The 218,612-nt window shown below is 44.8% G+C and overlaps 1 protein-coding gene across 1 annotated transcript; it reads right to left on the bottom strand.

The window, feature by feature from the left end:
* Positions 1-24,176: 24,176 nt before the first annotated feature.
* BTK (Bruton tyrosine kinase) lies at positions 24,177-204,336 on the bottom strand. Its single transcript, XM_083159033.1, has 19 exons — positions 204,223-204,336; positions 188,465-188,818; positions 179,716-179,814; positions 172,764-172,829; positions 160,574-160,655; positions 154,995-155,123; positions 152,173-152,240; positions 109,112-109,302; positions 102,929-102,991; positions 89,950-90,004; positions 88,006-88,085; positions 87,805-87,926; positions 73,275-73,349; positions 72,959-73,130; positions 45,879-46,095; positions 45,552-45,616; positions 43,785-43,903; positions 41,084-41,241; positions 24,177-27,438 (listed from the first exon to the last, which is right to left on the bottom strand). The coding sequence occupies exons 2-19, from the start codon at positions 188,612-188,614 to the stop codon at positions 27,358-27,360; spliced, it is 1,992 nt and encodes a 663-aa protein (XP_083015159.1). The 5' UTR covers positions 188,615-188,818; positions 204,223-204,336; the 3' UTR covers positions 24,177-27,357.
* Between the last annotated feature and the right edge of the window lie 14,276 nt (positions 204,337-218,612).

Here is a 218,612-nt window from a genome sequence, read left to right as displayed (position 1 = left end):
ATACCCTTTGATGAGTGGGAGGTACCATCTGAGCCGCAAGATCCGCCCATGCGCCCATCCCGCGCCCCTGAATGCCGGAGGGGATACCAGCTGCGGGACTCTGTTGCGCAAAGATACTTCAGGTACATGTTATCGAGTTGACAGAACACACCAATTTTAGTAAAAATCACCCCTTCAAATAAGTACAGTGTGTTAGTTGTCAGTGTTACAAAACGAAAATTAGCCAGCCTGCCCTCCTAATGGCAAAGAAATAGGAGATATTTATCATATGTGCTTAGTTTTGGGGGAAGTTCAATATAGGTGCTCATTATTATACCTTGTACAAGGGATCTTATGTGTTTGTTATATCTTCATTATTGTAGTTGATACTATCCCTGATGACTGGTGAGTACATTGATTTATTCTCTAATGTGTTGGGGATTTTTTCCTGTGTTGATGTATGATTTGTTTGCAGATATATATATATATATATCTATATATATGATATTTGAATTTATTAACATGTTTCAACATTTCAAGGAGCAGGCAGCCAGGCAGCCAGGCAGCCAGGCACCCAGGCAGGCAGGCAGGCAGGCAGGCAGGGCTGGTGTATAATGCTGGTCTCAGGATACCTGCAAGTATGTGTATGTGTCTTTTAAACATAAATGTACGCATACACATAGATGCATAGAGTAAGTAATGCTAACTACAGCTATGCGTTGCTAAGCTATAGCACGCGTTGCTTGGCGGAGCGAGGCGTCATTGGATTTGCTAAGTGCATACACACTGTGTTTTATATATATCAGATTTGTTCATTGCCATACATCAGCACTACTGTTTTGAAGGCATGCGAATTTGTCACCATTTGTGTTGGCGCAGAGACGCTGTTCATGTAAAGATGAACAATAAAGTTATTAACACAAATAACTGTGATAAACCAATGCCACCACCTGATTGGTTGATAGATGCCATTGTTAACATGGCGGAGACACGAAGGGCAGACCCCTTTTCACCTGCGGAGCTGAGGGTTCTGGTCTCCGTCATGGAGACAAGGCTGGGCCGTGCGGGGCCCTTTATCAGTAACCGCCATAAGCGGAGGGCCTATGCTGCGGCAGGGCGCCGTATTTACGCCCGCACTCGGGTGCGGAGGTCCATCGGGCAGCTCGAGAGGCGGTGGTCGGACCTCCGCAGGCGCCAGCCCCAGCTGCTACAGCAAATCAGGGGCGAAATTGCTGATTGTGAGTATTTTAGCTATGAAATTTCGCACTTACAACATAGCATATATAAACAATAAAATGTGTCTCATGATAAGTGGGTGTCCATGGGTTTAAAAGTCCATAGACTGTTATGTGTGCTTCTTCCTGGTTAACATGCAGTCATGTGGCTTTTATATGTAATGACATAGCATTGAGGATTCTGATGCATACAATGTGCCAGATCTAATATGTGTTACACATTGATAAATGCCAGGGTTGTAATGTTTGAACAAATTACTAACAATCACATAATAATTTAAATGTCACATTTTGGAGCCCATTAACAGTAAGGAGCTACTTTCCTGCATCGTTTGCCATCATTATCACCCTTCCATGTATGTCTTGTTATGGATTAATACATGTGCCCCAATGACCCGACATTGACCATGATTTTTTTTTCTACCACACAGCACGAGCCCGAGCCCGACAGGTACGTGAAGAGGCCGAGGCAGCCCTGGCCCAGGAGGAGGCCCAAGACCCGGAGGAGGAGGTGGCGGCAAGGGTGGAGGAGGAGGAAGTGGAGGAGGAGGAAATGTTGGAGGAGCAAGTGGAGGAGATGGTGGAGGAGATGGTGGAGGAGGTGGTGGAGGAGGAGGAGGTGCCTGAGGAGGTGGTGGTGGAGGAGGTGGAAGAGGAGTTGGTGGCAGAGGAGGAGGTGTTGGTGGCGGAGGAGGAGGTGGAGGAGGAGGTGGTGGTGGTGGAGGAGGAGGTGGAGGAGGAGGTGGTGGTGGTGGAGGAGGTGGTTGTGGCGGAGGAGGTGGACGAGGTCATGGTGGCGGAGGAGCTGGCGGAGGAGGGGGCTGAGGAGGCCACGGTTGCCCCAGAGGATTCCGAATCCGAGGGGGAGGAGGCGTGCCAGGCCCCGGAGTCCCATCAGATCGGTATGTTTACATAATGCATCATTCATGAAGTAGTTGTACTGGTATTTGTTATGTAGCACTGTTGATTAAAAATTTTGTTCCAATACTATTCATATAGACCCCAAAGTGGGTAGCTACAGATACAGGTACGGGTTAGATGGGGTGTCCAAGGCATCCCTTTCATCCAGGACACCTCTCAATTACACAGGTTTGTGGGATGGGTTGGAGCTCCATTTTGACTGCCACATAACCGTTGTAGTTAAACAGGATCCTGGAGTAAAGGGATGAGTGGATCATTTGTGGATTAAATTCACCTGCTGCACGCGTAGATTATGACCCATCAAATAGTGGAATCTATATTGTTGGTGAGTGTTATTTATAAACTCTAGGATGTATGCTATAAATGGAGTATGGCCTGGCCTACCTTGGAATGGAGTCACAAGTTGCCAGTGTCCCAGGAGCCTCCTCTACCTAAACACCCCCTGTAGTTCCGATTGTTTTTTTGCCGTCACAGAATTGTAGGTTGGTTTAGACAGAATTATGATTTTGAGGATGTGTACTGTGCATTCCTGACATTTGCATAACTCCCATGCCACGAACCATCACTGAACTTAGACTGAGCAGATTGTGACAAGTTCTTATTGACGGAGGCCATGACATGCTTGTCATTGGTTAGTCATGGGTGGGTTGTGACTGAGAAGAAACACTATGAGTGTTATGTCTTCTGCAGAGTAAAGGGTAGAGGGAAAAAAAGACAGTATGTAGTAAATAAGTTTGCATGTATGTATATATGTATGTGTCATATCTATTTATCTATGTGTGTCTCTATCTCTCTACATAGATATATATATATATATATATATATATATATATATATATATATATATATACACACACATGTCACCTAGCATTTGTGCAATTTATGTCGCAGTATGTGAAATGTATGCATGAATAACATGACTAATTTTTGCCCCTTTGACATGCCCACAGATGACACCACACCGGCAGATGAGGGGGTTCGTGGGGCCCTCCTGCGGGCGGAGCACCATTTGAGGCTATTACTAGCCGATCTGCAGGACCTCAGAGATCTCCTGATCTAATTTATTATTTTATATTTTTTTATTTAAATGTTAATTTTGTATTATAATAAATGGTTTATGCAAGTTCACAGTTGTTGGTTTTATTTGCACATTAAACAGTATATGTGTAGATTGTTTATAATCTTTTACACAGGGTCTAATACAAACCATTGCACTTAAATTGCTGTAAGGGTTAATGTGTGCAATGCATGTGTTAGGCATGCTTGTAAGGATATATTGGCATCTAATTGATTCCAATTCAAAATAAGCAGTTTTTTATGAGGATAGGTAATTGAATAAGTGGGTCATGTGATGTATTGCAGAAGATACATAATAGTGGGTTGTTTGGCGTAAATACTCCGCTTACGGGCGGTAGCACCGCTTGGCTCCCGTTCGGATGCGGTATTTCCGAGCATACTCTGTAATACTCTGTAATACCGTGCAGAATCGGAGTGTTTTTCCCGCACACGCATGGTTTGTATGTCGTCCGTAAACACGCCCTGTTCTTAAAGAGTGAGTCCGTCCGAATGCGGAGGACACGTGGGCGTTTCTACGGACGATGGCCGCACGCGGCAAAACACCGTGGCGTGCGGACCGCTCCGTAAGAATGCGGGAATATCCGCACCGATCAGAATAAGGGCCAGGGTGAGCTATTAGATATAGAATAAAAAGTGGTATTGACACAGTGCGCCTCAGGCGGAGTCAGCAAATACGTGGATGGTGATAAAGGGGTATTCCCAAATTACCCCACACAAAGTGCACATAGAAAGAAAGTTTAACACCAAAACGTTGTCTGCGCCTCCACCTTCACATGTATAAAATAAAGGTATTATACAACCCTTTCAGAACTGTACTGTAGAGGATGCTTCCGGTACAGAATCACAAATATACTCTCATCAATTGGATGTCATAGTCATGTGAAAATAGAAGCATAGCGTAACAACGTATAATTTAATACAATAAAATCCAAAACAATGCTTTTGGTTCCCTCCTGGGGTAACAAACTGAAAGCACAATTACCAGAATAAAACGAGAACCTTAATGAAAAGAGTTCTCAAGCAGGCTTAAAATATAACAGCATTGGAATCAGCACATATCCTGAGGTGGGAGAAAGTCTGCAATTACCAGAAAGCGTGGAGAACTAGATGTGATCAGTTCTCAATCAGGCATTTCAGGGAATAACAGCTTGGTGTAAAGGTTACCAGTCCCGGACCGCTGCAGCAAGGTTCCTGGCTGATGTCTTCCTCCTCAGAAGGTGTGAAGCTCCTATAGTAGCTGTGGTGTCGCTGCCAACGCGTTTCAACCACTACTGCCTTGAAAAAGACCACAGTAGTGGTTGAAACGCGTTGGCAGCGACACCACAGCTACTATAGGAGCTTCACACCTTCTGAGGAGGAAGACATCAGCCAGGAACCTTGCTGCAGCGGTCCGGGACTGGTAACCTTTACACAAAGAAGCTGTTATTCCCTGAAATGCCTTATTGAGAACTGATCACATCTAGTTCTCCACGCTTTCTGGTAATTGCAGACTTTCTCCCACCTCAGGATATGTGCTGATTCCAATGCTGTTATATTTTAAGCCTGTTTGAGAACTCTTTTCATTAAGGTTCTCGTTTTATTCTGGTAATTGTGCTTTCAGTTTGTTACCCCAGGAGGGAACCAAAAGCATTGTTTTGGATTTTATTGTATTAAATTATACTTTGTTACGCTATGATCCACTCTCTCTTCTATTTTCACATGACTATGACATCCAATTGATGAGAGTATATTTGTGATTCTGTACCGGAAGCATCCTCTACAGTACAGTTCTGAAAGGGTTGTATAATACCTTTATTTTATACATGTGAATGTGGAGGCGCAGACAACGTCAGGGTGAGCTATTAACCTGTTCCTAATATAGGACATTATATTTGATACAACGTTTTTTATGACCTCTGAAGCCAACTATGCTGAATTAACTAATTACTTTTATTGTATCCACTCAACAAGTGTGTGTTTATTTGTTTATTTTTTTATTAATTATTGTCTATATCATCTAATTGATTAACTTTTTTTATATATTTTTTTAAAATATGCTATATTAATAAATTGAGGAATTCTGTATGATCAATCCAATCGTGTGGCGCTCTCTTTTATATACACCATTGACCACAAATTCAATTGTGTGTATATACTGTACTTTAGTTCTACATTAATCTTCTTCAACTTGAACAATTGCCAGATTGTTATTCGGGAGCAGCCTTTAATAGTTTTTTAAATTATTATGATTTAACCGATTTATTTGGTACAATTAATCAATCAATTATCGGAACGTTCTTTATTTTGGTTTTGCACCAATTGCTTTTTTGTTAGAGTTTGTCCTCTGGGGTAGAGAAGGATGTTTCTGCCTTAGTAGCTTTGTCAAGGGAAACTGCCAATAACCTTTTGTCAGATCAGGAGTGGTAAGGTACTGACTCTTGGCTAAATTTTCTATCAACTCGGGGCATGAATCAAAACGAGTGACTTGATTTAATTTACGGAAGTCATTACAGAATCTTAAAGCCCCTGAAGGCTTAGGTACTAATACAATGGGATTATTCCACTTGCTGTCTGACTCCTCTATAACCCCTAGATGTTGCATTTCTACACCACTGCCCATTTTGCCTCGACAATGTGCGATATGGTCTTTGTTTAATGACACCCCAGGTGGAGTCACCACATCATGTTGGATGATCGGTGTCTTTCTCGGAATGGCATAAAACACGTCTTGGTACCATTTCAACAAGTTAACTACTTCCTGTTTTTAGAAAATAGAAAGAAAGAATGTCTCTGTGTGGTGCACCTAAGGAGTTATAAAATGTAACTTTTATTCATTCAATTTTTAAAAAAAATTGAGAAATATAAAACACAAATACATATACAACACGGACAGTGAAAATTAAAAGGATATAATCCTCACACCGTGAGGCCCCCAGGATCTGTCTCCCTTCTGTATCTAGATTTTCTGTAGTGGTGCTTATGAGTAACTGTTTCAGTAATGTATTATTAAGTTACTGTTGGCTGCACTGTAACCTTTGAAACACTGATAGTAACTCTGTATCAATTAGTTAAGAGCAACAGTGTCTTTGTGCCATATAATGAAGGAGGAATCTCCTATTCTATCAATAAGAGCGAAAATGGTCTCTTAGTTGATGTTACAATCAAGGTCAGGCAGTATAGTTAATGTGTATAGATTTGTCCTGGAGACAGGTGATTCCTATTGTAAGTATACAGTCAGGTGACTGTTAAATTGTAGCAGTGGTGGCTATGGGGCTGCCCTGTCATCTCCGTAGCTCAGAGTTAATCAGCCAGAGGGGTAGGGATGGCAATGAGCAGCAGCCTTTACCTCTGAGTGACAGAGGTAAATGCAAGCCGCTTCACTCCCGAAAAGCCGTCTGCCTGCGAGTGTGCACAGCGCGGTGTGCCCTGGACACTGCCCCCAGCACTTTTATTTCCCTTTGGATCCGGACCAGCCACCTCCAGCGTTATTCACCACGCACTCCATTTATCCAATACCACTGGACTTTGGTACCGTCACCCATCTTGGAGAGACATTGCTGTTATGCATTCCGAATGGAACAATTCCTCCTGGTGATTTAATTGTGGTAACTATCAAAATCGTATCACACCACCAACTGGTACCTACCATGTGGGTTTGATTCTTCTTTGGACATTATTGGAGTTTATACGTTAGCACTGGTGGCATACATAGGAACGGATCCTTTTGTCCTACTTCAAGTGTTTTACATGTTTTTATATGATATTAAATATTGTGAATGTTCATTGGTGTACTAGCGCTACTTTTCTTTTCCTTTTTAGATGTCCATACAATTGGGACACAAACTGAATGATGTTAGGTTCCTGACAAGATTGTTCTTCCCACCCTCTTTCAATAGATCCAGAATCCCTTTGGGTTGTCTCCCATAGAGGAGCTCAAAGGGACTAAACCCTGTAGAGGATTGGAGTATCTCTGACCACAAATATTAATAAGGTACTGTAGTAGCAAATCCAAGTCTCATTTTTCTTGAGACACTTTATCATTTGTTTAAGGGTCTGGTTAAGCCTTTCTACCAGGCCATCTGTTTGTGGGTAATAGACTGAGGAGGTAATCCTGTCTACCTTTAACAATCGGCATAAATCTTTCATCAGCTTGGACACAAATGTTGTACCTTGGTCCGTTAAGACCTTTGGTATTCCCAAGTCGGTATACATGGTTAGCAGCTCTATGGCAATAGTGCCAGATTTCACATTACGCAGGAGTATAGCCTCTGGGTGCCGGGTGGCATCATCAACTACCACTAGTATATATTGGTGCCCTCAAGCAAATTTTTCCACTGGCCCTATCAGATCCATACCATTCCACTCAAAAGGCACAGAAATTATAGGGAGGGGTACCAGTGGAGCCTTAAACCGTGGCCGAGGTACTATCTTCTGGCACACGTGGCATTCCTGACAATACCTTTTTACTGAGGCATGGCTGCCTGGCCAACACAACCTTAACTGTATACGTAGTAGAGTCTTCTCCTCCCCTAAATGGCCTCCCCACAAATGTGTATGTGCGGCTTCCAACACCAACCTCGCAAGCTTTCGGGGAACTAATAGTAGCTTATCCAGTCTTTTCCCCTGTAAAGTAGTAACACAACACAGCACACCCTCTGATGGTAAAGCAGCAATCACCCTACCATTTACAACTTTAACAGTCTCAAAGGCATGTACCTGATTGCTGTTATTGTGTTGGTCTCACCCAAAGTCCTGTAATGATATCCTCTCACCAACAAGGTTCCATTGGGCCTCAGACTCAGTTTCCTTGGGTGGGTCAGTATCTTCAGTAGCTCTCCCAGATGCCAAGCCTCTGGTCTTTGGCCCCTGAGTGGCCTCGGTGGCTGACTGCTTGAAAATTCACCGCAGCAGCCATGCTGACGCACCGCACATGACCAGGCTTGCTGTATTTGAAGCACACCATGGGAGGTGGATCCTTTGGTTTAAACACTGGGACCTGAGTTCTGGGGTTTGGTACTGCTACGTATCCTGACCTGTCATTATTTAGCCTTGCCAAAGTCAGGTGCTGCTCAATCACCACTGCCAGCTCCTCAAATGTCTGGGGGGTCAGCATTAGGGGCCCACTGCTGCACTGAGCAGTCTAATCCCTGCATAGTACATAAGGTTGTTTGGAGTATCAGTGTCAGGATGACAGGGAAGCAGTCTGGAAGTGCACCCTGGGCACAGTGCTCAGGAAGAAGAGCACTTTGATGCTCGAAATGCGTTGGTAGTGAATACCCACTATACCTGTTGGACTACCCCGTGCAAAGCTATTTGGAGCCGGGCAGGGTGCACTTCCAGACTGCATCCCTGTCACCTTCCTCCAAATACCCCCAGGGGTAAGAATCCTATTCAACTATTGTAAATATTTTGTTCATTAAAAGTATATGTTTTTATACTTTGGCACCTGTATTAATTGTCACATCCACCTATCACCATAGCCTGGTCCAGTGGGACTATCTCTACAATTTGCACTGCTGCCATGTTATGGAACTCTTGGGCTTTGCTTGGCCCCGTCACTCCAATCCTGTCAAATATAGCCTTTTTACAGCTAGGATAGGAGCGTGCCTCAGCAATGCTTGCTGTGCCTCCCCTATTAATTAGGGAGCCAGCATGTCAGACTATTCCTCTGCAGGCCATCCCAACCGGTGACCGTGCGCGCAAACCTGCAAAGAAATGCCTCTATGTCATCAGCTGGGCTTTTTAAAAAAAGCCACCCTGAGAGTGCTGAAACGTCTGCTGTAACCACAAGTATATTGAATAGAGCAGTTGTCATCCAGAAACATCCTATGACAGGCGGAGTGTGGCTTGGTGGAGAAAAACAGCACAGGACCCCACAGGAAACCGCAAGGCACCATCCTCCTACTCCCTCTACCATATTGCCCTGTGCAAATCTAGGAGGCTTAATATAATGTGCCAGACTTATAAAACAGACCAAGTTGACACCCACCTGCTTTGCTCGCTATTTAACACACAACAGCAACATCTTTTTACAGTAGTTTGGTGGCCCTTTAAGGATGGCTGCTTTTATACACTACTATCAACTCCAAGTTGCCCTGTTCTTCTACTACAAGCACAAACTGAGGAGGTTTGCACAGTCTAAAGTAGGGATGTGCACCGGCTACTTTTTGTGTTTTGGGTTCTGATTACCTTCAGGTTTTGGGTTCTAATGGGTTTTGCCAAAACACCCCCTAAACGTTTTGTATTTGGATTTTGGGGTTTTGGGTTCTGATTTTTAAAAAAAAAAAAAGCATAAAAACTGCTAAAATCGCAGAATTTTTTTTTTTTTTTTTTTTTGCTCCTACGCTATTATTAACCTCAATAACATTCATTTCCACTCATTTCCAGTCTATTCTGAACACCTCACACCTCACAATATTGTTTTTAGGGCAAAAGGTTGCACCAAGGTACAGTAGCTGGATAACTATGCTAAGCCACACAAGTGTGTGGCACAAACACGTGTCTCATGTAAGAGTGGCACTGCAGCGGCAGACAGGATGGCAGTTTAAAAAACTAGGTACCAAAAAGATCCCTATCTTAGTGGGCATTTCGTGCAGCACAGAGTTTGTCTGCAAGTGTGTAACTGTTTTGATTTTAACATCCAACAAGACCCCTATCTGGCTTGATTGTGTGATTATGATTATTATTAATTAATGTAATCTGATTGTTTAATTTTGTGATTATTATTCATTTATTAGCAGTCATCTCTTAAATCACCTAATGGGTGGAGGGGAGGGGACTAATCAATTTTAAGGTGGCAGATGGAAGAGTTCCTCCACCTCTCTAGGACCCCTGGGTTGGAGATGTATCGCTTTTCAGCAACCGGTGTCTTACTACCTAACCGTACATGTCAGTGGCGTAAGTTTATAAGAGATGCTTGGAGGCAGAAGTATGATTTTGCCCCCCCCCCCCCCCCCCCCAAAAAAAAACCCTGCTTTCTTAAGACTATTGGTTAGCAGTCCTGTAATGCAGACACACCCACAGAGGCACATGCACACACACATATACACACAGCCACATAGGAACACACATATAAACCCAGCCACATACATAGAGCCACATGTATACATACTGCCACATACATCACATGTATTCACAGACAGTAGCTACAGTGCATATGCACATAAACCCACAATTATACACTGGCACAAACACACACAAACACATGTATACACACAGCTACATATGCACATACACCCACATGTATACACACAGCAACATACAACCACACATACACACATATGTATACACACAACCACACACACATCTATACACACACACACACATATGTATACACACAGCCACACACGCCTCTGTAAACACACAGCCATATATGCACACATAGCAACAAATGCACATAAACATAGCCCTATATAGATACACACAAATGTATACACACAGCCACACACACCTCTGTAAACACACAGCCATACAGTATATGCACACATAGCAACAAATGCACATAAACATAGCCCTATATAGATACACACATACACACACACACACACACAAACACACACAATACACATAAATAGTTTAACAAACACTATAAAAGAGGCATACCTTCCATAGCATGAACAGAAGATCGTGGGGGGAGAAGAGCTGGACGGGCTGCAGGGCTGTCAGGGGGAGACAGGAGCTCTGTGTGTGACAGGAAGCCGCGTCTCCTCCTCTAACTGAGCTCCTGGAGCAGCGCTGCTAATCACTGCAGCGCTGTTCTCATACAATATTCTGGCTACCGTGCAGGGGCTGGAGTTCAGAGGCAATGGATGTCAGCCGGGTGTCCCCTTCAAACGTGGCGCCCGGCGGCAAATGACTCCATTGCCTCCGAGACTTCCGCCACTGGTACATGTATGGATAAGCACGGACGGTGTAATGGTTAGCATTACTACCTCACAGCTCTGAGGTCATGGGTTCAATACCCACCATGGCTCTAACTGTGCAGAGTTTGTATATTCTCCCCGTGCTTACGTGGGTTTCCTCCGGGTATTCCGGTTTCCTCCCACAATCCCAAAATATACAGATAGGTTAATTGGCTTCCAACAAAAATTAACCCTAGAATGTCTGTGTGTGCGTGTACATGTGGTAGGGAATATATCGTGGGAACATCCCGTTTTTTGGGGATGTTCCTGCATCCCTCCAGCAGCCTGCAGTGTCCTGGTGGGGGCAGTTGGGAGTCCCCCCCTGTCACCCTGAATAGACCCATGCACACTGCATCTATTCCTGCAGCAACGCCCCCAAAATTTCCACCGCCCCTTTGGCACACATGCAAGTGTCCCGGGTCGTCCAGACTAAAAGTTGGGAAGTATGCATACGGCCAGGGATCAAAAAAAAAAATAGCAGGCTTTCACTGCAAGACAGCCTCGCTCATACTGTATATACTACCAGCAGTATGCATGCACAGTCTATCGATAATCGGCCGCCGTGCAAATTCACATCCGTGTGATCAGGTCTCAAATACCCCCTATTTTCCCCCCCTATATACCCCCTAACACATTTGACTCAGCTCACCATAGCCATGCTTTGTCAGGTACAAGTCCAGTGGTGAAAACCTTGGGCTCGCCCCTCCTGCTGGAGTCTCTCAGATGACTTCTTCTATGCTGCAATCACATAGGCCGAGCAGAGATATCTTTGTGCAGGCTTCTCCTCCCAATAAAAGGGGTGATCAGAGTTTGCAGCCCTAGCAGGGTGCAGTGACAATATCTCCCCTCCAGCAGTAAACTATAAGTAAAGGGGCTGTCCGGCGTCTATGCTTTAGTCGCGCACCTGCATCAGTGTCCCCAGCTCTGCAACCTCCGTGCTGACTTCTCTGCTAGCTGCCAGGATCAGCCCAGCTAAAGAAAACAGCATGTCCAACATGCGCCCCGTTGTGAGGAGAAGCTCACAATGACGTCCAAGCTCCCCCTGTGTCATTTGTTATGGTGTTACAGGGTACCGCCGCACTTGCACCACTGTAACATGTCCCTGGAGAAGCACAGCTACTGTGAGCCGAGTGAAATGTGTTCCCTTACCCCTGTCTCAAACCCAGAGCATGAATATCTCCCAGGGCCTGACTACAGGAATCCCGTCCACACAGGTAACTGTGCGAACAGCCAGCTAACTTTACAGAGTGAAGTGTGGTGCACAAAATAACGAGAAATATTCTCTTCTGACTGGAGTTAGACTAATAATACTATGGGGTGTGGTATGGGACTCCGACAGTCGGGATCCCGACAGTCATTATCCCGATGTCAGGATCCCGACTGCCCGGAGTCAGACAGCATGGCGATCGCAAAAAAGCCCCTTGCGGGCTCGCTGCCCTCGCCACGCTGTGGGCACGGTGGCTCGCTACGGGAGCTACCTATTCTATTCTCCCTCTATGGGGGTCGTGGACCTCCACGAGGGAAAAAAGCGGGTGGCCATCGGGCACCGGCTGTCGGTGTTTTGACAGTCGGGATCCCAACGTCCGGTAAATGACTGTCGGGATCCCGACTGTCGGGAACCCGTCCGGCACCCAATACTATGCCAGTGGGGTGCCTTGGGTCAATTGTATGGGTGCACTGGGTTGGTGGTCCAGAACCGTTTCAGATTTTTCTGGTCCATTTGATAGACATTACCTGGCTTGTGGTTCCAATTATAAAATATGTAAATAAACAAAAGCAAATCCTGTCACTCACCAAGTAACTGAACCAATGGATGCCATGTAAAAAATCTACTAAAAAAAAAAAAAAATCTGAATATATCAGTAAGAATCTTAATAAACTAGTTATTGTGTGTTCAGTGGCAGTAAAATACTGGATTGGTGCACCCTGTCCTCCATAGCAAGGTGATGATTGATGTGTAGGTAAACTTTTGTAAAAATACTTATCTATAACTTGTTGTAAAGAAACTAGCAATTGGTGAGTTGCCAGTTACTATTGTTTACTTATGTGACATACCAAAGACTCAGATTAACATTTTATCAATATAGATTATAATGCACAATCATTCAGATTATTTGCCTTTCTAGATAAAATAAAAGTAAAATAGTAAAATATGTCAAACACATCCTCCACTTACCATTGCCCCCTGACCATATTTTTATGTACTGAAATGTTTGTTTTAGTAAATACTAATTACAAATGTGTGTATATAAAAAAGAAGGATACATGCATTATGTCAGTGATAAGAATGTTGGCGTACAGCATGTCGAGGGATGTGGATCAGTTGGTCACCAGCAAGTTGTTAGACAGTCATTAGGTCGACACCATTAGGTCGACATGCATTTAGGTCGACATGTGTCTAGGTCGACATGCAGGAAGGTCAACATAAGTCTAGGTCGACAGGGTCATTAGGTCGACATGGGTTTTTAAATGTTTTTTTTTTAACCTGAATGTTGACACAGTTGACATGGACACAGGGTAAAGTGCACTGTGTCCCCTCGCATGGCTCGCTGCGCTCACCATGCTTCAGGCTTGGTGCTTTGCTATGCTCAACGCAATATTTTATTCTACCACCGCACTCTAGTGGATGATAGGGCATTGATATACCGCCTGTAGGCACATGTCGGCTCAAAAAAACTGTGAAAAACCCCATTTCGACCTAATGACCCTGTTGACCTAATGACCCTGTCGACCTAACCCATGTCGACCTAAATGCATGTTGACCTAATGGTGTCGGCCTAATGACTGTCTAACAACTTGCTGGTGACCCAATGACCGTATCCCATGATGAGTACATAATGTTGATAGCTACAGTATATTGATAGAGTACATGTTGACATATTCATCATATTGATATCCATGATTTCATCATGTCTGGGATTTTTAACATGTTGATGAACAGATGTATGGACAGAAGTATGGCCTGCATTTGTGAATGCATACATAAATTAGATACTATCGCGCCATACACACTAGACGATTCCCAGCACAGCCGATATCCTAGGCGTGCGATCTAGTCAGGGCCGGCGCCACCACTAGGCAAATCTAGGCATTTGCCTAGGGCGCTGGCCACTGGAGGGCGGCATTTTGCCCCCGTACCGCAGGGGTACCTGTCCTGCGGCGCTGTGTATTTAAAGCTGGCGGCGGAGGCAGCGAGGGGTCCCTGCAGTCAATAAGAAATAACGAGCGATATCCGCCGGGCTATGCGGAAGCGCTTCTGTTGTGAAAACACTGTCCGCATGCTGATTGGCTGAGATTCAGCCAATCAGCGTGCACCGTGCGGCCAGTGTTTTCACAACTTCAGCATAGCCCGGCGGATAGCGCTCGTTGACTGCAGGGACCCCTCTCTGCCGCCGCCAGCTTTAAATACACAGGACAGGTACCTGCAGGACAGGTACCCCTCCCCCGGCACCGGGGCGCCCCCACCCCGACTCGCCTGGGGCCTTGCACCGGCCCTGGATCTAGTGCATACACATTACAATGTTGTCAACAATGTGCAGACAATGGGGTGATCATTAACGATACTGAGGGCCTGATTCTGGTTGGCTCTTTAAGCAGTGGTAGTTCGAATGCCCACCCCCACCGCCTAGCGAATATACCCCCCACACTGCAAATAGATGTCTTGCATAAACATGCATTCATTTACAAGGAAAAAAAAATACTCTTTTTTGGGGCACTCAGAAAAGAAAAGAAAATACCCAGGTGTGTTTCTTACTAGCACGAATGTACTGTAGTTACTCTGGTTTTAGATAAAACCTAAATACGTGGTAGTAAGAAACACACCTGGGTTTTTTCTTTTCTTTTTCTTTTCTTTTCTGAGTGCCCCAAAAAAGAGTCTTCTTTTCTCCTTGTAAATCAATAGTTTCCCTCTGACTCTAGGAGCACCACCAACCACAGAATATTTTGAGGGTGATGAGACCAGTCACAGCCGTCCCAATAATAGACAAGTGAAGTTGGTCTATAACTCAAATCCGAACCCCAAAAACTACTGATTATTCAGAACTATTGGGGTAGAAATCTTGTGCAGAATTAAAATTTGTTTTTATTTGTTCCTAAAATAATCATGCATTCGCAGGGTAGAGTGCAGGGCCGAAATCATTCGATGGTTGGCAACCATCAAATGATTTCTACAGTGCTCGCAAATCTAAGTCAGTCTCTGCTGGCTTAGACTTTTGGCGTCCTGCTCCGAGAACATGGTGGGTGGCTGAGGTCCGGTGATGTCAGCCGCCCGCCACCGAAAGACATGTGCCCGCCCGTATTCGCAATTTTGTGAGTACGACAAGGAAACGCCCCCTGTCCATCTCCCCCATGTGTGAGCACCATGGAAACTTTGCAAATCCCAGAAGGTGCCCACACAGAAGCGAATATGTGCATGGCTTCAACATCGGTCCCCCATGTGAACACGCGGCGGACGGAACTAAACAGAATCAGGGCCTGATTGTACACACTAGATACCTTTATGCGAGTTGTCCTAAACCTATTCATGTAAGCATACATGTAAGCACCTGTTGATACTCACTAGAGTGTGGTGACCTACAATTGAGTGACCCCTGGATCATTCGGGAACTTTGGGAGCACTATCTTCTAATAGTCCCCCTGCACGTTTGGAGGAGATTTTGTCTTCAGTGTTTTTTATCATACTACAATTGTGTATTCTCCTTTCTTTTTTCATATTCGAGCCATTGTGTTTGGAGAGAAAGAGTGGAGATCATTGTGGAACATTCCTTTAAGCGCAAGTGGATTACTCTATGGTATATGTGGATGGTCCGGTGACCATCATTTTAGTCTTTTGCTGCATTAAGTATACAGCGCCAGTGGTGAAATAATCTTTTCCTTGTTACATTGTATGTTCACCGTCTATTTCACCTAGGCAGCAGTATGTTCCAACATAGAGTCAATAGAAATAGTTTGATTAAGGATGCTTTTTCATGTAACAATGATACCCATCATGTTGATTTAGAAGATGCTACACTTGAAGGTCTAATGAACAAATTGGAGAATGTTCTCCTGAAAGAAAACAAAACATGGTGAGAGATTGTTAGTTTAGAGAAACATGTATCTGCCAAAATTATACCTATTGGGTCTTAAGATAGACAAAAAGGCATCCTTTGATAACGGTTCCAAAACTTTCACAACCAAATGGGAAGAAATTATAAATAACTGCTCATTTGCATTGATAGACTTGATTTTAAATGAACGTAAAACAGAATTAAAAACTCTGGAGAAACAAATACATGAGTATGAAAAATTAGTGGGACCCTTCATAGATATGGAGGATTACAAAAAACTTGAAAATAGAACGGTTGAGAAAATTAAAAAGAATGAAAGGGAGTTGATGTTTAAAAAATCAAAAAAATTTAGGAGAGACCATTTAAAAGGTCAAACAAAAATCAGTGAGGAAAGTACTGTATTAGATCGTGCTCCCCCATTTCTGCAAAATAAAAATCAGAACTATTTGAGGAATAAACTGCCAAATAGATTTGATAAAACTCAACCTCAGGTAATTCCATATAAAAAACATCAAGGTGCCCATTACAAAAATAGGGATGTGAGTAAAACTGATCGTCGTGAGGAGTTCCATTCGAACCAGCGGTCCAGTTGGCGAAGGGACCCCCACGACAGAAATGAGGAAAATAATTATAGTTCTACTCCTAATAATTATGCCCATTCATACAAGAAACAATGGAATCAAAAACAGAATTTTAAACCAAGGAGTTTCCCATATAATCATAAAAAATCGAGTCATATCCCTCAACCAAACTTTGAGTCTTACAATAGATTTGAAAATCTCAGAGACGACAGAGAGGAAAATTATAATTCCCCTGTGATTAGAAAATCTTTTTTAGAGAGAGGGAGGTTCAGAAGGAGAGACAACTAGAGCAGTATAAAACCAAAGCCTCAAGTCACAAATATAAATCCAAATGTGGCAAAAGAGGTGGAAAAAAATAGAAAGAAAACAAAAAAGAAGAATACTAACATTGAGTGTACCAATCAGGCTGAGTGCGAAATAGAAAACGGTGTAAACATCTTTAATCTCAGTTCATATGTTTTAAATGAAATTGAGCAAAACATCTTACAAAAAGGGATGAAATTTTGCCCTATGAATGATATTAACCATTTTGATGTTTATGTGGACTTACAAAAATTTGCTCAAAGTAGGGGTTGTTTTGTGGAGACTTTTCAGAAAAGTGTCCTGGAAGATCTTAGCAAGATGAAAATGTCGCCCCCTAACCGCATTGATAATCTGACGAAGGGCGAGCGAGAATTGCTTTTGTCCTTGCAGAAAAACAAGGACATAATAATTAAACCTGCGGATAAGGGGGGCGGCATTGTAATTATGGATCTTGCACAATATAGGGAAGAAGATCTACGCTAACTAACTGATGGTGTCACATATAAAAGACTAAAAAGTGACCCATCTAATAACATCTTCAAGATGTATCAAGATTTTGTTAATAAGTTCTTTGAAAAGGGAACTTTTAATAAAAATGTGAAAGAGTTTTTGATTAATGATAATTATTGAACACCTGTCTTATACCTTCTACCGAAGGTTCATAAGAACGTAGAAAAACCGCCAGGCAGGCCTATTGTGGCTGCCACAAATTCCATAACGGCCAATTTGTCAGCCTACATTGATCACCAATTGCAGCCTTTGGTGATCGTTGAGAGGTCACATTTAAAAGACACTAAAGACATCTTAAATCGCCTCACAGAGGTGCAATGGGGACAAGACTTTTATTTAGTAACAGCGGATGTGTCATCCCTTTATACAATCATTGCACATGAATTAGGCATAGAGGCCACTAAAAAAACTTTATATATGGGAAATATGGAGGATGACATGAGAGAGTTTATTGTGGAAGGAATTTCTTTCATTTTGGAAAATAATTATTTTAATTTTGATGGTGTTTTTTACAAACAATTAGTCGGTACTGCCATGGGCACCAGATTCGCACCCAGCTATGCCAATCTTTTTATGTCCAGGTGGGAGGAGTCTCACGTATGGGCAGGACATGGCTGGAGCACAGACCTGGTGCATTGGTGGCGGTATATCGACAATATAATTTTTGTGTGGCGGGGAAGTGCTGATAATCTGCAGAAATTTTGTACCCATTTGAACAATAATAATGCCAATATTGTATTAAGTTTTGAGATCAGTCAGGAGAGTACATTTTTTGGACCTACAAATAGAAATTTCAAATGGTAATATAGAAACCTGTACATTTAATAAACCTACAGATTGTAATACATGGGAAGAAAAAGTATTCACTAGGAATAATCAGGCGCTTGACGATGAGCTGTCTCTACAATTTAAGCAGCTGCTTTGATGTGAGGGTAGTCACTCCTCACTTTAAAGAAACAAGAAAAAATTGTAATACATACATACCCAGAACTAGTAATCACCTCAACACATGGCTTGAAAATGTCCCGAAAGGGCAATTTACTCATCTAAGACAAAACTGCTACTCAAATACAAAATATGTGGAACAAGCCAAGAAAATGGTGAATAATTTTGCAGTAAAAGGGTATGATGTAAAAAATCTACATGATGTAGCAAGACAGGTTGGGGAAGTTGACAGAAGTCTTCTGTTAACTAATAAGAACCCTGATCCAAATAAAAATAAGAATAATTACACCATTGCATTTAACACGAGGTACCACAAAAGACATAGAAAAGTGGAAGGTATCTTTAAGAAATATTGGAATGTTCTCTTAAAGGATGAGATTTTGAGAAAAACGCTACCTGCAAAACCCATTTTCATATATAAAAGAGCGCCGACCATTAAAGATAGTATCATAGTTTCGAGCGCCTTACATATGGATGGCAAGAGATTTTTGCCTAGAAATAAGGGTTTTCACCGGTGTGGTGACTGCAAAATGTGCAGGGCGTGTAAGTCTCCACTTAGTAAACTTACCAAGTTTGAAATAAATGGCAATGTGGTGGAAATCAAAGATTTTATCACATTGCCATACCAACTAAGTCATATATGCCATAGTATGTACATGCGATCTTGCCTATATTGGCAAAACCAAGCGTCATGTCAAAATTAGGTGGGCAGAGCATGTACGGAACATCACAAATGTCAATATTAATCATCCTTTTTCTTCACATTTTAAGGATAAGCATCAGTGCAAATCAGAGGGTATCAAAATGTTTTGTGCAATAGCATGGGTGCGTGAGAACTGTAGAACCAGAAATAGAGAAGGTTGGCCCAGACTGAAAAGAGATATATTTTTGATCTCAAAACTTTGGTAACTACTGGGCTTAACGTTGATTTTGAGTTGAAGTGGTTTCTGTAATGTCATTACTTTTATTGTTATACTTATTTTTAATATTTTTGTGTATACAGGTGATTTTTTAATGTTTGTAATTTTTTATCATTTTTTATTGTATATGAATTGGTTATATGTGGTTATATATTTCTTTGGATATGTAAACTAGATGGTACTCAGGTAACAGTATTGGGTATCCATAATGGGTTTCTTAAGACATCCATAAATGCCATTTAGAACATACTTCCTATTGGTAATATGGTTTGTTGAATAGAGGAACAGGGTATTATTGCCCCGATCTAAATTAGCTAAAGCAAAATGTTCATTATATATAACGCACATATAGCCACATAGCTTTAATATTTATGCTGTTCAAAGTACTATTTAGAAGAATTCTTAACCATAATGTGATCCATCTATTATAAGATTTAGAGATCAGGGCAATGTTACCCTTATCTAAGATGGCCGCCGCTATTTATTACACATAGCGTTATTGAATACCATCTATTTCAGCGGCCAACGAACTAATATTTACCTGCAAATAAAGGATTAATAGTTAAATACATAAAGGAAGTCTATAGGGATATTGTAAACATCTCCGTTATACAAATGCAGGAACAGGGCATAACTACCCTGAGTAAATATGGCCGCCGTACCACATTCCGGAGCATTATAGCAAGCACACATATAGAGGCAATACGAAGCCGTATGAGGCGAAAGTGACGCGGAAGCGCACTTCCGGTCTGGCGGCTTTATAGCAGTGGAACGCAAACAGAAGCGTTCTGCTGGCTTTTCTGTTTGCACGTGGAGGGAGCTGTGGAAACAGTCCCCCACCGAATTGAATGCTCAAAAAGACCTGCTGCTGGTATGTATTTTGGATTAGTGGATGTGCCATACATTATATGGATGATAGCACCATCATATTTTATAATAATGTTTTATTTACATTTAGACACATTACTTGATAAAGGCACCGCAGTGTGCTGAAACGCGTCGCAACCAGTGTCTATTTTTACTGTCCAATGGTGCGGGATCACTTTTCATACAGTACAGTATCACCCACATGTTACCCGGGTTCCAACTAGTGTGGTTATTTCTGCTGTGAAGGATTGTGGCCTACACCGTGTTTTTATTGGAATAAAACTTTTTTATTTGGAAGAAGCTTGTGAGACTCCATATCCTATAAAGATACCTCTATGCGAGTTGTTCTAAACCTATTCATGTAAGCATACATGTAAGCACCTGTTGATACTCACTAGAGTGTGGTGACCTACAATTGAGTGACCCCTGGATCATTCGGGAACTTTGGGAGCACTATCTTCTAATAGTCCCCCTGCACGTTTGGAGGAGATTTTGTCTTCAGTGTTTTTTATCATACTACAATTGTGTATTCTCCTTTCTTTTTTCATATTCGAGCCATTGTGTTTGGAGAGAAAGAGTGGAGATCATTGTGGAACATTCCTTTAAGCGCAAGTGGACTAAGTTTGTTACTCTATGGTATATGTGGATGGTCCGGTGATCATCATTTTAGTCTTTTGCTGCAATAAGTATACAGCGCCAGTGGTGAAATTATATTTTCCTTGTTATATTGTGAAATTAGTCAACTCTTATAATAAGGACATTTCTATAGGCATATACATACATTTTTTTTTTGCTAAAAACTCACTGGGGACATTTGTAACAGCATCACTGGGGACATGATATGTAACTGGCACTATATATGTGCAAGACAATGATTGCTTGGCATTCAAATTCACTGCTGAGATAGTACACACATTTTGTTTCACGTTTTGAAACCTTGTTTTTTGAACAAATAAAATATATTTGTGTGTATTTTATGTGGTAATAAAATATATTTGTGTGTATATTATGTGTTTATACAGCATAAATGCAAGATACTTCAAAATACATCATTGAAATATTAAAATATTCCGAAATACGGAATAATCCGTTATCCAAAATTCTCCTGGTCCCGAGCATTTTGGATACGGGATACTCAACCTGTATTTACAACGACAAATCATTAATAAAAGCTCACATTTTAATTTAGTCACAGATGATCTTCTATAATTAATATTAAGTTAATGTTTCTATATACCAAATAAGAATTTTTTTAATAATGACAATTGTACATAGCTGTTGAATATTTAGTATTTATTTTTGATAGACATAATGCCGGGTAGAGGATGCAAGAGCGATAACAAACCCGAAAAATAAATCATAAAATAAGCATAGTTTGCAAAGCCTTTACAACAATTAAACAATTACATTTGTTCCATAAATATACAGAAATATAACAATAAAAGTAGAACTACCCACCAACAAAAATGTTCCACAGTAAACCAAGATAATAAAGAACATTATTAATTGTTTATTGAAGAATAAATATACATGCAGAGTATGAACCATGCATAGAAACTGACTTTGCATAGGATCTCCATAATGTTTAGTATAAATATAGATGAAAGTACACAACAAGCACCAAAAACACACACTATTACCCCTTTCAGAATACAGATAAAACCCCGGTAATGATAGATCGATATGGGTCATGAATCAGTTTGAAAGTGACCAGGAATAATACAATCCAGGTAGTGACTAGGATTGAAAAAGGAATTGACCTGGGTCACTGTGCAGTGTGAACTGTCTGACAGGTCACAATGACTCGGGTTGTGAACCACCAGATTAGTTGCCTGAGATGATATCATCTTCAAGGGTATACTGCAAAGCTGGATAGACCCAGGTCAAAGAAGATGGGTCTGGTGTGAATAATCATATCCTAGAATAACCCTGGTCCAGTCGTCTGTATGAAATGAGTGGGGCACCCGGTTGAACACAGAGAAATTGTAGGCATTTAGCTGCTTTATTGCAATTACATAGTTCAGCCTCAGGCTTCTGGTAACACATTTGCAATCTAATTCCAAATTCGCCTTAATTTTTTAGATGAAATATATTTGTTTATATATTCTTTCACTCCACCTGACCAGGTGAAAAGGTAAGGTAAATCTTCATATTGTAGAACTGTCGGGACACCATTCAGAACCTCTGATACACCCATCATAATGATTATTTGTGCATTTGGAGGGCTTCTTTTTGCATAATTGGGCAATAAAGACATGTCAGGTGAATTTCTCTAAAAAGCTTCGCTATGGGTTAAATTATGCAGGACAAGTACAAGTGAGTTGTTGTATTGAAGGGAGGGGGCAGGGTGTGGGATAGAACTTGCAAATGAGAGGTTACAGTGCTATTCCAGCTCTTTACTTACTTGGAAAAAAAACATTGAAAAATTACTATACAGACATATTTGTGTACCCCAAAATGCTGGAAAGTCTTTAATGTGATAAACAACACTTGCTTGCAATAATATTTTAAATATTAATTAAAGACCAAAAATCATCCATTACACACCTTTTATAAATCTCCAGTACTTTCCTTATGGTCACAATTCAGCCTCCTATATGACCAGATATATCCATTATCACTTTTTGGGGTACAGTATGATTTTCCTACTGTTTCATCCCCTTCTCCCAAATTACATTTTGTATAGAATTTGCATAAAATTGCTGTGACTACTGAGAATTGTCACTTTTAACTGGATCTTGCCTTTCTTGGATATGTGCATTTGTGTGATGTATGTGAGTTTCATTGCTCATACTTTCACAAACTAGCACCTACTTGGATTTACCACACTGAGTGCTGAAATAAATTCTCCTCCATGTGACTATCCTCCACTTCTGCTCCACGGGAGGTTTCTGTCCTCCCTGCGCTCACCTTAGGACACCAGCTTTACGGTTTGACAGATGTACTGCCAAAGCTACTTACCCAACTTACCCTAACATCACATAGTGTTCACTATCTACTGAGTTTGTTGTTTTATTGCTGCAGTCCCTTTATCTATTTTTTTTTTGTATGGCATCGCTGATGCTATGTATTGCCTTAAAATATAAGTAAATAATAATTCATTATTCTTAACCTTAAGATGATCACTAAATTTAAAAAAATAAATAAAATAAAATGCAGTAGCAAAGGTCTATTGCTGTTTAAAATGTGGGTACTTGTTCCCTAGCACGGCCACACCGATTTACATCGGGGTGGTCGTGTCGGAAAAATCGGGTCGATCGCATCGCATGCGATTTGGTCGCATGCGATGCGATCGACGCGACCGACCCGATTTTGGACCCGATTTTTGGATTGAATGAAATGTAAATCGGGTCCCTGTGACCTGATTTTACATTGGATTCAATGTCAAATATTCCCTAGACCCCCAAATTTAACGACGTAAACCCCACCCCACGATAGACGCCAACCCGAAGCGTGGCGAGCGCAGCGAGCCCGCGAGGGGCGGCGGTGCGCGTCCTCCGACCTTTTCATGCCCTACTATCCACGTCGGCGTGGAGTTGAGAATAGAATAGTGTGGCGAGCGCAGCGAGCCACCGTGGCCCGAAGCGTGGCGAGCGCAGCGGATACCTTCACAGGTAAACGCGTCCCTTCGCGGGCTTCACAGGTGTCCGCGTCGCCACGGACACCTGTGAAGCCCGCGAGGGGACGCGTATAACTGTGAAGGTATCCGCGTCCCCTCGCGGGGCTCGCTGCGCTCGCCACGCTTCGGGCCTCGGTGGCTCGCTGCGCTCGCCACACTATTCTATTCTTAACTCCACGCCGACGTGGATAGTAGGGCATGAAAAGGTCGGAGTACGCGCAAAGCCGCCCCTCGCGGGCTCGCTGCGCTCGCCACGCTTCGGGTTGGCGTCTATCGTGGGGTGACGACGGGGACATCTATAATGTTAAATGGGTCATATTGGCCCATTTCACATTTTTCCCATTTTCTCACGATTTCAATGTTAAAAAATATTTTAACATTGAAGCCTATGGAAAAATCGGGGGCATCGCGTCGGGACCAATGTTAATGGTCCCGACCGACGCGATGCCCCCGATATTTTACCTTTCCCGACACGATTTCAATGTTAAAATATTTTTTAACATTGAAGCCTATGGAAAAATCGGGCGCATCGCGTCGGGACCAATGTTAATGGTCCCGACCGACGCGATGCCCCCGATATTGTGTCTTAGCCGGCCAAATGGACCTGATTTCAAAGGAAATCGGGTCCATCGTGTGGATCGTGTACCTTAACTTAAAGGTACACGATCCATAAGATTGTGGCCGTGCTAGGAAACAAGTACCAAAATGTGTTCTTTGGTGTTGATGAAAGGTATCATCAAATTAATATACAGTATGCATGGTTTTATGGATTCACACCCAGTTAGGTTGTTATATACAAAAATGATGTAATGCAGTATATGCTTTTTTTTAATTTTTATACATATGTGATTTTTTTGGTACAAAAAACGTCTGGAATGAATGTTTCCCGCAAATCGTACATGGAATAGTGTGCGATTTGCAGTAAATATCACGTTTTTCCATGACCAAAAGTTTGCTCTCCAAAAATTGCATCCAGATATTTTCTCATAGACAACATCAAAATTGAAAATGTAAATAGGGTGCAGTTTTTCAAATCGCACCTAAACATTACCAAAAATTTGCAAGAAAAATAGACCTGCTTCTGGCCGTGAGATCTGCACATTGTTCTGTCAAACAAATTGTGTAAAAGTAAAAATATAAACGGCGCAGGGTCCCTCCTGAGCATAACCAGCTCTGGGCTCTTTGAGCCGGTCCTGGTTTCCTAAATACAGTGGGGAAAATTGTTGCCCCCCCGTATTTAAGAAATAGGCACCAGGCTCTTAGACCAAGAAAATGACAGCTTTCCACTCCTAAATGCCGGCTTCCTAATAATCAACCTCCGTCCGCTTTGCGTTGCATGCGCAATGTGTACGATATGCATGCATAGTCATTCAATAATTGCTTGATTAGCAGTTTCGCTGATCAGTGACCAATTTTGAATTTGGCTCCATGCTTTGGTCTGACATGGTTGCATAGAGTGAATTTTAGTGTGAATTTTACATTACAATGCATATAGAATGCACACGCAGCCCATGTTGATTAAAATTATATGCATTATTCCAATATTCTGTTTGTGACCATGGCTGTATCTGCATATGACTACCATACACTGTAAAATATGCAATGTTTTGCGAATAATACATGTTGTAAAGAAAAAAGTTGCATGAAAAGAAGTATGGCACTATTGAGTGAAACTGCATTCTCGCATTGGCCCTTATTCTGATTGACGCGGACTTTACCGCGTACTTACGGATCGCGTCTTTACGGCGTCTGCGCATGCGTGGAGAACGCTACGCGCATGTGCCACGCCTTGACTCGGTACCAGTTCGGGCAAATCCCGTCCAAAACTGTTCACCGCTATCAGTCGGGAAATAGGGGCGTATTATGGGCGTCATGCGGAATGACACATGGGCGTAGTTTCAAAGTGGGCAAAACGGGGCGGAAACATGGGCGGACACGGGGGAGTACACTTATGTTGGGGGGCGTACATTCGGAAACCACTCCGAATGCACGCGATCAAAAAGGCCAGAAATGTGCGGTGTCCACAAGTGTACTATTGCTTTGCGGACACCACTCGTTCATGCGTAGGCGAACGTACGCCTAATGACTACAACCATTAACACCTGAACCCAATAGAATCTACTCCTTTACTCATTACTCACTAATAGGCCGCTTGTCAGTGCTTTAATTGAAACCATTGCTGCTTCAAGGAAACCTTAGTAATCCCCCACATATGCTGTACTTGTCCCACACTTAAAAACTGCTAACAATGGACATGACTGAATCTTAATACTATCAATACACATGTGTATTAGACATGTACTCATGAAACCACACACATTGATTCCAATTCCAAATAAGCAGTTTTTTATGAGGATAGGTAATTGAATAAGTGGGTCATGTGATGTATTGCAGAAGATACTTCATAGTGGGTTGTTTGGCGTAAATACTCCGCTTACGGGCGGTAGCACCGCTTGGCTCCCGTTCGGATGCGGTATTTCCGAGCATACTCTGTAATACTCTGTAATACCGTGCAGAATCGGAGTGTTTCTCCCGCACACGCATGGTTTGTATGTCGTCCGTAAACACGCCCTGTTCTTAAAGAGTGAGTCCGTCCGAATGCGGAGGACACGTGGGCGTTTCTACGGACGATGGCCGCACGCGGCAAAACACCGTGGCGTGCGGACCGCACCGTAAGAATGCGGGAATATCCGCACCAACCAGAATAAGGGCCATTATGAGGATTATTCTGGTTCACTCGCAGAGGCACAACCACTCTCTATAATGGACAAACCATATACACTGCAGGTGGGGCTGATTTAACTTGTGCAGATAGAGTTAGATTTGGGTGGGGTTTGTACTTTAAGCTGATATCTATAATGCAGTGTAAAAATAAAGCAGCCAGGATTTACCCTGCACAGAAACAATAAAACATCCAAATCTAACTCTGTCTGCACATGTTACATCAGCCCCACCAGCAGTTCATATGGTTTTGTCCATTAGAGAGTGATTGTGCCTTAACGAGTGAACCAGAATAAGCCCCTATGTGTAACACAACTTGTGGCGCACGGATAGATGTATGTTGACACATCTGTATTAGTCATGGCCGTGGGTAAATCTCCTTTCTGTACAATGCATAAAAATGATTAGCTAACCATTCAGATCTGCAACTATTTGCCTCCACTGTAATATAGTCTTTAGTTGGATAGATAGGGATGACTCACTGGGCAGATTGAGAAAATCACATTCACAACATTTCTTTTATTCCTACGTTTTGTTTCTGTTAATGTCTTAAAGTCAGTTTGATGCTTAGTAAACCTACAGTACCAGTATTTTATATAATGACAATGATTGGTTTCTTAATTGTATGTGCTGGATCTATAAGTTACCACTGCATTGTAAATCTATAAATACATGTGACTTCTTTCTGTTAAGTTATATTATCAACCACAAAGTGATGTCCAACCTTCAGATCCTCTTTTGTGAACATTCTTTATTCGTCTTCAATACTATTCCTCATTAGCTCTAAAATTGCACCTTGTAGGTTTCGGAAGGGTGGCCTGTCATCAGCTTTCTGTGAACACATGAAGAACAGTGAATGCAAAATAGAATACAGACTAATAGACCGTGTGCTAATAAGCAGCTAAAGGAAATCAATCCAATTAGTGATGGACCACTCCACACAAAGTATTACAATACCACAAGAGGTTTGGATAATTTCCACAGCGCTATTTTGATGCTCCCTTATTCTCATGTGGGATGAACCCAAAAAGAGAAAAGAAAACAACAATAGTATAATATTGCTATTAAATGACGTGACCACAATCAGTGTGAAACACTTTTGATTACAATAAACTCATACCAGATTTTAATGTCTACTTAGATCATAGTAGACAACAGCGTTTGTTTGATTGAGGGGGATTTAATACCACCAGAGGATTCCCTTTGTCTTTCTTTTCCAAAATGACGTTTTGCTCAGAAGGATGGAACTCTTCTATCCTTCTGAGCAAAACGTCATTTTGCTACATAACGTAGCGTGGTCGGACCACGTGATTGGCAAGATGGAGGCCTTCGTGATTTGCTGCAAGGCCCATTTATCGGAGAAAGCTAAATCAATAAGTATATTATATATATATATATATATTGATTTAGCTTTTTCCGATAAATGGGCCTTGCAGCAAATCACCAAGGCCTCCATCTTGCCAGTCACGTGGTCCAACCACGCTACGTTATGTATACATTGGAATTTATCTTCCGTCCAGAGTCAGTTTTGTACAGGGAAGACAGTCGCCTGACAATACTAGAAGAATAATTGACCTGGTTGAGGCCTTCTCTGGGTCCAGAGAGCCATTATTGCTTTTGTCCTTTAATGCAGAGAAGGCCTTTGATCGACTCCACTGGGGCTATTTTTGCGCAGTTCTCCGTAAGTTTGGGATAACGGGACGTGCTCTGACATCCATATCTGCCTTATATTCATCTCCATCAGCTAGAGTATTTGTGAGTGGTCTGCTTTCTGCCTCCTTTACGATCTCTAATGGAACTAGCCAGGGCTGCCCCTTGTCCCCCTTGGTCTTTGCAATGGCTATTGAACCGTTGGCCGAGACTATAAGAACATTGGAAGCCGTTTTAGGCCCGATGATGTCGGGTATGACATATAAAATATGTTTATTCGCGGATGACGTTTTGCTCTCTCTTACGGATCGAGAATTTTCCTTACCGAATTTACATAGGATCTTACATGAATACTCTGCCATATCATATTATAAATTAAATGGGTCCAAAACAGAAGCGCTCCCCATTAACTTCCATCCTGACCTTCTCCACTCGTTACAAACAAAATTTCAATATTCCTGGCAAACTAGTAGCCTTAAATATTTGGGAATCCACATTACCCCCACAATTGAGTAATTAATTCAAGCTAATTGTGTCCCACTTCTTCACAAGGTTTTGCTGATGTCCAATGACTAGATGATGCTGCACATCTCATGGCTCGGCAGAATCGCGGCTCTGAAGATGATGATATTACCTAAGATACTATATCTATTTAGAACCATCCCCATTTTAATCCCCAACCCCTTATTAAATACATTTCATTCAGGGTTTTGTAAATATGTATGGAAAGGGACTAAACCCAGATTGGCCCGGAAGATTATATCACTATCAAAACGAGAGGGGGGAGTGGCATACCCAGATCTACACAATTACCAAATTGCGAGTCTTCTCTCTCAAATTGGAGCATGGTTTGTGACAGACGACCCTAAAATATGAGTAACCCTGGAACGTAATTTAATGTCCCCTTTCCCATTAAGGGACTGTCTGTGGCTCCCCGCATCAGTTGATATTCGCCCACTGGTACGGGTCTCCTCTGTCATACATACCCGTAGAGCATGGCTAGAGGTGGTAAAGTCAACCTCAGGAATCTCATTACCTTGCACTCAGCTGACACTCCCGGCCATTGCATCCCAGATACCAGATCTCTCCTTCACCACATGGGTTTCCCAGGGGGTTTCATCTCTCGCAGAGGCTACATCCTCGGGAACTTTGTTAACTTACGCACAACTACAAGCCAACTTCTCCCTCCCCCATAGGGACTTCTTTAAGTTCCTTCAACTTAGGCACTGGCTATCTGATAAAACCCCAACCCCTCATACTGTCCCCAATCTCCCTTTATACATTCAGAATAAATTGACATGTGCAAATTGTAGAGGGGGCATCACCTGGTGGTACAATCTACTGCTAGAACCAGCGTGATTTGTAAAATTTCCCTCTTTATTAAAATGGGAACAGGACTTGGCCAAATCAATTAGTGAAGAAGAGTGGCACCAACTATTTTAAGTCTGTTTCAAGGTATCAAAATGCATTTCCCACACCGAACAATATTATAAATTACTCCACCATTTATGTCATGCCTCGGTGCAGAGCTTTGCGCAGCGTCTCTTACTTACCTGGACGAGCGCTGACGTCTTTGCTGTGCCGCCGGGCGTCCTCACAGATCCCCGCTCTCCTCTCCCAGGCTGTCAGGTCTCGGCGCGGCTGCAGAGCATTGCGCCGCCTCACACATATGCCACGGCAGGCAAATGTCTCTGCCATGCCGCCGCTCACCTCTGCTCCCCATGCTCTGGCAGGATCCGGTGGCTGTCTCCCCAGGGGTCCGGCAGTTCCCACGGCCGGCTCCCGGGATGGGCGCCGCCATCTTGCTTGGGGCATCTCAACTCTAGGGGGCAGGACCTGATATAACCTCTGTTAGAGGTTGGGTCTGTGAGGTCATCCCCTGGGAGTGATAAAAGGCAGGTATGCCTATCCCCTAGTGCTGATGCTTCTGCTGACTTAGGTCAGTCTTCTGCTGGCCATCCGTGGGAACACTTCTCAGCATTTGTCCAGTCTGCCCAGCAAGCCTGTTATTTGCCAAGTGTGCTTCCTGAGTTCCGTTATTTGCCAAGTGTGCTTCCTGAGTTCCGTTATCTGCCAAGTGTGCTTCCTGAGTTCCGTTATTTGCCAAGTGTGCCTCCTGAGTTTTCGTTATACTTCAGTTCTTCTATCTCCGAGTTTGCATTCAAGACTTCGCAGTGCTCCAGTCCCTACCAGTGATTTAGCTCCTCCAGGAGGCTTCCATCAGAGGGCCGCGACCTGCTGGGTGGACGCAGCGGAGTCCAAATTCCCTTGCGGGAATCCCTGGTGAAAACCGCCACCCAGTTAGACTCCGCGCCTCTGGTCGGGAGTTTCGCCAAACTCCGAGAGGACTTTTCTTATGCGAAGGCAATATATCAGACCAGCCACACTCTCTCCGCCACACGCATCTGTATCGGAGCAAGCACCCACAGAGGATCCACAACAACCCGTTGTGACAGTAAGCATCAGCCCCATGGATCCCACAGCAGGTGTCGACTTCAATACGGAACTGCTACAAAGAATCGTGGCCCGTCTCGAAGGTCTGGAAACCTCCCAGGGGCACCTCGCCCAGGGACTCCAGGATATTGCCCGTCGTCAGGAGGCCCTACAGGCATCAGCTTCACGCGAAGTGCCAGCCCCAGCAGTACCAGAACCAGTACGGGTGGTAACCCTTCCAACCGCCCCCACAGGGCATTTACATTTATCATCGCCCAGTAAATTTGATGGAACCCCAAAGTTGTGTCGGGGCTTCCTCAATCAATGCGATGTGCATTTCTCCCTGCTGGCCTCCAGCTTCCCGACTGACAAATCCCGGGTTGCCTATATTGTGTCTCTCTTGTCGGGTTCAGCCTTGGACTGGGTGTCTCCTCTCTGGGAGAGAAATGACCCTCTTCTCTCAAGTTATGATGACTTCATAGCCCAGTTCCGGAGGATCTTTGACGAACCAGGCCGGTCTTCGTCCGCAGCTCAAGAGATCATGCGCCTGAGACAAGGGAATCGTCCAGTAGCACAATACGTGGTCCAGTTTCAGACCCTAGCCTCGGAGGTTGCCTGGAATGAGGAGGCATTGTGGTCAGCTTTCTGGAGCAGGCTTTCTGATAAATTAAAGGACGATCTGGTGTCCCGCGACCTACCTTCTAAATTGGAAGATCTAATTTCCCTTTGCAACAAGATTGATATGCGGTTCAGGGAGCGCCAGGCCGAGAAATCCAGAGGGGAACGCTTCCGAGGTCCTCTTCCTTCTGTGCTTCAAGTATCTTCTCCGTCTACGTCTGAGGAACCCATGCAGATTAATCGGGCTCGGCTCACTCCTCAAGAACGACAGCATCGCTTCCAGGAGAAGTTGTGCATGTACTGTGGTGAGCCCGGTCATCAAGTCGCTCAGTGTCCTCATCGTTCTCTCCGACCAATGCAAGGCAAGGATAGAGAGGTAAGATTGGGTCAGCTTTCTTCCTCCTCCATATTGTCTGACTCCATCATTCCAGCTCAACTTTGTTTCGCAGGTCAGACGCTGAAGACACAGGCCCTCCTGGACTCCGGTGCCGCAGGAAACTTCATTTCAGCTGATTTTGTTAAGTTGTATTCCTTACCCATTAAAAATCTTGAACATCCAGTGCGTCTGACTGCTGTTGATGGGAGTTATATTCAGAGTGGGTTAATATCTTCTTGCACAACATCTCTATCCCTGGGTATTGGGGCTCTGCATCACGAAGAGATTGAATTCCTTATAATTCCCAGGACAACATCTCCAATGGTGTTGGGTTTCCCCTGGCTCCAGAAACACAACCCTCAAATTGATTGGCCTACCATGCAAATTACAGCATGGGGTCCCTTGTGCTCTCGAGACTGTTTGTATAAAGTAGTTCCCGTTAGGAATTCGGATTCGGATTCTGAGAATGGAATTCCTTCTCCGTATATGTCATTTTCCGACGTGTTCAACAAGCAAGCAGCCAATGTTCTTCCTCCACATCGAAAATGGGATTGTCCCATTGATCTAGTCCCTGATGGAATGCCTCCCCGCGGACGGATCTACCCGTTGTCACTACCAGAGACACAAGCAATGAGCGACTACATCTCTGAAAATCTACAAAAGGGATTCATTCGACCTTCCAGCTCTCCAGCCGGCGCAGGGTTTTTTTTTGTAAAGAAAAAGGATGGAACCCTGCGACCCTGCATCGATTATCGGGGATTAAATGAAATCACGATCAAGAACAAGTATCCTTTGCCTTTGATTCCGGAACTTTTTGATCGCATAAAGGGGGCAACGGTTTTTTCCAAATTGGATTTAAGAGGGGCCTACAACCTCATCCGTATAAGAGAGGGGGACGAATGGAAGACGGCTTTCAACACCAGAGATGGCCATTACGAATATCTGGTCATGCCATTCGGCTTGTGCAATGCCCCGGCAGTTTTTCAGAACTTTGTGAACGAGATTTTCAGAGACCTGTTGTATCAGTCAGTCGTTGTGTATTTAGACGACATTCTGATTTTCTCCAGAGACTTGTCAACCCATCGAACTCAAGTTAAAGAAGTTCTCCAAAGGCTTCGCGTTAACCATTTGTACTGCAAATTAGAAAAATGTATCTTCGAGAAAACCTCTGTACCCTTCCTTTGGTATATTATCTCGGGAAACGGCCTTCAAATGGATCCAGAGAAGGTTCAAGCCATCTTGAATTGGTCACAACCCCTTACTCTTCGGGCTGTCCAGCGATTTTTGGGGTTCGCAAACTATTACCGGAAGTTCATCCGAGGGTTTTCCACCATTGTAGCCCCAATCACGGCTCTAACAAGAAAATCAGCCAATCCGGCAATATGGTCCCCAGAGGCATTATCCGCCTTCCAGCAATTAAAACAAGCATTTGTTTCAGCACCTGTCCTCCGCCAGCCGGATCTCTCAAAGCCCTTTATTCTAGAGGTGGACGCATCCTCTGAGGCCGTGGGTGCCATTCTTTCCCAGAAATATGAAGATGGCTCCACCCATCCCTGTGGTTTCTTTTCTCGGAAGTTCCTACCTGCTGAAAAGAACTATGCAATTGGGGAACAGGAGCTTCTTGCTATCAAGTTAGCGTTAGAGGAATGGCGTTATCTTCTGGAGGGGGCTCAGTTTCCGATTCAGATTTATACGGATCACAAAAATCTAATTTACCTCAGAAATGCTCAATGCTTGAATCCACGACTGGCAAGATGGGCGATGTTCTTTACCCGCTTTCATTTCAAACTCTCATTCCGGCCGGGATCCCAGAACCTTAAAGCGGATGCCCTGTCTCGCTCCTGCTTGCCTGAAGATGAAACGAATCAACCCTATCCAATTGTTGATTCCTCCGCTTTCGCAGCCACTAAAATCATCAGTATTCCCAGAGGCAAAACCTACGTGGAGCCTAAACTTCGTAAAAAATTATTACATTGGGCACATGATTCCAAATTTTTCGGACATCCGGGTGAGAAAAAAAACCTGGAACTTCTCCAGAGAAATTATTGGTGGTCCACAATGAGGTCTGATGTCCAGAGTTTCGTGTCCTCCTGTCCCGGATGCGCTCGACACAAAAGGTCTCGCCAGTCTCCAGCGGGTAAACTTCTACCGCTTCCAATACCCTCACAGCCGTGGACCCACGTATCCATGGATTTTATCACGGATTTGCCCTCCTCTAACGGATACGATACCATATGGGTAGTCATTGATCGTTTTTCCAAAATGGCTCATTTTATACCTCTGAAGGGACTACCAAGTGCTCCTACCCTTGCCCAACTTTTTATATCTCAAATCTTTCGTCTACATGGATTACCGGCAGAAATTGTATCCGATCGGGGTGTCCAGTTTGTGGCTCGGTTTTGGAGGGCTTTGTGTTCAGCCTTTCAGATTGATCTAAAGTTTTCAACCGCCTTTCACCCTCAAACCAACGGACAAACTGAGAGGGATAACCAGGACTTAGAAAGTTTCATCCGGCTTTACCTCTCTTCATCTCAGGACAACTGGTATGAACTTTTACCATGGGCGGAGTTCGCCCACAATAACACTTATCACTCTTCCAGCCAAGCCACTCCCTTCTTCGTTGTTTATGGAGTACACCCTCGGGTTCCCGATTTCTCCAAACTTCCTAGTAACGAGTTACCTGCGGTCCAGTCATCAATTCGATTTTTTTCAAGTATATGGAAGAATGTACACAGGGCACTCCGACAAGCTTCCAATAGATACAAAACCTGTGCAGATCGAAAGAGAAGTGCTGCTCCAGCCTATAAGGTTGGTGATAGAGTGTGGTTATCGACTCGGCATATTCGTCTCAGGGTCCCTTCCATGAAGCTGGCACCGCGATATATCGGCCCATATTCTATTACAGAGGTCATTAATCCAGTAGCTGTTCGTTTGAGGTTGCCTCCTTCATTGCGGATCTCTAACTCATTTCATGTCTCTCTTTTGAAACCCTTGATCCTCAGTCGCTTCCAAAAAACGCCACCAAGAAATTCCAATATCCAAGCAGAACGTAATGTGGAATTTGAGGTGAAACAAATTCTTGACGTCAGACGACGACAAAAGAGACTGCAATTTTTGGTAGACTGGAAGGGGTACGGTCCCGAAGAGAGAATGTGGGTCGACGCCTCTGATGTGCATGCACCTCGACTCATTGATAAGTTTTGGAACAACAACCCTGATAAGTGTCCGGAGTCCACTCTTAAAGGAGGGGGTACTGTCATGCCTCGGTGCAGAGCTTTGCGCAGCGTCTCTTACTTACCTGGACGAGCGCTGACGTCTTTGCTGTGCCGCCGGGCGTCCTCACAGATCCCCGCTCTCCTCTCCCAGGCTGTCAGGTCTCGGCGCGGCTGCAGAGCATTGCGCCGCCTCACACATATGCCACGGCAGGCAAATGTCTCTGCCATGCCGCCGCTCACCTCTGCTCCCCATGCTCTGGCAGGATCCGGTGGCTGTCTCCCCAGGGGTCCGGCAGTTCCCACGGCCGGCTCCCGGGATGGGCACCGCCATCTTGCTTGGGGCATCTCAACTCTAGGGGGCAGGACCTGATATAACCTCTGTTAGAGGTTGGGTCTGTGAGGTCATCCCCTGGGAGTGATAAAAGGCAGGTATGCCTATCCCCTAGTGCTGATGCTTCTGCTGACTTAGGTCAGTCTTCTGCTGGCCATCCGTGGGAACACTTCTCAGCATTTGTCCAGTCTGCCCAGCAAGCCTGTTATTTGCCAAGTGTGCTTCCTGAGTTCCGTTATTTGCCAAGTGTGCTTCCTGAGTTCCGTTATCTGCCAAGTGTGCTTCCTGAGTTCCGTTATTTGCCAAGTGTGCCTCCTGAGTTTTCGTTATACTTCAGTTCTTTTATCTCAGAGTTTGCATTCAAGACTTCGCAGTGCTCCAGTCCCTACCAGTGATTTAGCTCCTCCAGGAGGCTTCCATCAGAGGGCCGCGACCTGCTGGGTGGACGCAGCGGAGTCCAAATTCCCTTGCGGGAATCCCTGGTGAAAACCGCCACCCAGTTAGACTCCGCGCCTCTGGTCGGGAGTTTCGCCAAACTCCGAGAGGACTTTTCTTATGCGAAGGCAATATATCAGACCAGCCACACTCTCTCCGCCACACGCATCTGTATCGGAGCAAGCACCCACAGGGGATCCACAACAACCCGTTGTGACAATTTATATATGACTCCAGTATTGCTGCATAAATTCAGCCCAGCTAATTCTAATCTTTGTTGGCGAGGTTGTGGATATGTGGGCTCCCTATTCCACATATTCTGGGAATGCCTATATGTCTCCAATTTCTGGACTGCAGTCTTTGTACTAATCTCAACAGTTTTAAAAATCCCTATTTCTCCGACTCCAAAATTGGCTATTTTTCACCTATCTAACAGTCTGTCTAGTAATGAAAGATATATCGTAGGCCATATCTTGATCGCATCCAAAACCTTGATTGCACAGTATTGGCGTTCCACCCGAATCCCAACCATCCCCCAAATCGAACAAGCTGTTCAAAGCCACTATGAATATGAAACCGCTGGAGTGCGCTACTCTCCCTCGACCTCCAATCCACTAATTAAGTGGCTTGATTGGTCTGAGTACTGGACCACTAGAACATAATTCATACCCAAAGGTTACTGTAATGGCCTCTGTTTCAATACATAGCTTAGCCTCTCTATTCTACATAGAGCTTTCAGAGCGCCTTCTGATTGACCTTGATAGTAATGTTGAACTATAAATGTATATATATATATATATAAATATATGTACGTACATTAATGTATCAATGTGTGTTCTTCCTTTATTTGTCTCCCCCCCCCTATTTTATTTTTCCTTCTGTACCCTATTATTTGTTCAGTAACGTAAAAACTTAATAAAAACTGATGTTTAAAAAAAAAAAAAAAAAGTGTTTCATACTAATTGTGGTCACGTCATTTAATAGCAATATTATACTATTGTTTTTTTCTTTTCTCTTTTTGGGTTCATCCCACATGAGAATAAGGGTGCATCACCAATAGCGCTGTGGAAATGATCCAAACCTCTTGTGGTATTGTATTACATGAAGAACAGTGTTACAACATTCAGCCCTGCCAATAGCATTGAGGGTGGGGTTTGCTGGTACTAATAACCAGGACCAAGCTTGTCGGAAGGGCCCAGCACTGGCCCATGTCCACCACCACACATCCTTCTTCCCTGTCCTGTCCTATATGTTCTCTTTACTGAGAAAGTTTGAACATTCACAACAGTCCCTGCCCCCAGTGGAGCTTACACTCTAATTTCTCTACCAAATGTACACGCACACACATTCTAGGGTTAGTTTGTTGGTAGCCATTTAACCTGTTAGTATATTTTTGTAGGAGCTGATTGGCTGGTTGTTTATCACTCTCAACTTTATTTCTCTTTGAAGCTTGATACATCTGGCCCTTTGTTAACAGCAGCCTCTCTCAGGGCCGGATTTAAGTAACAGGCAACCCATAGGCACAACATTGTGCCCCCCCTTGTACCTGCTGATGTAGCCATCACAGTCACAGGTCTGGAAGAGGCGCCCTGTCCTCTCCTCCTCCCCAGTGCTGGAGATGTTGCTGCTGCCACTGTAACTGGTGCTCCAGTCACTTCCACAGCTGCTGCCATAGTGCTGCTGGGATATGGAGCAGCAGCCCCCTGCATTTCGCGGACCCCCTGCGACCCCCCCTCCCGCATTTCATGGACCCCCCACAACCCACCCTCCTGTGATTTGTTTCCCCCCCATGACCCCCCTCCCCGATTTGCAGACTCCCCCGTGACCCCCCCCCACCCACGTTTCACTGACCCCCGAAAAAAAGGGGGGATGCTGTGCCGCCCCCAGCAGGTGCCGCCCATAGGCACATGCCTCACTAGTGGGAAATATGTCCCTCCCAGGGCTTAAAGTGGTCATGCAGAGGTGCGGGAACTCATTTCTCTATGCCACCTAATTACCCTCCTCCCCTCCCTCCATTAGGCAGAGACAGGACCAGTGGTAGGGTATTTGGCATCCCAGTGCAAACTAGAATGCTTTTCTGTGAGAATTACTGTGCAAGGCCAATGTGGAGGTTAAAATGTTCCACCTCACCATTAGAGGTTCATATTAGTTCCACCTGTTCCCCCCAATTTAACCCCTGGTCCCTGCTCTCTGTCACCGCAGCCCAGCACATGCAGCTGTGTGCTAGGCTTCAGTAGGTATAGTGAGGCAGCAACAACAATCAATCTCCTGTACAGGTGTGTGTTGGCAGGGGAGACGGCAATCAAGACAGTGGATTCTAAAGTTGGGTACACACTAAATGAGATTTTAAACAATATGCACAATAACTATATAGTTAACAAGGTACTTGTTTCCTAGAACGGCCACAATCGGGGGTAATCGTGTACCTTAACTTAAGGTACACGATTACCCCCGATGGACCCGATTTCCTTTGAAATCAGGTCCATTTTGCCGGCAAAGGCAAAATCGGGTGCATCTCGTCGGTCGGGTGCATTAACATGGCACGCAACGCGACCGACGCGATGCACCCGATTTTGCCATAGGGTTCAATGTTAAAATATTTTTAACATTGTAATCGTGGAAAAAAATGGGAAATGGGCCAATATGGCCCATTTCTCATTGTATATTTCCCCCCCATTGTGAACGTCACCCCACGATTGACGCCAACCCGAGGCGTGGCGAGCGGCGGCGGTACGCGTCCTCCGACCTTTTCATACCCCTACTATCCACGTCGGCGTGGAGTTGAGAATATAAAGTGTGGTGAGAGCAGCGAGCCACCGAGCCCGAAGCATGGCGAGTGCAGCGAGCCCCGCAAGGGGACGCGTATACCTTTGAAGTTATACGCGTCCCCGCGCGGGGCTCGCTGCGCTCGCCACGCTTCGGGCTCGGTGGCTCGCTGCGCTCACCACACTTTATATTCTCAACTCCACGCCGACGTGGATAGTAGGGGTATGAAAAGGTCGGAGGACGCGTACCGCCGCCCCTCACGGGCTCTCTGCGCTCGCCAGGCTTCGGGTTGGTGTCAATCGTGGGGTGCCGTTGAGGGGGTTAAAATTGGGGTCTGGGGAGACTTTTACATTGAATCCAATGTAAAATAGGGTCCCAGGGACCCTATTCACATTTCAATCAATATAAAAATCGGGACCATCGCGTCGGTCTCATCGCATGCGATTTGGTCGCATGCGATGCGATCGATGCGATGCGACCGACCCGATCAACATCAGTGTGGCCGTTCTAGGAAACAAGTACCGTTAACAATATTTTTGTGCATACCATATAGTGTGTACGCACTATGGGCCTGATTCAGACTTCATTGCAAATGCAAAATCTTCCTGAAATGGACAAAACTACGTGCACTGCAGGTGGGGCAAATGTAACATGCAGAGATACATGTGGGTGGGTTATTTTGTTTCTGTGCAGGGTAAATTCCGGCTGCTTTATTTTTACAGATTTAATATTACAGTTTAAACACACCACACCCAAATCTAATTCTCTCTGCACATCTTACATTTGCCCCACCTGCATTGCACATGGTTTTGTCCATTTGAGAAAAATGTAGCATTTGCAATAAACTCTGAATCAGGCCCTATATCGTTAGTGATGCGCTCCTGCAGGTCGATACCGACCCCTTTGTTGTCTGTACATGCAGTAAAATTCTGACCATATTGTCAACAACAGCATGCTCCTCGATGTGGCCAATGAACAATATGTTAAATTGTTGTGTATACATCATATCATCTTCTTAGGGTGAACAGACAGTTCAAGGGAAATTGTTGACAATATTGCATCATTTGTGGTGTGGTCTAATGTGTACTCATCTTAAGGTCTATAATAATAGAGACAACTTTCAAATACAAATGTTAACATTTTCACTAATTTACTTGAAATGTGCTGTTGCCAAAATTCTAATATCATTTGCAAGGCATGAATTTGCCTTGTAAATGATTGCCACTTAAAAAATCTGGGATCAGTCCAGGGCCGGCGCCACCACTAGGCCACTGGAGGGCGGTAATGAGCAGCATAAAAAATAGCATCAGCAGCACCAGCAAAGCTCCGAGTCCCGCCAAGGAGAGCAGGAAGAAAGGCGCTGGGAGCACTGGTGAGTGGGACGAACTTCCCCTGGAGCCCGTCCCCGTGCTGGTCATAGTCACCATCCGTCCCTCCCCCACCGCATCTCCCGCCACCAACTCCCATCCCCCTTCCATAAGCCAGCACCTATTTCTGTGTCACTGTCTCTATAGTATAGAGCCACCCCCACCTCGCCTGCCCGCACATGGGGCTCTAGCACGCAGCCTACAGACAGGGGCACCCCAGAAGAAGCCACGATACGGGTAATTACCTGGCCGACTGTCCTGGCCGGGTGTCCTGTCTGCTCAGCCAGGACCTTGCAGGAGAGCAGCAGCTGGTAACGGCTCCTGCAGTCAGACTGCGCTGCGGACGTAATGTCCTGGTCCCCCGGCATAATCAGGTATGCAGTGCAGGAAAAGGAAGCCGGGGGAAGGGGGAATAAGCCGTTGCCCGCCGCTCCAGAGGAGGTGGGTGAGGAGGGGGTGCGGTAGTCACCGTCCATCACTGTCCGCCCCCCACCGCCTCATCTCCTGCCACCAACTCCCGTTCCCCCTTTTAAACGAAGCAGCGGTGGCCGCATGATGCCCCCCCCCCGGAGCGCATGGGCGCCCCAGACCCCCCCCCCCACCTGGGGCGCTCCGTGACTGGCACCGGCCCTGGATCAGTCTTTTTGCAGCACCTCTTGCAAACTTGGAGCCTATTACATATGTCCCATGCTGTGTAGCCTCAAACAGTACAAAATTGTGTTCGGAATATGTTGCTACAAAGGGAAATGTCTCAATTTTTGGGTAAGCTAATCTAATTAAGGGTTTTCATGATACAAACAATAACCACCATATCTGACTTGCAACCCTGAAACTTATAGCAGTAGTCCTGAACAGCGGTTCTCAAGGCACACCAACAGTCAAGGTTTTATGGATGTCCAGGCTTAGGAACTGGTGTCTTAATTTGTAACTCAGTCAGCTTGATTATACCATCTGTGAATAAGCAGGGATAGCCATAAACATGGACCGTTGATGTGCCTTGAGGACCGCGGTTGAGGACCACTGATTTATAGGACAGTTCATTAGAACTTTTCTGTTCATTAATTGTCCTTTTTAGCACTAACTTGTTGCATTTATTTGGTACGCTTCTGGTTTGTTTGTTCTTGTCTCTAATATTGTTTAAGTTGCATTGTATAATAAAACAAAATTATCATTTTCTAGCCATTCACATAAACAAATATTATTTTCTATTTTCAGGGATCATGGGAAGAAATTACTCAGTTCCAGTCTTTTTCCATTATGAATGTAGCCATGTGATTCAGACTTACCTCTTCCCAACAGCTAAGCATCACACTGTACACCTTTTCTGACGCTTTTTGAGGTTTGTACAGACGGACTCCCCTCGTTATCTCATTCACAATTTCACTATTATTGAATCTTTCATATGGGATTTTTCCAAATGTGAACACTTCCCACATCAGGACACCTAATGGATAAAAGGTATTATACAAAAACTTAAAAGCCCATTAATCCTTTAAAATAACCAGTGTATGGTCAGTAAATATAAGTTATTTAATTTTTACCACTGTAGAAATGGTGGGAAATGGAGTGACTGATGCTTGGAAAAACAAATTATGCTTTTTGAACTATAGTTATGCCTACTGAATAAGGTGCAGCAGGAAGGAGGACTGAATACATTCTAGGCTGAGGATGAGGTATACTACCTGGTTCCATTTACGTAGTAGTTGAGGTTGAAAAAAGACTGTAGTCCATCACGTTCAACCTATGATCTCCAGCAGTGAAATGGCCCGGATGAGGTTACTGCCTATCTGTTATAAACTAAAATCCTTGACGACCCAAAATGACTTTCCAATTTATTACTGATCCACTATAGTTCATTATGATTGATGGTTATAACTATACTTTTTTCTGCAAAAAATGTGCCTAACCCTTTTTGAAACATATCAGTCGAGTCTGACTTCACAACCTTCTCTGGCAGAGTATTCCCTATTGTATGTGCCCTTACTGTAAATAAACCCTTCCTTCACTCCAGTTTATTTAAGTTGCTCTGCAGAGAGGCGACATCCTGATCTGATGTCATTACCTTACACAGTTTAGTGTCATCTGCAAAAATTGACACTTTGCTCACTAGTACATCGCTTATGCTATTAATAAATATATTAAAAAGAAGTGGCCCCAGCACCGAACCTTGAGGTACTGTACACCACGTTGAACTTTACCCCAATTATTAATTGTTACATTTACCAAAACTCTCTGTTCCCTATTCTTCAGCTAATTGTTGACCCAAGCCCAAATGTTGCTTTCTAGACCCAGCTCCCATATTTTCTATATCAACCTCATGTTAAGCACTGTATCAAAGGCCTCAGCAAAATCTACTGCATTGTCCTGGTATAAGTTCCACACACGTTCTCATAGATGCTAATTGAGTTAGTTTGACATGACCTATCCCTCACATCCACGCTGGTTCTTCCCACTAATATTCTTATTGCACACTAAGGGGGTTATTGTGGTTGGTGCGGTGGGACCGTACGCGGTAGGATCAGGCTTTTTTTTCATCTGCGCATGCGTAGCCTTTCCAGAAGCCAGCCTATTAATTTTTCTCTGGTATATTGCTGACCAGTGAAAGATACAGTATGAGTCTTTGATGCCTTTGCCATTGCAACATATTCATATTCAATATTTAAACTTTCAGAATTTTGACAAACAAAATGTTGACAGCAGAATTTTAATGTGTTGTAAAGGTCAACAATTCAGGATCTCGTTGTGTTCACAATGTCAACATTGTAAATGTCAGTGATAACAATATTGGCAAATGCTACTGTTGATGTCAACATGCAGACATGCTGAATATTGACATTATGGTGTGAACATAATGAATGTTGACTTCTACATGTTGACATTTCTGCTTAAAGTTATGCTATAAGTTTCATTGGCTATTTAAAAAACAAAAAAGTTTAACAATGCTTAGTCCATTTTTGTTTGCATTTATGTGAGGCCAAAATATGCACTAAACATTGGGGATGTTTGTACAGTACATTTACATATGGAAAAACAATAATTCTTTATTTTTAATTAAAGCTTCAGTCGAAAAAAGTTTTTGCACATTGTTTCAGGGCCGTCTTTCCCATTGGGCTTAATGGGCAGTTGCCCTGGGGCCCAAGGATAGTAGGGGCCCACCCCAATGGAGAAGACGGCACTGTCCTGGGGAAAGGCAGCGGGCATTGTGTGGCAGGGATCCAGGCAGCGGCGGGTGGAGGGGGGCAGGGGCATGTGGAGGGGATCCGTGCAGCGGCGTGTGGAGAGGTTCCGGGCAGCGGCGGGTGGAGGGGTCCATCCAATAAGCGGCGACTCAGACCTTGCTGTAGTGCTGTTTGACACTGGACGGGAAGCGCTGCTGATTTTGAAAAGACTGGCCAGACGCTGATTGGCCGGATGCTCAGCCAATCAGCGTCCGGCTTTCCAAAATCTGCAGCACTTCCCACCAGGCGGCAAACAGCACTACATCAAGGTCTGAGTCACCGCTTACTGGATGGACCCCTCCACCCGCCGCTGCCCGGACCCCTCCATCCGCCGCTGCCTGGATTCCCTCCACCTGCCGCTGCCCGGATCGCCGCCACCCTCCGCTGCTGCACATAGGTGGGTGGAGGGGGGTTGTGAGGGGAGGGGGGGGCCCTCAAATTATTTTGCCCAGGGGGCCATTATATTGTTAAGATGGCCCTGCATTGTTTACAGTACTTTTTGTTCTGGAAGTGTTCCATGTAAAGACAAATCACATTTAGATATGAGTGTTATCTAATTAAATCAACTTTTTGTTGAATTATTAGAAAAAAATGACCCGTACTACAATTTCAAAGGATGTTAGAATTCTTTGCCCGTGATAAATGCCTTAAAACGTTTTCAGTAAAGTCCTCTGTGAGGTCTAACTTTGTAAGAATTTATTGTTCATTGAGTAATATTCTTATATCAGTGGCAGGAAGCATTAAGCATAGTAATAGAAATGACACTTACCAAATGCCCAGACATCTGATTTACTGCTGAACTTGCTATACAGAAGAACTTCAGGTGGAGACCAGCGTACGGGGAACTTTGAGCCCAGGGAGCTAGTATATTCATCGTCCATAACATACCTATTACCAAGATGGGAGCATTGCACATATTGTTTGTACTGTTTCATTGTAACATGTACACCCTACTATGAGCCTGATTCAGATGCAGTCGGACTCATAGCCATTCATGCATCTTTTGCTGCATTCACAGTTGCAACCTTATGCTAATGCTGCTACAAAGCCCTTCCCTGGTGTTTTTTTTGTGTATTGTGCATTACCTGCCTTTGTGTCTTTAGATGCACCATCTATCGCACCATTGATATGGTGCACTTTTTCGATTTTGAGTATGCCTCCTATGTGAGCGGCTATGTGTATCTGTACATAATCAATTTGAGTAACACAAATAAAACTATTGAATGATTACACCTCAGGCACTACTAATAAATAGCAAATGAGTCTGTCCAGTCTAATTGCAAATGTCAGAAAAACGCAGATTGTGATTGTCGGACATCTGTGGATGCATGCATGCACCAGTGTGTGTGCGGACAAGGTTCCTGGCTGCTCCAGGGGAACATAGTCGGCCTGCACCTGACTATGCAAGCCGTGCGGCCTTGCCATGTGCTAGGCTCCCAGGAGTTTGCTGCTTTGCAAAAAATTTTTACCAAATCTCTCACTTTCTAATTCTCTCACCCTTCTACATTTCACCCTCAATCTTTCTCAAATGGACAAAACAATGGGCAAACGCAACATGCAGAAATATTTAGATTTGGGTGGGGTTGTGCTAAAACAGAAATCTAAATTGCAGTGTTAAAATAAAGCAGCCAGTATCTACCCTGCACAGAAACAAAATACCTCACCCAAATGTAACTCTTTTTGGACATGTTACATTTGTCCCACCTGCAATGCAAATGGTTATGTCCATTTGAGAAAGATTTAGTATTTGCAATCAAGTCTGAATCAGGCCCTATGTTCGCTCCTAGCCAAGAAGCAAAGTAGTGAGTTTAAATCGAGAGGCTCCAGATACAACTCAGTTGCTATTTATTAGAAGCCCCTGAGGTGTAATCATTCCTTAGTTTTATTTGAATACATTTGGTGACTGGGCACAACCTGATAACATTGCATTGTTGTGCTAGTTTGTGCCATTGCACATTCCACTGTCCTATATATACTTTTCAGTGACACGCCTGTGACACTCCCATAGAATGAAAAATCGTCATGTGTCTTTTAGCTAACCCTGTTACCTTCCAATCACTATCCAGGTATATGTACTTACATTTCTGCTAAGATCTATCTAGATTTGTACTGCAGCATACCTCCCAACTGTCACGATTTTAGAGGGACAGTCCCGATTTTCGGGTCCTGTCCCGCTGTCCCACCCGCGGCAGGCATTGTCCCGCTGCGGGGGGTGGCAGTTGGGAGACCCCCAATCTAGTAGAATAGACGCTGTGCGCATGCGCACAGCGTCTATTCTCGTATGAAAATGAGGTTGCGGCTAATTAGCATAAGCCGCGCCCTCATTTGCATACGCCCCGCCCCCTTTTCGGGCAGAAGTTGGGAGGTATGCTGCAACTTTGTATGAACAAAATCAGAACATAAACGCAAAGTGTCTCAGACACATGCGCAGGCGGAAAAGGTTGCTTCACTGCGCCTAACATCGCTGCTGCAAACTACTCTGAATTAGGCCCTATCAGAGTATATGATGATGTAGTATGTTGAGCTTTTGTCATACCTTGAAAGGCCGAAATCTGAAACCTTTACTTTCCCTTCTTCAGTAACCAAACAGTTCCTGGCAGCCTATAAGACATAAAGTGAAATGATGCATGTAAACTATGTTGTTCGGTGATGTTACCGGGACCCGTCATTGGCTATATAGCCAAAATTGACCTGTATGTTCAAGAGATGGAGGAGTTGTTAACTATGCGCGCTCCTGCAATGATATTAAGTGAACACATTTGAGAGTATTTCTAAAAGAAAAGATACCGCTTACAATGACTCAACTGTGCGATATGGGGCTGTTTATGGGGTTGTAATAAGGTTCAACTTAAAAATTTCTTACCAGATCACGGTGTAGAAATTGCTGTGACTCAAGATAATGCATGGCAGCACATACATCGCTACACATGGACAGCAGTTCTTCCTTGTTCACACGTGTGCGGATTTCTTTCAGGTAGGAGAGAAGGCAGCCATTGGAGAGAAACTCGGTAATTATGAAAATTGGACGCTTTTTTGTGCAGACTCCATATAACTGGACCAGATTTTCATGGGATAGCTTCCTGAGGAGGAAAAAGAGAACAGTGTAGTATGGAGGTTCCCAAACAGTCCATAGGCACCCTAAAAGGCAAGGTTTTATGTCATTCCAGGCAGTACTTGTGTAGTTTCACAGGGGCAGCCTATGCTACGTTTGAAGCTACGTTTTCATTGTAGCCCAATGGCTGCCTTACTTGTGTAGTTGCATGGTGGCAGTCTAAGCTACGTTGTCAGCGTAGCCCAACGGCTGCCTAGCGTAGTCAGTGTAGTGACTCTGCGGCAGCCCTGCATAGTCAGCGTAGTGTCCCGGTCAGGCAGCTAGCCACCGTACTGTCCCCGAGAGCTGCAGCTCTGTCCCCGGCATCCCTGGCAAGCCTAGTGAGCGGCCCTCACAAATCGCCGGCGCCTGCATGATCCCCTCTCCGCTGGCAGACGCCTGCAGAGAGGGGATCATGCGGGCTCCGGCAGAGAGACGCTCCATCTGTCTGAGATGTAGGAGCGTCTGAGAAGCTTGAGCATCTCAAACGCTGAGCGTCTCAGTAAGTATTGCGGCAAACCCTGCCAACAGGGTTAGGGGTTCGGTAGCGCGTGCGTGGCGAGCGCAGTCAGCCCTGCAAGGGGACGCGTTACGCATCCTCCCGACTTGTTCATACCCCCACTATCCACGTCGGCGTGGAGTTGATATTATAAAGTGTAGCGAGCGCAGCGAGCCCAAAGCATGGCGAGCACAGTGAGCCCTGTGAGGGGCCACGGATTACTTTACATGTATTCCGCCTCCGCTCGCCACACTTTATAAAATCAAGTCCATGCCGAGGTGGATAGTGGGGGTATGAACAATTTGGGAGGACACGTAATGCGTGCGCTCGCCACGCTTCGGGCTGGTGTGGATAGTGGGAGTGTTTAAAGAAAACATTCACACCTGCCATATCATACATCTGAGACAGTAATGACGACATGTGTTAACTGGTAACTGGATTTTAGTGAACTAAAAAAAAAGAAAAAAAACTTAACAAAGTAAAATAATATCAAATAAAAAGACAAAGAAAATAACAAAACAGTTATTCTTCAGTTTCTGCATTCACAGTAACTGCAGCTGAATTTGAAGCAGCTGTGTCTGCATTTGTGTCGGCCGGTGGGAGCAGAATTAGGGCATATAGAATCCGCTGAAAAGCGTTTTCTGCGCCAAGAGTTTTGCGTCAAAATTCCTGAAGATATGAGTCCAGATTTTGGCGCGCAGTGCCCCTTTGCCTTTTGTTCCGCTACTTGCAAGATCCCACAGCCGTTCAATGTTTTGGTTATGAACCCCAGTCTCTGCCTGCTCAAGCTGTTCAGTGTTGTATGCACGCCAGCAATCAGAATATATAGTGGTACCCGGTTCTATATACTTGTTGGTGGACATCAGGGTGCTGGCTTCACGTTTGTGCACAGGCATTACAAAACACTCACGTTGTCTTGGGATATGCCTCCAAACAACCATTGTTGAGGCAGGACGCGTCCAACATGACTTTTTCTCTGGACAAAGAGACTTTCGTCCACCTCCACTATTTTGGGGCTGTGACATTAAATCCACTGTGCAGGCCTCCCACATAAGGTTATTATACAACATGGTGGTTTTCTTTGAAATTAAGAGATGACGCTCACAAAATGTGATAATTGTTAGCTCCTCCGCCCAACAAAACACGAAGCGTAGAAGCGTCATAAGAGACTAACCTTCTTGCCACAGCTCCTTGACATTCAGTCTCATTGGATGCCCATTTGCACATGTCTTTGTCTCTGGGAGAAAGTGGTAACGCTGTAAAAAATTCACAGACTCCTCCTTCTGCGGCAGGTTAAAGATGGTTAATTTGTCGGCAGCCATAACTGACACAATGTACTGCTGACTGACTACGATAACAGCGTACCGCTGACTGACTACGCTGGCCACGGGAACACTACGCTGGCTCTGACAGGGATGCTGGCTACACTAAGCGGCCGCGGGAACACTACGCTACTTCTGACAGGGACGCTGACTACGCTAACCATGCTAAGCGGCCGTGGGAACACTATGCTACTTCTGACTGACTACGTTGATTCTGACAGGGACACTACGCTGATGATGTAACTGCCGCAGTGAAACTACACAAGTACTTTCCATGCTTTGATTTAACCATCTGTGCAGAGCCATGTATATACTTAAATCTTGGAATTTAAGGGTACCTTGAGGACTTTATTTGGGAACCTCTTGTCTAGTGTAAGTTTTGGAACTGGATCGCCAGCCTTAGCATTAATGAGGTGCGCTACATCTGTAAGTCACTGTTTAGACACCTAAATCCTAGTCACTCCTCATCAATTACCTCCCCAATCCAGATCAGAGGTAGTCCTGCAAGTCATGTCACTGGCATGACTGACTCCTCTTCTTTCCAGGATACCTCCGGAGGATCTGGTGGCGACCGACGGGGAGCTTCCGAGGGCTGGTGGGGGCTGCCGATTCTATTGACAGCCCCCGCAAGCATGAGAGGGGCTCCATCTGTAGATTCCACTTCACTGGGCAGTTGAAGACGGCTTCCTCAGCGGCTTCCTCAGTTGGAATCCGGGAGGAAGCCGCTGAGTTGCTACACAGGCAGAGAAACTCATTTTATGAGCCCTAGCTGGATCCCGCTGATTGATAGCAGCACTGCCATATACAGAGACATTGGGCGGTTCTCCATATTGCTGTGGCAACAGATTCATCCATGTTCATATCCGAAGCGCACCTCTGGTAAAGGGAGGACTGTCACCTGGTTACTGCCCATATTGGAAACATCCCAGGAAAATTATCTCACAAAAAGAGCAACTGGAGAATATTAATTTATGCGGGACTGGTAACTATAAATCATTGCCTCAATGAAATCATATATTTTGTTGCAGAAGCAGCTGGATAAAGTGAAGGAAGAGCTACAGCATGGCGATTCCGCAAAGAATGTAGGTCTTGCAGATGAAGCCCTTCATTAATTTTGCTAGGATATGAGGGTGGCCAGTCTATTACAGTCAAAGCATTACATTTTGGCCACTGTGCTCGATCCTCGGTTTAAAGCCTATGTTGTGTCTCTGTTTCCAGCGGACACAAGTCTACAGAGGTGCAAAGACCTGCTGGTCAGGAGATTGTCATCTGAAGCAGAACGTGACACAGCAACAGCACCTCCTTCATTTTCTCCCACAACTGTGGCTGTGAGGAAACAACTCAGTTTTCCTACAAGACCCGCTGGCAGTGATGCAGGGCAGGCAGGAGTGAGTTTGGACATCTGGTCTGGATTGCAGGACCTGTCAACAATTGCTGACATGTCTACTGTCACTGCACACGATGCTGTCCCCATTGAAAAAATGGTGGAGGATTACTTTGGTGACGGTATCCAAGTAAACATGTCAGGCAGCCTGTACCTGTACTGGCAGGAAAAAAAATGCAATTTGGAGGCCCCTGTACAAACTGGCTCTATTTTACCTGAGTTGTCCCCCCTCCAGTGTCTACTCCGAAAGAGTTTTTAGTGCAGAGGGGAACCTGGTCAGTGAGCAGCGAAGGAGGTTATTCATCAAAATTAATTATCAATTATTCAAGGAAGACCAGCAATTGCCTCCAGAGACTAAACAGGTACCTGTAATGGTGGATTCCAGCAGGGACAAATAGATAATCTGTGAGAATGAGGATGTACGTACTGAAGGGGGTGAGGAATCAGAGGCTGAGGATGAAGAGGAGAGACGATTTGCTTTTTTTTTTTTTTTGTAGGTGCACTGGTGGGTTTGGGGGGGTTTCACTCGCACAGGACTCTAGAGATATAGTTATTTATATGAGGATGGCCCCCTGTGGAGTATGAATGGTAAGTGTAATCACTGTTGATGTTGCAGGGGTGTGCTACCATAGACAAAAAATTGGAATATAGAAAGAGACAGAGTTTGGTTTGTCACAGTGTGGTGCACTATGCAGAAAAAGTTGTGGAGACTTAGAGGTTTTTTGTCTAAAGTCAGCAATTTATATTCAGGAAACTGCACTCAATGAGTACTCGAGTCCTACAAGATCCAGTACATTTGTCTTGGCCAAATTTATTGTTTATTGTTGACATCATATGCCGATAATTCTCTTTGGAGGACACACCTTATTGTCAATTGACCTAAGGGTCACCCTACTATACTGTAGATCGTTGGATAATTATTGTGAGAAATCCTCCTATGTACATCATGTATCTGATTCATTGTCTAATTGTCTCCCCTGATGAAGTCTTTATAAAGACGAAACGTGTAGGGTTAGAATGTTCATCTGGATATGAATGATCAGACGTGTACCATGAGCTTTTAAGAAGAATTTTAATAAAAATACAAATTGTAATACATTCAGTTGTATCGATTTGTTCACGTTTTATCAGCGCTCTCTAAATACCCCATTTTTACCCTTACTTTGTCTCCCAATAACAGGGGGGATTTATAGAGTAGCTGCTTGTACAATCTGGGGCGCACTTGGGGTCATTCTTCGTATATATATATATATATATATGTATGTTTGTGTATATGTGTATGTATGTATATATATATATATATATATATATATATCCCTGTCCCTATTATCCCTGTCCCTATGTCCCTGCTGCCACTCTCCCTGACACTGCTGACCTTCTCCCCACTCCCTTTCTCTGTCACTATGGGGGGTATTTAATCCTGGGTTCCCACTGTAGGAACCCTACCCCCTTTTTGGTCCACTCGTCAGTTTATCGGCAGGCGGAATTCAAATTCCATCTGTCGAGCAGCAAAAAGAGTGCATGGTTTGTTGAGATCTGGCCCGTGAACTTGACAATCCACGTACATTTTTGGCAAAATAGACCCGACTGGTTTTAAAGGCGGGTACGTTCTGTGGAGCTGCCACTTCAATGCTGCCAGAAACTGCTGACAATGCTGTCAATGCCACCGCTATTTCCCTTATCAGAAATAGCGGCGTGGATTGAATACCCCCCTATGTCCCTCCTGTCCCTCTCTTGGTCCCTGCAGTCCCTGGTGTATCTCTCTGTATGTCCCTGCTGTATCTCTCCTTGGCCTACTTCTCCCTGTCATTATGTCCCTGCTGTCCCTCTCTCGGTCCCTGCTGTCCCTGTCCCTGCTGTCACTCTCTCTGACCCTGCTGTCTCTTTCTCCGCCCTGACCGCAGCCTCCTCAAGACTGTCATTTCAGCTGACCTCAGCCTCCTGTGCATCACCGCCACTGCCAACCACTGCCACTGACCATAGCCTCCTCTGCACAAATGTTGCCACCAACCATGGTCTTCTCTGCTGGGCCTAAGGTAAGTGCTTACTTTCTCTCTCACACTTGTGTGCCCCTGTCACCCTCTCTGTCGTCACTCTCTCTGCCCCTGCTGTCATTCTCCATGTTGTCTCTCCCTCTGTCACTCTCCCTATCTATCTGTCTCTGCTGTCACTGACTCTCTCTGACCCTGCTGGCACTCGCACTCTCTGTCCCTGCCGTCCCTACCTGTCCCTGCCATCCCTCCCTGTCCTTGCCATCCCTCACTCGCCCTGTCCCTGCCGTCTCTGACTCTCCCTGTCCCTGCCATCCCTCACTCTCCCTGTCCCTGCTATCCCTCACTCTGCCCGTTTCTCTGTCACCCTCTCTCTGTCCCTGCTGTTCACTGTCCACTTGCTCAATCTGTACCTGCTGTTCCTCTGCTGTTCCTGTCCCTCTCTCTATACATATGTCCCTGTCCATCTCTCCTCTATCACTATGTCCCTGCTCTCTCTCTCTCTGCGTCCATGAATTTTGGATCATAATGTGAATTTTGGCTCATTCCATGAGAGTTATGCATATTTTGTATCATTCCATGTGGCATCATGTTGAATTTTGGCTTTTTTTGTGTGTGGCATTATGTGAATTTTGCCTCATTCAGTGTGGCATAATGAGAATTTTGGTTTATTCCGTGTGGCAAACTGTGTAAGGGGCACTAGAACTAGATAGAATAGTGATCCTACTATTGTGGAGTATGAGAGGGTACATGGTGTGGCACATTAAACCTAAGTACACACCCCCATTTCTGGAGCGCACGTTCCTTAGGCACGCGCGCAGAGAAAAGGCTTAACTTCTCCATGCCCCACTTCAAAATTTCCACTTCAACCACTGTGTGTGTGTGTATATATATATATATATATATATATATATATATATATATATATATATATATATATATATATGTGTGTATTCATAACAGTAAGTCAGCTCCAAATCAGGTATGGGGAGGGGGGCACCAACATGTATCTTGCCTCCGGGCAACTTAGGTGAACTTACGCCACTGTGTACATTCCTTCTAGACTCAAGACAAAAATACTTTGTAGTTTGTACGCACAGTGCATACCACTGTATGCACCATTCCCAACATATAAGAAGAGGTAGAGGCACCACTATTGTGTATTCCCTGTACCTGAACATGCTAAGAAGATGAGCTCACTGTGCACTTGTGAGAGCAAAGCACAGGCCTCGGAAGAATAACCCTGTGTCCCACTCGTACTGGTCATGTAGTGGGTGCATCCACTACAGTGGAGATAGTCCCACCACTACTGTAAATGTTAACATATATTTTAATTATTATTCTTTTTTTTTACACTGCACTGCAGGTGGGGCTAATGTAACATGTGCAAGGGTAAATTTAGTAAGGTGGGAGTTCTATTGAAGAATGGGATGTTGCCCATCGCAATCAGATTCATCACTCACTTGTGTAGTACCTACTAGAAGATAGATAGAATTTGATTAGATGCTAGGGGCAACATTCCATCCTCAATAGAACGTTCATCTTAGTAAATGTACCCTTTAGATATGGGTGTGGTGTGTTCAAACTAGAGATGTGCAGACTCGGATTCCAGAGATCCGAGCCCCCACGAACGTCATCATTCCGAGCCAGGTTCCGAGCAGCGCTCGGAGATTCCCGCCTGACTCGGGTCTGTCCGCGTGGTCAGAACGTCATCTCCTGGCGCCGGATTTCGCGAGGCTTTAAAAGCGGCTGCTGCGCCCGCCATCTTCACTCCAGTCTAGTAGTGGGTTGGGAGTAGGGAGGCCAATCCCAGGATCGGGATCGGCGGGATCCCGGGATTTAGGCCTAAAATTGGCAGGATTTGAATCCCGGGATTGAAGCTTTCAATCCCGGGATTTCGGGATTAGTATCCCAGTGCTAAATGTACTTTTTTTTCCAAAGCCGGGCAGCGCTGAGCACTTTAGAATGGCTCAGATGCTGCCCGGCTGTCTGCTGCGTACCCCCCGGTGGCTGATTGGTCCGCTCCGCTGTCAGTGTCATGACGGCGCCCAGGCTGCGCAGCGTGACTCCTGACATCACGCTACGCTGCGAAGCCCGTCCACCGCCATGCCTGTCAGTGCACTTCAGCACAAGCACAGTCGCTCAGCCGCCCGCCCGGCCGCTGCATGGATGGACGGACGGACATCGCTCCTGCTGCTGCCTGTCACCATACCTCTGTAAGTGACAGTGCAGGGCAGGGGGATGGGGAAGAGTGGCGGGCGGGCAGGCGGGGCGAATAAGAGGGCATTTATATTCATATTTGGGGGGGGGCGGGTCATTTTTTTTTTTATTAGGGAGGCCAATCCCGGGATTCCCGGGATCCCGGGATTGAGCATTTTTCAATCCCGAATCCCGGGATTGAAAAAATGCCCCGGGATTGGCCTCCCTAGTTGGGAGAGGGTGTGTTGGTGCTGCTGCTGGGGCTTAAACTTGAACTTGACCTTGAACGCAATATTTTTTATTCGCTGGGGCTGTCTCTCAGTGCTGCTGTGTAGTCTAACTGTGTACTTGTAGTACTACTGTCTCCTCTGTGCGGTCTACCTCTGGTGTGCTGTGCTGTAAGTATTTTATTCACAGGGGCTGTCTCCCTCAGTGCTGCTGTGTACTCTGTTCTCCTCTCTGCTTAGGGTGGGCTCTCCCTAGCAAGGAGGACAGTCTAAAGGCCCATACACACTTGACGATTTTCAGCCGAAAATCGCTCAAAACAGCAGTTTTGAGCGATTTTCGGCTCAAAATCGCCTAGTGTGTATGACCCAGAGATTGCCCACTAGCGATGATGCGCGCTCCCGCATCATCGCTAGGAAAGTGGTTCATCTGCTGGTTTTACCAGCAGATGAGGCGATGATGGATGGTTTTTCATCCATCATCGCCATGTGTGTACGCCTGCCGGGCTGAAAGATTAACCACTTTCAGCCCGGCGGACCGCCCCGCTGCCCCCCCCGCCCCCCCGCCTGTCATACTCACGGCTCCCTGCGCTCTCCCTCTGGCCGCCCGGCTGCTGCTGCTGCTGCTCCCCGGCCAGGTGAAACACCCGGCTGGCCCCGCCCCCTCCCTGCACAACACGGAGCAGACAGCACAGAAGTGCTGTCTGCCCAGCTCAACCACCAATGTTTAGATATTTCTACCCACTGCCACCAATGTATTTAAATGCAGCAAATATTATTATTAATATTATAATATATATATATATATATATATATATATATATAATATATTATATTATAATATATATATATATATATATATATATAGAACGTGGAGACGAACCGGCACTCTAGTATCCAAAAAGTAAATTGCCCCGGGTGCCGACGAAAAGGAATGGAATATGGTGAAGGATAGACGCGTCACTCCAGGGGTCTTTTTCAGGATTTTTATAGCAAATGAATAAAGCAGTTACATGTCAAAGTCAACGTTTCGATACTCAGGGGTATCGTTGTCAAGACAGCATGTAACAGGTAATAGACATCAAGGTAAATGCCCGCACGGCGGCGGGACCAGGCATATATACCATAAAAGACATACTCACTGACTCCATGTGATGCGGACCGGCCACCGGGTGCAGCGCGCACACCTCCTGTCACTGAGGCAGGAGCGCGCACCACTGACGTCACCCCGCCTGCTGCATAGCAACGCAGCCAGGACGGGTGAGCGTCCCCAGCAACCAATCAGCATCCCCATAGCCAGGACTAACACATGAATGAACACAGCGTGTGAATATACAATGACCAGTGCGGGGGATCAGATGCGATGCGATGCGTGGGGATAGCACGGGGGCCGGCTCGCAGTCTATTGGCAAACGAGATAGGAAGTAAAGTCAGAGCAGGCTGTAGAAATAAAGTCAACTCAGGCTGATGATGCCCAGGTGTTAGACGTCCATATAGAGGATCCAGTTCATGTCGGCGATGGAGTCAATGTCGACCAATCAGTGGTCTTCCAGGTGCTGGGAGCAGTGGTACACACACTAGACGATCCACAAGGTGGTGTGATTTACGGTGCTGCTGACAGCAGGGCGGGTGGGTAGCGCTGCAAGTGCGGCTGGAATGATAGTAGCGGGCGAACGGGTAGCACCGCCGGCACTACTGGACTGTTACAGGGTGCACCAGATGTGTGGACCCGCTGGTGGGACGGTAGAGCGGACATGGCTCTAGGGACATAGTGTCTCGATGGGGCAATGTCAATGAATCAAGTTAGAGGGCGACATACGTGCCGACTTAGCTAGGGCAATATATTCAGAAAAATAAGCTCCAGTTCAATCTGTCATTTAAACCAAATGGTTTGACAGTGTTGAGCTTATGGATCCATTTAGCCTCTAGTTTTAGTAAGAGGCCATCCCTGTCGCCACCTCTAGACAGCACAGGTACGTGGTCGATGAGAATAAACTTGATGTCAGCCACAGTATGTCCTGCTTCCAAACAGTGACGGGCCACTGGTTGGTCTGCTTTTTTAGATGAAATGGCATTGTTAATGGCGGACCGGTGAAGTGCCATTCGTTCCCTGATGGTTCTTATGGTTTTGCCGACGTAGTGTTGTCGACACGGGCAAAAGAGCAGGTAGATCACATGGGTAGTGAGACAGGTCAAGACATGGTTGATGCGGAAAAGCTGATCATGATGGGGATGCTGAAAGGTCTTACATACTACCAAGTTGCGGCAGGTAGTGCATTTGAGGCATCGGTAGCAGCCAGGGGATTTATGGAGGAAGTGGACTTTGGGAGCTGTGGTTTCGAAGCCGGTGATGTCGGCATGCATCACCTTGTCCTTAATGTTTTTGCCACGGGTGTAGCAGGCCATGGGGCGAATTCTGCTGAAGCACGGTAATGATCGATCAGATTTCACAATGGGCCACAGGGCTGTGGTGGCACGTTGAACCACTGGGCTTGCAGTGGTGTAGCGCTGCTTCCAAGGCAGAACATCCTTTTGAGTACGCGGAGTGGGTTGTAGTAAATTTGCGCGTGGTATATTTAATACTTCCATTTGGGTATCTTTGAGGGTTTTAAGGTTATACCCTCGCTGAACAAATCGGGAGACAATCATATTGGTGCTTTGTAGTGCCGCTTCTGGTGTGCTTGATATGCGGGCCGCCCGCATAAGCTGTGATTTCGGAAGTCCACGTTTAAGGCCTCGGGGGTGATGGCTGGATGCCAGTAACAGTGTATTGCGATCTGTAGCTTTACTGTAAACCTCAGTGACAATTTTATTTGCACATAGGCTGACTTTGACGTCCAGGAAGCTGATGGATTGGGGCTGTACATTTATGGTGTATTTGATGGGGGACGGACTCGAATTGATGGTGGAGATGTGTTGAGTGAGGACATCTGTGGGGCCTGTCCACATGAGGAACAGATCATCTATAAATCTGACATACATCAAGATGTGCTGGCTGATGTGTTGGTTGTTCAAGAATTTGTCCTTTTCCTCAGAAAACATAAAAATGTTTGCCAGGCTCGGTGCCACCGGGCTGCCCATGGCACACCCGCTCTTCTGCTGATAAAAGCAGCCATCGAAGAAAAAGTAGTTTCTTTCCAAAGTCAGAGTGAGTAGTTGGGTGAATAGTGCTTGATCAATGTCATCGATATTGTTTGTCCTTAAAAAGGAAGCTACCGCTGCCACCCCTAGTTGCTGTGGGATGGACGTGTAAAGGCTGCTGACGTCCAATGTGACTAATACAGTATTAGCTGGTACTGTATCAAATTGTTGAAGCCTTAGTAGGAACGCTGTGGTGTCCTTAATGAATGTCGGTTGTGATTGGATATGAGGTTGAAGAATGACATCGAGAAGTTTGGAGATAGGTTGATACAGGGAGTTGTTGGCAGAGATGATGGGGCGTCCGGGGGGATTGGTGAGGTTCTTATGTATTTTCGGTACCGTGTAGATGAGAGGGATGACAGGGTGATGTTGTTGGAGGGATATACTGAGTTTGGAGTCGATGGATTTGTTTAAAGCCGCTTCATGCAAGATGGTGTCCAGCTCGAGTTTATAAGCTGCCGTCGGGTCTCCTGTCAATTTGACATAGGTGTGGGTGTCAGCCAGCTGCGAGTACACCTCTGACTTGTAGTCAGACAGGTTCTGTACCACAATTGCACCCCCTTTGTCAGCAGGTCGAATGGTGATATGGCGATAAGCGGCCAGTTGTTTAAGTGCCAGATGTTCGGCTTTGGAAAGATTATAATGGGCTTTGGGTGCAGCGGCATTATATTTGATAACAGATTCGTCAACCAGGCGGGTGAACGTGGGTACCGACTTGTTGGTCGACATGGGATCAAATGTTGACTTGGTACGGGATCGAATAAATTTCTGAACTGAGTTAGGTTCAAGGTTGGTGTCGGCATGGTGCTGGAAGTGTTCTTTAAGGCGTAGGTTGCGGGCGAAGCGGTGCTTGTCTATCTCCCATTGTAAATCATTGTGTGGATTTGTGGGGATGAACGATAAACCTTTATTAAGTACTGATATTTCAGCAGGGGAAAGGTGGTGATTAGAAAGGTTATAAATCAGCTCCTCATGAGAGCCCTCAGCTCTCTGGATCCTTTGGTTTTGGCCGGAGCGACGGGTGGTAGTCCTCTGCCTCGTCTGGTTTGGGTATTTGGTACATCTAAAGGGACATCACTGGCTGCTGAGGGGTCGTCTGAGTCTCTAATATGAAAGTCACTGTCGGAGTTAGATGTGTGCACTTCTCTGGTTTGGCGTTCGCGGCGGCGGCGGTATTGTTGTTGGCCGCCTCTGGTGTAGTTGGGAGCCCGGTTATCTCCGCCCATGAGCCAACGGTAGATCCGGTTGTCCTCATAGTCACGGGTAACAATTTCAAATTTGTTTGCTTTGAACTTCAAGAGGTCTTTTTTGTAGTTGTCGATTTTGGTGGTAAGTTGTTGTGCCCATTATGCCTGGTCCCGCCGCCGTGCGGGCATTTACCTTGATGTCTATTACCTGTTACATGCTGTCTTGACAACGATACCCCTGAGTATCGAAACGTTGACTTTGACATGTAACTGCTTTATTCATTTGCTATAAAAATCCTGAAAAAGATCCCTGGAGTGACGCGTCTATCCTTCACCATATTCCATTCCTTTTCGTCGGCACCCGGGGCAATTTACTTTTTGGATACTAGAGTGCCGGTTCGTCTCCACGTTCTGTACACCGGTCTTTTGACCACCCGGAACAAGGCACCTGTCAGAATTATTCCTGACTTCTACCCGCTGGACACCATGAATACCAGCTCTACTGAAGGCTGTCGCCCTATGCCCTCCACCAAGGGTGTGCTACACAGCATCAACGACACCGAGGCGCAACGGATCCTATTCGATGAATCTGAGGATACCCTCACGGTCGACACTTCTCCTGACGACATCGCTCATCAATTACTACAATTGAAAAAGCGTGAGATTGATTATTTTCTGCACGGATCTTCATTGTCCAAATACTTTCGACAACAACTAATCCCTAGAGGCTTTAGGGTGAGAAATACCCCTACTATCGGACGTTTCAACCCAGACTTTTGTGTGAAATGGATTGGGGTTCTTAATAAATGTAGCAATGATCTCATGCTCCTCGTTATTGAGGAATCATCAAGAGAACTAGAATTGGTACGCCAGAAAATAAGCTCCCTGGAAACGACTTATGACATCCCCCTCATGAGAACCTCCAACCCCGAATGGGCACAACAACTTACCACCAAAATCGACAACTACAAAAAAGACCTCTTGAAGTTCAAAGCAAACAAATTTGAAATTGTTACCCGTGACTATGAGGACAACCGGGTCTACCGTTGGCTCATGGGCGGAGATAACCGGGCTCCCAACTACACCAGAGGCGGCCAACAACAATACCGCCGCCGCCGCGAACGCCAAACCAGAGAAGTGCACACATCTAACTCCGACAGTGACTTTCATATTAGAGACTCAGACGACCCCTCAGCAGCCAGTGATGTCCCTTTAGACGTACCAAATACCCAAACCAGACGAGGCAGAGGACTACCACCCGTCGCTCCGGCCAAAACCAAAGGATCCAGAGAGCTGAGGGCTCTCATGAGGAGCTGATTTATAACCTTTCTAATCACCACCTTTCCCCTGCTGAAATATCAGTACTTAATAAAGGTTTATCGTTCATCCCCACAAATCCACACAATGATTTACAATGGGAGATAGACAAGCACCGCTTCGCCCGCAACCTACGCCTTAAAGAACACTTCCAGCACCATGCCGACACCAACCTTGAACCTAACTCAGTTCAGAAATTTATTCGATCCCGTACCAAGTCAACATTTGATCCCATGTCGACCAACAAGTCGGTACCCACGTTCACCCGCCTGGTTGACGAATCTGTTATCAAATATAATGCCGCTGCACCCAAAGCCCATTATAATCTTTCCAAAGCCGAACATCTGGCACTTAAACAACTGGCCGCTTATCGCCATATCACCATTCGACCTGCTGACAAAGGGGGTGCAATTGTGGTACAGAACCTGTCTGACTACAAGTCAGAGGTGTACTCGCAGCTGGCTGACACCCACACCTATGTCAAATTGACAGGAGACCCGACGGCAGCTTATAAACTCGAGCTGGACACCATCTTGCATGAAGCGGCTTTAAACAAATCCATCGACTCCAAACTCAGTATATCCCTCCAACAACATCACCCTGTCATCCCTCTCATCTACACGGTACCGAAAATACATAAGAACCTCACCAATCCCCCCGGACGCCCCATCATCTCTGCCAACAACTCCCTGTATCAACCTATCTCCAAACTTCTCGATGTCATTCTTCAACCTCATATCCAATCACAACCGACATTCATTAAGGACACCACAGCGTTCCTACTAAGGCTTCAACAATTTGATACAGTACCAGCTAATACTGTATTAGTCACATTGGACGTCAGCAGCCTTTACACGTCCATCCCACAGCAACTAGGGGTGGCAGCGGTAGCTTCCTTTTTAAGGACAAACAATATCGATGACATTGATCAAGCACTATTCACCCAACTACTCACTCTGACTTTGGAAAGAAACTACTTTTTCTTCGATGGCTGCTTTTATCAGCAGAAGAGCGGGTGTGCCATGGGCAGCCCGGTGGCACCGAGCCTGGCAAACATTTTTATGTTTTCTGAGGAAAAGGACAAATTCTTGAACAACCAACACATCAGCCAGCACATCTTGATGTATGTCAGATTTATAGACGATCTGTTCCTCATGTGGACAGGCCCCACAGATGTCCTCACTCAACACATCTCCACCATCAATTCGAGTCCGTCCCCCATCAAATACACCATAAATGTACAGCCCCAATCCATCAGCTTCCTGGACGTCAAAGTCAGCCTATGTGCAAATAAAATTGTCACTGAGGTTTACAGTAAAGCTACAGATCGCAATACACTGTTACTGGCATCCAGCCATCACCCCCGAGGCCTTAAACGTGGACTTCCGAAATCACAGCTTATGCGGGCGGCCCGCATATCAAGCACACCAGAAGCGGCACTACAAAGCACCAATATGATTGTCTCCCGATTTGTTCAGCGAGGGTATAACCTTAAAACCCTCAAAGATACCCAAATGGAAGTATTAAATATACCACGCGCAAATTTACTACAACCCACTCCGCGTACTCAAAAGGATGTTCTGCCTTGGAAGCAGCGCTACACCACTGCAAGCCCAGTGGTTCAACGTGCCACCACAGCCCTGTGGCCCATTGTGAAATCTGATCGATCATTACCGTGCTTCAGCAGAATTCGCCCCATGGCCTGCTACACCCGTGGCAAAAACATTAAGGACAAGGTGATGCATGCCGACATCACCGGCTTCGAAACCACAGCTCCCAAAGTCCACTTCCTCCATAAATCCCCTGGCTGCTACCGATGCCTCAAATGCACTACCTGCCGCAACTTGGTAGTATGTAAGACCTTTCAGCATCCCCATCATGATCAGCTTTTCCGCATCAACCATGTCTTGACCTGTCTCACTACCCATGTGATCTACCTGCTCTTTTGCCCGTGTCGACAACACTACGTCGGCAAAACCATAAGAACCATCAGGGAACGAATGGCACTTCACCGGTCCGCCATTAACAATGCCATTTCATCTAAAAAAGCAGACCAACCAGTGGCCCGTCACTGTTTGGAAGCAGGACATACTGTGGCTGACATCAAGTTTATTCTCATCGACCACGTACCTGTGCTGTCTAGAGGTGGCGACAGGGATGGCCTCTTACTAAAACTAGAGGCTAAATGGATCCATAAGCTCAACACTGTCAAACCATTTGGTTTAAATGACAGATTGAACTGGAGCTTATTTTTCTGAATATATTGCCCTAGCTAAGTCGGCACGTATGTCGCCCTCTAACTTGATTCATTGACATTGCCCCATCGAGACACTATGTCCCTAGAGCCATGTCCGCTCTACCGTCCCACCAGCGGGTCCACACATCTGGTGCACCCTGTAACAGTCCAGTAGTGCCGGCGGTGCTACCCGTTCGCCCGCTACTATCATTCCAGCCGCACTTGCAGCGCTACCCACCCGCCCTGCTGTCAGCAGCACCGTAAATCACACCACCTTGTGGATCGTCTAGTGTGTGTACCACTGCTCCCAGCACCTGGAAGACCACTGATTGGTCGACATTGACTCCATCGCCGACATGAACTGGATCCTCTATATGGACGTCTAACACCTGGGCATCATCAGCCTGAGTTGACTTTATTTCTACAGCCTGCTCTGACTTTACTTCCTATCTCGTTTGCCAATAGACTGCGAGCCGGCCCCCGTGCTATCCCCACGCATCGCATCGCATCTGATCCCCCGCACTGGTCATTGTATATTCACACGCTGTGTTCATTCATGTGTTAGTCCTGGCTATGGGGATGCTGATTGGTTGCTGGGGACGCTCACCCGTCCTGGCTGCGTTGCTATGCAGTAGGCTGGGTGACGTCAGTGGTGCGCGCTCCTGCCTCAGTGACAGGAGGTGTGCGCGCTGCACCCGGTGGCCGGTCCGCATCACATGGAGTCAGTGAGTATGTCTTTTATGGTATATATGCCTGGTCCCGCCGCCGTGCGGGCATTTACCTTGATGTCTATTACCTGTTACATGCTGTCTTGACAACGATACCCCTGAGTATCGAAACGTTGACTTTGACATGTAACTGCTTTATTCATTTGCTATAAAAATCCTGAAAAAGACCCCTGGAGTGACGCGTCTATCCTTCACCATATATATATATATATATATATATATTATATTATAATAAATATATATATATATATATATATATATATATATATATATATATATTATAATATATATATATATTATAATATATATATATATTATAATATATATATATTATAATATATATATATATTATAATATATATATATATATATATATATTATATATATATTATAATATATATATATTATAATATATATATATATATTATAATATATTATATATATTATAATATATTGTATATTATAATATATAATATAATATATATATATATATATATATATATATTATATGGCCAGGTAGCGCCCCACTTTCTTCACTGGGGAAGGGGGTGTGATGCGGGCGCCGCGTTGCTCCACGAGGTATCGCTCGGGGGGAGGCTGGCAGGTGATGCGATGAGGACTACCACGTCGGAACCCTTGGAATTCAAACCCAGCCCATTTATAATGAAAGATTTTCAGCAAAGTCTTTCGCCTTCTGAAAATCTCTTGCTCTTTGGGGAAAATGGTTCAGTGTGTACGCACTACTTTGGTGAAAGATATATCTATCAAAGATTTTGGCAAAGTCTTTTAATATGAAAATCTTCAAGTGTGTATGGGCCTTAACTGTGTACTTGTAGTACTACTGTCTCCTCTGTGCTGGGGCCTACCTCTGGTGCTGTGCTGTAATATATATTATATGAATAATTAATTATATTATATATAGTCCACTGGTGCTGCCTGCACTGAATCTGCCAGTATGACTCAGTCCACTGTTGCCACTGGCAGTGTTACTGCCTACCTAGTGTACCTACCTAGTACATACTAGGCTGCTATATATAATTTAATTAAATTTTTTTACTTGTGCTCCGTGGAACTGTAAAAAATAATTCCATGCTGCTGGTGCACTGACGTGTGCCACTGAGTGCCACTGCCAAGCAGTACCTATAATAAAATTAATTATTATAAATTCTGCTGGTGCACTGCATAAAGCTACTGGTGGTGTGTAATATAATTACCTTTTGTGGTGACCACTGGCAGTGCTACTGCCTGCCTGCCTGCCTGCCTGCCTACCTAGTAGTTTATTTTCTCTACCTACTAGGCTGCTATATTATTAATACTTAATTAATTGAATTATATATAGTCCACTGGTGCTACCTGCACTGAATACTGTGAATAGAGGTTGCCAGTATTATTTACTCAGTCCACGGTTGCCACTGGCAGTGTTACTGCCTGTGTACCTACATAGTAGTACAACTACATACTAGGCTGCTATATATAATTTAATTAAAAGGTTAATATAGCGTAGGAGCAAAAAAAAAAAGCTGCGATTTTAGCAGTTTTTATGCTTTTTTAACAAAAAAATCAGAACCCAAAACCCCCAAACCTCAAGGTAATCAGAACCCAAAACCCAAAAAGTGGCCTGTGCACATCCCTAGTTCAAACTGAAATCAAAATTGCAGTGTAAAAATAAAGCAGCGAGTATTTACCCTGTACAGACACAAACTCACAGTCTATTTCTACTTTCAATTCTGACGCAGCGGGGCTGTGCATCGGGATCGAATTGCGTTCGGGTTCGGCAAGCGATGGTGCAATTTCCACTAACTTGATATGCGATTTTGACTAAATTGCACTGTATGTGCAGAGCACACAGACTTGATCGCAAAGCACATTTTTAAGCAAATGGACAAAACCATGTTGCACTGCAGGAGATGCAAAAGTTATATGTGCAGAGAGGCACATATAACTTTTGCATCTCCTGCAGTGCAACATGGTTTTGTCCATTGCTTAAATATGCGCTTTGCGATCAAGTCTGAATCAGGCCCTATATTGCTTACAAGCTTTATAGACCAAGTGATTCTTTTGAAAGTAATAGATATATCCAGAGGCGTAACTATAACCGTGTGGGCCCCATAGCAAACTTTTGAAAGGGCCCCCCCACCATTGTCAAGAAAGAGAGAGAGTCATGGAGAGAGACAGGGAGTGAGAGATGCTGAGAGAAAAAGAGAGAGACAGAGTGAGGGAGGGTGTCATTAAGAGAAAGGGGGAGAGACGGAGTGAGAGATGGTGTTAGGGAGTGATGGAGTGAGAGAGGTTTCGAGTAGAAATGGGAGACTATGGCCCTTATTCTGATCGGTGCGGATATTCCCGCATTCTTACGGTGCGGTCCGCACGCCACGGTGTTCTGCCGCGTGCGGCCATCGTCCGTAGAAACGCCCACGGGTCCTCCGCATTCGGACGGACTCACTCTTTAAGAACAGGGCGTGTTTACGGACGACATACAAACCATGCGTGTGCGGGAGAAACACTCAGATTCTGCACGGTATTACAGAGTATTACAGAGTATGCTCGGGAATACCGCATCCGAACGGGAGCCAAGCGGTGCTACCGCACGTAAGCGGAGTATTTACGCCAAACAACCCACTATTATGTATCTTCTGCAATACATCACATGACCCACTTATTCAATTACCTATCCTCATAAAAAACTGCTTATTTGGAATTGTAATCAATTAGATGCCAATATATCCTTACAAGCATGCCTAACACATGCATTGCACACATTAACCCTTACAGCAATTGAAGTGCAATGGTTTCAATTAAAGCACTGACAAGCGTCCTATTAGTGAGTAATGAGTAAAGGAGTCGATTCTATTGGGTTCAGGTGTTAATGCTTGTAGTCATTAGGCGTACGTTCGCCTACCGCATGACCGAGTGGTGTCCGCAAAGCAATAGTACACTTGTGGACACCGCACATTTCTTCCCTTTTTGATCGCGTGCATTCGGAGTGCTATCCGAATGTACGCCCCCCAACATAAGTGTACTCCCCCGTGTCCGCCCATGTTTCCGCCCCGTTTTGCCCACTTTGAAACTACGCCCATGTGTCATTCCGCATGACGCCCATAATACGCCCATATTTCCCGACTGATTGCGGGGAACAGTTTTGTACGGGATTTGGCCGAACAGGTACGGAGTCAAGGCGTGGCACATGCGCGTTGCGTTCTCCACGCATGCGCAGACGCCGTAAAGACGCGATCCGAAAGTATGCGGTAAAGTACGCGTCAATCAGAATAAGGGCCTAAGTGAGGGAAAGAGAGAGGGGAAGTGTGGGAAGAGAGGAGGGGAGTAGAGATAGGAGAAAGAGAGACTAGAACAGAGTGATATAAATAGAGAGGGGAGAGGGAATAAGAGAGAGTGGAGAGAAAAAGAAGAAGGGCAGGGGAAAGAGGGGGAAGGGGAGAGAGAGCAGGGGAGAAAAAAGGGGGAGAGAAAAGAGGAAAGAGACAGGGTGGGCGAGAAAAAGGAGAGAGAATGGGGGAGAGTTAGAGGGAGTTAGGGGTGAGGTGTACCATGTCTCTTGTGTGCAGTGTGCAGGCCAGGTGCTCCTGCAAGCAGCTCCTGAAGTGTGCGCTGGGTGTTATGAGGGGGTCTCACCATTCAGTGGCTCCAGCAGTGGCTGCATCTATAGCCTGGGCCGGCCCCTGCTCTCCCCCTGCAAGATGCCCAGGCAGCTGCCGCTCTACTGTGCCCCGACTCCTGCAAGCGGCTCCTGTGCCCGGGTGTCTGTGCCGCCAATCTCCTGAGTCCTAGATGTGCTGTGCGCAGGGGCTCCAGCCCCCTGCAAGCATCTCAGGTACCCGGTGAGCCACCAATCTCATGTGAGCCGGAATTGGATGTCCTGTGGGCACGGACTCCTGCAAGACACGCATCATCGCGCCGCCGATCATCTGTGCGGGGTCCCGCCTCTGAATGAAGATGCTGGACAGCGGTGCAGCCTTTGCCTGCGCTGCAGCATATACTTGACAGGGTATTGTCTAATCGCTGTGCCCATATATCCACCCAAAAAGGACACAACTCTCCTGTTGGATAAAATTGGCCACAGCGGCCATCTTTATTGAAACAATACAAGTTTAACAATAACCAAAACATTCCCCACGGAGGTGGTCCCCGAGGCCCCCAATAAATTTATCCACACGTTCAAGCACTTCCAGGAGTTCTTACCCCCAGCCGATAGCGATTGGCTCGAGGGCACCAATTGTCAACACCCAGTGCTCATTACTTAACCTCACCCAGGGGAGTCCAGCCCCCTCATGGGGCCCTCCCCGCCGCATAATTAAGCCTCAATGCCACTAACCTCGAGGACCCCCCTCCGCACAGGCCACTGTGACAAAAAGACATTCTATCAATTATTTTACCTAACCTTCTAAAAATAGGGAGGGTGGGTGGGAGCTGTTGAAAAATTCTCCCAGTGACCCCTATTTCCCGCCTGAACCCTGCTTATAAACCCTTCCAACACCCCGTTAAGCCCCTCCCCCTATGACCCTCTCCTTTGACACCCCTTTTATGACTATCCTGCTAATCAGCTCCCTACAAACCCTGTCAGGGGAGCCTACCCCTAGGCTTTGCCTCAAGTCCGGCTCCTACATGACAGGGTATTGTCTAATCGCTGTGCCCATATATCCACCCAAAAATGACACAACTCTCCTGTTGGATAAAATTGGCCACAGCGGCCATCTTTATTGAAACAATACAAGTTTAACAATAACCAAAACATTCCCCACGGAGGTGGTCCCCGAGGCCCCCAATAAATTTATCCACACGTTCAAGCACTTCCAGGAGTTCTTACCCCCAGCCGATAGCGATTGGCTCGAGGGCACCAATTGTCAACACCCAGTGCTCATTACTTAACCTCACCCAGGGGAGTCCAGCCCCCTCATGGGGCCCTCCCCGCCGCATAATTAAGCCTCAATGCCACTAACCTCGAGGACCCCCCTCCGCCACCAAGCACGGGATTAAACCCTTAACCCCGTGCGCCCCCCCCACATCTGGAACGCTGTTTCAACTCCCTCTTGTAGTCCCAAAGACCAAATATCTATCCCTACAGCATTCAGGTGCACACCGTCCCCTCTCCAAAATGCCCCGGCACCAGACTCCAGTTCCCTGTGCCTCACCACCACAGCCCCGTTCCTGGCCATAAAACGCCCAATCGCCCTGTTAACTTTAATCCGTGCCTTATTGAGCTTGTCAGCCGACCTTGCATCCCTCCAATATTGGCGTGGCACAATGTCCGACCAAACCGTGATCACTTCCGGAAACATTGCCCATAAACGCAGGAGATCAAACTTGATATCCCGTATCAACTCCCTAAATGGTCTGCCCCCAAGGTCGTTCCCACCCACATGCAACACTAATATATCGGGAGCCCTATCGAGTCGAACAAAACGGTGAAATTCCTGCAATACTCCACTCCATACCATACCGCGCTTCCCCAGCCAGCGGACCAATGCCTCCTCTCTATCCAAACCCAGCTGGCGGCCGTTCGGTCTGACATCCGCCCGTAAAGCTCCCCAAAAGACATATGAATGTCCTAAAATCCAGGCACGGAGACTGCCCTAAAAACAGAAAAACACGCAGTCAACCTCAACAATCCCCTAAGCGAACATAAGAACGAAAACGAGACGATTCCCACCGCCCAATACGCTTAATTAACTCATCACCAAACCCCATTCTAGCAGCCTCAGTTGCGGCCCCAATACGGAAAGAGTGACCAGCGTATTCCTCCCCCTTGAGGCCCAACGTCCGCAGGACTGCTCTAAACACACTTGTGAACTGGAACCGTGACAAAAAGGACCCATATGCATGCGCCAACAAAGGATCACTTCCCCTGCCCACTCTGACTTCCTTAAACCTCCTTAGCCGTGCCACCGGGCACATATCCGACCCTGGTACTGAGAAGAGAACCACCCTCTTCCCCCTCCCTAACTGATCCGTCTTTGACCTCCTCACCAATAGCTCCACCCTATCCGAGTATAAATCTACATCCTCTTCCAACAAGCCCCCCGGCCTGGACACACTTGGACTCACGAGCTCACCTATCCGCAATGCGCCGAAGAAGGCAAGCGAGAAGGCAACCCCGAACAACCTTTCCTCGAAATTGGAACTACAAACCGCCCCTAACTTCACGCCCATATTCTGCAACAACTGAAAGGAAACCGGCCTTCTCTGATCCTGTACCACATGGCCTCTCCTCCAACCTTTCAATGCTTGCGCAATCAGGAAATTCTTAGTGACATCAGGCCTACCGCCTGCACGAAACCCAAAAGCCAAGCCCGCCATGCAGCGCGTGATTTTTGCCACTGACCAACCAATCTCCTTACAATGGCCTATATATAACAGAACGGCCAACTCATCGTCATCCTCCTTCAAACCTGCTACCTCACGCCATTCCAACCAGCTCCGCCAGTCCTGATTATACGCCGACCATGTATTCGGGGCCAAAGATTCCCTGATGAGCTGGTAAACTACCCGTCCAGCAGATCCCAGAGCCGACTCTGGAACCCGGTCCCCTCCCTGTCCGCCTCTGGCGCCAACTCCCGGAAACGCTCCCACTGTGAACGAGATAAAGAATCCGCAATACCGTTAGAGACACCGGGGACGTGCCTCGCCACCACCCACAAATTCAACGCCAGACATTCCAATACTAACTGCTGCAGAATAGTGACCACTGGCGGTGAAGATGCCGACAATTGGTTAATGGCCATGACAACCCCTAAATTATCGCAGTGAAAACAAATCTTCCTATTGCGGAACAACTCCCCCCAAACCACTACTGCAACCAAAATAGGAAACAACTCCAACAATGCCAAGTTTTTTACCATGCCCCTCTGCACCCAAGACTCAGGCCACCGGCCTACACACCAATGTCCCTGGCAATATGCCCCAAAACCGCCACTCCCGGCCGCGTCTGTGAAGAGGTCTAGCTCCGTGGCCACGCATGCGTCCGACATCCACAAAGCTCTGCCGTTAAAAGCCTCCAAAAATGTTGCCCATACCCGCAAGTCACCTTTCAATTCACTACCTAATCTGACAAAATGATGAGGAAGAACCACCCCTGCTGTCGCTGCTGCCAGCCTCCTGCTGAATATGCGGCCCATAGGCATAATGCGACACGCAAAGTTTAATTTACCCAGCAAGGACTGCAATTCCCGCAATCTAATTTTTTTCACCAGCAATGCCCTCCCTACCTCAGCCTTCAAACCCAGCAGTTTCTCCTCGGGCAAGCGGCACTCCATATTCTCGGTATCAATGACAATACCCAAAAAACTGATCACTGTCGCCGGGCCCTCCGTCTTACCAGGTGCAAGCGGGACCCCAAAGTCTGCCGCCACCCTTTCAACCGTCCTCAACAACAAGTCGCATACCCCAGTCCCCCCAGGACCAATACATAAGAAGTCATCTAGGTAATGAATAACTGAACTGCACCCAGAGACATCCTTAACCACCCACTCCAAAAAGGAACTAAAGGCCTCAAAATAAGCACACGACAAGGAGCAACCCATCGGTAAACATCGATCAACAAAAAACTCCCCGTCCCAACAACATCCTAACAAACGCAAACTAGTTGGGTGAACCGGCAGCAAACGAAATGCTGATTCAATATCAGTTTTTGCCAACCGGGCCCCTTTCCCAAACCGCTTCACCCACTGAACAGCCGCGTCAAACGATGTATAAACCACCGAGCAGATGTCGGGGTCAATGCCATCATTGACCGACGCCCCTTTTGGAAAAGATAAATGGTGTATAAGACGAAACTTGTTCGCCTCCTTTTTAGGCACCACCCCTAAAGGTGAGACTATCAAATCTGGCCATGGTGGCGACCCAAAAGGTCCCGCCATACGACCCAGCTGTACCTCCTTAAACAATTTTTCCTGAACCACTTCTGGGTGTTCCCTTGCGGACTTCAAATTCCTCCTAAAAACCCCTGAAACCCGCACATCGGAAGGTATCTTAAAACCTTCCTTAAACCCCTCCTCCAACAACGCGGCTGTCTGCTGGTCGGGATATCTACGTAGATAGCCCAGCATCCTTTCCAGCCGAACCGGCGTCTCCCCCTTTTGAATTACCGTCCCGTGACTTCCCCCTGAAGCATTTATTTGCACCATGGGTCCCTCCACACGAGGAACATTCATGCTTAAATTTGCATTTTGCCCCAAACCGGCATGACCCGTCGTTGAAGGCAAAACAGAGTCCCTTCTGCATGGCCGTCCCGTTTGTGGCCTCCCTCGGCCCCCCCCCGTCCCCACGAAAGGGCTGCCCGCTTTTCATGGGAGCCGTCACCTTTAACCATAAAGCAATATCCTTATGGTCCCAACGTATGTTAGGGCGCACCGCCTTCCTCTGTCTAAACTGTTCATCGTACCGGAGCCAAGCCAGGCCCCCATACACACGGTGCGCCTCCCCTATCGCATCCATGTAACAAAACAAACCTGAACAATTGTCAGGTGCCTTTTCCCCAATCACGCTACCTAAAATAGCAAATGCTTGTAACCAGTTCGTGAACGACCGCGGTATCAGCCGATACCGCCGACGTTCCTCCTCCTCCTTCTTCTCCTCCTTACGGGGCCTATCCAGATTAAAGCGCTCCAAAGGGAGCAGTGAAAATATATCTACGTATTCCCCTTTCCAAATCTTCTCCCTCACTTCTTGCTTCAGGTGGGCCCCCAATGGCCCCTCAAAACAGACATACACCTCCCCTTTTGCAGTGTCACTGAGCCTCCCACTCTCTTCCTGCGTCTCCCCACTGCTCCCTTGTGCCCCTGCACTGCTGCTGCTTTGCCCACCGCCGGCCACCGGCACCCCGCTGCTAGCCGGCACCCCACTGCTAACCGGCACACTACTGCTGACTGGCACGCTACTGCTGGCTGGTGTGCCCGCATTCTGCGGCACCCACGCCGCCGCCGGGGACGGCCCCGCCCCCTGCCGCAAACCAGCCAACCAATCTGCAAAACCACTCAACAATTCAGTAAAACCCCTGCTCATCTCCCCTTGGAGGGCTAACCCTCCCCCCCCTGACTCTGCGCTAAAGCATTAACAGACATAGAGACAGACTCACCAGGCTGCCTGGGGGCTGTGAACCCAGCAGCCGCAGATCCAGCGTCCTGACGGGCCCCAGCCAATGTGGAAGGACCAGGTACTTCTCCATCATCTGCTGACGGTGGCATCTCACTTCTCCTGTCATCGCGACCCTCAGGTACAGCGCCAGCCAGCGTGACCTCACTGGAGGCGGAGCCAGATGGGCGCCGCTCGCTCCGTGTACCAGGCCTGCGTTCCTCAGCCCGTACTTCTGCCCCCCTGGCACGACTCACCCCGCGCTGGGCAGCGGCATGCACCGCATGCCCCGCCGCTCCAGGTCCAGTACCCCGCACCGCCGGATCTTCATGCACGTGGGGGGGATCCCCCCCGCGCGGAGGGTTCCGCCTGCTAGCTGGATTCCTCCCAGACCTGGTCCTGCGGGCGGAAGGTGCCCGGCCCGCAGCCCGGCCTGGAGGGTCCCTGACGGGGCTCCGTGAACGGCGCTGAACCCTGGGGGACACCGATGGGCTGAAGCGCTCCGGAGGCCTAGACCTCCGAGGCCGTGCGCCCGCTGAAGCCGCCTCTTGCGTTGCTGCTCCCAGTCCCCCCAGCAGACCGGACATCTGCTGCTGCAGCCAATCAGCCCCTCTAGTGCCCGCTGCCTCCCTAAGGGCAGCAAGCGCAGCGGATACCTCCGCATCAGCGTCGCCTGGGGAAGCCATGGGAGATGCCAGAGCTGCTTAGCTGTTGAGCTGTTAAAAATTCTCCCAGAGCTGTTGAAAAATTCTCCCAGTGACCCCTATTTCCCGCCTGAACCCTGCTTATAAACCCTTCCAACACCCCGTTAAGCCCCTCCCCCTATGACCCTCTCCTTTGACACCCCTTCTATGACTATCCTGCTAATCAGCTCCCTACAAACCCTGTCAGGGGAGCCTACCCCTAGGCTTTGCCTCAAGTCCGGCTCCTACAGTATGGGTAAAAAATCAAAAGGGTGCAGGGGATAGCCTGCTGGGCCCTCGGGCCCCATAGCAGCTGCATCCCCTGCACCCTCTTTAGTTACGCCACTGGATATATCTGAGATAAATATTTGGAAATAATTTATAGCCTTGCTGTTTTGCTGATTGCAAGTAACTCTACCCAGTTATGCCTTATTTAGTCGATGAAAGCTATTACAAAAAGTATTGAAAATACAATTTTTTCCTTAATATTTATTCTAAGGGCAGTACTTTATTAGTCATGATAAAACAATGGAGGCGAAAAATGGAATTTTTTTCATCTATTCACAATGTTTTACCGAAGTTTCTATTGGCCTATCCAATCTGTGTTGCCCGATAAAAAGTAATATTTCTCCCGAAACAGGCTCCATGAAACCTTTCTGTTTTCTGCCACCTAAGCCCTGTTTTCGCTGGAAAACAGAGGAGCTTTTTTGGATTTTGCTTTATCTGCCTGAGGTATGCAAAATGGAACCCCAGATAAGCTACGGCATGTGCTGTGTTATCGGACCAAATTAGATAACATCCGGCAAGCCTATTATTTGTTATTTCTGGTAATAAGATACAGGCTAAAATATTACTTACATCATGCACCTTGCTTCTTCTATGAAGGCATCCTCGGACATGGAGCCCTCTTTTACCATTTTGATGGCTACTTCATGCTGTCCTCTCCATTTCCCATACTTCACCACTCCAAATTGTCCATTTCCTAATTCCTTCAAAAAAGTCAGATCCTTGGGATCAATCTCCCATGAGCCTAGACAAAAAAAAGAGAAAAGTCACGATACAGTATGTACAGGTTTTCTATCAATCCCATCTGTCTTCCTTAGCATACAGTATATTTTGTTGCTGCTTTGCTTAATAATCATTAGCCAATGCCCAGTCTGAGCCCTTCTCTTACCATAGCCAAGGCCAGCAGTGGATGGGGTGCTTTTCCTAACATAAGATACAGGATACTTAAGCCTTGATATCAAACCTGTAAAAGAATGTGAAGAAAAGTCTCCTGAATAGCAAGCACAAACCCAACCTGCAAAATTATATACCATGATGATGAATTTGTTATAGGCATCTCAAAGTATAGCGATACTAATCTTACATTATAAAGGATAGTTTGTGCTCCATCAAATTCTGAATTTTTTAAAATAATAATTAGTAGGGTAATCAAACAAACATTAGGAATGGTTTTATTTGATGTCACAATGCAAACAACAGGACCATTTATTTCATTTATCTTGAATCTATGTATTAGTTCCTATTAGAGATGTGCGGGCTCGGATTTCCCAGATCCGAGCCCGCACGAACGGTATTTATCCGAGCCCGGATCCGAGCGGCGCGCGCAGCTTCCCACCTGACTCGGATCCGGGCACGCGGGCAAAACATCATTGCCGGGCGCTGGATTCTTGCGAAATCCGGACCTCTATATAAAACTCGAGTATCTGCCAGTGCATAGTCAGTGCCACTGTCTGCAAGAAAATACAAGAATAGACTTTCCAAACTTTCTGAGGCGCAACCAGTCCAGATGTTTTTCTGACCGTCAGTATTTTGTTCAGTCCTTCCGTTGATTTATCCGATGGTCCTCAAAAACAAATCAAACAGAGGAAACCACCGATTAGATACAGACTTAATGAAGGATGATTTAGATTCTGCTATTTGAAGTGAAGTAGGAGGGCATAGATGGGCGTACCCTACTCACAGCGTGACTGGCACTGTATGTGCACGTAGCGGGTACTTGTCCTGTTAGTGAATCTTCTACGGCCTCCTTCTTGACTCCCAGTGTTGTGTATACCGTAAAAAATAAAAAGTGGATAACAGTGTGTGACTCTGCTTACTAATAAAATCTTAAGGTACATTTGTGGGAAACAGAATCCTGTAAGCGCACCTCACTCACTTGTAACAAGGGAGGGGCACACATATAAAGGTTTCTTTTTCTTAATAATAAATCCAATAAATATGTGAATGTGATGGAAATAGTAGGCGTACCCCACTCACGGTTAGTATGAAGAATTCTAAGCCCGTAGCGGGTTCTTTGCCTTTTATAGTGTCCTTTTCAGGTATTTGTGGTGTTCAGGATTTCTCCATCCAAAGTGTATATAAATAGAAAAAACAAACAATGTGTAGTCTCGTCACAACTCCTTATACATCTATTTTAGACCCACACGGTAGTGAATATTCTACCAAAAGAGTATGGTGATCTCAATGTACTTCCGTACCGGGACTCACACTGAGTGGTGCTTTTTACAGGTGCGTAAAGGTATCTTTTGAGTGCTCATAAATCTGTGAATATATATCCTTCACCGAGTAAGACAAGATTATACCCCGTAGTGGTGGGATGATCTGAACAATGATTGCGGTAGCGTACCCAGACTTACGGTTGAGTAAGTCTTTATACTCCTATAGCGTTTTCTTTAGCTCTGTGCTGCTGGTAATTTGCTGGGAATTGCTCTTATACCATAGAATGAAAATCATGAATGGTTAGGTAATCCACCCCAGCTCCTTGATGTTTTAATCCGGTGGGGCTCACATTTGCAGCAGTGCCTGGTAAAAAGTTCAGAACATGGGGGACACTTACCTAACCATTCATGATTTTCATTCTATGGTATAAGAGCAATTCCCAGCAAATTACCAGCAGCACAGAGCTAAAGAAAACGCTATAGGAGTATAAAGACTTACTCAACCGTAAGTCTGGGTACGCTACCACAATCATTGTTCAGATCATCCCACCACTACGGGGTATTATCTTGTCTCACTCGGTGAAGGATATATTTTCACAAATTTATGAGCACTCAAAAGATACCTTTACGCACCTGTAAAAAGCACCACTCAGTGTGAGTCCCGGTACGGAAGTACATTGAGATCACCATACTCTTTTGGTAGAATATTCACTACCGTGTGGGTCTAAAATAGATGTATAAGGAGTTGTGACGAGACTACACATTGTTTGTTTTTTCTATTTATATACACTTTGGATGGAGAAATCCTGAACACCACAAATACCTGAAAAGGACACTATAAAAGGCAAAGAACCCTCTACGGGCTTAGAATTCTTTATACTATCCGTGAGTGGGGTACGCCTACTATTTCCATCACATTCACATATTTATTGGATTTATTATTAAGAAAAATAAACCTTTATATGTGTGCCCCTCCCTTGTTACAAGTGAGTGAAGTGCGCTTACAGGATTCTGTTTCCCACAAATATACCTTAAGATTTTATTAGTAAACAGAGTCACACACTGTTATCCACTTTTTATTTTTTACGGTATACACAACACTGGGAGTCAAGAAGGAGGCCGTAGAAGATTCACTAACAGGACAAGTACCAGCTACGTGCACATACAGTGCCAGTCACGCTGTGAGTAGGGTACGCCCATCTATGCCCTCCTACTTCACTTCAAATAGCAGAATCTAAATCATCCTTCATTAAGTCTGTATCTAATCGGTGGTTTCCTCTGTTTGATTTGTTTTTGAGAACCATCGGATAAATCAACGGAAGGACTGAACAAAATACTGACGGTCAGAAAAACATCTGGACTGGTTGCGCCTCAGAAAGTTTGGAAAGTTTATTCTTGTATTTTCTTGCTATTGTTTTTGGTTATTTGGTGATCACTGGGGATAAGTACGAACTTGAGGCAGCATTGCGCCAAGGAAAGGTCATATCCTATAACTGTTTTTACACAGTGCCACTGTCTGCTCTGCTGGTGTGTACTCTGCACTGCCAGTGGCTGCCAGCCCAGCCAGTACTACCTGGCCACTTCATTGTATACGTGCACTGTTATTAACCACTTGTATACCAGTCTGCTTGTGCATCTGCTGTATATTATTATTAATACCTCCCTTCTGGTGCATTTACTGCCGTATATAACTAACGCAAACTATATATACTCTCTGCTGGTGAGTCTACTGTACTGCCATATAAATAATAATAATACCAGTGTACTGGTGCATCTACTGCCATATATATAATAATAATACCTCTCTGCTGGTGCATCTACTGTACTTCCGTATATACCAGTCTCGTGGTGCATCTACTGCCGTATAAATAATAACTCCCTGCTGGTGTATTTACTATATAAGAAACTGTAAATAAATAATTTACTGCTGTATATAACTAAAGTAAACTATATATATACTCTCTGCTGGTGCATCTACTGTACTGCCATATAAATATTAATAATACCAGTGTACTGGTGCATCTACTGCCATATATATATATAATAATAATACCTCTCTGCTGGTGCATCTACTGTACTTACGTATATACCAGTCTCGTGGTGCATCTACTGCCGTATAAATAATAACTCCCTGCTGGTGTATTTACTATATAAGAAACTGTAAATAAATAATTTACTGCTGTATATAACTAAAGTAAACTATATATATATACTCTCTGCTGGTGCATCTACTGTACTGCCATATAAATATTAATAATACCAGTCTGCTTGTGCATCTGCTGTATATTATTATTAATACCTCCCTTCTGGTGCATTTACTGCTGTATATAACTAACGCAAACTATATATACTCTCTGCTGGTGAGTCTACTGTACTGCCATATAAATAATAATAATACCAGTGTACCTGTGCATCTACTGCCATATATATAATAATAATACCTCTCTGTTGGTGCATCTACTGTACTGCCATATATACCAGTCTCATGGTGCATCTACTGCCGTATATATAATACCTCTCTGCTGGTGCATCTACTGCCATATATATATAATATCGCTTTGCTGGTGCATCTACTGTACTGCCGTATAAATAATACCAGTCTACTGGTGCATCTACTGCCGTATATATAATACCTCTCTGCTGGTGCATCTACTGCCATATATATAATATCTCTCTGCTGGTGCATCTACTGGCGTATATATAATACCTCTCTGCTGGAGCATCTACTGCTGTATAAATAATACCAGTCTACTGGTGCATCTACTGTACTGCCGTATATATAATACCTCTCTGCTGGTGCATCTGCTGCCGTATATATAATATTGTTCTGCTAGTGCATCTACTGCCATATATATAATACCTCTCTGCTGGTGCATCTACTGCCGTATATATCATATCTTTCTGCTGGTGCATCTACTGCTGTATACATAATACCTCTCTGCTGGTGCATCTACTGCCATATAAAATATACCAGTTGACTCTACTGGTGCATTTACTGCTGTATAAATAATACCAGTCTACTGGTGCATCTACTGCCGTATATATATAATACCTCTCTGCTGTTGCATCTACTGCTGTCTATAATACCTCTATGCTGGTTCATCTACTGCTGTATATATAATATCTCTGCTGGTGCATCTACTACCATATATATAATACCAGTCGACTCTACTGGTGCATCTACTGCCATATAAATAATACCAGTCTACTGGTGCATCTACTGCCATATATATAATACCTCTCTGCTTGTGCATCTACTGCCATATATATAATACCTCTCTGCCTGGTGCATCTACTGTACTGCCGTATATACCAGTCTCCTGGTGCATCTACTCATGTATATATATATATAATACCTCTCTGCTTGTGCATCTACTGCCATATATATAATACCTCTCTGCTGGTGCATCTACTGTCGTATATATAATATCTCTCTGCTGGTGCATCTACTGACGTATATATAATACCTCTCTGCTGGTGCATCTACTGCCATATAAATAATACCAATCTACTGATGCATCTACTGCCATATATCTATAATACCTCACTGCTGGTGCATCTACTGCTGTATATATAATACCTCTCTGCTGGTGCATCTACTGCCGTATAAATAATACCAGTCGACTCTACTGGTGCATCTACTGCTGTATAAATAATACCAGTCTACTGGTGCATCTACTGCTATATATATGATACCTCTCTGCTGGTGCATCGACTGCCGTATATATAATATTTCTCTGCTGGTGGATCTACTGCTGTATAAAAATACCAGTCGACTCTACTGGTGCATCTACTGCTGTATAAATAATACCAGTCTACTGGTGCATCTACTGCCGTATATAAAATACCTCTCTGCTGGTGCATCTACTGCCGTATATATAATACCTCTTTGCTGGTGCATCTACTGCCGTACATATAATACCTCTCTGCTGATGCATCTACTGCCGTGTATATAATACTTCTCTGCTGGAGCATCTACTGCCGTATATATAATACCTCTCTGCTGGTGCATCTACTGTACTGCCGTATAAATAATAACAATCTACTGGTGCATCTACTGACGTATATACTTGCACTCTAGTGGTGCTGTGTAATATATTGCATAACTCCATATGTTAGGTGCCGTCTCTACGGCGCCTCTGGTGTCCGGCCGGCCTTCAGGAGACATGTCCCGTCGGCTGCAAGACAGCCGCGATTGCGTGAAGCTGTCAGACAGGCTGCGTCTCCTCCGCAGGCACTTTCTCTCCCACAGCGGTTGCCTAGGTGACGGGGACGCAAGGCAGCCGCAGGGATTGTTGATTAGCACACCTGAGGCAGCGTCCAGCTGCTTGCTATCTGTAATCAGGGGCGGACACTTTGCAGCAGGTGGTTGGGATGCCTTTATAGTGGTTTCATTTGGGCTGCCCCGGCGCTGGATATAGAGTTCTGTGGAGACTCTGCTCTTGCTTGGTTGCTGTATCTGATCCCTGTCAGTTATCCCATGTTGCCTGAACTCCGGAGGGCATCCCTCAACTACACACTGGCTATTATCCTCCGCCGCTGCTTTGCAAGTACCATCTAGCTTCCTTGTTTGCAGTTTTGTTTGGGAGAGTATTAGCCATTAGTGTGTCATCTGTAGTCAGCCCTACTGGTGCCTCTGTGGAGGTTGTGGCATCAGGCCACACATGCTGTGCTTGTATATACTTCTGATATTCCTTGTCAGTCTGTGTATATTCTTTTAGTACTCACTTCAGCATCAGGATTGTCTTGCTTGTGTATATTCTTTTAGGCTCACACCTGTTTCTTGTATACATCTTGGTCTTGTCTTGTCCAGTCCACTCCTGTCTAGCACTTGGTATTCATTGGCTCACGCCTCCAGGTCTCATTATCAAGTCCTAAGTCCTTGTCTTGTGCTTGCATTGCATGTGCCATTTTTGTTAGTTGTCTGTGATAAGTTAGATTTCTGTAGTCAGTGTAGGTCCATCCACTACCGGTAGCTGCTTCGTTCCCTTAGAGTCAAGTTCACACTGCCACTTGTCGAAATAAGTCCTGGCGGCATACTAGTACCGGTAGACACATTAAGTCTTAAGGAAAAAGGGCTGTTTTAGGCACAAAGGCTCGCTGGTGTGCTCTGCGGACTTGGGTCTGGGGGTTCTGGGTGGCTACCCAGAAGACGTCCAGAGGTCCAGCTCCTGGGATTCCATTCTGCCTGTCCGCCTGAAGACTCCACCCATCTGTCCTAATTCCCTTCTGCTGGAGATATTTCTTAAGGACTATCAGGATCCGTTACTCCCTCCTGGTGAGCATAATACCACAAAAATAATGGAGATCCAAAATATGGAGAATCAAATAGGGAAAGATGAAGGGCCACTTCCTCCTACTTCTGAATTTGCTGCAACTGCAAGTAGTAATAATTACATAGATGATGGTATGCCGTCAATGTCGTCTGCCTAAGGCCGATGTTCAGTGTCAAAGTACAGGGCATGTAAAATCCAAAAAGCCAAAGTTCAGTAAAAGGAGGACCAAAAAAAAAAAAAATTTAAATCATTGGAGGAGAAATGTAAAATTGCCAATGTGCCATTTACGACACGGAGTGGCAAGGAACGGTTAAGGCCCTGGTCTGTATTAATGACTGGTGTTTCAACTTCACATGACCAAGCAAGCACTCCTACTCCCCCCTTTAGAAATTTTTATAGATTTCAGCTGTCATCAAAAACACAGCAAACATCTCTGCCTATTACGAAGACATGTTATCACAAACCCCCAAGGAGAGTCCAAGGGTGTTGGTGGTTGCGATGCCTGACCTTCCCATCGCTGTACTGGAGGAAGTGGCTCCTTCCACCATTTTCAGCACTCCCTCTGCATATGCTGGAAGGATCACCCACAGTGCAGTTCCTGATTTTGATAATGAAGGCGTCAATGTTGTAGACCGAGAGGAGGATAATGATGTAGCTGGCGCTGAGGAGGAAGATGACGAGAAGGATGCTGACGTGGTTTGCTTAAATGAGGCACCAGGGGGGGAAACGGTTGTTGTCCATGGGAGGAAAAAGCCCATCATCATGCCTGGGCAGTGGACCAATAAATCCACCTCTTCAGTCTGGAATTTTTTTTATCCAAATCTGGAAAACAAATATATTGCCATATGTAGCTTATTTTAAAGCTTCAATAAGCAGGGGTAAGGATCTTACCCACCTAGGGACACCCTCCATTATATGTCACCTGAAGACCCTTCATAAATTAGTGTTTAGTTCAGGAACTGTGGCTAGGACTGTCAGCAGTCCAGGGAAACCTAAATCCCTTGGTCCTCCTGTTGGAGCCAAGCACCTGAAAAGCACACCAGCAACTCCCTCCTCGTCAATTTCCTCCTCGATCCGGTTTTGGGGGGGGGTCCTGCAGGCCATGTCACCAGCATGACAGACTCCTCTTCTATCCGGGATTCCTCTGGAGGATCCTGCAGCGCTATGCCTACCACTGCTGCTGCTGCTGTTGCTGCTGGGAGTCAGTCATCATCCCAGAGGGGAAGTCGTAAGACCGCTACGTCTTTCACTAAGCAATTGACTGTCCAACAGTCCTTTGCCATGAGGATGAAGTACGACAGCAGTCATCCCATGGCATAGCGTATAACTGCGGCCATGACAGCTATGTTGGTGTTAGACGTGCGTCCGGTGTCCGCCATCAGTGGAGTGGGATTTAGACGGTTGATGGAGGTATTGTGCCCCCCGTCTAGATTCCACTTCACTAGGCAGGCGATTCCCGGGATGTACAGAGATGTCAGAAAAAGTGTCCTCAGTGCCCTGAAAAATGCGGCTGTACCCACTGTCCACTTAACTACAGACATGTGGACAAGTGGATCAGGGAAAACTAAGGACTATATGACTGTGACAGCCCACTGGGTAGATAAAAACCACAAAAAAGTTTGTGACCCTAGGGCCACTCCGTAGCGCTAGTCGTGCTAGATCTGTATTCCCAAAAGGGATTAAATGACAATTGTCACCCCAATAGTATCAACAATATAGCAGTGTATACAAATCTATCACTTGATCAGTCAATTTATCAGTCAATTTATGAATGAGGCTTTGTGCAAAGTATAGCTAGAGGCAATTAGATCTTTAGTATAGTTACCAGTCCTGTACACTTGGTTCCAGAATGGTGCACTGATTTTTGTGGTTATTAAACCTCAGGTCAGTCTCTCCAAACTTTTTTTTACCAGAGATATACTCCGGAATAACTGTGATGGGGACCTTTTCCTGCTGGACCAGCCAGCTGGGTGGTTAGTAATTTGTAATCCACGTGTACTTGCGCTTTACAGGAACAATGCACAATGAGGACCAGCGGTGGGTATGGGCTCAAAAACGCGTTTCTCCGCCTGTCACTGGAGTCGGCAGCTTCCTCAGTCTGAGCCCACAATCATAAATCAGGCAGTTATATAGCGGCGACTTTCGCGCCCTTCATTACATCCGTACTTCCGGGTTGCACTCCAAGCCTCGTTTTCATTCTCATATATTTATAGGCTCTAATTGCCTCTAGCTATACTTTGCACAAAGCCTCATTCATAAATTGACTGAACCAATCGGCTAATCCCAGCTAAATTTAGCTTTTACTATATGTTTATTGTTGTATGTCTTGTCTGTTTGTTGTTTATATACAATTCATGAATTGCTATTGGGGGGAAATATTATTGTATATTGTTTTAATAAATTGCTTTATACTTTCTACAAAAAATGTATGGACATTTAATTACTGAGCAGGACAGCGCTTCTTAAAGTGACAGATACCTTTAGTGTCTGCCACTTATTTTCCACACTGGGTAGATACATTGCCTTCCGCAGCAGCAGCATCTCCTGCATGCCAGCTCCTTCCAAGGCAGGCTACGCTGTGTATCACTGGTTTCAGGGAGAGGCACAACACCGACAACCTCTTATAGAAACTGAGGGAAATCATCTCCCAGTGATTTACCCCACTTTAGACTTTCCTAGGGATTTGTGGTGTCGGACAACGCCAGTAACATTGTGCAGGCATTACACATGGGCAATTTCCAGCACATGCCATGTTTTGCTCCCACAATAAATTCGGTGGTGCAGCATTTCATCAGAAGTGACAGGAGCATGCAGGAGTTGCTTGCGGTGGCCCGGACAATTTTTGCATTCTGCCACTGCTTGCCGAAGGCTGGAGCAGCAGCAAAAACTCCTCAACCTGCCCTGTCATCAGCTTAAACAAGAGGTGGTGAAGTGCTGGAACTCCACCCTCTATATGCTGCATAGGATGGAGGAGCAGCAAAAGGCCATTCAAGCCTACACGGCCACTTAGGCATAAGCAGAGGAGCGGGGCTGCACCCGACTCAAGCACAATGGAGGCTGATTTCCGTGTTGTGCAAAGTTCTCCAGCCGTTTGAACTTGCCACACGTGAAGTCAGTTCCGACACTGCCAGCTTAAGTGAGTTGATTCCCCTGATCAGGCTCTTGCAGAAGCAGCTGGAGAAAGTGAAGGTGTACTAAAGCATTGCGATTCTGCAAAGCATGTAGCTCTTGTGGATGAAGCCCTCCATACGCTTTGCCAGGATACGAGGGTGTTCAGTCTGTTAAAGTCAGAGAAATACATTCTGGCCACTATGTTCAATCCTCAGCTTAAAGCGTATGTTGTGTCTCTGTTTCCAGTGGACACAAGTCTACAAAGGTGCAAAGACCTGCTGGCCAGGAGATTGTCAGCTGAAGGGGACCATGACACGGCCACAGCTCCTCCTTCATTTTCTCCCACACCTGTGGTGGCGAGGAAACAGCTGCGATTTCCCACACAACTCGCTGGTGGTGATGCAGGGCAGGTAGGAGAGAGTTTGGACATCTGGTACAGACTATAGGACCTGCCAATGATTGCTGACATGTCTACTGTCGTTGCATTGGATGCTGTCACCATTGAAAAAATGGTGGAGGATTACTTTGGTGACAGCATCTAAGTAGACATGTCAGTCAGTCCTTTCCTGTACTGGCAGGAAAAAAAGGCAGTTTGGAAGCCCCTGTACAAGCTGGCTCTATTTTACCTGAGTTGTCACCCATCCAGTGTGTACTCCGAAAGAGTTTTTAGTGCAGCGGGGAACCTGGTCAGTGAGCGGCTAAGGTGGTTGCTTCTGCAAAATGTGAGAAGATGATGTTCATAAAAATGAATGATCAATTATTCAATGAAGACCAGGAATTGCCTCCAGAGATTATAAAGGGCCTGTGATTGTGGAGTCCAGCTGGGATGAATTGATAATCTGTGAAGATGAGGAAGTACACACTGAAGGGGGCGAGGAATCAGAGGAGGAGGATGACGAGTGATGATTACATCTTTTCTCTGCTGAGCCAGTTTATACAAGGAGATATGATTGCTTTTTTTTGTGTGGGGGCCCAAACAAACCAATCATTTCAGCCACAGTTTTGTAGGCCATTCGCCAAAATGTTTGGTTTGTTAAAGTGTGCATGTCCTATTTCCGCAACATAAGGGTGGGTGGGAGGGCCCATGGGAAATTCCATTGTGTATCACCATTCATTAATCCCACTGCTGAGAGTCATTGATATGTGAGATAAGTGGACTCGTCTTTAATCACATACAGCTGTTTGTTCTAAAGTTGTAATAATCACAGTGCTGAGCAATCCCACTGCTGAGAGTCATTGATATGTAAGCTGCATGAATCGCCCACTGCTCCTCGACTGGTCATCGCCTGGTTATATGTGGTCAGAAGGTTCCACTCCTTTGCAGCTCCACAGTGCAGCTATTGCATTGCTGCATGAATCGCCCACTGCTCCTCGGCTGGTCGTCGCCTGGTTATATGTGGTCAGAAGGTTCCACTCTTTTGCAGCTCTGCAGTGCAGCTATTGCATTGCTGCAGGAATCGCCCACTGCTCCTCGGCTGGTGGTAAACATGATCAAGCCAGATAGGGGTCTTATTGGGTATTAAACTGACAAAAACATATACACACTCGCAGAACAACTCAGTGCTGCACGAAACGCCCACTGCTCCTTGGCTGCACATCATAAACACAATCAAGCCAGATAGGGGTCTTTTTGGGGCCTAGTTTTTCAAACTGCCATCCTGTATGCCGCTGCAGTGCCACTCCTGGATGAACCACGTGTTTGTGCCGCACACTTGTGTGGCTTAGCATAGTTATCCAGCTACCTCAGTACAACCCTTTGCCTGAAAAGCAATATTGTGAGGTGTTCAGAATAGACTGGAAATGAGTGGAAATTAATGTTCTTGAGGTTAATAAGAGCATAGGAGTAAAAAAAAAACTAGCAGTTTTTATGCTTTTAAAAAAATAAAAAAAAATCAGAACCCAAAACGTTTAGAAGGTGTTTTGGCAAAACCCGTTAGAACCAAAAACCAAAAGGTAATCAGAACTCAAAACCCAAAACCCGAAAAGTGGCCGGTGCACATCCCTACTATAACCTAGCTCTCTCTCAGCTCTATATATGTTTCTGCAGTAAAAAGTTTTTTGCTTTTCACATACTGTACTTACATTTAAATATATTTGTAACAGAATAATAGATTCAAGTTTTTGTAAGTTCTGCCTGTATGATACCCAGAGATTAATGACGTTGAAGTTGAAAGTTTAAACTGAAAGGGCTTGGTGAGATGGGGTAACGTGAGTCCATAATCGTATTAAAGGTCCATACACACTGGGCGACTATGCCCAGCGTGTATGGACAGCGATGATAGCATTCATCGCTGGGGGAAAGCCGCTCAGTGCATAAACACTGCCCGGTGCCGAAGGAGGGGGGAGGATGGCTTTGCATAGTGCAGTGCTATGCAAAGCCATCCTCAAAGCCACTCATCTGCTGGTATAACCAGCAGATGAGCAGCTTTCCCGGTGATGATGCAGGAGCGCGCAGCAATGCTCACCGCTCATCGTCGGGGCATACACACTGGGCGGCTTTGAGCTGAAAGCCGCTCAAACCTGCTGTTTTGAGAGACTTTCAGCTCAAAGTTGCCCGTGTGTATGGGCCTTTAGACTTATTATCAGGAATATTTTTCTTTGTAGGCATGATCAGATTAACAATGGAGCTCCAATTCCTGACCTCCACATGAAAATAGTCCCATCATTATGACAAAATAATGATACTGTAGCTACAGTAGCTATCGAACTGGCTACACAGTCAGCCTTGATGAAGTAGTAACACTGTGGGGAAAATTTAATAGGATGAGAGATTCAGAAATCAAATTGGTTTTGCAGAGTAAATGATTGCCGCTTTAAAAAAACCTGGAGATTTCTTACCAAATCTCTCACTTTCTAAATCTCTCATCCTATTAAATTTCCCCCTGCATTTCTACTTTCACAAAATAATGCAATACTTTTACATATTTTGGGGTCTATTTACTAAGCCTTGGATGGAGATAAAGAAGGTTATTTTAATCTGCTCGCTCCCCCAACACGTTTGCACGGGGGAGCAATGTTTTACTACTGCACATGTGCATTTCTGCGCATGTGCTTGGTGTGAAAGGGCACGGCCAACTGCTAGTTTGCCACCCCGTTCCCACCTACCAGTGCGGTCCGGCCATTCCCCCAATCCTTCTGTTAGCATAAACATCCATTCGCATCCTTGCGTGCGGGGCTGAAATCATTCGATGGTCACCGACCATCGAATGATTTCTACAATGCTCACAAATCTAAGACACCTCTCTGGTGTCATAGATCTGCAGACACCCTGTAAAGGAAGCGGGCTGGCATCTGACATCAGACGTCAGCTGCCCGCCACCCTCACCCGCGTCATGAGCGAATTTCCATGGGAACGCCCAATGCTCTCATGGGAACGCCCATGAAAAGCTGGGTGTTCTCATGGGCGCGACCCCTCGACACGGCTCCACACCCCCTGCCCACACTACTAAGTGCGAATGGGATGGCGAATAAGCAATTCCTGTGCCCGCTCACACCAAGTGGCTGCACATGCGCATACATATGTATGTGCATGCGCAGTCGCAAACCATCACCCCCTATGCGAACATGCAGGGGAGCGAATGGACTAGAATAAGGTCCATAGTGTGGGTCAGCACACAGGGCAGGTCAGGTACAGTGTGCATCAGACACAGTGCAGGGTATAGTGTTTTGGATACAATGCAGGTTGGATATAGTGTGTGTCAGATACACTGCAGGTGCGGGATACAGGGTGATCTGGATACAATGCGGAATATAGTGTGTGTTGGATACAGTATGGATTGAATACACCAATAGTGCACTGAAGGTGCCCATACATGGAGTGTTTTGGGCTTGTGATGCTATCCACGCTCCCATACACAGCACATTACAAGTTACAAAAAGTATGTGCAGCAAATACTTTATGAAGTAGATTGCATCGTATCTAGTTCAAAACGCACGGTCTTGCAGCTTATCGTATAAGTTTTGAACTAGATGTGATGCAATCTAGTACAACGCACAGAGCACAGTGTATGGGCACCATTACTGTGACAAGGGGTGTTGGCAGTGCAGGGGTGCTGTCGTTGTCCTCAGAGCAGGGTGGCATGGTCGTGGTGTCCTAAGTTCGAGGGACACCACCACATTGTATGACAAGATACAGTGCTACCATTCTGAGAATAGAGTCACATAAACATATTTGTAATCATACTTTGGCCCTTATTCTGGTTGGTGCGGTATTATCCGCGTGCGTTCGTGCCACCGATGTTTTGTGTCTGCGCATGTGCAGAGGCATCTCTGCGCATGTGCGAGCCGGACGCACGGCCACATTCCGCATGAAATGTGTACACTACGAACAGGGGGTGGAGAGGGGTGTGAAGGGCTGTTTGGGCTAATTACCATATGTTTACACCCCGCGTTTCATGGGCGTTCCCATGAAAACGCTGGGCGTACGTATGGTAATGCGGCCGTGACGCACGTGTAGGGGGCGGACATATGACATTGCTGGATGTCTGCTGCCCGCCCAGATCCCTGCTTTTGCACGGAGAAATGCCCGTGTGGTCTGAGGTTGCGGGAGCTGGTGGACCACTCGGCCCTGCATTCGATGTTCTGCGACCATCGAATGATGGGGGAGGTTCCCTGAGATGGAGGAGGTGTATTCGTGAGAAATACACGTGCGTTCCGTTTGGACAGCTTCTTACCACGTACGGACGGAGTTGGCGATCCGTATGGAAGGCGGGGTTTAGGACGCACGGTGCTGGCCGCATATTCGGATCCGGCCGCACCGATCAGAATAAGGGCCTTTGTGAGGCTGTGTGCTTTAAGTGAGGGGAAATAGTTTTTCTATAAATGATGAAGAGAATTCTTAGCCATCCCTGCTATAAAATGTCAGCTTCCGTACCGGCTGCATTGTGCTGGTGGTATGTGATCAGTTCTGGAATAGAAGAATGAAGATGCTTCTCTGCCAAGTAATACTGGTTTCCGGCTGTCTCACAAACAACATAATGACGGATTATTCCTTCCCTGTAGAGGACAAAAGGTTCATTTATAGTATCATTTTTACAAACCATCAAGTTGTATGTTTTTCTAAACATCAACTCACCCTGATGGTTTAGCATACACAGATACAGTATATTTTCCAGCTTTGCTGGAATCTCTAACAATGAAGCCACCGTCTTTGTCCTGTAGAGAGGAGAGAAAAAAAAGATTTTGAGACATCTATTCGGTTGCAGATAGCTAACCCATATTGCAATCCTTTATTACTCAGTGTGGTTATATGTGTCCAATTATCTTAATTCATTTTATCCGGTAATCTCTCCCATTCTCTGAGAATATGTGTGTCTGGAAGTAGCAGTAGGGAGAACTACATATCCCACCAGCCACCTCTCCTCACAGCACAGATTAATGAGAGAAGACCAGGAGGCATGGAGACTACTTGCCCAATAATTATTATACTTTTTTTTCCTTGCACGACAGGGTTTGCAAAGCAAAACGCCTTGAATGCATTAATTTTAAGCGAATGCTACCGATATTATGATCACGCATACCTACTGTATTCTAAAATTGGGTGCTATGTTCGCAAGTTTTTTTTTCTGGAAATATGTTGTTCCCAATTGAATACCCCCATAGCAGCTGACAAATTGGCAGGCTGGGCTTTATAAAATGTACATGTAGATTATTTGATTTGTAGAAGAGTTGACAAGTGAGACCACAGTTACTCAGGCGAGTGCAGATCATAGGTGTTTTTATAATGGGTGCATGGATTATACTTACCCCTCTGGAGTTCTGCAACAGCATCTGTGCCCTGCAAGCACAAATCACTTGGATAATGGCCACAGTGGCCATTTCTGATTGATTTGAGCATGCGCACTGGAGATGTCTGCAGAAACAAGTTGTGGGCACCATGTTCCTGGAGTCCTGCGCATGCGCAGTTGACTCTAGCATAGTGCCAGAGTCTACTTTCTGAAAGAGAGGACTGGGACCACAGTGGAGGCTGCATGCAGGCCCTTTCCTCTATTAAAACGCCCTGCAGCAGACTAATGAGGCGATGTCAGGGCATTTTCTAAGCGATCTGACTTAATTTGACTAGATCGTTTAGAAAATGCCCCTACAACGTTCCGTGTATAGGGGCCATATCGATAGTGATGCGCATCTCTATCACCCGGCGATCAAGATCCAGCATGCTGGATAAATCTAGCTAGATCGCCGGTCAGGACCAGTGTTCTCACCGGAGAACACTGGCCCTGAGAGATTGCTCAGCACACATCGCTGACACATTGCTGTGCAGCGCTGTGTGCTGAGCGATCTTGCTGAGCGATCTAGCATAAGCCTTACCAGAATTAAATCTACTTAAAACATTTTCAGTGATATTATCAGTTTATTATCACATTCATAAGATGAACTAGGACACTGCTATGTGGCATAACATTAACTAGGGCACTACTATAGTTCATAAAATGAACAATAGCTTCAGTGATCTCTCTTAAATCATTAATTAGGGTCCCCTTCAAAATGCTGCTATTTGACCCACAAAGTTTACAGTGTGAGTATGTATACAATAAGATAAAAAAATGATACAAATCTAAACTTGTAGAGTTGAACATTTCCTGATGGTTAACAAACAACTCATGTCTGAACATTGTTAACCCTTTGAGTGCCAAGTGAATTTGTCAAAATAGGTGTGAATATTGCCAAGCAAACATTTTTATTAATCATAATGACATGCAATGTTTACCCAATATCGGAAATATAATCTTTTTTTAAACAAAACAAATGTTGTTAGTGGACATTTTGCACATCTCTCACAGAGATGTTGGCACTGCAAGGGTTAAAGGCAGTGTACATAAGAAACTGTTGGCACTGCAAGGGTTAAAGTCACATGTACATAAGAAACTGTTCCTACCCCAAGGATTCATAGTTTTCAAAATTCTGAACCGGTATACCTGTACATTTGTCTGTACAGCTGCCCTATAGCCAAAAATTGGATAAATCCCCACCTCCCTTCTATAGTTATCTTGCACATCCTTGATCTTTGATATACATTCACCTCAGTTTTTAGCAGTTGCTCCGCCTGGTTCCTAGTCATGTTTTTTGAATACCATCTGTGGAGCAAAACAAATTATTATTACATGATACTATGTAGATTAAACAGCTACCCCATTTAAAAAGTTAGATGCCACATATAATTACAGTGAATAATTCTAAATTTATTTCTGGGTCTAATGTGTATCAGTGGCGCAAGTCCCCAATCTGAAATGCTGTCCATCGATGATAATGATCTGTGGAGAAGGAACGGGTAAATTCTGCATGTTAAAAATCTGATTAATTTAACAGTCACAAACGGGAAATGGATTGGGAAGGGTATAATACACTATTACAGGGTTTGGCTCCTTGGATAATAGAGAATAAAACTCCCCCTCCCTCACAGATTGATACTTTCTACTCTCTCTCCCTTCCCCCAACCCCTCTGCAAAATTAATCTCTACCTCTGTGACAGCCTAAACCCCCTCCACCCCAATCCTGGTTTCGTTTGATAGCTCTACATTGTCTAGATAGACAGTCAATAGGTCAACATGCAATAGGTCAACAGGGTCAAAAGTTCAACATGAAAAAGGTAGACACATGAAATGGTCGACAAGCGTTTTCATTATTTGGACTTTTTCATCCTTTATTATTCATGTAGACTACAATTGAGAATATGTAAAGTGTGCCAAGCAAAGTGAGGCACCAGACCCAAAGTATGGAGAGTGAAGTGTGCCATGCGAGGTAATGCGTTACACTAATGGATGGCCCATGTCAACAGGTGTCGACATTGACACCATTTTTTTTTAAAAACTCAACCTTTTTATGTGTCTACCATTTTTCCATCAATGTAATAAGTAATCAAGATTGCTAAATTAGAGACTGAACGTATAATATCCACAGATAGCAAATCTAATCCCAAAAAAATCTACAGTTATATAAATGGGAAACAGTTAAGGAATGAAAATATTGGCCCACTACAAATAAACAGGGTACCCTGGTAATAGAAGGAAAAGAGAAAGCAGAATTATTCAATTCATTTTTTGCTTCGGAATTTGCAAGGGAAGAATCTTAAGATCTCCCACAGATTAAATACTCGGCTCTTGATTGCTCCCAAACTGTATGTTTGAGTGAGGAAATAGTAAAAAATAAATTACTAAACCAAAATAGTAACAAATCTCCTGGCCCAAATGAAATACACCCTAGGATACTAAAAGAATTGAGTTCTGTCATAGCACTACCATTATATCCGATATTCGAAGAATCAATAAACTCGGGGACGGTACCAAGGGACTGGCGCATAGCTAATGTAGTACCAATAGAAAGGTAGTAAAACTAACCAATAAAATTATAGACCGGTTAGCCTTACATCCATTGTGGGGAAATTATTAGAAGGAATAATAAGAGATAGTATCCAAAAATTCTTAGAACAGGAGAAGGTGATAAGTAAGGCTCACCATGGGTTCATCAAAAATAGATCATGTAAGACTAATTTTATAAGCTTCTATGAGGAAGTCAGTAGGGGGCTGGATTTATGGAAATCTGTTAATGTAATACTTTTTGATTTCGCTAAAGCTTTTTACATGGTGCCTGATAAAAGGTTATTAATAAAACTAGGTAATGAAGGTTTACGAGATTTGTAATTGGATTAAAAACTGGTTGCACAATTGGGGACAGAAAGTGGTGGTAAATTGCATACATTCCAGCTGGGGTAAAGTCCAAAGTGGAGCCCTGCAATGTTCAATATTGGGACCCACCTTGTTTAATGTCTTCATTAATGATATAGGAAGTGATGTAGTGAGTAAAATTGCAATATTTGCGGACGAATTCTGGGAATTCTGCTGTAGAGAAGGACTTGGGGGTCATCATTGATAAAAACTTGGGTAATAATGCACACTGCTCAAGTGCAGCAGCAAAAGCAAACAGGACACTGGCATGCATTAAACGGCGAATGGATTTAAGGGATGCCAATGTGATTGTGCCTCTTTACAAGGCATTGGTGAGACCACACTTGGAATACTATGTTCAGTTCTGGGCATCACACCTTAACCCCTTCCTGACACAGCATGTTTTTGCCTTCCTGACAGAGCCCTTTTATTCAAATCTGACATGTATCACTTAAGTGGGGATAACTTTTTTTTGCTTTTACTTATCTCAGTGATTTTGAGATTGTTTTCTCGTGACACATTGTACTTCAAATTAGTGGTAAATTTGGGTCGATACAGTCTGTGTTTTTTTGTGAAAAATACCAAAATGTCGTAAAAAAAATGGAAAATTTAGCAATTTGCAAAATGTTAAATTTTCTGCTTGTGAGACAAATAATCATACCACTCAAAATAGTTAATAACTAACATAGACCATATGTCTACTTTATGTTTCCATCATTATTTCAACTTCCTTTTAATTTTTTTGGACACTAGGAGGCTTACAATATGAATAGCAAATTTTCAAATTTTCAAGAAAATTTCAAACACTGATTTTTTTAGGGACCAGTTCAGTTCTGATGTGACTTTGAGGGACTTGTATGTGAGACACCCCCATAAATGATGCCATTTCAAAAACTGCACCCCTCACAGTATTCAAAACAGCATTTTGGAAGTTTGTTAACCCTTTAGGTGTTTCACAGGAATTAAAACAAAGTGTAGGTGAAATTTCAAAATTTCATTTTTTTTGCAGATTTGCAATTTTAATACATTTTTCTAAGGAACACAGTAGATTTTACTAGAGAAATGTGACTAAAAATTGATTCCCCCAATTCTTTTGTTTTCATAAATATCCTATATGTGGCCCTAGTGTGCACGTTGACCAAACCACAGGCTTCATAATAGAAGGAGCACCTACTTGATTTTGGAGCCTCCTTTTTATGAGATTATTTGGTACTTGTTTCCTATCTGGGCGCCCGTCGCGGGCATCGCGGGTACATTTATGTATGGCCGCGACGCGACCGACGCGATGCCCGCGATTTCCCATTGAAACCAATGTTAAACTTGGAAATCGTGTCGGTCGCGTCGCGGCCGGCCATAAATGTACCCGCGATGCCCGCGACGCGATGCTCACGATTTCCCATAGGAATCAATGTTAAAAGCCGCGATGGACCCGATTTTACTGTTAAATGCCTCAATCCACCCGATTTGGCCATAGGAATCAATGTTAAATGGGCCACAGAGCCCATTAACCCTTAAATGTCCCCCCAAATTTTTGACGCCACCCCACGATCGACGCCAACCCGAAGCGTGGCGAGCGCAGCGAGCCCGCGAGGGGCGGCGGTACGCGTCCTCCGACCTTTTCATGCCCTACTATCCACTAGGGCGTGGTGTGAGAATATAATAGTGTGGCGAGCGCAGCGAGCCACCGAGCCCGAAGCGTGGCGAGCGCAGCGAGCCCCGCGAGGGGACGCGGATACCTTCACAATTATGCGCGTCCCCTCGCGGCCTTCACAGTGAAGGTATCCGCGTCCCCTCGCGGGGCTCGCTGCGCTCGCCACGCTTCGGGCTCGGTGGCTCGCTGCGCTCGCCACACTATTATATTCTCACACCACGCCCTAGTGGATAGTAGGGCATGAAAAGGTCGGAGGACGCGTACCGCCGCCCCTCGCGGGCTCGCTGCGCTCGCCACGCTTCGGGTTGGCGTGGATCGTGGGGTGGCGTCAAAAATTGGGGGGGACATTTAAGGGTTAATTGGGCCTAATTCAGGGTTAATATGGCCAAATCGGGTCAATTGAGCCATTTAACAGTGAAATCGCGGTCAATCAGCCTTTTTAACATTGTTCCCTATGGGAAAATCGCGGTGATCGCGGTCATCGCGGGCATCGCGACCATCCAATTTTACCCGCGATGCCCGCGATGACCGCGATCACCGCGATTTTTACCCCCGATGACCGCGATTTTGATCGTGGGCGCCCAGATAGGAAACAAGTACCGATTATTTTTTAGGCACCATGTAGGTTTCTAGGCACCATAAGATGCTAAAATTTAAGAACCCCCCCACAAGTGACCCCATTTTGCAAACTACACCCCTCAGGGAATTAATCTAGGGGTATAGTGTACATTTCAAACCCCCAGGGGTTTCACCAATTGTGGTACAACTGGGCAGTGAAAATGAAAAATTAAATTTTTTACACAAAAATGCAGTTCTGGCTCAAAATTTTTCATTTTCACAAGGAATGAAGGAGACAAAGCACCCCAAAATCTGTGCCCCAATTTCTCCCGAGTACGGCAATGCCTCACATGTGACCAAAAAATACCATTTGGGTGCATGGCAGGACTCAGAAGGGAAGGAGTGATTTTTGGATTTTGCAGCTCAGATTCTGGTGGAATGTTGGTGGGTGCTATGTCGCATTAGCAAGACCCCCCAAGCACCAATACAGTGGAACCCCCCCACAAGTGACCCCATTTTGCAAACTACACCCCTCAGGGAATTCATCTAGGGGTATAGTGTACATTTCAAACCCCCAGGGGTTTCACCAATTTTGATACAACTGGGCAGTGAAAATGAAAAATTACATTTTTTACACAAAAATGCAGTTCTGGCTCAAAATTTTTCATTTTCACAAGGAATGAAGGAGACAAAGCACCCCAAAATCTGTGCCCCAATTTCTCCCGAGTACGGCAATGCCTCACATGTGACCAAAAAATACCATTTGGGTGCATGGCAGGACTCAGAAGGGAAGGAGTGATTTTTGGATTTTGCAGCTCAGATTCTGGTGGAATGTTGGTGGGTGCTATGTCGCATTAGCAAGACCCCCCAAGCACCAATACAGTGGAACCCCCCCACAAGTGACCCCATTTTGCAAACTACACCCCTCAGGGAATTCATCTAGGGGTATAGTGTACATTTCAAACCCCCAGGGGTTTCACCAATTTTGATACAACTGGGCTGTGCAAATGAAAAATTACATTTTTTACACAAAAATGCAGTTCTGGCTCAAAATTTTTCATTTTCACAAGGAATGAAGGAGACAAAGCACCCCAAAATCTGTGCCCCAATTTCTCCCGAGTACGGCAATGCCTCACATGTGACCAAAAAATACCATTTGGGTGCATGGCAGGACTCAGAAGGGAAGGAGTGATTTTTGGATTTTGCAGCTCAGATTCTGGTGGAATGTTGGTGGGTGCTATGTCGCATTAGCAAGACCCCCCAAGCACCAATACAGTGGAACCCCCCCACAAGTGACCCCATTTTGCAAACTACACCCCTCAGGGAATTCATCTAGGGGTATAGTGTACATTTCAAACCCCCAGGGGTTTCACCAATTGTGGTACAACTGGGCAGTGAAAATGAAAAATTACATTTTTTACACAAAAATGCAGTTCTGGCTCAAAATTTTTCATTTTCACAAGGAATGAAGGAGACAAAGCACCCCAAAATTTGTGCCCCAATTTCTCCCGAGTACGGCAATGCCTCACATGTGACCAAAAAATACCATTTGGGTGCATGGCAGGACTCAGAAGGGAAGGAGTGATTTTTGGATTTTGCAGCTCAGATTCTGGTGGAATGTTGGTGGGTGCTATGTCGCATTAGCAAGACCCCCCAAGCACCAATACAGTGGAACCCCCCCACAAGTGACCCCATTTTGCAAACTACACCCCTCAGGGAATTCATCTAGGGGTATAGTGTACATTTCAAACCCCCAGGGGTTTCACCAATTTTGATACAACTGGGCAGTGAAAATGAAAAATTACATTTTTTTACACAAAAATGCAGTTCTGGCTCAAAATTTTTCATTTTCAGAAGGTATGAAGGAGAAAAAGCACCCCAAAATCTGTGCCCAAATTTCTCCCGAGTACGGCAATGCCTCATGTGTGACCAAAAGTGGCAGGACTCAGAAGGGAAGGAGTGATATTTGGATTTTGCAGCACAGATTCTGGTGGAATGTTGGTGGGTGCTATGTCGCATTAGCAAGAACCCCAAAGCACCAATACAGTGGAACCCCCCCACAAGTGACCCCATTGTGCAAACTACACCCCTCAGGGAATTTATCTAGGGGTATAGTGTACATTTCAAACCCCCAGGGGTTTCACCAATTTTGATACAACTGGGCAGTGAAAATGAAAAATTACATTTTTTTACACAAAAATGCAGTTCTGGCTCAAATTTTTTCATTTTCAGAAGGTATGAAGGAGAAAAAGCACCCCAAAATCTGTGCCCCAATTTCTCCCGAGTACGGCAATGCCTCATGTGTGACCAAAAAGTGGCAGGACTCAGAAGGGAAGGAGTGATATTTGGATTTTGCAGCACAGATTCTGGTGGAATGTTGGTGGGTGCTATGTCGCATTAGCAAGACCCCCAAAGCACCAATACAGTGGAACCCCCCCACAAGTGACCCCATTGTGCAAACTACACCCCTCAGGGAATTCATCTAGGGGTATAGTGTACATTTCAAACCCCCAGGGGTTTCACCAATTTTGATACAACTGGGCTGTGCAAATGAAAAATTAAATTTTTTTACACAAAAATGCAGTTCTGGCTCAAAATTTTTCATTTTCAGAAGGTATGAAGGATAAAAAGCACCCCAAAATCTGTGCCCCAATTTCTCCCGAGTACGGCAATGCCTCACATGTGACCAAAAAATACCAGTTGGGTGCATGGCAGGACTCAGAAGGGAAGGAGTGATTTTTGGATTTTGCGGCTCAGATTCTGGTGGAATGAATGGTGGGTGCTATGTGGCATTAGCAAGACCCCCGAAGCACGGTGAAATTATGAACCTAATAATCCATAGATGTGTGGTATATTTTAAAACACTCCTTTATACATAGGCCGGGTTTGTCGGGGCAAGTGTCACACTGGAAAATAGTTTGCTTTCTTATTCCCTTTTTATAGCAAACTTTGCACCTTTTTTGTGTCCTGCCCTTTTTTCCAGTGGAGGGGATTTCATCAGGAAAATGCTGCCCTGGTACAATACGGGGGCCAGTACTAGAAGTACTGGGGCCCTCTGCCTGCTGGTTCCCAAATATTAGGCCCTTTATGACTTCCTCTTGAAAGTGCATAAATGTCCCCCTCTGGCTGGTAGAACGGAATAGCACGTAAGCGTTATACAGTGCCATCTGGATGATATACACGGCCAGCTTCTTGTACCAGATTTTTGTTTTCCGCAGGGGACTGTACGGCTTCAGTACCTGATCTGAAAGATCCACTCCGCCCATGTACCTATTGTAATCCAGGATACAATTAGGTTTTGAGGTGTGGGTACTGGTACCTCGTACAGGGACGGAGGTGGTACTGTCTCCGTGAATTGTTGTCAGTATAAGGACATCCCTCTTGTCCTTATATTTGACCAACAACATATTTTCGGTGCATATTCCCCTGCTTTCACCCCTTCTCATTACTTGGGCAATGTGCGTTTTTTGGAGACCTCTTTGGTTCTTGCGCACAGTACCGCAAGCTGCTGTACCTCTTGAAGCAAGGGCGTTAAACAGGGGGATGCTAGTGTAAAAGTTATCCACATAGAGGTGATAACCTTTATCCAGGAAGGGGTGCACTAAATCCCAGACAATTTTTCCACTAACACCTACGAGGGAGGGGGGGCATTCTGGCGGTTCAATTCTTGAATCCTTCCCTTCATATACCCTAAACCTGTGAGTGTACCCTGAGGTGCTTTCACACAGCTTATACATTTTTATGCCATACCTTGCTCTCTTACTGGGAAGGTACTGGCGGAATTTAACCCTTCCTTTAAAATGTATAAGGGACTCGTCTATGCAAATGAATTTATCTGGGATGTACATCTCTTCAAATTTGGCACTGAAATGATCAATGACCTGACTTTGAATAGCCGGTCAAAGGTGGGATCATCTCTGGGTGGGCACTGTGCATTATCGTTGTAATGCAAAAATTTAAGGATTAACTCAAAACGAGTCCGGGTCATGGCCATACGGTAAAGTGGGGTGCTGTACAGAACATCTGTACTCCAATATTGCCTAATTTCTGGCTTTTTTACTATGCCCATATGAAACACCAGACCCCAAAACGTCATCATCTCTACTGCATCTACAGGGGTCCACCTAGCAAATGATGACGTGGGGTTTTGAGCAATAAACTGCTGGGCATATAAATTAGTTTGGTCCACCATTAAATTTATAAAATCATCAGAGAAAAATAATTTGAAAAAGTCAATTTCTCTGAGACCTGTGGAATCAAATTGGATTCCTGGGATGGCCAAAAACTCAGGAACCTGGGGCTCAAAATTGTCTGGTGGTGGGGTCCATACAAGATCAATTATTGGGGGGGGGTCTCAGCTGCTCTACGGGGGCGTCTTTGAGGGGGTCCCTCATCACTAGAGGAGGAAGAGGAGCTTAAGATGAATCCTTCAAATTCCCCGCTTGCCTCACTGGCTGTGTCAGAGTCAGAGGCAAGCATGGCATATGCCTCCTCCGCTGAATACATTCTTCTGGATGACTGGGATGACATTTGGGATGACATTTGGGATGCCATTTTTAATTTTTGTGTTTCTGGTAGTGAAATGTTTCAACACGTGTATAGTGTAGGGGGGGTACAAACTTTATTTCAATGTAGTATGTAGTGTGTAGTGTGTATGTAGTGCAGAAAAAAAAAAAAAAAAAAAAAGGTCCTGCGCCAAAAATTGAGCACAGATGTTGGTCAGTAACGTCCGTCACTGAACAGCGCTCAAAGGCAACAGGAATTTGATCAAAAAAAAAAAAAAAATTAAAAAAAGACCCCACAGCACCCTCAAAAAAAAAAAAAAAGGTGATCAGTGATGCGACACTGATTACCAGTGAGGGGCAGCAGGTGCACAACCTTTGGTGCAACTGACAGTGCAACTGGCAGCAACTGACAGGTATATATAAAAAAAAAAACCTCTGCACCCCCAAAAAGTTGCTGATCACCTCAGATATAGTGATCAGCACAAAAGGGGGGGGGCAGCAGACACAAAATATAGCACTCTCTATCACTCTCTGTCACTATCTCTCTCTATCTCTCTCTATCTATCTCTCTCTATCTATCACTCTATGACACTGCAGCAGCAGCACTGACAGTTATATATATAAAAAATAACCCCTGCACCCCCAAAAAGTTGCTGGGGGTGCACAAAAGGGGGGCAGCAGACACAAAATATAGCACTCTCTATCACTCTCTGTCACTATCTCTCTCTATCTCTCTCTATCTATCACTCTATGACACTGCAGCAGCAGCACTGACAGTTATATATATAAAAAATAACCCCTGCACCCCCAAAAAGTTGCTGGGGGTGCACAAAAGGGGGGCAGCAGACACAAAATATAGCACTTTCTATCACTATCTCTCTATCTCTCACTATCTATCACTCTATGACACTGCAGCAGCAGCACTGACAGGTATATATATAAAAAAAAAAACCTGCGCCCCCAAAAAGTTGCTGATCAGTTAATTTATACTGATCAGCACAAAAGGGGGGGGCAGCAGTCAGTTGCACACGCAGTACAGCTGTATATATATATAAAAAATATATAGCACAATCTGTCACTATCTCTCTATCTCTCTCTATCTCTCTCTATCTCTCTATCTATAACTCTATCACACTGCAGCAGCACAAAATATAGCACTCTCTGTCACTAGCTCTCTCTATCTCTCTATCTCTCTCTCTCTATCTCTCTATCTATAAATCTATCACACTGCAGCAGCACAACACAGCACAGCACAACACAGGAAGTCACAAGAAGTAACAAGATCCAGGAACGCTACAAGCAGTGATCAGGTAAGTATTTGCAAGGATCAGGTCAGTATATCGCGGCAGATAGGCACGGTGACCGCACTGCACGCAATTCCAGACCGGAATGGCGTCTGCAGTGCAGTCACCGTTAGTTTAAATCACCCTCCATGGCTGTGATTGGTTCGTCGGTCTGACGAACCAATCACGGCCTTTGGGGGCGGGTGGGGTGAGACCAGTGTCACCCTTACACCCCGTGGTGATTGGTGCTGTACTTTACAGCACCAATCACCACCGATCCCTGTGTCACCGGCGAACGTTATTCGCCGGTACACAGGAAAACGCTGTGAATGGCTGTTCACACTGAACAGCCAATCACAGCGATCGCCGATGGGGGGGCGGCATCGCAGCCCCCCCTGGGAATGCAGGGACATGTCTGCTGTCAGGGACAGCAGACATGTTTAAACTGTCACCGCGTCTATAGACGCGGGGACAGTTTAAAGCCATGACGTACATTTATGCCATGTGTCGGGAAGTACATCCCGGCCATGACGTAAATATACGTCAAATGTCGGGAAGGGGTTAAAAAGGACATAAATGAATTGGAACAGGTACAGAGAAGGATGACTAAGCTAGTAAAAAGGTCTCAAATAGAATAGAATCAACTTTATTGGCCATGTGTTCTTGCGCACACTAGGATTTTTTTGTGGATTACACTAGAATACAAAGATAGGTTAACCAGGCTGAATATGTTTTCACTGGAGAAACTGAGGTTTAGAGGTGATGTGATTAGTATGTTCAAATACACGATTGGGAATCATATGGAACTGGGAGATGATTTGTTCACTAACAGGCCTATACTTATGACACGCGGGCATGTACTGAGGCTTGAGGAAAATAAATTCCGTACTGAATTAAGAAGAGGATTTTTCACCATTAGAGCAGTAAAATTCTGGAACTCATTGCCGGTGGGGGTGGTTACAGCAACTACTGTTAATGAATTTAAATCAATACTGGTTAAATTTTTGGCCACTAAGGGAATCCTATAGATACAGTATGACTTAACTCAGAAGTTACAAGTTACATAGGTTGAACTTGATGGACTAACATCTTTTTTCAAACTTAATTACTTTGTTACTATGTATGTGTTACCCGCCGCCAGCCCCAGACATGCTACATATAACCTGTAGTCAGTTAGGAGACATTCACTGCCTCTGGCCAGCTCTGTCGCTAAACCCCATGGTATGGGAAATGCCTGAGAGGAGCTTGCATGCTGCATCTCCCTCAGACAGCCCTGCAGCCACGACTCAGATATCTGCGGTGCTCCATGTTCAAATGCTCCGATGGATTGGCAAGCATGGGGGGGGGGGGGGGGGGAAGTCCAGGTTCTCGGAACTCCCCCCCCCCCCCCCCCGACAGGCGCTCCTTTACATCAGCAGGGGATAATTAATTCATTGCCCCCTTCAACCCAAGAGCCTGGGGGCAAAATGACTCCATTGCCTCCTGGAGTTTTGCCTCTGCCCAAATCTAAGTCTTTGTGACATGTTACATTTGCCACACCTGGAGTGCACCATGGTTTTGCCCAGGATTGTTCTTTTGAAATCATTACTGAATAACCCCTATTATCAAGCCCACACAAAAAAGCAAATGGTTGAAGGCTTGCCAGATAAATGAGTTCTCAGTGGCAGGTTTGCTGCACAGAGAGAAACACTGCACAGGTGATGGGATGCTGTATTAACAAATATATAAATAACCATCTATTTATCTGCTACTGAGAGGTACAGAAAAAGTAAAGATGTATGATTTATAATTATGATCACCAAATGTATGATTTATAATTGGATAGACCTACATATCTACTTTGATGTCTGACCCTTTATCTAAACACTGACACCGCTATGTCAAATTCTCTGGATAATTTCAGGTATATATACATACCTCCCAACTGTCTCGCTTACCGCGGGAACATCCCGGTATTCGGGGACGTTCCCGTGCCCCACCTGCGGTGACGGTGGGGGCAGTTGGGAGTCTCCCCAGCCTGACAAGAATAGATGCTGTGCGCACAGTGTCTATTCAGCGCCACAGAGCAGCGGAAAATGGGTGCACGGTCGGAGGATGCGTCATCCCACGAGGCCACGCCCCCTTTTCAAAGGCCACGCCCCCTGCAAAAGAAATAAAGGTGCTGTTTTGAACTTTTACCTAGTCTATGTGATCCTCATTTGACGCACAATATAATATGAGTGCGTCAAATGAGACACGGAATGCAAAGGGTGTATCAGCCACTGCTGTGATTGATTTGCAATAATAGATAGTTAATGGATAGTTACTCACAAGTTATCATGGCTGCATTGTTGACAATATATGGTAAAAGAACAGGGCATCACTTGTGCCTATAATTGGCAAAAATATAATATATGAACAAATTTCTGGATACTATGTAATAAGGAATTTAAAATAAAATATACCATCAGTATCTACAAAGTACATGTTGGAATATGTGCTGTCGGAGGGGTATAACCACATATGTAGATGCGAACTGGTGAGAACCTTAATTCTATTTGCATGTGGGTCCCTGTAAGAACCAACATAGGCGTGCACAGCACATTTTATTAGGGGGTGCACCGTCAAGGGGGTGTGCCTATTGGGCATGTCTAACACCACCCACTGGTTTCTACCATCATCTATTGGCACTCGCTACAATATAAAACGTCTCTCAGCCACACCATAATTTCCTGCCTACTTAAATTTTAATCTTTTAATTACTCTGTGTAACATGCAAAAAAAGTCAGAAACATAATATGGATGATGCAGGTATGTAGTGATATGCCAGTTGTCTAGTACAATTACCAATGCAAAATACACATAATTAATTGATAGGTGCTTCTTCTTTTAATGGAATACAGTTCTAAAAAGCAAAAGTCTAGTAAAAGGTATTGATGGTATTGCTAGCGGCAGGGAGGTGTTCATAAGGGCGTGCACAGCATTAGGGGGTGCCTGTGCACCCCTAACACTCAATGTGCGCACACCTATGAGAACCAAACAATTCATAAAGAGTGCATACAACAGGCTCATACCCCCACTTTGCTTCTACTGCCCTCCTCTGTGTTACTAGGAACCTTGAACAAGTGAGTGAGAGTGCTTGGGAGTGGGGCAGGGTCCAGGGATGAGGGAAAGCAGTTGTTGTGTGAGGGTTACATATGGTAGGACTGCCACCCCAGTGCTGTAATCGGGACAGTTGGGAGGTATTCAACATTACCACACCCACTTTTTTTATTGTTTTTGCTGGTATAAAAGCCAGGCCCGGTAATGTATCTGACCTCTAGGCTGAAAGTTATTTTATTTCTTAATTATATGTACTTACTCGTATATTTCCAGTGGATCCTGAGCCTCTGTCACATAATTGCCAGGTATATACCCTTCCTGTCTGTAAACAATGAAACATATAACCATTAACAACAAACAGAAACTGTGTAAATATATACAAATCTAACACTGTTCTTCACCTCTGTGGTGCCACTGGCGGCCATTGGAGTGCACCCCACAAAGCTCTGTTCAGGCCACCACCCCCCCCCCAAACTACCAGAGGTGGATTTTCCACAAGGCAACCTAGGTGATGTCTAGGGCCCAGCAGGTTCTAAGGGGCCTTATAAAGATGTCCTGAGCATTGCTCAACTAACATGTGGCATCATGACATTATATGGACCTGCTCACACTCACAAAGTCTCACAAACATGATTTGGTGACAGTTCAGAGTCGAGGATGACCCCTAGGCAACGAGCTTGTGGTATAGGGTAGATTGTCGAGTTGTCAACAGTGATGGAGATATCAGGATGGTAACTGTTCTTAGCTGGTGGGAATATAATTAATTCCGTTTTGGAAATATTGAGTTTGAGGTGGCGAGAAGACATCCAAGATAAGATGGCAGAGAGGCATTCAGAGACTCGGCCCAAAACCACTGGTGACAACTCTGGGGTTGATAGATAGATTTGAGTATCATCCATATATAAATGATACTGAAATCCGAAAGAGCTGATCAGTTTGCCAAGAGATGAGGTATAGATTGAGAAAAGCAGAGGACCTAAGACTGAGCCTTGTGGAACTCCGACTGACAGAGGTAGTGAAGAGGAAGTAGAATCATAGAAGCGAACACTGAAAGAGCGATCAGATAGGTAAGATGTGAACCAGGAAAGGGCTGTATCATGAAGACCTAGGAAGTGCAGTTTTTGTATGAGAAGAGTATGATCAACAGTGTCAAACGCAGCAGAAAGATATAGAAGAATAAGTAGTGAGTAATGGCCTTTAGACTTGGCAGTTACCAGATCATTCACCACTTTAGTCAGTGCGGTCTCAGTGGAGTGTTGGGAACGAAAGCCTGACTGAAGCAGGTATGAAGGTTGTGAGAGTTAAGAAAGTGTGTGAGGCGAGAGTACACAAGTCTCTCCAGTAGCTTTTAGAGGCATGGGAGTTGAGAGATAGGACGATAGTTAGAGAGAGAGTTAGGGTCAGAATTGTGTTTTTTCAGAATGGGAATAATCACTGCATGTTTGAGCAAAGACGGAAAAGTACCAGTAGCAAGAGAGAGATTGCAGATTTTAGTTAAGGTTGGGATAAGAACAGGAGAAAGAGTTTTAATGTATAGGAGTATAGGATCAAGAGGAGAGGTAGTAGAGTAGGAGGATAACAAGAGTGTGGAAACTTCCTTTTTATTTGTGAGCTCAAATGAAGAGAAAATGCCAGAGGGTTCAGTTGGGGAAGAAAGAGGGTTAGAGGTTTTGGAAGAGCATACCATTTCATCCCGGATGGGTACTTATGTATTTGCTGGGCGCCCACTAAGCAAATCGCTTAGTGGGCGATTCTGCGTAAGAAAATCGAATCGCATCGCATGCGATTTTTGCATGCAGTGCGATTTTTGCATGCAATGCGAATTTCCTATGTCATTTATTCACTGCTCTCTGGCCTTGAGTGGTGCGATGAGATTGACTTTAGATAGTGTGGCGAGCGCAGCGAGCCACCGAGCCCGAAGCATGGCGAGCGGCCGCAGATTACGTTACATGTATTCCGCGTCGCCTCGTGGGGCTCGCTACTCTCGCCATGCTTCGGGCTCGGTGGCTCGCTGCACTCGCCACACTATATAAGATCAGCTCCATGCCCCTCACAGGGCTCGCTGTGCTCGCCACGCTAGGGGTGGCGTGGATAGTGTGGGGGGGTGCCTAAATCCCATTGTATGTCATACAAGTGTATAGTACATTAAATGGCATCGCACCCTATGCGATTTTAAGTGCGTTGCAAACCGATGCGATGCAATCTCATCGCACCACCCAAGGACAGTGAATAAATTACATAGGAAAATCGCATCGCATGCAAAAATCGCATGCAATGCGATGCAATTTTCTTACGCAGAATCGCCCACTAAGCTTTTTGCTTAGTGGGCGCCCAGCAAATACATAAGTACCCATCCGAAATTAAATACCATACATATACACACAGATCATGCATGCACACATACCATACATACACACAGGTCATGCACGCACACATATCATACATATACACACAGGACATGCGCGCACACATACCCTGCATACACAAAGGACATACATGCACACATACTATACATACACACAGGGCATGCACGCACACATATCATACATATACATACAGGACATGCACGCACACATACCCTACATACACAGGGCATACATGCACACATACTATACATACACACAGGGCATGCATGCACACATACCATACATACACACACACACACACACACACACACAGGGCGTGCACACACACATACCCTACATACACAGAGGTCATGCACGCACACATACCTTACATACACACAGGTCATGCATGCACACATACTGTACCATACATGCACACATACCCTACATACACACAGGACATACATGCACACATACCATACATACACACAGGGTATTCACGCACACATACCATACATACACACAGGACATGCACGCACACAGGCCCTTATTCAGATCTGATCGCAGTACAAATTTGTTCTCAAAATGGGCAAAACCATGTGCACTGCAGGTGGGGCAGATGTAACATGTATAGATAGAGTTAGATTTGTGTGAGTTATTTTGTTTCTGTGCAGGGTAAATTCTGTCTGCATTATTTTTATACTGCAATTTAGATTTCAGTTTCAACACATCCCACCCAAATCTAACTCTCTCTGCACATGTTACATCTGCCCCACCTGCAGTGCTCATGGTTTTATCCATTTTGAGAACAAATTTGTACTGCGATCAGATCTGAATAAGGGCCACATACCATACAAATGCACAGGGCATGCACGCACACATACCATACATACACACAGGGCATGCATGGGGTCCATTAGTAGTATATTACAATGGTCATTTATACCCCTTTCACATTGCACTTTTTAAACGGTATATTGCCGTTTTTTTTCCATTTTAAAACGTTTAAGACTGCAATGTGAAAGTGCCAGAGTTGATTTACCGGTTAAAGTTAACCGGTATTTCAACACGGTTAAAAAGCAGAGTCCTACACGTTTTAAAGCCGTTTTTTTGGCAGTTTGAACAGCTCTATTTCAATGGCTTTAAACGTGTCCCTTGGGGGTTAAACGGGTTGAATGTTTGAATGGTATTAAATGATTTTTAAAACGGTTTTCACCTGCAATGTGAAAGGTCTCAAGGCTCAGACCCGTTTTAAAGTCCCATTTAAGAATACAGTGTCATTACCCATTTCTGCAATGTGAAAGCAGTATAAGAGACTTTTTAATATTTGCTTCATGCTGACTAAACATAGTTATGAAGGCCACTTAATCTCTCTTATCTTTCTTTTCTTTGTAGACGAGTAGATCATCTTTACTAGTGTTGACAATTCTTGCCAGAACACCACACATTTAAAGACTTTTATGCTTATTTACCTGTTTTTCCAGTTTTTTAATTGTTTACTTTGTAGCCCATAGTTCAAAATATTATACTTGCTTTGGCAATATGTCTGTTTAACACCTACCATGTATATGCATTGTTATAAGCATTAATTGCCAGATTGATGATCAGTGATATGGGTACACAGGTATAAATACCTGCCTGGTCATTTATAGCTTGCACCCCTTGATAAAGTCAACCAGACGCATTGGGTGATCCTAGTCACCTGCCAAAGTAAGATAAGCATTTGCTATCCTTGTACTTTTATTTACTTGTTTTTATCAACAATTTTTTTTTGTCATTTAATAAATTTGTTCTTAGATATTAATTTATTGCATCTGTCCCTACTACTTTATATTATATTTGTTGTCAATTTACCTGTGGTATAAAAACAATCTGCTGCCGCATCTTTATCCACTGCCTACATTTTGAATTTGAGTAACTTACCCTTACTATTTATTTAAAGATTGGCTTACACCCTCTAAGAATAGGGCAAGATTGTTTTCTATTTTGTGAATAAGGAATAGTACAGTGGTGCCGCCCATCTACTGTCTACATTTATTTATTTATTTATTTATTTATTTATATATATATATATATATGTACTATTAATATATATATAAATAATATATACTATATGTAGGTACTTGTGGATTATCACGGCTCCTATCGCATGCCATCGCATGCCATATGTAGTGGCATGCGATTGGATACGATTTTTGCAGTTTTTAGGCATTTTTAACAGAAATGCATCCAAATGCATTGAAATTTGTATCAAACATGTTCAATGGCCCCCAAATGTCATTTTTCAGGCTGTACCACCCCCACTATCAACCAGAAGCATGGCGAGTGCAGCGAGCCCGCGAGGGGCGGCGTTACGTGTCCTACGACCTTTTCATACCCCCACTATCCACGTCGGTGTGGAGTTGAGAATAGAAAGTGTGGCGAACGGGACGGGGAGACCTGCGAGGGGACGCGGACACCTGTGAAGTCCGCGAGGGGACGCGGATACCTGTGAAGGTATCCGTGTCCCCTCGCCACGTTTCGGGCTTGGTGGCTCGCTGCGCTCGCCACACTTTCTATTCTCAAGTCCACGCCGACGTGGATAGTGGGGGTATGAAAAGGTCGTAAGACGCGTACCGCCGCCCCTCGCGGGCTCGCTGCGCTTGCCACGCTTCAGGTTCGCGTTGATAGTGGGGGTGGTACAGCCTGAAAAATGACATTTGGGGGCCATTGAACATGTTTGATACAAATTTCAATGCATTTGGATGTATTTCTGTTAAAAATCGCATGCGATCGCATGCGATGCGATTTTTTACCATACGATGCACATCGTGGGTGCAGTGATTGTCCACAAGTACCTATATGTATTTGTATATTTTTTCACAGTGTCCATTGCCGAGCTCTGGTAACGGCAGCAGTGGGATATGCCAGCGGAGGTGTCAGCCTCACCAACAGGCGACGCTCAGAGAGGTGCCGGGACGCCAAGGGTTTCCATGGTGACCAACCCGGGCAGCGTGACTGATGGAGCGCACAGACCGTTGTGAGACCCGCCGGGCGTGATGGACGCTGCACGGTGATCTTTTCTTTTATATAAGTGAGTACATTTCTTTGTATCTGTGTCTTTGAAAAAGGCATTAAATTGCCGAAACGTTAGAACTGCTAGCCCATGTGGTGTGCGGTTATTTCTGAGCTCTAACAAAACCTGTGAGTGCCGCTGACCGTATTTCGGTACAACCTGCTCTTATATATATATACCTATTTGGCATTGAGTGTGTGGGGTATATAAGGTATGTTATTCACTGTTATTGTATCCTGATGAAATTTCTGATAAAAGAAATGAAACGTTGACTACAGTTTGTGTCCATCTGAAAATTCTTTTACTACTGTCTGGAGTGCCACGCTGAAGCCTGCTATATATATATATATATATATACTGTATATATATATATATATATATATATATATATATATATATATATATATATATGCTGGCTTCTTGCTTTTCTTACATTTACCTTTATGTGGCCTGGGCACTCCAAAAGATGCTCATTTAAGTGTGCAGCTTGCTTTAAGTACATATATATATATATATATATATATATATATACATATTCACATATATATGTCATAAACACACACACGCAACTACGGTACATACATAGCACACATCACAGACACACACAGACACGATGTAATCCACACACCTCTTTTAAAATATAATAAAACACCATCATTTAATGCAAATAAACAATTTATATCTCCTCTCCCCCCCCCCCCCCCCCCCGGGCATGCAAGTCATACACACACCTTCATGGTGCTGACCCGGCCAGCTTCAAAGCCCCAAAACCCCTTGCACGCTACAGCTCCCCCTACTAGACAAGCAGCCAGGCAAAAAAAAAAATCAACCGGCTGCACCAATGGATCAGCATGCAGGGGGGTTTCCAGGTACTCTGACACCCCCCCCCCCCCTCTAGGGTTAATGGCACATACTTGATCAGGGTAGTCAGTGTCATCCTTAGCACATCTAAGGAAAGTATAGAATTCAGATAAGCCCCTTCTAAACTGTCTGTGGGGGGATAAATAGGTCCTATAACACATTTCAAAATATTTCATCTTACCCGTTTTTGTCTCTTGCTCTTAGCCAGGGCTGACCACTTCCCTCATCGAATAACAGATACTCTTCCCCTTTGTGTAATGGCAGGTCCTGTGCATTAATTGGTGTGAAATCATAGATTGCTACTACTTTGTAGGTTCCTAAAGAAGGTGCAAATTCTGTTGGAGCAGGTGGGAGTGGCTTTTCAGGCCTTTCCTGTTTAAAGACAAAAATGATGTTTTTTTAATTGTAGCCTCCAAATTAGTTATACCCAATTTCTGAGTTTCTGTGGAAATGTGAAAATTCAAAGGTTGAAATTAATACAAATCATTGTATTTATACATTCAAACAACTCAGACACATGAAAGATGATGCAGAAGTGAGTAACACACCACTTGGCATAGCCTATCTTCTCATTGAGCTTACCAAGAGCAGTGGGCTCACACATACTGTATGTTCCCCTCGCAGATCTGCTTCACACTATCGGGCCATGGGTATTTTAAAGTAGACCAAATAGTAAAGGAGTTTGCCATAATTGCAATCACATGCAGACAATATAACAATACCTAAAAAGCCTCCGAACTCTTCTACCTTTGTAACCATTACTACCCCAATTAGTGCCCCTTTATTTTTGGTTGCCCCTTCCCAGTGAGTCCATGCTCATGAGCACTGGCCTAACTCACGTCAATCCTACATATAAAACATTTTTACATAGATAAACACATCTACAATATCCAGACACCCGTTATCACCCCCCTATCCGAACGCGTTCACGAGCCTGTTTGGGTTTTCCGCCTTTCCGTTGCTTGCGAGATCCGACTGTTGGATCTCGCGAGATCCGGACACTGTCACTCTATAAGGACGGCTGGGTGGGCACCATGTTCACTCCAGTCTAGGAGATTGAACAGTGTGCACATCTGGCTGTCTTCCCTGGTGCCCGCCCGCGTGATCACTCTCCCGCCCCACTGTGCAACCTACGTGGTGTAGTAGTTTTAACTACTACACTGCTGAGTCTGACTGTTTTAGTGTTATGTAGGGGGTTATTCTAGTTCACTCTTTCTGACAAAATCCTTCTTAGATGGACAAAACCATGTGCACTGCAGGTGGGGCAGATGTAACATGTGCAGAGAGAGTTAGATTTGGGTGGAGTTTTACTTTAAAGTGAGAGCTATATTGCAATGTAAAAATAAAGCAGTCCGTATTTTCCCTGCACAGAAACAAAATAACTCACCCAAATAAAACTCTCTCTGCACACGTTACATCTGCCCCCCTGCAGTGCACATGGTTTTGTCCATCTAAGAAGGATTTTGTCAGAAAGAGTGAACTAGAATAAGGCCCGTAGTGTGGTGGTACACTGACAGAGCCTTTGCTGAATATTATATATTTATCCCTGTAATCTGTGCCTGTGCCTCATATAGATTGATTTACCTGTCCTCCAGGCCCTACCACTAACTAGTAACTTTGAACTACTAGGTGGCACATACACAGTCACTCAGTATACTGTACAGTACACTTCTTCTGTAGTCCAGTCCTGTGACTGTCTGTGACACTACTAGTACTAGTATAACAGTCTGTGCCTGTGACATTTTGTAGTAAATTTAACCTGTAATCTGTGCCTGTGCCTCATAGATTAATATTATATCCCTTTAAATTATTATTTTTTCTGTGTCTGCTGCTCTGCTGCTGTGTGACTGTTAGCTAGAACAGGGTACTACAAGTCTCACCTCACCTGTGTGCACACCAGTGCTGCAAAATAATGGGTGCTGCAAAATATTTTTGGGGGACAATAAGGGTTACTGACTTAAATTCCTTAATAATAATCCTTTTCAATTTTTCAGTGTCTGCTACTGTGTGACTGTTAGGTGGGACAGGGTACTACAATTCTCACCTCACTTGTGTGCACTCCGGTGTGCAAAATAATCGGTGATGCAAAATAATCAATCTAGTTTTTTGGGACAATAAGGGTTACTGACTTAAATTCCTTAATAATAATAATCCTTTACTGTTAGTTTTGTGCCTGCTGCTGTGTGACTAAGCTGGTACAGGCCAGGGTAGTACAAACACACCAAGTAAACGGCGCTAATGGACCACACTAATTAGTAATCAAAAAGATATAAATTTATTAAAAAATTATATATAATATACACAACAATACAATTTAAACAATACCACCGGCCGGTAGAGCTATTAAAAATGTGCACAATGATTTCTGGCCATAAAAAAGACAAGAAAGAAAGCTTCTCTTATTAGGCTGTGGTGTGTGACTTAGAATCAATGTTCCATTGCCATTATATCTAGGGTTGCCTAATTAGGCTGCAGCATACAATAAATCTGAGGCTTGGTTATTTTGAATCCTCTCAATAATTAGACAGTTGGCCTGAAGCGGGTCCCCAGCTGCTGGTCTTCCTGATTTTGCAGCTCCTTTCTGGGACTCACAGCTCCGGCAGGTATCTCCCCAGCTCACGTGGTTTTAGCTTGTTTGCGGAAGTAACAGTGACGCTCGATGATGCGTTTCCCCGCCTTCTGGTCAGCGGCTTCATCAGATAGTTTGTCACAATGCAGCTCCGTCTATTTGTACCTGCTCGCGCCGCCCATATGGGCGTGTATTTGGCTGTAATCAAATTCATTGCGCGGCAGCTCCGTATATTTCTAACCAAGCCTCGTTTTCACTTACATAATGACTGTTGGAAGGAACCAAGCCTCGTTATCATTTTAGTCACAGCAAACTTTACTTCTTTTGTGCGGCAACCAAGCCTCGTTATCATGCCTGGTCTCCATTTATATTTTCACTCATATACGTAGCTCCATTTTTTAATGCAAATTGGCAGTATCAGTTAGAGAATATACACATACGAAATAACAATACTAAGATTTGCCTAATCGCCATGTCTAGACAAATATAATAAAGAAAAAAGCATATGTACACATAAAATTACGTCATAATTCTGTTTCTAAAGCAGAGGGAGGGAGGGGAGGGGGGGAAATTAACAGGAGAGGTGGGAAAGAGAGGAGGTGGAAAAAATATATATTTGGAAAAAAATGGAGCTACGTATATGAGTGAAAATATAAATGGAGACCAGGCATGATAACGAGGCTTGGTTGCCGCACAAAAGAAGTAAAGTTTGCTGTGACTAAAATGATAACGAGGCTTGGTTCCTTCCAACAGTCATTATGTAAGTGAAAACGAGGCTTGGTTAGAAATATACGGAGCTGCCGCGCAATGAATTTGATTACAGCCAAATACACGCCCATATGGGCGGCGCGAGCAGGTACAAATAGACGGAGCTGCATTGTGACAAACTATCTGATGAAGCCGCTGACCAGAAGGCGGGGAAACGCATCATCGAGCGTCACTGTTACTTCCGCAAACAAGCTAAAACCACGTGAGCTGGGGAGATACCTGCCGGAGCTGTGAGTCCCAGAAAGGCTTGGTTAGAAATATACGGAGCTGCCGCGCAATGAATTTGATTACAGCCGAATACACGCCCATATGGGCGGCGCGAGCAGGTACAAATAGACGGAGCTGCATTGTGACAAACTATCTGATGAAGCCGCTGACCAGAAGGCGGGGAAACGCGTCATCGAGCGTCACTGTTACTTCCGCAAACAAGCTAAAACCACGTGAGCTGGGGAGATACCTGCCGGAGCTGTGAGTCCCAGAAAGGAGCTGCAAAATCGGGAAGACCAGCAGCTGGGGACCCGCTTCAGGCCAACGAACCCTCACCCACTAGTGGGCAACAAAGTGCTGCACTCGCTGAAAAGCCTAAGTATCATATTACTTTTTACTCAAATACGCTGCTTTGCTTGAATGAATGAGCACCTGCAGTTTTTTATATGGAGCAATTCTAAAGGCCGTTCTGCATTGAGCCTTATTGTGTGACTGACTAATACGCTTGCAGTTAACATCTACGCTTATCAATGTGTCTCAAAAGTTCTCTGGGACTGTCTAATTATTGAGAGGATTCCAAATAACCAAGCCTCAGATTTATTGTATGCTGCAGCCTAATTAGGCAACCCTAGATATAATGGCAATGGAACATTGATTCTAAGTCACACACCACAGCCTAATAAGAGAAGCTTTCTTTCTTGTCTTTTTTATGGCCAGAAATCATTGTGCACATTTTTAATAGCTCTACCGGCCGGTGGTATTGTTTAAATTGTATTGTTGTGTATATTATATATAATTTTTTAATACATTTATATCTTTTTGATTACTAATTAGTGTGGTCCATTAGCGCCGTTTACTTGGTGTGTATGTTTTTTGGATTCTGTGAGGGCTGAGTATCCCTCATAAACGGAAGCTGGGACCGTCACTAGTGCCCTGCGCTTGGTTATATCTATTTTATTGCAGGGTAGTACAAGTCTCAACTCACCTGTGTGTACACTGCACATCAGTGCTGCAAAATAATACATAATTCTTTTTTTTTTTTTACAATAATAATCCTCCAGTACTCCAGAAAGATAATGGAGATCCAAACTATGGAGGCTTCAATAGTACAAGAACCACTTCCTCCAAATGTGGAAGCTGCTGCCACTAGTCAAGACATAGAACATGATGATGAAATCCCATCAACGTCTTCTGCCAATGCCGATGCCCAATGTCATCGTCGAGGGCTTGTGAAATCCAAAAAGGCAAAGTTGAATACGTTTAAGAAAAAAATAAATGTAAATCCTTGGAGAAGAAACGTAAGCTTGCCAATATGCCATTCACCACTCTGCGTGGCAAGGAACGGCTAAGGGCCTGGCCTATGTTCTTGACTAGTGGTCCAGCTTCACATGGCGATCACAACCCTCCTCCTCATCCTCCTCTCCCCCCCCCTAGAAATGTAAAGAGAGTTAAGCTGTCAACAAAAAGACTGCAAACAACTCAGCCTTCTAAAGACACGGTGGGGGAAATTTACCAATATGAAAAACCTAGTTTTTCGTATTGGTATTTCCCCTACGGCTGCATACGACTGTTTTAGTCGTATGCAAAGTCGTGTTCCGGAGGGGAAATTACAAAGCAGTCATGTACGACTGCTTTGTAACCCTCCGATGGTGTAACAATTCGTATTAGCTGGCCATATATACGGCCGCTAATATGAATTTTTCTAGCAGTCTGCACGGATCAGTCAGATCCGTGCAGGCTGCAAGGTGTAAAAAAAAATAGAAAAATAAATATAAAAAAAAAAACCGGCGTGGGGTCCCCCCCACAGCCGAAACCAGCACCAGGCTGACAGAGCCTGGAGCCGGTAATTAAAAATCAGGGAACCCGACAAATAGGGGTTCCCCGATTTTTAACAACCAGCCCCAGGCTCCTGCTCTGGGGCTGGTTCCCAAAATACGGGGGACAAAATGACAAGGGGTCCCCCGTATTTTAAGAACCAGCCCCAGGCAAAACCAGCCAGCAGGGTAATGCCACAGCCGGGGGGAGACTTTTTATACAAGTCCCCCCAGCCAAAGCATTCATCCCTACCGACCAGTCAGCCTGGCCAGGGGCCCTGGGGGAGTGGGGACCCCCCCAATGAAGGGTTCCCCCCCTCCAGGACTTACCTGACAAGGCTGAAGCCTGGTACTGTCCCCGATGCCCCTGGGCGGTGGGCATCGGGCTGATTAAGTGTAAAAAAAAAGATTAAACTATTGTTTTTTACTGTGGCACTACAAGTGCCAGCAAGCCTCCCCAGCAAGCTGGGACTTGGAGAACCACAAGTCCCAGCCTGCTGGGCATTAAAGGGCCCGCTGGCACTTGTAGTTCCACAGTTAAAAAAATAGTACACAAAACACACTGACACACATTTTAAATAAAAGTTTAATACACACATCACAAACACACTGATACTTACCTATCTTGATCCCGTCGGTAGGTCTCTGGCTCCGGTGTCGGCGGCTCCGGTGTCGGCGGCTCCGGGTCGGCGGCTCCGAGGTCGGCGTCCTGTCTGAAGAAAATCCATGTTGGACCTGTGGAAGTAAATCCTACTCACCAGGTCCTCCATGGATGGTCTTCTGTCTTCTCTCTTCTTTTCCAGGACTTATCTTCTGTCTTCTGTCTTCTTTCTTTCTTCACGCTGCCGCCGGGACTTTCAGAGCTGGAGAGATGTTGCCTCCTCGACGTCTGGACTAAGAATGAATTCTAGCCAATCAGGAGCAGCCTAGTGGCCAATCAGAAGCCAGTAAAGTCGGCTCCTGATTGGCTAGAATTCATTCTTAGTCCAGACGTCGAGGAGGCAACATCTCTCCAGCTCTGAAAGTCCCGTGAGCTGCCGGCAGCGTAAAGAAAGAAGACAGAAGACAGATGACAGAAGATAAGTCCTGGAAAAGAAGAGAGAAGACAGAAGACCATCCATGGAGGACCTGGTGAGTAGGATTTACTTCCACAGGTCCAACATGGATTTTCTTCAGACAGGACGCCGACCTCGGAGCCGCCGACCCGGAGCCGCCGACACTGGAGCCGCCGACACCGGAGCCGCCGACACCGGAGCCAGAGACCTACCGACGGGATCAAGATAGGTAAGTATCAGTGTGTTTGTGATGTGTGTATTAAACTTTTATTTAAAATGTGTGTCAGTGTGTTTTGTGTACTATTTTTTTAACTGTGGAACTACAAGTGCCAGCGGGCCCATTAATGCCCAGCAGGCTGGGACTTGTGGTTCTCCAAGTCCCAGCTTGCTGGGGAGGCTTGCTCGCACTTGTAGTGCCACAGTAAAAAACAATAGTTTAATCTTTTTTTTTACACTTAATCAGCCCGATGCCCACCGCCCAGGGGCATTGGGGACAGTACCAGGCTTCAGCCTGGTCAGGTAAGTCCTGGAGGGGGGGGACCCCTTCATTGGGGGGGTCCCCACTCCCCCAGGGCCCCTGGCCAGGCTGACTGGTCGGTAGGGATGAATGCTTTGGCCGGGGGGACTTGTATAAAAAGTCTCCCCCCGGCTGTGGCATTACCCTGCTGGCTGGTTTTGCCTGGGGCTGGTTCTTAAAATACGGGGGACCCCTAGTCATTTTGTCCCCCATATTTTGGGAGCCAGCCCCAGAGCAGGAGCCTGGGGCTGGTTGTTAAAAATCGGGGAACCCCTATTTGTCGGGTTCCCTGATTTTTAATTACCGGCTCCAGGCTCTGTCAGCCTGGTGCTGGTTTCGGCTGTGGGGGGGACCCCACGCTGTTTTTTTTTTATTTATTTAATTTTTCTATTTTTTTACACCGAAGCCTGCACGGATCTGACTGATCCGTGCAGGCTTAAAGCAAATAGAACAGGAAAATGGTGTTCTATTTTTCTGTCGTATTTGCGTGGGTGTTTCACACCACTTAGCAGCCGTATTATCAGTACGGCTGCTTAGTACATCAGGAACCACCATTCTTTTGAATGGTGATTTCTGTCGTATCCTATCGATGGTGTAGGACATTCGTATTTGTAAATACAAATACGAATGTTCCATCTTTAGGACTACGAATTGTTGTATTTTTGGGATTGTAAATCCCGAAAATACAAATTCGTAAAAAAAAGGTGTATTTCTCCCTACGAATACACCTTTTTTCTACGAATCCATTTTGGTAAATGTCCCCCGGTATCACAAATCCCCAAGGAGAGTCCAAGGGTGTTGGTGTTTGCGAAGCCTGACCTTCCCATCACTGTATGGGAAGATGTGGCTCCTTCCACCATTTGCAGCACCCACAGCTGAAATGCAGAGATGAAACCCACAGCTCATATGCTGAAAGGATCACCCACAGTCCAGTTCCTGATTTTGAAGTTGTCAATGTTGTACACTAGCTGGCGCTGAGGAGGAAGTTGATGAGGAGGAGGATGCTGCTGATGGTGATGTGGTTTTCATAAATGAGGTGCAGTACCAGGCAAGACAGTTGTTGTCCATGGGATGCAAAAGGCCATCACCATGCCTGGGCAGAAGACCAAAAAATCCACCTCTTTGGTCTGGAATTATTTTTATCCAGATCCGGACAACAACTGTCTCGCCATATGTAGCTTATGTAAAGCTGGAATAAGCAGGGGTAGGGACGTTGGTCACCTAGGGACATCCTCGCTTATGCCTCACCTAAAGTTAGTTCATAAGTCACTGTTTAGTTCACAAACTGTGGCTAGGACTGTATTCAGTCTAGGGACAATTCCATCTTGCACCTTTTTTATTGCCATTATGTGCTTTTTGGGGCCTAGTTTTTCAAACAACCATCCTGTCTTCCGCTGCAGTGCCACTCCTAGATGAGCCACATGTTTGTTCCGCCCACTTGTGTGACTTACCATAGTTATCCAGCTACCTCGGTGCAACATTTTGCCCTAAAAACAATATTGTGAGGTGTTCAGAATACACTGGAAATTAGTGGAAATTAATGATATTGAGGTTAATAATAGTGTAGGACAGGGGTTCCCAATCTTTTTTGAACACGGCACCCTAGAGTATCAGAATTTTTTCACGGCACCCCTAGGCACCCCACCAAAACACTTGAATAAATATAACTGTCAGGTCCTCCGGCCGCCGCCGGTTCTGCAGAGCATTGCGCCGCATGCATTACTCACCTGCACGGGCGCTGTACTCCTGGCGGTGCTACACCCGTCACTCAGCGCTTCCCCGACTTGGTGTCACTGGCAGGGACGGCGGTAGGTCCTCTGGGGGTCCGGCTGTTCCCGTGGTCGGCTCCTGGGACAGGTGCCGCCATCTTGCTTGTGGCAGAAAGCAGAAGTAGCAGCAGCATTGGAGGATAGGCGGCCCAGCCTTTTATTCCTCCAGGCAGTGATGTCACAGGCCCAACCTTCAATCAGAGGTTATATCAGACCCTGCTCCCTTCTGCCTAATGCCACAAGCAAGATGGCGGCACCTGTCCCAGGAGCCGACCACGGGAACAACCGGACCCCCAGAGGACCTACCGCCGTCCCTGCCAGTGACACCAAGTCGGGGAAGCGCTGAGTGACGGGTGTAGCACCGCCAGGAGTACAGCGCCCGTGCAGGTGAGTAATGCATGCGGCGCAATGCTCTGCAGAACCGGCGGCGGCTGGAGGACCTGACAGTACCCCCTCTTTTATGAGTGGACACCGGACACTTCTTAGGATTATTTTTCCAAAACCTTTCAAGCAAACGAGGTGCATGAATATTGGAAGCATCGATCCACATTCTTTCTTCAGGACCGTATCCCTTCCAGTCCACTAGAAATTGTACCTTCCCCTGTTGTCGTCTAACATCCAATATTTGTTTTACTTCGAATTCTACATCCTGTTGTACTCGGATACCGGACCTTCCAGGTGGAGTTTTTCGAAACTGATTGAGAATTAAAGGTTTTAAGAGTGAAACATGAAATTAATTGGAGATTCATAAGGAAGATGGTAGCTTCAGCCGAACGGCTACAGGATTGATTATTTTTTGGATTACATAGGGTCCAATGTAGCGAGGAGCCAATTTCATGGATGGAACCTTGAGACGAATATGCCGAGTTGATAGCCAGACATGATCACCAACTTTATAAGGTGGAGCAGCACTTCTTCTCCGATCAGCACTGAGTTTGTACCTACTGGAGGCCTGTTGTAAGGCTTTTTGTACATTTTTCCAAATGTTTGCAAAAATTTTTACAGAAGATTGAACTGCAGGTAATTCATTACCAGGGAGTTTGGAAAAGTCTGGGACACGAGGGTTGATCCCATAAACAGTGAAGAAAGGAGTGGTTCGGCTGGAAGAGTGATAGGTGTTATTGTGAGCGAACTCTGCCCAGGGTAGGAGTTCAAGCCAAATGTCCTGTGAGGATGATAGGTAGAGTCGGAGGAACTTCTCCAAATCCTGATTAACTCTTTCAGTCTGACCGTTGGTCTGAGGGTGGTAGGCTGTAGAGAATTTTAATTTAATTTGGAAGACGGAACAAAGAGACCTCCAGAATCGGGCTACAAACTGGACACCCCGGTCAGATATGATTTCAAGTGGTAAGCCATGTAAACGAAAGATCTGGGTTATGAAAAGGTGTGCCAAAGTTGGTGCACTGGGAAGTCCCTTCAAAGGGATGGAGTGGGCCTTTTTGGAAAAACGGTCGATGACCACCCATATAGTATTGTAGCCATTAGAGGGAGGTAGATCCGTAATGAAATCCATGGCTATATGGGTCCATGGTTTCGCAGGAACTGGAAGGGGTAGAAGTTTCCCTACAGAGGGTTGGCGTGAGGTTTTATGTCGGGCACACACTGGACATGAAGATACGAAGTCCTGCACATCGGTTCTTATCGTTGACCACCAATATTTCCTTTGGAGGAATTCTAAGGTTTTTCTTGCACCAGGATGCCCGGAAAACTTAGAGTAGTGGGCCCAATGGAGTAATTTCTTTTGGAGGGAAGGCCCTACATAAGTCTTGCCTCTTGGAATATTGACTATTCTTGTAGCCGCGAAGACAGAGGAATCCAGAATAGGATATGGCTGTCTCTCCTCAGCATCAGGAGAACAAGAGCGGGATAAGGCATCTGCTTTAGTGTTCTGGGAACCCGGACGAAAGGAAAGCTTAAAGTTGAAGCGGGTGAAGAACATCGCCCACCTCGCCAGTCGTGGGTTAAGGCATCGGGCGTTTCGGAGATAGATCAAGTTTTTATGGGCCGTGTAGATCTGGATGGGAAACTGAGCTCCTTCGTCGAGGAGGTATCGCCACTCCTCAAGTGCTAACTTGATCGCCAGAAGTTCCTGTTCCCCGATTGCGTAATTTTTTTCAGCGGGTAAAAACCTTCGGGAGAAAAAACCACATGGATGTGTGGACCCATCTTCATATTTTTGAGACAGAATGGCTCCTACAGCCTCAGAGGAAGCGTCCACTTCCAAAATAAAAGGTCTTGCAAGATCTGGCTGGTGGAGAACAGGAGCAGAGATGAAGGCCTGTTTCAACTGTTGGAAAGCGAATAGTGCCTGAGCAGACCAAACAGCCGGATTGGCTGCCTTCCGAGTTAGAGCGGTGATGGGTGCAACGATGGTGGAGAAACCCCGGATAAATTTCCGATAGTAGTTGGCGAATCCTAAGAATCGCTGCACTGCTCGTAGAGTAGTGGGCTGAGTCCAGTTTAGAATCGCCTGAACCTTCTCTGGATCCATTTGTAGGCCTTGACCAGAAATTATGTATCCCAGAAAGGGTACGGAGGCTTGCTCAAAAATGCATTTTTCAAGTTTACAATATAGGTGATTATTTCGAAGTCGTTGAAGAACCTCCTTCACTTGTGACCGATGGGACTCTAAATCTTTGGAGAATATGAGGATGTCGTCCAAATATACTACAATGGACAGATACAGTAGGTCCCTAAAGATTTCATTCACAAAATTCTGAAAGACTGCGGGGGCATTGCTGAGGCCGAACGGCATGACCAAATATTCGTAATGGCCGTCCCTGGTGTTAAAGGCCGTTTTCCACTCGTCCCCCTCTCTGATACGAATGAGATTGTAAGCCCCTCTTAAGTCTAATTTGGAAAAGACAACCGCTCCCTTAATGCGATCAAAGAGTTCCGGAATCAGGGGCAATGGGTATTTATTTTTTATTGTTATATCATTCAGACCTCGGTAGTCTATGCAGGGTCTTAGGGTTCCATCTTTCTTCTTGACGAAGAAGAACCCCGCTCCGGCCGGGGACGAAGAAGGACGGATGAATCCCTTCTGTAGATTCTCGGAGATGTAGTCACTCATTGCTTGGGTTTCAGGGATGGATAGGGGATATATCCGACCACGTGGAGGCATCCCTCCTGGAACCAGATCAATGGGACAGTCCCACTCGCGATGGGGAGGCAGGATATTAGCTGCTTGTTTGTTAAAAACATCAGCAAAGGACTGATAGGGAGCAGGAATTCGACTCTTCTTATCGGAGGAAACTGACTGTAGAGGTACCACTTTCATTAAACAACCTTGAGAGCAAGATGGACCCCAGGTTACAATTTGCATAGCTGACCAGTCAATCTGTGGATTATGTTTCTGAAGCCATGGCAGACCCAAAACCAAAGGAAAAGTGGTTTGAGGGATAATAAAAAATTCTATACTCTCTCGATGGAGTGCCCCTATACCCAGTGACAGCGGTGTCGTACAAGACTCAATTAACCCGTTCGGGATGTAACTCCCATCAATTGCAGTCAGACGTAGTGGATTTTCAATTGCTTTAATGGGTAAAGAATGTAATTCAACAAAATTGGCAGAAATAAAGTTCCCGGCAGCTCTGGAGTCCAGAAGGGCTTGGATCATCAACGTCTGACCTGCGAAAGAAAGTTGCACTTCAATGACGGAATCGGGCATTGTGGAGGAGGTAGAGAGTTGGCCCAATCTTACCTCTTTCTCTTTGCCCTGGGTTACTCGACTGGTGCGAAGGGTACATTGAGACACTTGATGACCGGCCTGTCCGCAGTACAAACAAAGTCTCTCTTGGAAACGACGCTGTCGCTCTTGGGGAGTGAGTCGAGCCCGATTTATCTGCATAGGCTCGTCGACTGTTGCGGGTGAGGAGACCTGAAGTAGTGGTGGAGGAGTGCTCCTGTAACGATCCCCTCGAGATCTCTCCGTCTGACGCTCTCTGAACCTCAAGTCAATTTTATTGCAAAGTGAAATAAGTTCATCTAGCTTGACGGGTAGGTCACGGGACACTAGGTCGTCTTTCAACCTATCCGAGAGTCCACTCCAGAATGCGGATACTAGTGCTTCTTCATTCCAAGCGACCTCGGAGGCTAGGGTCTGGAACTGGATCACATACTGTGCGACCGGACGATTCCCTTGCCTTAGCCGCATGATGTCCTGAGCAGCTGAAGTTGCTCGACCCGGTTCATCGAAGATTCTGCGGAACTGGGTTATAAATTCATCATACTGGGAGAGTAGTGGATCGTCCCTCTCCCAGAGAGGAGATACCCAGTCCAGAGCTGATCCCGACAAAAGGGAGACAATGTAGGCAACTCGGGACTTGTCGGTCGGGAAGCTTGATGCCAGGAGTGAAAACTGTACATCGCATTTGTTGAGGAAACCCCTGCACAATTTTGGGGTTCCATCGAATTTGCTGGATGCAGAGAGATGTAGATGCCCTGGTGATGCTGACGGCAGGGCTACCACCCGGACCGGATCAGGAGCAGGCGGGACTGGAAACTCTCGAGAAATAGAGGCCTGCATTATTTCTTGTCGATGAGCAATATCCTGGAGACCTTGAGTTAGCTGACCTTGGGAGACCTCCATGCCTTCCAGGCGGGCCACAATTCTTTGCAGTAGCTCCGTATTAAAATCGACCCCGGGTGTGGTATCCATTTGGCTGCTGCTAACTGTCACAACGGATTGTTGTGGATCCACTGGGGGCGTGGATTCTGACACGGATGCCAATGGTGGAGAAAGAACTGCTGGTCGAATATACTGGCGTCTCATAGGAGTCTCCAAGGAGTTTGGCTATACTCCTAATCAGAGGCGCGGAGTCTAACTGAGTGGCGGTTTTCACCAGGGACCCCCGCAAGGGGATTTGGACTTAGCTGCGTCCACCCAGCAGGTCGCGGCCCCCCAATCAGGAGCCTCCAAGGAGATTAGGACGCTTGCTGGAACAGATGGATATAGCTGTATTCAGGAGACGCTTGAAATAATAATAGAACTTAGGAGACACTTGAAACGTGAACTGAACTCAGAAGGCACTCGGAGGGTTAACAGAACTCAGGAGACACTCGGAGGGTTAACAGAACTCAGGAGACACTTGGAAGATAAACTGAACTCAGGAGGCACTTGAAGGGTTAACGGAACTCAGGAGGCACTTGAAGGGTTAACGGAACTCAGGAGAAACTTGGAAGGTAAACTGAACTCAGGAGGCACTTGAAAGGATAACGAGATGCTTCTGATTGCAAACAGGACTCAGAGAGACCTGGAGCTGTGTACACTCTCACTGGCTGTCAGCAGGACACTGGGCAGAAAGCAGAAGTAGCAGCAGCATTGGAGGATAGGCGGCCCAGCCTTTTATTCCTCCAGGCAGTGATGTCACAGGCCCAACCTTCAATCAGAGGTTATATCAGACCCTGCTCCCTCCTGCCTAATGCCACAAGCAAGATGGCGGCACCTGTCCCAGGAGCCGACCACGGGAACAGCCGGACCCCCAGAGGACCTACCGCCGTCCCTGCCAGTGACACCAAGTCGAGGAAGCGCTGAGTGACGGGTGTAGCACCGCCAGGAGTACAGCGCCCGTGCAGGTGAGTAATGCATGCGGCGCAATGCTCTGCAGAACCGGCGGCGGCCGGAGGACCTGACAATAACATTAAGTAGATTGGGTTTATATGCAATTCTTAGGGTCAGTTATGTAGTAAAGGGCATGATTTGCTTCTGTTTTTACACATTTTATGATTGGCAGCCACTAACACTGGTTTTGCCCATAAATAATTAACCATAAATAATTTAAATTGCTGCTGTCCCACCAACCCAGAGCACCCTTGCAAGTGTTCTGAGGCACCCCAGGGAGCCATGGCACACAGTTTGGGAACCACTGGTGTAGGAGCAAAAAAAAATTCTGCGATTTAAGCAGTTTTTATGCTTTTTAAAAAAAAAATCAGAACCCAAAACACGAAACACAGACCCAGATCCATAAACACTGCCCGAGATACAGACCCAAAACATGTTTCACAAAACACAAAAAGCATACCTCCCAACTTTTGACCTGAAGAAATAGGGACACTCGCGCGGCGAAAGGGGGGTGGGCGTATGCAAATGAGGGCGCAGCTTATGCTAATTAGCCGCAACCTCATTTTTATAAGAGAATAGACGCTGTGCGCATGCGCACAGCATCTATTCTACTAGATTGGGGGGTCTCCCAACTGCCACCCCCCGCAGCGGGACAATGCCTGCCGCGGGTGGGACAGCGGGACAGGACCCGAAAATCGGGACTGTCCCTCTAAAATCGTGACAGTTGGGAGGTATGAAAAAGTGCCCGGTGCACACCCTTACACATAACACATACTACATTGTACAACAGTAATTGTAAAATGCATTTCCTTGCATCCTCTTTTCTTTATAAACTTAACTTAGCCATATTTTGGCTAGGGTTTTCCACTAACCTTACAATCTTATTAATCAGCTTTACTTTCCTGTTTAGTTAATTTTACATACTGTATACTTAATCACACTGCAGTTTTATGCCACTGTTCTAATATTGTTATTTAGATGTAATATTCAATCGCTTTTAGAAGATTTGTTTGGTACATGTTTCCTAGCACGGCGCCCCCGATTTTGATCGCAGTACATCTTATGCAATCGAATCGCATGCAATATATCGGCATGCGATGCATGCGATGCAATTTTTAATTGTACAAGCACCCTAATGGGTGCTTACAATGTTAAATGCACCCCCATTGTCAACGCCACCCCCACTATCAATGCCAACCCGAAGCATGGTGAGCGCAGTGATTCCGTGAGGGGCGGCGGTACGCGTCCTCCCACCTTTTCATACCCCCACTATCCGGGATAGTGTGGCGAGTGTAGCGAGCCACCGAGCCCGAAGCGTGGCGAGCGCACCATGCCCCGTGAGGGGACACGGATTACTTTACATGTATTCCGCGTCCCCTTGCGGGGCGCGCTGCGCTCGCCATGCTTCAGGCACGTATTCCGCGTCGCCTCGCGGGGACCGCTGCGCTCGCCGCGCTTTGGGCTCGGTGGTTCGCTGCGCTCGCCACACTATCTAAAATAAACTCCACACCGACGTGAATAGTGGGGGTCTGAAAAGGTCGGAGGACGCGTTCTGCCACCCCTCGCAGGCTCGCTGCGCTCGCCGCGCTTCGGGTTGGCGTTGATAGTGGGGGTGTCGTTGACAATGGGGATGCATTTAACATTGTAAGCACCCATCAGGGTGCTTGTACAATTAAAAATTGCATTGCATGCCATTTGATGGCATGCGATGCGATGCGATATTTCATTGTACAAGCACTCCTGTTAATTTAACGTGAATATCGCATCGTATCGCATACCACTAAATACGCCGTGCTAGGAAACAAGTACCATTTGTTTTAATCTACTATTAAAATACCACATTTCCTTTACGTACAAGACTAGGGGTGACATTCTATGGGATGAGATTTTTAGACTTTTGCGAATTTTTTTGCAAAAACGGCCGAAATCGCATTTTTTTCCATTTTTGCATATTTAATAAGCTCCGAAAATGTGAAAAAAATGCGATTTTTGCCAACAAGTTGGACACACTGGAAATGCGATGGCTGCTTTTCGCAGCACATCGCATCCAGATGTTTTCACATGGAAAAGTATACAAATCGCATATTTAATGGTATGCGATTTGTATAAAGTCTGACTATAATTCGCCCAAAAATCAGACCAGGTTCTGATGGGCGAATTAGCCAGAAACCTGCACAGATCGCAATGTTCTGAAAAAAAATAGTTAAAATAAAAAAAAAACGAGCGCGGGGTCCCCCGCCAGAGCATAACCAGCCCCGGGCTCATTGAGCCGGTGCTGGTGACATAAAATCAGGGTCCCCGACAAATAGGGGTCCCCTTGATTTAATGAAACCAGCACCAGGCTCAAGGTCCGGCGCTGGTTCCCAAAATACGGGGAACAAAAATGACTAGGGGTCCCCCGTATTTTAAGAACCAGCACCGGACCCAACCAGCCAGCGGGGTAATGCCACAGCCTGGGGACACTTATTATATAAGGTCCCGCGGCCAAAGCATTATCCCTGTGGCTGGTCAGCATGGGCAGGGGTCCTGGGGAAGTGGGGACCCCCCCAATGAAGGGGTCCCCCCCCCTCCAGGACTTACCAGCCCATGCTGAAAGTCCGGGGCTGTTCCCGATGCCCCTGGGCGGTGGGCATCGGGCTGATGGATTGTGTAAAAAAAAGAAGATAAACTATTGTTTTCAAGTCTCTTCAGTCCGAGAGCGGGTACCACAGCAGCCGGGAGCAGCGCGTCTGCCGGAGAGGATGCCGATGTCGTCGCCGGGGACCAGGTGAGTAGGATTTCCTTCCTCAGGTACCCCTGTGGACTTCATCGGATCCTGGACCCCGGACCAGCCCCGGAACCCCAGGACCAGCCCCGGAACCAGGACCAAGGCCCCGGAACTGGACTCTTCAGCCCTGGAGCCCCGGAACCCCAGGACCAGCCCCGGAACCCCAGGACCAAGGCCCCGGAACCGGACTCTTCAGCCCTGGAGCCCCGGAACCCCAGGACCAGCCTCGGAACCAGGACCAAGGCCCTGGAACCGGACTCTTCAGCCCTGGAGCCCCGGAGCCCGGACCCAGGATCCAGGGACCGACCGACGGGCTCAAGGTAGGTAAGTATCAGTGTGTGTGTTATGTGTGTATTAAACTTTTATTTTTCAGGGTTTCAGTGTGTTTTATTTCACTATTTTTTGTACTGTAGAACTACAAGTGCCAGCGGGCCCTTTAATGCCCCGCATGCTGGGACTTCTGGTTCTCCAAGTCCCAGCATGCGGGGGAGGCTTGCTGGGACTCATAGTTCGCCAGTAGAAAACAATAGTTTATCTTCTTTTTTTTACACAATCCATCAGCCCAATGCCCACCGCCCAGGGGCATCGGGGACAGCCCCGGACTTTCAGCATGGGCTGGTAAGTCCTGGAGGGGGGGACCCCTTCATTGGGGGGGTCCCCACTTCCCCAGGACCCCTGCCCATGCTGACCAGCCAGGGGGATAATGCTTTGGCCGCGGGACCTTATATAATAAGTGTCCCCCGGCTGTGGCATTACCCTGCTGGCTTGTTGGGTCCGGTGCTGGTTCTTAAAATACGGGGGACCCCTAGTCATTTTGTCCCCCGTATTTTGGGAACCAGCGCTGGACCTTGAGCCTGGTGCTGGTTTCATTAAATTAAGGGGACCCCTATTTGTCGGGGACCCGGGTATTATGTCACCAGCACCGGCTCAATGAGCCCGGGGCTGGTTATGCTCTGGCGGGGGACCCTGCGCTCGTTTTTTTTTTTTTGATTTGCGCTTTCCTGCAAACGTGCGATTTTCAGACATGAAAATCGCACATTTTCAGGACTAAAGACATCGCACCACCTCGCACCTATTCGCACTATTTCGCCCGTTTTTCGCATCTCATTAAATATGCGAAAAACGGGTCAATCTTGCGATTTGAAAAAGTGCGAAGTGGTGCGATAAAAAAAACGCGCATTTATCTCATCCCATAGAATGTCACCCCAAATATCTTATAAGTGGGTATATAGTTTATTTCCCCAACTTGACAGGTTTATATACTGTATAGGGAAAAAAAACCTTGCCAAACTTGTCTAGTGTGTAGATATATAATATAATCTGTTATATTGTTCTGTTGGTACTTATATGTTAGTTGGGGGCCCACTAAGCTATTTGCTTAGTTTTACGAATCCCCTCGCGGGGCACGCTACGCTCGCCACGCTTCGGGCTTGGTGGCTTGCTGCGCTCGCCACACAATATAAAATCAACTCCATGCCGACATGGATAGTGGGGGTATGAGCGTATTTACTATAGTGGGCGCCCAACTAACATATAAGTACCATTCTGTTTGTCTAGTTAATATCTATACAGTGTGCTCACTTTAATTCTGTGTCTTTCCTCACTTATTATTTACCAAAGCAATCAAATATGTGTTTTGATATCCACAATTTCTGCTAGTGCCTATAGTGCATATAGTAGTGCATATTATTATGTCTTTAACCCCTTCCCGACATTTGACGTATATATACGTCATGGTCGGGAAGTACTTCCCGACACATGACGTATATATACGTCATGGCTGAAAACTGTCACTGCGTCTAGAGACGCAGTGACAGAGGGACAATGTCTGCTGTCCCTGACAGCAGACATGTCCCTGCGTGCCCGGGGGGGGCTGCGATGCCGCCCCCCCGTCGCCGATCACTGTGATTGGCTGTTCAGTGTGAACAGCCAATTACAGCGTTTTCTGTGTCACCGGCGAATAACGTTCGCCGGTGACATGGGATCGGAGGTGATTGGTGCTGTAAAGTACAGCACCAATCACCGTGGGGTGTAAGGGTGACACTGGTGTCACCCCACCTCACCCCGCCCGCCCCCAAAGGCCGTGATTGGTTCGTCGGACCGACGGACCAATCACAGCCATGGAGGGGGGTTTAAACTAACGGTGACTGCACTGCAGACGCCATTCCGGTCTGGAATTGCGTGCAGTGTGGTCACCGTGCCTGGCTGCCGCAGTATACTGACCTGATCCGTGCAAACCGTGCAAAATACTTACCTGATCACTGCCTGGATCTTGCTACTTGTGTTGTGCTGTGTTGTGCTGTGTTGTGCTGCTGCAGTTAGCTAGAGAGAGAGAGATAGAGAGAGATAGAGAGAGATAGAGAGAGATAGAGAGAGATAGAGAGAGATAGAGAGAGATAGAGAGGCCTAGTGACAGAGAGTGCTATATTTTGCTGCAGTGTAATAGAGTTATAGATAGAGAGAGAGATAGAGAGAGAGAGATAGAGAGATAGTGACAGATTGTGATAGATTGTGATATATATTTTTTATATAACTGACTGCTGCCCCCCCTTTTGTGCTGATCACTATATCTGAGGTGATCAGCAACTTTTTTGGGGGTGCAGGGGTTTGCTGCAGTGTCATAGAGTGATAGATAGTGAGAGATAGAGAGATAGAGAGAGAGAGTGATAGAGAGTGCTAAATTTTGTGTCTGCTGCCCCCGCCTTTTGTGCTGATCACTATATCTGAGGTGATCAGCAACTTTTTTGGGGGTGCAGGGGTTTGTAAATTCCTGTCAGTGCTGCAGTGTCATAGAGTGATAGATAGTGAGAGATAGAGAGAGAGAGTGATAGAGAGTGCTAAATTTTGTGTCTGCTGCCCCCGCCTTTTGTGCTGATCACTATATCTGAGGTGATCAGCAACTTTTTTGGGGGTGCAGGGGTTTGTTTTTTAAATTCCTGTCAGTGCTGCAGTGTCATAGAGTGATAGATAGTGAGAGATAGAGAGAGAGAGTGACAGAGAGTGATAGAGTGCTATATTTTGTGTCTGCAGGAAATATATACCTGCCAGTTGCACCAAAGGTTGTGCACCTGCTGCCCCTCACTTTTTTTTTTTTTTTGAGGGTGCTGTGGGTATTTTTACACACACTGTGATTTTGTGGGTGTCCTGTGGCCACTGTGCGCTGATCAGTGACGTACATCATTGATCAGCTTTTTCGGCACAGGGTTGATTTTTTTTTTTTTTTTTTTTAATAAATTCCTGTTGCCTTTGAGCGCTGTTCAGTGACGGTCGTTACTGACTAACATCTGTGCTCAATTTTTGGTGCAGGACCTTTTTTTTTTTTTTTTTTTTTAATAAATTCCTGTTGCCTTTGAGCGCTGTTCAGTGACGGTCGTTACTGACTAACATCTGTGCTCAATTTTTGGTGCAGGACCTTTTTTTTTTTTTTTTCTGCACTACATACACACTACCTGGTTGAAATAAAGTTTGTACCCCCCCTACACTATACACGTGTTGAAACATTTCACAACCACAAACACAAAAATAAAAATGGCATCCCAAAGGTCATCCCAAATGTCATCCCAGTCATCCAGAAGAATGTACTCAGCGGAGGAGGCATATGCCATGCTTGCCTCTGACAGTGACACAGACAGTGATGCAAGCGGGGAATTTGAAGGATTTGTGTTAACCTCATCTTCCTCCTCTAGTGATCTGAGACCCCCCCCCCCAATGATTGATCCCGTATGGATCCCACCACCAGCCAATTTTGAGCCCCAGGTTCCTGAGTTTTTGGCCATCCCAGGAATCCAATTTGATTCCACAGGTCTCAGAGAAATTGACTTCTTCAAATTATTTTTCTCTGATGATTTTATAAATTTAATGGTGGACCAAACTAATTTATATGCCCAGCAGTTTATTGCTCAAAACCCCACGTCATCATTTGCTAGGTGGACCCCTGTAGATGCAGTAGAGATGATGGCGTTTTGGGGTCTGGTGTTTCATATGGGCATAGTAAAAAAGCCAGAAATTAGGCAATATTGGAGTACAGATGTTCTGTACAGCACCCCATTTTACCGTATGGCCATGACCCGGACTCGTTTTGAGATGATCCTTAAATTTCTGCATTACAGCGATAATGCACAGTGCCCACCCAGAGATGATCCCACCTTTGACCGGCTATTCAAAGTCAGGCCGGTCATTGATCATTTCAGCGCCAAATTTGAGGAGATGTACATCCCCCAACAATTCATTTGTGTGGACGAGTCCCTTTTACATTTTAAAGGAAGGGTTAAATTCCGCCAGTACCTTCCCAATAAGAGGGCAAGGTATGGCATAAAATTGTATAAACTGTGTGAAAGCACCTCAGGGTACACCCACAGGTTTAGGGTATATGAAGGGAAGGATTCAAGTATTGAACCGCCAGAATGCCCCCCCTCCCTCGTAGGTGTTAGTGGAAAAATTGTCTGGGATTTAGTGCACCCCTTCCTGGATAAAGGTTATCACCTCTATGTGGATAACTTTTACACTAGCATCCCCCTGTTTAAGGCCCTTGGTTCAAGAGGTACAGCAGCTTGCGGTACTGTGCGCAAGAACCAAAGAGGCCTCCCAAAAACGCACATTGCCCAAGTAATGAGAAGGGGTGAAAGCAGGGGAATATGCACTGAAAATATGTTGTTGGTCAAATATAAGGACAAGAGGGATGTCCTTATACTGACAACAATTCACGGAGACAGTACCACCTCCGTCCCTGTACGAGGTACCAGTACCCACACCTCAAAACCTAATTGTATCCTGGATTACAATAGGTACATGGGCGGAGTGGATCTTTCAGATCAGGTACTGAAGCCGTACAGTGCCCTGCGGAAAACAAAAATCTGGTACAAGAAGCTGGCCGTGTATATCATCCAGATGGCACTGTATAACGCTTACGTGCTATTCCGTTCTACCGGCCAGAGGGGGACATTTATGCACTTTCAAGAGGAAGTCATAAAGGGCCTGATATTTGGGAACCAGCAGGCAGAGGGCCCCAGTACTTCTAGTACTGGCCCCCGTATTGTACCAGGGCAGCATTTTCCCAACGAAATCCCCTCCACTGCAAAAAAGGGCAGGACACAAAAAAGGTGCAAAGTTTGTTATAAAAGGGGAATAAGAAAGGAAACTATTTTCCACTGTGAAACTTGCCCTGACAAACCCGGCCTTTGCATAAAGGAGTGTTTTAAAATATACCACACATCTATGGATTATTAGGTCCATCAATTCACCGTGCATCGGGGGTCTTGCTAATGCCACATAGCACCCACCATTCATTCCACCTGAATCTGAGCCGCAAAATCCAAAAATCACTCCTTCCCTTCTGAGTCCTGCCATGCACCCAACTGGTATTTTTTGGTCACATATGAGGCATTGCCATACTCGGGAGAAATTGGGGCATATATTTTGGGGTGCTTTTTCTCCTTCAAACCTTGTGAAAATGAAAAATTTTGAGCCAGAACTGCATTTTTGTGTAAAAAAATGTAATTTTGCCCAGTTGTATCAAAATTGGTGAAACCCCTGGGGGTTTGAAATGTACATTATACCCCTAGATGAATTCCCTGAGGGGTGTAGTTTGCAAAATGGGGTCACTTGTGGGGGGTTCCACTGTATTGGTGCTTGGGGGGTCTTGCTAATGCGACATAGCACCCACCATCATTCCACCAGAATTTGTGCTGCAAAATCCAAATATCACTCCTTCCCTTCTGAGTCCTGCCACTTTTTGGTCACACATGAGGCATTGCCGTACTCGGGAGAAATTGGGGCACAGATTTTGGGGTGCTTTGTCTCCTTCATTCCTTGTGAAAATGAAAAATTTTGAGCCAGAACTGCATTTTTGTGTAAAAAAATGTAATTTTTCATTTTCACTGCCCACTTGTATCAAAATTGGTGAAACCCCTGGGGGTTTGAAATGTACACTATACCCCTAGATGAATTCCCTGAGGGGTGTAGTTTGCAAAATGAGGTGACTTGTGGGGGGGTTCCACTGTATTGGTGCAACATAGCACCCACCATTCATTCCACCAGAATCTGTGCTGCAAAATCCAAAAATCACTCCTTCCCTTCTGAGTCCTGCCATGCACCCAACTGGTATTTTTTGGTCACATGTGAGGCATTGCCGTACTCGGGAGAAATTGGGGCACAGATTTTGGGGTGCTTTTTCTCCTTCATACCTTCTGAAAATGAAAAATTTTGAGCCAGAACTGCATTTTTGTGTAAAAAATGTAATTTTTCATGTTCACTGCCCACTTGTATCAAAATTGGTGAAACCCCTGGGGGTTTGAAATGTACACTATACCCCTAGATGAATTCCCTGAGGGGTGTAGTTTGCAAAATGGGGTGACTTGTGGGGGGGTTCCACTGTATTGGTGCTTGGGGGGTCTTGCTAATGCGACATAGCACCCACCAAAATTCCACCAGAATCTGAGCTGCAAAATCCAAAAATCACTCCTTCCCTTCTGAGTCCTGCCATGCACCCAACTGGTATTTTTTGGTCACATGTGAGGCATTGCCGTACTCGGGAGAAATTGGGGCACAGATTTTGGGGTGCTTTGTCTCCTTCATACCTTCTGAAAATGACAAATTTGGAGCCAGAACTGCATTTTTGTGTAAAAAATGTAATTTTTCATGTTCACTGCCCACTTGTATCAAAATTGGTGAAACCCCTGGGGGTTTGAAATGTACACTATACCCCTAGATGAATTCCCTGAGGGGTGTAGTTTGCAAAATGGGGTGACTTGTGGGGGGGTTCCACTGTATTGGTGCTTGGGGGGTCTTGCTAATGCGACATAGCACCCACCAAAATTCCACCAGAATCTGAGCTGCAAAATCTAAAAATCACTCCTTCCCTTCTGAGTCCTGCCATGCACCCAACTGGTATTTTTTGGTCACATGTGAGGCATTGCCGTACTCGGGAGAAATTGGGGCACAGATTTTGGGGTGCTTTGTCTCCTTCATACCTTCTGAAAATGACAAATTTGGAGCCAGAACTGCATTTTTGTGTAAAAAATGTAATTTTTCATGTTCACTGCCCACTTGTATCAAAATTGGTGAAACCCCTGGGGGTTTGAAATGTACACTATACCCCTAGATGAATTCCCTGAGGGGTGTAGTTTGCAAAATGGGGTGACTTGTGGGGGGGTTCCACTGTATTGGTGCTTGGGGGGTCTTGCTAATGCGACATAGCACCCACCAAAATTCCACCAGAATCTGAGCTGCAAAATCCAAAAATCACTCCTTCCCTTCTGAGTCCTGCCATGCACCCAACTGGTATTTTTTGGTCACATGTGAGGCATTGCCGTACTCGGGAGAAATTGGGGCACAGATTTTGGGGTGCTTTGTCTCCTTCATACCTTCTGAAAATGACAAATTTGGAGCCAGAACTGCATTTTTGTGTAAAAAATGTAATTTTTCATTTTCACTGCCCACTTGTATCAAAATTGGTGAAACCCCTGGGGGTTTGAAATGTACACTATACCCCTAGATGAATTCCCTGAGGGGTGTAGTTTTCAAAATGGGGTGACTTGTGGGGGGGTTCCACTGTATTGGTGCTTGGGGGGTCTTGCTAATGCGACATAGCACCCACCAAAATTCCACCAGAATCTGAGCTGCAAAATCCAAAAATCACTCCTTCCCTTCTGAGTCCTGCCATGCACCCAACTGGTATTTTTTGGTCACATGTGAGGCATTGCCGTACTCGGGAGAAATTGGGGCACAGATTTTGGGGTGCTTTGTCTCCTTCATACCTTCTGAAAATGAAAAATTGTGAGCCAGAACTGCATTTTTGTGTAAAAAAATGTAATTTTTCATTTTCACTGCCCACTTGTATCAAAATTGGTGAAACCCCTGGGGGTTTGAAATGTACACTATACCCCTAGATGAATTCCCTGAGGGGTGTACTTTGCAAAATGGGGTGACTTGTGGGGGGGTTCCACTGTATTGGTGCAACATAGCACCCACCATTCATTCCACCAGAATCTGTGCTGCAAAATCCAAAAATCACTCCTTCCCTTCTGAGTCCTGCCATGCACCCAACTGGTATTTTTTGGTCACATGTGAGGCATTGCCGTACTCGGGAGAAATTGGGGCACAGATTTTGGGGTGCTTTTTCTCCTTCATACCTTCTGAAAATGAAAAATTTTGAGCCAGAACTGCATTTTTGTGTAAAAAAATGTAATTTTTCATTTTCACTGCCCACTTGTATCAAAATTGGTGAAACCCCTGGGGGTTTGAAATGTACACTATACCCCTAGATGAATTCCCTGAGGGGTGTAGTTTTCAAAATGGGGTGACTTGTGGGGGGGTTCCACTGTATTGGTGCTTGGGGGGTCTTGCTAATGCGACATAGCACCCACCAAAATTCCACCAGAATCTGAGCTGCAAAATCCAAAAATCACTCCTTCCCTTCTGAGTCCTGCCATGCACCCAACTGGTATTTTTTGGTCACATGTGAGGCATTGCCGTACTCGGGAGAAATTGGGGCACAGATTTTGGGGTGCTTTGTCTCCTTCATACCTTCTGAAAATGACAAATTTGGAGCCAGAACTGCATTTTTGTGTAAAAAAAATAATTTTTCATTTTCACTGCCCAGTTGTACCACAATTGGTGAAACCCCTGGGGGTTTGAAATGTACACTATACCCCTAGATGAATTCCCTGAGGGGTGTAGTTTGCAAAATGGGGTCACTTGTGGGGGGGTTCCTAACTTTTAGCATCTTATGGTGCCTAGAAACCTACATGGTGCCTAAAAAATAATCTCATAAAAAGGAGGCTCCAAAATCAAGTAGGTGCTCCTTCTATTATGAAGCCTGTGGTTTGGTCACCGTGCACACTAGGGCCACATATAGGATATTTATGAAAACAAAAGAATTGGGGGAATCAATTTTTAGTCACATTTCTCTAGTAAAATGTACTGTGTTCCTTAGAAAAATGTATTAAAATTGCAAATCTGCAAAAAAAAAGAAATTTTGAAATTTCACCTACACTTTGTTTTAATTCCTGTGAAACACCTAAAGGGTTAACAAACTTCCAAAATGCTGTTTTGAATACTGTGAGGGGTGCAGTTTTTTGAAATGGCATCATTTATGGGGGTGTCTCACATACAAGTCCCTCAAAGTCACATCAGAACTGAACTGGTCCCTAAAAAAATCAGTGTTTGAAATTTTCTTGAAAATTTGAGAATTTGCTATTCATATTGTAAGCCTCCTAGTGTCCCAAAAAATTAAAAGGAAGTTGAAATAATGATGTCAACATAAAGTAGACATATGGTCTATGTTAGTTATTCACTATTTTGAGTGGTAAGATTATTTGTCTCACAAGCAGAAAATTTAACATTTTGCAAATCGCTAAATTTTCCATTTTTTCACGATATTTTGGTATTTTTCACAAAAAAACACAGACTGTATTGACGAAAATTTACCACTAACTTGAAGTACAATGTGTCACGAGAAAACAATCTCAAAATCACTGGGATAAGTAAAAGCAAAAAAAAGTTATCCCCACTTAAGTGAGACATGTCAGATTTGAAAAAAATGGCTCTGTCAGGAACGCAAAAACTAGCTCTGTCAGGAAGGGGTTAAAATAAAAAGAAAGTAATGTGATTCACTTGTATCCTTATTATTCTTTACATCCTCTCTTTTTCTTTGTTTTCCTTTTCTCTTTCCTTTCCTTCCCATTCCCTCCCTCTTTTCCCTCCCCTTCCCTCCCTCCCTTCCCCTCTCAATCCCTCCAAATCTTATATTCTTTGGGGGAAATTTATTAAGAATACGAATACAAAAAAATCATATTTGTTTTTTTAATACGAATGAATACGACTGATGTAGTTGTATGTTCATTCGTATTCCGGAGGATAATTTACTAATCAGTCGTATTTGACTGATTCGTATTATCCGATGGCATATTGATTCGTATTTTTTCTGATACAAATTTGTATTTTAAATACAAATTCGTATTTTTAAATACAAATTCGTATTTTTAAATACAAAATTCGTGTTGGTTTTAGCCTGCATGGATCAGTCAGATCTGTGCATGCTGCAGTGTGAAAAAGGTAAAAATAAATAAATAATAATAAAAAAAACGCGTGGGGTCCCCCCCACGGGCATTACCAGCCGCAGGCTCAAAGAGCTGGGCCTGGGTTTAAAAAAAATAAAAAAAATAAAAATAAATAAATAAATAGGGCTTCGTTGATTTTGTAAAACCAGCCCCAGGGCCGTGCATGGTTCCCAAAAAAGGAGGAACCCCTACACTTTTTTTCCCCCATATTTTTGGAACCAGGTCCAGCTCAATGTGCAGTATTCAATGCCGGTGCGAGCGGCCTGCGAGGGGGTTAAACTGCGAGGATCACAGAAAACCAGTGATCCTCGCAGTTTAACCCCCGCGCCGGCCGCTCGCACTATGCAACGTTCCGGGGGAATCCTCGCAGTCACAGAACGGCGAGGATTCCCCTAAACTGCGAGAGCCGCGGCTAGTGCAGCAAACTCGCTGTAATTAGCCTCGGCTCTCGCAGCTTTTGGAGGCACATTCGCAAATTCCCCCTCGCACAAAAAACGGAGCGAGGGGGAATTTGCGAATGAGGGGGGATCAGTTGAATACTGACAGGGTAAGCGGTGACTGCGAGCAAAAAGTCCTGCTCGCAGTCACCGCTCGCCCACGGCATTGAATATATGCCAATGAGTCTGGGGCTGGTTATGCTCAGTAGGTGGGACCCCATGCCATTTTCTTTATACCCTTTTTTACACAAAATCCCACATGTCCTCAAATTTACACATATTCAGGACTAAAAATCGCACACTTTCATGACTAAAAAACACACCATATCTCATTCTTTTGCCACAAATTTAGATCTAATGAAATATGCAAATTAGTGGGGGATAAATGCAATTTAAAAAAGTGTGATGTGGTGAGATTTCGGAAAATGCAATTTTTTTTAACATTCCATTAAATCTGGGCCCAGGAATCTCATAGCCCACACTGAAATGGTCTGTGAATGCAAACCTTGTGCCATGTTTGAAGCTGAGAAGTCTGTATGTGTGCTTAGTGGCCTTATTATAATTCACACATTTGTAATTTTGATCAGCTGGGGGTTATTTTTTCTTCATGTGTAAAATTCTAAGATGTAAAATACACTTCCAAATCAAGGAGTAATTTTTTGGAGTATTTTCTTACGATTCGTATGCGTTTACGATTCATATTTGTATTTTTTACAAATACGAATTGTTAGTAAATGACTAAAGTACGTTGTTTTCATGTTAATAACAGGCGTATTCTATTGATGTCGTATTCATTCGTATTCGTTTTCAAAAATACGAATACGCCATATATACACCATGAATACTAATACACATCACCGTATTTTCAGGATAGTAAATCCTGAAAATACGAATACGCATGAAAAAATCGTATTTTGCTGTACAAATACAAATTTTATACAATTTTACCTTATTAAATTTCCCCCTTTGTGTCAACCTGTCATATTGGACTATCCCTATTCCAGTGGTTCCCAAACTTTTTTGAATCAAGGCGCCCCTAAGTATCAGAATTTTTTTATGGCACCCCTGGGGAAACTTTTCTCATTGATAAAATCAGAAAAAAATATTCAGTTAAGTATATTGTATTTATATCTCATCCCTAATGTCAGTTGTGTGATAATGAACAGGAATCACTTCTGTTTGTTAACATTTTGCCTATTACATTAGTCATAAATAATGTTTCAGGACATGGACCACCAACCCCTGCAAATTTCCCAAGGCACCCCAGGGTGCCACGGCACACAGGTTAGGAACCACTGCCCTATTCTATAAGTTGTGTTTCCACAGTTTCCATATTTGATTTTATACCTCTGTCCATTTAGATTAGAGATGTGCGGACTCGGATTCCGGAGATCCGAGCCCCCAGGAACGTCATCAATCTGAGCACGGTTCTGAGCAGCGCTTGGAGATTCCCACTCGGGTCCGGCCGCGCGGGCAAAACGTCATTTTGCGAGGCTTTAAATAGCGCCATCTTCACTCCAGTCTAGTAGTGGGTTGGGAGAGGGTGTGTTGGTGCTGCTGCTGGGGCTTAAACTTGAGCTTGACCTTGAACGCAATATTTTATTCGCTGGGGCTGTCTCCCTCAGTGCTGCTGTGTACTTTGTTCTCCTCTCTGCTTAGGGTGGGAGCACCTAATATTATATATATGAATAATTAATTATATATAGTCCACTGGTGCTGCCTGCACTGAATAGAGGCTGCCAGTATTATTTACTCAGGCCACTGGCAGTGCTTTTAGATTTAGGTTATCCAGTGGAGCTGGTGGATAAAGCTAAACTGGATGCCTCATATGTAACTCAAGAAACTCTACTTGCTGGTAACAGCAAACGGAAGCAAATCAGTGATACTGAGAACTGTGATCATTGCCCCACTTTTGTGACTAAGTTTAACACACACTCTAAAGAACTCAGAGATATTGTTAACAAAAATCACAGAATTCTATTGAGTGATAAGATACTAGTAGCAACATTGGATGAAACACCAAGAGTAGTATTCAAAAAGAATTCAACCCTGAAAAACACTTTGACTCCTAGCCATTTTGTCTCTTTAAATACTGATACGGTACTTGTGTATTATCTTGGCGCCCGATATTTTCATCGTAGGGCATTGTACAACCAAAAATCGCGTTGACTGCGATGCGACGCCATTGGACCCGATTTTTATTTGTACAGGCACACAGATGCCTGATTCCTATGTTAAATGCCCCCCATGACCCGAGTTTTTATTGTACACCCACCCTGATGGGTAATTACTATGTTAAATGGCCCCCCATTTTTAACGCTACCCCCACTATCAACGCCAACCCGAAGCATGGCGAGCGCACGGGGTGTCACCTGCTAGACATTTCCGCCATACGAATTCCTGCATATAGCTGTCCAGGTTCTGCCGAGCTGTGCCCCGCTGGCGCTTGTTACGCCATTTAGCGCATCCCCACAGTCGCTCTATATTTTGAGTGTGCACTCCACTCTGCGGGTCTTTAAAGTTATATTTGTGGTTCACGCGCGTGAACGTATCCAGCCCGCTCCAGTTCTTGTGTGCTGTACGCACGCCAGAAGTCACTAAAGATGGTCGTGCCGGGCTCTATCTTGTTTCTGGGGGGTTGGTTCTGCGCTCCACTGCTAAAGGATTTTGCGGTGCAGCAGATTCTGGGTTCTTCTGCCTGTAGAGCCCGGGGTAATAGGTATTTGCAATTTCTGGTGAATTGCGCACTCGCTATGTTGATAATTGTAATGGACCTCTTATGTTACACTTTATCCGCTGGAAGGTAGTGATAATGATGTACTGCACACTGTAATTTATTTTAAACAAATGTTTTTATTCTGATATTTGAACAAAAGTTGTATTCAAAAGAAGGCGGGTGCTGGGTAAGGGTTGGGTAAGTCTCATGGACCTCCAATCTTGCAGATCTCACTACGTGTCTTCCGCAAATTGGGTTAAAGTATCCTGTCTTAGCAGACCTCTGTGGTTGGGCAATGCACAGGGTTGCTATTGAGGATGGGGCTGTGTGGGTTTGGGTGGTGGGGGTGGCTGCCCGCAGCTGTGATTGGGCACTTGTAAGGCTGGGTGGCAGCGGAAGTCTCCTGTTGAACAAAGTTAGGGTGGTCAAGGAAAGTGACCGGTGGTACCGGTGGGCTGGCGTCCCTTACCCTCCGGTGGTGCACCGTTCACTTACCCGATACCTGGTTCTGTTGCCGGCAGGGGATGCTTGCCGCGTCCTTCCACGTGTCTTCACCGGCGTCCTCACAGTACGCGATAGCCGGCAGTCTGGTCCGCACCGCTATTGCAGTAGTTCGCGTCACTTCCGGGTTCAGCTTGGCGGCGTTGCCCGGGGTGACGGAGGTCCTGCAGCGGCGCGCGCTCGACTCCTTGCGGAGGAGACTTGGGGATGTTGTGTGGGTGCAGGGCTTCTGTCCTGTTGACCAACGCGTTTCGGCACGTCTGTGCCTTTATCAAGGATGTACTACTGTCTCTGATCTACCCGTATTTCTACCTGCCCTGATGTTCAGCCATTGGTTGTTCATGAATGTATGAACACATCCATAACATCAGAAAAGGATTTGAGCAACACAGCCTATCGCAACACTTCAATGAGATACACAACAGAGACCCCAAAGGGATGACATTCACCGCCATTACACAAGTACCACACAACTGGAGAGGGGGGGATTACATTAAGAAAATAAATAAGGAGGAACTCAGGTGGATCTATAAGCTGCAGACAATGCAACCTAAAGGGCATAATATCGATTTCAACATCAGTGACATATTATAGATAAGACACACCTCTATCCCATACCTCACGCCCATTACTTACCATCAATAGAACAACGTGAGAGACAACACACTTTCAGGGATTGGATCAGTAACCGTATCACTATGTGCAACATTCAACATCATAGGAGATGCCTATTGTAGATTTCCATTTGATTTTATTTTATTTTATTTGATTTTGTTACAAAAAACTTTTTGTCAGGTTTATTCCAACTCAATTCCCATTTTTTTCACATATTTTGTTGCAAATTATTTGATATCCAATTCCATCACAATATGACCTCACCCCTTCTCGTTTACAACCTCCAAGCACCAACTTGCGGTGCATACATTTTAAATCCACACCCCCATGATCCCACCAAGGGATAGGTTGGACAGTAAAGTACGTAAATTGCAGCACTCCCAACACTTGGGATGCTACAATATCAGCAACCCAATTCTGCGCAACAATACCTGACAATTACGTGCATTCTGGCTATTTTGCCTTAACAAACAGAAAAGTCGACATGGTCAACACACAATAATGTGTCTACACATGTACCAGACAACACACAGCCACAAGCTACGTAACTCCCACTAGCTTGAAGGCTGAACTGACAGGCCACAAACCCCGCCCACTGCCGAATGAACAACCAATGGCTGAACATCAGGGCAGGTAGAAATACGGGTAGATCAGAGACAGTAGTACATCCTTGATAAAGGCACAGACGTGCCGAAACGCGTTGGTCAACAGGACAGAAGCCCTGCACCCACACAACATCCCCAAGTCTCCTCCGCAAGGAGTCGAGCGCGCGCCGCTGCAGGACCTCCGTCACCCCGGGCAACGCCGCCAAGCTGAACCCGGAAGTGACGCGAACTACTGCAATAGCGGTGCGGACCAGACTGCCGGCTATCGCGTACTGTGAGGACGCCGGTGAAGACACGTGGAAGGACGCGGCAAGCATCCCCTGCCGGCAACAGAACCAGGTATCGGGTAAGTGAACGGTGCACCACCGGAGGGTAAGGGACGCCAGCCCACCGGTACCACCGGTCACTTTCCTTGACCACCCTAACTTTGTTCAACAGGAGACTTCCGCTGCCACCCAGCCTTACAAGTGCCCAATCACAGCTGCGGGCAGCCACCCCCACCACCCAAACCCACACAGCCCCATCCTCAATAGCAACCCTGTGCATTGCCCAACCACAGAGGTCTGCTAAGACAGGATACTTTAACCCAATTTGCGGAAGACACGTAGTGAGATCTGCAAGATTGGAGGTCCATGAGACTTACCCAACCCTTACCCAGCACCCGCCTTCTTTTGAATACAACTTTTGTTCAAATATCAGAATAAAAACATTTGTTTAAAATAAATTACAGTGTGCAGTACATCATTATCACTACCTTCCAGCGGGCTCTATCTTGTCACAGATTGCCGCCATAAGTGTGTTAGCGTCCCGTTGCGGGACAGGGATCATGAAGCATTGACATGTTTCTCTACAGACTCTGCTGAACACCCACTGCTGTGGGAGTACTCAGCCCACATTAGACTGTAGTCGGACAAAAAGAGTTTCATCAATTTCAACGATCATGCCTGGGCCCCCAATGCGGCACTGCGGCTGTGCCAACAAGTCCAGTTCACACGCCTCCCGCATTAAGGCGTTGTATATGACTGCTGTCTTATTCGACATATTGAGCTGACGGTAGCAGAAGTCATTAGAAGTCAGCTCCTCACACCAGCAGCAGATGAAGCAAACTAACTTCACCAAAGGAAGTCGGCATCCTGGGAAGAAAAGGGCTGCCCTCAGACTCTCCTTCTTCCCGCAGCTCTTTATGTAACAACGCCATTTGTACTCCTTAATGGACAGCCGCATGGGATGTCCATTTGCGCAGGTGGCTGTCACCGGCAGAAGAGAATGGTCCTGCAGAAAACTGACAGCTTCCTCTTTGGTCTGCGGCAGGCTGAACAGACTCACCGATACTGATGAAGACGCAGCCATTCCGATGGAAATCACAGCCAACGTAATCCAACGTAATCCGATGGAACGTAATCCAAAGTAATCGGATCAAAATCACAGCAAAATCACCTCACAACACCTCACGAAAACACCAGCTCAGCAACACACTTCTTCTCTCCTCACAAAATCTCCTCAGAGTGAAATTCTGCCAGATGTGCCAGAGGCCAGAGGGCGGGATTATGAATGGGAAGGATGTGTTAAATCGCATCGCATTGCATGCCATAAAATGGCATACAATGGCATACAATTTGTACTTTATTAGCACCTCCCGATCATTTCAAGGGAAAATCGGGTACCATTGCATCGCATGCCTTAATTAGTGGTATGCGATGCGATATATCGGGCGCCCATATAATACACAAGTACCACTGATACAACAATAGTCAAATCAAACACAAATGGCTTTTTTAGATGCAAAAGATCCCAATGCATTACATGTGAATATGTTAAGGAGGGGGCACAATTCACCTCCACCTCCATGAACACCTCCCACTATATTAAGAATCATATAGACTGTACATCTTCGTATGTTATTTATCTTATCACCCATGTCTGTGGTATACAATATGTTGGGCGTGCAACAAGAGGTCTCAGTATAAGATTCTTAGAGCATAGGAGGAACATCAAGAATGGTGTTAGAAAACACAGCTTATCCAGACACATACAGATGGGGCAGGTCCCATCTTTGCAGGGGATGGTGATGGCGACGCCAGCCGCCATCCCCCGCCAGCGACATCTGCATAGTGAGAAGGGATCGCGCGCGCACGAGAGGCACGCACGTCCCCTTCCGACGGCGCTTCCAGCGCTTCTCCCGGGTCACCGCCGGTTTGTCGGCGGTCAACCGGGGTCCCCGCCGCCTGCCCGCACCCCCCTAACCCTGTCTGTCTCCCTGAAGCAGAGACGGACAGGGTTCCCGTCGCCCCGCCGACGGAGATTGAGACGCGCGTGCGCGTGAGACGCACGCGCGTCTCAGTCAGATGGCGGGCCAGGCTGCTGGCGGATCGCCAGCGGTGACGTTCTGGCGATTCACCAGCAAAGAAGAGGCCTGCCCCATCTGTAAGAACTCACCATCATGGTAATGTAGACTCGATCAAGTTACAAGGTATTGAGGTAATTAAAGCTACCCCTAGAGGTGGCTATAGATTTTATCATCACTGCAAACGGGAGGCGTTCTGGATATTTTCATTGAACACCCTCTCTCCAGTAGGATTGAATGATAATATAGAACTAAACAATATGTGATCAAGTCTATAGGATCATGAGACAACTGTTAACCTGTTTACTAAGAAGATTTATCTTCCCCCCTTCTTTCATGATGACGGTTGGTTGTTGTCGTATTCTGAGTCTCACCACAGATCCATGTGGGAGACATTAGAGTGTGATAACCGCCCATATATCATTTCATCTATGGACAAAGGGGTTATTTCTGCTAATGTTGTAAATGAAAAAAGTAAAAATGTTCTTCCAATGAAAGTATATGCAGTCATTGTTTCCCAATATAGAGGTTGAACTGTCATTCATAACTTCACACACGTTAAAGTTATCCTCTTTATGATAATATTCTGTTGTCGATATACGAACCAAATGGGTGTATGTGAATTCTGAGATCTCAACATAGGTCCATATGCGAGATTACAAACTTTTTATTTGCCCCAATGTTACTATGGATGAACTGTTATAACTATGCTGAGATTTTTGTCCATAATACAGTATATCTCTGTATTATTAGTATTTCTCTGCCTCCACCAATGCTGCTACTGTTGTCTCTTTATTATTCTGTCTTTTTCGTTTATGTTTATATCCATATGAATATAATGATTGAAAATTATATAAGTAACACCAAATAAGTATATAAATAATATCAAGAACAATAATAAAAAAATAAATAGAATTGGTCTTTGACCAGATTCAAACCTAGATGTGAGCTGCTCTGGCAGCAAGTGCTCGGAGCATTACCTGTTGAGCCACAACCTTAATAGTGCTGATATGCTGAATTAATTTATATTTAATGTAATAATAAGGATTACTTAATGTTTATGGATTCTGCTGACATCCGTAGTTGCCATCCACTTTTATTTTTTATTATTATACTTTTCCCCTTTTTTATTTTTATGATTGCAAAATGTTTCAACTAATATTGAACCTAACACTATGGGTGACATTCTATGGGATGAGATAATCTGACTTTGGCGATGTATTTTGCAAAAACGGCTGAAATCGCATTTTTTTCCATTTTCGCATATTTAATGAGGTGCGAAATTGTGAAAAAAGTGCGATTTTGGCCAACAAGTTGGACACACTGGAAATGCGATGGCTGCTTTTCGCAGCACATCGCATCCAGATGTTTTCACATTAAAAAGTATACAAATCGCATATTTAATGGTATGCGATTTGTATAAACTGTGTCTATAATTCGCCCAAAAATCAGACCAGGTTCTGATGGGCGAATTAGCCAGAACCCTGCACAGATCGCAATGATCTGTGCAGGGTTCTGGTGAAAAAAAAAGTTTAAACAGTTAAAATAAAAAAAAAAACAGCGCGGGGTCCCCCGCCAGAGCATAACCAGCCCCGGGCTCATTGAGCCGGTGCTGGTGACATAAAATCAGGGTCCCGGACAAATAGGGGTCCCCTTGATTTAATGAAACCAGCACCAGGCTCAAGGTCCGGCGCTGGTTCCCGAAATACGGGGGACAAAATGACTAGGGGTCCCCCGTATTTTAAGAACCAGCACCAGACCCAACCAGCCAGCAGGGTAATGCCACAGTCGGGGGACACTTATTATATAAGGTCCCGCGGCCAAAGCATTATCCCCCTGGCTGGTCAGCATGGGCAGGGTTCCCCCCCCTCCAGGACTTACCAGCCCATGCTGAAAGTCCGGGGCTGTCCCCGATGCCCCTGGGCGGTGGGCATCGGGTTGATGCAAAGTGTAAAAAATAGAATAAAAACTATTGTTTTCTACTGTAGAACTATGAGTCCCAGCAAGCCTACCCCGCATGCTGGGACTTGGAGAACCACAAGTCCCAGCATGCGGGGCATTAAAAATACAGTACAAAAAATAGTTAAATAAAACACACTGACACCCTGAAAAATAAAAGTTTAATACACACATAACACACACACTAATACTTACCTACCTTGAGCCCGTAGGTCGGTCCCTGGATCCTGGGTCCGGGGCTCCTGGACAGAAGAGTCCGGTTCCGGGGCCTTGGTCCTGGTTCCGGGGCTAGTCCGGGGTCCTGGGCTCCAGGGCTGATGTCTCCGGGGTCCAGGATCCGAAGTAGTCCAAAAGGGGTTCCTAAGGAAGGAAATCCTACTCACCTGGTCCCCGGCGACGACCTCGGCATCCTCTCCGGCAGATGCGCTGCTCCCGGCTGGTACCCGCTTACGGACTGGAGAGGCGCAGAGATGTTCATCTTCCGCGCCTTTCCTCCGAATGATTCTATTGGCCGCCTAGCGGCCAATCAGGAGCCGACTTTCTCGTGCTGGTTTCATTAAATCAAGGGGACCCCTATTTGTCGGGGACCCTGATTTTATGTCACCAGCACCGGCTCAATGAGCCCGGGGCTGGTTATGCTCTGGCGGGGGACCCCGCGTTGTTTTTTTTTTATTTTAAATTGCGATTTCCTGCAAACGTGCGATTTTCATACATGAAAATCGCACATTTTCAGGACTAAAGAAATCGCACCAACTCGCACCTATTCGCACTATTTGGCCTGTTTTTCGCATCTCATTAAATATGTGAAAAACGGGCCAATCTTGCGATTTTCAAAAGTGAGATGTGGTGCGATATAAAAACATGCGCATTTATCTCAATCCATAGAATGTCACCCAATATGTTATATGTGGAATATAGACTTCTTGTGGAAACCTCCTATTAATGATCAGGTGCACTGATCACAACACCTGCATATCCTAATGACCATGTCTTTTTCATTGGCTATGACACCTGTAAAAAAGGAAGGAGTACCTGACTGCTCCATTATCTTCTAAAGAAACCGCCAGACATTCAAGTGCAGAGAAACGCGTTAAGGGTGCCACTTCCTACCTACCTACCTTCTTTCCACCAGAGAAAGCCATTAAAACCCCCCAGGACTTTAATCACTCATCAAGCAGGACAACTCAGCAAAGCACCTGCGGTTAAACATTGAGGGATTACCGCCCGCTCCCGCAGCCCACAAGCGGGTGTGACTGACACCAGTGGAAACAACTGCTGCTATACTAACAACTAGCGAGGACACCCGGTGAGTCACAGCGGTGGGCGTCCCACAACTATACCACTCTTGTGCACCCTCGGGTTCTCCAGCTGGCTACTTATTCTCCATTAAGGGGTTATCCTAAAATACAGGTTGCTGACTGCATCTCCTTGATGCCCTGCGGTTACTCTGCAGATGACAGCAGCATATGTGAATATAACAGCAACAACTCTCACACTGGTCCATGTAAGTGATTTCTGACTTTTCCGTTGGCAATTACCATTCTGGTGTTTTTTTCATACCTTAATATTGGATGAACAATAACCTTTTTTTCCCCTCTTCTAATACGCATACAAGGCACCTACCCTATACTATCATAAACCAAGTGCTGGCCACCCGACAGTAAAAGGGTTAGTAAGCCATTAATCAATTTAGCCGGGCATAATCTTTGCATTCTGGTGGATACTAGCGGTAGTTTTTTAATTTTTATATGTATTTTTATTGTTGTCCTTTATAAATTGTGTTGTTTGAATTATTATGTTGTAATTTTTACCTTTATTAAATACTAATTAATTCACTAATTATTGTGCTTTCTGAGAATTAATTATTTAATTCTCTTACTCTTACTCTACAGAAATCGATTACGGATAAATCTATTCACCAATCGCAAGATACAGCCTCCTGAGACTAGAGATTGCCATATCCACTCCACATAATCTACTGCTATATCAACTAGACTTTGACTCTACATTCCAAAATGGAGAATTGATGGAAGAAGTTTATGCAAAACCAGTGAAACCATTGACAAAAATACAGAAACGTCCGAAGCCATGTCATCAACCATCCAGGGGAGATAGAGGAGATGCAAGACTTTCCAGTTGATAGTTGATCTATTCAAGTATAGGGACTCGCCCTGATATCACACATGCAGTGAGTCGGGCAAGCCAGTTCATGATAGATCCTAGGACACAACAGTGGATCACAAGTGAAGAGAACTTTGCCGACATGTTGACAAAAGGAATATTGACACCGTTGCTAACTACATTCATAAAGACTGTGGACTTTAACCCCTTCCCGACGAGGCCTTTTTTGTTAATTTTTTTTTTTTCCCTCCTTGCGTTCAAATAAGCGTAACTTTTTTAATTTTCCAGCTATATAGACACATGAGGGCTTTTTTTTTGCGGGACAAGTTGTACTTTTTAATGGTACCATTTACTATACCGTATAATATTCTGGGGAATCAGGAAATAATTCAATGTGGGGTAAAAAAAAAAAACGCCATTCCACAATTTTGCGCTGGTTACGGTTTTTTTTGGAGTTCATAGTTCGTTTAAAATGATGGGTTATCTTTATTCTATGGGTCGTTACGATTCTGGTGATACCAAACTTATATAGTTTTCGTTATGTTTTACCACTAAAAAGAAAAATAGCAACTTTTACGGTTTTTCTAATTTGCGTCGCGTCGCCATGTTCTGCGGCTTATAACTTTTTTATTTTTCCACCTACGGACCTGGGTGAGGGCTCATTTTTTGCGGGCTGAAGTGTACTTTTTAATTAATACCATTATGGGATATGGGCGACTTTCTGATCTCTTTTAGTTATTGTTTTTTGGGTAGGCGATGCGACCAAAAAACGTAGTTTTGGCGTTGGGAATTATTTTCCGTTTACGCCTTTAACCGTGCGGGATAACTAATGTTATATTTTAATAGATCGGACTTTTAGGAACGCGGCGATACCAAATATGTTTATTTTTTTTATTTTTTATTTATTTTTATTTGTGAAATGGGGAAAGGGGGGTGATTTGAACTTTTAATATTTTTTTATTTTTTTTTTTATTTTTAAACTTTTTTTTTTTTTTTTTTTACTTTTACTACAAGGCCCCCTAGTGTACTTGACCACTAGGGGGCGCGATCGCCTGTACTAGGTTCAGCCATAGAGCTCTATGGCTGAACATAGTGATTTTCAGCACTTTCTATTACATCCTGCCTCAGGCAGGATGTAATAGGAATGCTGACACGGCCAGCACAGGGGTCTACATTAGACCCCTGGCTACCATGGAAACCGATCGGCACCCTCCGATCTCGCCGCGGGGGGCCCCGATCGGCGCCGGAGGGGGGCGCCCCCCCTCCGATCAGCTATTTAAGCACTGCAGGCGCTTTGCCCGCGGTGCTTAAAGGGTTAAACGGCCACGATCGGCGAACTCGCCGCTCGTGTCCGTGAGAGCAGGTACCTGGCTGTAATATACAGCCATTACCTGCTCTCTTTCAAGCCAGCTCACTCCGTGAGCTGGCTTGATTCCCCCGCAACCGACATATGACGTAAATGTACGTCATATGTCGGGAAGGGGTTAATGTGTTTAAAGTTGATTTGTTTTCACTGTTTACTTCTCCTAAACTATGTTTTTGGTTACAGGTATGACTATGTTTAAATGTCATGTTCTTTAATAAGTAACCCGGAGACAGCCTTGAGCGAGGTGGAGTGTCAGAGAGGTATGCTCAGCACCTGTCTCCTTTATGTGGCGGCAGCAGCAGCCTCCAGGCTGATCCTGTCCCTTTGCGCTCCCCTTCCCTTTGTGTGCACATGGTTTTGCCAATTTTGAGAACGAATTTGTACTGCAATCAGATCTGAATAAGGGCCTATATTCTGCCAACAATTAGAACATACGCCTCTGTTTGAGAGCACTTCTTATTAACTTATTATGCTTTTGTTATGAACACCATGACCAGATAGATGTTTGATTCATGCATAGTAATGCCTTTTTGAAAGAGTAATGGGGCTTACACACGTAGCGATTTCAGGCCATTTTCTGAGCGATGCTACTTAATTTAACTACATCGCTCAGAAAATGGCCTGAAATTGTGTATGTGTAGGGGCCATAGCTATGTGCGGTCCCGCCTATCACCTGGTGAATATTGGCCCTGACAGATCAGTCAGGACACATCGTTGACACATCGCTGTGTCCTGAGCGATTATGAGGGTTCTGAGCAGGGGCGTAACTACAACTTTGTGGGTCCCATAGCAAAATCTTTAAAGCACCTCCCCCCTATCATTGCCCCTATTATGCCCCTTAGGGGAGCAGGAGAATGAGGGGCATTAGAGACAAATAGGGTCTCATGGGGGAAGAAAGAGAAGAGTGAGAAAGAGGAGGATAGGGTTTCCTGGAACAAAAGAGTGAATGAGAAAGGAGACAGTGCCAGGGAGAAAGTGGCTGAAGGGGGAGAGGCAGAGGGAATCAGGGAGAGAGTGTCAAAGAGAGTGAGAGCGATGAGCCAGATAGAAAGGGTTGGGAGTGATAGTGTCACTAAAGGTCCCCATACACGGTCCGTTCGCCGGCGGTCCTCATCGTACAGTACAAAAAGTATGTGCTGCACATACTTTTTGTACTTGCTTTACATCGCATTGCATTGCATTGCATTGCATGCACAATGCATGCACAATGCATGCACAAGGCATGCAATGCGATGCGATGTGTACTATGTAAATACAAAACGGATCCGTTAAACGGACTGTGTATGGGGACCATAAGGGAGATGGGGGAGTAATAGAGAAAAAGAGTGGGAAGGAGCAGAGAGAAGATGTCACAAATAGAGGAGATGGGGTGTTGATAGAAACTGTCACTTACAGGGGGGCGGTTGGCATGTGCAGGTGAGAGTAAGGGGGGGCAGGCTGTCATTTACAGGTGGAAGAGTCAGCTGGCAGATGCAGAAGAGCAGGCGGAGCAGGCTGTCACTTACAGGGGGGATTGGCTGGCAAAAGCAGGATAGTGAGGTGGGGGCAGGCAGTCACTTTTAGGGTCAGCAGCAATACGCAGGTGAGGAAACCATTGGCAAAGCATGTGATGCATGCAGGAGGGGTAAGGGGAAGTAGCACCTTTAGTTCCAGTGCCCATGAAATACCCTCCCTCCCTAGCCATTTAAATGAATCCAGGGCAGGACACATTCGAATCCCCACATACAGCTTTGGGGTCAGCTCTCATCTCCCCTTCCGACCTGATTCATGACAGGGCGTCAGAGACAGCAGAGAGCCGATGAACAGTTGAGTCCAAACTGCTGAGTCTCATGTCGTGTGTGCACCTATCCCCGGGCTCCTCACTTACTTCCTCCCTCCCCTCCGTGCCGACAGCTACTGTACCTGGCGTGTTGTGTTAGGAGCACCTGCCGCTTCTAGTGCTGGGGTGTACATCACAGGTTCTGCATCGCCCGGTCCGTAGGAGGAGTGGAGAGACCTGCGGTGTGTACGGGAAATAGAGAAGGCAGCTGCAGTGCCCTCTACAGTGTGGTGTGTGCGCAGCTGGCCTTGTCTGTCTGTAGTTGCACACGGTCCCACACTCCTTTACTACATCGAAGAGGCACTGCACCACACTATTAATGAATTAAATAAATAATACTAATTCAAAAGGGTGCAGGGGATTACCTGCTGGGCCCTCGAGTCCCCCAAAGCCATAGGGCCCCATAGCAACTGCACCCACTATATTTACGCCACTGGTTCTGAGCAATCTAGCATCGCTCAGAACGCTCATAAGCACATCGCTACGTGTGTAGGCCCAAAAGTTATAAGGTACAAAAGTTATGTTTTAAATAAAAAACATCAGATCACATACAAAAGTGTGCCCTCAAAAAGGAAATACCCTATTGGCGATTGCACTCTGCAATCTACCTCCCGTCTATGATGAAAATAATTGCTCCCATCTTCTCTTCAATAAACTCAGGGGCATCCTCATTTGAAAGAAAGGAACGCATTATTTTAATATGTGAACTAATTACCAAGGTAGAAAAGCAATATATGTAAATCATATCTGCAGGAGTCCCACTCTTGACTACAAAAAAGAATACCCTATAACTATTTAGATAGACTGCGAAAATATCCAATTTACCCACCTCTGAAAAAGCTTAGCTTTTTAGTGCTTTTTAGTGCTTGGCCTTTAGTGCTAACTAAGATCATATTTAGATAGCAATAGATATGGTCACCTATATATAGCCAATTTTATACAAATAGGGGCTGCATGTACATTAAGCAAGGTGGTCCTGAACCGAAGTGATAGCATTAGAAAGTTATCTGCTGAGACTAAATGGTAAAAAAATTGGGTGAGAAAAAGAAGGGCAGAAATGAGGCAAAAAGGCAGATGAAACATTGCAATATAGACATGAGTAAAAGAGGGTAGGAAAGCAAAGAAAGGGTCAAAATAGAGAACTGGCAAGACAAGAACTGATGGAGAGGTGATCAGTAAGTGGACAGTACTGTAAAGGTGGCCATACACAGGTCTGATATGTCTGATGCACAAGTCGGGCCTGTTTTACTTGGAACTCTCCTGGCAGCTCCCCGGGAGGGCTCCTTCTGATTTGACGCTTAATGTGCCATTTTTAAATTAGATAAATTGCATGCAATTTATCACATGTAAAAGAATTCCCGGGAAGGTGTTTGTGGAGTTCAAGGGAAATCGCATGCGATACATTGCGGGTGCTAAAAAGCACCCATGATGTGCCTCTGATGGATCTGATCCATTCCGCACAGGAACTCGCATCGGACTCGATGTGATGTCAAACACCTTCAATTTGGGCCAATTTCTCACGTTATATTGGCCTGATCGTCGAAAACGGGTGAAATCAGCCCGAATAAGACTTGTGTATGTGGCACCTTAAGTGTAATAGAATTTTTATGTGTCTGGGTAACATTCTGTGTAAGACTGCACTACTATTATTTCCTGAGAATTATGTTCTTACCGTTAAATCAGACGGTGCTGGTGGCAGTTGCTTTCGGGATCTACGACGTGAAGGTTCATTCTTCAGGACTGAAAATGCAAGAAGGAAAATTAGATTTAGCCAAAGTACATAAATCTATTATATGTTTTGTGTCTGTCTGTTTATCAATATATCTTGTTTGTGTTTCATATATTGTGTCTGCATGTCCTTTTTATCTTCCATAGCCTAAGTGCCTGCCTGTCCTGTACTTGTTACATATGCTATGCCTGTCCTGTCTGTGTTCCATATCCCAAGTTTCTACATGTCCTGTCTGTGCACCATATACTATGTCTGCCTGTCCTATCAGTGCTCCATATACTAAGGGTTACATTTACTAAGATCGGAGTTCTAATGAAGATGGGATGTTATCCATAGCAACCAATCAGATTCTACTTTCTATTTATTTAGCACCTTCTAGTAGAATTGGATTGGTTGCTATGGGCAACATCCCAACTTCAATAGAACTCCCATCTTAGTAAATGTAGGGGCAGGGGCATAGGGAGGGTGTACAGTGCCAGGAGATAGTGACTGGTGGAAGAAGCAGCGCACAGGAGTGCAGAGTCTCTGTCCACATGCAGAAACCCTGCAGAGATCCTGTGCCCCACCAAAAATGACTGCCGCCTTAAATGAGAGAAGTGCTAGAGGTCTTCTTGCAATTCTAGTGTCTTTCAAGGGAGTTCAGTGCGCCCAGCGCTACCTGGAAGTTGCGGATTCCGTGAGCAGTGGCCAGTGGTGCCCCAGCATCCCCTGGCAATGAGCATGTAACTTCCCCTAACAACAAGCAGGGAAACCCCCCAGCAAGGAGCATGGAAGTTCCCTAGCAACAAGCATTAACCCTCCTGGCAATTAGCATTTAACCCCCCCTCCCCCCGGCAACAAGCATGTAACTTGCCCTAGCAATGAGCATTTAACTGCCCCCCCCCCCCCCTGTCAAATAGTATGTAACCAACTGGCAACAAAAATGTAAACACCCTTTTGCAAGAAGCATGTTACCCCCTTGGCAATGAGCATGTAACCTCCCCAGCATTGAGCAAGAAACCCCTGTGAATGAGTAAATAACCCCAGGCAAATGAACATGTAACCCCATGGCGACAAGCTTGTAGGTAAGTGGCACTTCAGGGGACATTATGTAACGGCACTAGTGGTGGTATAATTTATGTAAGAGGCACTACAGTGGTATTATATCTGTAAGCATCACTACAGGGGGGCATTATGTGTGTAAGCAGCACTACATGGGGTCTTATGTGTAAGTGGCACTAAAATGCCAGGGGCGGGTGTGCAATAATCCTAATTATGCCATTGCATGTGTGTGGCATAATGTGCAATGGGCATTATGGTGTGGCATAAAGTGAATTACGCATTATGGTGTCTGGCATGTACAATGGGCATTACGGTGTGTGGCATATAGTTAAATAAACATTACGGTTTGTGACACAATGTCTACTGAGCATTACAGTGTGTGGCATAATGTGTAATGGGCACTATGGTGTGTGGCATAAAGTGTAATGGCCATTATAGATTGTGTGGCATAATGTGTAAAGGGACATTACTGTAAAAATGACTGGGGGGATGGGGGTGCCTAAACATACAGTACCTTTGCTTTGGGCATAATGTGTTTGCCTTTCTTGTCAGTATTCCATAAACTGTATCTGCCTGTGTTATCTGTGGTCCATATCTTATGACTGCCTCTTCTGCCTATCCTATTTGTGTTCTGTATCCTATGCCTGTCTGTTCATTCTATGTTCCATATGTTGGGGGAAATTTACTAAAAGCAGCTGAAGCAGCTCAAAAACTGCCCAGTGTGTAAGCCATGGGGATGAGTGGAGAGCGCTTGGATGGGTAAAAATCACACTTTAAAGAGACCTCCTTTTTGAAATCTTAACTATCTCTGGGCCTGATTCTGGCTCACTTGCAAAAGCAAATTCTTTCCCTAATGGACAAAACCATTGGGGCAGTACGGATGGTGTAATGGCTAGCATTACTGCCTTACAGTGCTGAGGTCATGGGTTAGATTCTCACCATGGCCCTAACTGTGCGGAGTTTGTATATTCTCCCGTACTTACGTGGGTTTCCTCCGGGTACTCCGGTTTCCTCCCACAAACCAAAACTATACTGATAGGATATGTGGCTTCTAACAAAATTAACCCTAGAATGTCTTTGTGTGTGTGTGTGTTTGTACATGTGGTAGGGAATATAGCTCCACTGGGGCAGGGACTGATGTGAATGTTCAACTATTCTCTGTAAAGCGCTGCGGAAAATGTTTACAGAGAGAGAGAGTCTAAAGTACAAACCCCACCCAGATCTAACTGCACATGTTCCATCTGCCCCCTCACCCCCCTAGCAAACACAGAGGTAGCGTGCGGAGAATGCCGATTAACTGGCAAGAGGAACGGAGAGATGGGTAGGAGAAAAAAAAAACAATACAAATGAATGGGCAGCCAGTAATTGGCTGAAAGCTCTCTTAGCAAATTGCAGTTTTTATTTCCCCTTGCAGCCTCCTGCCTAGCTCTCAGTCTGGTCTAAGGCTCACCGGCGTCCCCCGCCTGCTGGCCATGCCCGCCTCCCCTGCCTGCCCGGCCCTGGAGGCCATAACTCTTCAACTGGCTTAAATAATAAACACAACAATCTATTTTACCCCAAACCCCTCCTGCCTTATGTGCCCGGAACCCCCCAAGGCTTAATTCAGCCCTGCCCAGAACAAACAACAGTGATCCGCCCCCAGAACTCTGCAATTCAACTCTGCATCAACTCCAATATCTATTTACATATAAATGTGGTATTTATATTGTATTTGGAAAACTGACTTCCATTAGCACTGCGTAGAACTTGGCATCCCAAAGCATTTTTAGCAGTCTGGGCACAACACAGGTACTGTCCATCTTGATGGAACCGGGGATGAAACTTCTGAGCCTTGTCAGTATTACATCGGATAACTAAGAAACCAAAAGATAAAACTAGAATTTATGATTTATATAACATATGTCTTTTGTGAAGTCTTGTAAAGTCCAATGACAAGAATATTGTTATACAGTAATCGCCAGGGGCCATTTTCCGGTGGGCCGGCTCATTTTCATCAAGAAGCGGCCGTGGCCGCAAGAACCGCCATCTCCGCTGTTAGCGCCCGCGGCCTCAGCACTATGCCCAAATATATACATATATATATATATATATATATATACACACTGTATACACACACACAGAAAAGAAGGGACACTCAGCAGGACTTCAAGGCAGCAGGTCGCCAATCAACATTTCACTTTGTCAAAAAAATGAATTTGCATACAAAATGTGTTGCTTCCATGCTGCCTCCAACTCCTAGTGTACTCCTGCCGGTGACGCATGCACAACGGCGTGAAGAATGATGTCACTGAGCTGTGAAGTGCATTCCATGGCTCTCTCCCGGGAAGTGTAGAGATTGCCTGGAAACAATGGAAAGAACACTGTGCGGTTAGAAAAAAAATGTATATCATGAACTACAGTAGGAGCAAGTTTCATCTTTGCTCCTTTGTCCATGGCTAGACATGGCTAGCCATGGCTATTCTATTGTTCTCAGCTGCAATACAATGGCTAGCCATGGCCAAAGGAGCAAAGATGAAACTTGCTCCTACTGTATACAGTACATAACAATATTTAACAGCATAGGTGGAATCAGGCAATGCAGCAGCTTCATAATCAAACACATACTATTAGTACTGCCTAATCAACCAATCAAAATGACAATGAATGAAAAGAAGAAAAAATTTCATTGAGGCCCCAGAGTCAACTTTTTTGCTCTCCACCGCCTGCCGAATGGCAGATCAGTGGAGAGCCATTCCCTCCTTGAATTGCATTGTGGTCTTTCCCGCCTAGAGGAGTGCACCAGATGAAGTATGCAACATGGGTACTGGTACAGGAGAGAACTTTATGAATGGGAATTCTTTTACCAGTATGTGGGTGGCTAAAAAATTCACCGTTCTCCATGTACAGTAGCTACAAGTCAGGCAGCGAGTGCACTTATGGCACCCTGGCTTGCGTGAGAGAAAAGTAGTTTCTCTGGTTTTAAAAGAGGAAATGTCTTTGTGGACTAGCCTTTCAAGTTATAATTCCTCAAGAAACATTGTTTCAAGGATTTAATCTTGCTATCGCTGGTGACTATCAACCATAATTGTTTCACTTTCTGTGTGACAGCAACATTGGATGAATTAAATTTTTGAACAAAAGTGATTTTGTTCTCTCCCTGTCGCCCTATTTTATTTTTTCTTACAAGGGCCAGTTCTCTAAGAACTGATAAATCTTTCTGTTTGGCAAGCAGTAATTCCGAATGATTGTATTATCTCGCCACTTACTGCTTGATCATGCTATCAATCTCAAACTCAACTTGCTCTAAATTATCGCAAATCCGATCAATTCGGAGAGAATTGAGAATAAGGTTTTGGTTGAAATAGGATGTTCATTTTGGAAGTGAAGGCTAGAATTACGATATGTCTACTTTCTCAAAAGGCTCATGTGGAGAACATTATGATCCATTGTGAAGCGCACATCAATGATATGCACCTCCGACAAACTCAGGTGATATGTGAAGTTTATCATCTCATCTATGCAATTGACCCTGTTCATGAACTCATGAAAATCATCCTCTGCTCCCGACCATATTAGCAGTAGATAATCAATATACTGTACAAAAACTAAAATCTGTTGAGCAAATACCGTTTCACTAAAGAACGCATTCTGTTCATTCGATCTTAACACATAAGAATTGACAAACGCCAGTGCCACTTAGGACCCCATTGTGCAGCTCTGGAGTTGTATAAACCATTTTTTATCAAAAAGAAAGTAATTCCATTTGATAATAAGTTCTAGCAAAGAGATAAAGAAATTCATTGCAGAGCTTTTATACAGTGGACTATTAGAAAGAAGTTTACAGAAAGAAGTATGTTGGGTAAATGGGGCATGAAATTAATTCCATTTGATAATAATAAGTTCTAGCAAAGCGATAAGGAAATTAATTGCAGAGCCTTTATACAGTGTATTATTAGAAAGAAGTCTGTAGAAAGAAATCTATTGGGTAAAGGGGGCAGTTCTCTCAATTTCAAAATAAGGGTAATGGTGTACTTTAGGTACGTACCCTAGGATTGAATGACAGGCTGAAAGAATCAAGGTACTGTGATGAGACAACATAATATATAGAGTCTCTTGCTGAAATACTCTGCCTGCCTGTAGGGGCCAATGGGTCTTTGTGTACCTTTGGTAGTGTGCATAACACAGGAGCTACTGGATGTTGTTAATCGATTATCAACAACATCCAGGAAGACTGGCTGGTCTACAATGACATTTCCTCCTTTTTAACCAGAGAAACTACTAGTTAGCTAGGGTGCTGTAAGTACAATGACTGCATGAGTTGTAGCTACAGTATATGGAGAGTGGTGACTTTTTAGTCACCCACATACTGGTAAATAAATTCCCATTAATAAAGTTCTCTCCTATACCATTACCTATGTTGTATACTTCATCCGGTGCCCTTGTGGTCTCCTCTAGGTGGGGAAGACCACAATTCAAAGAGAGTATGGCTCTCCACCAATCTGCCATTTGATAGGAGGTAGAGAGCAAAAAGTTGACTCCGAACAACCTGTTGCACATCATTTTAGGGATTTTGGGCACAAGTTATCTATGTTGCGCTATAACATTATAAATCAGATTCCGAAAAAATTGAGGGCAGGAGATAGGGCTAAGGACATGTGAAGCTCGGTGAATACACAGACTAAAAACTGTTTCTCCCTGGGGCCTCAATGAAAACCTGTCCCCGAGCTGTTTTCTATAACAGAGGTATTCCTCCTTAAGTTCTCTTCATGCATTGTCTTTTTTGATTGGTTGATTAGGCAGTACTAAAAGTATGTGTTTGATTATGTAGCTGCTGCATTGCGTGATTCCACCTATACTTTTAAATATTGTTATGTATAGTTCATGAAATGCACAGTGTTCTTTCCTTTGTTGTCCTTTGTTACTATTATAGTTATTTATATTGTTTCCAGGCATCCTCCACATTTCCCATGGGAGAGCCATGAAGCACACGTTGCAGCTTAGTGGTGTCATTCTTTGCGCTGTGGTGCACATGTCGCTGGCAGGAGACATAGCCGTACCTATGGGGGAAGCAAGAAACTCGGTGAGGATATAAGGTACGTTTTGTATGTATGTAAATTGATCTTGACACAGGTTAAGAATACCGAAACATTGATTGGCTACAAATCTCTGTGCCTTTTGTGCTGCTTCTTTGAAGTCCTGCTGAGTGCCTCTTCTTCCCTGCTCTTGTGTTCGATACTGCAGCCTACTGTTACCCACAGATGATTGGAGTGCCGGGCCACACTGGATTTATATACATATATATTCCAAACAGTTAGCTCCTATAAAGATATACATAGATATACATATATGTCTATTCAATTGTGTACAAATGAATACCCAAATTGTTATATACTAAGTACTACTCCACAAGGTATACGCTAAAAAAGTGTGCTATTTCATCTAGATACGTTCTAGTACAAAACTCCGCCCCCCCATGTCCGCACTATCTGTGCACTGATTCACTGCAGCCTGGAAGAGAGCAGCCTGCAGCCCCAAACACTTCCATTCTGCTGGCTTGGGGTGCAGCTGGCACCAAGGGATGGCCATCGACCTATTGCCATCATTGATTGCAATAGTGCAAATGACCATCGATGGAAGCATACTATGTGATATATGACCATAGCTTAAGTATCGCATCCATAGTTTAAACATCGATGGCCATCATTTTTATTTGTCTGACTGGCCCATGGGCCAATCAGAACATGTGGACAGGGCTTTAAGGGTGTCAGGGGTTGAGCTATGCTCTGTGTCCCTGCCCATTGAAGTAAAAAAAAAGATTCAGTTATGCTTTTCTATCGACGGAGGGAAACCATCTGGTTCTCTCCCATCAATGGCAAAACTATCGATGGCCAAATCATCAATGGACAATGGCAATCCCTAGTATAGAACTCTAAGTGCTGCATTGGGTGTCATAGAGGTGGCCATGCAACTGCTGGAACATTCACTGAAAAAAAATGCAACAGTGAAATGTATTTTATGTTGTAATAAAATATTAATGTCTCTTTATAGAATTTTTTATTTAAGTGAAAGCTGTTTTTTTAAATGGGGCTTAACATGGACCTAGCACAAGATAATTGTTCTGGAGAATCGTCAGACTCCATGGAGTAGGGAAATACCCCATAAATCAGCCAGGACTGTGACAATTTGCTTGTAATTAGAATATGTGGTACTGCTTTCCTAGCACGGCGCCCACGATAAGCATCGCATGTATCGGTCCTTAATCGCAAGCATCGCATGCATCTTATGTGTTTCTGCACCATAAGATGCATGCGATGTATACGATTTATGCGACTACAGTGATTTTTCATCGTATCCATTTTTATCACATGTATCGCATCGGTCGTACTGTTTTAATGTCATAAGATGCATGCGATGCATACGATTGATGCGATTTTTTTATCTTGGGCATTGTAAATCCTATCACATGCCTTCACATATCATAAGTAGTGGTATGTCGTGGCATACAATGTGATATGATTTTCATGTTATTTTACTATGGTGGTGGTGCTTATACGATAAAGAATCAAATGTGTTTCCTTTCGGTTGTATGTGAAGTGATTCCATGTGAAGCAATTCTTAAAAACATCCCCACTATGGCCGCCAACCTGAAGCGTGGCGAGCGCAGCGAGCCCCGCGCAGGTATCCGTGCCCCCTCGCGGGCTTCACAGGTATCTGCGTCCCCTCGCGGGGCGCGCTGCGCTCACCATGCTTCGGGCTCGGTGGCTCGCTGCGCTCGCCACACTTTATAAAATCAACTCCACGCCGACGTGGATAGTGGGGGTATGAAAAGGTCGGAGGATGCGTACCGCCGCTGCTCGCCATGCTTCGGGTTGGCGTTCATAGTGGGGGTGGTGATAAGAATGGGGTGCATTTAAAATGACACTGTACAGTATTTAGTGGTTTATAATGAGATGATATGTGATTTTTAAGTGTTGATGCATTAAATTGGGTGCTTATAATGTCAACTCCACTTCCATTGTTAATGCCTCCCCAAACTATAAACGGCAATCGATTTAAACGCATACATCGCAGTCATCGAATCACACGCATTGTACCTTACTATACTACTGTTTTTCATACAATAAATATGATTTAAATACCGAAATCGCACGTATCGCACAGATTGTATGCCTTATAAAAATGTACACGATTAATGCGATGGGCACCATGCTAGGAAAGCGAATATGTTAATCAAACTTCATTTGGAAGAAAATGTACTTTGGTTTAAGGAGGAGAGAGAGCATTGTTGATTGCAGATCAACCTGCACTTGGAAAGAACGGTTACCATGCTTTAGCTGGTGAATCCAACGTTTCCGAAGATCTTCTGTGGGTGCGAAGACATACAGCGGTCCCTCATCATATATTATCTGAAAGATTAATACATTACTCAGATTACTGTACATAAGGTGAAATGATAACCTGCTGATACCAGTATTTCAAAGCATACATTATTTCTAGTTCTACACAATTTTCTTGTTGTTCCAAGTAGCACACAGCTTTCTTGCTGTGTCTGTAGAACACAATGAGGGTGATTCAGGTTCACTTGCAAAAGCAAATTCTCTCTCTAATGGACAAAACCATGTGCACTGCAGGGGGGGGGGGAGTCGGATGTAATATGTGCAGAGAGTTAGATTTGGGTGAGTTATTTTGCTTTTGTGCATGTTAAATACTGGCTGCTTTCAGGGGCGTAACTAAGTTTTTAGCGCCCCCCCGCCGGATGGTTTTTCGGCGCCCCCTCCCCCCTCGAACACCTCCGCCGCCGCCGCCGCCCGCCACCCCCCCCACCTAACCTGACCCCCCCTTCTTACACTTACCTGTCCCCGCAGTCTGCATCTCGCCCGGCTCTCTGCCGGGACCTGCCTGACGTCACGGTCCCGGCCGGCTCCTGCTGCTGCAATGAAAACTGACTCTTAGAAAATGGCTGCTCCCATACTGCAGACAGAAAACTGTCTGCAGTATGGGGGCAGCCATTTTATAATAGTCAGTTTTCATTGCAGCAGGAGCCGGCCGGGACCGTGACGTCAGGCAGGTCCCGGCAGAGAGCCGGGCGAGACGAAGACCACAGGTAACTATACCTCTGCAGCCCCCCGGCGGCGCCCCCAATTTCTCTGCGCCCCCCCGCCACCGCGGGGGCTGCGGAGGTATAGTTACGCCACTGGCTGCTTTATTTTTACACTGCAATATTGTTATCAGTTAGAAGTACACCCCCACTGAAATCTGACTCTCTCTGCACATGTTACATCTGCTACCACCTGCAGTTACATCTGCTACCACATTTGTCCATTAGAAAACCAAATGTGCTTTGTGAGTGAACCTGAATCACCCCCAATGTTCAAATGTTCAATGTATAACATTAGTACACATTTATCATTCTTGTGCCTAGCAATACACAACATTGCCATTAGTATTTAATTATATACAGCATACCCTTTGGTGCCCATTAGTATACTGCATCCACTGTAGTATTCCGTACAGTAATTTACAGTAATATATAGCAATATACAGCATCTCCAGAAGTGAAATATAAAAAAAAATTCTTCCCAGAACCCTACTGCATTCCTCTCAACTGTTCGGAATACCATGGGAACATTCCGGTTTTCTGGGACGTTCCCGCGTCCCTCCTGCGGCCAGCAGTGTCCCAGTGAGGGGGGGGGGTGGCACTTAGGAGTCCCCCCGAGTTGATGACCAGCGCTAAATAAACACTGTGCGCATGCGCACAGTGTCTATTCCAGCAGCCAGAGAGGCAGGGGGAATGGCTAAAGGCTCACAGAGCCTCTGGACCATGCCCCCACAGCGTCAAAACAGGTGCGTGGCCTCGTGGGACGATGCGATAATAGGCCACGCCCTTCTTGCAAGACCAAGAGGTTGGGAGGTATGCTGCTGTGCTCAGTAAAAACAACTTTGCTGTTGTGTCCTGTAGTGCACAGCTTCTGTGATACACCGAATATTACATAGCTCCTTAGTTGTGTCCAGTTCTGCAATGCTTCCTTGTTGTACCTAGTGTGCAGATCTGGATTAAGGCTTTGGGGGCCCGTGGTACTTAAGATAAGGGGGCCCTATGGTCTAAAATAAAACTACACTCAAAAGTAGAGATGAGCGCATCCGGATTTCGGGAATCTGGACACCCCCGAACACCCCGCTATCCGAACGCGTTCACGAGCCTGTTCGGGGTTTCCTGCCCAGACTCGGAGCGCGCCTTTCCAGTGCCGCAAGATCCTGCTGTCGGCTCTCGCGAGATCCGGACAATGTGACTACCACGTCACTATATTTATATAAGGACGACCGGGCGGGCACCATGTTCACTCCAGTTTAGGAAATTGAACAGTGTGCACGTCTGGCTGTCTTCCCTGGCCCCTGCCCGCGTGCCCCTGCCCGCGTGCTCACTCTCCCACTCCACTGTAGTAGTTCTGCTGAGTCTGACTGTGTTAGTGTAGTGTAGTATGGTGGTTCACTGACAGAGTCTGTGCTGTGCTGTATATTATATATTTATTCCTATAGTCTGTGCCTGTGCCTCATATAGATTGATTTACCTGTCCTCCAGTGTCCAGTCCCACTCCCTACCACCAAATTCCTTAATAATAGTCCTTTAAAAATGTTCTGTCTGCTGCTGTGTGACTAAGCTGGAACAGGGTACTACAAGTCTCACCTCACCTGTGCAGGCTACAAGTCAGTGCAAAATAAATTGCAAAATATCATTTTTATTTTAGAATAAAGGGGTTAATAAATAATACTGACTTATTAATAATCCTTTAAAACATTTCTGTGTTTGCTGCTGTGTCTGTAAGCCGGGAGAGGGTACTACAAGTCTCACCTCACCTGTGCAGGCCACATTTTTTTATTTTTTTTTACAATAATAAAGGGGTTAATGACTTCTTAATAATCCTTTTCAAGTTTTCTGTGTCTGCTGCTGTGTGACTGTTAGCTGGGAGAGGGTGCACACCGGTGCTGCAAAATAATCGGTGCTGCAAAATAATCAATCAATTTTTTTTAGACAATAAGGGTTACTGACTTAAATTCCTTAAAATCCTTTTAAAATTTTCTGTGTCTGCTGCTGTGTGACTGTTATCTGGGACGCCAGGTTAGTACAAGTCTCAACTCACCTGTGTGCACCCCGCACATCGGTGCTGCTAAATAATAAATCATTCTATTTTTTACAGTAATGGTTACTGACGTAAATAATAATCCTTTCAAAATTTTCTGTGTCTCTGCTGCTGTGTGGCTGTACTCCAGAAAGATAATGGAGAACCAAAATATGGAGGCTCCAATAGTACAAGAACCACTTCATCCAAGTGCTGAAACTGCTGCCACTAGTCACGACATAGAACATGATGATAAAATGCCATCAACGTCTTCTGCCAATGCTGATGCCCAATGTCATCGTTGAGGGCGTGTGAAATCCAAAAAGGCAAAGCTGAGTATGTTTAAGAAAAGAAAAAAGTAAATCCTTGTAGCAGAAAAGTAAGCTTGCCAATATGCCATTTACCACATGGAGTGGCAAGGAACGGCTAAGAGCCTGGCCTATGTTCATGACTAGTGGTCCAGCTTCACACGACAATCGCAGCCCTACTCCTCATCCTCCCCCCCTTGAAATGTAAAGAAAGTTAAGCTGTCAACAAAAAGACAGCAAACAACCCAGCCTTCTAAAAGACACGGTATCACAAATCCCCAAGGAGAGTCCAAGGGTGTTGGTTGTTGCGAAGCCTGACCTTCCCATCACTGTATGGGAAGAGGTGGCTCCTTCCACCATTTGCAGCATGCCCTCTGCATATGCTGGAAGGATCACCCACAGTCCAGTTCCTGATTTAGAAGTTGTCAATGTTGTACACCAGGAGGAGGAAATTGATGTAGCTGGCACTGAGGAGGAAGTTGATGAGGAGGAGGATGCTGCTGATGGTGATGACATATCACAATAGTAGACCCAGATTTAAACTAAGGCAAGGCCAATTTTATTTTAATGGAAGCCTGCGCTAATCTAAATATTGCACCATATACTGAAATCACATATGCCAGACAAGGATTAAAAATGGCGGCTGCTTCTCACACCTGTCCTGCTACTGAATCACACTTAGATAGGGTGTTACAGGTGTCTCCGGGAAGCCATTCTGCAGTGTTAATGAAAGCACTGTACCTTAAGCACAGATAACATGTACATGACTGTGTCACATTCACAGACACACTGTAATGGAGATGAAGATATTCCGAATATTATTCCGGGAGCCCGCCGCTGCCGCTCTCACCTCTCACGCTCTCTGCTCTGCTCTCTGCAGCACACAACCAGACACCGTCGGAAGACAACCTAAAATGTGACAGGAGCATTCAGGAGATGCTTGTGGTGTCCCGCAAAATTGCTGGGCACTTTTGCCATTCTGCCACTGCCTGATGAAGGCTGGAGTGGCAGAAAAAACTCCTCAACCTGCCCTGCCATCACCTCAAACAAGAGGTTGTGACACGCTGGAACTCCACCCTCTTTATGCTGCAGAGGATGAAGGAGCAGCAAAAGCCCATTCAAGCCTACACAGCAACCAACGACATAGGCAAAGGAGCGGGGATGCACCTGACTAAAGTGCAAGTTCATATACTAAAGGGATATATACTGTAATAAGGAAGGGGGGGGGGATTATGTTTGGCCAGTAGGTTACACTCCTTTGCAGCTCTGCAGTGCAGCTATTCCATTCATTGGCTTCTCCAGGGCCGGCGCCACCACTAGGCAGCTCTAGGCATTTGCCTAGGGCGCCGGCACCTGGAGGGCGGCAGTTCGCCCCTCACCCCCAGCGAATTGTGTAAAAAAATTGCTGCCCCAGCGTCCCTGCAGTGCTGGGGCGGTCAGGGGTGTCCGTGCGTAGGGTACCTGCGGCGCCATCATGTGTATAATGTTGGCTGCGGCCGGCGGGTCCCTGTAGTGAATAGCAAATAACTAGCGCTATGCGCGCGGCGGCGCGGGAAGCGCTAGTTATTTGCTAGAGGGGGGAGGAGAGAGATAGAGGAGAAAAAGAGACTAGGTGCAGAGCAAAATAGAGAGGTAAGTTGGAGAGGAAGTTATTGAAAAGTTCTGAGAGAAAGAAAAGGAGCAAGGGAAGAGAGAAGAGACAGGGAAGAGAGAAAGGGCAGACAGTGGGTGAAATAGCTGGGGTGTGGGAGAAGGGGGCACAGTAGAGAAAAAGGAGATCAGGAGAGAGTGAAAAAGAAGAAAGAAGGGGATATGAATGAGAGAGGGAGAGAAAAAGATGAAAGAGGTGGGGCAGGAGAAAAAGATAGAGACAGGGCGAGAGAAAGATAGATAAAAAAAGACAGGGTAAGAGAAAAAGATGAAAGATGAGGGAGGGGGATGAGAAATTGGGGTGTTGAGAACAAAAGGGTAAGAGATAACACAGAGGGGGTGTGAGAGGCTGGGGAGAAAGAGATGGAAGGTTTGCAAGGAGAGGGTTAGTTAGGGGAGAGGATGGAGGCAGTGTTCCCCCTAAGCTGTGCGTACGTGCGCGCGCACACAACTCGACAAGCGTGCGCACAAAGCAGCAGAGGTCCCTTTTTGCAGTTGTGGACTCAATTAATGTGTGTTTCAACCAATAACTACATTGTGTGCTGTGATTTGAATGTTTAAATGTTTATTATCATTTTGAAGTAAAGTTAACACAAATGCTGTATGTAATTTTCCAGTTATATATAAGTGACCCACAAAAATTTAAATTTCCTTCCAAATTTGCACAGCCAAAATCTTTTGCCACCCACAGCCTTCGTACAATTAGAGGGAACATTGGATGGAGGGCAGCTGTTTGAAAAGGATAACCCTCATAACCCTGCTTCCCCCAGTATGTGGACTGGCCGCCTGTGTACACCTGGTACTGTTAGTGCCGGGTCTCACACTCACCAGCGGCGGCCAGGGTGTCCTGGGCAGCTTCAGTGCCGGGTCTCCCTCTCAACAGCAGTGGCCCGGGTCCAGAGGCATAACTAGAAGTCTGTGGGCCTCATAGCAAAAATTTTGGACGGGCCCCCGCCACACACACACACACACACAATTGTCACAAGAGAGAGACCGAGAGAGAGACAGGGAGGGAGGGTGTGAGGGAAAGACAGTGAGAGAGAAATTGTGAGGGAGAGACAGGGAGTGAGAGAGGGTGCAAACGAAAGATGGAGTACAAGAGGGTGCAAATGAGAGACAGGGAGTGTTAGAGGGTGACCAGCAGTGGCCTGGGCCCCCAACTCACCAGCGGTGGCCAGGGTCTTCCTCTCATAGGCAGCGGCCCGGGTCCCCCTCTCACCAGCAGCTGCCGAGGCTCCCCCAATCATCAGCGGCTGCCGTGGGTCTCCCTCTCACCAGCGGCTGCCACGGGTCTCCCTGTCACTAGCGGCTGCCGCAGGTCTCCCTGTCACTAGCGGCTGCCGCAGGTCTCCCTGTCACTAGCGGCTCATGCAGGTCCCCCTCTGGACAGTGGCAGCCACAGGTCTCCCTCTGGACAGCATCAGCCGCGGGTCTCCCTCTGGAAAGCGGTGCTGTGTTTCTTGGCATCCACTGCACAGGCAGTGGTGTCTTGTGCGGCACCTGGTGCCCTGCTCCTACTGAAGGGGAACTCAAAACATGGGCACAGCCAGTGCAGGCTGCAACCTGCACTGTACTTTTTAAAAACAAAAGCTGTAAAACAAAATTAAGAGGGTGCTGGGGATAGCCTTCTGGTCCCCCGGGCCCCCCAAGCCCCCAGGCCCCATAGCAGTTGCATCCCCTGCACCCTCTGTAGTTACGCCACTGACTGCAGGCGAGGCAGATGCAACATGTGCAGTGGGATTTAGATTGGTGGGAGTTATTTTGTTTCTGTGCAGAGAAAATACTGGCTGCTTTATTTTTACACTGCAATATAGATCTCACTTTGAAGTAAAACCCCACCCAAATATAATTCACTCTGCACAAGTTACATCTGCCCCATCTGCAGTGCACATGGTTGAAGTGAACCAGAATTAGGACCAATGTGTATTTCCTATTTTTCTCTGTGGGAGCCAGTGGGGGTTATTCATATTCATTCGGCCCTCCATGCATTCGCACGTAGGACCGATGTTGTGCGTCTGCGTATGTGCAGGCGCGTTTCTGCGCATGTGCAGAAAAAGAGTGCTTGCACCCACTGTCGCAGTGGGTGCAAGCACTCTTTTTCTGCACATGCGCAGAAACGCGCCTGCACATACGCAGACGCACAACATCGGTCCTACATTCTGCTCTACGCGGCGAGCGGGGGGGGCGGAGAAGGGCGGGGGGCTGGGCAGATCCATTACCATATAGGAACGCCCAGCATTTCATGGTAATGAGGAGGTGACGGGGGTGTGGGGGGTGGGTGGCCGACATCACCGGATGTCAGCTGCCCACCCATATCCATCCCAGCGTACATGCATATGGAAGTGACTTTTATATGCGTGTACCTTCCATATCTTTTTATGGTTACCCGCAGCATGCGAATGGATGTTTATGCTAAACATCCATTTGCAGCCTGCGCGGGCGAATTTACGCTGCGAGCGGGCAGACACAGGGTGGGGTTTGGTGGAATTGCAACGCTTTGAATTAGCAGCCTTGTGAATCAACCAGAATAACCCCAAGTATGCGGCGTGGTCAAAAATTTCTGGCATGTGGTGCTAGTACGCCATGGGTGGGGGCAAGTGCTGTGAGGTGGATATTGAAAAGATGGTGGAGTACTGTGGGATGGACAGTGAATTAGGGGTTCTGTAAGGTGAACAGAGAGGGGGTCAGTGTGGTCTGGTAAGGGGAGGACTCAAGAAAGCTATGTGGTGGGCTATTAGAGAAACATGGAGATATTTCCTGATGACACAGACATGGAGGGGCAATCAGAGAGCAATGTAGAGGGTAATGAAAAGTGCAATGGATGCAGTAATCAGATTTTTCAGGGGTTTTTCCTCAATTCATCTTTCCATTGCTCTTTCGCTGGTAGAAAAGCTGGGCCACTTGATTGCATTTGCCCCCCGTTGCTAAAATTTACCAGCCCCTTGGGAGGTATGAAAATGTTTAATGTATAATTTAAGTACAGCATCTGGAACCGGATTCCTAAAGGAGTAAATAATGCCCCCGATGTCCAATGTCCACAAGGAGTTTCCTTGGATGTCCTATTGGATGTGTGTCTAGAGCGTACACGTCATTTTAGCCCCGCCCCCCACAGTGCAATGCCGGTATTTCAGACACTGCACTGTGGGGGGAGGGCTAAAATGCCGCGATCACGTCATTTGACCCACGGACCCCCCCCACCGGGTGGGGGTTCATGGGTGACGGAGGGAAATGCGGGTGGACAACCATGCATAAGGTTACGATGTCTTGCACCTGCCTAATTAGAGGCAACAATTTCTTCATTATGTTTAAAAAAAACAGGATTCCAAAGTGGGTGAGACTACCAAGATAGCTCAAGTAGGCGCCACCAGAGGTGTTCCGCTAATAGCTGCCACAAAAAAATGGGGTTGTTAATCCCAATAGCACAAAAGAGAATACAAGAAAAAGTGGCGCTTGTTTGATGAAAGATTTATAGATTTAATATCAATACTTAAAAAGCATTTAAATACACAACACACATAAATAAACAATATATGTAAAAAATAAAAATAACATTTTTTATACTGTTAAAATTAGTAGCATAGAAATAGCTGAACCACTGATAGGTATATGTGGACCGGATAAATTACTTGGTACCAATTGGTTGAAGAGTGGTAACTGTCCCGTCTCAATTGCAATTCAACCAATTGGTACCAAGTAATTGATCTGGTCCACATACTGTATACCTATCAGTGGTTCAGCTATTTCTATGCTACTAATTTTAACAGTATAATTTTTTTTATATATATTGTTTATTTATGTGTGTTGTGTATTTAAATGCTTTTTAAGTATTGATATTAAATCTATAAATCTTTTCATGCTGAGGTTGTAACAATGCCTTTTGAGATTTAATGTAGTTCATATTAAGTTGTCCATACTGTATTGTATGTCAATGGGTTTTTTTTGCTTGTGAATACTATTAGCTCCATGTATGCCACATAAGCAGGGATAAAGCACTAGAACACAGATATGAATATTCTCTATTTACTTACTGGTTCCATATTTTTCACATTTCTTCAATTACATGTACAGTAGATGTATAATAACACTATTTGGCATTGATTTAGTAACATTTTTCATTTTTCAATACTTTCTAATATTAACAGGTGATCGAAAGGACGAAAGAAGCCAGGGCCGAAACTAGGGTTTCCGGCGCCCGGGGCAAGGCAGTCTTTTGGTGCCCCCCCCCCCCCCCCAGTGATGCTGCTGCGCGCCGAAATTTTCGGGGGGCGTGGCCTAATTTGGGGGCGTGGCATATAATCACTGCTCTCCCGCGAGGCCACGCCCCCATTTTGCCGCTATGGGGGCATGACCCAGAGGCTCTGTGAGCCTCTAGCCATGCCCCCAGCCCCCTGGCTGCGGGAATAGACGCTGTGCGCATGCGCACAGCGTTTATTCCCCGCTGCTTAGTTAGCAGCTGACAGGGGGGACCGACCAAATGACGCCTTGTCCCTGGCGCCGGAGACCCCCCCCTCCCCGCACAGTCCTCTCACCGTTGAAGCCGCAGAAGCCGCAGCCGCATCTTACTTTGACTTCGTCCGTCTCCTACTAGCGCTGCGGCGGGAAGCGCTGATGACTTCAAAAAGACTTGCCGGACGCTGATTGGCTGAATTCAGCCAATCAGCGTCCGGCAAGTCTTTTCGAAGTCATCAGCGCTTCCTGCAGCCGCGCTAGTAGGAGATGGACGGAGTCAAAGTAACATGCCGCTACAGCGTCCACATACCTGTCACCGGACCTCACAGCGCCCCTCACCTCCAGCGCCCGGTGCGCGTGACCCCCCAGCCCCCCCCCTAGTTACGGCCCTGAAGAAGCTCAGAGAATTCTATGGACCGAATGATATATGTATAGCAGGGAGGGAACATGACATTCATGTACATATCTATGTTTCCACTATACAACTTTAAAATAAAAAAATTAAGCACATGGAATTATCTAATGTCCACATCCGTGTGCACAAGCTTTAGTTCTTCCCCTCTAGCAGATACTGCAATATCTGTAAATTAATATGAGTAGTGAACAGCTGTTACACAGGATATTACTATTCAGCACACAAGCAAATAAAATATGTGACGTCTGAGGCACTGCCACTTTGAAACCACAGTTACTGTCTGTCCGTAATTAAAAGGGATAAAACCAAAATGTGATGTTTTTATCTAAAAAAATCTGTATTTGCGTTTGTACCATTGCCCCTAGACCATCCAAGTATAGGTACTTGGTATTTGCCCATACTTGCCTACTTTAGAAAACTAGTTTCATGGAGATTATAGTTGGTAGCAGAATTTTACAGGCGTGTCTACTTCCATATATGGCGAGATTGTGAATAGAGATTGTGAACGTGGCACCTAGAAGCATAGGGGTGTACTGCTACATCTGAGAGAAATCTTTTAAAATGACTTGTATCCAAATGTAGATGAGCACCAAAGCAGTTAGTAAGAGCTACTATACATGCTAAAGTGCTGGGAAATGGTGCTAATGTTTCAATGTAAATGTATCTGTCTCTCATTCCTTTTCCCCCCAAAAAATGTAACAGTGTAATGTGGGCTAGGTGAAATGAGGGAGATTTCTAGATTAATGAGGGAGAGGGGGAGATTGCTTTTATTTCAGGGAGTCTCCTGCAAAATGCAGGAGGGTAGGCAACTATGTGTTTGCCCAGGGGGTACTCTTTACCTAGAAGGGCGCCAGCGATTGAAATCGCGGGCGTCGGGGGTAAAAATCGCGGTCATCGCGGTCATCGCGGGCATCGCGGGTAAATCGGGATGACCGCGATGACCGCGATTTTTCCATAGGGAACAATGTTAAAAAGGCTGATTGACCGCGATTTTACTGTTAAATGCCTCAATGGACCCGATTTGGCCCTAGGAATCAATGTTAAATGGGCCACAGAGCCCAAATAGGCACAATTAACCCTTAAATGTCCCCCCCAATTTTGAACGCCACCCCACGATCAACGCCAACCCGAAGCGTGGCGACCGCAGCGAGCCCGCGAGGGGCGGCGGTACGCGTCCTCCGACCTTTTCATGCCCTACTATCCACTAGGGCGTGGAGTGAGAATAGAATAGTGTGGCGAGCGCAGCGAGCCACCGAGCCCGAAGCGTGGCGAGCGCAGCGAGCCCCGCGAGGGGACGCGGATACCTTCACAGGTAGACGCGTCCCCTCGCGGGCTTCACAGGTGTCGGCGTCGCCACAGACACCTGTGAAGCCCGCGAGGGGACGCGTCTACCTGTGAAGGTATCCGCGTCCCCTCGCAGGGCTCGCTGCGCTCGCCACGCTTCGGGCTCGGTGGCTCGCTGCGCTCGCCACACTATTATATTCTCACTCCACGCCCTAGTGGATAGTAGGGCATGAAAAGGTCGGAGGACGCGTACCGCCGCCCCTCGCGGGCTCGCTGCGCTCGCCACGCTTCGGGTTCGCGTGGATCGTGGGGTGGCGTTAAAAATTTGGGGGGACATTTAAGGGTTAATGGGCTCTGTGGCCCATTTAACATTGATTCCTATGGCCAAATCGGGTCCATTGAGCCATTTAACAGTAAAATCGGGTCCATCGCGCCTTTTAACATTGATTCCTATGGTAAATCGGGAGCATCGCGTCGCGGGCATCGCGGGTACATTTATGGCCGGCCGCGACGCGACCGACACGATTTCCATGTTTAACATGGGTTTCAATGGGAAATCGCGGGCATCGCGTCGGTCGCGTCGCGGCCAGACATAAATGTACCCGCGATGACCGCGACGGGCGCCCTACTAAGTAAAGAGTACCGCCCAGGGTCTCAGATTTGAGATGGCAGTGGCTGTGGTTATTGAAAAGTAGTTACTGTCACTGAACCTAACCTAAAGAGCAGTTGCTCCTTGATTTCAATGTTGGATTTATACTTAATTAACTTATTGCAGCTGCATCAAGGTCTGCTTTGTCAGTGGGACAGAGAGGGTGGGACAAGCAAGGTAGGAAGCGGGTGCCCTCCTCTGTGCGTCCTCTTTCTCCCCCTGAATAAGAATGGTGAGGGACTTCTGTGGAGCGCATGGTACATTTTTAACATTGTAGTATTTTTTTAGAGTGTGGACATGCCCCTTTTTTAGACATGGCCCCTGTCCCTTGTTCAGTACTACAATCAGGTGTGGCTCTCTACACCCCTGTACTTTTTACACTAATCAACAGCATGGGGTCTACTTTCTACACTAACCAACAGCATGCGTGGGATCTGCTTTCTGCACTAGGAAAAAGGACTGAGATCATATTATAGTACTGCCTGCAGCCATTTCTAGAATGCAGACAGTACATTAAACATTTGAGAACTGGATTTCTTAAAGCACATATATTGTAAAGTCTAAAAAATTCTATGTATCGAGTTTATGAGCTTTTTGAGTTATTTGAGTTGTTCTGTTGCATACTGTACTTTATTTCATACCTGGAATGGGTAAGGGAATCGTTCAATGATAGTTATCTGTTCAGTGTCTGCAAACTCTTCTCTGATCTGAAAATGTAATAAAATGCTTAGTGACAGCAGGTAATTACAGGGGCAAACACAGGATTTTCAGAAGGGGGTTTCCAGAGCGGCGGAGCAAAGCACGGAGATGGACACTTAGGTGACCCAGTATATGCCGGGTCAGTTAAAGTATTATAGATAGACCAAATGTTTATAAATAACATTAATAATAATAATAAAAATTATATATATATATATATATATATATATATATATATATATATATATATATATATATATATATATATATATATATGTATAGGGTAGCTGGGGCGGCACTCCAAATAGGCAATCGGTCCCAGCAGGGATAATGTTGAAGATAAACAGCTGAAGTGATGCGGTGCCTTCCAAACCTGTGCTCACAGCGGTGAGCCAGGTAAATGTAGTGATGTAGAGGGACGGCGGCACTCGCACAATAAAGACCCAAGGCAGGTTTATTTAAACCGACGTTTTGTGGCTGGTGTCGCCACTTTATCAAGGTGCCAAAGAACAATAAGAACATAAAACAAACTTACTTAAGTAGCCCCCGGTGCCGTTCGTGACGCCCGGCGTCCGTCTCCGCTGCGTCTAATGATGACGTCATGCGTCCACATCGACGCTCGGCACTCCGCCCGTAGCAGCATGAGAGATCTGTCACCTCCTCGGGTCAGAGGGGGTATATGATCTATTATTCGACCCGAGGAGGTGACAGATCTCTCGTGCTGCTACGGGCGGAGTGCCGATGGATCTATATTCTGGATACATTGGCACCCTGCGGTTTAAATGAAAACTTGGGCTTAAGCTGCTTTATATAAGTATTACAAATTGTGTTTACAATTGCAGTATGTCCGTTTTTACCTATATGCGATTTGCTGTTACTTACACACAGCGCTTTCATTATTATGCTGTCACTGGGCTGCGACTTTGGATTTTAGATGTTATATATGTTTTTTCTATATTGATGTATTGTTACAATGTTGCTTTTTCTTGTATCATTGTCTCATCTTATTGTTATTGTTTTCACAGATCACGTGCCACGGGTCTCCTTCGTGATTCACGGCGTCGATGTGGACGCATGACGTCATCATTAGACGCAGCGGAGACGGACGCCGGGCGTCACGAACGGCACCGGGGGCTACTTAAGTAAGTTTGTTTTATGTTCTTATTGTTCTTTGGCACCTTGATAAAGTGGCGACACCAGCCACGAAACGTCAGTTTAACTAAACCTGCCTGAGAAAAACTCAGTCAGACAGAACCTGAAATATCTGACTGGGAAGAGCAATTAACAGGCTTGGATGGGGACCACTACTTTGAAGTCAGATATCTCCGGTTCCCAAGGGCCGATTTTAAAATTCTTGTACCCATGGAAAGAGGGGACCCTCAGCTTTCAGACTAGTGCACTTAGACTCCTGTGGGGGTTTCTGGGTATTCAGAAACCCCCCCCCCCCTGTGTGCGCCACTGCATTAGGGATAAAAATGTGCACATTGATACAATTTAAATGAAATAATTGATACATATTTATATTATGAGAATAGCTCCACATTATTTGTAGTAACGGTGCTACATACTATGAGAGTAGTGCTGTAGGACACACCCTAAAGGGGAGACTTGAGAGAAGTGGATATATCTTGTCACAATGTAAATTATATCCATACACTAATTATTAATATTTCAAACAGTCTTACATATGTTGTTGTAGCTCCCAAATTTTCACTTCAGTCTCTTATTTTGTAACTGTTGTTTTTGATGCCTGCAGCATTTCTGTGTTCTTGTGTGTGCTAACATTATTGATCATGATGACATTATTATACGCTGTACCTTTTTGGACTAAATGTTTATTTATTCCTCCATGCCTTATGCTTGTTTTTAATGTTTTATGTCTAAGCATATACGGTTACCGTGGTTACCACCCGGTATGTGAGTGACGTCAGATTGTGTTTGCCGTCCTTTCGGTGATGGGCCCGGTCACCATTTCCATGTGCTTTTTGGTGGGGATTTAAGGTGAGATGCGTTTGTATGTTTTTTCATTGCTTGAAGACGATGTGTGAATAAAACATTGAAACATTGCAGAACCATTGCCTATTACTTATCTTTATTGGAGTGCTGCCGCTACAAGTGGTTAGATAGATAGATAGATAGCGGATGTGAAGTAGCACTCCCAAATTGAGGTAAATGTGCGATTCCGCTAGGGCAGGTAATTAAGTATACAATGAAGTTAGTAGTACATGTCAGACAGAGTCTAATTAAGAATTATTTTTTGCACTATGGGGGTGACAGAAACTTGCGACTACACGAAGAGACCTGCACGTTAGGCAGTTAAGACACTTAAACACCCATTATTTGGAGTGAGAAAATGTGTATCACTGGTCATCTGTAGTTTAGTGATATCCGTCTGTACATGGCATGATATCAGTGTCAGCAAGATGCAACACAGTGTCACATTTAACAATAGGCCATGATCTTTTGACAGTTTTACTGATGTAATTGCTTGCGACATGGTAATGATTGACCCATGGAAAATATTTCCTGTTGGTTCTCTCTGCTGCTTATTTGAGTATCAGATCCCTGGGATTAACATCATGGCTCTTGTTTTGGCTTTAAATAGATTAGGGATACCTCCCAACAGTCCCGATTACCGCGGGAATGTCCCGGTTTTCAAGGACATTCCCACGTCCCTCCCGCAGCCGACAGTGACAGAGGGGGGGGGGGCTGTTGGGAGTCCCGTCTGTCGGCTGCTGAGCAGCGGGGGCTGGGGGCATGGCTAGAGGCTCACAGAGCCTCTGTGTCATGCCCCCCATAGCATCAAAATGGGGGCGTGGCCTCATGGGAGAGTCGTGAGTATAGGCCACACCCCATTTAATTAGGCCACACCCAAAAAAATTGGCGTGCATCCCACTGTCCCTCCTTCATTGCTGCTCAAGTTGGGAGGTATGCAGCCCTTTGCTAAGAACTCACAAATAATCCTGTCGATGTATGCTTCAGAGGTTTATTGGTCACTACAAAATGCATCTGGCCCTTATAAATTGGTAGTAAAGGTGCCCATACACGTTACAATTATTGTATACAATATTGTATACAATATCGCATCTCGGTTTTGCGCTGAGATGAGATCTAGTACAAAAAGTATGTGCTGCACATACTTTTTGTACCAGATCTCATCTCCTCTCATCTTATCGCAAAACCGAGATGCGATGAGATGCGATATTGTATACAATATTGTATACAATAATTGTAACGTGTATGGGCACCTTTAGGTAGACATTAGCTGACTGATTATGTATTGGTGGTGTATGAGAATTTGATAGGGCTACTCGTGGTGTTATGGGTTTCCGTCACCAACAAAAAGTATTCCTTGGTCCCTGTCCATATTAGGAACAGGTCATCAATGTATATTGTGTAAAAAAGTATATGATCAGATACAGAGATGTCTGCAAAAAAGATTTCCTTTTTCGTCTCCAAGCATGGAATTGCCATTTTTTTCAGGTACCTGTTGATCAATATGGTACCTGGGACTAACTGATGATGTCATCGGTGTGCGTCCACTAGCAATCCCGTAATTGTGATATTCACATATTGTTGATAACCCTATAAGTATGTTACCTGTATTGTTCCTTACTTGTATCCTGATGATGAAGTAGAAAACTTCGATACGTTGATTCTACCGCTGCAGACTTTAGTATTTATTTCTGAGTGCCAGCTCCATGTATACTATATACAATACCGTTCAAAAGTTTGGGATCACTTAGAAATGTCCTTATTTATTTTTTTTAAAAAGCACTTTTTCTCAATGAAAATAACCGATTAAATGAATAAGAAATACAGGTACTTGTTTCCTAGCACGGCGCCCCCGATTTTCATCTTATGGCATCAGGTCTATAAGATTGGGTCGCATCTCATCGCATGCGATGCGATTAGACCCAATTTTTAATTGTACAGCCACCCTGATGGCTGATTCCTATGTTAAATGCACCCCCACACCCAATTTTTAATTGTACACCCACCCTGATGGGTAATTAGTATGTCAAATGCCCCCCATTGTTAATGCCACCCCACTATCAACAGCAACCCGAAGCGTGGCAAGCGCCCCGAGCCCGCGAGGGGCGGCGGTACGCGTCCTCCAACCTTTTCATACCCCCACTATCCACGTCGGCGTGGAGTTGATTCTAGATAGTGTGGCGAGTGCAGCGAGGGGCCGCGGATAACTGCAGATGTATTCCGCGTCCCCTCACAGGGCTCGCTGCGCTCACCACGCTTCGGGCTCAGTGGCTCGCTGCGCTTGCCACACTATATATAATCAACTGCAAGCCAACGTGGATAATGGGGGTATGAAAAAGGTCAGAGGACGCGTACCGCCGACCCTCGCGGGCTCGCTGCGCTCGCCACGCTTCGGGTTGGCGTTGATACTGGGGTGGCGTTAACAATGGGGAGCATTTCACATAGTAATTACCCATCAGGGTGGGTCTACAATTAAAAATCGGGTCTGGGGGTTCATTTAACATAGGACTCTATGGGAAATCGCGTCGCATCGCATGCCATTGCAACGGCATGCGATGCGACGAGATAAAAAAATTGCAGAATGAACTGTAAAAAGCCTTAAGGTGCCCATACACGTTACAATTATAGTATCCAATATTGGATACAATATCGCATCTCACACGTTACAATTATAGTATCCAATATTGGATACAATATCGCATCTCATCCCATCTCGGTTTTGCAATAAGATGAGATGAGATCTAGTACAAAAAATGTGCATCACATACTTTTTGTACTAGATCTCATCTCATCTTATCGCAAAACCGAGATGCGATGAGATGCGATATTGTATCCAATATTGGATACAATAATTGTAACGTGTATGGGCACCTTTAAATCGGGTCTGATCGGGTCCCATCGCATACCTTAACTAATGGTATGTGATGGGACCCGAAACAAGTACCGAAATACACTCTATACATTGGTAATTTACTATACTAGCTGCAAACATCTGGTTTTTAAAGGAATATGTACATACTGTAGGTATATTGAGGCCCATTTCCAGCAACCATTACTCCACTGTTCTAATGGGTCATTGTGTCTGCTAATCACATTAGAAGACTAATGGATGATTAGAAAACCCTTGTGCGATTATGTTAGCACAGCTGAAAATGGGTTTACTCGTTTGAGCTAGTTGAGTATCTGGAGCATTACATTTGTGGGTTTGATTATACTCTCAAAATGTCCAGGAAAAGAGATTTTTTTATGTGAAACTCAACAATCTGTTCTTGTTCTTCAAAATGAAGGCTATTTCGTGCAAGAAATTGCCAAGAAACTGAACATTTCCTACAACAAAGTGTACTACTCCCTTCAGAGAACAGCACAAACAGTCTCTAACTAGAGTATAAAGAGAAGTGGGAGGCCCCGGTGTACAACTGATCAAGAAGACAAATACATTAGAGTCTCTAGTTTGAGAAATAGATGCCTCACAGGTCATCAACCGTCAGCTTCATACTATGGTATCTGCAAAATGCCAGTGTCAACGACTACAGTGAAGAGGTGACTGCGGGATACTAGCCTTCTAGGCAGAGTGGCAAAGAAAAAGCCGTTTCTGAGACTGGCCAATTAATGGAAAAGATTAATATGGACAAAATAATACAAATATTGGACAGAGGAAGATTGGAAAAAAGTGTTATGGACAGACGAATCGAAGTTTGAGGTATTTGGATCACACAGAAGAACATTTGTAAGATGCGGAACAAGTGAAAAGATGCTGGAAGATTGCCTGACACCATCTGCCTCACAGTGCTGAGGTCATGGGTTCGATCCCCACCATGGCCCTAACTGTGTGGAGTTTGTATATTCTCCCCATGCTTGCGTGGGCTTACTCCGGGTTTCCTCCCACAATCCAAAAATATTCAGGTAGGTTAATTTCATCCAACAAAATTAACCCTAGAATGTCTGTGTGTGCATGTACATGTGGTAGGGAATATAGATTGTAAGCTCCACTGGGGCAGGGACTGATGTGAATGTTCAAATATTCTCTGTACAACGCTGTGGAATATGTGTGCGCTATATAAGAAACTGTTAATAAATAAATAAATAAATATTCTGTCAAGCACCTTCTCTTCTGTCACCCAATTTCTCTTGTCAGTGGTTCCGATCTTGCTCACACATGCTGGTCACAGTGGAAGAGAGCATTTCCACCAGCAGCTGCTGACAGTGACACCGGGCCTCATCTTAGCAGAAGAGACAGAATTCTGCCAGGGGCCCACTGAATTAGAGTGAATAGTTTCCTGGGGGATTTTAAGTGGGAAATACTGCATGTCAGGCAGCTCCACAAATGCTCATCCCTGGCCTGTCACCCAGATCTCGTTTGCTGCATCCTGGCTCACCCCAACCTCTCAGGGAGGATTTTCTATGTTGTTTCTGAGCTGCACCCGACCTACCGGAGAGAGCAGGCTATTTTACAGCAGTCCTGGCAGCAACTATACCCTCTCATTACTGGCCTGCTGTGACAGTAAGTGCTAAAACTAAGTGGGTGAAAGGAGCTTTGACAAACCACATAACGCGCAACACCACAAGTAGAAGCAAGGTCATGGCTTAGGCTTAGCTCTGCCACTATCCCCGCCACCATCTATTGCCTTTATGAACTCGGTGGCAAGCGAAGCGAGCCCACAAGTGTCCATTCGGGCCCCCAAGTTTCAGTCCTTGCTCTGATGTGCCATGTCTTGTGATTGTGTTTATCACGTGATTCCACTATAATTTGGACAATGGGGGGGCCCTTTCAATACTTTGCTATGGGGCCCACAAAGTTCTAGTTACGCACCTGGCTGCGGAATACGCATTAGCTATATAAATAACTGGTGATAAATAAATACAGCCAAAAGCTTGGTTGTCTGTCTGTAACTTTCTCACCTGTATCTGTCTCTCTGGTGGTGGATTTTCCTCCGGCTCAACACACTCCACGCATACAATCTTTTCTAGGTCTACTGACCCCTTTTTACTTCCTCTGCGCTGTGAATAATAGAAACACACATGATTCTGCATTCAGTTCGAACAATTGTGTTTTTATTTTACAATATTTTTATTATGGGGCCTACACATGGGGGATGCTGTTACCAATTGTAGGGCCAGATTCTCTAAGCTTCAAAGGTGATAAAATGGAGAGTGATAAACAGCCAGCCAATCGGCTCCTGTCTGACATTTTTCAAGCACAGTCTGTGACATGGCAGGTAGGAGCTGATTGGCCGGCTATTTATCACTCTCCATTTTATCACTTTTGCAGCTTAGAGAATCTGGCCTAAAAAATGGTGGAGGATTACTTCGATGATGCATCCAAGTAGACATGTCAGACAGTCCTTTCCTGTACTAGCAGGAAAAAAAGGGCAGTTTGGAGGCCCTTGTACAAACTATTTTACCTGAGTTGTCCCCCATCCAGTGTGTACTCTAAAAGCAGGAACCTGGTTAGCGAGAGGTGTAGGAGGTTGCATCCGCAAAATGTCGAGAAGCTGATGTTCATCAAAATGAATTGTCAATTCGGTACTCTTTACTTAGAAGGGCGCCCACGATTTTGATCGTGGGCATCGTTAGTAAAAAATCTCGGGCATCTCGGGCATTGAATGCACTAAAAAATCGGGTGCGATCAACCGACGAGATGCCCGAGATTTCCCATAGGGAACAATGTTAAATGTCTCAATTGACCCAATTTTCCTGTTCAATGCCTCAATTGACCCGATTTTTCCATAGGAAACAATGTTAAATGGGCCACAGAGGCCAAATAGGCACCCTGAAGTGTATAATGGCCACCCGAATTGTTAACGCCACCCCACGATCAACGTCAACCCGATGCGTGGCGAGCGCAGCGAGCCCGCGAGGGGCGGCGGTACGCGTCCTACGACCTTTTCATACCCCCACTATCCACGTCGGCGTGGAGTTGAGAATAGAAAGTGTGGCGAGTGCAGCGAGCCACCGAGCCCGAAGCGTGGCGAGCGCAGCGAGCCCCGCGAGGGTACGCGGACAGCTGTGAAGCCCGCGAGGGGACGCGGATACCTGTGAAGGTATCCGCGTCCCCTCGCAGGGCTCGCTGCGCTCGCCACGCTTCGGGCTCGGTGGCTCGCTGCGCTCGCCACACACTTTCTATTCTCAACTCCACGCCGACGTGGATAGTGGGGATATGAAAAGGTCGTAGGATGCGTACCGCCGCCCCTCGCGGGCTCGCTGCGCTCGCCACGCTTCGGGTTGACGTTGATCGTGGGGTGGCGTTAACAATTCGGGTGGCCATTATTCACTTCAGGGTGCCTATTTGGCCTCTGTGGCCCATTTAACATTGTTTCCTATGGAAAAATTGGGTCAATTGAGGCATTGAACAGGAAAATCGGGTCAATTGAGACATTTAACATTGTTCCCTATGGGAAATCTCGGGCATCTCGTCTGTCGCATCGCACCTGATTTTTTAGTGCATTCAATGCCCGAGATGGCCGAGATGGGCGCCCTTCTAAGTAAAGAGTACCGTCAATTCTTCAGCGAAGAACAGCAATTGCCTCCAGAGACTACAGATGGACCTGTGATTGTGGAGTCCAGTGGGGACAAATTGAAAATCTGTGAGGATGAGGAAGTACACACTGAAGGGGGTGAAGAACTGGAGGATGAGGATGACATCTTCCCTCTGTACAGCTGATTTGTACAGGGAGAGGTGAATTGCTTCTTTTTTTGTGGGGGGCTCAAACAAACCAATAATTTCATCACCGGATGTCAGCTGCCTGCCCTGATCCCATACAGGGTGCAAGCACAACTAAGGCACCTGAGAGTGTCTTAGATTTGCATGTACGTACCAAATGATTTGATGGTCGCCAACCATCAAATGATTTGGTCCCCGCACGCAAGGCTGCGAATGGATGTTTATGCAAAACATTATAAGATTAGTAAGATTAGTTCACTCAGATAAACTGATATTGTAGCCTTTAAGAATGCTCCTTTCATTACGTTACTCCACTTCCCTGTGTTACTACAATAAACAAAACATATGCAAATATTGCATGCATAAACACATAGAGGCAAGATTTGGATAAGTACTAAACATAACACTGTGATAGTGGCACAATGTACAAAATACATTTGTGTTTTTTTATAATGGTTAAAATACAATTTTGAATATTTCTTTGGGCTGTTATTAGCATAATGCAAAACGCTCCTGAAAATAAGAGTTACAGCGAGTGTCTCAGGTTCTTTGTGTGTTCTTACATAATTTTACTACGAGTGAGACAATGCAAATAGAACAGTGTACAAAAACAATTATTGTGGAATTATTATTGTTTAATATTATTGCATTCATTTCTATAGACCCAATATTTATTTATTTATTAACAGATTCTTACAGATGTAGCGGGATTCATCTTTGCAGTGTCGCCATCGCCATCCCCTGCCCCGCCGCCATCTGTATGCCGGAAGGGGACGCGCGTGCACGAGGTGCGCGCGCGTCCCCTTCCGACGGTGCTGCCCTCGGTCGCCCGGTGACCTCACATGCCCACACCGGGCGATCGCACCCCCCGCAGCCTCCTCGGGTCCCCCCCTGCCCCCTCGAGCGGGAGGCGGACAGTAATGCGTCCGCCTCGCCGCCCGGATACTGAGACGCGTGTGTGTGGGGGACGCACGTGCATCTCAGTCAGATAGCGGCGCCGTGTTGCTGGCGATCCATGCCAGCAAGGATAAGGCATGATTCATCTGTATATAGCGCATACATATTCCTCAGCGCTTTACAGAGTATAGTTGCTCATTTACATCAGTCCCTGCCCCAGTGGAGCTTACAATCTATATTCTCTACCACATGTACACGCACACACAGACATTCTAGGGTTAATTTTTGTTGGAAGCCAATTGACCTACCAGTATACTTTTGGATTGTGGGAGGAAACCGGAGTACCCGGAGTAAACCCACGCAAACACGGGGAGAATATACAAACTCCGCAGAGTTAGAGCCATTGTGGGAATTGATCCCATGACCTCAGCGCTGTGAGGCAGCAATGCTAACCATTACACCATCCGTGCTGCCCCAATATACTCTGCATCGCTATACAAGTATGAACAAATGCAAAAATCTAATAAAAGGTCAACACAAGCAAAATGTCGACATCACAATGGTCAATACATGAAAATGTCAACATAACCTTTTCACTATTTTATTAATTTTTTGGCCTTTATCATACTTGGACTGCAATTGGGAACTGTAAAGTGTTCCAAGAACAGTGGTAGCAGAGCGAGGTTACGAGCTACAGTAATTGGGTGTTCACATGATGTTGACACCAAAAAATGTGAAAACTCATGTCATCCTTTTCATTTGTTTACTTTTTCCATGGCAACCTTTGACTTGTGTTAACCTTTTATTGATGTCAACATTGTGAATGTTGACCTTTTGGTGTTGACTTTTGTAGATACTGTCTATCCTCTGTTCCATTCTTCTTATCTGGGTTCTGTAGTGGCTTTAGTTCAACAGTTTGCCTTATATTTGTCCAATTATGTCACACAAGACACATCTTTATGTAAGGATCGAAATGCTTCTGCCGCAAGGTATATTATTATAAGCTGGGGGAATATTTTCACAGTATATTATATTGCATATTTACTCCAATGAGTGGTTACTGATGACATTAAATGTCTGAATCGTGAATATTTAAGGTGGCCATATGATAGTACGATAAGGCTCATTTTCACATGATTGTGACTCATATCGTATGTGTTTTAACTACAATTCTTGTCAGATAAGACCTGGAGATCATCATGGCACGACATGAATTTGTTGTATCCCGCATCCATGATCAAAATATGATATATCGTATGTAAAAGGAATGCATTCGATGTATCGTATGCAATCCTAGCTTGCGGGCAGTTGCAAAAGTATACCTAGGTGTAGCCTTATCAATAGTGCGTGCAGTGGTACAACATTTCTTGCATTGTTGTTTAACATACAAAACACAACACACCAAGTATTAATGGATGTTCTATATACAGTAATAGTACCTTATTTTAATATTGGAAGTCCTACCTGCCAGTTAACCATAGGCTTAACCAGTGGGAGGTGCTTCCTCCCTCTATCTGACTGCTAGACTGTGCCATGATTAGCAGAGTGCTAGTTTCCTGTATCAGTGGCGTAACTACAAAATATGCGCCCCCGCCAGAAAATTTCTGCAGCGCTCCCCTAGTAAAGTTAAGACCCCCCCAAACCCTCAAACATTCCTCTAATTGCCGGTCCTGGCGCTCCTCCTACTGCTAATGAAAAATACAAAATGGCTGCCCCTAACAGCAGAGCATTTTTAAGGATGCTAGCCTCCTCTAGCATCCTCAGAAACTGTCTGCTGTAAAGTGGCAAACATTTGGTGAGGGCCATTTTTCATTAGAAGTAGGAGGAGCACCAGGACCCCAGACAAGTAGATCTGCAGATCCCAGCAGTGGTGCAGCGATAGCGCCCGCAGATCCCCGGCGCCCACACCTACTGAGTACCTCCCTGCCACTTCAGACTCTGCGGGGCTATTGTTACCCACTGTCCTGTATTAAATAAGTCCCTGTCTTATCTTCAGCCATAGCTGGCTTCTATGGGGTTCAGATGATGCCACCCATAGAAGCAGGGGTGGGAGGAGGGTTTGCGCATGCACAGTTAAGCCTCCCCTTTTTGCAATGCTCCCAGTACTTGTCAGATCGATTGTGCAGGTGCCAGGACCTTGCCAGGGGTGCACCTCTTCTCATGTGAACAATGGCAGAACAGCCAGCAGCAGTGCCCCTACCCCACAAAAGTAAGACCTACAGTACTGCTGGTTTGCTAACTATTGACTGCCAACAGTCAACCTCAGGAGGAGGAGATTGGTAAATAGCAAGAGTAAAATAATAGGTATCACTGTATCATATGGTTCTGGTATAAAAGGTGTACAGTGTCTACGCCGACAGTCACTAGGTTGAAATAAAAAACTTGACATGCACATCGTCGACATGGGAAAGGTCAACATGATTTTTTCCAGTTTTTCTTTATGTCGATTTGTACATTTCACTCGCTTTGCTCGCTATGCTACTACTACTATGCTCTACACACTTTACCATCTATGTGGACCTGATTTTGAATGATAAAATGTTTATAGTCTGAATTAGGGGGGGAAAAATCCCCAAATGTCACCCATTTCATGTGTTGAACATTTTTATAATGATCTTTTGCTTGTGTCTACCTTTTGCATATTGATCATATGTATTTGACCTATTTACTGGTCACAAAATTGACAAGATACCATATCAGATCACACTGCTGTCCGACACTAGCCCCCATTGACATAGATCGCTACTTTTATATTTGAACACGGAGAGAGATAAAGTCTGCACACTGCTCTGTTGGCCTTTTTACTTCAGGCTCTATGTCCGCACTTTATCATATATTATTGTGTACGGGGGTACAGTCCAAAGCAGTTAATAATAAACATATTTGAAAAGAAGAAGAAAGAACTGCCTGACTGGATGCACACCTCAAGAACAAATTGTTTGGTTTTGAGTGAATATTTATTAAAATTTTATTTGTTTCGAATAAAAGATGATTATTCCCTTTTGTTTCCTTCATTTATTGGGATGGGAGGGAATGTGTCATGGATGCGAAATAAGGGGCTAAAATCATGGACATATACAACACATAATACACATACACTGTGCTGGCAGAAAAAGAAGAATGCTAATAGGGGCCAGATGGTGTAATGGTTAACGCTTAGGTCATGGGTTCGATACCCACAATGGCCCAAACTGTGCAGAGTTTGTATCTTCTCCCCGTGTTTGCGTGGGTTTCCTCCGGGTACTCCGGTTTCCTCCCACAATCCAAAAATATACTGGTAGGTCAATTGGCTTCCAACAAAAAAAAATGTGATAGGGAATATAGATTGTAAACTCCACTGGGGCAGGGACTGATGTGAATGTTCAACTATACTCTGTAAAGCGCTGCGGAATATGTATGCGCTATATAACAAACTATTATTTACTTAGATGCTGTTTGGAGAGCTAAACTGTTATATTTCTGCTGAATTTCAGTTAATTACTTATCTCTGTCCACTGATGTTAAGCTCACAGTAGTACAGTATCTCCAGGGCAAATTGGTTACTTTATAATTGTTTCATTTTTTGGAATGTAAGAGTAACACAAGGTGAAACAAATTGGCAGTTATATTCCTGCATTCAACTCTACATTGGAGTAAGTATCTGGAGAGGATGTTATGTTTTGTGTCTCAGTTTATAAATTACACTTTTGTGATTTCACTATGTGTGAGTGTCCAATATTCAAGTGGCACTGTGTGGAGTAATGTGAAAAATGGTGTAATGTAGGGCCGTCCAAGCACATAAAGAAAGTTTCAAGCATAAAATAAAATCATCTCCAGTCCTCCATTGTCCCCATATGTCATGTGCCTGCCCAAGCACGGGTGAGTTGTCCACCACTTTGCCCGGCTGTTGCCCTTATTACCATGCATGGTGGAGAGAGGGAGGGAAGAGGCAGAGGTTTAATCCCCAGTGGCAACGGGCATGTAACCCCTGGCAAAGTGCATGCAACCCCTGGCATCGAGTACAAAACCCTTTTCTTGGCATCAAGCTAGAAACCCCTGGCATCAAGCAAGAGACCCCTGGCATCTAGCAAGAAACCTGTAGCAACAAGCATGTAAGCACCACTTATGTGGATTAATATGTTATAGACATTATTATGTGGTATTATATTTAATGGGCATTACCGTGTGTGGCATGTGTAATGGCTAGAGACAGGATTATATGCATTTGCATATTTTGCCCATTCTCACTGGTTATTGCATATTTTACCTAAAATCTAGTGATGGTGCATATTTTAGGCCCTGCCCCCTTTCCACCCATGAGTCACAGCACTGCTTTGCCCTGCTGCTGCTGGCCAGGTAGTGGTAGAGTGTGCAGGCTGTGGCAATAATATGTGCGCAGTGTGGGGAACCTTGGATGTACGCTATGTCTGACACTGCTGTAGGCTGCCAATCCATGTTGATAAAAGTCAGTCGGGGCGGATGCCATTACGAAGCTCCTGAACTTTTACCTGCCCCTGGCCTGGGACTTTGCACCAAGAGACAGACTTCTACAGCAGAGGAGGCCGGCGGAAAGGTTGTGACATTACGCGGCGCGGAGGAAATGCCATGTCACAGTGAGTATGCGGCGCATGGATGAAGCCTTCCACTGCGCCGCCCTCACATGCTATGCTGACATTTGATCCATCGGCGCTGGAGATGAGGGTCCGTGTAGTTGATGCAAGAAGAGCTTTGGACGCTGCAGTCTGCTGTAGCAGCCAGGAAGGAAAAAAATCCTGTGTATAGCACTAGACATCTGCAGATGCTGTGGGCAAATTTTTGAGGTTTAATTGCAACTAATTTTATGCTGATTTTTAAATAAATAAATAAAAAATTACTCTTTTTTATTATTAAATGTAGCATATTTTAACACTTTTCATGCATATTTTAAGTATTTTTCATGCATATTTGCATGCATATTTCAAGCTTTTTATGTTGCATATAATCCTGTCTCTAGTAATGGCCATTCTGGTATTTGGCATAACATGTAATGGGCATTACCACGTGTGGCATACTATGTAATAGTTATTACAGTGTGACACATAACGTGAATAAAAACATCCAAGGGTACTAATAAGAATCTTATTCTGTCTTTTACAAAGGATAAGCTATTAAAACGTAGGTTGAACTCGATGGACGCAAGTCTTTATTCAGCCTTATCTACTATGTAACTATGTAACTATGTGTAATGGGCCTTATGGCATGTGGTATAATATGTAATGGGTGTGTGACATGTAATAGGCATTATGGTGTAATTTTTTGCAGCGCACTGTACCTATTTTTTTTCGAAGACCTGTTTTATGCTATTTTTATGTGCCCTAGCAGATTGCCATTTGGGGACATGTTTTTTAATTGGGTTAAATTTTGCTTCTAGAAATACAAAAATATATATTTATCTCTATATATCTATTACAGGTTTTTTCTTTCTTTCTGTTATACACCTGGTTAGTTTGTGCAGCAGACATGGATGAACAGGAGGTTGTTATGTGTTTGGACAGAGTGCCTTATGGGGTCCGGGCGGGGACAAGTTTGTTGAGTAGGTGCCATTTTCTCTCAGAGTCTCTCTCTCTCTCCTATTATATATATTTAAACCTCTGGCTGTTTTTTAATGTATATATTTGATAGGGGCTCCGCTGCACTGCTTTGCCCGGGGGCCCGTAATGCTCTTAAGATGGCCCTGGTGTAATGTGGTTTGGTACTAATATGGGGTCATGCCCCTTCACATGAAGCCATGCCCCTCAATTTCTGGTGCACGCCTTCAATGTTAACTGTCCATATTTTGAATATGGGTAAGGGGGGGGGGGGGGGGGGGTACCAGATCTCTCTCTGACCCAGGGAGCCAAAATGTCTAGTTATGGCACTGAATATCATATACAATGTACTATATATTATGCTAGTATCTTTATTTATGTCTCCTTTCCATTTCATAACTATCAGGTGCACTTTATGCATTGAATGATTGTATGAACCTTTTTTTAAATAAGCTACTATTAAAAAGAAAGCCAAAACTACAAATTAGTTTTCATTAGTAAGCCTGATTTCTGCAGTTATAAATAAATACAATATAATTCTTACCCCTCTGTCAAAGTCATATTCATAATAAGTGACCTTGTTTTCTGTGAGCACAAACAGCCTCTTCTTGTAGTTCAGGGGAGATGTCTTACGTTTCTGCTGTGATCGTTTTAAGAAGATACTCTCCAAGATACTAGGGGTTGCTGCAGCCATGATAAAAGTTCCTTGTAGGATGTAGGATGGATGGTTGATAAAGTGATTGCAATATACAGCTTTAAGAAGAAACCAAACAGCTCTTGATCTAAATATTAAAGTTTGGCTTATCCATATCTGTCATTCTTTAACAGTTTGTTGGAATATTTGATAATATTTTGCCACCAGCACCAGTGGAAGTGGTTTCAATAATCTTCAGGAAATCTGAGAATGAAAAGATTGACATACTTATTAGATAATGCGTTCACAATGAACATTTCACAAGTAATGAGCCTCACCTGCCAGCCAATCGCAGTCAGTGGAACCCCCTGCACACGACCAAAAAAGTGGGCAGTGGATGAAGCAATATGTGCTTAATTGCTTCACGGTAGCCACGCCCCCACTTTGCAATGCCAGTAATTTGGCTATAGAAGAGCAGGATGCGGGGCCTTGATGGCGCTCAAAATTGTCCAGGCCCCCACACCCCCTACATTCCATATGCCATAACCACCTCCTGTACTGATCTGGCTGCCTCCTCACAGATGCTATTTTAAGATCACAAAACTGGCTTTGACCAGGTATTTTAAAACGTTTCTAAAAACGGGTCTGCCCTTTCACACCGCATGTCTTTAAACGGTATTTCAGTGCAGTTTTTGTCCTTAAACGGTATTTCAATGCAGTTTTTGTTCCTTCACAACACTGAACCCGTTTTAACCCATAGGAAACAGTGGATGAAAAAAAAAAAAGGGTCTGAAACGGGTAGGACCCTGCTTTATTACCGTTTAGAAATACCAGTTCAATAGAACCGGTAAATTCACTCTGCACCTTTCAGACTGCACAAATTACCGTTTTAAAACGCTAAAAAAAATCTTCAAAATAACGGGTAAAAAGTGCGGTCTGAAAGAGGTAAGAGAGGACAGCCAGAATCTCCATATGTTGTAGTTCCAAATAATTTTGTACTTTTTAATGCTTTACATATAGAAAGTCAGACCCTGTGTATGAATGTTTTATTGCTGAACTTGGTTAAAAGAAAAAAAGAGGAACAAGATAAAATTAGATAAACTCTTAAATTGTCAGCAAAAAGAAAAATAGATATAAAGATTAATCTATAAACTGTTTGTTTTTACTCACTTATATGTCTGGCAATCAAATTTAAACCTGGATTCCCACATAATTGTTTTAGGAAAGCCTCAGTAAAATTAGTCTTTGCCCAGTTCTGCAGGTTGCTGGATCATTTCTCAGGGTGAAGATGATAACATGCTTACATCAAGATCTAGTGGATCTGTAGCAACTCCTCTATGTTTTACATTTTTTATTTTTTACTCCTAATATACTACAAGTTGAGTATCCTTATCCAGATATCTGTTATCCAAAATGCTGAAACCATTACTGGGGACATCTGCAACTGGCACTACTGGGGACATAATATGTAACTGGCACTAAATATGTGAAAGAAAATGATTGGTTAGCATTCAAATTCAGTGCCTGATATCGTACACAAACTTTAGGGCCGATTCAGATCCATTCATATGGGTCCAAATCCGATACCCGCTTTCGATGGTGAGGGGGTCTGTGCAGCGATGAATATTTTTTTGCAGGGCAAGGAAATAATTGGCAAGCAAGACACTCACTAAATGGGTGGGGGCATGTCCAGCCCAACCATACAGGCATGCAGCATCCCACTCCTTCCTCTGTACCTATAGGTGGAGGCATGCTCAGACCATTTTTTAGGTGCGTAACATCCCACACCCCTCTTCCCTAGAAAATTGGGTGGTGGCATGCTCTTCCTAACCCCCTCCGCTGACGCTGCCACCGCCAGCTTAATCAGGTTCCTGGGTCAAGCGCATGCGCAGTATGGTCCACGGTACTGCACATGCACAGAACCCATTTTGGGGGCTGCTACGCATTTGCACACAGAGAGGCATCACGGAGGGAGGGAACACCTCCCAATGGGACTGCCTTGAGTGACTGGCAGGTAGGACTTCCAATAGGAAGTCACTGCCAGTCACATTGAAGCCAGAGCAGTCTCACAGACTGCATCTGGCTTCACTTTAGACAGTGGCGGATTTTACCTGGGGTGGCTGCAGCCCTGCTGCCCATAGGTAAAAACCGCCACTGGGAATGATTTATGCTTTGTGCTACTGTACATTGGATGCTTGTGTAAAACCCAGGTACTGAGGTATGATTGTGGACCAGATGACACAAAGCTTCTTCATCTTCTGACCAACCTTCTTTTTCCACAAACACACCGTCCGTGACAGAGATGCAAGTGTAATTTCTTCCCTTCGATAGCAGACACAGACTTACACTACGAAAAGGTGCAACTCAATTTTATTGCGTTAAAAAGTGACTTCCAAGTTTGGGTTAAAAAATAGGTGTTGATAATACACTTAACATAACACTATGTGAAATACTGGAAAACAGTTACAAAAAATCATCAATTTCAAGTAAATATTACATTAGCACTAGAGCTGCACAAGGTCATACACATACCCGTACTTCTTCAGGCCAGGTCACCAGTGACAGCGAGTCAGATGAGGCAACTGTTACACAAAGCCTCCCTTTAGGACAAACATCATTGCCTGTAAACAAAAAAGGCCGGCCACCTGCAGGGGACAGCTGAACAAAAGAAGTCCGCAGAAATCCTCCTCACGAACAGAGGAACAAGAAATACTTGTGTTTAACCTGTCGGACCGGGTGCTGTCTCTTACTGAGCTCAATGTGCTCAATAAATGACTCCTTTTTCCCAAATAGTTTTCATGATGTCTTTACTTGGAGATGTGACCATCATAATTTCCTTAGGAAACTCCATTTAAAGGAACATTTCCAAAATCACATTCAACCAACTTATACAGATCCAGTTTATGTTTTTCTGAAAACCAGGTCTGGATCCAGATTCGATCCCATCTCATCCAACCCTTCTTTAAAAAACATTTGGCCATCTGCTTGATGATTCAGTTAATCAATTTATTGCTGCCCCAGGGAAAGTCTCAAAAAAATCTTACCAAATCGGAGTTCCTAGCACTAAGGGCCAGATGTATCAAGAGAGTGATAAACAACCAGCCAATCAGCTCCTACCTGTCATTTTTCAAACCCCGCCTGTAACATGACAGGTAGGAGCTGATTGGCTGGCTGTTTATCATTCTCCATTTTATCACTTTTTGAAGCTTGATACATTAGTCAGCTAGGTCTCTATCAGGACATCACTAATAGGCTCGCTGATAAGGGCGGTGCCATAGTAGTACAAAACATTTGGGACTACTGTGAATAAATTTATTTACAACTGGCAGACTCTGCGGTATATAAGAAACTGCGAGAAGACCCTACTCCTGTATACCTCAAAGAGCTTGAATCGGTGCTGAAATCAACAGTATCTGCTGACCATTTGTCTAGTAAAGCAGTGAAAAATATCTCGTGCGACCATCCTTTTATTCCAGTCCTTTACACCCACCCCAAATTACGTAAAAATGCTGATATACCACCCGGATGCCCTATCATCTCTGCCCGCAATTTCCTTTACCAGTCAGTATCACAACTTTTGGACTTCCTCCTCCAGCCCCTCCTGCCTGTTAAGAAAGCATTCTTAGATACTAAGATACTAGTTTTCTTAACCTATTGGCTAGTATTGTGGATGTACCAGAAAATACAATAATGGTGTGCTTAGATGTATGCAACCTATATACATACATTACACATCAAGGTGATCTGGAGGCTATGAGATCTTTCATAGCTCAATATTTTACCAATGATATATTTAATCATGAGCTGGTTATATGTCTGTTGGATCTTACTCTAAATCAAAATAATTTTTGTTTGATGGTTGCTATTACCTGCAACTCTGTGGTTGCACCATGGGGTCATCGGTGGCCCCAGCATATGCAAACATATATATGCTTCAACAGGAAGAGCTAATATTTTTGAATGACCTTTTGGTCAGCCAGTATATGTTTGCATACATTAATGACGTGTTCATCTTGTGGACGGGGGTGTAGAATGGTTAACAGCATTAATCTCATCGATTAATGCCTGTAAGTCTACAATTGTATTTACTTTTACATATAGTGCATCTGTTGTCCATTTGATGTGGCAGTACACATTAGGGATGGGAAGATCTCAACAGACGCTTACTTTAATGATGTAGACCGCAATACCTTTTTGATGGCTTCCAGCCATCACCCGCCTGCATTTAAAAAAAGTCTAATCATGTCTCAGATGATGCAGATTTCTAGACTGATGAGCAATACTGCTGGTCCCCCAGATCGGCTGGATACCCTCATTGCCAAGTTTGTGGCGAGGGAATATGACCGGTCTGTACTGGAAGACGTAAATATGAAAGTATTACAAATGCCTAGGTCTCAGCTATTATCACCCCAAAAAAAACAAGGGTGAGACCCTGCCGTGGTCTAGTTTATATTCTGTGGCCAGCCCAGTGATTTCCCAGGCCACTAGGGCCTTGTGGCCCAGTGTCAAACTGATGTTGATCTGCCAGACTTACAAAATGTCCATACTATTGCAGCCTTCAAGAGAGGACGTAATTTGAGGGACCGATTGGTCCATACAGATATTACTGGCGCAGGATTGCCAATAGCTCCTAATACTTATACTAAACCGCCAAGGTGTTATAGTTGTTTTAACTGCACCACATGTCATTATATGGTCAAATGTAAGTCTTTTCAGCATCCCCATTTTCAAAAAAGTTTTGACAACAGATCTGTACTGACATGTAGATATACACACGTTGTCTATGTGATCGTATGCCCTTGTGGGTTGTTTTATGCGGGACAGACGTCACAGAGTTTCCGTGAATGTATGGGCCTACATAGGTCAGCAATAAGTCTTGCCTTGGGTGGCAGAGAAAATGACAAGCCTATCGCCCGCCACTTTAAGGCAATGGGACATCCATTTTCAGCTTTGAAGTATTTTATGATAGATCAGGTAAATTAATCTATGATTAATCTATGTGGGGAGGTGATAGAGTTAAAACCCTGCTTCACTTATAAGCTAGGTGGATTCTTAGGTTAGATACCACCTACCCAAGAGGTTTAAACAATAAGTTTAATTGGAATAGCCTGATTTGAATTATCCTTTTTTCTTTATATTGTTGTTTTTATATTTTTTCATTTCTTTATGTGTGTTGTTTTCATTGTAATTTATGTATATGTATTTTACATTTTGGTTATTTAGCTATTTTTGTCTCTATACAGGGTATGATGGTCATCGACTAGCAAGAATGGTGTATCTGTGTGTACAGCCTGAGGGATTGTAAACCAGTGGGTTGCTTAGCAACTACTGCCTGCGTCCATCCGGTATGTGACTGTGACGCTGTGTCCGTGTGGAATTGCCTTATACCACATCTGTAGTAAGTGGCATTATTACAGCTTTCCACATATGTGAGTGTGCAGAGTGTTTGCTTAGATGTGGCTGGCCGGAGCTGGAATTATGGGCCTCCCAAGTTGAGACGCTTGCTGTACGGTTGCTTAGCAACTGGCGTCTACCCGGAATTGCATCACCTTCTGGTGTCCGGCCGGCGGTGTTTGGTTCTCTGCAGCCCGCAGGTGGATGCACAAGGAGGGTATAAAGGTATGTTTTGTTATGCATGTAATTGCTGTAGGTGTGTGACCTGAGGAAGGGGCTGATATCCTGAAAGCTTGTTATCCTTTAAAATACACCGTTTTATCTTCATTACCCCTGCCTTTGGAGTGCCGTTTATTTGTATCAGATATATGGAATATTGCTATTCGGGCACCAGATGGACTATTACTTGAAGTGAGTGCCGGCAGATTTGTACTAGTCTGTATTTTATATATATATATATATATATATATATATATATATATGCACTGCAGGTGGGGCAGGTGTTACTTGTGCAGAGATAATTCGATTTGGGTGGGGTTTTACTTCAAAGTGAGCTCTACAGTATATTGCAGTGTAAAAATAAAGCAGCCAGTATTTACCCTGCACAGAAACAAAATGACTCACCCAAATCTAATTCTCTCTGCACATTTTAAATCTGCCCCCCTGCAGTGCACATGGTTTTGTCCATCTAATAAGGATTTTGTCAGAAAGAGTGAACTAGAATAAGGGCCTCAGTTCCTGCTGGAGCCTGCTGAAAAATAGCACTGTATATATATATATATATATATATATATATATATATATATATATATATATATATATTTATATGGAATAAACCCAGTTTTTGGTTTCATCACCAGTCGGTAGTCCCTTTCTCCAGTGGTTGGCACCAGGGCAAGTTATCCACCTTGCAGCTGACATAAGTCTCCCTACCCTACTATATATATATATATATATATATATATATATAAATACAGTATGGACCTCGTATTGCGCTAGCAAATATTAATATCTGCTGCTACTCCGATAAGGCTCCCCTGTTAGTGGGAGTCAGGCAAGAGATACAAAAAAAGGGTTTATATCGGAGAGCGCTGAAAAAGTACCACCTAGTCACTTCAGTACAATATAAAACACTAATAAAATTGGTATAACGACAGTTGATTATTGTCCCTTTCCCGAATGAGACGTGGAATTCTGTTCAAGGTAAAAAGTTCTTTATTGAAACCCAACGCGTTTCGTCAGAACGACTTCATCAGTGGTAAAACAGAATAATTTTCAAGTGTATGATTTGATCAACGTTTAGAATTCATACAGGATAATGATAAAATCCGTTGTAGGTAAGTAGAAGCCAAACTGGCTGGGTGATTGGATGTCGGTGTAAATCCGTGAGTATCAGAGTTAATAGGGTCCCAATCAGATGGTTTATGGGGAAAATTTCTTTAGGCTAGTAAGTATCCGGTCTATAAACGCTGAGGCACTGAAAGTATTTCAATAGAATTTATATGCAGAATCTGTTTAGTAGGGTGTAGGTAGGCGTGGTCCTAAACTGTAGGGTTCAGAAAATAATTCAATACAAGGTGAATTTATATGCAGAATCCGTTTAGTCGGGTGTAGGTAGGCGTGGTCCTAAGTTGTAGAATTCACCATTCCAATAGGGTGGACGAGATGGATATAGGCTACACCGGCCTTATAATTTAAAGAGAAAAAACGATAATCGGGAGCAGGACTCACTCAATCGTATAAAAGTAGATTAATTTTTCCAAAACCAGTAGGAAAATCAATAGATGAATGACTTGATTTTGAGAAATCACTCCACAAAATATATCACCACAATGTAGCAGTTTTCAGTAGCTCCTTCACTGGCTGACAGTATATATATATATATATATATATATATATATATATATATATATATATATATATTAGGGATGTGCATCGGCCACTTTTCGTGTTTTGTGTTTTTTTGGGTTCTGATTACCTTCAGGTTTTGGGTTCTAATGGGTTTTGCCAAAACACCCCCTAAACGTTTTGTGTTTGGATTTTTGGGTTTTGGGTTCTGATTTTTTTTTTTTAAAGCATAAAAACTGCTAAAATCGCAGAATTTATTTTTTTTTTTTTTCTCCTACGCTATTATTTACCTCAATAACATTCATTTCCACTTATTTCCAGTCTATTCTGAACACCTCACACCTCACAATATTGTTTTTAGGGCAAAAGGTTGTACCGTGGTAGCTGGATAACTATGCTATGGCAGTTTAAAAAACTAGGCCCCAAAAAGACCAGTATCTGTTTACCATGTGCAGCCAAGGAGCAGTGGGCATTTCGGGCAGCACAGAGTTTGTCTGCAAGTGTGTAACTTTTTCGATCAGTTTAACATCCAACAAGACCCCTATCTGGCTTGATTGTGTGATTATGATTATTATTAATTGATGTAATCTGATTGTTTAATTTTGTGATTATTATTCATTTATTTGCAGTTGTCTCTTAAATCATTGCCTAATGGGTGGAGGGGAGGGGGCTAATCAATTTTAAGGTGGCAGATGGAAGAGTTCCTCCACCTCTCTAGGGCCCTTATTCTAATCGGCACGGTACGGCCCGCGTGCGGCCGTACCGCCGATGTTTTGCCACTGCACATGCGCAGAGGTCATTCTGCGCATGTGCAGCCCCCTTCGCCGCAGACGGATTTCGTCCGCCGCAAAGGGGGCGTATAGGGGCGTGAGGGGCTTCATCCCCTCATTTCCCTATGTGTACGCCCCGCGTTTCATGGGCGTTCCCATGCAAACGCGGGGCGTATGCATGGTAATGAGGGCATGACGCCCTCATTACCATGACATGGGGGCGGAAAGCTGACGTCGCCGGATGTCAGCTTTCAGCCCCCATACAAGCTACCACACGGACGATTGTCCGTGTGGTCTCAGCTTGCGGGGCTGCCGCGGCGTGCGGCCCTGCCTTCGATGGTCGACGACCATCGAAGGCAGGGGGCAGCTCCCACCATGGTGGAGGCGTACGCCTCCACCATTTTGATGCGGATCGCCAGCCGTCCGTGTACGGACGGCAGTGGCGATCCGTCGGGTGGGCGGCCCTTGGTTTGTGCGGTCGGAGCCCCGTGTGCGGCTCTGACCGCACCAACCAGAATAAGGGCCTTGGACCCCTGGGTTGGAGATGTATCGCTTTTCAGCAACCGGTATCTTACTACCTAACCGTACATGTACGGGTAAGCAGCCAACAAGACCCCTATCGGGTATGTGAGGGCTATCTGGCTGCTACTTCTCTCACTCAATTGATCGCTAGGGTGGATTCAGCTATCTGGCTCGATAGGCGGGTGTTTCCTTTTCTCCCTCACCGCTTCACATGCGTCAGGTACAGCCCCTCTCCTCTGCCTATGGTAGGTGGCCGTGTAGGCTTCAATGACCTTTTGCTGCTCCTCCATCCTCTGCAGCATATAGAGGGTGGAGTTCCAGCGCGTCACCACCTCTTGTTTAAGCTGATGGCAGGACAGGTATAATTTTTTAATTAAATTGTATATAGCAGCCTAGTATTTACTAGGTAGGTACACTTAGGCAGTAGCACTGCCAGTGGCAACAGTGGACTGAGTAAATAATACTGGCAGCCTCTATTCAGTGCAGGCAACACCAGTGGACTATATATATATATATATAATTAATTATTAATAAAATATATAATAATAATTACAGCACAGCACCAGAGGTAGGCCCCAGCACAGAGGAGACAGTAGTACTACAAGTACACAGTTAGACTGTCCTCCTTACTAGGGTGATCCCACCCTAAGCAGAGACGAGAACAGAGTACACAGCAGCACTGAGGGAGACAGCCCCTGCGAATAAAATATTCTGTTCAAGGTCCAGCTCAAGCTTAAGTTTAAGCTCCAGCAGCAGCACCAACACACCCTCTACCAACCCACTACTAGACTGGAGTGAAGATGGCGGGCGCGGGAGCCGCTATTTAAAGTCTTGCGAAATACGGCACCATGCGATGACGTTTTGCCGGACCTGAGTCAGGCAGGAATCTCCAAGCGCTGCTGGTAACCGGGCTCGGATTGATGACGTTCGTGGGGCTCGGATCTCCGGAATCCGAGTCCGCACATCTCTAATATAAATATATATATATATATATATATATATATATATATAAAATAGAGTGCGCTTATGTTTAAACCACCACCATTAACTTCAAATGACAAATGATTCAAAATTGTATCCAAGCAATTTGGGAAATTTTATAAAAATATATATAAAAAAGCAATAAAATGTTTTTCTTAATCATTTGGCACAATTGAAATGGTCCAATACAAGGGAAACACAACCCCTTACTTGTACTTGCTGCTCTCATACTTACTAGCCCATTGAAAGAGTATTCTGTGTGTGTGTGTATATATATATATATATATATATATATATATATATATATATATATATATATATATATATATATATATATATAATATGTCGAGGGTCTGGAACTCCAAATAACATGTGCAATGTACTGGGTGCCTTCACAAAGAAAGTTTCATATGGATACGAAGGTGTGGCACTCCTGACTTTGAATGAAGACTCACAGTCAATGTAACATCACTATATATATATATATATATATATATATATATATATATATATTTCCTTCTATGACCTGGCACCCCGCCATTATACCGCTAGGAGTGTGCCGTTACCCCTATTGACCCCTATATATATATTTATATATATATTTATGTACACATTAACTCATGCACAAAACCAGTCTACCTCACAGTCACTCCATAGCTAATTTAATTACTGATCAGAAGAATTTTTTTGAACCAATACGGGCATGTGATTCGGAGGGACTCTGTCCTAGCTACATTTGTTCCTGAAAAAACAGAATTGGTCTTTAGAAGAGCCAAAACATTAAAAAGTTATCTTTCACCTCTCACCTAGCTTGTTACCCTTAGCAACCGCCAGTCAGAATCCAAATGTGAGTGGAACTTTTTTAACCAAACCAGAAAGGTTTTTTACTTGTGTGCCAGTATGGTTCGAGAAGACAGAAGGACTTTTCTACCTCAGACCTTAATTAAACATTTAAAGTTAAATGGTTTATTAACTGTCTGGCACCTTCTCTTCATTTGATCTCACAAGTGAAGATGAAGTATCAACCCTCTTCTCCTCCTCCTCTACTACCTCTCCTCTTGACCCTATACCCTATACCAGGGCTGGGCAATTGTGGCCCTCCAGATGTTGATGAACTACACATGCTTTGCATTAGTTTTGCTATGTGGCCATGCTGAAACTGATGCAAGGCATTCTGGGATGTGTAGTTCATCAATATCTGGAGCGCTGCAATTGCCCAGCCCTGCCCTATACCCTTAAGAGTCCTTAAAGCTCTGTCTACTGTGCTTATCCCAACCTTAACTAAAATCTGTAATTTCTCTCTCTCCTGGTATCTTTCCTTCTCTGCTTAAGCATGCAGTGACCCAAACTCTCTAATTACCGTCCCATCTCTAAGCTCCCTTGCCTATCCAAGCTACTTGAGAGACCTTGAAAAAGCTGCCATAGCTCAGTGAAACGCGTCAGAGCACAGTGAGCAAGAGTTGAGGACACTGGTTCAGAGACTCTCTCCTCTTAAGGCTACAAGTCCCCAAAAATTAGCTGGACTTCTAAACTACATTTTGGCTACAAGCACTTTATCCACCATCTGGGAAAGCACCACAAGGTCAGAGATCTTCCTCCAGCGGCCCGGTACCATCTCTGCACAACCGCACTTTAGTGAGGACACAGGACCCAAGCCGGAAAAACCCCATTATTGGTGAGACTGTCAAAAAAGCCATTTACAAACCTATCAATAAGCCATTTAGAGGACATTAATACCAGAAACCTCCCCTTGGGCTCACACTGCAGTTATATACAGAAAGTATCTGTCCCTATTATTTTATTGTTTATTGTGTGTATTTTTTAATGTATATTATTTTTATATGTATAAAATAAATTGTTAAACCTATATTCAGGCAATCCCATATCCAATTTATTGTATATAAATTATTATTTAATTGTCAGAGCGCTGCTTCCCGTGTAGATATACACCTCTCTTTTTGCTATATACCCCTAGAGGTTCACTATAAACCTCACCCAAGCAGCTGCTAGAAATTTTAATTGATGCAACTCATGCCAGCGCCTAGTTTCCTTTTTCTTGTTTAAGATTAATATCCGCTACTTGAGAGACTTGCCTACACTCACCTCACACACTTTCTTTACTCTCACACCTCATTGGACCAACTTCAGTAAGCCTTTCGGTCGCAAAATTCCACAGAGACAACACTGACCAAGGTAGAAAATTATCTGGCCACTGCTACTGTAAATCTAAAGGCCATTACTCACTACTTATTCTTCTAGATCTCTCTGCTGCATTTTGATATGGTTGACCACTCTCTTGATTCTCTTCCTACCTATCTAACCGTACTTTCACTGTTCACTTCTCTGATTCCAGCTCCCCTTTCCCTACCTCTATCAGTTGGAGTACCACAAGACTCAGTCTTAGGTCCACTGCTTTTCTCAATCTATACTTCATCTCTTGCTAAACTAATTAACTCCTTTGTTTTTCAGTATCATTTGTATGGGGATCTATCTATCTATCTATCTATCTATCTATCTATCTATCTATCTATCTATCTATCCATCCTCCCCAGATTTGTCACCATCTGTCTAGGTGCGTGAAACAGAATGTCTTTCTGCAATCTTGGATGTCATCTCGCAACCTCAAAATCAACATTCCCAAAACAGAATTACTTATTTTTCTGCCAGCCAAGACTAGCTACCAACCTGAAATCTCCATAACTGTCCACCCTACGCCACAAGCTCGCTGTCTATGTGTCATCCAAGGCTAATCTTCCTAGCGAGGTGTTCATCATCTGCTGATCCACTCTGTCAGTCCCTACATTGATTGCCCATATTCTACCGCATTCAATTCAATATACTTCTCACATACAAAGCAATTAACCAAGCTACACCAACATATATGTCATCACTTATCTCAAAATATCTCCCAACTCTACCTCTCCGGTCTTCGCAAGATCTGCGCCTCTCATCCACATAATTACCAGATCTCATTCACAACTGCAGGACTTTCATCGGGCAGCACCCACCGTATGGAATGCCCTTCCATGAACGATAAGTCTCTCCTCCAGCCTCCAAACTTTCAAGCATTCACTGAAACTCACCTCTTTAGGCAAACCTATCAAATTCCTGAACAGCCCACATAACCTTCAAAAGCTTTAATTCTAATTACATCCCATCAGTACTGTGTTTGGTAATTTGCTGGGACTGCTATACTATAGATCAGGTATTCCCAACCACGGTCCTCAAGGCACACCAACAGTGCAGGTTTTAGTGATATCCAGGCTTCAGCACAGATGGTTTAATCAGAATCCCTCAGATACTAATTAAGTCACCTGTGCTCAAGCCTGGATATCTACAAAACCTGCACTGTTGGTGTGCCTTGAGGACTGTGGTTGGGAATGCCTGCTATAGATAGTGCCTCTCTGTGTGTATCCTTCCTAGTTCACTATAGATTGTAAGTTTGCGATCAGGGTCCTCCAACCTCTATGTCTGTTTGTAATCACCCAGTTTGTTGATTCCAATTATAATGTGTAACAGAACATGCTGCGCTATGTAAAAAAACAAAAATAAATAAACTGTCTAACCACCTATGTAATATCCATGCTGATATGTGTCTGTGGCAAAAAATATAACAACAAGACTAAGAGACCACTTAAAGTCTGTATTTTTGGGCATTGCCGCAATATCAAAAAATAAAATTGAGAATCACAGCGTGCAGCGACAATTTTTTAAATGTCAGGGGTGTGAATCTAGGACTTTGCAATTAGAACATGTAATATTGGACATAAGGGATGGAGATAGGTTAAAACTTTTGTTTAAATGAGAAACCTGATGGATTGTCACCTTAAACACTTTACACTCATATGGACTAAATGATTGTTGAAGTTACCCCTATTTTAAAATATCTTTTTATGACTGTTGGTATACAGTTAAATTGATTATGAATATTAATTATTAACTGGTATTTTTTAATTCTAGTACTGATCATTTGTTTTATAGTATTATCTGTAACAGGGATATTTAGCATAATTACATGGTTGTTTTATAATGTATAGAAAACAGATTTTTTTTTTGATTGGGCTAACACCCGATTCCCACACCCTCAGCCCGCATCGCTCTGTGCGAATGGATCGGAGACTATGCAAGTCGCTGAGTTCATTCACCCAGGGACCGTGCACATGCGCATAATTCACATGCGCATAATTCATCTTGTTTAAAGCAGGTGTGGTAGGCTGTCATTGGCAAACGCACTTCTGGCAAAAGGTGGCTCAAATGAGCCTGTTAGTTAATACAGATGTCAGAATGCCTATAATATTAGTCCATGTTTGAGTCATTGGGGAATCATAACTAACAATGCAAATACGAAAATTCATATTCTTAATACGAATGAATACGACTGCCATCGCTGTCATATTTAATTTATGAATTCATATTCCGGAAGGAAATTTACAAAGCAGTCGTATTTGACTGCTTTGTAGTTTCCGATGGCATTTGGATTTGTATTTTTGCCGATACGAATTCATATTTTAAATACAAATTTGTATTTTTAAATACAAATTTGTATTTTTAAATACAAATTTGTATTTTTATATACCAGTCAGTTCCATGCAGGCTTCAGTGTATGGAACTGAAGGGCCGTTACCAGCCCCAGGCTCAAAGAGCCGGTCCTTGTTTTAAAAAATAAAGGAACAATTTAAATAGGGTTCCCCTTATTTTTTTAAACCAGCACCAGGCTTCAGCCTGAGCAGGTAAGTTCTGGAGGGGGGGGGGGCTTCATTGGGGTGGTTCTCACTTCTACAGGACCCCTGCCCAGGCTGACCGGTCAGGGGGTTAATGCTTTGGCTGGGGGACTTGCATAGAAAGTCACAGCCTGGCTGTGGCATTACACTGCTGGCTGGTTTGGGCCTGGTGCTGGATCTTGAAATACTGGGGACCCCTACTCGTTTTGACCCCCATATTTTGGGAACCAGGACCAGCCCTTGGGCCTGGTGCTGGTTTTAAAAAATAAGGAGAACCCTATTTAAATTGTTCCCTTATTTTTTTTTAAACAGGACCGGCTCTTTCAGCCTGGGGCTGGTTACGGCCATGCCCATGTCCCTTTTTTTTTTACACTGCCAAATACACCTGAAAAATGAAGTGTATTTTCCAGGCGTATTTGGACGGCAATTAGTGGCCGTATCCTGCTAATTAGCAGCCGTATTTTCAATACGGCCACTTAGTAAATTAGGAATCACTATTCTTTTGAATGGTGATTCCTATTTGTATTCTTTTGATGGCGTATACATCCATATTTGTAAATACAAATACGAATGTGCCATGAATATGAATACCAATTAATGTATTTTCAGGATAGTAAATCCTGATTCAGGATAGTAATCCTGAAAATACGAATACACCTAAAAAAATCATATTTTACAATACGAATATTTTTTTTTACCCGTATTTGCCTCATTATCTCCTCAAACTTCAGTCAAAGCTCATTTTTAAATTCCCTACCTTATGGAGAGGCTTTATCCATTAAAATCTATTAAAAAGCTATTTTGCCCAGATGTTTTGAACCCCAACACATATATTTACTGTAATTTCCTATTTCGTTGCTGTATTATAACATTTTATATGAATGAATTGCACTGCACATTGCTATACAGAAGTATCACTTGCAAATACGTGCTTTTAAAAATACAGAAAATCAATGAATCTAGTTTAGTGATGTGATTATTTTTGTATGACAGTGACCAGTGACTCATGGCTTTATTAACATTTTATGATGTTAATGGAAATATCCACATTAATTAAAGGTAGTATAGTAAGTAGCATTTTCGTCTGACAGGTTTTTTACTTTTACTATACTGTACAGCAAATGGCCATGATAACCATTTGCAGGGAGGCAGTGCAAAAAATATATGCTTGCTGCTGTCCAGACAATGGGGGAAAGAAAATACAATCATGTAGCATTTTTTCCAGATGTCAACAGTTTTACAGTCTCCGAAGTTTATATATATATTTTTTGCTTTGGCTTTACCAATACCTGTCCTGAACATATTGTACTATTGCTGTTTATACATTGAGTCTGCAGATGCGTTCCTTATTTAGATCTATCATGTATAATTTCTATATGTTACAAACAGGAGATATCAGCAGAAAATAATGTTACTGTTATTCTGTACTTACAGTGCAGCATAGGACTCTAATGTGTATCCATTCTCAAAGTCCTGTTGGATCTCCCTACAGATATGACACACAGCTTTGGTGGCAGGGTGAAGCAAGACACAGGGTGAACTGTGAAGCTCTGTTTTACTAAACTCTTTTTTTTTTTTTTTTCATTATACTCCCAGTTCCTCTTTTCAGTTTCCTGTGTCAGGAGCTGGCTCAGGTTTGCTAATTAATAATACAACACATGAGTATAATAGTGCATAAACTGCGCTATGTTAATTGTTGTTATCAGGGGTTGGAGTGGGGGGAATTGGGTGGAACCGAGTTCCACCACCTGCAATGGTTAGGTTGAACTAGGTCTACCTCCACCTTCACGCGTGCACGCAGGGGGGTTTCTGAGTACCTTTCTCTACCTTTCTATCAGGCCATCTGCAAAATTAGGCAGCCACCCACTCCAGCAGACAAACTGTGTAGCAGCTGGGCGACAGCTTCTAGCTGTCAGAGAAAGACAGGCTGCTGCTGGCTGCAGGTAGGGGGAGCTAGAGTGCAGCTCCTCCCGAGTCCCAAGCCATGCTCAATGTGGTCAATGGAGAACAGGACTGTCCAGAGCAGGTACACTCTACTGATTTTTGAGGGAATAAGTGTGTGTGTGTGTGTGTTGGCGGGGGGGGGGGGGTGTATGCTTGTGTATATGCTGTGTGTGTTTGGGTGTAAAGGATGTGTGTGTGTGTATGTATACTATGTGTGTGTACAACATGCTATGTGTATGTTATGTGTGTCTGTGTGACCCAGAAGGCCAGCACTGGAGCTGCTTCACAATGGACAGCTCTTCTTGCAAGATAATAATCAGCTCTTATTGCATTAATATTTAATAGCATATGTTTGTGCATATGTGATTATTAACAATGTGGGGCGGTAGATGTTAGTGCATCCTCCTCAAAGTGTACATATTGAAGGAACTTCATCTTGCACACTTAAGAAAAAAGGTCAAATACATATAATAAAAAACAAGAACTCGGAATAACAGGGGTAATTCAGACCTGCTCCCCTGTGCAATAATGGGGGTCAGCGTATGCACATAGGCCTTAGTGCGCATGTACAGACCCCCACAGCAAGCACCTTCAGCGATATTTTCAAGGGCGGCAGCGCTGATCATGTGAGTGACAGGCAGGGCCATAAATTAAAAGAGACACCCTGACGTATCACCCATTAGTAGAGGAGCAGGGGAGGCTGCGTGCAGAGCAGAGTAAGACCCGACCTAGCCAGCAGAGCCCATCACGAGGTCAAAAACCCAAAAATAAGGGGGAGGGGATTTAATAAATTATTAAAATAATATACCACAAGTGAAGGAGTGGTGGTGCAAAACATTTATATAAGAGATGAGAGGGATGACAAAAAAGTGAAATATACTGTATAATGAGGTTTCAGAATAAAGCCATTACACATTTATTAGCCATTGTTATGTACTGCATATTGAATAATTACCCCTTGCATGTAATATAGTCCTTGTGAGTTCTAGGGTATAAGGTATGCCAGCATCTGGAATGCCAACGGTCATAATGCCGACCCCAGGATCCACATAGTGAAAATGCTGACAGGGGCTCAGAAGGCACTCACCTACCCCCTAATCCTCCAATATAGCAGCCTAATCCCTAACACACCCCCCCTGCCAGCAAAACCCTAACCTTCTCTGCTAGTACCTAACCCTACCACCTGTACCTCACAGGTACAGTCGAGGGCAGTCGGGATGCCAGAATCAGTATTCTGCACGCCTGCATCCTGACTGCTGGGATGTTAACCGCATCAAAGTTCTGCGGGGGGGGGGGGGGGGTTGTGTTGTGAGTGTATGTTGGGGTTGGGGCTGGTACTCTGCCTACCCATTCCACTGCCTCTCTCTATTCACCCACTGTCTCTCTCTGTTCATTCTCTGTCTTCCTATCCACACACTTCCCACTGCCAATGTTTACCTCCCCCTTTCACACTCTTCCTCCCTGTCATCGCTACATCTCCATCACCCTCTGCCTCTTGGTGTCACACTTTCTCATGCTGTGACCCTCTGTCTGCCTTTTCCTGCCTTCTCCTGTTACCCTCTGTATCTTCCTGCCAACCCCTCGCTCTCTGTCATTCTCTGCCTTATGGTGTCATATAGTCACCCTAGTTAGCCATTATTTTCCTCTGTTTCTTACTGCCTATGCATGTCACCCTCTCCCTCTCCAGTCACCCGCTGCTTCTCCCGGTCACTCTCTTCCACCACTTGCCATGCTCTGCTTTTCCCTCTAACCTACTAACTCTCCCTTCAAGTCACTGCTTCTGCCAGCCATCCTCTCCGCTTCTCTCTTTCACACTCTGCCTCTTCTTGTCGCCTCCTTCCACTGTCATCCTCTGTCTCACACTGTCACCCATCCTCTACCACTCCCCCTATCCACTGGGGGTGATTCTTATTCCCTTACAATAGGCCGAATTTGGCCCTGTGTCGATGGTTGGGGAACTGCGCATGTGCATGGTCTTTTATGCGCACGTGCAGGCCCCCTTCGCAAATGGCGGCGGTGACTTGCATAGTTGGTGAGTGGTTTGCAGGGAGTGGGGTGGAACGTAGTGGATGGCGGCAGGTTCAGGTGTCACCCAAGGGAATGCCCAGAGTTTCATGGGAGTTCCCATGGGAATGTGGGCGGGCTGAAGTGTGCTTGGGACAGGCAGCTGATATCATATGATGTCAGATACCCGCCCTATCTTTGTCATGACAGCTTTTTACAAAAAAGAGAATGGATTGTCATATGGCGGTGCACCATTTATAGAAAAGAGTCATAAAATTTACCTTTTATTATTTATATTTTAAAAGTGAAGAACACGAAATATGACAAACAACAAATAACATTAACACAAGTGAAAACAGTGTGCTATTAAAAGGCACGTGCGAGTTCCCGGAGCAAATTCCCTCTATTCAATATTATCAATTACACTACTAGCTTCCTCCTTCTTGACCTTTAAACAATTGTTTGAGGAGAGAAGTGTGTCAATCTTAAATAGGTTTGTGTTCTATATACAAATGTAATAGCCTGTCTGTTAGCTACTTGGATGTGGTGTTTGGTACTTAAGTTGATTGAGATTGAATTAATTAGCTCAATTAATTACCAGTTTATCTGGCGTGGTGCTGTTTGTATTATTTGTATATTGATAATACAATTGAGCTGTGTGTTATCACAGAAATGCAGTAATATCACTAATCGGTTACCCCTTTCCGTCTGAGGTCACTTTTAAATCAGTGCTTACAGAGCGGGTTTTTAGGGTGATGCAGCACCTCTATTATATATATGGGTTACTGCTAGTGAATCAATTCAATGCCCGGATAAACATTGCTACCTGGGCTAGGGTTATTAATTAAGCTGATGGTGTGGAGTTATTTCCTTACGCCGTTTATTGCGAATATAGCTTATAGTTACGGTCGCAGGGAGACTCTTTAACCAGTACATCTTAAACCTGCCCTATATGGACGGTAAGCAATGATTCCCCCAAAAGGAGAGGCTGGTGGTAACGGTAACAATAGTATCACAGGTACTAGGTAGAACCCCGTGCTGTCGACCTGATACTATGGTCGCGTACAGCTAGCGGGGAGCTGTCCGTTCTCCGTATAACAGGTAGCTATCGGCACGCACTCCCTGTCCTAGGGACAAGTGCCGCAAACAGGATTTCAGTTGCCGTATGTCTTGGGTCCAACCCTGTGCCACTGTCAGCTCGTACTGCTGCTGGCGTGGTCTTAGGGTGACTAGTGACAAGAGGCTGCTAATACATTAGAGTCCTGAAAAGGACTAATAAATACATTTCATAGAACACAAAAAAAGGGGGGGTAGGGAATTGCTGGAGGAACGTGCGCACGGCTGGGTCGGCCGGCGTACGCTTCGTAGGTCTTCCTCAGGGCAACGGCCTGGTTGCAGGTTGCCCTGAGGAAGACCTACGAAGCGTACGCCGGCCGACCCAGCCGTGCGCACGTTCCTCCAGCAATTCCCTACCCCCCCTTTTTTTGTGTTCTATGAAATGTATTTATTAGTCCTTTTCAGGACTCTAATGTATTAGCAGCCTCTTGTCACTAGTCACCCTAAGACCACGCCAGCAGCAGTACGAGCTGACAGTGGCACAGGGTTGGACCCAAGACATACGGCAACTGAAATCCTGTTTGCGGCACTTGTCCCTAGGACAGGGAGTGCGCGCCGATAGCTACCTGTTATACGGAGAACGGACGGCTCCCCGCTAGCTGTACGCGACCATAGTATCAGGTCGACAGCACGGGGTTCTACCTAGTACCTGTGATACTATTGTTACCGTTACCACCAGCCTCTCCTTTTGGGGGAATCATTGCTTACCGTCCATATAGGGCAGGTTTAAGCTGTACTGGTTAAAGAGTCTCCCTGCGACCGTAACTATAAGCTATATTCTCAATAAACGGCGTAAGGAAATAACTCCACACCATCAGCTTAATTAATAACCCTAGCCCAGGTAGCAATGTTTATCCGGGCATTGAATTGATTCACTAGCAGTAACCCATATATATAATAGAGGTGCTGCATCACCCTAAAAACCCTCTCTGTAAGCACTGATTTAATAGTGACCTCAGACGGAAAGGGGTAACCGATTAGTGATATTACTGCATTTCTGTGATAACACACAGCTCAATTGTATTATCAATATACAAATAATACAAACAGCACCACGCCAGATAAACTGGTAATTAATTGAGCTAATTAATTCAATCTCAATCAACTTAAGTACCAAACACCACATCCAAGTAGCTAACAGACAGGCTGTTACATTTGTATATAGAACACAAACCTATTTAAGATTGACACACTTCTCTCCTCAAACAATTGTTTAAAGGTCAAGAAGGAGAAAGCTAGTAGTGTAATTGATAATATTGAATAGAGGAAATTTGCTCCGGGAACTCGCACGTGCCTTTTAATAGCACACTGTTTTCACTTGTGTTAATGTTATTTGTTGTTTGTCATATTTCGTGTTCTTCACTTTTAAAATATAAATAATAAAAGGTAAATTTTATGACTCTTTTCTATAAATGGTGCACCGCCATATGACAATCCATTCTCTTTTTTGTAAAAATCTCATTAAATAAATTGTCGGTGGGAGCACACCCCTGGATCTAATAGAAACTGAATAAACTTGACCAGAGGGGGCCAATTAAATAAATTAAAAAACTATTCTGATATCTATCTCCCTTCCTGTGCAATTGATCACCAAAAGCTCCTACATATTTGTCATGACAGCCACAAATAAACGTCAGTCTCCACTGAATTTAATTTGTGAAGGCAAGTGAAATCATTAGATGATCGAGGACTGTCAAATCACTTCTCCTGCAACTGCAGCATGTGAAGGGATTCGTTACACATTCCCTCTCATGGTAGCGATGGGACTCAGTGGCTGGGAGGGGGGGGGGGTTGTTATTCGGCAGGGAGGTGGTTGGCACTCTCTGGCACTTGGTAACATGTGATCCTTGCAGCTTACCGAGTCCATCAGAATCAGCCCCACTATCTCTCCAGGTCACCAACTACTTCTCCCTGTAAGGCAGAGGAGGGGGCTTGAAGCATATTTGTGCACCTGGGCCCACCACTTGCAGGGCCCATCACTAACACTGACATTGTGGTAAGCTAGTCTAGTGGCAGCCATGATGTGGGCCTCTCCAGATGGTACTGCTGTTATTCCCCCTGCCACCAGAACTTCAGTGATCACTGCCAGTGTTTGGTCTCTTCTCCCCATCAAATCCACTCAGGCCAGGGCTATTTTTGTGCAGGCTCCAGCAGGAACTGTGGCCCTTATTCTAGTTCACTCTTTCTGACAAAATATTTCTCAGATGGACAAAACCATGTGCACTGCAGGTGTGGCAGGTGTAAAACCCCACCCAAATCTAATTATCTCTGCACAAGTAACACCTGCCTCACCTGCAGTGCACATGGTTTTGTCCATCTGAGAAATATTTTGTCAGAAAGAGTGAACTAGAATAAGGGCCACAGTTCCTGCTGGAGCCTGCACAAAAATAGCCCTGACTCAGGCCATCCGTCAGCACTGACAGTATGTGCTCTACTTGTTTATAAGTGAATTACCACGTGGTGTTGCTCCCATGGCCTGCTCTCTTGTTCTCTTAGCTTTCCCTTTAACTTACAGAAATGAGGAGCAGGTCTGCCTGGCTGAGAAGACTTGTATGTGTAGTAGTAATCTTAACAACAAATATTATTATTATTATTAATTAGTTAATTAATTATTTAGATCTGATTGCAGTATAGATTTGTTCTCCAAATGGGCAAAACCATGGGCCTTATTTTGGTTCACTCTTTCTGACAAAATACTTCTTAGATGGACAAAACCATGTGCACTGCAGGGGGGCAGATGTAACATGTGCAGAGAGAATTAGATTTGGGTGAGTAATTTTGTTTCTGTGCAGGGAAAATACTGGCTGCTTTATTTTTACACTGCAATATAGATCTCACTTTGAAGTAAAACCCCACCCAAATCTAACTCTCTCTGCACATTTTGCATATGCTCCCCTGCAGTGCACATGGTTTTGTCCATCTAAGAAGGATTTTGTCAGAAAGAGTGAACCAAAATAAGGCCCCATGTGCACTCTAGGTGGGGCAGATGTAACATGTGCAGAGAGAATTAGATTTGGGTGGGGTGTGTTGAAACTGAAATCTAAATTGAAGTGTAAAAATAATACAGCTAGTTTTTACCCTGCACAGAAACAAAATAACTCGCACAAATCTAACTCTCTCTGCACATGTTAAATCTGCCCCACCTGCAGTGCACATGATTTTGCCCATTTTTAGAACAAATTTGTTCTGCAATCAGATCTGAATAAGGGCCATTGTATATATGAATTGAAAGCCAGTGCATACCACCTAACGTGCTGCCTGGAGGAAGGACATCTGCGCATGCAGTGCTTAATTTGGTCATGGAAGGGTGGTGGAACTCTCTTTCCCTGCCACCTACCCCCTCCCCACTCCCAGCAGGCAGAGCCAGAGTTGGTTCTAGCGTGTTCATAGCACCTTCCAATTTCTAAATTGGTTCTCTACTGCCCAAACACCATAAAGAATTAGTGCATGCTGAAGGTGCGCGACAAAAAAAGTGATGTGGTATAAAAACATTAGCATGGCCACACAATAGAACCACCAGTTCAAATTATGCCATAGAGTAGATGACATGGTGACCCATATTCACTGTACGCAACACATAGTGACCCTTATTCACGTTACACCTCACATAGGACCTTATTCAGGTCCCATCGCTCTCATAGAAACATATAATTTGACGGCAGATAAGAACCACTTGGCCCATCTTGGGTAAACATGTTACCCCAAATCATATCTGATCCTTATTTTTTTTTGTTAGGATATCAATATGCCTATCCCAAGCATGTTTAAATTGTATTTCCCTCTACCACCTTTGATGGGAGACTATTCCACTTATCTACTACTCTTTCTTTGAAGTAATTATTTCTCAAATTTCCCCTGAATCTTCCTCCCTCTAGTTTCAATGCATGTCCTCGTGTTCTGTTGCTCATCTTCCTGTGAAGAATGTCTCCCACCTGTACCTTGTTAAAATACTTGATATATTTTAAAGTCTCTATCATGTCCCCCCTTTCCCTTCTCTGCTCTAAGGTATACATATTAAGATATTTTAGTCTTTCCTGGTACGTTTTGTGTTGTAAGCCATGCACCATTTTAGTTGCCCTTCTTTGTACAGTCTCTACTCTAGATGAGGTCGTACCAATGACCTAACTAGTGGCACTATTACTTCTTTCTTTCTACTGCTGATACCTCTCCCTGTGCAACCAAGCATCTGACTTGTCTTCTTCATTGATTTGTTACATTGCCTACCTGCCTTTAAGTCCCCTGAAATAGTGACACCTATAGTAGATCCCTCTCTTAGGGGTTTATTCTGGTTCGTGCCGCTGGGCCGTACGCGTACGTTCCGTTTTTTTTTTGATCTGCGCATGCATACCATCTCCAATGCGCAGGCGCGACCACTCCACAACTCTCACGGATGGGTCTTTCCGTGCGAAAAAACCTGGACGCGAGAGTACGGTCATTGTGGGCGGCATAGGGGCGTGTTGAGGGGAGCGGCCGAAATAATGAGGGAAAATGGGCGTAAACATGGGCGTACACGGGGGTGTGCACCAAAAATGAACGGTGCTACTACCGCTCGATCGGCGAAAGCACCGTTCATTTCGGACACAAAACAGGCGGCCGCCAACCGCCACCTCAGACCACCCCTACAGATACCGCATGAGAGCGGACACCTGGGTCTGCTAATTAACGCTGATTACTACTCAAACACATACACCTGAATGTAATAAGCAATGCTGCAGTCTATTAAGTCCAAACCATTATTTCACTACCTGCAGGCCACACACAGCACTCAAACACATTGGAAGCTTATCTTTCTATACTTCTCTACATTTAAAGGTTTGTTTAATTTAAGGTAAGAATCTTTTTAAGACCAGCTTATATATGCTAAGGTAGGTATTTGTTAAACATTTATACACATTCACTACGTGTTTTCATATACTTTACACAGTAGCACACTCAATCTACACAAGTCGACATGTGTCAATGTGTTTACTCTAATACAAACATATGTTTTGTATTTATGATACAAATACATAAACCACATCTAACAGCTACAAAGGATGTTTCAGCAATGTTTTAAGCCCATGGCCACTATTTTGCACACAATCTTTGTATATTACCCAAAATACAGAACTGTACCACTTTCTGATCTGCTATGAATTGGATTTTACTACACTCTGGATGTAAGATGCCACCAATCACATTATTGCAATCACATCTCTCTAACAAAGGATTCCTACATCTGCTTATGACACTGTAAACTCATATATATTTAAATATTTAACCCCTTCCCGCCGCAGCCTGTTTTTGCCTTCCTGACAGAGCCCTTTTTTTCAAATCTGACATGTATCACTTAAGTGGGGATAACTTTTTTTGTCTTTTACTTATCCCAGTGATTTTGAGATTGTTTTCTCGTGACACATTGTACTTCAAATTAGTGGTAAATTTGGGTCGATACAGTCTGTGTTTTTTTGTGAAAAATACCAAAATGTCGTAAAAAAATGGAAAATTTAGCAATTTTAAAAATGTTAAATTTTCTGCTTGTGAGACAAATAATCATACCACTCAAAATAGTTAATAACTAACATAGACCATATGTCTACTTTATGTTTCCATCATTATTTCAACCTCCTTTTAATTTTTTGGGACACTAGGAGGCTTAAAATATGAATAGCAAATTCTCAAATTTTCAAGAAAATTTCAAACACTGATTTTTTTAGGGACCAGTTCAGTTCTGATGTGACTTTGAGGGACTTGTATGTGAGAGACCCCCATAAATGATGCCATTTCAAAAACTGCACCCCTCACAGTATTCAAAACAGCATTTTGGAAGTTTGTTAACCCTTTAGGTGTTTCACAGGAATTAAAACAAAGTGTAGGTGAAATTTCAAAATTTCATTTTTTTTGCAGATTTTCAATTTTAATACATTTTTCTAAGGAACACAGTAGATTTTACTAGAGAAATGTGACTAAAAATTGATTCCCCCAATTCTTTTGTTTTCATAAATATCCTATATGTGGCCCTAGTGTGCACGTTGACCAAACCACAGGCTTCATAATAGAAGGAGCACCTACTTGATTTTGGAGCCTCCTTTTATGAGATTATTTTTTAGGCACCATGTAGGTTTCTAGGCACCATAAGATGCTAAAATTTAGGAACCCCCCCACAAGTGACCCCATTTTGCAAACTACACCCCTGAGGGAATTCATCTAGGGGTATAGTGTACATTTCAAACCCCCAGGGGTTTCACCAATTGTGGTACAACTGGGCTGTGAAAATGAAAAATTAAATTTTTTACACAAAAATGCAGTTCTGGCTCAATATTTTTAATTTTCACAAGGAATGAAGGAGACAAAGCACCCCAAAATCTGTGCCCCAATTTCTCCCGAGTACGGCAATGCCTCACATGTGACCAAAAAATACCATTTGGGTGCATGGCAGGACTCAGAAGGGAAGGAGTGATTTTTGGATTTTGCAGCTCAGATTCTGGTGGAATGTTGGTGGGTGCTATGTCGCATTAGCAAGACCCCCGAAGCACCAATACAGTGGAACCCCCCACAAGTGATCCCATTTTGCAAACTACACCCCTCAGGGAATTCATCTAGGGGTATAGTGTACATTTCAAACCCCCAGGGGTTTCACCAATTGTGGTATAACTGGGCAGTGAAAATGAAAAATTACATTTTTTTACACAAAAATGCAGTTCTGGCTCAAAATTTTTCATTTTCATAAGGTATGAAGGAGAAAAGCACCCCAAAATCTGTGCCCCAATTTCTCCCGAGTACGGCAATGCCTCACATGTGACCAAAAAATACCATTTGGGTGCATGGCAGGACTCAGAAGGGAAGGAGTGATTTTTGGATTTTGCAGCTCAGATTCTGGTGGAATGTTGGTGGGTGCTATGTCGCATTAGCAAGACCCCCGAAGCACCAATACAGTGGAACCCCCCCACAAGTGACCCCATTTTGCAAACTACACCCCTCAGGGAATTCATCTAGGGGTATAGTGTACATTTCAAACCCCCAGGGGTTTCACCAATTGTGGTACAACTGGGCAGTGAAAATGAAAAATTAAATTTTTTACACAAAAATGCAGTTCTGGCTCAAAATTTTTCATTTTCACAAGGAATGAAGGAGACAAAGCACCCCAAAATCTGTGCCCCAATTTCTCCCGAGTACGGCAATGCCTCATGTGTGACCAAAAAATGGCAGGACTCAGAAGGGAAGGAGTGATTTTTGGATTTTGCAGCTCAGATTCTGGTGGAATGTTGGTGGGTGCTATGTCGCATTAGCAAGACCCCCAAAGCACCAATACAGTGGAACCCCCCCAGAAGTGACCCCATTTTGCAAACTACACCCCTCAGGGAATTAATCTAGGGGTATAGTGTACATTTCAAACCCCCAGGTGTTTCACCAATTTTGATACAACTGGGCTGTGCAAATGAAAAATTACATTTCTTTACACAAAAATGCAGTTCTGGCTCAAATTTTTTCATTTTCATAAGGTATGAAGGAGAAAAAGCACCCCAAAATCTGTGCCCCAATTTCTCCCGAGTATGGCAATGCCTCATATGTGACCAAAAAATACCAGTTGGGTGCATGGCAGGACTCAGAAGGGAAGGAGTGATTTTTGGATTTTGCAGCTCAGATTCTGGTGGAATGAATGGTGGGTGCTATGTGGCATTAGCAAGACCCCCGAAGCACGGTGAAATGATGAACCTAATAATTCATAGATGTGTGGTATATTTTAAAACACTCCTTTATACATAGGCCGGGTTTGTCGGGGCAAGTTTCACAGTGGAAAATAGTATCCTTTCTTATTCCCTTTTTATAGCAAACTTTGCACCTTTTTTGTGTCCTGCCCTTTTTTGCAGTGGAGGGGATTTCGTTAGGAAAATGCTGCCCTGGTACAATACCGGGGCCAGTACTAGAAGTACTGGGGCCCTCTGCCTGCTGGTTCCCAAATATTAGGCCCTTTATGACTTCCTCTTGAAAGTGCATAAATGTCCCCCTCTGGCTGGTAGAACGGAATAGCACGTAAGCGTTATACAGTGCCATCTGGATGATATACACGGCCAGCTTCTTGTACCAGATTTTTGTTTTCCGCAGGGGACTGTACGGCTTCAGTACCTGATCTGAAAGATCCACTCCGCCCATGTACTTATTGTAATCTAGGATACAATTAGGTTTTGAGGTGTGGGTAGTGGTACCTCGTACAGGGACGGAGGTGGTACTGTCTCCATTAATTGTTGTCAGTATAAGGACATCCCTCTTGTCCTTATATTTGACCAACAACATATTTTCGGTGCATATTCCCCTGCTTTCACCCCTTCTCAGTAATTGGGCAACGTGCGTTTTTGGGAGGCCTCTTTGGTTCTTGCGCACAGTACCGCAAGCTGCTGTACCTCTTGAACCAAGGGCCTTAAACAGGGGGATGCTAGTGTAAAAGTTATCCACATAGAGGTGATAACCTTTATCCAGGAAGGGGTGCACTAAATCCCAGACAATTTTTCCACTAACAGGGGGGGCATTCTGGCGGTTCAATTCTTGAGTCCTTCCCTTCATATACCCTAAACCTGTGGGTGTACCCTGAGGTGCTTTCACACAGCTTATACATTTTTATGCCATACCTTGCCCTCTTATTGGGAAGGTACTGGCGGAATTTAACCCTTCCTTTAAAATGTATAAGGGACTCGTCGATACAAATACATTTTTCAGGGATGTACATCTCTGCAAATTTGGCACTGAAATGATCAATGACCGGCCTGACTTTGAATAGCCGGTCAAAGGTGGGATCATCTCTGGGTGGGCACTGTGCATTATCGGTGTAATGTAAAAATTTAAGGATTGTCTCAAAACGAGTCCGAGCCATGGCCATACGGTAAAGTGGGGTGCTGTACAGAACATCTGTACTCCAATATTGCCTAATTTCTGGCTTTTTTACTATGCCCATATGTAACACCAGACCCCAAAACGTCATCATCTCTACTGCATCTACAGGGGTCCACCTAGCAAATGATGACGTGGGGTTTTGAGCAATAAACTGCTGGGCATATAAATTACTTTGGTCCACCATTAAATTTATAAAATCATCAGAGAAAAATAATTTGAAAAAGTCAATTTCTCTGAGACCTGTTGAATCAAATTGGATTCCTGGGATGGCCAAAAACTCAGGAACCTGGGGCTCAAAATTGTCTGGTGGTGGGGTCCATACGGGATCAATCATTTGGGGGGGGTCTCAGCTGCTCTACGGGGGCGTCTTTGAGGGGGTCCCTCATCACTAGAGGAGGAAGAGGAGCTTAAGACGAATCCTTCAAATTCCCCGCTTGCATCACTGGCTGTGTCAGAGTCAGAGGCAAGCATGGCATATGCCTCCTCCGCTGAATACATTCTTCTGGATGACTGGGATGACATTTGGGATGACATTTGGGATGCCATTTTTATTTTTGTGTTTCTGTAAGTGTAATGTTTCAACACGTGTATAGTGTAGGGGGGGTACAAACTTTATTTCAACACGGGGGGTATGTAGTGTGTAGTGTGTATGTAGTGCAGAAAAAAAAATACTTTATACAGGAATTTGATCCCAATAAAAAAAAAAATTGAAGGGGTAAAAAAAAAAAAAAAAAAGGTCCTGCGCCAAAAATTGAGCACAGATGTTGGTCAGTAACGTCCGTCACTGAACAGCGCTCAAAGGCAACAGGAATTTGATCCAAAAAAAAATAAAAATTATATCAACCCTGTGCCAAAAATGCTGTTCAGTGATGTACGTCACTGATCAGCGCTCAGCGGCCACAGGACACCCACAAAAGCAACGTGGGTGTAAAAACAATTTAAAAAAAATAAACCACAGCACTCTCCAAAAAAAAACAATTAAAAAAAACTGCAGAAAAAAAATTATATCAACCCTGTGCCAAAAATGCTGTTCAGTGATGTACGTCACTGATCAGCGCTCAGCGGCCACAGGACACCCACAAAAGCAACGTGGGTGTAAAAACAATTTAAAAAAAATAAACCACAGCACTCTCCAAAAAAAAAAATAACGCGCTATGGCTGTGATTGGTCCGTCGGTCCGACGGACCAATCACAGCCTTGGGGGCAGGTGGGGTGAGGTGTGGTCATCACCGGTGACCCCCTCACGCCCCCTCACACCCGGCGGTGATTGACACCTGTGTTACCGAGCGTCATATTCGCCGGTAACACAGGAAAACACTGCGATTGGCTGTTCACATTGAACAGCCAATCACAGCGATCGCCGACGGGGGGGAGGCATCGCCGCCCCCCCTGGACATGCTGGGACATGTCTGCTGTCAGGGACAGCAGACATGTTTAAACTGTCACCGCGTCTATAGACGCGGGGACAGTTTAAAGTCATGACGTATATATACATCATGTGTCGGGAAGTACATCCCGGCCATGACGTATATATACGTCAAATGTCGGGAAGGGGTTAAACATGTTTGTTCACAAGCAATTTTATCATGTTTGGCCGATTCACACATCTTTAACATACCTGTACCAAGACATGACTGTTTTTTTAGGGAGGACATGTATGCATTCCTACACAAATGTCCCTTTTGACCCTTGTTTGTCTACCTCACCCACTCCATGAGGAAATCATTGTTCTGGACCTGCTTTTACCTACTAATGTAGGAGCTACCTCACCTGCACACAAACTGCTTTCTCACCTATTAAGTTGCTCTGCACATGTGCTGACACAAACTAATTAGCTGGGAAAAGTTGGATATGAACATGTGAATGGCCATGGAGAGGGTTACACATGGG

This window comes from Crinia signifera, chromosome 9 (assembly GCF_055691185.1).
Source record: "Crinia signifera chromosome 9, ASM5569118v1, whole genome shotgun sequence".
Lineage (NCBI taxonomy): Eukaryota > Metazoa > Chordata > Amphibia > Anura > Myobatrachidae > Crinia > Crinia signifera.
This window is presented reverse-complemented; position numbering and strand designations above follow the sequence as displayed.

Excerpts from the sequence above, each read along its gene's own strand:
- BTK (XM_083159033.1), bottom strand. The coding sequence starts at position 188,614 with ATGGCTGCAGCAACCCCTAGTATCTTGGAGAGTATCTTCTTAAAACGA. Across the intron at positions 102,992-109,111 it reads AGAGCAAGAGACAAAAACGG|ACAGGAAGGGTATATACCTG; the intron begins GTAAGATGAAAT and ends CATTGTTTACAG. Across the intron at positions 41,242-43,784 it reads ATCAGATGTCTGGGCATTTG|GTGTCCTGATGTGGGAAGTG; the intron begins GTAAGTGTCATT and ends TTTATCCATTAG.